The sequence below is a fragment of the Chiloscyllium plagiosum genome, unplaced genomic scaffold (assembly GCF_037043375.1).
Source record: "Chiloscyllium plagiosum isolate Xiang-an unplaced genomic scaffold, Cpla_swu_hap1 HiC_scaffold_3, whole genome shotgun sequence".
Lineage (NCBI taxonomy): Eukaryota > Metazoa > Chordata > Chondrichthyes > Orectolobiformes > Hemiscylliidae > Chiloscyllium > Chiloscyllium plagiosum.
This window is the reverse complement of record NW_028270141.1, coordinates 90,800,828-91,089,185: the sequence shown is the minus strand read 5'-3', so window position 1 is coordinate 91,089,185 and position 288,358 is coordinate 90,800,828. Positions and strand designations below refer to the sequence as shown.

At 41.6% G+C, this 288,358-nt stretch overlaps 2 protein-coding genes and 1 pseudogene across 3 annotated transcripts; all 3 read right to left on the bottom strand.

The window, feature by feature from the left end:
- Positions 1–35,689: 35,689 nt before the first annotated feature.
- Positions 35,690–45,032, bottom strand: LOC122546648 (4-galactosyl-N-acetylglucosaminide 3-alpha-L-fucosyltransferase 9-like). 2 transcript variants are annotated; one of them, XM_043685318.2, is made up of 3 exons: positions 44,924–45,032; positions 44,744–44,819; positions 35,690–38,233 (listed from the first exon to the last, which is right to left on the bottom strand). In XM_043685318.2, the coding sequence occupies exons 2-3, from the start codon at positions 44,793–44,795 to the stop codon at positions 37,173–37,175; spliced, it is 1,113 nt and encodes a 370-aa protein (XP_043541253.2). In that variant the 5' UTR covers positions 44,796–44,819; positions 44,924–45,032; the 3' UTR covers positions 35,690–37,172. The 2 variants fall into 2 exon arrangements, with proteins under 2 accessions (XP_043541253.2, XP_087837614.1); XM_087981488.1 differs by having other exon boundaries at positions 44,744–44,986.
- A 17,138-nt stretch (positions 45,033–62,170) lies between these two features.
- LOC122546605 (4-galactosyl-N-acetylglucosaminide 3-alpha-L-fucosyltransferase 9-like) lies at positions 62,171–195,587 on the bottom strand. The gene is made up of 4 exons (XM_043685287.2): positions 195,525–195,587; positions 74,633–76,097; positions 71,411–71,632; positions 62,171–70,967 (listed from the first exon to the last, which is right to left on the bottom strand). The coding sequence occupies exon 2, from the start codon at positions 76,087–76,089 to the stop codon at positions 75,013–75,015; it is 1,077 nt and encodes a 358-aa protein (XP_043541222.1). The 5' UTR covers positions 76,090–76,097; positions 195,525–195,587; the 3' UTR covers positions 62,171–70,967; positions 71,411–71,632; positions 74,633–75,012.
- Positions 109,054–110,471, bottom strand: LOC122546617 (4-galactosyl-N-acetylglucosaminide 3-alpha-L-fucosyltransferase 9-like; annotated as a pseudogene).
- Positions 195,588–288,358: the final 92,771 nt, after the last annotated feature.

Here is a 288,358-nt window from a genome sequence, read left to right as displayed (position 1 = left end):
CCCTTTACGTCTCTTTTTTATCTTTCCCCTCTCACCCTAAACCTATGCCTTCTAGTTATGGACTCCCCCATCTTTAAGCAGCCCCATTCTCTCTGTTATTACTCTTTTTCCCTTAAGCCAGATGACATGTTCAAAAGTTCTTTCATTCCAAAAGAACAGTGAAGATCCGGGACAAGCTTATGTTGCAAACATTGAATTTTCAAATAAGGATTTTCAAATAACTGCACTCTCAGTTTGCCTATTTCTGCAAGGGGCAGAGATCACTTCAAATCGCATTGATCAGGGTCAGTGTTGTCTCCTGGACTAGCTTCAACAACATTAGGGAGAATCAAAGAGAAATTTCCTAAATTTGGTTTGCAAAGTTGCTTTATTTATTTATTTTTTGCTGCTTTAGATCACACTGTTCCACATGGCAGTACATTCATACAAAATTGTGACAGAAGCTTATTTGCATTGATGGAGAGTTCAAAAATCAGAGCTCATAGATTCAAGCTAAGTGGCAGAAGGATTAGAGGGGGCATGAGAAAACTCCTTTTTATGCAGAAGTTGGAGTGTGCCTGGAATTCTCTGTCTCTTTTAAAAGTATCTGGATCTGCACCTTAAGTATCTGGAAGCTGCAGAGCTAGGGGCCATGTGCAGGAAGATGGGATCAGAAAGAGTATCATATGAGTTTCTCCAGCATTCTCTGTGCTTGTGACAGGGTTGTTCTCATCTTGACAGGACAACTGGCCCAGTTATAGTAAGTTGGCTGATATGGGGTGAATAGCAGCAAATGTTAGGAAAGTAGTGATTGGTGAAGATTAGCGATGGTGTTGGCAATTTCCCCTTCTATGCTAATTCTTACGGAATAGTATTTAAGTCTGTTTCCAAGTCTGCTAGGGTTCCTTATATAAATGTTTCTCTAATGTCTAAGTAGAAGAACACATTCCATATCCACAAGGAAACTTGTGACATCGCATCCGAAAAAATATTATATAAAGAGTATAGCTGTAAGTGTCTGAGAGAGAGACAGATGGGTGGAACAAACCACACCTTAAAGTGTTTCAAAGAAACAAGTTTCAAACTGCACTCTCAGTTTGCCAGCAAGTTTAAAGAGGTAATCCACTGAATTAATCAAAAGCAATTGACTTAAATAGTGCATACTTGTGATAAAGCCGAAACTGTAGATTTTACTAGAAATTGTTACTACATGAAGGACTGAAACTAAAGAGGTAACAGTTTAAAACAGTGTGTAAAGTTAAAATTGCTAAAAGAAAAGACATGCTGTTGAGGCTGTTATCTTGCACTCATGAAGACAGAATTGTAAGAATCCTAAATCTCATAGAGAACATTAATCATCTTTGTAATTGACTGAGAATATTTGGCCTGTAGGTTTAGAGTTCAGAAAAAATACCTTGCCCCTAGATATCTGAGTTGAAACTTTATTGCTGGAACAGCACAGCAGGTCAGGCAGCATCCAGGGAACAGGAGATTCGACGTTTCGGGCACAGGCCCTTCTTCAGGTCGAATCTCCTGTTCCCTGGATGCTGCCTGACCTGCTGTGCTGTTCCAGCAATAAAGTTTCAACTTTGATCTCCAGCATCTGCAGACCTCACTTTCTCCCCTAGATATCTGAAGCAACCTGGAGGTAGTACACAGCATCAAAATAGTCCATCTGAAAGCCATGTCAGGTCCAAAGATCTTACAACTTACTTTTTCAAGAGACACATTGTAAGATTAACTTTACACAATTATTATTTTTCATTCTATAGATTTATTACATGACAATAGAATGTATTTTCCATTGGATGTTAAATGAAGAAAATCCTTTTTTATAAAACCTAATACTTCAATAGGTCAGATTTCAGTCAAAATAAAATGATTTCTTCAATATATAGAGAAAAATAGACAAATATAGCCAAAGAATATTGAAATATAAAAATATAAAAACAATAGAAGATGGTGTTTGTAAAGTCATCATGGAAAGAGATTAAACATCACTGTAAAATCTAATATTACAGCTTACTGCTGCAAGAACATTATTGTGTCCTATAAAACAGTGGGATGAGTAAGTACAATATATGGATTTAACTTGTGATCTTATTACCAAGTTGTTCAGTGGGTGATTGATTCCTTAAGATAATTTAAATTGTTTGCTTATGTTATTAAAGTTGAATGAGTTAATGCAGTTTTGCTCTGCTGCAAGGTCTATTGTGCAATTATTCCATACTTAAAAATGACAAACATTTGATTTTGTGCAGCCAATTAATTTAACAACTTAGTGTATTTGTTTAGAAATACAGTATTTTAAATTTCACAAATTAAAAACGGGTCTATCCAAAAATAGTAGTAAAGAAGATAACACACATTTCATGCTGATGCGATGACAAGTTTTTGCTTGTTGCTTGTAGCAATCTATTCATGACAGTATTGTAATGCTTGTAGCTATCTTGGTAAATAAACTACAGAGGACAACTTGCAAGGTGATGTGGAATAAGCTGTCTTTTTGATTGAGGAGGGGTTCAAACTTTAGGCAAAGTGATTCTCGCCTGTTTGTCCAATAGTTCCAGTGCAATTTAACATGTTAACTTGTAGACCCTACAAAAACATTGAATCAATTCATTTTAATGAAGCTATTGGTCTAAATAAGAGCATAAGAACTAGAAGCAGGAGTAAAAACAATGACTGCAGATGCTGGAAACCAGATTCTGGATTAGTGGTGCTGGAAGAGCACAGCAGTTCAGGCAGCATCCGAGGACAGGCCAGCCGAGGACTGCCTGTCCTCGGATGCTGCCTGAACTGCTGTGCTCTTCCAGCACCACTAATCCTAGAAGCAGGAGTAGGCCATCTGGTCCTTCGACCCTACTCCACCATTCAATAAGATCATGGCTGAACTTTTTGTGGCCTCAGCTCCACTTACCTGCCCTCTCACCATAACCCTCACCGTAACCCTTAATTCCTTCATTGTTCAAAAAAAGCTATCTTAGCTTTAAGAACATTTACTGAAGTAGCATCAACTACCTCACTGGGCAGGGAATTCCCTCGATTCACAACCCTCTGGGTGAAGTTGTTCCTTCTCAAATCAGTCCTAAATCTGCTCTTTCTAATCTTGAGGCTAAGCCCTCCTGTCCTGGTTTCACCTGCCAGTAGAAACATTCCCCCTCAGTCTAACTTATCTATTCCCTTCATAGTTTTATTCTTCTATAAGATCCCCCTTCATTCTTCTAAATTCCAATGAATATACTGCAATCCCAGTCTACTCAGTCTCTCCTCATAAGCCAAACTCTTCAACTCCGGAACTAACCTAATGAACCTCCTCTGCATTCCCTCGTGTCAGTACGTGCCCTCTCAAGTGAGGAGACTACATAGTACTCCAGGTGTACTATGTACAGCTGCAACATAACCTTCCTGGTTTTAAACTCAATCCCTTGAGCAATGAAGAACAAAATTCCATTTGCCTTCCTAATTACCTATGGAACCTGCAGACCAACCCTCTGTGATTCATGAACGAGGACACCCCGGACCTCTGCATAGAAGCATGCTGCAACTTTTCACCATTCAATAGTCCCTTTTACTGTTACTCCTACCAAAATGGATGATTTCATATTTATTAACATTGTATTCCATCTGCCAGACCTTTGCCCATTCACTTAAAGAATCTATGTTCTTCTGCAAAGTTTCACAGTCCTGTGCACACAGTCCTCTGCCACTCATCCTAGTGTCATCTGCATATTTTGACACACCACATATGGTCTCCAACTTCAAATCATCTATATAAATTGTGAATAATTGCGGTCCCAACACTGATCCCTGAGGCAATTTCAATCTAGACGCCTTGCTATTTCTTCCTTGATAATAGGCACAAGCATCTTCACCACTACAGAAGTTAGGCAAACCAGTCTATAATTCCCCGTTTTTTGCCTGCCCTCTTCTTAAACAGTGGCATAACATTTGCTATTTTCCAATCTGCTGGAACTGCCCCAGAATCCAGTGAATTTTGAAAAATTCCCACAAGTGCACTTGCTATTTGTCCACCATCTCTTTTAGTGCCCTGGGATGCAATCCATCAGGGCCAGGAGACTTGTCTATCCTTAGCTCCATTAGCTTGCCCAACACTCCATAATAATGATTGTTTCCAGGTCCTCACTTACCTTTGTCTCTTTATCAATTACTGGCACGTTATTAGTGTCCTCCACTTTGAAGACTGACACAAAATACCTGTTTGATGCCTCAATCATTTCACCACATCCTATGACTAAATGCCCCTTCTCATCCTCTAAAGGACCAACGTTTACTTTAGACACTCTATTGTTTTATAAATTTATAGAAACTTTTTCCATTTGTCTTTATATTCTGTGCTAGCTTTTGTTCTCATATTCTATCTTTGTTTTATAGCTCTTTTTGTTGACCTTTAAAGCTCTCCCAATCTTCTAGTTTTCCACCAATCTTAGCCATTTTGTGTGCCTTCTCTTTCAATTTGATAACCTCTCTTATTTCCTTAGACACCCATTGCAGATTACCCCTTTTCTTATAGTCGTTCCTTTTCACTGGAATTTACTGTTGTTGAGCCCTTTGAAAAATTACATTGAAAGTCCTCTACTGCTCATCAACTGTCCCACCATACAGTCTTTGTTTCCAGTCTACTTTAGCCAAGTCCTTCCTCATCCTATTTTAGTCTCCCTTGTTTAAGCTCAAAGCCCTGGTATTGAATTTTATCTTCCCATTCTCCATCTGTATTCTAAATTCAACCTTACCATGATCGCTTCTTCTTTAACTATGAGGACATTAACTATTCTTGTCTCATTACACAGGACGAGATAGCTAGTTCCTTCGGTAAAAGCAAATTACTGCGGATGCTGGAATCTGAAACCAAAAGAGAAAATGCTGGAAAATCTCTGCAGGTCTGGCAGCATCTGTAAGGAGAGAAAAGAGCTGACATTTCGAGTCTAACTGACTCTTTGTAAGGGTCAGTTAGACTCGAAAAGTCAGCTCTTTTCTCTCCTTACAGATGCTGCCAGACCTGCAGAGATTTTCCAGCATTTTCTCTTTTGGTAGCTAGTTCCTTTGTCTGTACCATTACATACTGTTCAAGAAAACTACCGTGGACACACTCAACAAACTCTTCTTCAAGGTTACCCTGACCAAGCTGGTTTGACCAATTGACATGCAGATTAAAATTTCCCATGATAATTGCCATACCATTTTTACAGACATTAGTTATTTCTTTGTTTATTGTCTGACCCAATGTGATGTTATTATTTAGTAGCCTATAGACTTTGCTTATCAGTAACCTTTTCTTCTTAGAATTTCTAATTTCCCCCCAAATGCATTCAATCTTATTCTTCATAGAACCTATATCACCTCTCAGCATCACCCTAATGTCATCTTTGAATATCAGAGCTACGGCCCCTCCCTTACCTTCCAGTCTGTCCTTTCGAATATTCTGATATTTAAGTCCCAGTCGTGACCATCCTGTAACCATGTCTCCATAATGGCTACCAGATCATATTCATTTGCAATGATTTGTGCCATTAATTCATCGACCTTGTTACCTGAATGCTCATAGCATTCATAAAATGTCCTTACATTAGTTTTCATACCCTAATGATTTCCAACATCTCTAATAATATTTGCTGAGTTATCCTTCCTTTTTATTCCTTTCATAGTCTGCCTTGTACTTAAACCCTTCTGCACACATGCTAACCTGCTGCTTACCCTTTTATTTACCATCATACTTCCTGTCATTTTTCCCTTCCCTTCCTTTCCCCCCAACTCACTAGTTTAAAATTCTCCCTATTTATCCTTTTCACTAGAACACTGGTTCCAGATCTGTTCACGTGGAGACCATCCCATTGATACAGATCCCTCCTGTTCCAGAACTGATGCCAATGCCCCATGAAATGGAATCTCTCTTTCCCACACCACTGCCTTAGCCATGTGTTTACTCCCCTAACTTTATTATCTCTAAACCAATTTGCATGTGGCTCAGGTAGTAATCCGGAGATTATAACCCTTGAGGACATGTTCCTTAATTTCATTCCTAGTGCTCAATAATCCCCAAATAGCTCCTCCTTCCTGACCTTGCCTATGTTGCTTGTCCCAATGTAGGTGACAACAACAGGATCCTCCCCCTCCTGCTCCAATATCCTTTCAAGCCGGTACAAGATGTTCTGCACCCTGGCACCAGACAGGCAACACACCATGCGGGACTCATGATCCAGCTTGCAAATGATACTATCTATCCCCCTAATTATTGAATCCCCTATAACTACCACTTGGCTTTTTGCTCCCCCCTCTTGAACAGCTTCCTGTACCATGGTGCCGTGGTCAGCTGGCTCATCCACCCTGTAGCCCTTTTCCTCATCTACACAGGGAGCAAGTACCTCATAACTGTTGGACAAGGTCAAGAGCAGAGACTCCTCTTTTCCTGAACTCAGGTTCCCCCCTACCTGCCTCATTTGCAATCACACCCTGTTTTCCCCGATCACTAAGTGAATTTGAATTACTTAATCTACCAGGTGTGACTGCCTCCTGAAACATAGCGTCCAGGTAATTCTCCCCTTCCCGGATGTGCCACAGTGTTAGAAGCTCAGATTCCAGCTCATCAAGTCTGAACCGGAGTTCCTCCAGCAACCAACACTTGCTGCAGATATGGTCACATTAGTTCACAATGGGATAGTAAGAAAATGGTGTGTTCTGTAAACACTAATTGAAGGTGGCATTTTTCAATATAATTTCTGCATTACCTACACTTAAAGTGGGTGGCACGGTGGCACAGTGGTTAGCACTGCTGCCTCACAGCGCCAGAGACCCGGGTTCAACTCCCGCCTCAGGCAACTGACTGTGTGGAGTTTGCACATTCTCCCCGTGTCTGAGTGGGTTTCCTCTGGGTGCTCCGGTTTCCTCCCACAATCCAAAAATGTGCAGGTTAGGTGAATTGGCCATGCTAAATTGCCCGTAGTGTTAGGTGAAGGGGTAAATGTAGGGGTATGGGTCTGGGTGGTATACGCTTCAGCGGGTCGGTGTGGACTTGTTGGGCCAAAGGGCCTGTTTCCACACTGTAAGTAATCTAATCTAATGTAAGTAATCTAATCGTAAAGTCTTTAAGAAAATTCTCAAATTCTATCCTTTGCTCTCCACAGTGGTTGTTGGACCACCATATGATGGAGAGAATAGAGGGACCAATTGCTGAAGGGCCCAGAACAAGGACAGTTCCACAGTTTACCCTTAAATCCTCCCCCAGGCTGTGGGTGATTGCTGGGAGGTCCTCATCCTTACTGATCAGAAGAGGATTTTGTAAGCCAGACCACAGCAACCTGAATAGGAGTCTCAGTGTGAGATGCCATTGGGATGTCCACTTGAAATGGGTGTAAATTTTGCAGAAGACTAGACTGAGTGTGTAAGCATTTTGAAGATGGACATTTATGCAGGGATATGATGTCTACCAAGTGTCCCTCGTATCTTGGGAAATGCAAGAGGTGACATGAGGTGGACATGCTCCTCTACATGACATTGGAGAATTCTAGGGGGGGGCGGGGGAATGGACGTGGTTCATGAACAGTGACACTTTTCATTCAGCAAATAACATTGAGAATTGGTGTTTGTTAAGAAACAGCATATTGGATACACATGGGAGATATGACTTTTCCACAGAAGATTCATCATGATATCCCTTTTTTTTGTCAGAGAGTTTGTTCGAGAGGAGGTGGCTGACCTAATCTACAACTTGCATGCCTATAGAGGAAGTGCTGAAATTGGCAGTAAGCCAGTGGAGTCCATCCAATGAACAAGTTGGAGATGGAAGTCAGCCCTGGGTGGTGAGATTTTAATAGCACATTGCTTTCTCCCACCAAGGTAGAGCTAAGTAGGCTAAGGGGAGAATGGGGAAGGTAACATTGAGGACTGTTCATACATTTGGACTTTGGAGAATTTGGGATGGGAATTTGTGTATCAATATCTAACACAGTGAGGTTTAAATACTAGTTGACACCTGCTGGTGCCAGTGTGTGTGTCTTTAGGGACGGAGTGTCTCTGTAAAACCATCTTAAAAATAATTGTCTCTCATTCTCTTTGTTTGTTTCCCTCATTTATGAAACTTGGCAGCTACAGCCACAGGCAACAATGGACCCATGCTAACCTTTGAAGCAAATCAGACCTTTGAGGTTTTGACTCATCTTTCTCTTCGTCTAGCATGAACACAAATCCATGCCCCTTGGCATCTGTACACAAATCAGCTACGTGGAATCTACATGCTGTATAAGCACATGATAGTTGCAAGGCCAGATACTGAGACTAAGATAATGCAAGCCTCTGGAAACTGCAAGCATGCTGCAGATGGCCTCAGTGCTGAGCCCCAGCCTGAGGAGCTGCCCATCAGGTGGAAGATGTTGGATGTACAGTATGATAGAGATATGGCAGAGATTCCAGAGAACTTGTGCTCAATGGTCCAGACAGTAGAGAAGGCCATCCAGACTGTAGCCCTGTGATCACGCACTCTCCAGAATGCATAGCTTCCTTATTGAGCAATTGAAAACTAAACCAAAATGCTCACTGATTGTCTAAAATTTAAAACTGTCGTCAGCAAAATTGATGGTGACAAGAAGTATATATCTCCTGCTCCAATCTAACTGCTTTCTTGCCCCTAGCAGGTGTTCAATTTCAGCCTGTTCAATCTGTGTTGACCATTTGCTACACAGACTAGAGTTCCAAGTGTCTGCAATAAATGATAATAAAAAGTTTATTTTCAGCAGATGATTGAGTCTGAATACTAGTTAGATCACAGAAAAAATATTGTGATTAGAAATTGTGGAGCTAGGATAAAGTCAGTTCATTGACTTTGTGTACACTATGTTTGAGGATCAATTGAGATGATAAATTCTAAATAAGGCTTTGCTATTCCATTCAAAATTGGTAGATATTTACAGTACATATAAATTTTATTATTTTAAATTTAAATGTAAATAAAATAGTAATTATCCAGTTAAACTAGCAGTTTGAAAGAATATCAAAGGAGAGAGTGGCAGACTGGTTCAATAATAGTCCACACGGAGACAGACTAGTAAAAAGTTTAATAAGAGCATTAGAAAGAGAGCAGAGCTTCAAAGACAAGTGACCATGTTCCAAGGAAATTAAAGCATGATGTTTGGCAATATTTGACTTGTTTCTCATCTTATTAGTACCTTTTTAGTAATGATAAGGCTTATTGGGGGTAGCAAGATAGCTCAGTGGTTAGCACTGCTGCTTCACAGCGCCATGGACCTGGGTTCGATTCCAACCTCCGGCGACCGTCTGTGTGGAGCTTGTACATTCTCCCCATGTCTGTGTGGGTTTCCTCCGGATGCTCCAGTTTCCTCCCACAATCCAAAGATGTGCAGGTCAGGTGAACTGGCTATGCTAAATTGCTCATACTGTTAGGTGCACTAGTCAGGAGTAAATATAGGGTAGGGGAATTGGTCTAGGTGGATTACTCTTCGGAGGGTGTGGCCTTGTTGGGCCGAAGGGCCTGTGTCCACACTGTAGGGATTCTAATTAGTAGTATCAGCAGTAGAATTTATTATCAGTAGCAAGACATCTTAATGGTAGGATTTATTAATGAAAGCTAATTAATTTAGCCATCACAGAGAGGGCAGGAAAAATGATGCAGTATGCAGTATGGCTGCAGAACGTAGTAGCTGGTGCATGTGAGTGCAATCCCAGGAAACCACGTTTGCAGTAAGCCTTTATTATTTGAGGAGCTTCAGCTCATGGTCAATGAGCTGGAGTTTGAACTACTGAAATTGTGATGCACCAGGAAAGGGGCAGTTACCTGGGCACATTGTTCCAGAAAAGAATCACATCCTATAGAATAGGATGATCTGATTTAGTTGGTGATCAGGGACAGGCAGGCATGACTGGGAGCGAGGCACGTAAGAGTATCGAGAAGGTAGAATTGGAGATGTCTCATTGTCTGTAATTGTCCAACAGGGTTGAAGTTCTTGCAGCTTATATCAATGACTGTAGGAGCTATATACTTTCACTTATGAATAGGAAGGGTTTAGGGGGATATGGGCCAAGTGCTGGTAAATGGGACTAGATTAGTGGGTTAGGCTATCTGGTCAGCATGGGCGAGTTGGACCGAAGGGTGTGCTTCCATGCTGAAAATGACTCTATGACTCCATGAGGTAAAAACAATGACTGCAGATGCTGGAACCCAGATTCTGGAATAGAGCAGTGCTGGAAAAGCACAGCAGTTCAGGCAGCATCCAAGGAGCAGTAAAATCGATGTTTCGGGCAAAAGCCCTCCATCAGGAATACAGGCAGAGTGCCTGAAGGGTGGAGAGATAAATGAGAAGAGAGTGGGGAGAAAGTAGCATAGAATACAATAGGTGAGTGGGGATGGGGATGAAGGTGATAGGTCAGGGAGGAGGGTTGGGGGAAGGTAGCAAAGAGTACAATGGGTGGACAGGGGTGGGATGAAGGTGATAGGTCAGAGAGGAGGGTGGAGCGGATAGGTGGAAACGATGATAGGCCGGTAGGACAGGTCATGGAGACGGTGCTGAGCTGGAAGTTTGGAACTGGGGTGAGGTGGGGGAGGGGAAATGAGGAAACTGGTGAAGTCCACATTGATGCCCTGGGATTGAAGTGTTCCGAGGCGGAAGATGAGGCGTTCGTACTCTAGGCATTAGGTGGTGAGGGAGCGACGGTCAAGGAAGCCCAGGACCTCCATGTCCTCGGCTGAGTGGGAGGGGGAGTTGAAATGTTGGGCCACAGGGCGGTGTGGTTGATTGGTGCGGGTGTCCCAGAGATGCTCCCTAAAGTGGATGTGCTGGTAAAACTTTGATGGATGTGGAAGGCTCCTTTAGGTCCTTGGATGGAGGTGAGGGAGGAGGTGTGGGTGTAGGTTTTGCAATTCCTGTGGTGGCAGGGGAAGGTGTCAGGATGGGAGGGTGGGTTGTAGGGGGGCGTGGACCTGACCAGGTAGTCATGGAGGGAAGGGTCTTTGCGGAAGGCGGAAAGGGGTGGGGAGGGAAATATATCCCTGGTGGTGGGGTCCGTTTGGAGGTGGCGGAAATGTCGGCGGATGATTTGGTTTATGCAAAGGTTGGTAGGGTGGAAGGTGAGCACCGGGGCGGTTCTGTTCTTGTTACAGTTGGAGGGGTGGGGTCTGAGGGCAGAGGTGCGGGATGTGGACGAGATGCGTTGGAGGGCATCTTTAACCACGTGGGAAGGGAAATTGCGGTCTCTAAAGATTCAAGGTCACCAAGGAGATGAACTGAATATTGAATGATATTTCAAAATCTGTGAAAGGTGGGAAAAGGCAGTGAACTAACTCTAATTAAAGATGACATTAGTACCATAATGAGACTTGAACTTTCCTTTTTCAAGGTAAGGTGGAATCAGTTTGGGCAGAGATAAGCAATATGAAAGGTAAGAGGTCACTTGAGAGCGTGGTATATAGACCCCAAAAAAGTATATATTCTGTCTGACAGAGTATACAGGAAGCTGGAAATGTGTTGCTGGAAAAGCGCAGCAGGTCAGGCAGCATCCAGGGAACAGGAGAATCGACGTTTCGGGCATAAGCCCTTCTTCCTGAAGAAGGGCTTATGCCCGAAACGTCGATTCTCCTGTTCCCTGGATGCTGCCTGACCTGCTGCGCTTTTTCAGCAACACATTTCCAGCTCTGATCTCCAGCATCTGCAGACCTCACTTTCTCCTCAAAGAGTATACAGGAAGAAAGTAAATGTGGTGTAGGAGAAAGGTATCACAGTAGGCATAGGTAAATGTAATCTGTGTGTAGATTGGGCAAATCAGTTTGCAAATATAACCTAGAAAATTAGCTCAGAGTGTATTTGGAACAATTTCTCAGTATATTCTAGCACAAATCATGGAGCATGGAGCAGGCTATTCCAGATCTGGTGTTTTGTGAAGACCACAGGCACAACCAGTGATAAAGTTGCTTCCATTAAGATATAACAAAACAGGAAACAGGAGTTTCAAGATTGTTCTTAACAGGAGAATAGTTAGGACTGAAGAATAATCTTTTGCTTTGTATGTAAAACTTAAGACCTAGAATGGGACTTGGATTAAATCTCTAGTTGTCTGACTCTTCTGGTGTGCTACTATTTTTTAATGGAAATTTCATTCTTACTTACTGTGATGCATCATTTACAAAGAGTGACCTATCAATCATCAGTGCCATCAAAAGACCAGGACCTGAGTAGCTCTGGTGGAATTCAAACTGAGCATAAGTAATGAAGTTATTGCGATGTAGGAGATTTTTGATAACCTCTTCCACTACTTTGCTAGTGATTGACAGTAGACAGTAACAAGGCAGTAATTGGTAAGATTTGTCCTGCTTTGTTGTGGATTGGATGTCGGACTTTGCGAATGATGAATCACACACATAGGAATTACATTCTATGACAAACTAAGACTTTGGAGCAAATAACTCAGCTCTTGGCTTGACAAAGCCTGATCAATATTTACAAGGAACATTGGAAGGAATAATTTCCACTTGTAGCTCCAAAATCACTCAGAAAGCTTGTCAACTTCCAGAACAAAGTAGCTCGCTTGACTGAAACCCCATCTACCATGGACAATAAACACCTAGTGACTACAGCGTACATTAAAATTTCCAGTGGTTACTCTCCTGTATTTTTTTCTGTGTTCTTATGTTTGTTCATGGTCATTCTAAAATAATTTCATGGACATAACCTATAGAAAGAAGCTACTCTTGCTTATCTCTGGACTTCTTTTGTCCACAACCAGATCCACAAATGAATAAAAATAAAGGCTTCATGTCTTTCATTCGAGGAGATAACAGAACATTAAAGAAAGAGATCCTGCCCACAAAAGGAAGAACCCTGTAATGAATCCATGAGCAAGCAGAGAATTGGAGGCATTAAGCATTTACTGTAGATTTGAAGAACAAAGCCACATCTTCATTAGTGCTCAACTGACCTTTGGCTGGATCGAAACCAGAAACCTATTGTTGGAAGTAGCAAAGCAACCTATGCTAGTGGAAACCTGCAACTTCCATTTTTCTCAACTGCACCCAAAAAAAAATCATAATTTTGAACTCCAGCTTCAAAACACTGAAAAGTAATTGTGTCCTTTTCAACTTTGCTTTAAAAAAAACCCAGCCTGCCTTAGCAACCATATTTTGTTGTGTGTGTGGCTTATGTCCCCTTGTGACTAGATGTAGGTGCAATTATAACATTTACTCTTTTTCTTTAAATTTACAAGAAAATTTGTCTTGAGTCTATTCCAAAGAGTCACAATTGGGGGAGAATGACCATTGTATGATAAGGTTTAGGATAACAGGAGAAAATGACATTCATCCATAAAATCATAAGACATTGGAGTAGAAATAGGCCATTCAGCCCTTCAAACCAGATCCATCCAACCAGGTCATGGCTGCTCTGATAATCTGCAACTCCATTTTTTTTTCCCCTTTTTTCCCTTTTCCCCATAGACCTTGATTCTCTTACTGTTACCTTCATACATGGTAGCAACACCTTCAAATTGTGAACCCATTCCTTCCCTTTATTTTGGCTTTGCTTGTTACATTCTTTGTCACCATTTCCTCCCTCCTCTCCCCCCATCCCAGTAGGACTGTCTGTTCCTTTCAGTCTGGTAGTTAGACACAGCATTGTTTTGCCATTCCAATCACTTAAATCTGAAATATCAACATCCTTTCTCCACCAACACTCCAACCTCCAACCTCCAACCTCCCCCACCCTACCCCACCTCAACTATAGCATAAATGCTGGCCCCTCCAGACTTCACTTCAGTTCTGATGAAGGATCATCAAGACTCGAAAGGTTAGCTTGACTTCTCTCCATGGATGCTGCCTGACTCGTGATCTCCAGCATTTTTTGTTTTCAGTTTATGTAGGCTTCCCTGTTTTCTTTCCTGCCAAAACAGACAATTTCACATTTACTCCTTTGCAAATTCTTTGTCAATCATTTGACCGACCTGTATCTTTTTGCAGCAACCTTATGCCCCTTTTTCACAAATTACTTACCTATCTTTTTGTCATCAGTCAATTTGGCAATGATACCTTCCATCCCTTCATCCAAGTTCGATACACAAACTGAAAAGTTACAGTCTCAGCCACCAACCCCTGTGGCATACGACTTGTTACATCTTGCCAACTTGCATCTCACTGATAATGTGGAAAATTGCCCAGATATATCCTGTACAAAAAAGGAGGGACAAATCTGACCTAACAAATTACTGTCTGATCAGTCTAATCTCAGTCCTCAGTGAGTTGATAGAAAGTGTAATCAACAGCGCTTTCAAAACAGCCTTTGCTTCATATTAACTTGCTCATTGTCATTTGTTTTGGGTTCCATCAGGGCCACTGAGCTCCTGACCTCAGTACACCCTTGGTTGAACCGTGGATAAAAGAGCTGAATTCCAAAAGTGAGGTTTGAGTGATTGCCCTTGACATCAAGACTGCATGTGTTCAAGTGAGGAGCCAGAACAAAACTAGAGTCAATGGGAATGAGGGGAGAAATTCTCACTTTTTGGAGTAATACACATCAAGATGTTTGGGCTGTTGAAAGAATACAACAAAGGAGAACGAAGGAACTGAGCGAAAGGTAGAATGGAATATGAATGCATTCTACCGTGCTCAGTTTTGGAGTCCTTATCTCACGTAAGATATTATTACCTGAGATAAGGAGTGCAATGAAGTTTAACCAGACTTGTTCTTGGGATAGTGGGACTGTCCTATGAAGAGGCTTCAGACAAGTAGACCTACATTCTTCAGAATTTTGAAGAAAGGGAGGTAATCTCATTGAAGCTTACAAAATACTTTTAAAAAATGGACAAAATTCTGTTTTTCAGCAGCAGCAGCAACTCGAAGGTTAGGAGCTTGGACCAGGGGCCTGCCGGGAGCGGTGAGTCACTGATTTGAGCTTTTATATTTGAAATCAGAGAGCAGAGGTTTCTGGGAAAGGAGGGACATCTTCTTTTTCCATCCAGCTACATAAATCAGTGTTTTCTCATTCCGAGTCCCTATCCTTGTAGGGCCTCCCACCCAACCACCTCCTCTAACCTGAAAGAACAGCGACACATCAGCTAAGCATCTCTTCTTTTTTACTTTGTGATAAAGGGGACTAGCAGGGATGCCAGTGCAAGGAGAGCAATGTTCCTCCTGCATGATGTTTGAGGTGAGGGACGCCATTAGTGTCCCATGCAAGTACATCTGCAGGAAGTGCAGTCAACTCTTGCTCCTTCAAGACCGTGTTGGGGAACTGGAGCAGGAGTTGGATGAACTTCTGATCATTTGGGAGGCAGAGGCTGTGATAGGTAAGAGTTACAGGGAAGTAGTTACTCCTAGACATGAAGAAAGCTGGGTGACTGTTCGAAGGGAGGGATCACCTGTGGTCATTCCCCTGAAAAACATGTATACCGTTTTGGATACTGTTGAGGGGGATCACTTACCAGGGGTGTACACTGGGGCCCAGGTCTCGGCACAGAGCCTGTCCCTGTTGCACAGAACGGAAGGAGGGAAAGGAGGAGAGTGTTAGTCTTTGGGGACTCAATAGTTAGAGGGTCAGATAGAAGGTTTATAAGGAACGAACGAGACTTACGGTTGGTGCATTGCCTCCCAGGTGCCAGTCTGTGATGTCTCGGATTGTGTCTTTGGGGTCCTGAAGTGAGAGGGTGACCAGCCTCAAGTCATAGTCCATGTAGGTACCAACGATATAGGTAGAAAGAAGGATAGGGATGTAAGGCAGGATTTCAGGGAGCTAGGGTGGAAGCTGAGAGCTAGAACAAACAGAGTTGTTATCTCTGGTTTGTTACCCGTGCCACGTGATAGCAAGGCAAGGAATAGGGAGAGATATCAGTGGAACATGTGGTGCAGGGATGGTGCAGGAGGGAGGGTTTCAGGTACTTGGATAATTGGGGCTTATTCTGAGGAAGGAGGGACCTGTACAAACAGGACAGTCTTCACTTGAACCAGAGGGGTACTAATATCCTGGGTGGAAAATTTGCTGGTGCTATTCGTGTGGGTTTAAACTTGCTCAGCAGGGGGATGGGAACCGGAGGATTGCACAGGAGGATGAGAGTAGGGAGGACAGGGACAGGATTTCAGGGTCACAGGAATGTCCTGGCAGACAGCAAACTGGTTTGAAGTGTGTCTACTTCAACGCCAGAGTATCTGAAATAAGGTAGGTCAGCTTGCAGCATGGATAGGTACTTAGAAATGGTTGTGGCCATTTCAGAGACATGGATAGAGCAGGGTGAGGAATGGATGTTGCAGGGTTTAGATCTTTCATTAAGAACAGGGGAGGCCGTAAAAGAGGGGGAGGTATGGCCTTGTTAGTCAAGGATAGTACAACAGTGGCTGAAAGAACTTTTGATGAGGACTCGTCTACTGAGGTAATGTGGGCTAAGGTTAGAAACAGGAGAGGAGAGGTCACACTGCTTGGAGTTTTTTATAGGACTCCACATAGTTCCAGGGAGCTGGAAGAGAGGATTGGCAAAATTATTCTGTGTAGAAGTGAAAGGAACAGGGCGGTCATTATGGGGGACTTTAACTTCCCCAACATTGACTGGAAATGCTATAACTCTAGTATGTTGGATGGATCAGTTTTTTTCCAATGTGTACAGGAGGGTTTCCTGACACAGCATGTCAAATGGCTGGCAAGAGGAGAGACCACACTGGGTCTGGTGCTTGGTAATGAACCAGGCCAGGTGTTTGATTTAGTTGTAGGTGAGCACTTTGGAGAGAGTGACCATAATTCAGTTATGTTTAGTTTAGCAATGGAAAGGGATAAGTAGGTACATGCCACAGGTCAAGAGTTATTGATGGGGCAAGGGCAATTATAATGTGATTAGGCAAGAATTAGGATGCATAGAACGGGGTAGCAAAATGCAGGGGATGCAGACAATGGAAATGTAGAGCTGGTTTAAGGAACAGACATTGCGTGTCCTTGATAGGTATGTCCCCGTCAGGCAGGGAGGAAATGATAAGGTAAGGGAACCGTGGTTTACTACAGAAATTGCATCTCTTGTTAAGCAGAAGAAGGAGGCTTGTGTTGATGAGGCTAGATGGTTCAGATGAGGCGATGGAGAGATACAGATCAACTAGGAAGGATTTAAAGAGAGAGTTAAGAAGAGCAAAGAGACGACACGAGCGGTCTTTAGCAAATAGAATAAAGGAGAACCCTAAAGCTTTCTATAGGTATGTGAGGAATAAAAGGACTAGGGTAGGAATAGGGCCAGTCAAAGACAGAAGTGGGAAGTGGAGATTGAGAGGTGCTAAATGAACATTTCTCATCGGTCTTTACTTAGGAAAAAGGAGAATATTGTAGAGGAGAAGAGTGAGATATGAGATATTAGACTGGAAAGGATGGAGGTTAGTTATGAACAGGTGTTATCAATTCTAGAAAGAGTGAAAGTAGACAAGTCCCCTGGGCTGGATGGGATTTATCCGAGGATTTTGTGGGAATCTAGGGAGGAGATAGCAGAGCCTTTGGCTTTGCTATTTGAGTCGTCATTGTCTACAGGTTTAGTACCAGAGGACTAGAGGATTGGAAATGTTGTGCCCTTGTTCAAGAAGGGCAGTAGAGATGACCCAGGTAATTATAGACCAGTGAGCCTTACTTCTGTTGTAGGAAAGATTTTGGAAAGTATTATAAGAGATAAGATTTATAATCATCTAGCAAGCAACAATTTGATTTCAGATAGTCAACATAGTTTCGTCAAGGGCAGGTCGTGTCTCACAAACCTCATTTGAGTTTTTTGAGAAGGTGACCAAGCATGTAGATGAGGGTAGGGCAGTTGACATGGGATACATGGACTTCAGTAAAGCCTTTGATTAGGTTCCACATGGTAGGCTGTTGGAGAAAATGCAGAGGCATCGGATTGAGGGTGATTTAGCAGTTTGGATTAAAAACTGGCTTTCTGAAAGAAGGCAGCAAGTGGTGGTTGATGAAAAATATTCAGCCTGGAGTCCGGTTACTAGTGGTGTGCCACAGAATCTGTTTTGGTACCACTGCTGTTTGTCATTTTTATAAATGACTTAGGCACAGGCATAGGTGGATGGATTAGTAAATTTGCAGATGACACTAAAGTCGGTGGAGTAGTGGACAGTTTGGAAGAATGTTACATGTTGTAGGGGAACTTGGATAAACTGCAGAATTGCGCTGAGTGGTGGCAAATGGAGTTCAATGCAGCTATATGTGAGGTGATGCACTTTGGGAAGAATAACAGGAAGGCAGATTACTGAGTCAATGGAAAGATTCTTGGTAGTGTGGATTTGCAGAGGGATCCATTGTACATAGATCCCTGAAAGTTGCCACCCAGGTTGATAGTGCTGTTAAGGTGGCATACGGTGTGTTAGGTTTCATTCGTAGAGGGATTGAGTTCTGGAGCTGCTATATCATGTTGCAACTATGCAAAACACTGGTGCGGCAGACTTGGAATATTGTGCATAGTTCTGGTCGCCATATTTAGGGAAGGATGTGGATGCATTGGAAAAGATGCAGAGGAGATTTACCAGGATGTTGCCTGGTCTGGTGGGAAGGTCTTATGAGGAAAGACTGAGAGACTTGGGTCTGTTGTCATTGGAAGGAAGAAGACTAAGAGGGGATAGAGACATACAAGATGATTAGAGGATTAGATAGGGTAGACAGTGAAAGTCTCTTTCCTAGGATGATCGACGTCAGCTTGTATGAAGGGGCATAACTACAAACTGAGGGGTAGTAGTTTTAAGACAGAGGTCAGAGACAGGTTCTTTACTCAGAGAGTTGTAAGGATGTGAAATGCCCTACCTGCCAATGTAGTCAACTCAGCCACATTAGGGAGATTTAACCAATCCTTGAATAAGCACATGGATGATGATGGTTAGTATAGGGGATAGGCTGAGAATAGTTCACAGGTTGGCGCAACATCGAGGGCTGAAGGGCCTGTTTTGTGCTGTATTGTTCTATGATCTGTAGATACAGATAACACATTTACCCTACTGAAAAGCCTAAAACCAGGAGTCAATTTAAAATAAGGAAGGTGTCATTTAGATCTGAGATGAGGAGAAATTCTTTTACTCAGAGGTCATGAAACTTTGGAATTTTCTACCAAAGAGCTGTGGAGGCTCAGTCTTTGAGTATGGTTAAGATAGAGATTGGTAGATTTCTTATTTCCAGTGGTGTACATGGCTATGATGTTGGAGCAAATTAAAGGCACTGAAGTATTTGATCATGTTTTGAATTGTGGAGTAGACTCAATGTACTGAATGGCTTACTTCTGTTCCTATGTTCCTGCATAGAGTAATGTCCCAGATCTAGCCATCTTCCCTCTGTCATATGGTCAGAAGTGGAGATGTTCGTTGAGCACAATTTCTGACTTCTCAGATACTAAAGTAGTTCATGCCCAAATGCAACAAAACCTGGACAATATCCAAGCCTAGGCTAAAATTTGATAAGTAACATTTGTGCCGCAGAAGTACGAAGCAATGACCATCACCAAAAGAGAATCTAACCATTGGCTCTTGACATTCAAAGGAATCACTATTGCTAAATTTCCCACGAATGAATTTCCAATTCGTCCATGGTGACCAGATTTCCAACAGTCCTTTTGAGCTGCTCGGCCATGCATAGACCTTGGAGGTCCACCAAAACAGACCTCAAGGAACAGTTATTGCCCACTGTCAACATCTGGGGGTTACCGTTGACAAAAATGGAATTGGACGGGCTATATAATTACTGTGGCTAGAAGGGCAGATCAGAGGATAGGAGTCCTGCACTGAGTAACTCCCGAAAACCTGTCCACCATCCGGAATGCAGATGGGTGGGAACATCCTGACATGCAAGTTTCTTTGAGGAGAAAGTAAGGACTGCAGATGCTGGAAATCAGAGCTGAAAATGTGTTGCTGGAAAAGCGCAGCAGGTCAGGCAGTATGCAAGGAACAGGAGTGAAGAGGAGGTGACCTGGGGTGTGCAGTGAGAGAGGGACTCACTGAAATCCTTGTAGAGGGAGGAAGAGAGCTTCTTCAAGGAAGGCATCCTTGTTCCTGAAGAAGGGCTTATGCCCGAAATGTCGATTCTCCTGTTCCTTGGATGCTGCCTGACCTGCTGCGCTTTTTCAGCAACACATTTTCAGCTGCAGGTTTCTTTCCAAGGCGCACACAATCCTAACTTAGAAATGTACCACCATTCGTTCCTTGTCAAAGGTCAAGAATTCTAGACTACCCTCCTAACAGTATTGTGGCTGTACCAAAACCATAAGGATTGCAATGAGTTGAAAAGGCAGCTCACCATTGACTTCACCTGGCAATTGGGGTAGGTAATAAATGCTGGCATAGCCAATGGATCCCATGTTCCCTGAATGAATAATAAGGAAAGAGAATTCCTAGCCTCTGATCTGTTTCTTGTCATCAAATTATTTACATGGATCATCCAGTTCAGCTCTAGTGAAAGGTAAGGGCTGCAGTATTGTGGAGCATTTGGAAGCCAGAGAAGACCACCACTAGCCGCAAAGGAGAAGGAGCCACCATCTTGAACACAGGAATCTGTAGGCAGAGACAAAGACAGCTGTGTGTGGCTGACTGCCAGTGGTGTCTGAAACTCCATGCAGAGATGATCTCAGATATGCCCTTGTCAGCTGCAGATCTCTACATAATCTCACAGGAGGCTGAACGATAGTCCAGCATAAAGTTGATTGACGTGCTGTTGCCAATGCTGGATGACACATGGGATGCTGACAGAACAGGTAAGGCAGACTTGGGAAGGGGATCCTTAGTTTGGTGCCAAGAATGGTCAGATCATGTCCTGCAATATCGTCAGAATGAGGGAGATGACCCTGAAAAGAAAGGTGTGGCCAGCCCCTTTCCCTCAAGGGTGCCTGGTTCCCTATGGCATCTGGGGATCCTGTGGTACCGAGGCAAGGTTTGACACGAACTCTTTCCATTAGAACAAAATTCAGTCTTATTGCTGTGAGTATCTAAGACCCAACTCCATTTCTGCCTCCATCAGCTCTAACAAGTTAGGAAACCTGTCACTATTCCAATGGGAATTGCAACTCTCAGATTGTGGATGGGGAAGAGTCTCCTCAATCTCCAAAAATTCCCACTTTTCCACATGAGAAAAATAAAGAATTACCTTATTCTGCTCTCAACAGCATTTGATCACATTTGTTTGCAATGAGGTGTGCTCATACCATCTGTGTTCAAAAGCATTCTATTGTCATTATATGACATCATTGATCAGCCAGTTGCAATGCAAATGCACATCAATTGCAAATGCTTACTTTTCTTTAAATTGCTTAATAGTGTTCAACTGAACTGGTGAATGATCAACTGAAAAAAACAAGTAAATTGAAACAAAAGCTTGATCAGCCTGGAAGCCATCAAGAGTAGGAGAAACTCAGAGCAGAAATTTTCCAAATCCCAGCTATCAGTTGTAATTGTTAACACAGCTAAATCACTACACAGTGATTATTATTAGATGTTTTGGTTATCATAATTACTATGTTTATTAAAAATTACTATAATCATCTCCTGCTCCTCTTTCCCTATTCTCTCCCCTTTGCCATCTAATGCCACTTCATTGTGGCCCCTTCTTCCCCTTCCACTCTCTGGCACACAATTCCCTTCTATCATCCCTTGCCCTTTGTTTTTCTGCCTTCCCCATTCTCCCTTTTCCTGCATTGGTCTCTTCAATCCATATTAGCCTCTCACTCTCCTCACCCCTCTGTGTCTCAGCACTCCTCTCCGCTACCTCTTCTTCCTCTCTGTCTTTCTCCCTCTCATTCTCTCCCTCTTCCCCTCCCCCGCTCTGCCTCCCACATCTCCACCTCTGTTAATATTTGGAATGTTCTGACTTCAAAGAACAGCATAAAACATTTATTGTCACAGCATCTGAAACAAACACATGAAAAACTCACATAATAGAAAATATGACCTCAAGATGTGACATTAATTGACAGTAGAAGAAGAAACAGGTCACATTTTAGAAAAAAATCCTTAAAGAAAGTGTTAGGGACCTGAAGACATTGTGGTTGAGCCTCTGTAATGAAGAGTGATCATTTTTAGGCCAATTAGGTGCTTGAGTTGACTGTTTTTCTGAGGTAGAGTTCTTATGCTGGTCTCTTACCTTTGGAGGTGCTGGTTCTGAACAACTTTGCTTAAGCTACTGTTGAAGATTAGTAAGCTACTGGTTCTCTCTCCAGCCAGTTTCAGTTGTTTAGTGGTAGCATCAACACATACCATTACCTACTGAATGTGTTGAAACTGCTGTAAATCAATAGACACAGGTGAGATGTTTGATGCTTCCAAAAATGTTTCCAGATAGGCACTTGATAATGTATATTTACTTTCTAAAATATAGAGATTATGCTATTAGAGGTAATAGATTAGCATGGACAAAGGATCAGATAGCCTATAGAAGACAGAGTTGGGTTAAAAGGGGGCATTTTAAGCATTGCAACCTATAACTAGTGGAGTGCCCCAAGGATCAGTTCAGGACCACAATGTATTAGTGACTTATGTGGTAGAAGTGAATGTACTATTGCTACATTTGCAGGTGACAAAAATACATGACAAAACAAGTAATGAGAATGATTCAAGTTTACAAAGATTAAGTGAATGGGCAAAACTTGACAAATGGTGGACATTGAGAAGAGAGTTGGAGAGTCTAGGACAGAGGACACAGCCTCAGTGAGGGGATGACCCTTTAGAACTGAGATGAGGAAGAATTTCTTCAACCAGAGGGTGGCAAATCTGTGGAACTTATGCTTCAGCAGCTTCCACTGAATGTATTTGAGACAGATGGGTTCTTCATTAGTAAGAGAATGAGGACGACCACCATATCAGTGGGTCTGGTTACCGAACTTTCAGTTACATGCAGTTTACCGTAGCCTGAACAAATTACAAGGAACATTCCAGAGCCAGGGACCGGGTGCTGCAGCAAGGTAAATGTCACATTTAAATGAATGGGTTTGCCATTATCCGTGGTTTCGGGCATCCGCGGTCGGTCATAGAGATGGACAGCACAAAAATCTTTTGGTCCAACTCGTCCATGCTGACCAGATATCCTAATCTAATCTAGTCCCATTTGCCAGCATTTGGCCTATATCCCTCTAAACCCTTCCTATTCATATACCCATCTGGATGCCTTTTCAATATTGCAAATGTATCAGCCTTCACCATTTTCTCTGGTAGCTCATTCCATACACACACCACCCACTGTGCAAAAATATTGCCCCTCAAGTCCCTTTTATATCTTTCCCCTTCACACTAAACCTATATCCTCTAATTCTGGACTTCACTACCCCAGGGAAAAGACTTTGTCTATTTATCCTATCCATGCCCCTTATGATTTTATAAAACTCTATGGGCTGTGGGGATAATTACTGTAATGTGGGAAAATGAGAGATTATGCATTGGTAGGAAACCAGAATAGCTGAATGTTATTTAAATGTAGAAAGACTGCAAAAGCTGCAGCATCAAGGGATTTGCACTCCTTGTGTAGGAATCAGAGAAGGTTGATTCTGGACATGTTGGGAATTTTCTTTTGAGGATAGATTCATTAGATTGGATTTGTATTCTTTTGGATTTCAAAGATTTCACCGTGGGCGGCACGGTGGCACAGTGGTTAGCACTGCTGCCTCACAGTGCCAGAGACCCAGGTTCAATTCCCGCCTCGGGGACTGACTGTGTGGAGTTTGCACATTCTCCCTGTGCCTGTGTGGGTTTCCTCTGGGTGCTCTGGTTTCCTCCCACAATCCAAAAATGTGCAGGTTAGGTGAATTAGCCATGCTAAATTGCCCGTAGTGTTAGGTGAAGTGGTAAATGTAGGAGAATGGGTCTGGGTGGGTTGTACTTCAGTGGGTCGGTGTGGACTTGTTGGGCCGAAGGGCCTGTTTCCATACTGTAAGTAATTAAAAAAAAGAAAAGAAACCGGATTGAAACATCCTTGGTTTTGAGAGTTTAGGACCAGAGAGCATAATCTCGGAGTAAGCAGTTACTTGCTTAAGACAGATGAGCGTTGTTCCGCTCTCGCCTCCTTCAGAGGGAGGAATTCTTTACCACAGAGGGCTGTCAATATTAAATATATTCAAGGCTGAGATAGATAGATTTGTAATCTTTAAGGGAACCTAAGGTTATGGGTAAAGGCAGGAAAATGGAGTTGAGGATTATCAGATCAGCTGATCTTAGAATAGTGGAGCAGACTTGATGGACCAAACGCTTCCTCTGTATTATGGTTATGTTATACATTCAACATTCTAGCTAAGATCATTTCAGGGAAAGGTTTTCAAAAAGAAAGTCAATCTTCATGCTCTGACTGAACTAGCAACCCGTTGTCATGTTAATGCTGTTTCATTGAAATGGTAATGAATAGTCAATTCAACCTTTGAAAGGCCAATTGCATTCTATGTAAATACCCATGATTTGGAGATGCCGGTGTTGGACTGGGTGTACAAAGTTAAAAAAAAATCACACAACACCAGGTTATAGTCCAACAGGTTTAATTGGAAGCACACTAGGTTTCGGTGCTCCGAAAACCAGTGTGCTTCCAATTAAACCTGTTGGACTATAACCTGGTGTTGTGTGATTTTTAACTATGTAAATACCCTGTGCTATATTGTCACGTCTGTCTCAGTCTATTCAGCAACCATAAATGGTGTCATCTCATTTACAGGAATTCATTTTGTGAAGGTACAATGTCAATAGTCTATGTCACTCTTTTTACAAAAAGGAATTGGTGCCCATTTCAGAATTACTTTTATGGACACAACATAAACATCACAGCTTATAAAAGGGGATAAATGAAATCCCTTGACATTTCTTGTTTATCGCAGTAATCCAGTAGTATCATTGATATTCATTCACTCCCACACACTGTCCAAAGTCATGGTCATTAATAAGGCCATAAGATATAGGAACAGAATTAAGCCATTCAGTCCATCAAGTTTGCTCTGCTATTTGATCATTGAGGTTGAGAAACATGTCAGCATTCTCCTGCCTTCTCCCCATAATCCTTAATTCTCTTATCTGTCTTAAATACATTCAGTGGAAGCTGCTGAAGTACGGGTTCCACAGATTCACCACCATCTGGTTGAAGAAATTCCTCCTCATCTCAGTTCTAAAGGGTCATCCCTTCCTGAGGGCACAGCCTCAGTGTCCTAGTCTTTCCAACTCTCAATGTCCACTATCCAGGCCTCTCAATAGCCTGGATGTTTCAATTAGATCACACCCTATCCTTCTAACACCATCATGTACACAATCTTCAAATGCTGTGCACATATCAAGCCCTTAATCCCCAGAATCCTTCCAGTGCCAGCACATCCTTCCTTAGATATGGCGTGCAAAACTGCTCACAATATTGCAAATGCAGTCTGACCACAGCCATATGCAGCCTCATGAGTACATCTCTACTCGTGTATTCTCACCCTCTTGAAAGGAATGCTAACATTTCATAAAGTTGTAACAAATGAGGGGGGGTGGGGCAGAGAAGGTAGCTGGGAATGCAACGTATTCTTAGCTACCTTACCCCCAGCCCCACTCCCTTCCCTCCCATTTACCTCTCAGCCCCCCAGCCTCATTACTGATGAAGGGTTTATGCCCAAGACATCAATTCTCCTGCTCCGTCGATGCTGCCTGACTTGCTGTGCTTTTCCAGCACCACACACAATCATTTAGAAAATAGTCTATGCCTCTTTTATTCCTACCAAAGTGCATAACCTCACACTTTCCCACACTGTATTCCATCTGCCCCTTCTTTGTTCATTCTCCTAGCCTGTCCAAGTCATTCTGCAACCTCCCTGCCTCAACACTTACCTGTCCCTCCATCTTTGTGTAATCTGCAGATTTCACAGTAATGCCCTCAGTTTCTCCACCTAAAATCATTAATATAAAATGTAAACTGTTGTGATATCAATATAGTCCCCTGCAGAACACTGCCAGTCACTGGCTGCCACAGTGGGGTCCACCAGCACCCACACTATGCAGATACAACACATTCCCTGGCCCTGACCTCAACTTTTACTTACTGATTTCTTAACTTTTAAAAATTTCCTGTGGCCTTAATTTATAACTTGTAAACTTTATACAATTGACTTTCAATCTGAAAGTAACATATAATATATAGGCAAATTAGCAACTATTACCAACTAACAAACTTTGTTTCTTTGTGACATCACTGTTTTTTTTTTGTGCTGAGCCTAGAATCCTGGGTTTTAATTTATCTTGTTATGATCCAGAAAAGCAAGTTAAAAAAAAAACCTCTTCCTCTCTGTACCAAATTCCCTCACTACCTCCAAAATTTCCCAATCTATATATTACACTCAGGCTGTCTCACTCTCAGTGAACTATCACTTACCCCACCCTACTAAGCTTGCTCGTCACGTTGTCAACAAGGCCTCTCTTAAATAGATACAATTAGATTTTTTAGATTACTTACAGTGTGGAAACAGGCCCTTTGGCCCAACAAGTCCACACCGACTCGCCGAAGCGCAACCCACCCAGACCCATTCCCCTACATTTACCCCTTCACTCCTAATACTATGGGCAATTTAGCATGGCCAATTCACCTAACCTGCACATTTTTGGACAGTGGGAGGAAACCGGAGCACCCGGAGGAAACCCATGCAGACACAGGGACAATGTGCAAACTCCACACAGTCAGGCGCCTGAGGCAGGAATTGAACCTGGGTCTCTGGCGCTGTGAGGCCAGAGTTGAGGTAAACTGTGATGACTCACACTCATTAAGTCTCAATTGTTATCAATACCTGTTGAGGCCCATTCAAGTTTCAGGTGCTTGACTGGTAACTGTCCTTCAGTCAGCTGAGTTGGCTACTGATAGATCTCACATCTTGTATGAAAGTCCAAGTCACAAGGTAGATTCAAAATATGACCTTTTTGTTTGGTAGTACTAATACAGCATATAGCACAAAAAAGGCACAAGGTCACAAAGGCCATGAAGACAAAAGAGCATAAGTAGAATAGAACCCGTACACTTCAAAATGTCTTTTTTTTCAGAGTTTTAAGTTGGAACGCACAATCCCCTTTTTTAATTATTATTGGTCAGCAGAGCTGAGCTGTCGCTCTGTGATTGGGTCTCGTGACAAGCAACTTTACTGGGAGGTACAGGCTCATGGCTCAAGGCTCAATAGTTATAGAGTCATAGAGATGTACAGCATGGAAACAGACCCTTCGGTCCAACCCGTCCATGCTGACCAGATATCCCAACCCAATCTAGTCCCACCTGCCAGCGCCCGGCCCATAACCCTCCAAACCCTTTCTATTCATATACTCATCCAAATGCCTCTTAAATGTTGCAATTGTACCAGCCTCCACCACATCCTCTGGCAGCTCATTCCATACACATACCACCCTCTGCGTGAAAATGTTGCCCCTTAGGTCTCTTTTATATCTTTCCTCTCTCACCCTAAACCTATGCCCTCTAGTTCTGGACTCCCTGACCCCAGGGTAAAGACTTTGTCTATTTATCCTATCCATGCCCCTCATAATTTTGTAAACCTCTGTAAGGTCACCCTTCAACCTCTGACGCTCCAGGGAAAACAGCCCCAGCCTGTTCAGCCTCTCCCTGTAGCTCAGATTCTCCAACCCTGGCAACATCCTTGTAAGTCTTTTCTGAACCCTTTCAAGTTTCACAACATCTTTCTGATAGAAGGAGACCAGAATTGCACACAATATTTCAACAATGGCCTAACCAATGTCCTGTACAGCTGCAACATGATCTCCCAACTCCTGTACTCAATACTCTGACCAATAAAGGAAAGCATACCAAACACCACCTTCACTATCCTATCTATCTGCGACTCCACTTTCAAGGAGCTATGAACCTGCAATCCAAGGTCTCTTTGTTCAGCAACACTCCCTAGGACCTTACCATTAAGTGTATAAGTCCTGCTAAGATTTGCTTAGCATTTATCTGAATTAAACTCCATCTGCTACTTCTCAGCCCATTGGCCCATCTGGTCCAGATCCTGTTGTAATCTGAGGTAACCCACTTCGCTATCCACTACACCTCCACCTTTAGTGTCATCTGCAAACTTATTAACTGTACCCCTTAAGCTCGCATCCGAATCATTTATGTAAATGACAAAAAGTAGAGGGCCCACCCCCCCCCCCCATCTTACTAGTTTAAATCCTCCCAAGCAGTTCTAGCAAATTTCCCTTTCAATATATTAGTCCCCTTCCAATTTAGGTGCAATCTGTCCTTCTTGTACAGGTCACTTCTATCCCAAAAGAGATTCCAATGATCCAAATATGTGAATCCTTCTCTCATACACCAGCTCCTCAGCCATGCATTCATCTGCTCTATCCTCCTATTCCTGCCCTCACTAGCTCATAGCACTGGAAATAATCCAGTTATTACTACCCTTGAGGACCTCCTTTTTAAATTTCTACCTAACTCTCTGTCACCTCCCTTCAGAGTCTCAACCTTTTCCCTTCCAATGTCATTGGTTCCAATGTGGACAATGACCTCCTGCTGGCCCCTCTCCCCTGTGAGAACATTCTGCACCCTCTCTGAGACATCCTTGATCCTGGTACCAGGGAAACAACACACCATTCTGCTTTTTCTCTGCTGGCCACAGAAACATCTGTCTGTACCTCTAACTGCAGAATCCCCTAACACAATTGATCTCTTGGAAGCCGACATACCCCTCGTTGCATGAGAGCCAGTCTCAATACCAGAAACTTGGCTGTTTGTGCTACGTTCCCCTGAGAATCCATCACCCCCTACATTTTTCAAAACAGAATACCTGTTTAAAATGGGTATATCCACAAAAGACTCCTGCTCTAGCTGCCTACCTCTCTTACCCTTCCTGGAGTTAACCCAACTATGTGACTGTATCTGAGACTTTCCCCCCTTCCTATAACTGCCATCCATCACATGCTGTTGCAAATTCCTCATCACTTCTATCTGTCTCTCCAACCGATCCACTCGATCTGATAAGATTCGCATCCAACAGCGTTTATGGCAGATATAATCCACAGTAACCCTTAAAGTCTCTTTAAACTCCCACATCTGACAAGAAGTACATATCACTGCAAAGGCCATTTTTGCTCCTTCACAATCTACAGATCCAGAAAATAACACCGTCTTAGTCCTCTCCAAACACTGCCTGCCCCAGGTTAAATTAATAGCTATGGCTTATATTTTAAGTTTAATCAAGAGACTTAAATCCAAAAACATATAATCAAGAAAGAATCCACTATACTCACTAATACAGGCTTTCTCTTGGACAGACTTAAAACAAGAATTAACTTATCTGATTCTGTGCTGTGAACTTCGCCCAACAGTTCCTCCAAGATTAGTTGTGAATTTCACTGTTTGTTAACTTTACCAAATGCACTCCGATGTCCGGCGATACACTAGTTCAAACAGCAAAGGCAGTAACTGTTTGTTTTTTCTTTCTTTCTCTCTCTCTCTCTCTCTCTCTCTCTCACTCTCCTGCACTGTCCTCACCATGTGCCTCCTTTGTCTGCCCTTCTCCCTTTTAAACTGCTGTTGTTTTGATTTTCTGTTCCAAAGTTCCAAACTAATGCAACAGCATATAAAACAGTAATTGCTGCTCCTGGAATTCGAGGAAATCACCTCCAACACCTAAACTACCTCAAAAAATAGGAGCAGCTCTTACAGCCAGAAATTTTTCCTGTCCTCCATCTTCGATTACCCAGAATCCATTACAATGATGTTTTTGAAACTTATCACAATGATTTGTATCTGAGTAATATTTCCCAAAACTACCAATTAATTAGAAATTTCTCATTACGGGGAAGACAAAAAAAAATTAGCTTTTGATCAGTTCCAACACAGTTATGTGGTTTAGCACATTCCAATTAGGATTCCAATATTTTAAGCAAGTGATATTATACTACTGAAACGAACTAGACTACTGAACTTAAAAATTTTTAAAATGGAGAAACAAAAGATTTGCTAATTCTATTGCACACTGTCTGCAAATCCCCAAAATATAGTATACTGAGTTTATACAGAAAATATTTCAAAACTTCAACTGCTGTCTTCACAACCCATTATTTAAATATTTTAATTTCAGGCAAGTTGACAATCCTGATTTCAAGGGTGCAATTAGATGTTAAACCACCTATTAGTCCACATATTAAGACCAATCCCTCTCTATTTCCTCCTGCACCTTGTTTCTTACATAAAACATAGAACATTACAGCGCAGTATAGGCCCTTCGGCCCTCGATGTTCCACCAACCTGTGGAACCAATCTGAAGCCCATCTAAACTACACTATTCTGTTCTCATCCATATGCATAACTAATGGCCATTTAAATGCCCTTAAAGTTGGCAAGTCTACTACTGTTGCAGGCAGTACGTTCCATTTTCCTACTACTCTCTGTGTAAAGAAACTACCCCTGACAACTGTCCTATATCTATCACCCCTCAATTTAAAACTATGTCCCCTCATGCTAGCTATTGTCATCTGAGGAAAAAGGCTCTCAGAGTCCAACCTAGCTAACTCTCTGATTATCTTATACATCTCAATTAAGTCACCTATCAACCTTCTTCTATCTAATTAAAACAGCCTCAAGTCCCTCAGCCTTTCCTCGTAAGACCATCCCTCAATACCAGGCAACATCCTAGTAAATCTCCTCTGAACCTTTCCCAAAATCTCCACCTCCTTTCTATATTGCAGTGACCTGAACTGTACGCAATACTCCAAATGTGGCTGTACAGAGTTTTGTGCAGCATGATCTCATGGTTCCGAACCTCAAGCTCTCCATCAATAAAAGCTAACACACCTTATGACTTCTTAACAACCCTATCAACCTGGGTGGCAACTTTCAAGGATTTATGTACCTGGACATCGAGATCTCTCTGCTCATCTACACTATCAAGAATATTACCATTAGCCCAGTACTCTGCATTCCTGTTACTCATGTTGCAGTTGTATAAGACTCTGGTGCGGCCGCATCTGGAGTATTGTGTGCAGTTTTGGTCGCCATACTATAGGAAGGATGTGGAGGCACTGGAACGGGTGCAGAGGAGGTTTACCAGGATGTTGCCTGGTATGGTAGAAAGATCGTATGAGGAAAGGCTGAGGCACTTGGGGTTGTTTTCATTGGAGAAAAGAAGGTTTAGGGGTGACTTGATAGAGGTGTACAAGATGATTAGGGGTTTAGATAGGGTCGACAGTGAGAATCTTTTTCCACGTATGGAGTCAGCTATTACAAGGGGGCATAGCTTTAAATTAAGGGGGGGTAGGTATAGGACAGATGTTAGGGGTAGGTTCTTTACTCAGCGAGTCGTGAGTTCATGGAATGCTCTGCCAGTAGCAGTGGTGGACTCTCCCTCATTATGGGCATTTAAGCAGGCATTGGATAGGCATATGGAGGATAGTGGGCTAGTGTAGGTTAGGTGGGCTTGGATTGGCGCAACATCGAGGGCCGAAGGGCCTGTACTGCGCTGTATTCTTCTATGTTCTATGTTCCTTCCAAAGTGAATCACCACACACTTTTCCACATTAAACCCCATTTTCCACCTCTCAGTTCAGCTCTGCAGCTAATTTATGTCTCTCTGTAATCTACAACATTCTTCACTACTATCCACAACTCTACCGACCTTAGTGTCATCTGCAAATTTACTAACCCATCCTTCTATGCCCTTATCCAGGTCATTTATATAAATGACAAAAAAAACTTTCCAGAGAATCCTGGGATAAATCCTATCCGGCCCAGTGGACTTATCTATTTTCACACTTTCCAGAATTGCTAACACCTCCTCCTTATCAATCTCAATCCCATCTAGTCTAGTAGCCTGTATTTCCATATTCTCCTCGACAACATTGTCTTTTTCCAGTGTGAATACTGACAAAAAGTATTCATTTAGCGCTCTCCCTACCTCCTCAGACTCCATGCACAACTTCCCTCTACTATTCTTGATTGGCCCTAATCTTTCTTTTATTCCTGACATACCTATAGAAAGCCTGAGGGTTTTCCTTGATCCTATCTGCCAATGACTTCTCATGTTCCCTCCTGGCTCTTCTTAACTCTCTCTTTAGGTATTTCCTGGCAAACATATAGCTCTCAAGTGTCCTAACTGAGCCTTCATATCTCATTCTAACATAAGCTTTCTTCTTCCGCTTGATGAGAGATTCAACTTCCTTAGTAAACCATGGTTCTCTAGCTCGACGACTTCTTCCCTGCCTGACTGGTTCATAATTATCACGAACCCGCAGTAGCTGGTCCTTGAATAAGCTCCACATTTCAATTGTGCCCATCCCCTGCATTTTCCTTCCCCATCCTATGCATTCTAAATCTTGCCTAATCGCTTTGTAATTGCCTTTCCCCCAGCTATAACTCTTGCCCTGCAGTATGTACCTATCCTTTTCCATCACTCAAGTAAACACAACCAAATTATGTTCACTATCACCAAAGTGCTCACCTACTTCCAAATCTAACACCTGGCTGGGTTCACTACCCAGTACCAAATCTAATGTGGCCTCGCCCCTTGTTGGCCTGTCTATATACTGTGTCAGGAAACCCTCCTGCCCACACTTAACAAAAACTGACCAATCTAAAGTACTTGAACTATAGTATTCACAGTCAATATTTGGAAAATCAAAGACCCCATAACGACTACCCTGTCACACTCACTCCTATTGAGGATCATCTTTGCTATCCTAGCCTCTATATCTCTGGAACTATTTGGAGGCCTGTAGAAAATTTCCAACAGGGTAACCTCTCCTTTCCTGTTTCTAATCTCAGCCCATACTACCTCAGTAGACGAGTCTTTAAACGTCCTTTCTGCAACCATAATACTGTCCTTGTCTAACAGTGCCACACCACCCCCCTCTTTTAATATTCTCTCTGTTCTTACTGGAACATCTAAGTCCCAGAACCTGTAATAACCTTTCCTGTCCCTGCTCTACCCATGCCTCTGAAATGGTCACAACATCAAAATCCCAGGTATCAACCCATGCTGCAAGTTCACCCACCTTATTCCGGATGGTCCTGGCACTGAAGTAGACACATTTCAAACCAACTTCTTACCTGCTGGTGCCTTCTTGCGATCTTGAAATCTTAGTTCTGACTTCACTACTCTCATCCTCCCGTATACTCAAACTACAATTTCCGTTCCCATTCCCCTGCTGAATTAGTTTAAACTCACTTGAAGAGCATTAGCAAATTCTGCCCCCCACCCGCTTTGGTTCAGGTATAGGCCATCTTGTTTGTAGTGGTCCAGCTATTCCAGAATGAGCCCCAATTATCCAGGAATCCAAAACCCTTCCTCCTGCACCATTCCTATAACCAAAGTTTGTGCGAAGATTTGTAGCTCGGGTGCTCGTTGTTGTGGTTCTGTTCGCCGAGCTGGAAGTTTTTGTTGCAAACGTTTCGTCCCCTGGCTACACTAATGTAGTATACAAAATACCATGCAAGGACTGCACAAAACACTATATAGGACAAACAGGAAGACAGCTAACAATCCGCATACATGAACATCAACTAGCCACGAAACGACACGACCAGCTATCCTTAGTAGCCACACACACAGACAACAAGCAACATGAATTCGACTGGGACAACACTACTATCATAGGGCAAGCCAGACAGAGAACAGCCAGGGAATTCCTAGAGGCATGGCATTCATCCACAAACTCCATCAACAAACACATCGACCTGGACCCAATATACCAACCACTACAGCGGACAGCTGAAACTGACAACCGGAAGCGGCAGGGACAGACCACTATAAACACCGGAGGAAACATTAAAGAAGAGCTTCGCAGGAGGCTCCCAAGCACTGATGATGTCGCCTAGCCAGGGGATGAAACGTTTGCAACAAAAACTTCCAGCTCGGCGAACAGAACCACAGCATTCCTATAGCCACTTGTTGCGGTTTAGATTCTTATGTTCAGTTGTCTTGCTTCTTGGAACTACAAAATTTGCTTCTTTGAAACTTCAGAGAGCAAATCTACATTGACTTCATTTACTTTCCTTTTGTGATTTTAATAAGAGTCTTTTAATTATCCTCTTGCCACATTCCTTTTTTCTTGAGATTTAGATTAGATTACTTTCAGTGTGGAAACAGGCCCTTCGGCCCAACAAGTCCACACCGACCCGCCGAAGCACAACCCACCCAGACCCATTCCCCTACATTTACCCCTTCAACTCACACTACGGGCAATTTAGCATGGCCAATTCACCTAATCTGCACATTTTATTTTGGACTGTGGGAGGAAACTGGAGCATCCGGAGGAAACCCATGCAGACACGGGGAGAATGTGCAAACTCCACAGTCAGTCGCTGGAGGTGGAAAATGAACCAGGGTGTCTGGTGCTGTGAGGCAGCAATGCTAACCACTGTGCCACTGTGCCACCCATTTAGAAATGTTTATTTTCTTCCTGCCCTGTGTCATGTCCTCTAGGAACTTGCTACCTGCAGGCATTTATTCAGATTTCACTGCACTCACCTGTGGCACTTCAGCAATATGTGGCATGCTTCTCATTTCCTTCTTGCAGACCTGGAAGCTTTGTTTGTCCCTATTTAAATCTTTTAAAAAAGACACTGGACATTATATGTCCCAGCCTTTTGGGGTTGTATCAGGTGATGTGGGAGGGCATGTAAAATAGTTGGGTGTCCAGTTTTCCAACCTGAGCTCAGTCCAATATTGCAAAAGGTGGGTGGATGCTAAAATAGGCAACCTGTATGGAATCAAATTAATTGTATATTGGAAGCTCAATTGACCCTTACAACACGCTGCCCACGTCAAAATACAAGCAGCATGGGCAATTGGACAAGGTTGTCAGTTTGTCTTTAAATGCCTTCATGAACACAGGTGGGAAGAATAGCATCTCCTGATTGTGCATCAGAGGGCTCCTGCCACCATATGTTTCCTTCTGTGTTGCCTCCTTGACAGAACCTGGCCTGCTTCATCCCTAGGCTCTGGTATCCCTCTCTACCTCAAAAGTTCAGGATTTAATTTCTCAGGACAGCTGAAATCCTCTTTGCACCTCTTCCTGCAGATCTGGCAGAGCCCACAGCTGAGCTCGGAGCCCCACCAACCGACCAGATTCAACAGCAGCTCCCAAGGATGAGAATTATTCCAAATGAGGGCAATGCCCCATTGTTAACTAACTAAGCCCACCCACAGCTAATACCCCTGATTTGATGTGTCACCCAATCAGATATTGGCAGTGTGCATGTACTTGAAGCTATACTGTGACAAGGAATATCAAGTAGAGAATATGGAGCTTGTAAATATTCTTCTTGCTGGGCTGCATTCTAAGCACTTTGCAGTGTTCAGCAAAGTGGTCTTCTGCATCCTGCGTAACCCCTCCATATCGAGTGCAAAACGCCTGTCAACTCAGGTGTATGGTGAGCAACTCAGGAGGAAACCCCACTGCCAGTGCCTGCTGTCCTGGCTTGTTGAACCATCCTCCTCCCCTACCCTACACTTGTGTAACCATTTATCTCCAACAATAAGATCTCTGTTGGGAGCTGGCTGTTGTCCCTGTAGTGGCTACTGCACCCATTGGTGCTGCTGGTATCAGAGAGGTGGCAGTCTTTGGTGGGGGTGAAAGTCCCGCCCTGAGCCAGTCAAGGTCATGCTGAGCTTTAAATGGCTGAACGCAACCTGCTGGGGATTGGCTTGTTCCCAAACGGTACTGCCTTGGGAAGGGGAGAGGATCCCCACACAATGTAATATTCTGCACTTTGTTTCTTTCTCCACGGATTCTGGCGGACCAGCTGAGGATTTCTAGAATTTTGTTTTTGTTTTAATGTAAAAGCAGGTAAAAGGGACAATACAAATGTCACATCGGTAAGATGAAAACTTTTGCTGATCACCTGCAGCAATGAAATTCTGAAGAAAATGAAAAGGATTCAGAAAACCGATTAACAAAAATATGAAGTGCATTCATGTTAATGAACTTATTACATCAAATCCTTGCTTAATGAAGCATAGAGTACAGTATGAAAGGAGTGGAGTAAGCAATTGTTTTTGATTGAGATGAAGTTCAAATGGTAATCAAACATGATGCCATTCGAATTCTAACAAAGAGGCATTGCACTTGCAACATTAACTGTTTCTCTTTCCAATGATGCTGCCAGACCAGATGTCCCAGCCTCGTGTCTATCTACTTTGGATTGCAGCATCTGCAGTTTTTTTTTTGTCACAGACCACATGTCCCAAGTTGCTCCAGCACTTTCTGATTCCATTTGAGATAACCCTGTTTGTTTGGCAGATACAGTGCAACATAATACCAGTGTTAGACTGGTAGCTGCAGATATCTCTTTGGACCAATCCATTTTGAACCGACCACACATTTGGAATGTTACAGAGTGTTTGACTGATAGAATTTGGAATTCACTTTCAAATTGCACAAGTAATTGAACAGCAGAGGCAGAGGAAAAAAGGAAAATAGATGATGCCGTGGTACAGCTAGGTCCCACAGGCTCACCTTTTATTTGTTGCCATGTTGTCAAAGGAGCAACAAATGCTTGAAGTGGAAGGGAGTCAGGATGAATACTGTCAGTCACAGAATTACAGTACTATCAGAAGCTTTAGAGATGAGCCTTCAAGTCAGCTCATCCACTTTGTATGTAATCACAGCAATAAGGTGGCAAATTCAGGATCAAGGTTACAAGTACTTAAAAAACCATTGCCACTTAATTCAAAAAGAGTCTTTATAAATTTACAGTGGATACAAAACAATTAAAGCTTTTTAAAAATTGTGTCATATAATTTTAAAAAGTGTTCTCCAGCAAAAATCTGATTGTTTAACCTTTTAAAAACACCTTTTTCCTTAATTTCAAGTAAAGAATATTTGTTTTTTCTAATGCTGTACCACAAGTGACAATAACAAGGGAAAGGTGCTGTGAAGTTAGTTTTCAAATGAAAACATTCAAATTGTAAAGCAATTTTGTTTTTCAGTGGAAGTCAATTTAAGATGAGGACTTGCTACTTAGAAATCCACTACTGAAGGGTCAAAGCTAGGATGAATTCTTACATAACCAATTGGGATGTAAAGTAATGAATTTGCTTCAGTTAACATGTGCAAACTGGTGGTATTGGATGGGCTGAAATGGAATGGAATATCAGAAGGTGTTCCAATTGGGCAGGCAGTCTACTACCTCACACTTTACTGAACTCAAAACAAATTTCTATCTTATACATTTTTAAATCAAGAAATAAATAATTTTTTGGAAAATGGCCATTGGATTCCATAGTTACTATGTCTTGGAGATACGTTTTCAACTTTAATCCCAAAACCATTTCTCTAAATTAGAGTAGTATCTATATTCTTGATGCTGTTTTATATTCTCACACACTTTACACGCATGCTCATCCCAGAAATGAGTCATCCGCACTGTGTAATACTTTCTCCATTTGAAATAGTTCATGTACAAGTCCTCATTATCATTCAACATGTTCAGGTAAGCTGCAAGTTCCTGAGCTGATTTGAAATCATCCACATGAATGAAGGAATCAGCTGGAATGTAATTTTCATAGTTTTTTCTCGATGGCCCCAAGACCACGGGTACAGTGCCAGCAAGCAAGGCGTTGTAGAGCTTTTCAGTTATGTAATCCTCATGTATTGAGTTTTCAAAGGAAAGGTAGAACTTACATTTAGATATTGTAGGGATCAACTTTTCATTGCTCAGGCGAAACCAGAGGAATTGACCATAAATTGAGATTTTAATATATTTGTAAAGTTCATTATAATACTTCACTCTGGCATGACCCGAGTTCCAGTTGCTTACAATCCAACACACAAGATTGCTTTTATTGGGTAACTTAAAATCTAATGGAACTTTGTTTTCTATTAGAGACCCATAAGGCACTTGAATATCTGAATCTTGCCGGTATGTCAAAGTTAGGTTGAAGAGTTGGTCAAGTCCACTATTTCGTTGAGTGTTGGTAGGTGACTCCAGATTCATCCAAACCCATTTCTGAAAATCTGGCCGAGGTTGTGTTGGCAAGTTGGACAAATCCTTCCTTATGTCTCCATGATGGAGAAGGACAGCATCGGATTTACTGTACATCTCTCGATCCGCTGTCAAATAACAGTCATGGATGTTAAACTCAGATTCACAGGAATTGAGCTCAAATGTCTGACCAAAAGGCCAAAACCAAATGAGCACTATTGTGTCATTCTCTGTAGGCATAAACGGGTTTGTCACAGATATGGGACCAAAAATCCAAGTGTTTGATGGGTTGACATACAGCAACCATGATGTTAAAGAGCATCCCAAAATAATGATGGAAATTAAGAGCGTGTGTAAAATCCTTTTATTGGATAGTGATGTCAAAATGTGTCCTGTAAGAAAGGAAAAGTGATTGTTCAGATTCTCAAACCACAGCTCCTTCACCATTGCAACAGCATCAAAGACCACTGAGATCTCAAAACAAACCTCTATAAAATACATTCCTATGACATAGCCATCATTAGAAAGGCTGGCACATTTCGCTTAGCCTAAATACTGTTATGAAGTTGAAGACATGTATGGTACTTTTAAGAGAGAGTGAAAGTTGTTGGCAGTGAGAGTTTGCAGGCCCCTGTCATGTGACTGACTAGCAGTCTCAGAGTATACTGGACAATTGAAAATATGTAACATTTGGCTGCTATGTTCACAATAGTTTGAATTTAACCAAACAGTTTAAATTATGTCCCCAGGATACTAAAACTCAATCGAATTTGAATTTTACTGTTTTGACAACATTGAACCAATGAGACGATCTGATGTTTGGGGTATAAATAAGCTGGAATTTTGAGAGCTAGCCAAAGAGACAGTGACAACCTGCCATCTAGAGAAAGATTGCCATTCAAAACACTCTCTATCAACGGTACATTTTTCGTATGAAATATCTTTGCAGCAAAAGACCAAAGATGACCCAGGGAGATCTGTAGCTGAAAGAAGACTGACATTGACAGTCACTGGGTAGCTTTGAAAATAAAGTTGATCTAATTTTAATGGGGCATTTTATTGGCTCAGTATGTTTTTATAGAGTTGGAGATAGATAATAGACCTTTAAGAGAAAGGAGGCTTAGAGTTGTAAACATTTATTGTTTAATGTTTATTTTTAGACTTATAGATTAAAGTTGATATTTTTCTTTAATTAGTGGAATTTGGGAGTTCTCTGTCACCCATACTTTAACAGATTACAAGGCAAGGTTGCCTTTTCTGGGTGTTTGGTTTAATCAGCAAAAAGGTTCACCCCCATGTCGTAACAATACTTTGAGAAGGTCGTGATACAACCAAGTGGCTCGATAAATAGGTTGAGTGAGCACTTAAATGTTTAACTCATTTGTGTGGGGTTGGAGTCAAATGTACAGTCTATACAAGTTATGGACAGCAGATTTTCTTTCCTTGTCTTTTACATGTAATACTCGCAATACTTGCCCCATGGTAGGCTACTGCAAAAAATACAGAGGTATGGCATTGAGGGTGAGTTGGAGGTTGGATTAGGAATTGGCTGGCTGGAAGAAGACAGAGGGTAGTAGTTGATGGTAAAAGTTCATCTTGGAGTGCAGTTACTAGCGGTGTTCCACAAGGATCTGTTTTGGGACCATTGCTGTTTGTCATTTTTATAAATGACCTGGAGGAGGGGCTAGAAGGTTGGGTGAGCAAGTTTGCGGATGATATGAAAGTCGGTGGAGTTGTTGACAGTGAGGAAGGATGTGTCAGGTTACAGCGGGATATAGATAAGCTGCAGAGCTGGGCAGAAAGGTGGCAAATGGAGTTCAATGTAGGTAAGTGTGAGGTGATTCACTTTGGTAAGAGTAACAAAAAGATGTGGTACTGGGCTAATGGTCGGATACTTGGTAGTGTGGATGAGCAGAGGGATCTTGGTGTCCATGTACACAGATCTCTGAAAGTTGCCACCCGGGTAAATAGTGCGGTGAAGAAGGCATATGGTGTACTGGCTTTTATTGGTAGAGGAATTGAGTTCCGGAGTCCTGAGGTCATGTTGCAGTTGTATAAGACTCTGGTGCGGCCGCATTTGGAGTATTGTGTGCAGTTTTGGTCGCCATACTTTAGGAAGGATGTGGAGGCACTGGAATGGGTGCAGAGGAGGTTTACCAGGATGTTGCCTGGTATGGTAGGTAGATCGTATGAGGAAAGGCTGAGGCACTTGGGGCTGTTTTCATTGGAGAAAAGAAGGTTTGGGGTGACTTGATAGAGGTGTACAAGATGATTAGGGGTTTAGATAGGGTTGACCATGAGAACCTTTTTCCACGTATGGAGTCAGCTATTACGAGGGGGCATAGCTTTAAATTAAGGGGTGGTAGGTATAGGACAGATGTTAGGGGTAGATTCTTTACTCAGCGAGTCGTGAGTTCATGGAATGCCCTGCCAGTAGCAGTGGTGGACTCTCCCTCATTATGGGCATTTAAACGGGCATTGGATAGGCATATGGAGGATAGTGGGCTAGAGTAGGTTAGGTGGGCTTGGATTGGCGCAACATCGAGGGCCAAAGGGCCTGTACTGTGCTGTATTTTTCTATGTTCTATGTTCTATAAATACGTACCAAGGAATGACAATCTCCAACAACTCAGAATCCGCCAATTGCCACATGATATTAAATTATATTACTGTCACTGAAGTCATTTAATGCCACTACTATCACTGAATGCCCCCACTATCAACATCTTGGCAGGATACCCTTGACCTTAAACCAAACTGAAGCAGTTGCATAAATTCTGTGACTATAAGAATAAGTATGAAGCTGGGAATTCTGTGGCTTGTACTTCACCTTCTGACTTCTCAAAGACACGAGTTGGGATTGTGATGGAATACTATCCACTTGCATTGTTGCTTCAGTTCCAACAATATTTATGAAGCTGAATACGTTTAAGAGCAAAGCAGGCTGATTGGCAGTAGAAAGTGAGAACTGCAGATGCTGGAGGTCAGAGTCGAGAATATGGTACTGGAAAAGCACAGCAGGTCAGGAGAATCGATGTTTTGGGCATAAGCCCATTCCTGATGATGGAAGGGCTCTTGCAGATGCATTGATTCTTCTGCTCCTTGGGTGCTGCCTGATCTGCTGTGCTTTTCCAGCACCACACTCTTGTGTTTGATTGGCCCCCATTTAACATCATTCCATCCACCAGTGATGTATATTAGCAGCAGTGCATCCTGTCCACAAGTTGCTCAAGAATATGCAATTAACCAAGGGTTATTAACACCTTTCAAACCAGCCACCTCTGCCACCTAGAAGAATGAGGGCAACATGGGAACACCAAGATTAACACTTGCATGTTCCCTTCCAAATCACATGCTATGTTGACTCAGAACTGTATCAGCCTCCCATTACTGATATCGTGTCAAAATTGTAGAACTCCCTCATAACCATAGGGACTGCAGTAATTCAAGACGATAGCTCACCACTACCTTATCAAGAGCCCTTTGAGATGGACAATAAACACTGGTCCAGTCACTGACACTGACATCCTATGAATGAATTTTTAAATGTCGTTCTTATTTTTGCCACATACATTCCCCACTTGTCCATAAAGCTGTATCCATTTTAAAGCATTTGACTTTATTTAATATTTCACCAGACTATCAAATGCAGATAAATATTCAGACCTTGCATAATTCATCAATGTCAGGACAAAGGCTAAGAATGGGATCAACGTAGCATTTACACCAAAAAAAAGACATAGAATGGCTTTTCCAAGTCTAGATTATTGAGAAATATTCTGTGGTAACTAATCACTGCAGTACTGCAGAAAAGCCATTTTATACAGAAAAGCCAGGACAACCTTGCAAGATGATTCTAGGACACAGCTCTTGAATGAACCAACTCTGAACAGCATGTGAAAGTTGAGTATTCTGTCTGTCATCCTCTGTGCCCAGAAAACATGGGAAATTAGATTTGTTATCCGTCCTCATGAAGAGGAAAGGTGCTGGAACAAGTGTATCAAGACATCCTGGTGTGGTACGAATGAATGAGATAGCCAGGAACTATTTTTGGTGGCTGAATGTGGACTTCCAGATTGAGGAGAAAACAAGATCATGTGAATCGTTAGTATTAGTAAGGAAAGCATCACCTTTGTCACCATGGCAGCAGATTAACATCAATTTCGTGGGACTGGTAGAGGGACAGATACATAGGATCCGGTGCATTGGAATCCTCTCCAATTATTTCTCTATGCTATAAGGCTCACTAGCCTATAATTTCCTGGATTATCACCGGAGGGATTTTTGAAACAATATGTAGATTGTCCAACAATGGAAGGGTCCATATTAAACTTTGTGTTGGGAATGAACCTAGCCAGGTGATCGAAGTTTCAATCAGAGAATATTTTGTGAAGAGTGATCATATTTCCATAAGTTTTAAGATAGTTATGGATATGAATAAGATGATCCTCAGTTGAAACTGCCTAAATTGTGGGAAAATCACTTACAAATGTGTGAGACAAGAACTGAAGAAATTAGATTGGGGCAGCATTTAAGAGTAAATCCACGTCTGACATGTGAAAGTCTTTTAAAGGTCAGGTGGTCAGTTACTAGTTCATAACTAGTATGTTCCTGTGAGGATGAAAGATAGGGATAGTGAGATTTATGACCCTGGATAACAAGAGATATTGAATGTTTAATTAAAAAGAAAAATTAAGTATATGTAAGGTTTAGGAAATTGAAATCAAACAAGACCGTTGAGGAATATAGAAGAAGCAGGAAATAACTTAAACAAGGAATTAGCAGGGTTAAAAGGGACCACAAAATAGATGAAATTGTAGGTAGGCAGATTAGTAAGTTTGTGGCTGACATGAAAATGGATAGAGTTATTGGACAGTGAGGAAGTTTGTCATAGGATGCAGCAGTATGTGGATAATTGGAAAGTTGGGTGGAGAAATGGTGTATGGAATGTAAACCAGACAAGTGTGATATGATGCATTTTGGGAGTTCAATTGCAAGAGTAAAAAATACAGTCAAAGGCAGGATCCTGAGAAGCAATAAAATAGAGAGGGATCTTGGAGTTTAAGTCCATAGCTCCCTGAAAGTAGCAACTCAAGTCAATAAGATTAAGAAAGTATAAGGCATGCTTACCGTCATCAGTTGGGCCACTGAGTACAAAAGTTGGCAAGTCATGCTACAACTGTGTAAGGCTTTAGTAAAACAGTATTTGGAAATTGTACTCAGTTCTGGCTATTGTAGGAAGCATGTAGAGGCTTTGGAAAGGGTGCAAAATTGATTTATCAGAAAGTATCAGCTATAAGGGCAGACTGGACAAACTTAGATTGTTTACTGTAGCACATCGGATGCTGAGGGGAAACATGATCAAAATAAATGGAATTATGAGAAGTACGGATTAGGTGGATAGTCAGAATCTTCTTCCTGGTGTGGAAATATCAACTCTGAGGGAGCATAGGTTTACGGCGAAAGGTGTAGATATTTTTACCCAAGAGAGGTTTTTTATACCGATAATACTGCCGGGGGAATATTATGATAGCAATGTTTAATATACATTTAGACAGATACAAGAACAGCAGGGAATAGAGGGTAATAGACCATGTGCAGGCAGATAGGATTAGTTTACAATGGCATCATGGTCTGACTGGTAGGGGTATTTACAGTTAACTAACAAGGGTTTGTTTATATTCAAACCAGAATTAACTAAACCATTCCTAATGGTAAACACTATGTTCTGAACTTTGGAGGTATCGGCGGTTTGAATATAATTATTACATTGCTTTTTGTGGACAATGGAAGGGACATAGTTTGGATGTAATTGACCAATTGTCAGAAATTATGGTCCATATGCCAGGTATCACACCGACACTGAAATACAATTTACAAATAAATTGATGGTCCATTGAGATTTAGGATTCCTTAAATTCTGTCCTCGCGAATGCAAGACAAATATCTTCAACAGTGTTTCTCTTTTTTCACCAATTTTAGGTTTATGCAACAAAGCAACTGTTAGCTCTTTAGTTTCAGTCCTTCGGGAATGACAATTTCTAGTAACATTTACAGTCATGGGCTATCACAAACATGCACTATTTAAGTCAACTATTTTTGATTAATTCAGTGAACTACCTCATTAAACTTGCTGACAAACAGTGAGTACTGTTTGAAACTTAATGAATTGAAACACTTTAAGTTGTGGTTAGTTCCACCCTGTCTGTCTCTCACAGATGCCTACAGCTACATTCTTTTTACCTTTTTTTTGGACGAGATGGTACAAATTATGGATATGGAATGTGATCTTTTGTTTATGTGAGTACGTATAAACATAAATGTAGACCTTAGGGGAACATGTAAATGTGGAACCCTAGTAGACTTGAAAATAGACTTACATACTATTTCATTAGAATTAGCATAGCAGGGGAAATTACCACCAATATCATCTCTAATCGCTCTCCAATCCTGGCAATTACAGCTTTCCTAAAGTTTGCTGCTATTCGCCCAAGATCAGCCAACTTACTAAAACTACGCGAATTGTCCTCTCAGGATGAGAACACAGAGAATGCTGGAGAAACTCAGCAGCATCTGTGGGAGAGAAACAGTTAATGTCTCAAGTTTAGCATGACTTTTCTTAAGAAGAATTCTTCTTGAAGACAGCTGATCACCTCTTTAGAAAGCTGCCTTTTGTGGGTCAGTAAGTCCTGACTGCCTCCCACTAACCTTTGACTATTCACTATCATTTTCAAAGGGAAATCGAGCCATAAATTCAAAAAATGTTGTTCAGTAAATTTTAAAGCCGAGTTATGAACCATGTATGTATTCAGGCTGTTATAAACATAAAAGTAAATGCTCAATGATAAACTGATAATTTAGTTGCTTACACTCTAGCTGATTTTTCACAGTAGTCACCTTACCTGTAATTTTTGTGCATTTTCCTCCTGGAGCCATTCTATTTTTCCTTGACATACCTCAATAGCTTTGGATGCTTTTCTGTATGCAAAACATATTAACATGAATTATCTTTTATCTTTTGAGAAAAGTATCAAATTTTGGTTTGATCTTGTCCATGGTCACTTCAGTCTTTCCATAAATACCTCTTTTGTTCAATCCTTCATGTTGTATGTTGTTTCCACAGCCTACAGTATGTCAGTATTAAACCAATTGTCTTTTGTCAGTTCAGAGCACCATCTCTTTAGAGTTGAATCACAAGTTTTGTTTGATGCTGTTTGTATTCATAGCAGCTTGGGTTGTACGTAGCTCCACCTTCTCTCCAGATTCCTGAGGCGTATATTTTAAAGCTTTGATCACAGGATGCATCATACATCATTGGCTAGATCTAGGATTATTACTTGTTGAGACAAAGGTGAGAGAAATACTCGCAGATTGCAATCACTATGAAGGTACTGTCAGGTGGAACTGTGTGACCTAATAGCAGCAAAAAAATAAATAACTAAAGCAATTTTACAAACCAAATTTAGCAAATTTCTGTTTGATCCCCTCATGCTGTTAATGCTAGTTCAAGAGACAACACTGACCCTGTTCAGTGTGATTTGAAGTGACCTCTGTCTCTTGCAGAAATAGATCCAATTTCTTAATTGAAGGAATTGACTGTTTGTGACACAATCTTATCCCAGATCTTCACGTTTCTTTTGGAATAGAAGAACCTTTGCACATATAATGTGGTTTTGAATTCACATAACTTGTAAGATTGACTCATTACCAATGGTTTGCACAACCACAGTGTGGTCCCTTCAGAAACTTTGTAAACAGACAGTAAGGATAAACATGGTATTTTCAAGTGGGCAGGCTGTGAATCATGGAATGATGTCCTCTACTGTTTATGATCTGTACTAATAACTTAGACAGAGACAGACTTGTGTTCTCAGCAGTAATTCCTGAGCCAGAAGGCCTGGGTGCTAGAGGTGTGTAATTCTATCTCTGAGATGTTTGATTGGGGGAATAAAGCAAATAGATGGAGATCAATGTACCAGGCTTTCTGACGAGTGACAATCACAACCCTATTGCTGTATGCATCTTTTTACATGAAGACAGGGATTAGCATTTCTGACAGGAGATTTTCTGATTGGGGTTATGTTTGTTAATGATACCAGTCTTGGTAGGAATGTATGCTCTGAAGAGGATGCAAAGAGATATAGACAGATGAAATGAATCAGCAACAAAGTGGCAGGTGATGTAGTTTGTCATGAGGTTTTTCACTTTGTTAGTAGAAATAAAAAGGAACAGTTTTTTAAAAAAGGTATGAAACCTGTAAATGCACTCTTCAGACAGACTTGGGTGTATTCATAAAAGGGGATAAAAGGTGAGCATGCAGGTTCAGCAAGTAGTTAGGATGACAAATGACACATTGACATTTATTCCAGGGACTTTGGAGTACAGGAAGAAATAAAGTTCAATAGAATAATGTGTGATGGAGCAAAATAAACCCCCTCAAAATACATTAAGAAAATAGCCTGGACTCTAACTTGTTCTGATTTTAAAGGCAAGTGTATTCTGAATGCAATTTGATTGGTCAAACTGTTGGAATTGTCGCAAAACATACTTTATTCACACACTGTGGCTAAAATACAACAAAAGAAAGAAGAAATTGGAATAGGTTGACTATATTGGAAAACTTCACAGAACAATAGATTATTTAACTAGTAACCAAATATAGTATCATCCCATAAATACAGACTTGGCAAAGGAAAACCCTGTAAAACAGATTGTCCTACCTGCAATTCTAGCAGCAGAAAGACAACCCCAGCTTTTAGATATAACAAGGAGAGGAAACCCCAGCTTCCACATCCAGCTTCAAGACCCCCACAACTGTTACTGAAAAACTAAAATGAAATGTCATGGCTCTGTGAGAGTTTGACCCCACCCATTCAGGCTGATTCTATTACAGAGTCAGAGAGATGTACAATATGGTCCAACTTGTCCATGACAAACAGATATCCTGAATTGATCTAGTTCCACTTGCCAGCATTTGGCTCATATCCCTCTAAACCCTTCCTACTCATGTAACCATTCAGATGCCTTTTAGATGCTGTAATTGTACCAGCCTCCACCACTTCCTCTGGCAGCTCATGCCAGACATTCAGCACCCTCTACACGAAAATGTTGCTCCTTCAGTCCCTTTTAAATCTTTCTCCTCTCACCTTCAGCCTATACCCTCTAGTTTTGAACTCCCCTACCCTGGGAAACAGACCTTGATTACTTACCCAATCCATTGCCCCTCATGATCTTATAAGCCTTTATGAGATCACCTCTCAATCTCGCACACTCCAGGGAAAATAGCCTTAGCCTTCCAGCCTCTCCCTATAGCTCAAACCTTCCAACCCTGGCAACATCCTTGTAAATCTTTTCTGCACCCTTTCAAATTCAACAATACTTTTCCTATGGCAGGGAGACCAGAATTGACTTTTAAAACATACCAATTATTTTTTTTAAAACCCAAAGTCTTCACCAATTGGTAACTCTTTTGCTTTGAGTAGACTGCTCATCACCTCTCTCAACTTTTCTTCACAAAAAAACCAGGACAAAATATGCCTCTTAAAGTCATAATATTGTTACACCTCCCCCGATTTAAAGAAATGACCCACCAATATGCAAAGATGGCTTCATTTTTAATAACCTTTAGTCTTAGGCTATTTGTACACTACATTATATTGACTCTAAGCATGCAAATATGCAGTAATACACTCTATTTCAGTCCTTTTATTTCTGCCTTCATTTTCCTTCATCAAAGTTATGACAATGCATCAGCAATTACATTGTCTTATCCTGCCATGTGTATACTTTTCAAAGCCTGCAATAATATGCTCCATCTAAACAGTCTGAAATATTTATCCTTAAATCTTTCCAAATACTTTAATGGGTTATCATCACTATATACCATTGTCTCAGACACATTACTGACAATATAAATGTTGAAATGTTGCAATGCCAACATCAAGCTCAAGGTCTCCTTCTCAATCATGGAATAGTTCTGTGGATGGTTATTCAATTTTCTGGAAAATTACCCAATAGGTATTTCTATCTTCTTGTCTTGTGTACAGCATCTACACCCACATCACTTGGATCAATAGCCACCTTGAATGGCTTTGTGTAATTAAGTGTGGCTAACACTGGGGCAGTGGTTAACACAGCTTTCAGGCTGGCAAATGCCTTCTGACATTCCTCCATCCACTGAAATTTTCAGCACTTCTTCAACAAATCAGTCAGTGGAGCAACTACTCTGCTAAAATTTGGGATGAACTTCCGATTAAAAATCACTCAATCCCAAGAATCGTAGTACTTCCTCCTTCGTCGATGGATGGGAAACTCCCCAATAACTTTTGTTTTCATATCCTTTGGGGCCATCTGTCCATGTTCAATAACATGGCCCAGGATCATGACTTGGTTGCTGCGAACTCACTCTTAGTCAGGTTTATCACCAAGTCTATCTCTTGAAGTCGATCGAATAATTCTGATAGATGCTCTAAATGTTCCCCCCATGTGCGACTAAAAATAACCAGATCATTGACGTACACTACACAATTGGGTAAATCCAAAATTACTTTATTGGTTAGTCTTTGAAGCGTGGTTGGTTTTTCATACCAAATGGCATGACTTCAAACTGGTACATTCTATTCAATGGCATAAAAGCTGAAATTTCTTTTTCTCTTTCAGATTAAGGTGCCTCCCAGAGTCCTCTGAAGATATCTAACTTAGAAATATAAGTTGCTTGTTCCACCTTCTCAATACAGTCTTCCAAATGTGGAACAGGATATCAACCAGATTTTGTAGCTAAATTGACTTTACAATAGTCCATACATAATCGTTGGATACCATCTAGTTTTGACACCATTACAATGAGTGACCCCATTCACTATAAATCACTTTGATTATATTGTCTTTTCAATTATATTGTCTTTGAGCATGCATTCAATCTCTTTTTAAACCTGTGCCAACTTTAGCGAGTTACACCTAAAAGGATGTTGCTTAATTACAGCAGCATTTCCTTTATCTGCATCATGCGTAATTAGATTAGTACATCCCAGCTTATCTCCCTATGTAATTGTAATAGCTTTTCAGGTCATTTTGAATTTCCTCAGGATGATAACTCAATAATTTATCCAATTTTGACAAGTTCCTCATTGTCCAATTTAATTTGAGGAATGCCCAACTCAGAATAATCCTAACTTGGTTCTTCACTCTGTGTTGGAACCAATTCTCCTTTTGTTTTCCTTCTCTATCAAACTATCTTTTCAGCATGTGACACACTCTGTGAGATTTATTTCTATCTGGCATCCTTATTAAGTAACTCACCTCACTCAATTTCCTTTTGATTTGATAAGGCTCATTAAACATTACCTTTAAAGAGTCACCTATCACTGGAGGTAACACTAACACTTTGTCTCCACTAGCAAAATTGCAAAGTTTTGATTTCTTGTCTGCTCCCTGTTTCATCACATGCTGTGCTACTTTCAAATTCTGCCCAGCCAACTCACCCACTCTATTTAATCTTTCCTTAAACTTTGACACATAGTCCAAATGCATCACTAATTTCTCCATAATTAATTTCAGTAGTCATCTCAGTACATGCCCAAAACTAATTCAATTGGACTGAATTTAGTTGATTCATTAGGTGCATACTTAATTGCAAAAATTGCAAACAAAATTTCTTTTTCCCAATCCTCTGGATATTCTTGATTATAAGCCCTTAACATGATCTTTAAAGTTTTATGCCAATGTTCGATGCTTCCTGTGATTCAGGATGATACGCAGTGGATTTGAATTGTTTTATTCCTAAATTATCCATAACTTGCTTCAATAGCTTTGATGTAAAATTTGATCCTTGATCTGATTGTATCACTGTGGGTAGTTCGTTGCTAGTAAAAAAGATTGATTAACTCTTCTGCAATCTTTTTAGCTGTGATACTGCATATTGGAATGGCCTCTAGAAATCTAGTGAACACATCCATTATGATCAATAAATTCAGATTCCCACTTTTGTATAAGGTAGGGGTCCTACACAATCAATTAAGATCTTGTAAAATGTTCTTCAAATGTGGGATTGGGTATTAAGGATGCTGGTTTTATCATTGCCTGAGGTTTTCCAATTGCCTGATATGTATGACATGTTCAGCAAAATTCAGCCACATCCTTATGCAATCAGGCCAATAAAAATGTTTTTGTACTTTAGCTTGAGATTTTCTTACTCCCAAATGACCTCTTACTGGTAATTCATGTGCTACATGCAACATCTCCTTTTCTGTAACCTTAAGGTAATACAACTTGATGAACTTCTGCCCATTTCTCGTCCATCTGAACATGTGATAGTCTCCATTTCCTCATCACGATACCATCTTTAAGATAGTAACATTCTGGGATACACACACATTCTTCTTCTGTGTATGCTTTTTCATACAAGTGCTTTCCTTTGTCAACTTTCTGTTGTAATTCAGTTAATTTGTCTGAACTAAAAATATTGATGTTGTCCTCCACCTCGTCTTGTTTTTGTCGCAATCATTTTATCAAACATGGTATCTGATTGTTCAACTTTCAGCTTCCTTATCTTTATTCCGTGATTTCTCCTCCTACTTCAATCCATGACTTTCTGATGTTGTTATCACACAGTCAGGAAAAATCCCAGAATATACATCCTGTATAATCTTTTGCCTGATTTTCCACTGGCTTTTCAACCACAGTAGGCATCATTCTCACCAGCAATCCAGCTATATCATTACCAATAATAAACTGCATGTTTGGAACTGAGAATTTCTCTATTACTCCTACCACTAATTCACCACTGTTCACTGGACTCTCTGGCCTCACTTTATCTAATAGAACACTGCCCTTCTCACAATAAATTCCACATGTCACCACCTTTTCTCGCAATACGACTTCTGAATTGCATATCTCCTCAACCCTCACCATCAAAGATTGACTTGCTCCTATAATCTTAAAATATTAATTTCTTTATGTGCTTTTCATGGCATACATGAGTAAACCTTACCCAAGCAAATAAATTATTTAAAGAGATCGGAGATTTTCTCCTCAACCAATCTCTGACTAGATTGTACGTTCTTCTTCATCTTTCCAGCTTCATTGTGCTTTCCTTTACCACGTCAACCAAATTCACTGGCTAAGCTTGTTTTCCCAAATCCGTCTTCCCAGTGCTTTTTCTAACCCACCTTCACTGTGACTTCATGTGACCTACTTTATTACAGTGAAAACACCTGAGCTTTTTTACTTCTCTTTCCCCTTCATGGGTTTCCTTTTTCACGTTGTGATAAACTATCTTTGCTATCTTTAATGAGATCTCCTTTTCCCTTACTACATGAGCATTTCTCTTTTCCCCAGTTTCTATCCTTCACAGACTGAAATTGATGTCAGAAACCAAACTTTGATTTATGAACCAAACTCACCTGCCATATCCGCTGCTAATCTTCACATCTTAACTCTCTGCTCTTCCACATGAGTTGTCACTACTTCAGCAAGTGAATTTTTGAAATCCTCCAAATTAATTGTCTAAAAGTGTCATATGTTTGATCTATTTTGAATGTCCTTAACCATCTATCAAAATTACATTGTTTGATCCTTTCAAACTCAATGTATGTTTGACCAGATTCCCTTTTAAGATTCCTAAAATGTTGTCTGTAGGCTTCTGGCACTAGCTCATAAGCACTTAAAATGGCTTTGTTCAGCTCCTCATATTCCGCTGATATCTTCTCTGATAGTGATGCGAATATCTCACTAGCTCTACCTCGCAACTTTGTTTGAACCTACAGTATCCACGTGGTCACTGGGCATTTCAGTTGTTTGGCCGCTTTCTCAAATGAAATGAAAAAAGCTTCTACATCCTTCTCGTTGAACTTAGGCAATGCTACATATTTAAACAGATTCCCACTAGGCCTTTGGCTACAATGGGATTGCTCTCTATCACTGTCCTCATCACTACCACTTTTCGCCTCTACCTCTGCCATTTAAATCAACTTTGCTCTGGGATACTAGCATACTCCACACTATCCTCATTATCCTCCATATCCTTCCCCTGGGTGAGTATTTCTCCAAAGTACTCATTTAGGATCTCATCCACATTCTCTTCCTCTAAGTGCAAGTTCCCTCCTTTATTCTTGAGTGGTCCTATCTTCTCCCATAACATGTATGGGTGGCACGGTGGCACAGTGGTTAGCACTGCTGCCTCACAGCGCTAGAGACCCAGGTTCAATTCCTGCCTCAGGCGACTGACTGTGTGGAGTTTGCACGTTCTCCCCGTGTCTGCGTGGGTTTCCTCCGGGTGCTCCGGTTTCCTCCCACAGTCCAAAGATGTGCAGGTCAGGTGAATTGGCCATGCTAAATTGCCCGTAGTGTTAGGTAAGGGGTAAATGTAGGGGTATGGGTGGGTTGCGCTTCGGCGGGTCGGTGTGGACTTGTTGAGCCGAAGGGCCTGTTTCCACACTGTAAGTAATCTAATCTAATCTAAAAAAAAACATTCCCTAATCAATGTTGGCTGCCCCAGGCAGCCATTCCCAGGAGTGAAACATTGCGGAGTGTGCAGGATCACAGATCCAAGTTTCTTCCTGCAGCGCGATGGTGACGATCCACACTACGACTTTGATTCAGGCTGCAATGATCTGATGGGAGAGCTTCCTGCTTCAATCCTGAAGGAAAAGGAGTTCCCTTCTCATCTGGATCAAAATATTTCACAAAGCGTCGCTGAAACTTGGGGCTACTTCCTCAGGGGCGTGGAGCGGCCATTACAGATTCCAGTGATGCTGCAGGCTTGCAGTAAGTGGTGGGAGCGGGGAGAAAGGGGGTTACCTGGGTGGCCTTTAAATATGGCACACTGACCTTTGACAGGCATGAGAACTTCCTGCATTTAAATGAGCTGAAAACTGTGTGAGCATGTGAGAGATTTATCATGCTCACTGCAGGATCCATACTCCATAATGGAAGATTTTGCCTGTTACCTCTGTAACATCAGTCCATAAGAAGGACATGGTCATGATCCAAGGTGACTGACAAGAGAACCAAAGGTGACAGGAGGAAATAGTTTCTTTTGTGACAAGTTGTGTAGATTAGGAATGTGTTGCTAAGTTGGATGATGGAAACAGAACAGTGACTTTCAAGCAGGTATGAGACAAACAATTGATGGCACATGGGGAAATAGTGGAGAGCGTGGACTCACTGAATGGCTCATCTAGCGACAACATTGAAATTGGAGTGTTGGAGAATCATTCAATGATTTAAAGCTCGCTTTAGTAGTTGTCATAATTATTTACAAAAATAACGAAGGGGGGGGGGGTCAACTAGAGGCATGGGACAGAAAGGTCAGTCCAACACTCATACTCAGAATGATAATTTGGATCTAAAAGTTAAATTATGAGGTGAAATTACACAAAATAGGATTATTCTTTCTGGAATTTAGAATATTAACAAGCAGTTTGGTTGAAGTTTTTAAGAAATTAAGGTATGAGACAGGGTAAACAAAGAGAAAATATTTCTACTGGTTGAGGTGACGAAGGCGAGGTGGAACCATTTAAAATTTGATCTTTATGAGTTAAGTTAGGAAATGTTATTCTGCAAACTGAAAATACTCAGCAAGTTCACTTATACTATTTTTTTAATCCAAGGTATTAATGTAAGCAGGGCAAATAGGCCCTAGATTAGTGATGATTTTCATTGAATGGCAGAAAAAAAGTTCCTATTCCTGTTTCTAAAGTCCTCTGAACCAACACAATCAATATTGTAAACTCAATTACAATATATTTGAAAAGGAACTGAGAAACAAAATGAAATAAAGGACAAGAATTCTTCTAAATTTGAACTATCGGTAATTTAAAGTTGCTGATGCTTACCATAAGATTTCCAAAATAAGCAAATAATAGTGCTTTTCCAGGACTTTAAGAGCTGTTTTGCCAAAGGCAGCAATAGTTTCAGAAATACAAAGGGAACTGAACTGAATAGTAACAGCATTTTCTATCATTTCAGATCTCAAGCAGCTTAAGTGTTTTGCTTTTGTGAACTTACGACACTTCTTCAGATACAAAGATATGATTTCAAAAACTAAAGGGGACACGATGGATGTGCCCTAACAATACCCAGATCTAGATGAAAAATCAGGCCCTAAATACAGAACAGCTCAAACCTTACCATCTTCAGGGGAAACCCAAACCATTGAATCAGGAAAGGAGACCTATGTCATATTTTTGATTCATGATTTATATCATGAGACCTTGTGACTTGATTTTTGTGGAACATATGAGGTTGTACCTTTTCCTTTGCAGCCTAATGCAGAGCTTACAAATGTAACTTGCTACATTTCAAATGCAGACAAAAACATGTTTACTTTTGCACCCAAGCGTGAGAGATGTTATGAAAAATCGGTCTGAGGAACAAAAGCCTGTTAATAAATTTGAAAGCACAGTAGTTTTAAAAGGATACATTGTAACGGAAAAGGATCAATCACCATAACAACGAGAGCATGTCCAGGCCGGGTACATTTTGTTCATTTTGAACACCTGCAGACCTTGCATGTATTGGACGCTGAGAAGTGAAGTGTCTATTAATTTGATTGATCACCACCCAGAAATGTGCCTTAGGTCAGGTAAGATCGTTAAAAGTCAGGTAGCATAGGGACAAGAATGACACAGCTCCAGTGTACCTGCTCCAAACTCGCCTTCCATGCACTGACGCCGCCACCTCACCTGGTATTGTTTTAGGCTGATTAACAATGAGGCCCAATGAGGCCCAGGAGTCTCATTTTGCCTTCAGCTGGCCCTCTTTAGGCTATTTTCCTGGAGGTAGAATGCAGGGGGCAGGGGGGAGGTAGGCAGCAGAGCAGAGGCACTGCTCCACAAGAGGAAGGGAGCCGCTCAAAGAATATTTTCAGAGCCTGGCTGGAATTTTCTGTCTGACCTCAAGAAACCCTGGGCTCCAGGTGACCAATCGGGAGGTGAGGCAGCTCTCCATCTACTTGGCTTCAGCCTCCCCCCTCCCCCACCATAGCAACCATGGCTGCAGGGGGCACCCTTTTATTTGGTTCTGAGGAAGGGTCATCGGACCTGAAAAGTTAACTCTGATTTCTCTCCACATATGCTGTCAGACCTGCTGAGCTTTTCCAGCAGTCTCTGTATTTGTCCCTGATTTACAGCATTCATAGTTCTTTCAGTTTTTTATCAGAATGTAACTTTAGCTATGGGGTTATTGTAAGGGGCAAGATGTTCATTGGAATGGGATTTTATTTGGAATGGGATCGCTGCCCAGGAATCAGCATGACTGACAGAATTAGCTCTCTGTCGGGTGGGGAACATTGAGAGAGCACAGTGCGGAACAGACTGTGCTGATGAGAGATTGCAATGGGCTGGTGGTGATAGAGGATTCTGGATCAGTGGTGCTGGAAGAGCACAGCAATTCAGGCAGCATCCGAGGACAGGCAAAATCGACGTTTCGGGCAAAAGCTCCTGATGAAGGGCTTTTGCCCGAAACGTCAATTTTGCCTGTCCTCGGATGCTGCCTGAATTGCTGTGCTCTTCCAGCACCACTGATCCAGAATCTGGTTTCCAGCATCTGCAGTCATTGTGTTTACCTCTGATGGTGATAGAGGGCAAGGTGGGAGGATTTGACAACAGACTGTCTTATAGGACCAAGTGAGATTGTGCACGCTTTGGAGACAGAATGTGGGATCATTGGGCCTCGGTGATTGAGAAGTTGGAGATCTCTATTGATTGGGACTGTTTAATGATTGAGGAGGGCCTGATGGAGCACCTGGCTTTGTGAAAGGCAGGTCATGCCTCACAAGCCTTATTCAGTTCTTTGAGGATGTGACGAGTCAAGTTGATGAAGGTCGATTGGTGGATGTGGTGTATATGGATTTCAGTTATGCATTTGATAAGGTCCCCCACGGTAGCCAAGTAGATGGAGAGCTGCCTCACCTCCCGATTGGTCACCTGGAGCCCAGGGTTTCTTGAGGTCAGACAGAAAATTCCAGAAAGTTAGGAGCTATGGGATACAGGGAAATTTGACTGTCTGGATGTAGAATTGGCTGGCTGATAGAAGACAGCCAGTGGTAGTGGATTGAAAGTATTCTGCCTGTAGGTCAGTGACCGGTGATCTGTTCTTGGGCCTCTGTGTTTTGTGGTTTTTATAAATGACTTGGATGAAGACATGGAAGGGTGGGTTAGTAAGTTTGCTGATGACACAAATGTCGGTGTTGTTGTAGATAGTTTCGAGGGCTGTTGCAGGCTACAACATGACATTGACAGGATGCAGAGGTGGGCTGAGAAGTGACAGATGGAGTTCAACCTGGATGAATGTGAAGTGATTCATTTTGGGAGATTGAATTTGAATGCTGAGTACAGGGTTAAAGACAGGATTCTTGGCAATGCAGCAGAACGGTGGGATTGTGGGATCCACGTACACAGATCCCTCAAAGTTGCCACCCAAGTTGATAAGGTTGTGAAGAAGGTGTATGGTGTTTAAGCTCAAGGGGATTGAGCTTAAGAGCCGCGCACTTTGCTGCAGTTCTATAAAGCCCTGGTTCGACCACACTTGGAATTTTATATCCAATTCTGGTCACTTCAATGTAGGATGTAGATGTTTTAGAGAGGGTGCAGAGAAGATTTACCAGGATGCTGCCTATATTGGAGGCCGTGTATTATGAAGAGAGGTTGAGTGAGCTAGTGCTTTTCACACTGGAGCAAAGAAGGAACAGAGGTGACTTAATACAAGGTAATGAGAGGTATGGATAGAGTAGACAGCCAGAGACTACTCCCCAGGGCAGAAATGGCTGTCATGAGGGGTCATAATTTTATGGTGTTTGGAGGAAGTTTAGATTAGATTACATTACAGTGTGGAAACAGGCCCTTCGGCCCAACATGTCCACACCGAACTGCCGAAGCGCAACCCACCCATACCCCTACATTTACCCCTTACCTAACACTACGGGCAATTTAGCATGCCCAATTCACCTGACCTGCACATCTTTGGACTGTGGGAGGAAACTGGAGCACGCGGAGGAAACCCACGCAGACACGGGGAGAATGTGCAAACTCCACACAGTCAGTCGCCTGAGGCGGGAATTGAACCCGGGTCTCAGGCGCTGTGAGGCAGCAGTGCTAACCACTGTGCCACCGTGCCGCCCACGCGGAGGAGTTATAGGGGAGATGTCAGGACTAGTTTGGGCGGCACGGTGGCACAGTGGTTAGCACTGCTGCCTCACAGCGCCAGAGACCCGGGTTCAATTCCCGACTCAGGCGACTGACTGTGTGGAGTTTGCACGTTCTCCCCGTGTCTGCGTGGGTTTCCTCCGGGTGCTCCGGTTTCCTCCCACAGTCCAAAGATGTGCAGGGTCAGGTGAATTGGCCACGCTAAATTGCCCATAGTGTTAGGTTAAAGGGGTAAATGTAGGGGTAGGGGTATGGGTGGGTTGCGCTTCGGCGGGTCAGTGTGGACTTGTTGGGCCGAAGGGCCTGTTTCCACCCTGTAAGTAATCTAATCTAATCTAGTTTCTTTACGCAGAGAGAGGTGGGTGCATGGATTGCACTGTCAGTGGTGGTAGTAGAGCCAGAGATATTTGGGACATTTAAGCGACTGCTGGATAAGCCCATGGACAGCAGTAAATTGAGGGGTGCATAGGTTAGGTTGATCTTAGATTAAGATAAATGCTCGGCACAACAAGGATCTGTCCTGTGCTGTACTGTTCTATGTTCTATGTTTAGAGGGGGATTTGAGGATTGTTTCACCTAGAGGGTCGTGGAGAGTTGGAACATGTGAAAATAAAATATTTGAACACATTTCAAATCATTGATTGCTCCGGTGCATGAAAATGCTACTTTGGTTTTCCTGATTTATGAACTTTGAACATTCGTACAAAGGATCAGGAGTAGGCCATTCAGCCCCTCATCCTGTTCCAGCATTCATTGGTTGATCAGTGGCCTATCTGCAGAGCCCTGTCTTTGTTCCCATCCCCTTAGTACCTTTGCTTCACAAAAATCTGTCTCTCTCAGTTTGAAAACTAGCAACTGATCCAGCATCCACTGCCGTTTGTGGAAGAGAATCCCAAACCTCTCCTGCCCTTTATGTGTAGAAGTGTTTCCTAACAACTCTCCTGAACGATCTGGCACTAATACTCATTCAGTGCCCTCCCCAGTTATGGAATCCCTGACCAGTGGAAATAGTTTCTCTTTGTGCACCCTGTCTTTTCCCATTAACATCTTTGATCCGATCACTCCTTAACGTTATTAATTCTGGGAAAGCAGGCCGTATTTTTCTAATCTCTCTTCGTAACTTAACCCTTGAAGTCCATGGGTATCATCGCCCACATTGAAGTCCCTCCAAGACCAATCTATCCTAAGGTGTGGTGCTCAGATCTGCTCCAAGTGGGGTCTAATGATTTTGTATAATGGCAGCAGAACTTCTGCATCCTTGCACTCCAGTCCTGTACATATAAAGACCAGCATTCCATTAGCCATCTTCAGTCAGTGAATGGTAGAAATAAAATGAAACACAGAAATTGTTGGAGAAACTCAGCAGGAACAGATACTATTTGCCACCTGGGGACTGATGGTTTGCTATTGCAGACAACTTTCTGTCTTTTCTTTTGACCCTTTAGTTTTGAGCTGTGCTGGAGCTGGGTACTGTGCAGTCAAGAGCTCAGAGACGCACAATGGTAGACATTCATTTGTTTACAAACCTTGAGGCAGCGTGGTGGCTCAGTGGTGGCGGTGGCTGGTGGTTCATGGTTAGCACTGCTGCTTTACAGCACCATGGACTGGGTTCGATTCCAGCCTCGGGTGACTGTCTGTGCAGACTTTGTACATTCTGCCTCTGTCTGTGTGGGTTTCCTCCGGGTGCTTCAGTTTCCTCCCAAGATGTGCAATTTGGGTGAATTGGCCATGCTAAATTGCCCATGGTGTTCAGGAATGTGTGGATGCATTAGTCAGGGGTAAATGTAGAGTAATAGGGTAGGGGAATGGGTCTGGGTAGGCTTCTCTTTGATGGGAGGTGAGGACTTGGGTCAAAAGACCTGCTTCCACACTGTAGGGATTCTACGATTATCAGGGGAGGATTTCAGGGAGTTCAGTTGTGGAAAGGACGTGGTGATATTTCTTGGGATGGGTGCTCCCTTCAAACAAGGGGATTGCAATATGGAGAGGGAAGTGCCTCAGCCTTGAGTCAGGTGAGCAGGCCCTATTACCTCAGGCCTACAAGCATTGCTGGAAAAGCTGTTCCTTTCCCATTCCCATTCAAACTAGGAGTGAGTAGGTTCAAAATTTGAGGGTAAAAATATTTTAAAACCCATTTGCCCATTTTTGGAGGTTGACCTCGCTGCTTGTGCTGAATTGTATTGGATTCCACCTCTTCACATTCCCCCAGTACCACTCCACCCCCATGAAGAAATATGAGTTGTCCCATAACAATTTAATTCTCATCTGGCTGATAAAAGGCTAATCAGACCCCTCAGAAACAGAAGTTTGTGCCTCACAGAGCTGCTGGGCAATTAGAGACCAGCATCAGTCCAACACTTTGGGACAGACATGTGCAACAGAATATGAGTAATGTCTTGTGATATAACTGGCTGCCAATCTGGTCATTCCCTAGTCAGGAGGATAAGGAAAGTGAAAATCTAGAGTTTCAAAGGCCAATGTCACTCCCAAAATTAGAAAAATTAATTCACAGAATTTGGATGTTGCTCTCTCAGCCAGTCTTTACTACCCATCTCTAATTTTCCTTGAAAAGGTGACAGTGCGCTGATTTCAGAGCTGATGTTAGGGAGGGAGTTCCAGGATATTGACCCATGGATATTGGAGGAACACTGAGATAGAGCCAAGTTAGGTTGGTAATTCAGAGAGCCACCTAAGTCTTCAAACTCACCAGCAGAAGGGAGTAAAATGCAGCCCTTGATTTCCAAATGGTCACAGATTTTAGGAAGTCAGATGTTGTTATACTGTTATTAATGATGTTCTAACACATGGTAAACCCAAGCTGATTATCTGATCAGGTGAGAACGGACAGAATGGTCTTCCTGTCTTTCCACTCACTGTTCAGCTGGAGAAAGGATTATGAATTTTATGAAAATGTAGTATTGCCAGTCCTGTTTGTATTTAGCTGTGTGTGGTTTGTAAGAACTAAGTCAGGCAGATTATCTTAAGTTAAACATAATAAGGGTTAGTTTTATTGTGCCAAAACCCACACTGGAAAAAAATATTAAAACAACTAATATGTGCAAATATGTCTAATCTAGTCCAATTTTCCATCACTTGGCCCATATCCCTCTAAACCCCTCTTATTCATGTACCCATATAGATGCTTTTTAAATATTGTAATTGTACCAGCCTCCATCACTTCCTCTGGCAGCTCATTCCATACACACACCATCCTCTGTGTGAAAACGTTGCATCTTAGGTCCCTATTAAATTTTTCCCTCTCACCCTAAGCCTATGCCCTCTAGTGCTGAACTCCCCCACCCCAGGGAAAAAAAAAAACTTGTCTATTTACCCTATCCATGCTCCTCATGATTTTGTAAATCTCTATAAGGTCATCCCTCAGACTCGGACGCTTAGGGGAAAACAGCCTTAGCCTTTCAACCTCACCCTATAGCTTAAATCATCCAATCCTGGCAATGTCCTTGTAAATGTATTTTGAACCCTTCAAGTTTCACGACATCCTTCCAATAGGAGGGAGACCAGAATTGCACACAATATTCAAAAAGTGGCCTAATGTCATGTACAGCCTCAACATGACCTCCCAACTCCTATACTCAATGATCTGACCAATAAAGGAAAGCATACCAAATTCCTTCTTCACTATCCTATCTATCTGTGACTACACTTTCAAGGAGCTATGAACCTGCATTCTAAGGTCTCTTTGTTCAGCAACATTCCCTAGGACCTTACCTTTAAGTGTATAAATCCTGCTCCAACTTGTTTTCCCAAAATGCAGCACCTCACATTTATCTAAATTAAACTCCATCTGCCATTCCTCAGCCCATTGGCCTATCTGATCAAGATCCTGTTGTAATCTGAGGTAATCTTCTTTGCTGTCCACTACCCCTCCAATTTTGGTGTCATCTGCAAACTTACTAACCATACCTCTTATGTTCACATCCAAATCATTTATATGTTTCCATGCTATACATATCTATGACTCGATGACTCTAAGTCCTACTTTCCACTAAGGAACACAAACACATAATCAAACCTTAAGCTGGGGAAAAATACAATTGTGCAGAGCATTGGAAGGTAAACTTGGTCAAGTTAAAATGCAGATTAAGAAACAAAAAGACAATAAAGATTCACTGGTTTTATTAAAGGCACTCTTTTCTCAGCTGAAGTAGTTGGTTTAAAGTTGTTATTGATCTGTCCCTTTATTCCTGAGTAAAAAAAACCTGTTGTTGAACTTACTATCTTTCATTCGGTCTGTAGAGACAATCACCTTGGGTTTATACTTATTTTGGAAATCTCTTAACAGCAAGATAACACTTTCAGACTTCCTAAAAAACCAGGAATAAGTTTCTTTTTGAGAAAAACAGTTCAAAACTTATTTGGAATAAAATTAGGAGACAGAGTGAATGAGAATGCAGCTGCTGAATTCAGATCCAGTATTTAAAAGGTTCCATAGTTAAACTTTATCATGTGATCAGCTGATGAGATTTCAAATTAATTCCATATAACACATATTCATGATGTGATGTTTAAAACTTTAAGTTAATTTCCTTGTGTCTTTATTACAAATGGTCTGTAAAGTATTTGTCAACCTGTACTTTCTGTCAGAGAAGAGTCCGTGATATTATAAATAAAGGCAAGGGTATGGAGATTAAAAAGGTAAATCCTTAAAGTAAATTGTAAAAACATTTTGGACTTTTTTGCTCCTACTCCTTTATAGCTTTACAAGAAGCTCAACTGTCTGCCATTCAGACTGCAGAGATTGGTGATGATGCATCTCAAGATTCTTCAGAGGAGAATTAGTATGACATCAAGCCATGTATGGTGATTTTAGGTGAGACAACCAAAGGTTTAGTCAAAGAGACAGCTTTTAATGAGCATTTTAAAGAAGGAAGGTGAGGTACTTGGGTGAAGAGATGTTGAGAAGGAATTGCAGAGCTTAGTATCCAGACAACTGAATGCACAGTCACGTGGAACACTTCTGTTTGGGAGTATACAAGAGGGCCAGAATTAAAGGAGTGTAGGTATCTCTGAGGATGTGGTGCAAAAACAAACCTCAGAGATTGTGGATAAATAGAGATTTCTGTGCCCTTGTCGCTACATAACTTTTTGCATGGTTCAATACATATATCCCCTTATTTTGACAGAATTTTAAATTGTGTAAGAACAAACTGCAAGGAGATCTGAAAGGAATGTATTTTATTTATTGTAGTATTTCTTTGCTATCATGTACAAAGTGAAGTGCAGCGTTCACCTTTTCAATGACCGATTGAAATAACTGCACTGCAAAACACAACAAAATGATGAAACCTTGAATAAACTTGTGAACTCATAAAGTGTTTCAGGAGAAGCTGACATGTTGACTACAGATATCACAGTATAACTTTATAACAATACAGGAAGTATGAAGAGTCACACACTTTAGTAATTTCTAGTTCCTTGCTGCTGCTAATGGCCTTAAGTTATTTCCATTCCAGAAATTGAGTTTTGTTCTAGTAGCAATGACAACTGTTCAGTTTTTTTTTGTTTTTTTTTTGCATGAGCATAAAGGCTAGGCTGTCAAATACTTCTATAGTGGTGCCATCAATCTAGAGTCATGAAGAGAAAATGTTCATTGGCCACTTTTGCATTTATCTACATTCCTGTTTTTTATCTTTGAGTAGATCAGCTTGGACTTTTGTAGACTTGTACTTTTTCTAAAAATGGATTGCATTAATTTAAATGTTTTATTCTGAGGATCTATACAAAGAATGTGCTTCAAGTGACGTAGAAGAATCACAGCTTACAAGTCTTGGACCAAATTGACACAAGTTTAACAATAAAGTTACATGCTATAACATCTCTGAATCAAAAAGCAGTTGATAATTTCAACATGGAAATAATGCATATATTTATCTATAAAATAGCTTCATTCAGTTTGGTGAGGGCAAGTGACTGCATCTTGAATTTAATCTGAATTATGCAAACTTTAGTATGAATGTACAAAATGCTTATTACCAGTCCTGTTTTCACATAAAAAGGTCAGGAACTGAATACTAACATGGCTGTTCACACAATATCTTGTCATATATTAAATATATTTCCATGTACACCAAAAAACATCAATTCTATTATGGCACTAAGATAAGGAACTAAGTGGTGTTTAACATTTGGCATGTAATTAACACAAATACAGTCAAATGTACATCTTTGAAATTCAGATATATGCTATTCCTAAAATGAGCAAATGATCAAGAGTTATTCCTTGATCAGCCAGTTCTTCTGTCAATTTTTGCAAGATCCCATTGTAATCTGAGGTAATCTTCTTTGCTGTCCACTACCCCTCCAATTTTGGTGTCATCTGCAAACTTACTAACCATACCTCTTATGTTCACATCCAAGTTGTTACAAGCAACACTTCATACAAACAAAACTTAATTCCATGTAAAATTTCCAATGGAACTGTCTCTGAATTGCAAAATATCTCTCATGTTCGGCAAGCTGGCTTTATAACATGGCCTCATTAACTACAAATATTCACAACTAAAAGTAGAGGTGTTGAAACATTTTCACTGATTGGTGTATTATTCTACACCAAAAAGAGCCTTTTTTTTATAAAACGAGGTGTTAACTCCTGATATTATTGACACTTAAAATGTTTAAAATGAATTATTACAATCCAGTGTTGTTTAAAATCAGATTCTTCTGATGCCCAATAAAATAAATTACATTTAAGGACAATTGTCTGAAACTCTGAACTCCTGCAATATGAAACCTAAGTTGTAAAGGTTATAATTGTCTTATGTTCAATCAAGTTAGCAGAAAATGTTAAAGATTTATATTTATTTAATATCTTTTATACAGAAAAGGAAGCAACACCCATCCTAGGCTGAGCTTAAAATAAAGATGTATAAAAGGCTAGTCAGAATTTGAAGAGAATAGAAGGAGATGGCAGGTGAAGGAGAGAGCAGAAAGTGGGTGAGGCCTTTCTATGCAGGATTTCAAGATGAGGATTAGAATTTTAAATTCAGTGCTGTGGGTAATAGGGAGCAGGAATGATGGGTTTGGCACAAGATTTAATATGGACTATATGTTGACCACCTCTGATGGTCAAATTGTCAAGCCAATTTTCTGAATTCTGAAACTACTACCTGTTTGGCACCAATAGGCTGCTGAAATAATTAACAGGATGCTCAATTCCAACTCTGCCCAGGCGTAATGCAGTTGGCATGGGAGGGGAGGTGGTAAACCCATTTTTCTCTAACTAGTTTTGAAAAGTGTGCAAAGGACCTGAGTGTACAATCCTTGGCAGGCTGGTGAGTTGGGGGACTCTGTGCATCTAGAGCACCTTGCTGAAAATAGTACCCCACCTTGGTTCCTACTCGCCTTGCTTCCAAAATGTATCCACTCCCTCTGCTTGCTCTGTACCTTAATGTGGCCCATCACTCCCCCACCACCTCCACCCATCTCCCCACACAAATACTGCAGACTTTTCCCATTCTCGAAATCCAAAGGTCTACCTTTGCTAGACTGATCGTTGTCCCAGCAATGCCCTCCACTTGGCAACTCCAGAGGGTATCTCCTCCAGTGCTTTGGAAGTGCCACTCTCCTCCACATATGCCCACTGCACTGTGCCATAGCTGTGGATTAGATTTCTTCTGGGTTCTTTAGCTACTTGGTGACTCTCCTTCCAGGAAAATGAGCAGTTTCCCCGACTTCTGCTCAATAACTTTGGTACCACTGATCATTGGACTAAAAGGAAATTAGCTTTGAAGGATCAAGAATTTAAGAATCATGTATAAATTATAGATGGGGAAATGGATGTCATCCACTCTGTTAGAATGTTGTGCCATTTGCTGAAGGTAAAATAAATCCATAAGCCTTCTGAAAAGCATCATTTTCCCAGAAAATTTGAATAAGATCGTTTTCAGATTTATATTTGAAACACTGTTGCATTCTTTCCCACAATAGGCAAATATAGTGAGGCAATATTCATAAGATAAATAATTGTTAAATATTTACAAAAAAAGGGACATGGGAGCATGTAAATATTAAAACACAGTAGAATGACAGGAATAAATTGATTATAAATTGAACCAAGTGAAAATAAAACACATCAAGCTCTATGTATGATTAGATTCCCTACAGTGTGGAAACAGGCCCTTCAGCCCAACAAGTCCACACCGACCCTCTGAAGAGCAATCCACCCAGACCCATTTCCCTCTGACTAATGCACCTAACACTATAGGCAATTTAGTATGGCCAATTCACCTGACCTGCACATCTTTGGACTGTGGGAGGAAACCGGAGCACCCAGAGGAAACCCACACAGACACGGGGAGAATGTGCAAACTCCACACAGACAGTCACCTGAGGCTCGAATTTAACCTGGGACCCTGGTGCTGTGAGGCAGCAGTGCTGACCACTGAGCCACGGTGCTGCATCATTGCCAGAAGTATATTTCATTTCAATTTCAAGGTAATTTGTTTCAAAAAGTAAAATGTTTTTGCTTTAATCAAATAATCATCATGCTACTTTCCAATTAAAACTTTAACAAATACTTTTGAAAGAAGCATTAAAGTACCACAATTTTTCATATATTGTAATTAGCTCCTAATTTTTGATTAAAATTTTCTTCTCATTGTTCAAAGTTGGTTGTTTCAATGTTTTCAACACTAAATGTCATGTTTTATGTTATTTACATTTTAATCAAACTAATGGGGAACTGTAATGCATTAAAAAACTTTGAATTATCTGGATTGCTTTGCTAACAAATACTGTAACCTCACAAAATACATTCTTTATAATTAACAATCACAAATTTTACAATTGCTGTTCTTAAGTTTTCATTAGCAGGTTGTAAATTGTAATAATAGTAAACGTTTTGCTTTTACTTATTCTTTCATGGGATGTGGGCATTGCTGGCAAAAGCAGCAATTGAAGCCCATCCTTAACTGCTTTCAAACTGAGTGTCTTGTTTGACCATTTTAGAGACAGTTAAGGGTTAACCACATTGGTATGGGTTTACAGTCACATGTAGGTCAAAAAGGGTAAGGATAGCAGATTTCTTTCCCAAAAGGAGATGAGCGACCTGAATGGGTTTTTACGACAATCAGTAATATGGCTCCTTGACTCAGATTTAAATTGCAGATTTGTTCATTAATCCAAATTCTGCAAACTGCAGTGCTAGAATTCAAACCCATCTTGCCAAAACATTAGCCTGAGGTTCTGAATTTCTAGTCCTGGCACAGTTCATCTACTTTGTGATGCAAGAAGACACGATGATCCTTTGGCTCAAATTTCAGGAAATATGTTTTGCTTCTACAGGTTTGAAGCAGCCTTAAAAGGGACAAATACTGCAACCTAAAACTATGACAACTGCAAGAATCAGCCATCTTACTTTTTCACAAGGGTTAATTCCACACCATTAATACGATACCTTACATAGTGTAATATGTAACAATGGGGTTAGATGTTCTACTGTGTGTAAGACTGAAGAATATTTTTTTAATTAAAGCTTTGATATAAAAGGAGTTTAATAAAGAAATTTCTTCAATAATAGGCACAGCGAAAAATAAACGAATTTAACCAAGATACAACTGGAATACATAAATATAGAAACAACACAAGATTGCCTGAAGAGATTAAATATTACTTTAAGATCCAATATTTTAGCTTACAGCAAAAATAATGTTTTCTATATGCTTTAAAACAGTAGGTTGAGTAAGTAGCATTTATGGTCTGTCATCTAGTCACCAATGTTTAAAATAGCTGAGCATTTTTTTTACAGTTAATCTATGTATGTTTATATCTGTGTCTATAATTTCTTTATAAATTTTAAATATTAGTTTATGCCACAAATTTTGAGAAAGACAGGCAGTTTTGCTTTACTAGTTCACTTAAGCACCGTAGATTTCATTATCACATTTTAAAAAGTTACAAAGAATTAATTCTGAGCAGAATTTTACTTCAGTTACTTCAATATATTTGTTTGGAATTTTTTGAATTTAGACTTCAATTTGTCACAAATGCAAAAATTGATCTATCCAAAAATAGTACAAAAACAATACAAATGTGATGCTGATGTGATGAAAACGTTTGCTGGTTGCCAGTACTATCAGAATTCCCTAAACATGTGATTCATAATAGTCTGAAGCTGGGAAAGAGGTATTAAGTAGAAAAGGTAGACAAAGTAAATTTAACCCATTCATTAGAATCAATTTAATACTTGTAGTTATCTACCTAAATAAAGGAGAGGACAGGCTTGCAAGCTGATGTGGTAAAAGCTGCATTTCTAATTGAGAAGAAGTTCAAACCTTAGTGAAAGTGAGGTTGGCTTGGTTGTCCAGCAATTTAAAATCAATGTGGTCATTGTTGAAGACCTTTTGGGTTGAATTTTAGACCAGAACGGCTTCAGTCCCAGACATGCAAAAACCCCAGTGTGACAAAGTCAGGTTGTAAATCTAATGTCATTATGCGGCTCCCCCATAATGAGATAAGTGGTCAGATTCTTTATGTTGTGAGATAGCTACAAGCACTGAATTTATTCTAATGAGTGGATTAAATTCATTTTGTCTACTTTTTTTTAACTTACCTGTTCTTTCTCATTTTGCAAACTCATGAAATCAGCAGCCCTCTACTATTTTTGCATGCCACATTAACAAACTTTAACATTATTTGAAAATCAATTATCTGGAATAGTATATTGCCCACAACATAATGTGGTGGGTGTTCTGGAAAGATGTCAGTGGGAGTTCATTATTTTTCACAAATGTGTGTATAATGGTTGTAAGTAGAACTCTAACTGACTTTAGCAATAGAGTCTGCTGCTGCAGTGGTGGCTAACATAGAAAATGCTGCTTTTCTATGGCAAGAATAAGGCATTTCCCCAGGAAAGGGGCTAAAAGGGAAGTACACTATTTGTACTGTGATCTGGTGTCTGATATGGGAATTATCCATTCAGTTGGAGGTACTTACTTCCACAAAGAAGAGATGAGGAGAAGAAAGAGGAGGCCTATTGGCCATGGATGTGTTCATCATGAGGTACAGGAAGGTTGGGAAACTTGCTGTGGGGTGAGGGACTGCAAAGCAGAGACAGCTGCAGCAGTCAGGCTAAGGAAGGCTCCATGTTGTAGAGGAATCTGCATTGCGATAGCAAATATAATACAGTTGAGGGCATACAAAAACCTGTACTTTACACACAGTACTTGGAACCCCAGACACACATGTAAGGAAGGAAGTGAAAATGCAGTTGTATCAATAAACAACTGTGTAGTTGGCCACATGTTTCTTGGGATTTTAAAAGTAACCGAATTTCTACAATTTTGATTCATTTTTATTCATTGCAGGCACAATGTGGAGACATTGACATCACCCTAGCCTGCAGCCCATTACTGTGTTAAAGTATTCAACAATGCCATGTTTAGACCGACCTGTGATTATATCGCTTTTACATGAGATGATGCAAGTTAAGTCAACAGAACCTGAGGCTTTGTAGCAAGGCTCATGGGTACAAGGGGTAATTAACTGCTTTAATTGTAGTTTTATATTAATATTAAATCAATTGTAGCTTTAAAAGCACCATTGGACAGCCAGGGACACTGATAAGCAAAAGCTTCACAAGTGTTTCAGATTGGCACAACCACAAACAAAAACTAATGCAGACATGTGCACATTACCCATGTAAACATCCTCAGACACTCCAAGTTTGCCAGGATTTATGCCAGCCCAGAAATTTTGAATGACTGGCTGATTAAGATAAGATATAGAAAGTTTACAGGGAATGTGAGGAAAATCTTTTTCACCCAAAGAGTGGTGGGAATCTGGAACTCACAGCCAGTAAGGGTGGCAAAGGCAGAAACCCTCATGATGTTTGAGAAGTATTTAGGTGTGCTACTTGCAATGGTGAAGCTTACAAGGCTATGGATCAAGTGCTGGAGAATCTGATTAGAATAGTGAAGTGATTATTTTTGACCAGTATGTATGTAATAGGCCGAAAGACCATTTGCTGTGCTATATATCTCTACAACAGTAACACTGCATAGTGATACAGAGTCCCCTTTAATAAAAATGGTGGATGACTTCAGAAAGGAATTCGTGGACGGAACCTGAGTGTAGGCACATATTCAACCATACATCAGCCAGGCTCAGAACTCTAATGATGAGTCCAGTGAGGGGAAGGTTGAGTCACACGAGACAGCTATGAATAATCCATATTAAATTCATTTTATCAATTATAGGTAATGGACAAATGCAGCTGGAGAGACATAGAATCCATACAGTGCTGAAAGAGGCCATTCAGCCCATTAAGTCTGCACAGTCCCTCCAAAGAGCATCTCAACCAGACGCACCCGTACCCAATCTCCATAACCCTGCATTTCCCATGGATAATCCAACTAGCCTGCACATCCTGGACACTACAGGGTAATTTAGCATGGCCAATCCATTTGACATGCAGATCTTTGGAATGTGGGAGGAAACCGGAACACATGGAGGAAACTCACGCAGACCCAGGGACAATATACAAACTCCACACAGACAGTTGCCTGAGGCCAAATTGAACCCAGGTTCCTGGCGCTATGAGGCAGCAGTGCTAACCACTGTTCTGTCCCTTGTCATATGGAAAGGAAACTAATTTACATTCACACCAAATCAAAACAATGTACACATTTCACAAAGAAGGCGGCACCCATCTGTGAAGACAGCCAGGTTTTCTGTTCTGGGTGCTACAGTATGGTGCCCTCCCTGACTGCCAACTGTGCTGGAGCCCCTTTGCATGGGCTGTCTTTGGTGGCAGTCCACTTTTTGCCTGTGGGGACGCTGGTGTGTTGTGACTTTTCTCCACGATGGCAGGAGGCTCATCTGTCTGCATAGTACTTGACGGCATCTGTGTCTAGAGTAGAGATGCTCTGCGAAGTCATCAGAAATGGCTATTCATCTGCTGCCATAATGTTCTTTTGGCTTACTTTGCTTTTCTAAGAAGTGCTAGAGCGCAGATATGATGCCAGCTCCTCTCTGTTTCTCACTCAGGCTCTGAGGCCCACAGTTTAGAGACAAGGTAATGGAGTGCATGTCAGGACATGTACCTTGTTTCCCATCAGTGTGCTACTGCGTATGGTCCTCTATGGAAGATGCAAATCTCTCACAGCAGGGAGACTTGAATTCCATCGAGTGGGTGATTATAGCATCTTAGATGGACAACTCCAGTGTTTGTGTCAGTACATGCAGGTCCTCTTATATCTCTACCACATCTTCACAAACCTTGCACTGAATGTCCAGAGTCTGCCACCTACAGATGACTTCAGAAGCTCATCAACAACTTGGGTTTTATCATTAAGGATGACTTCAGGATCCCCCTGACTGCTGGAGACTTCTCCTATCTCAGTCTCCAGCAGTTACTCCTGCAGTTGTGATGTGTTCTTATCAGTGTGAGTGCCCATTATAGCTGCAGCACACACACCAAATGCAATGCATGTGTTGTGCTTGTGTTAGGTCTACAGCAAGGAAATTGATGCTGTACCTTTAACGTCAGTCCTTTGAGGCTTTTCTCTGTAGCTGCCAATCTTGTGATAGAAACAAAAAAAGAGCACTAGGATTTAACATCTTCATCCTCTGAGGTGAGCTTGCAGAGATGCACTTCCTGATTGGAAAAACTGGAACCATCAGGAGATGGTTGAATCCCTGTCACTTAAAAATAAAAACATACCTTCCACTGTGAATTCTGCAAGTTTCTAAATTCATAAACCATGGATGCTACCTTCCAACCAGTTTCCCCATTTTCCAAAGCCCAAGCTCCCCAGCCTGTTGAACAATGTTTGCAGAATTGGTAGGTATGTGCCCTTGAATTTCAAGATCCCTGGGTCATCCTTTAGCCTTTGTTTCAACTTTTGAACCCTTTGTTGGTAGCCAATGCCAGAACCTCCTCCTTGTTGGCAGTCAGCATAACCACGTTTTGGTACAGCACCTCCAGTCCTGTTCCTCATGCTCTGGTGTTGTGCATCTTCTTCTCCTACAAATAATGAGAGAAATCATAATAATATTGCTATGCTACAATCAGGCGTATTTGACCATTGCGTTTTTTGTTGTTGCTGGCACATAGTTCTCAGTTGTCTTTGCAAATTAACAGGTGTGGCAGCCCCTCTGCAATCCATAACTCCCAATGCCATGCAAAATGGCATTTCTGCATTATACTGCCTTGGATATACACAAGAGAATACCAGAATTGACACATCAAACAGGCTCACTGAACGTCCACCACAGTGCCAGAATCCTAGACCACCATCCCTAACGGCATTATGGGTATACCTCAACCCTGAATGAACTTCAACAGTTTAAGAAGGCAGCTCACCCCCAACTTTCTCAAGGGCGACTAGGAATGGCAACAAATGCTGGCCGAGCTGGAGATGCCCACATCCCACAAAAAAAAAATCTCCGCATCAATTATACACTTACCCTTGCAGATCTCAAAATGCCATTGTGCCTGGTGTGTCTCTGTGACCAAGGTTGCAAAATGACCCCAAAGACCCCTGACAAGACTATTTTGTTTGGCTGGGAGGTCACCTTTATCCATCAATGGGCAACTGGCCCGCACGAGGATTCAGAGGGAGACATCAAATCTTGGGACTGTTCTCGTTCTGGGGACATCCCAATTCTCATCTCCATTCTCTCATTTATCTGTGGAGTGGCAAAGACAAAGAAAGGGCTGAGTTTGAATATTTTCTAAAACATTTGCTATTCGTTAGCTGTTTTCAAATGCCCTTTCCTCTCAGCAAAATTGCTGAATGCTTCCAAACTAGCAGAACGATCACCCACATTTAAAACTAAGCTCTTACCTATGACAATAATGCTTCAGAACTTAGATTCTGCCATACATAAGACTTGTGCCTTCAAATAATACTCTTTGGCGCAACTGCCCAGCCTCATATCTTTACATGAGTAGCTGGGAGCCCCTTCCAGTTTGTGGCCTGCACCTCCCACACCCTCCCCAACCTATCCCTTAACATACCACTTTCCAGTTGCCAATTGGATACATTGTCCATTATTTCTAAATGAAGTTGGTAGTTGTTCTGCCAGGTAGCCCTTAGATTAGATTCCCTACAGTGTGGAAACAGACTCTTCGGCCCAACAAGTCCACAACTACCCTCCAAAGAGTAACACACCCAGACCCATTTCCCTCTGACTAATGCACTTAACACTATGGGCAATGTAGCATAGCCAATTCACCTAACCTGCACATCTTTGGATTGTGGGAGGAAACAGAAGCACCGAGAGGAAACCCACGCAGACACAGGGAGAATGTGCAAACTCCACACAGACAGTCACCCGAGGCTGGAATCGAACCTGGGATCTGGTGCTGTGAGACAGCAGGGCTAACCACTGAGCCACTGTGCCACCCTTAATTGGCCATTTTGTGCATTAACCAACGACTTTCAAAGATGGATTTGGGAATCGATCTACCCCCGGTGTGACTCCCACCTTGTGTCAAGGAACATAAAATTCAACCCTTTGGGTCAGTTGATTATTGAACCCGGTAAGGAATTAAAGTGCAAGGACACTGTGTGAACCACTAGCCCTCATTTGAAGGAAGCATTTTACATGCATCTGCAACTGCTCCCCTTACAGCCCAAGTTTAAGCCCAAGCCAGTAAACGATAGCATCTCCAGGTTGAGAAGTAGAATAAAGGCATTTTTTTTGTTGAAGAAAACTCATACGCCTTCATAGATTCTTTTAATTGACAAGATAAATGAAGAAGAAAGATATTAGACGAAGAGGAATAGCCTAAACCGTGATGGAAGGGCCAGCTTTTAAGGTATGTTTTGATGAAATTCCAGAAGGAACATCAGTAAAACAGGTGAATGAGATACGGTAGTTCAATTCCACTATGACTAGAATGTTAATTTTAAAATATTGCTGCTTTTTCAATGATGCCAGGACAGATATGAAAAATGATCCAATGGATAGTCTTTTGCATTTTAGGTTTGACCTGGACGTCAAATCAAATAGAAATCTTAACGTCTCACTCAGTCACCTTGACTGACCAATTATTGACCAGAAGGCAAGCTCACCATCCAAATGAGGATGGTGGGTGCACTCTAGAAGCTGGAGTATCAGAAGGAGTCTCTCTAACAAGGAGAGTATTGCTGCCTCACTGATGCAGAAAATGGTGTGTCTCCTTTATGAGGCCTCTACTCAGTAACTTCCAAAACAGGAAATTTACAAATGGCCACAGCTGTTGAAATCACATTTGTGAAGAGGAGTCCCTGAAATATTTCTGTCTGCATTTTTGCTCCCATACCAGTGCAAACATTTCTCTTAATAAAGACGACACATAGTTCAGGAAAAGGAGGGGAGCCCAGAATGGATCCTGTCTACCTCCTTGAGGTGACACTACAATAATGGATAAAGAAATCATACGTGTCATTTTCATCACTGATCCCAAATAACGGGCAGTTTAGAATAGGACAATCATTTGTTTTCTTCAAATAGTTGCTTTTTTCTACCTTATATAAATGCAAGCCCAACCCAGATATTATGCGTTATAAAAGAAAGCTAACGTTGCATTCTGAATCTAACAACAAAATAATAAATTGTAGGCTAATAAATAATTAACATCAGTGATAGCGATTTATTCAGCATGTGTTCAGAACCACTGATTGAGATTGCAATAAGACGTCCGAGTCTTGACTGTGGAGACAGAAACACACAGCACAGAGGGCCACTTATTGCCACATTAAGCTTAATTTTAATTATCAGACAGGAAAATGACAATGTGGCTGATTGATACATCGCGAGAGGCAGCAGACAATTTGGATGGTCAATCTTATCAGCATGCAGTTTTGCCCGGAGACGATAGGTAATTGCTGCCCTCCCACTGAATCTGGGTGTTGGTAGGGTCTCACTGAGGATGCTGTGCTATGGTACACAGCACGTGGGGGGGGGGTGGGGGGAGGGGTGGGAATTGTGTGGGCAGATTTGCTCCAAATGTTCTTTATGGGGTCAGAAGTGAGTTCCTGCTTTGTTAGCCCATACAGTAAATGAGAAAAGGCTTGTTGCTGACTCTCTGCTGACCCTGCACGTGATTGCCAACAGATTTTGACAGATACTGCAGTGGCCTCAAGTTAAAATGACAGTTTGCATGACATCATCAAAGCCTGATACTTGGAAATTTCAAACTCCAGTCAGCCATATTGGGGTTGTTAATAAATTATAAGGTTCTAGCCCCTTCTAATGATACCTCAGCAGTGGATTTCTGCTGATTGTCTGCTGCCTCTCTAATGATACTCGGAAATTTCAAACTCCAGTCAGCCATATTGGGGTTGTTAATAAATTATAAGGTTCTAGCCCCTTCTAATGATACCCCTTGTGCTGGCAAATGTTACGTTTGAGACTACTGCATCTGCTGGTTATTTTGTTAGGAAGATAGGATTTGAAGTGCGTGGAATAAGTGGTTAAACAAAAGTTTCCATTTCAACCATTGGTTGAATTTTACTGCCAGTCAAATTGGATTGCTATTACTGTGTATAGAGCTGGTCCCCCACGTTAGCTCATCAAATTTTTATAAAATATTAATTACAACAGCAAGGTAAGATTAATTCAGTACTAAACAAAGTAATGCTGCCTTACTTAAAACAGATTAATATTTACAAAACTATAAATGATTTAAAGTTCTTTAACCTGTAATGAAAGTTGAATGATATTTTTCCAGTTAGAGTATCAGATGCGTCGTTCAGGATAGTTTGTCCATAATTTTCAATAAAGATTGTTTTATTTCTAACATTTTATTACAAGTGCCATGGCAAGGCAATGTCAAGTTTCTTTAAACCAAAACAATTTGAATAGCAATTTCAATTTCCAATGGAAGCGAATTTCAGATGAGAATATGATGTTCAGAAATCCACTGCTGAGGTGTCAAAGGCATGAAGACTAGATAAGATGGTAGAGATGTATTTTTTTGGTCAAACAAAAGTATTAATCAAAAAACATTTTTTGGAGAAACATGTCTATGAACTTCCATATTGCTGATGATAACAGTAATCAGAGGCATGTTTTCAAATTCAGTCCCAAAACCAGTTTTCCAAACTAGAACATGATCGATATTCTTGATGTCGTTTTATATTCTCACACACGTTACACGCATGTTCATCCCAGAAACGAGTCATCCGCACTGTGTAATACTTTCTCCATTTGAAATAGTTCATGTACAAGTCCTCATTATCATTCAACATGTTCAGGTAAGCTGCAAGTTCCTGAGCTGATTTGAAATCATCCACATGAATGAAGGAATCGGCTGGAATGTAATTTTCATAGTTTTTTCTCGATGGCCCCAAGACCACAGGAACAGTGCCAGCAAGCAAGGCGTTGTAGAGCTTTTCAGTTATGTAATCCTCATGTATTGAGTTTTCAAAGGAAAGATAGAACTTACATTTAGATATTGTAGGGATCAACTTTTCATTGCTCAGGCGATCCCCAAAGGCTTGCCCATATGTGTTGATTTCAATATATTTGTAGAGTTCATTATAATACTTCACTCTGGCATGGTTAGAGTTCCAGTTGCTTACAACCCAACATACAAGATTGCTTTTACTGGGCAATTCAAAATCTATTGGGACTTTGCTCATTGTTAGACACCCATAAGGCACCTGGATATCTGAATCCCGCCGATATGTCAAAGTCAGGTTGAAGAGTTGGTCGAGTCCTATCCTTTTTGGAGCATGCGTGGGTGACTCCAGATTCATCCAAACCCATTTCTGAAACCTTGGCCGAGGTTGTGTGGGCAAATTGGACAAGTCCCCAGTTATGTCTCTGTGATGGAAAAGGACAGCGTGCGACTTGTTAAAGAGGCTCCTATTCACAGTCAAGTGACAGTCATGGATGTTAAACTCCGATTTACAAGAATCGAGCTCAAATGTCTGACCGAAAGGCCAAAGCCAAATCAGCACAATAGTTTTATTCTCCTCAGCACCTGTCCCAAAAATACTCTTCACGCCTGGTGCTGATGTGGCAAATTCCAGTGGAGCATAAATCCAGGTATTGGATGGTTTTACATACAGCAATGCAGCTAAAAAACAGCCCAAAATAATGATGGACAATAACAGGAAACGGAAAATCCCTTTGTTGGATACTGATGTCATAATGTCTCCTGTAAAGTAAAAAAAAGACTATTAGGATTCTGGGAGTGTAGCACTTCCTTCATTTAAACTGCATTAGGATTTAAGCACAGACTCCCAAATGTGAAGAGGCATATTCATACCAAAGTTACAAGAGATAAGATAAAGGAAGTGGCAGAGGAACAATGTTAAAGTAAGCATTAAACAACGAAAATTAAATGTACTAGCAGCATGAAGAAAACAGTGCAAGAGCATAACTGTGTATGGACAACAAAGAATATAATAAATATTGTTAAAATTAGAATATATTCAAGAATGGAAGGAAGGAAGGATTTGTATTTACAATGCACATTACCAGATTTACAGGTCTGAATTTAATACAGGGGACTTGCTAGCTGGCCGGGCAGTGGCAGGCTTTCCCAGGATCAAGGACCCTAGCAGCATTGATCTGCTCCCCCAACCTATCCCAAGACGTTTGACGAACCAGATGCCAGAAGCTATGCTTGCTTGGTACTGAAACTGAAGTCAATGACTGTTGCCAATAATTCACCCACCCAAAACCCAGGGTTACCAAGGGACCCAGTCCACTGGTGACTGATGGCCAGCGGGGAATTGCAGGTTAGAGGACATGGGGGGGAATGAGATCAGCAGAAAAGGCAGGGAACTAGCAGTTAGAGAGGGTCCCCCTATGTTGTGGTGCCAGCTCCTTCAATCAGACCCTAGGTGCCTGACAATGAGCGATTCCCCCCTACTGCCCATGAGGCTTGTCAATAAACTTACTTCCTTCTCTTTTTCTCTCTGCCTTCACTCCACCTCAAAATTAAGACTTTCAGACCAAAGTATGATACAGCTTAATGGACAGGTTGTCACCATTTGGATTGACTGGTTACAGGCTTCTGGATCAATGGTGCTGGAAGAGCACAGCAGTTCAGGCAGCTGAAGCTCCTCGGATGCTGCCTGAAATGCTGTGCTCTTCCAGCACCATTGATCCAGAATCTGGTTTCCAGCATCTGCAGTCATTGTTTTTACCTGGTTACAGGCTTCTCACATTCATTAATGTCAACATTGTCACATTTCAAGGGGACTTTCAGAGTATCTTAGAACTATTTGTTTTTCATCTTCCCCTGGAGTTTGAAAGTTGAGAAAACTGGACCTGATGGAGGAGATACTTCTAGTCATCCAGATACCGTGTATGGTCCATCACAGTTTGTTTGCAGGAGTTTTATCTGCATACTGTAGAGTTGGCTTCAAGAAGGACACCAGCATTCATTCAGTGATCCTTCATTGGATCTGGAGATTATGGCAAAAGGACTGCTGGTGGAGTTTCTCCAGTGTCCCTCCTGGCCAGGGCATTATTCACTCCTTTGTCTGTTCAACTGTTCTTCTCTCTCTTTAGGCTCTATTCCCACCTATCGTTACTCCTTAGTCCCTCTCTGCACTCCATCTTCTGCATATAAACCAACATTTTCCTAGCTACCATCAGTTATGAGGAAGGGCCATTTAACCGGAAATGTTAACTCTGTTTTCTCTCCAAAGATGCTGCCAGACCTGCTGAGCTTTTCCAGCAATTTCGAATTTTGGTTTCTCATGCTCTTCTGTGTTCTTGATAAACCAGGAATCACTGCAGAACAGGAATGAGGTGTTGCCAATTGCTCTGTACACTTGGACTTTTGTTGACTTGCTGTGGTATTCATTATCAAATACTCCCTGGTTTAGTTTCATAAGATAATGGTTCTGAAATGTTCAATGTTAGAAACAACATTAAGCTATACCCTATCTGAAAATGCCAAAAGAACTTAGGTGAGAAAAGGCAGAACATTTCATCAAGTAATAACCTACATGGCATGTCTTTCAATAATGTTAGCAACAAAATCTAACTTACTACTGCAAGTTGCAGCTGCTTGTTATCATCTTGTAAACTACATTTAAACTCTTTAAACAAAGAGCCTCTTCTCATGAAGACTCATTGGTAATTTCCTTTGCTACTAGAAACAGCAGTCACTTCAAACATAAGCTGGCAGTAAGTTAGTGAGTTTTGAGAAGATTTGTAGCTCAGGTTGAGGTTCTGGATGTAGGTTGCTCACTGAGCTGGAAGGTTCATTTTCAGACATTTTGTCACCATACTAGGTAACATCTTCAGTGAGCCCCCGGATGAAGCACTGCTGATGATTCCTGCTTTCTATTTATATGTTTAAATATATAAAAACATACAAATAGAAAGCAGGAATCATCAGCAATGCTTCATTTGGAGGCTCACTGAAGATGTTACCTAGTATGGTGATGAAACATCTGAAAATGAACCTTTCAGCTCAGCGAACAAACCTACATCCTGGCAGTAAGTGCCATCACTGCACATACAGCATGGGAATAGTGGTGGGCATTGTTGCTGAATACCACTCAGTCTCAGTGGTAAGATTTCCATTGGACCCAACGGCAGAGAATTCCACATTTATCCAATTACACTGCACCTACCATGTTGGCTCACTCAACTTGTCCAAATCATCCGGCAACATCTTTGCATCCTCCTCACAGTTCACCTTCCCACTCAGCTTTGTGTGATCTGCAAATCTTGAGATATTACATTTAGTTCCCTCACCTGAATCATATATATTGTGAATAACTGAAGTGCAAGCACTGATCCCCGTAGTACTCCAACAATCATTGCCAGATCCTCAGTAAAAGACCTGTTTATTTCTACTCTTTATTTCCTGTTTATCAGCCAATTCTCTATCCCTGTCAATAATATACTACTCTCAATCTCATGAGCTTTAATTTTACACATTAATCTCCTACGTGAGATTTAACAAGCTTTTTGACACCTTATCAAGACATAAAAGACATAACAATTCAGCATTCCGCGAATTTCTGGAGAAGTTTAAGAATGGTCTTCACAAATTAGTTGAAAACGTGATTTGGAGATGCCGGTGTTGGGCGGGGGTGTGCAACGTTAAAAATCACACAACACCAGGTTATAGTCCAACAGTTTTACTTGGAAGCACTAGTTTTTGGAGCACTGCTCCTTCATCATGTGGTTGTGGAATATACAGTTGTAAGACACAGAATTTATGGCTTAAAAATGTGTTGCTGGAAAAGCGCCACAGGTCAGGCAGCATCAAAGGAACAGGAGAATTGACTTTTCGGACATAAGCCCTTCTTCAGGAATGAGGAGGGTGTGCCAAGCAGGCTAAGATAAAAGGTAGGAAGGAGAGACTTGGGGGAAGGGCGTTGGGAATACGATAGGTGGAAGGAGGTTAAGGTGAGGGTGATAGGCCAGAGAGGGGGTGGGGGCAGAGAGGTCGGGAAGAAGATTGCAGGTCAAGAAGGCGGTGCTGAGTCTGAGGGTTAGGACTGAGAAAAGGTGGGGGGAGGGGAAATGAGTAAGCTGGAGAAATCTGCATTCATCCCTTGTGGTTGGAGGGTTCCTAGGCGGAAGATGAGGCACTCTTCCTCCAGGCGTCGTGTTGCCATGTTCTGACGATGGAGGAGGCCAAGAACCTGCATGTCCTTGGCGGAGTGGGAGGGGGAGTTAAAGTGTTCAGCCACAGGATGGTTGGGTTAGTTGGTGCGTGTGTCCCAGAGGTGTTCTCTGAAACGTTCTGCAAGTAGGCGGCCTGTCTCCCCAATGTATAGGAGGCCACATGGGGTGCAGCGGATGCAGTAAATGATGTGTGTGGAGGTGCAGGTGAATTTCTGATGGATATAGAAGGATCCCTTGGGGCCTTGGAGGAAAGTGGGGGGGGGGAAGTGTGGGCGCAAATTTTGCATTTCTTGCGGTTGCAGGGGAAGGTGCCGGGAGTGGAGGTTGGGTTGGTGGGGGGTGTGGACCTGACGAGGGAGTCGCGGAGGGAGTGGTCTTTCCGGAATGCTAATGGGGTGGGGAGTGAAATATATCCTTGGTGATGGGGTCTGTTTGGAGGTGGCGGAAATGACGAAGAATGATACGATGTATCTGGAGGTTGGTGGGGTGGTAGGTGAGGACCAGTGGGGTTCTGTCCTGGTGGTGATTGGAGGGGCGGGGTTCAAGGGCGGAGGAGCGGGAAGTGGAGGAGATGTGGTGGAGAGCATCGTCGATCACGTCTGAGGGGAAATTGCGGTCTTTGAAGAAGGAGGCCATCTGGGTTGTTCGGTATTGGAATTGGTCCTCCTGGGAACAGATGCGGCGAATTTATGGCAAAAGTTTACAGTGTGATGTAACTGAAATTATACATTGAAAGATACCTTGATTGTTTGTTAAGTCTCTCAAGTGTTAGAATGGCCATGTTAGCTTCACTTCTTTCATATGTAAATCTCAAAACATTTTTTCAAAGTTACATTCTCAGGTTAACTTCAACAATTGGTGTCAGCCCAGATAATGTATTGAAGGTGTTAGCCCCCGTGTGCTGTTGCCTATGCAATAATGTTTAAACTGATTCTACTCTAAAATAATGAATGAATAGAATTTTACATGGATTCATGCAGTTTTTGAGCAAAGTACAATGTAACTCGGCAAGTACAAATTAACCCTACAAACGTAAATGTGTATGTGTGCACGTGGGTTTGTGTGTGTGTGGGGTGGGGGGTTGTGAGTGTCTGTGAGAAAGAGTGTCGATGTGTCTGTGTGAGTGTAAAGGGGTCTAAGTCTGTGAGAGGGTGCATGTGTGAGTGTGGGAGAGTATGTGTCTGTAGACGTGTGTGTGAGAGTCTTTGCGTGTATCTGTGCATAGGAATGTCTGTGTGTGTTGGTGTGTGTGTATAGGAGTGCCTCTGTGTGTATATAGTGCAATGGTGGTCATCTGTAATGTGATATGAACTCAAGCTCCCAGTTGAGGCCCTCCCTATGGGTACCGAACTTGGCTATCAGCCTCTGCTCGACCACTTTTCGCTGCTACCTGTCCCGAAGTCTGCCTTAGAGGGTGGTCACCTGAAGGTCCAAGGTCAAATGTCCTGGACCGCTGAAGTGTTCCCCAACTGAGAGGGAACCCTCCTGTCTGTTGATTGTTGTGCAGTGCCAATTCATTCATTGCCGTAGCCTCTGCTCGGTTTCCCCAATGTATCATGCCTCAGGGCATCCTTGCCTGTAGCGTATGAGATAGACAATGTTGGCTGAGTCACATGAGTACCTGCCACGTATATGGTAGGAGGTGTCCCCATGTGTAATGGTGGAATCCATGTCCACACTCTGACACGTCTTGCAGCACCTACCGTGACAGGGTTATACGGAGATGTCCAGAAAGCCGGGCAGTTTGCTACGAACAATGATCTGTTTGAGGTTTGGTGGTTGTTTAAAGGTGAGCAGTGGAGGTGTGGGGAAGGTCTTGGTGAGGTGCTCATCCTCATTGATAATGTGTTGCAGGTCACAAAGAACATGGCGTAGTTTTTCAGCTCCTGGGAAGTACTGGACAATGAAGGGTACCCTGTCAGTTGTAGCCGTTATGAGTCCTAGGGGTCGCAGTATGTTGATGAAGTTGCGCGGGTATCCGTTTTTGGCGAATACCTTGTATAGGTGTTCCTCTTCTTCTTTTTGCAGTTCTGGTGTACTGCAGTGTGTTGTGGCCCTTAGATGCCTAAGAGAAAGACCACGGAACGAGGACATACCACAACCAAAAGGACTAGCCACACTACCATACATCAGGAGCATCTCAGAACTGACAGCCAGACTACTGCGACCCCTAGGACTCATAACGGCACACAAACCAACAGCCACGCTCAGACAACTCACCAGAACGAAGGACCCGATACCCAACATGAGCAAAACTAATGTAGTGTACAAAATACTATGCAAGGACTGCACAAAACACTATATAGGACAAACAGGAAGACAGCTAACAATCCGCATACATGAACATCAACCAGCCACGAAACGACATGACCAGCTATCCTTAGTAGCCACACACGCAGACAACAAGCAACATGAATTCGACTGGGACAACACTACCATTATAGGGCAAGCCAGACAGAGAACAGCCAGGGAATTCCTAGAGGCATGGAATTCATCCACAAACTCCATCAACAAACACATCGACCTGGACCCAATATACCAACCACTACAGCGGACAGCTGAAACTGACAACCGGAAGCGGCAGGGACAGACCACTATAAACACCGGAAGAAACATCAAAGAAGCGCTTCGCAGGAGGCTCCCAAGCACTGATGATGTCGCCTAGCCAGGGGACGAAACGTTTGCAACAAAAACTTCCAGCTCGGCGAACAGAACCACAACAACGAGCACCCGAGCTACAAATCTTCGCACAAACTTTGATCACTGTGTAGTTTTATCAGTGACTCCTCGCCATCGGTCCAGAGGAAGAAAATGTCGTCAATGTACCTGTTGTATAACGTTGGCTGGAGATCCTGCGTAGAGAAGAAGTCTTGTTCAAATCTGTGCATGAAGATGTTGGCATACTGGGGTGCAAATGTAGTCCCCATGGCTGTTCCATGTGTCTGGATGAAGAACTGGTTGTCAAAGGTGATGATGTTGTGATCGAGGATAAAGCAGATGAAGATGAGTTGGAGGACGGTGCTCGGAGATTGGCTATTGTTAGTGTTGGGTACTGAGGCTGTTGCTGCAATGCGTCATTGTGGGGGTTGCTGGTGTAGAGTGCTGTAATGTCCATCATGACAAGGAATGTTCGCAGTTCGACTGCTTTGTGGGTGCTGAGTTTCTGTAAGAAATCTGTAGTGTCATGACAGAAGCTGGAGGTCCCCTGTACAATGGGTTTCAAGATGCCTTCGACATAGCCAGAGAGGTTCTCAAACAGGGTCCCATTGCCTGATACGATGGAACTTCCTGGTGTGTTGACTTTGTGTATCTTTGGAAGGCAGTACAAGTCACCTACACGAGAAGTACGTGGGATGTGGGCATGTAGTGAACTCTGAAGGACAGGATCCAAAGTCCTGATCAATGTGTTTAATTCACGAGTGTGTTCTTTGGTCAGATCAGCTGGTAGTTGCCTGTGGTGTTCCTGGTTGTTCAGCTGTCAGTCCACTTTCTTGCAGTAATTTGTTCTATTCTGAATGACGATGGCTTCTCCTTTATCTGCTGGTTTGATGACAATGTTGTGATTGGTTTTAAGAGCATGGATGGCGTTGCGTTGTGAACGGGTGGTGTTTTGCTCTACCTAGGAGCCATCGTCATTCAGAATAGAACAGGTTACTGCAAGGAAGTGTACTAACAACTGAACAACAAGGAACACTACAGGAACTACCGGCCGATCCGACCAAAGAACACAACCGTGAACTAAATACATTGATCAGGACTTTGGATCCAATCCTTCAGGGTTCCCGACATGCCCTCATCCCGTGTACTTCTCGTGTAGGTGACTTCTCCTGCCTTCTGAATATACACAAAGCCAACACACCAGGACGTCCCATCGTATCAGGCAATGGGACCCTGTGTGAGAACCTCTCTGGCTATGTTGAAGGCATCTTGAAACCCATTATAGAGAGGATCCCCAGCTTCTGTCGCGACACTACAGATTTCTTACAGAAATTCAGCACCCACAGACCAAACAAACCGGGAACATTCCACGTCACAATGGACGTTACAGCACTCTACACCAGCATCCCCCACAATAACGACATCGCAGCAACAACCTCAATACTCAATACCAACAACTACCAATCTCCGAGCACCATCCTACAACTCATCCACTTAATCCTCGATCACAACGTCTTCACCTTTGACAACCAGTTCTTCATCCAGATACATGGAACAGCCATGGGGACCAAATTTGCACCCCAAAATGCCAACATCTTCATGCACAGATTTGAACAAGACTTCTCCTCTACGCAGGATCTCCAACCAACATTATACACCAGGTACATTGACGACATTTTCTTCCTCTGGACCCGATGGCTAGGAGTCACTGATAAAACTACACAGTGATATCAACAAGTTTCATCCTACCATCAACTCACCATGGACTACTCTTGACTATCTGCCTCATTCTTGGACACATACATGTCCATTAAGTATGGGCGCGGCAGCATCTCACTTTACTACAAAGCCCATGGATATCCTCACAGTGCTACACTTCTCCAGCTCCCACCCAAAACATATTAAAACAGCCATCCTGTTAGAAAAAGTCCTACTCATACACCGGATCTGTTCAAATGAGGAGGAACGTGATGGGCACCTGGAAGTACTCAGGGATGCCCTCATAACAGCGAGGTATGATGCTCAACCCATCGACCGCCAGTTCCGACGTGCCTCAGCAAGGAACCGTAATTACCTCCTCAGGAGACAGACACGTGCTGCAACCGACAGGGTATCCTTCATTGTCCAGTACTTCCCAGGAGCTGAAAAACTACGTCATGTTCTTTGCAGCCTGCAACACATTATCAATGAGGAAGAGCACCTCATCAAGACCTTCCCCACACCTCCACTGCTCACCTTTAAACAACCACCAAACCTCAAGCAGATCATTGTTCGTAGCAAACTGCCCGGCTTTCAGGACAACTCCATACAACCCTGTCACGGTGGACATTGCAAGACATGTCAGAGTGTGGACATGGATTCCACCACTACGCGTGGGGACACCTCCCACCACGTACGTGGCAGGTACTCATGCAACTTAGCCAATGTTGTCATACGCTACAGGCAAGGATGCCCTGAGGCATGGTACATTGGTGAAACTGAGCAGAGACTACAGCAACGGATGAATGGGCTCCGCACAACAATCAACAGACAGGAGTGTTCCCTCCCAGTTGGGGAACACTTCAGCGGTCCAGGACATTTGACCTCGGACCTTTGGGTGACCATCCTCCAAGGCGGACTTCGGGACAGGCAGCAGCAAAAAGTGGCCGAGCAGAGGCTGATAGCTAATTTTGGTATCCATAGGGATGGCCTCAACCTGGACCTTGGGTTCATGTCACACTACAGGTGACCATCATTGCACAATACACGCACACAATCCCATATGCGCTCGCGCGCGCACACACACACGTTTGTGAATTTGTACTTGCAGAGTTACATTATACTTTGCTCAAAAACTGAATGAATCCATGTGAGATTCTGTTAATTCATTTTTTAGATTAGAATCAGTCCAAACATTGTGGCACAGACAGCAGCACACATGGGGCTAACACCTTCAACACATTATCTGGGCTGACACCAATTGTTGAAGTTAACCTGAGAATATAACTTTTAAAAAAAGTTTTGTGATTTATATATGAAAGAAATGAAACTAACATGGTCATTCTAACAGACGAGAGACTTAACAAACAATCAAGGCATTTTTCAATGTACATCACACTGTAAACTTTTGCAATAAATTCTGTCTTAAATTATGTACTCCACAACCACCTGATGAAGGAGCAGCACTCTGAAAACTAGTGCTTCCAATTAAACCTGTTGGACTATAACCTGGTGTTGTGTAGTTGAAAACAGTGACTATGAGGCTTTGAAATCAGAATTCATCAGAGCGAGAATTGTTGTTGGAAGTACTCATGGGTCTTTGTCAGATCTATTACAGTCTAAAGAAGATTTGACTTTGGAGAAAGCTATTCAGATTGTGCTGGAAGCAGAAAGCAGGAAGGATGCCCAAGACATTATGAGGAGAAGGATAACCTTATAACAGGAGAGCAACAGAATTGATTCAGCTTATAATGTACAAGAGCCTGAAAGATGTATGTGATAAGTCAGCACAAAAAGGAGACCAAAAGTAGAAACTTAATAGGCTTCAGCGACGTGGACTGTGGTGAGAATTGTGGCAGAATATTGCAACTAGTCCAGCAAGATATTATCTCACTCAATTCAGGGACAACTTGCTGCATCTTTTATGCATTTGTCAAGTGGTGAGGCTTGTTTCTCACTCAGCATCAGTGAGATAGATTCATAGAGATGTACAGCACGGAAACAGATCCTTCAGTCCAACCTGTCCATGCCGACCAGATACCCCAACCCAATCTAGTCCCACCTGCCAGCACCTGGCCCATATCCCTCCAAACCCTTCCTATTCATATACCCATCCAAATGCCTCTTAAATGTTGCAATTGTACCAGCCTCCACCACATCCTCTGGCAGCTCATTATATACACGTACCACCCTCTGCGTGAAAAAGTTGCACCTTAGGTCTCTTTTATATCTTTCCCCTCTCACCCTAAACCTATGCCCTCTAGTTCTGGACTCCCCGACCCCAGGGAAAAGATTTTGCCTATTTATCCTATCCATGCCCCTCATAATTTTGTAAACCTCTATAAGGTCACCCCTCAGCCTCTGACACTCCAGGGAAAACAGCCCCAGCCTGTTCAGCCTCTCCCTATAGCTCAAATCCTACAACTCTGGCAACATCCTTGTTAATTTTTTCTGAACCCTTTCAAGTTTCACAACATCTTTCCGATAGGAAGGAGACCAGAATTGCACGCAATATTCCAACAGTGGCCTAACCAATGTCCTGTACAGTCGCAACATGACCTCCCAACTCCTGTACTCAATACTCTGACCAATAAACGAAAGCATACCAAACGCCTTCTTCACTATCCTATCTACTTGCAACTCCACTTTCAAGGAGCTATGAACCTGCACTCCAGGTTCAGCAACACTCCCTAGGACCTTACCATTAAGTGTATAAGTCCTGCTAAGATTTGCTTTCCCAAAATGCAGCACATCGCATTTAGCTGAATTAAACTCCATCTGTTACTTCTCAGTCCATTGGCCTATTGTCCAGATCCTGTTGTAATCTGAGGTAACCCTCTTCGCTGTCCACTACACCTCCAATTTTGGTGTAATCTGCAAACTTACTAACTGTACCTCTTATGCTCGCATCCAAATCATTTATGTAAATGACAAAAAGTAGAGGACCCAGCACTGATCCTTGTGGCACTCCAGTGGTCACAGGCTTCCAGACTGAAAAACAACACTCCACCACCACCCTCTGTCTTCTACCTTTGAGAAATGGCTAGTTCTCCGTATATTCCATGAGATCTAACCTTGCTAACCAGTCTCCCATGGCGAACCTTATCGAACGCTTTACTGAAGTCCATATAGATCACATCTACTGCTCTGCCCTAATCAATCCTCTTTGTTACTTCTTCAAAAAACTCAATCAAGTTTGTGAGACATGATTTCCCATGCACAAAGCCATGTTGACTATTCCTAATCAGTCCTTGCCTTTCCAAATACATGTACATCCTGGCCCTCAGGATTCCCTCCACCAACTTGCCCACCACCGAGGTCAGGCTCACTGGAATATAGTTCCCTGGCTTGTCTTTACCACCCTTCTTAAATAGTGGTAGCACGTATGCCAACCTCCAGTCTTCCAGCACCTCACTTGTGACTATCGATGATACAAATATCTCAGCAAGAGGCCCAGCAATCACTTCTCTAGCTTCCCACAGAGTTCTTGGATACACCTGATCATGTCCTGGGGATTTATTCACTTTTACCCTTCAAGACATCCAGCACTTCCTCCTCTGTAATCTGGACATTTTGCAAGATGTCACCATCTATTTCCCTACAGTCTATATCTTCAATATCCTTTTCCACAGTAAATACTGATGCAAAATATTCATTTAGTATCTCCCCATTTTCTGTGGCCCCACACAAAGGCCACCTTGCTGATCTTTGAGGGGCCCTATTCTCTCCCTAGTTACCCTTTTGTCCTTAATATATTTGTAAAAACCCACTGGATTCTCCTTCATCCTGTTTGCCAAAGCTAATGCTAATTAAGGGGGAATATTACTTGTTAAATGCGAGTTAATGCTACAACGCACCTCATTAATATTCTCCTCTCTTACCATAAAGATGTCATGAATTCCTTGTGTGGAAGGCAGACAGGTACCTGGCAACTTCAGCTCACCACTGGCTTTGAGAAGCCTTCACGTTTCTCACAGGCAACATTTCAGAGCCCAAGCCACAGGCATCAGCTGCATTCACACCTCATACACAAACATTAGAATTGTACATTTATCAACCCCTCACAAACATCATGGCATCTTTCTGACTCGGTTCCAGACCATGTAGGAGGCAAAGATTTGCAATGCAGAATGCTCTGGCTACTAGAGTTGAAAGCAAATGAAATCATCACGTTTATTGCAAAAGGATTATAGGAGGAAATAAGTGTTGTTACAGTTATATAAGTCACTGCTGAGACCACACCTGGAGTGTTGTGTCCAGGTTTGGTCTCCATAGTTGGGGAAGGATGTGATTGCACTGGAGGTAGTTTAGAGGAGACTCAGCAGATTGATTCCAGGGACAAAAGGGCTGTTGTACGAGAAATGGTTGATAGCTTTTACTCACTGGAGTTAAGAATGAGGGGGGTGTTCTGACTGAGGTAAAGAAAATGCTAAAGACAGATGGTGAACAGATGTTCCCCATTGTGGGATAGTCTCCAGCAAGAGGTCATAGATGTAGAGTGAGAGGAGGTAGGTTCAAAGTTGACATGAGGAGAAAGTCAAAGGGTTATGAAATTGTAGAACTCCCTGCTGCAGAAAGAAGTGGAGGCAGAATTCAAGAAATAAATAAATATGTTTCTGATGAAAAGTGGGATCAAAGGCAATGGGAGCAGGCAGGAGTGTGGAGTTGAGACTAGGTTAAGAACAGCTGTGATCATGTTAAATGGCCTAGTGAGCTGAACTGCCTACTCCTGCTCCTAATTCCTACGTTCCTACATTCCTAAGACTGTAGTAGGGACAGCTTGCATGCTGGGACAGGCATTCAGCTCATAAACTGACCAGGCCACATCTCAGAACCTCTCACTTGCTCTCAAAGAACTTATCTGCATCCTCACAGCATCGATGCTATGTCATGTTTTCCATGCTGTGTGATACTAGTTAGCGTGTTGGCACTTCAACCAGAATCAAAAGCTTTCAGTTTGGTCATACCAATATGATCTTCTACGGAGATAGACAGATAGACAGACTCGTGGTTCTTGTCAATAAAAATGTACAAGTAAGAGGTTGGTGAGGATAAGAGGATTGAGTGTCTTGCTGTATGGCACACCGAGTTGTCAATCTAATACCGAGAGCTGTCTGCACAGCAGTCACACTGCATGTTTATTCAACCAAATAGCCATATTGGAACGTGGGTGCAGGCCAGTCTTCAGTTCAGTCAAAGAGGGGACTGCTTTCTATTAAAGCTCCTGGTATTGTCAGTTGTGAACACAATTCACCCACATGCCAGAGGCTTGGCCGTGGACATTCATCTGCTTAGACTGCTAAAGGTCAGGAGGTCTCTCCAACTGCCATCTGCAGAATGGGTAGTGGTCTGTCCAAGAAGGGCAGCACTAGCAATCAGGGAATGGAACAAAAACTGATCTGAACTAGCCATTTAAATACACTGGCTACAGGACAGTGGTAAAGACAAGAAGCTTCACAAATCTTTAAACAAGTAACATGAATGAGCACTTGAAATGTCATAACACTCAAGGTGTTGGGCTAAATGCTAGAAAGTGGGATTGGTGCAGTTGGTCAGCATGGAATCAATGGGTCAAAGGGTCTCTTCTGTGCAGTTTGAGACTCTGAGAATAAGAATCGGTCCGAGGCGAGGAATCCTGCAGTGAGTAGCTCATCTCCTGACTCCCCAAAGCCTGTCCACCACCCAGAAGGCACAGGTCAGGAACATGATGGATGAGTGCAGCTCCAATGATGCTTGAGAAGCTTATCAAAGCAGCACATTTGATTGGCATTACATCCACAAACATAAATTTCTTCCACACTGAGACCTAGAAACAGCAGTGTATATGTCTACAAGATGCAATGCAGAAATTCACTGAAGGTCATTAGAGTAAAAGCTTTCAAACCATGACCACTTCCATCTAGAAGGACCAGGGCAATAGATATTTGGGAACATCACATGCAAGTTCCCCTTCAAACCACTCACCATCCTCAATTGGAAATATATCACTGTTCATTCAGTATCATTGGGTTAAAATCCTGGAATACCAACACCCTCCCCCACACGCCACCCCCCCTCCCCAAATTCCTCAAGGGCATTGTGGGTCAACCTACAGCACATGGACTGCAGATCTTCAAGAAGGCAGATCACCACCACTATCTCAAGGGAGACTAGGGATGGGCAAAAAATGCTGGTCACCCAACGATGCCCATTTCCCATGAGTGAATAAAAAATATCACTCCTAAGGCTTCCTTGGGGGGAGCACAGATGACAAAAGTGGTCATCATTAAAGTGTAATGTCAGGGCTCGGGGTAGGGAGGACAGTTGTCAATGTGCTTGGTTTCCATATGGGTGGATGGGTGGAAATGGGCTGTTAGGGCACTGGGAGGTAAAATGGGACATGGAGGTTCTGGTGGAGTATCTGGCATGCCTAATTCTGATGGTGGTCATCACGATTTGCATTCCCCGCCATCATGTACCATTCTCTTGATGCTAAACATGACTGGAAAATGGTTGGTACAATGCTTGTGGTGCGTGCAGTCAGTATCAGTTTGATGGGGAAAAATGTAGGATCCTTGTCTACTGAGCATTAGGGAACAGAAGGGGCAAATACCTGAAACAGGCTGTTATATCTACCCCCAATTGACAGTGACAAAAAGGCTGCAGCATTTCTTAGAGCTCAAATTATGGCCTTCACCGGCAGACAACAAAATGTGCCTGAGTCTTAGTAAGATGGAGCTAGAATGTAGATTGTAAGACTCTGTTAAAGCAGCTCAGATAAAAATTGTGTGATTTGAAATTTCCAATTTTTTAAATGAAATAGAAAGGGAAAGCTTGAGGCACTTTTGATGAGGACTTTAAAACAATCATATCTACAGATTAGAGTATTTGTATTATCATATTAGTTTTAATGCATTAAACACTGGAAAATTTAATTAGGTTTCTGTAGGCAGTCAACCTCGAACCCAAAAACCGGTAAAAACCCTTGGAGGAACCTTTTCTCTGTCAGCAGGAAGACTAGAACAACAAAAATGTCTCAACAAGATAACCTTGAAGAGTACCAAGACACCATGCCATTGGTGCTTGCATCTTGACCATTCCCTTCTCAATGACCATTCCCTTCTCAATGATGCTAAAGTTGGTGACAGTAACTTAAAAAGAGGCAAATGCTAACCAAGTGCATGCTGCGGGTAATGGAATTCATCATCTGTCATGTCGGTTTAACAATGGTCTGTACTGAATGCAGTGAAAAGTTGAAAGATTGATGTGCACCTGGGATGGGAAGAAGGTCATGCTGCAACATTCATTTCTTTCTGATGCAATGCATTGGTCACTTAGCCATCACAGCACCTTCACCAAGTTGATGCCCATGCTGAGACCGAAACTGAAAGAATGATGAAGGGTGCAGTATGTCAACTGTATGGAGGAGTGTGTGCAGCCCTCATCTGCAGGGTATAGTACCACTTAGGTCTATTGAGACCCAAGAAAATATTTTGCTCCTTTTGTTCGTAATGTAGGTCATTTCCACTGAGAGTCCTGTACTTTGCCATTGGTGGGATGTTGGTTACTGTGGCTGAGTTCCTAAGAAGGTGGATGCAAGGGAACAGGAGCCAACAGCAAGCCCTATAGCAGCAGCAGGCTGCCATGAACGATGGAATGTCTCTTACTCAGAGACAAGTCACAAATGCAGGGCCGCTTGGGATGCATGCAGTTTGTAGAATGGCCATAGATGTTTGACCCACTTGGAGTGAGTGAGGTGCAGTTACAGTACAAGCTAAGTAAGCCCAAGGCAAATGCAATGGAATAATGCTAGAGCAGGACCTGAGGACTGTAGGAATGTGTGGTCATTCTCTCCCTGTGAAGGGGACAGCTGCTTTGATAATCTATGCATGGGACACATTTGTGGGATTTCCCAGTCATGCATCCACAAATGCAGAAGGACAGTGACCAATGCCATCTGAGTAAGATCACACTGGATCACTCAGTGCTGCAACCCAGGCAGTCGGCTTCTGAAACAAAACTACCTTCCTGCAGGCACAGATGCCACACATGGTACTGAGAGCATCATATCACGATACTGGAATTCATCAACTGGAAGGACTGCCCTTCAGCCAATGCCCAGGTGAGCTGTGAACACTGTTATCACTTCCAGGAGGTGCTTGCCCATTACCCTGTCAGCTGCCACAACTGCTACATTACGGAGCATTCTTATGTTCTTGGCACATTTGAGGGTCAAATTGCCTTTCAAGGCTGGCTCCGAGGGGACAGAGGCTACCTGCTGGGATCATGGCTCATAACACCTCTGTGCAACTCCCTCACTGATGCAGAGTGTAGATACAGTGATGCTGGTGGCTTGTTAAGGACTGTGGTGGAGCAGATGACAGAGCTGCTAGAGATGCAGTTGCACTGCTTGGACGAATCTTGGGAAACCACCAATATAGTCTGGTGAGAGTGTGCTGCATCATTCTGGTGTGTTGAGGAACTGAGGGAATTGGAGGGAATTATAGGGGAGGGAGTGCTGGATGTCTTGAAATGCATAAAAGTGGATAAATCCCCAGGACCTGTTCAGGTGTACGCTTGAACTCTGTGGGAAGCTAGGTAAGTGATTGGTGGGCCCCTTGCTGAGACATTTGCATCATCAATAGTAACAGGTGAGGTGCTGGAAGACTGGAGGTTGGCTAATGTGGTGCCACTATTTAAGAAAGGTGGTAAGGACAAGCCAGGGAACTATGGACTGGTGAGCCTGACGTCGATGGTGGACAAGTTGTTGGAGGTAATCCCGAGGGGCAAGATGTACATGTATTTGGCAAGGCAAGGACTGATTAGGAATAGTCAACATGGCTTTGAGTGTGGGAAATCATGTCTCACAAACTTGATTGAGTTTTTGAAGAAGTAACAAAGAGGATTAATGAGGGCAGAATGGTAGACCTGATCAATATGGACTTCAACAAGGCGTTCAACAAAGTTCCCCATGGGAGATTGGTTAGCAAGGTTATATCTCACGGAATACAGGGAGAACTAGCCATTTGGATATAGAACTGGCTCAAAAGGAGAAGACAGAGAGTGGTGGTGGAGGGTTATTTTGCAGACTGGAGGTATAGTTAGTAAGTTTGCAGATGACACCAAAATTGGAGGTGTAGTGGACAGCGAAGAAGGTTACCTCAGATTACATTGGGATGTTGATCAGATGGGTCAATGGGCTGAGGAGTGGCAGATGGAGTTTTATTTAGATAAATGCGAGGTGCCGCATTTTGGGAAAGCAAATTTTAGCAGGACTTATACATTTAATGGTAAGGTCCGAGGGAATGTTGCTGAACAAAGAGACCTTGGAGTGCAGGTTCATAGCTCCTTGAAAGTAGACTCACAGCTAAATAGGATAGTAAAGAAGGCATTTGGTATGCTTTCCCTTATTGGTCAGAGTATTGGGTACAGGTGTTGGGAGATCATGTTGCGGCTGTACAGGACATTGGTTAGGTCACGTTTGGAATATTACATGCAAATCTGATCGCCTTCCTATCGGAAGGATGCTGTGAAACTTGAAAGATTTACAAGGTTGTAGGATTGTAGGTTGTAGGATTTGAGCTATAGGGAGAGGCTGAATAGGCTGGGCTGTTTTCCCTGAAGCGTCATAGGTTGAGGGGTGACTTTATAGAGGTTTATAAAATCATGAGGGGCATGGACAGGATAAATAGGCAAAGACTTTTTCCTGGGGTCGAGGAGTCCGGAACTAATGGGATAGTTTCAGGGTGAGAGGGGAAAGATATAAAAGAGACGTAAGAGGCAACATTTTCATGCAGAGGGTGGTATGTGTATGGAATGAGCTGCCAGAGGATGTGGTGGTGGCTAGTACAATTACAATATTTAAAATGCATCTGGATAGGTATATAAATAAGAAGGGTTTGGAGGGATATGGGCCAGGTGCTGGCAAGTGGGATATCTGGTTGGCATGGACGAATTGGACCGAAAGGTCTGTTTCCGTGCTGTACGTCCCTATGACTCTATGACTCAGTCTTCTGAGGAATTGGGCAAGGACATTGAGGAGGAGAAAGCTCTCCATGGATGACAGAACTCAGATGCTACAAGCCAGACAGGACCTGATTGACAGCTGATTGCAGTAGCTGAGAGCTGGATGCAGCAGACCATCATGCAATATTCTAGTCATTGGCCATAACGCCAACATTTGGTTTTCATTGTAGGGGCAACAAACAGCTTCTGGTCATTCTGTTGTGTTGACTCTTCAGACTCTGATTTATTTGCAGTATTTTACATTTACTTACATGCTTCTTCTTGCTGAAACACAATGCTGGTTATCCTTTCACTACTAATTACACCAATTGGAGATGGGCAATAAATGCTCATCAGCCAGTTGCACCCTTGTCCCATGGTAGAGTGAATAAAAGCCCTTAGATTCAGCATTGAAAGGAGAATTACTGGCAGTACTGTAACCATGATCATTGGGATGGTACATACAGCAACTACTTGTAACCAAATTACTTGCTTTGCTCTGGGCAATTGCCCATCCAAATCCTTTCCATATTCAGAAACCCTGAAATCACTCACTTCCACCTCTAATCACCAAGCAACTAATATAATCAGACATCTCCAAGTACCCCAATTCCCATATGTCTCTAAACCACCTGCGATTTTTCTAACCCTAACCCTAACCTTGTAGCCACTCTGTTGTCACAAGCTTACACAACCACCTGATCTGTTGCAACCTATTGCAATCCCTGAGCAGCATAATCTGCTCCAGAGTTGCCACAATTACTTCAGAGAATAAGCAATAAATGCTGGCTAAGCCAGAGAAGTCCACAACTCATGGGCAAGTAAACAAAGATCCCCACATGATCAGAATATGTAAGTAAGTAAATGGTGGACAGACTTTGGGAGTCTTGAACTGAATTACTCGCTATAGGATTCCTAGCCTCTGACCTGCTCTTATATGGCTGGTCCAGTTCAGTAGCTGATCAATGATAACCTCCAGTATGTTGACGCCAATAAATGTTAAAAATGTTATGGTGATATTTTCTCTGTTGAAGATGATTGCCTTTTATTTGTGTGTCATGAATGTTACTAACCACTTTACAGCCCAAGTCTGGATAATATCAAGGTTTTGCTGCATTTGAACATGGACTGCTCCAGTACCTGAGGAGTCACGATTGGTGCTGAATACTATGCAATCATCAGTGACCATCTCCACCTCTGACCCTTGTGGAGAGAAGGTCATTGATGAAGCTGTTAAAGATGGCTAGGCATAGGACATGACCTGAAGGGATTCCTGCAGAGATGTCCTGCAGGAGCTGACGTGATTGACTTCCAACAACCATGATCATTCCTTTTGTGCCACCAATACCTCCAATCAGAGGAAAATTTTCCTACAGTCAAGCATTGCTTGATATGCTTGTTGTATTAATTTGTCTCTTCTGCATTTAACTGTACTTTTATTCACTTTCCTTTTGATCAGATCAGATTGGATTTTCAAAACGGATTTCATTCATTGAAAGCATTTTATCTGTAGGGATGGATCAAAGAATTTGTTGCCAGTGACACAAAAGAATCGCAAGAGAAAGTCTGACCCAATGAACTAAGAAAGTTTTATGCATTAACACAAAATCTCTGGATTAAAACAAAACATTGAATTGGACAAATCCAAGATGGCAAGGGTGAACATGTATATATCAAATAGTTTGGTTCAGTTGGTAGGAGAAAGTGAACACATCTCAACTTTTACTCTGAATTACACAAAGCTGAATAACAAAGATACAAATTATTTATTGCAAGTCCTGTTTGTGCACGAACAGGTCAGGGACTGAACACTAACATAGTGAGTACATGAGCCATCCAATATCAGAAAATAATTATTTACTTTATTACATGGAATATATTAGATAGAGATCTACTTCACAGAAAAAGCCACTTCAGTTCATCATGTCTGTGCCCGTTAATATATTGATGGAAATGTGTTGCTGGAAAAGCGCAGCAGGTCAGGCAGCATCCAGGGAACAGGAAAATCGACGTTTTGGGCATTAGCCCTTCTTCAGGAAGGGCATCCCCTGGATGCTGCCTGACCTGCTGCGCTTTTCCAGCAACACATTTCCATCTCTGATCTCCAGCATCTGCAGACCTCACTTTCTCCTCAAAGATTTCAACCTACTGCGAATCCTCTTACAAGGATGCCTTCCTTGAAGAAGCTCTCTTTCTCCCTCTACAAAGGTTTCAGTGAGTCCCTCTCTCACTGCACCCCCCAGGTCATCCCCTGGATGCTGCCTGACCTGCTGCGCTTTTCCAGCAACACATTTCCATCTCTGATCTCCAGCATCTGCGGACCTCACTTTCTCCTCCCGTTAATATATTCCAATGTATATCGAGAAAATGCCAACATTTCATTTTGGCACTAAAAAAGCTGTGAAGTGGTGCTTAACATTTGACATATAATAAACATAAATACAGTCAGATTGTTTTTCTGTAACTCACTTATTCTGACATACTCAGATGCCTGAAATGATCAAATTATCTGTTCCTAAATTCGCTCCTCATCCAACCAGTGCGATTGTCAATTTCTGCTGTATACAGTAATTCCAAACATAAACTAACCACTCCCTCAGTGTTTAATATATGATTCTATTCTATTAAAATTTAATTGAAAATGCTTTCTGATGGCATTGTTCAGATTCCAAAAATGGCAGGCTTACCAATTTGTAATCACCTTCTTCTACTTTCTACATAACTACTGTATGACCAAACAGAATAAGTTCTTCAATTCTTTAGAGTGATTTTTTTTGCCTTTCTCGGCTATCCTGAATTTAATAAGTATTTCAGTAATATGTTTGCAGTGGCAAATGTAGCTCTCAGCATTTGTTTGAAATGCATCGCTTAAATATGGTTTGCATGTCAAAATATAATGGATTTTCTTAATAACTTTGTGCTCCCACAATAGAGATTTCTGTCAATGCCACATATCATGAATGTGAGTGTGGATGACACACCCCGGCTGGATCATGGTTTTATATGACATTCTTTCAGTCCTATATGCATTATAAATTATTCAATATCAGACTTCCAATAAGGCTTTAACTATAAAAATTGCTTCAAAGGAATATCTTTTAATCAGAAAAAAAAATTGGCTGCCCTCTGCTGATGCCAGAAGAAAGGTCCCTTGCAGAGTACAATCATCAGCCAGAGGTGAATTCCGGTTCACCAAATTGTTTTTGTACATTAGAGTTCAAACTCAGCAAATAGGAACTATTTTTTCTGGGATGAGTAGAGTGGAAAATAATTCCAAATTCAAGATGACACAATGGGGTATATTTATCCGGTGATCATCAAATCAATCTGATCTCAACCAAGTTATTTTCTTCCATGTACAAAATGTGACATTTGACCAAGTATGATTTCAAAGAGTCGATGGTAATTAGGAGAAATGCCCCTCATTGGTGGAGTCGTAGCTATCACAAAGTCAACCATCTCAGCTCAGGATAGTGTCCTAGGTCCCGCCATCTTCTATTACCTCATCAAAGATCTTCCCTCCATCACAGAGTCACATTTGGGGTGTTTGTTGATGATTGCACAATGTTCAGCACCACTTAATGCCTTCCCAGGCACTGAAGCAGTCCATGTCCAAATGCAGCAAGACTTGGAAAACATTCAGACGTGAATCAGGCTCTCCAATGTGATCAAAATCTCGGTGCAAGGTTCCCGCAACTGGCACAAACACATGCATTAAGAGTGACGCGCTGCACAATAATGGACATGGGCCCAAGTTAAACTACATCTGTGAGCTGTGGGTACCAATGGGCAATTGTTTTAGACTGCAGAAAATTGACCCTTTTGCTGCACAAAGTTGATCGACATGTAGCTCAGACCCTTTCTTTCAAATTGGAAAAGCATTGCCTCACCCTGTCTCTGTTACCTCCTTCACCTGTCCATCTCCTTTTATATTCTTTGAAATCTGACTCAGACATTTTATGCAATTCTATTTACACTTCAGCTAAGAAAGCAACTTGATTGGTTTTCTGGATAAAATGTTTACTTTCTGGTGGCAAAGTGAAGATAAAAAATAAACCTTTATAGATGAAGGTTCAAAGAATAGGGTTTAATGACTTGCTCTGCTCACAGAAAGATTTTCTTCTTATTTTGCAATTTCAATAAAATGACCTTTAATGTAAAATCATGATCAAGCATCAGTAGAATCTGATTTAAAATAACTTCAGACTTCTTCATAATCCAGGGCATTTTATACACAATTTTGAAATGACAACAATACCAATAGAGGGCACTTCCTCATATTTCTCCTTTCAGTAAAGAATAAACCATTGAAATTCAAACTAAATATGTGAAATATGATTAGAACTTTTGTTTGATTTTGGTTAGCAAACATTATGTTTTGTTAGGTAACTAGTTGCTACCTACTAGGGATACAGGAGGAAAATAGGTATTTTGGCATGATGATGCAAATTCAAACTTCTGCAGTGACTTTTTAGAATCATAGAGTCAGAGAGCCATACAGCATAGAACAGGTCCTTCAGCCCTCTGTTTCTACACTGACCAACAAATACCAAATTACACTAATCCCATTTACCTGCACTTGGTCCATAGTCTACTATATCCTCGCAATTTAAGTACCAATCCAGATGCTTCTTAAATGTTGCAAGGGTTCTTGTCTCCACCATCCTCTCAGGCATCATGTTCCATTACATCTACCACACTGAGGTGATTTTTTTTTCTCAAATCTTCTCTCGACTGTTTGCTCCTCACCTTAAATGTATGTATCAATCAGATCTCCCACAGCCTCCAATGCTCTAAGGAAAACAAATCAGTCCTATCCAGTCTCTCCTCATAACTGAGACCTTTCATTCCAGGCAACATCCTGGTGAATTTCATGTGTGCCCTCTCCAGTGCAATCACATCCTTCCAATTGAGTGGTGAATGGAACTCCACAAGGCATTCCATCAGTGGTCAAACCAATGTTTTATATTCTGGTATCTTGGTTCTCACTGGATTGTTCAATTCTGCAGCATATCGCACATTTAGATCAACCACAATTATGGCTTACACTAGCACTCTAAACAACTCCGACTCTGCAAGAATAAACAGTAAAAATGCCATTGAAACAACTAAAAAAAGTTCCTTATTGCATTCTTCAATTAATGATATCTGTTTGTAAAATGGAAAACAGAACGTTGTGCAGGTCAGAATAATTCGGATATTGCTGGGTAAATGTATTCCACTGTGGCTGGGTTGGATTTGTCCAGCATTTTATGTGCAGGGCATTCCTGATCACCTTCCCACAGTGTTAACTGGATGCCAGTGTTCTAAATGCACTGGAACAGCTTGGATAAGATATGGTTAGTTCAGGAGGACAGCTCCTTCAGTACTATTGCCAGAATGTTGTTAAGAGCTATAATCCGTTTAATCTCTGATGCCTTTAGCTGTTTCTGGGTTTCATGTGAACTCAACTGCATTGTTTGAATGCTGGCATCTGTGATCCTGGGGACCACAGAAAGATGCCAAGATGGATCATACACTCAGCACTTTTAGCAGAAGATGCTGGCAAATAATTCAGGTGTGTCTTTTGCTTTCATGTGCTGGGCTGCTGCATCACTGAGAATGGAAATGCTTGTAGAATCTCCTCCTCTAGTGGGGTGTGTAATTATATGTCATTACTCTCATGACTGGACGTGACTGGACTACAGATTAGCACTGATCATTTGGTTGTGGGATTACTTAACCCTGTATATTGTAGATTGCTTATGCTGTTTGACATGCAATTAGTTCAGTGTTGTACTTTCCCAACTTTGGCACCTTATTTTCAGGTACATCCTTGGTACCAATCCAAATTATCTCTTGCTATCAGTACAGAAACAGGGGTGGTCCCTGGCTTGATGGGAATGGTAGCATGCAGGATATACTGGACCATGAGGTAACAGATTGTGGTTGAATGTAATTCTGTTGCTCATGATGAATATGGCCCACTGCATTTCATTAATGCTGAGTCTTAAGTTGCTGTTCAGATCAATTTAAGATCTAGATTAGTGTGGTGCTGGAAAAGCACAGCAGGTGCACAGCATCCGAGGAGCAGGAAAATCGACATTTCGGGCAAAAGCCTTTCATCAGGATTTTCCTGCTCCTCAGATGCTGCTTGACCTGCTGTGCTTTTCCAGCACCACTCTAACCTAGACTCTGATTTCTAGCATCTGCAATCCTTGTTTTTACCTGTTTAAGGTCTAACCCATTAAACATGATGGCAGTGATTCAAATCATATGAGGGTATCCTCAAAATGAAGGCAACACTTTGTCTCCACAATAAATGTACAGTAGCTCGACCTATAACATGGACAGATACATCTGTTGCAAGTAGATTGGTAAGAATGAGGTTCAGTCTATGTTCAGTAGTGGTGCTACCAGGTAACTCTTGGTGTTTAAAATTCCTCACCCAGAAAACAGTCAATGCGTCTTCCAAGTGAAGTTCAACGTGGAAGAGAGATAATCTATCAGCTGAGAGAGGTGTTTTTGGTTGCAATCAGCAGGAGGTTTCTTTGCCCATTTTGACCTGATGCCATGAGACTTCATAGGTTCTGGAATCAGTGTTGAGGACTCCCAGGGTAACGTCTTTCCAACTATACCCCACTGTACCAGCATCCTGCTGTGACTGTCCTGATGGCAGGAGAGGAAACTCCCAGGATAGTGGCGTTTGGGACATTGTAAAATGTCATTGTTAGAATAACAGGGCCAGACTGTTTGTATGATTACTCTGTAGGACAGCTCTCTCAGCTTTTGTACGATTCCCTAGCTGTTAGTGCAAAAGACTTTATCTGGTTGTGAAGACTTGTGAAAACTTGTTGTTTCTTGTGCCTTACTTGATGCCAGGTGGTCTGTTTGGTTTCATTCACATCTTTTGGCTTTTTAGTGGTTTGATACATCTGAGTAGTTTGTTGATCATTTCAAATAGAAGTTTGGTCTGGAGTCACACATAGGCTAGATCAAGTGAACGTCAGCAAATACTGCTTCTCTAAAGGACAGGAGTTATTAGATTGGATTAGATTCCATACAGTGTGGAAACTGACCCTTCGGCCCAACAAATCCAAAACGACCCTCCAAAGAGTATCCCGCCCAGACCCATTTACCCCTGACTAATGCACCTAACACTATGGGCACTTTAGCATGGCTAATTCACCTGACCTGCACATCTTTGGACTGTGGGAGGAAACTGGGGAACCAGGAGAAAACCCAAGCAGACATGGGGAGAATGCATAAATTCTACACAGACAGTTGCCTGTGGCTGGAATCAAACCTGGGTCCCTGGTGCTGTGAAGCAGCAGGGCTAACCACTGAGCCAGCCTGCCGCCCATGAGACTCACTTTTAATTCAAAATGTATTAACTGAATTCAAATTTCATGGTCTGCCATAGTGAGGTTAAAGCTGTGCCCCTGGAGCATTAGCCTGCTCTCTGTATTACGAGTGCAGTGATAATAACATTACATTACCTCCTCTATACCACTCTTGAATACATTGCAATACTGTGCAATCAGAAAGTGCACAGTTTATAATTGTTTTAATTCATATTTCTTCAGAAGATTGTGAATTATAACAAGGGAAAAATAAGAAATCTGCTTTATGATTAACAGAGAATATTTGACCTGTAGGGTCAGAGTTCAGAAAGCATATCTTGCCTTTAGATGTCTCAAACAGCCTCAAGGCAGCAAACAACATCATAACAGTGCATCTGAAAGCCATGAGAGGTTCAAAGATATCCATTGCTCCTGATGCTTTAGGGAACATCTCCGGGACACCCGCACCAATCAACCCCACCACCCTGTGGCCCAACATTTCAACTCCCCCTCCCACTATGCCAAGCACATACATGTCCTGGGCCTCCTCCACCGCCGCTTCCTCACCACCCGATGCCTGGAGGAAGAATGCCTCACCTTCCGTCTCAGAATACTTCAACCCCAGGGCATCAATGTGGACTTCACCAGTTTCCTCATTTTCCCTCCCCCCACCTTACCCCAGTTCCAACCTTCCACCTCAGCACCATCCCCATTACCTGTCCTACCTGCCTATCTTCCTTTACACCTATCCACTCCTCCTCTCTGACCTATCCCCACCCCCATTTACCTGTTGTACTCTTTGCTACCTTCCCACCCTCCTCTCTGACCTATCACCTGCATCCCCACCCCCATTCACCTATTGTACTCTATGCTACTTTCTCCCTACCCCCACCCCCCCTCTCATTTATATCTCCACTCTGCAGGTTCCCTGCCTCTATTCCTGGTGAAGGGCTTTTGCCTGAAACGCCGATTTTCCTGCTCCTGATGCTGCCTGACCTGCTGTGCTCTTCCAGCACCACTCAGGTTTCCAGCATCTGCAGTCCTCGTTCTTACCTACCTCAAAGATCACACAACCTATTTTTTCAAAAACTCACATTTTAAGGTTAATTCCACACACTTTTTTTATTCAATAGATTAAAACATGACAATGGAATAGATTTTACATTGGACATAAAACTGAAGAAAACTCTTTTTTAAAACGTGATGTTTCAATATTAATCAGAGTTCAGTCAAAATAAATCACATTTATTTAGTGTGCAGAGAAAAATAGACACAATTTAATCAAAGACCATTTGAATACAAAGAGAGAAAAACAATTGAAGATTGCATTTATAAAGTCATTAGGTCAAGAGATTAATCATTCCTGTGAAATCCAGTATCACAGCTTAGTGCTGCAAGAACATTCTTGTTTCCTATAAAACAGTAGGATGAGTAGGTACAATATATGAATTTAACTTGTGATCTTAACACCAAGTTGTATTGTGGTTGATTGATTCCTTTAGAGCATTTAAATTATTTCCTCATGTTACTAAACATGAGAAAGGGAGGTAGTTTTGTTACGCCAAGACATTTAAAGTTCATTTAAAGGAAGTTCTATTGTGTAATTATCACATACTTAAAAATTATAAATATTTGATTTTGAGCAGCCAATTAATTAAACTATTTCAGTGCATTTGTTTAGAAACTCAGTATTTCAAATTTCAAAAATTAAAAATAGGTCTCTCCAAAAACAGCACACAAATAAGTAAAGATAACACTATAAATCATGCTGATGAAATGAAAAGCTTTTACTAATTGCTCATGGCAAACCACTCATGACATTAATGCTTACAGCTATCTTGCTGAAAGAAAGGCACAGCCTGCTAAGTGATATAAAAGAAGCTGTCTTTCTGATTGAGAAGGGATTCAAACTTTAGGCAAAGCCAGGTTAGCCTGTTTGACCAGCAGTTCCAATGCAATTTAATACATTAACATGGTAGACCTCTAAAACATTTTGGAACAATTCATTTCAACCTAGCTATGGGTTTAAACAGTAAGAACACGGTGTGTTCTGGAAGCACTAATTGAAGGGGGCATTTTTCAATATACTTTCTGCAATACCTGCACTTACAAGTCCTAAAGAAAACTCTCAAATTTCACTCTTTACTCTCCACAATGGTTGTGGGGCTACCACTTGATACAGTGAATAGAGGGACCAGCTGCTAAAGGGCCTGGGTCAATTATTATTCCCAAGGCTTAATGATGATTCCCTACAAGTCCAACTCCAGGCTGAGGTTGATCGCTGGGACGTACTCATACTTGCTGATCAGAAGAAAAGATTGCCCATCCAGACCACAGAAACTGAATGGAAGTCTCAGTGTGAGAAGACACAGGCTTGTCCACTGGAAATAGATGTAGTGTTACAAAAGGCTCAAAGACCTCTCATCACCTGCTTGGCTGAGTGTGTCACCATTTTGCAGATGGGTGTATATGAAAAAGTGCAGGGATGTGATGTGTATCAAGTGTGGAAATGCATGAGGTGACATTATGTTAGACATGCTCTTCGTCATGACATTGGAGAATTCTGGGGTGGTTTATGAACAGTGACACTTTTCATTGAGCAAATAACATTGGGAAAGAACATGTTGCACATCCATGAGAGATAAGACTTTTACACATTGACTCATCATGATATCCCTTTGTTTTTAGACAGAGAAAAGGCACAAAGTACCTGAGAGTTTGTTCAAGTAGGTTGTGTGGCTGAACTAATCTGATGATTTTCATGTCTGCAGATGAAGAAGTGCTGGAGTCAGCCCTGTGGTGGTGAGATTTCAATGCCACATTGCTTTGTCCCACAAAGGTAGGGTAAAATAGGCAACAGGGAAGGTAACAAGGAGGTAGTGTTTATGCATTTGGACATAGGAAGGGAATGTGTGCATCAATATCTAAGGAAATGAGGCTTAAATGTTGGATAATATCTCCTGCTGTTGCATGTGTTAATGTTTTTAGGGACAGTGTCTCTGTGAAGTCATCTCAAATGGTAATAATGGCTCTCATTCTCTTTGCTTCCCTCACATTTATAACCTGGGCAGCTACAGCCACAGGCCCCAATGGACCCATGTTAACCTTTGAAGGGCAGGAGATTTTGAGGCCACAGCACAAGCAAAGATCCATGCCCCTGGTTGTTTGTACACAGATTGGCTATGAGGAATCTACATGCCAGTATGAGCACATGACAATGGCAAGGCTAGATACACAGAATGAGATAATGCAGGCCTCTGGAAATGGCATGAATGCTTCACATGACCAGAATGCTGACTCCCAACTTGAAGAGGAGCTGTCCATCTGGTGGAAGATATTGGATGTACAGTATGATAAAGAAATGGCAGAGATTCCAGAGAGTTTGCACTCAATGGCCCAGACAGTGGAGATGGCCATCCAGACCATAGCCCTTTGATCACTCACTCTCTATAATGCATAACTTCATTGAGCAATTGAGAACTAAACCTGGCAGCTCACTAATTGTCTAAAGGTTAAAACTGTCATCAACCAAATTGTTGGGGAAAAGGAGTATGTATCTCTTGCTTCAATCTAACTGCTTCCTTGCTCCTGGCAAGTGTTCAAAATGACTCTTTTCTACCTGTGTTGACCATTTGCTACACATTCTGGAGTTCTGCAATAAATGACAAAAAAAAAATTCAGCAGATGATTGAGTCTTATAAGCAGTTGGATAACAGAAAATATTGTGACTAGAAGCTGTGGAGCTTGGACAAAGTCAGCTCATTAACTTTCTGTCCACTATGTTTAAGGATCAAATATGATGATCAATTCTAAATACAGCCTTGCTATCCCACTCAAAGTAGGTAGATATTTAGTGTTTATAAATTTCATTATTTTAAACTGAAACCTAAATGAAATAGTGTTTCTCCAGTTAAAATACAGTTTAAAAAGAGTGTGAAAGGAGAAAGTGGCTTACCAGTTCAATAACAATCCAGAGCGAGAAAGAGAGAGAGAGACAAGTACAAAAGTTTGAAAAGAGCTTGAGAGAGTAAGAGAGCAGTTCACCAGTCTATAGCTTCAAAGGGACGTCACCATGTTCCAAAGAAATTAAAGCATGATGTTACAGGGAAACAAGGGATTGCTTGGTAACTTTTGCCTTGTTTCACCTCTTATTAGCAATTTACTAGTAATTATAAGATTGACTAGTAGTAGCAGCAGTACAATTTATTATCAGTGGTAAAACATCATAGAAGCAGGGTTTATCAATCAGTTACTGGGACGCATTGTTCCAGAAAGGAATCACACCCAAAAGGATAGGATGTTCTGATTTAGTTGGTGATCAGGGACAGGCAGGCATGAGTGGGAGTGAGGCATGTAAGCACATCGAGGTAGAATTGGAGGAGTCTCAGTGTCTGTAAATGTCCAACAGGATTTACGTTCTTGCAGTTTGTATTGATGACAGTATATGAGCAAGATACTGTCACTGAGCATACTGATCATGGTACCTTAGTGCAGGAAGCCACACAGGTAGAGGCATTAGTAGGTAGTAATGGCCAGTATAATCACGGTGCAATCAAAGTTCTTTGTAGGACAGAGTGTATAAACTTAAGATTGCAAAATCTGATAAAGCCAGAAATTGCAAAAATGGTAAAAAATATAAATTAAAGTCTCTAAATTCAAATAGCTATAGCAATTGTAAAAAAAAGGACAAAGAGGAAATAAATATATAAAACCTGATAGTCATTGGAATGACATGATGCAAGATGACCAAGGAGATGACCTGAATATTTAGATATCTGAAAGGTGAGAAAAGACAATGAACTAGCTCTGTTAATTAAAGATGGCATTAGTACAGTAGTGAGATTTGAACTTAGCTTTAAAAAGCAAATGTGGAATCAACTTGAGCAGAGATAAGAAATATGAAAGGTAAGAGGTCTCTGTTGGAGTCATAGATAGACTCCATAACAGTATATATTCTGTCTGACAGAGTATACTGGAAGAAATAAATGGGGTGTGTGTGAAAAGTACTTCAATAGCCATAGGCAAATATAATATAGATTGGGCAAATCGGATTTGCAAATATAGCAAGAAAATGTGCTCATAGAGTATATTTAAGACAATACCTTAGTGCAGTACATTCTAGCATAAGTCATGGAGCATGAAACAGGCTATTCCAGATCTCGTTCATTGAGATAGGATTGATCAAGAACCTCATAGTTAAGAAACCTCCAGCAGACAGTGATCATAACTTGATAGAATTTCATGTTCAGGTTGAATCTTAGTTTCAGATGAGAAACCTAGGACTAAGGTTACTGCTTTAAACCTAATAAAGGTATTTAGAAAAAAATTTAAGGTAGTGTTAGCTAAAGGGAATTGGAAAACTAGACTAATAAGTGGGACAGCACAGACACAGAGGCAGAATTTCCAAGTGATTTTTAATAGCTCAGACATAATTTACCTGAATGAGATGGACGACAATTTTTTTGAGAAGAATGCTTACTTCATGTCGGCTTTGCACTTTAGTGCTGCCTCACAGTACCAGGGACCCAGGTTCGATTCCAGCCTCAGGCAACTGTCCGTGTGGAGTTTGCACATTCTCCTTGTGTATGCGTGGGATTTCTCCTGGTGCTCCGGTTTCCTCCCATAGTCTAAAGGTGTGCAGGTTAGGTGAACTTGCCATGCTAAATTGCCCACAGTGTTCAGGGACATGCAGGTTAGGGGCATTGGTCGGGGGAAATGTAGAGTAATAGGGTAGGGAAATGGGTCTGGGTGGGATACTTTTTGGAGGGTTGGTGTGGACTTGTTGAGCCAAATGGTCTGTTTCCACACTGTGGGGATTCTATAAATAAAAAAATCGATAATAATGCATAAATGAGTAAGTTAAGGGTATCTGAAACTTAAAGAAACACTGTACAGTGCAAATTTGCAAAGATTAATGGCATTTCAGAAAATTTTACACAGTTTTAAAAAAACCAAAAAGACAAATTAGAATATGAGAGAAGTATAAAATCAGACGTTAAGAGCTTCTACTCATGTATAAATAGGGAAATAAATAACCAATGCAATTGTTAGCATCAGTGAGTCTGGTGATTAATAATGGAAAACAAAGAAATGAAGGAAGGGTTAGAAAGATTCTTGTGTATGTCGTTACTGTAAAAGACTTAGAAAACTTAGGTACTTGAAAGTCAAGAGGCAAAAGGGAAAGAAGAAATCAAAATATTCACCATCATAAAGGAAAGGATTTTGGGAGAATATTCAACCAAAACGTTGACAAGACCCTAAGTGCTGATGGTCTGCATCCTAGGGTCTTAAATGAAGTGTCCACAGAGATAAGAGATTGCTTATACTCTTCCAAAACCTCTCAGCTTCTTGGAGCGTTCTAGTTAATTAGAAAATATCAAACTTATCACCTTTATATAAGAAAGGAAGGAGGCAGACAACAAGATACATAGGCCATTTGACCGAACATCTGTTATAGGAAATTTGTAGGACTCCATTATTAAGAGGAACAGCAGGATGTATAAAATTATAATGGAATCAGACAGAATTAGTATGGTTTTGTGAAAGGAAAGTCATATTTTTCAATTGATCAGTTTGTAAAGAAGCAACAAACAAGGTAGATAAGATGAAGATGCAGATGTTGTTTACATAAATTTCCAAAGGTATTTCTTAAAGCGAAACATCAAAGGTTAATGGATAAAATAGTGCTCCTGATGTAGCAGGTAACACATTGGCATGATTAAGGACTTGCTAGCCCACAGAAGTCTTTGTTGGGTTGGCAAAGTCTAATCAGCAGAGTACCACAGGCTTCAGCAATGGGGCCTCAGTTATTTACAATCAACATCAATAACTTGGAAAAAGGAACCAAATATTGATGACACCAAGATAGGCAGAAAAGTAAGTTATCAAGAGTCTATAAATTGATCTAAGAAGGCTAGGCAAATAGCTTAAAAATTGCTAGATGATGTATCATGTGCATTTTAATTAGGAAAAATAGAAAATCATTCAAATAAAGAAAGATTGCAGCACTCAGTTGAACAGATGGATCTGGGTCTCCTGATACACCATTGTTAAAGTACAGCTCTGGCAAGTGATGAGGAAGGTCAATGGAATGTTGGTGTTTATTATAAAGAGAGTATAAAGTGCTGAAGTGGTTGTTGATACAAACCTATAGTTTCTGAGTACTCATCTTTGATTTGTTTTCATTCCAGGTACACATCAACACAATTAACAAAAGCTGATTTAAAAATAAATTGAAATACTTATCTTGGTAATTTTTACATACGCCAATCTATATTTTCATTCAAAACTTTTCACTTTTGTTTGTCTACTGGCTATTATTCACTTCAATAAAATTGTTTTGACATTTATTGCTTGTCCTTGATTGGCAGCTGATGCAACCAAAATGTTGGGAAACATTGCTCTGTCTGTACAGGGACTTGACCAGGCCAAATCAGGAGTACAACAACCAAGTTCGGTCTCCTTACTCAAAAAAAGGATTGAATTGCATCAAACGGATTGTTAGAATTCTCTTCTTGAGCTGGAGTGAAGGGGTTTGGGGGGGGGGGTGGGGAGTGGGGGGTGTTGAGCCATTGCTTTTATTAAAAATTGAGTTCTTTGAAATTTTAACAGTTAAGGGGGTCAATGGTGGTGGGAGACAGGCAAGAAAGTGGATTTGAGACCACACTTAGATCTGCCATGATCTTATCAAATTGCAGAACAGTCCTGCAGGTTGAAAGACCTAGTCCTGCTCCTGAGTCATAGTTCTCATTTCTTAAGTTCCAGATTGGTATATAATCTGTTTCACAGCACTTTCTTCTTAAATTTGTGTAAATGTTATTTTTCCTAATGTTGTCTCCACAATGGCAATGACAGATCAAATTCTTTGTGAAGTTTCTTTAACATAATAAGCTTGTAAACTAATTTTATTTTCCAGTAGATGTCCCTCTCAGATTAGAAGTTCATGTCAGGGACTTATATGTTTTATATAACTTAATACAATGGAGGCCAGAGGATATTTTATTTTTGGGGTCAATAAAATAATTGGTTGAAAATATTTTCTCTTTGGGGAAAGAAGTTAATTCAATCCAATTGATATGACTGATGATCCGTGGTATTTACTGGAATTTAATTCCAAAATCCTTTCTCCAAATTGGAAAACGATCAATTGCTGATGATCCATGACAGTAATCAGAGGCACGTTTTCAAATTCAGTCCCAAAACCAGTTTTCCAAACTAGAACATGGTCGATATTCTTGATGTCATTTTATATCCTCACACACGTTACACGCATGTTCATCCCAGAAACGAGTCATCCGCACTGTGTAATACTTTCTCCATTTGAAATAGTTCATGTACAAGTCCTCATTATCATTCAACATGTTCAGGTAAGCTGCAAGTTCCTGAGCTGATTTGAAATCATCCACATGAATGAAGGAATCGGCTGGAATGTAATTTTCATAGTTTTTTCTCGATGGCCCCAAGACCACGGGTACAGTGCCAGCAAGGAAGGTGTTGTAGAGCTTTTTAGTTATGTAATCCTCGTGATTTGAGTTTTCAAAGGAAAGGTAGAACTTACAACTGGATATTGTAGGGATCAAATCTTTAGAGTTCAGATGTTTTCTAAAGGCTTGATTATAAGTATTGATTTTAATATATTTGGATAGTTCTTGGCAATACTTCACTCTGGCATGGTTAGAGTTCCAGTTGCTTACAACCCAACATACAAGATTGCTTTTACTGGGCAATTCAAAGTCTATTGAGACTTTGCTCATTGTCAGAGATCCATAAGGCACCTGGATATCTGAATCCCGCCGATATGTCAAAGTCAGGTTGAAGAGTTGGTCGAGTCCTGTCCTTTTTGAAGCATGCATAGGTGACTCCAGATTCATCCAAACCCATTTCTGAAAAGTTGGCCGAGGTCGTGTGGGCAAATTGAATAAGTCCCCAGTTATGTCTCTGTGATGGAAAAGAACAGCGTGCGACTTGTCGAAGAGGCTCCTATTCACAGTCAAGTGACAGTCATGGATGTTAAACTCCGATTTACAAAAATCGAGCTCAAATGTCTGACCGAAAGGCCAAAGCCAAATCAGCACAATAGTTTTATTCTCCTCAGCACCTGTCCCAAAAATACTCTTCATGCCTGGTGCTGATGTGGCAAATTCCAGTGGAGCATAAATCCAGGTATTGGATGGTTTTACATACAGCAATGCAGCTAAAAAACAGCTCAAAGTGATGAGAGTCATGAACAGGAAACAGAAAATCCCTTTGTTGGATGCTGATGTCATAATGTCTCCTGAAAAGTAAAAAAATGAAGACTATTAGGATCTTGAGAACATTGTGTCTCTTGCCTTCTGCATCAAGGTTCAGAAAATTTGAATAACAGCATCCCTACAGAGGAAATGTAAGAGAAGGGAATAAGAATAGAAGATGAGTAACTTGAAGATGAGAGATGAATTCAAGGAAAACGCAAGCAAGCAGAATGAAGAAAATGGGCATTTGAAAATCCCACATAAAGTTAAGTAGAAGGAGTAAGGAAATTTATAATACTGCTTAAACTAAATTCTGCTAAGAAATGGACTGGACACTGTGTCTGTCGGAATGTGAAGCATTTTGTTCACTGTGTCGTGTTTTCTCAACTTCCAGGTGGCCAGTCTTCCAGGGAAGAGAAAGAAAATATTGCAAAGACACTAGAAAGTTCTCCTTGAAGTTAGGCATGGATAGAGGACTGGTTAACCAATAGAAAGCAGAGAGTTGGGATAAATGGGTGTTTCTCTGGTTGGAGATCAGAAATGAGCAGGGTCCTGCAGGGGTCAGTGTTGGGCCCACAACTGTTCATGATTTATATATAAATGATTTGGAATAGGAGACCCAAGTGTAATGTTTGCTGATGGCACTAAATTGACTGGAAAGGCAAACTGTGCAGATGATGTGGAGGGTGTGCAGAGAGATTTAGATAGGTTAAGTGAGTGGGCAAGAGTCTGGCAGATGGAGTACAATGTTAGTAAATGTGAGGTTATCCACTTTGGAAGTAAAAAATAGTAGGTCAGAGTATTATTTACATGGTGAAAGATTGCAGGGGGACTTAGAAGTGCTCATAAATGAATTGCTAAAAGTTGATTTGCAGGTGCAACAGGTATCAGGAAGGCAAATGGAATATTGACTTTCATTGCGACAGGGATTGAATTTAAGAGCTTGGGAGGTTCTGCTGTACTTGGGCAAGGTGTTGGTGAGGCCACACCTGGAGTAATGTGTGCAGTTCTGTACTTGAGGAAGGATATATTGGCTTTGGAGGTAGTGCAGAGGAGGTTCACCAGGTTGATTCCGGAGAAGAGGGGGTGACCCTTTGAGGAGAGATTGAGCCACCTGAGAATGTACTCACTAGAATTTAGAAAAATGAGAGGGCATCTTATAGAAACATATAAAATTTAGAAGGGATTGATATGATGGAGGCAGGCAAGTTTTTTTCTGCTGTTGGGTGAGTCTAGGACTAGGGGACATGCCTCAAGATTGGGGGGAGTAGACTTAGGACAGAGTTGAGGAGGAGCTGCATTTCCTAGTGAGTAGTGAATCTATGGAATTCTCTGCCCAAGGAAGCAGTAGAGGCAGCTTCATTAAATATAGTCAAGACACAGTTGGATGGATTTTTGCATGGTGGGGGAATTAAAGGTTATGGGGATAATGCGGGTAGAGGAGCTGAGACAATGGATAGATCAGACATGATCTTAATGAGATGGCGGAGCAGGCTCGATGGGGCAAATGCCCCAATCTTGCTTCTATTACTATTAAACTATGACTGCTTGGAACTTTGCGCCACATGCTCATAACAGGCACGTTGTTCATCAGGTTGCATTGTGCTTTGAATCCTAATGCATTAATGATGAGACAGAGATGGTGGCAGAGGAAAGAAAAGGCAGCAGATCCTGCACTCTGGGTCCCACTACCTCATAGGTGTCCCTGCCTCATGCGAACAATGATCTGAGGGTTCGGAGTCAGCCTATTCAATTACATGAAAACCCACGGATGAAAATCACAACCCGAGCAGAGGCCATCTTCAAATTGTGGAACAATCAATGATGATTAAAGAATGAATGGAATTAAATCTTGCACAGATTTAGAGGGCAGACAGGTTTTGCCAACTGGCTGGACAGGAATGATGGAAGGAGCTCTGAGATAGCAGGATGACCCAATTCCTTCCAAAGACCTTCTGGTCAATCAGAAACCAGCAGATGTGTTTTCTTGATGGTGCCTCTATTGAGGCAGTGGCTGCTTCAAGAAGTTTACCCACTTGAAACCAAGGAACCAGGAGGAGGTGACTAATGCAGAGAAGGAAGTTCACAAGCTGGAACAGATTAGCAACAAGGTCAGGGAGGCAGCTGTCAGTGGGAATCCCCTGCCAACTTCTTCATGTCAGGTGTTTTGAAAAGGTACTGACTGCCTGAAAATGTGGGGCTCCACTACTGCTCAAACACTCCCAGAAACCTTCAGGCTTCCCAGATGTTAAGTACCCAACGGTTGAGTATCAGGCACAGAGCAATGAAATCCACTTCGGACATAGACTTAGGAAGATAGCAAAATTCCTGTCTGTCACCATCTGCTCAGATAAATGTCATAAATGCCAGTCACAGAGTCATTACAACTGAGAAGGAAACCAATAAGCACATCTAGTTTATGCAGACATCAGGAAAGTCAATCAGCCCATTTTCTAGTTCTATTCCCTACAGCCTAGAATCAGAATCCCTACAACACAGAAGCAAGTCTTTTGACCCATCGAGCACAAACCAACCCTCCGAAAAGTATCCCATGCAGACTCACCCCCTACCCTATCCCTCTAACCCTACATTTCCCATGGCTAATACACCTAATCTGCACATTTCTGGACACTATGGGCACTTTAGCATGGCCAATCCACCTAACCCTGTACATCTTTGGACTGTGGCAGGGAATTGGAGCACCTGGAGGAACCCCATGCAGACATGGGGAGAATGTGCTAACTCTATAGTCAATCACCCGAGGGTGGAATCAAACCCAGGTCTCTAGCACTGTGGGGCAACAGTGCCAACCACTGAGTGACTGCACCACCCATTTGTGACTTATAAAATTTACTTCCCTTATACCCATTCAATTCTTTAGAAATCATCCAATGTCTCTGCTTTTAACATCTTTTACTGGCAGTGGTTACCAAGTCATTATCACTTGTTGTGTAAAATACTTCTTCTCCACAATGTCCTATGTACTTCTCTGAAGCTATGAAGACTTGTCCTTGTACCATCATCATTTTGTAAACTTTTATCAAGTCACCCCTCATTCTTTGATGTTTAAATGAAAACAAACTAAATTTGTCCAATCTCTCCTTACAGCTCATACACTCCAAACTAGGCAACATTCTGGTAAACTGTTTCTGTACCTCTCCAAATCCTCCACATCCTTCTGGTCGAGTGGTGACAAGAACTGTAAACTGTAAACTGTAAACTGATGTCCTATACAGCTATAACATGACTTGCCAATTTTTATATTCTATGCCCCAACCAACGAAGGCAAGCATGCCATATACCTTGGCATGAGGGAGGAACTGGGAGAGTAGCCTAGCAGGAAAGACAATGGGACAGCAATGGCAGGAGTTTCTGGGAGTACTTCAGGAGACAGAGCAGAGTTTCATTCGGAGGAAAAAGAAGTATGGTACAGGGAGGATGAGGCAACCCTGGCTGACTAGGAAAGTCGGGAATAGCATTAAAGCAAAAGAGAAAGCATATAATGTGGCAAAGGGCAGCGGGAAACCAGAAGATTGGACAGCTTACAAAGATCAACAGAGGGCAACAAAAAAAAAAGAAATAAGGAGGGAGAAGATTAAATATGAGGGTAAGCTAGCCATTAATATAAAAGAAGATTTTAGGAGATTTTTTAGATATATAAAGGACAAAAGAGAGGCAAAGGTGGACATTGGGCCTCTGGAAAATGCCGCTGGAGAGATAGTAGTAGGGAACAAGGAAATGGCTGAGGAACTGAATAATTGCTTCGGTGTCAGTCTTCACGGTGGAAGATATAAGCAAAATCCCAAACATTTAAGAGAGTGAGGGGACAGAGCTGAGTATGGTGGCCATCACCAAGGCGAAGGTGCTAGAAAAACTGAATGGCTTGAAGGTGGATAAGTCACCTGGAATACAGCCCAGAGTTCTAAAGGAGATAGCTGAAGAGATAGTGGAGGCATTAGCGGTGATCTTTCAGGAATCGTTAGAATCAGGGAGGGTCCCAGAGGACTGGAAAATCGCTAACATGCTTGTTTTAAAATGGAGTAAGGCAAAAGACAGAAAATTGCAGACTGATTAGCCTCACCTCAGTTGTGGATATGATCCTGGAATCGATTGTGAAGGATGAGATTTCTGAATACTTGGACGTGCATGGTAAAATAGGGCAAAGTCAGCATGGTTTCATCAAGGAGAGTCATGCTTGACAAATTTGCTTGAACGTTTTGAGGAATTAACAAGCAGGTTATACCAAGGTGAGCCAATGAATGTTATCTACCTGGACTTCAAGAAGGCGTTTGACAAGGTGCTGTACAGGAGGCTCCTGAGTAAGATAAGGGCCCATGGTGTCTGAGGCAAGGTGGTAGCATGGATAGAAGCTTGGCTGTCTGGTGGAAAGCTGAGAATGGGGGTAAAAGGGTCCTTCTCAGGATGGCAGATGTGACAAGTGGTGTTCCGCAAGGCTCAGTATTGGGACCACAACTTTTCACTTTATACATTAACAATCCAGATGAAGGAACTGAGAGCATTCTGGCTAAGTTTGCAGATGATACAAAGATAGGTAGACGGACCGGTAGCACTGAGGAGGCGGGGAGGCTGCACAAGAATTTGAACAGGTTAGGAGAGTGGGAAAAGAAGCATCAAATGGAGTACAACGTGAGAAAATGTGAGGTCATGCATTTTGGTAGGAAGAATAGAGGCATGGCCTATTTTCTAAATGGGGAGAAAATTCAGAAGTCTGAAGTGCAAAGAGACTTGGGAGTTCTAGTCCAGGATTCTCTCAAGGTAAACTTGCAGGTTGAGTCAGTAGTTAGGAAGGCAAATGCAATGATGGCATTTATTTTGAGAGGACTTGAATATGAAAGCAGGGGTGTGCTTCTGAGGCTCTATAAGGTTCTGATCAGACCACATTTTGATATTGTATGCAGTTTTGCATCCCATATTCTACGAAGGATGTACCTGCCCTGGAGTGTGTTCAGAGGAGGTTCACAAGAATGATCCCAGAAATGAAAAGCTTAACATATAAGGAACATTTGAGGACTCAGGGTTTATACCTTGATAGAGTTTAGAAGAGTGAACAGGAATATAATTAAAACATACAGAAGACTGAATGGCCTGGCCAGAGTGGATGTTGGGAAGATGTTTCCATTGGTAGGAGAGACTAGGACCAAAGAGCACAGCCTGAGAGTAAAGGGAAGACCTTATAGAATGGAGATAAGGAGAAGCTTCTTTAGCCAGAGAGTAGTGAATCTATGGAATTCATTGTCACAGAACACTGTGGAGGCCAGGCCACTGAGTATATTTAAAACTGAGGCAGATAGCTTGTTGAGTATCAAAGGGATCAAGGGTTATGGGGAGAAAGCAGGAGAATGGGGTTGAGAAACTTTTCAGCATGATTGAATGGTATTTTCTACTCGATAGACTGAATGGCCACATTTCTGCTCCTATGTCTAATGATCTTATCGTCTTTTTGACCACCTTATTCACTTGCTGCCACTTTTATACATTGATGCTACTAAGGTATCCATCATTTACTGCATATGTCCCTCCTGCATTAGATGTTGCAAAATGCATTTGTCTGGATTAAACTCCATCTGCCAAATTTCTGCGCCAATCTCTAGCCTATCTATATCCAAATGCTGGCAAATGGGACTAGATTAATTTAAGATCCTATACATCACTATGATTCTGCTGTATCCTGTGGCAATCCTCCTCACTATCCCCCAATCTTTGTGTCATCTACAAACCTACTAATCAGGAAATCAGGCTATATTCTCCTCTGAATCATTTATATATAGTACAGACAATTGGGGTTGCAGCATTGATCCCTGCAGAACACCACTGCTCACAGATCTCCAATGTGAAATATACCCTTCCACTGCTCCTGTTTGTCTTCCACAACCACACCAATTCTGTATCCGTTTAACAACTCACCATAGATCCCATGTGATTTCATCCTTTGTATCACTTTTCCATGAGGAAACACCAAGGAACCGATGACACAACCCAACCCACAAGTAACCAAACTGACGTCTCTCACTCCTACTCCCTCTTTTCCTAGTAGACTACAACATCAAAAACCAAGTGCTTTTTCTCTCTCTAGGTACTCTTCCAGTCATTGCATTAATATGTGTCTTCCTTTTCCTTTGCCAGATTCTGAAACTTTGGAAACTGTTAATACTCTAATCAGTGACAATTGGTAACTGCACAGCTTCTGGACAAAGCTGTTATTCTGACCAACATGTAGCTGTCACTAATTGTACTTGATTAGTCGTGCAAGATGATCTCTTTGCAATTTGGCAATTGGTCCCAATGCAATGATGGTCCTAATTTCATTCACTTTAATTAGGCTATTTTACTCACCTAGTAAACTTAAACTTGCTTCCACAAAATGAACTCGGAAATGATAAACCAGTCAAGTTTCCAGTACTATATAAAAACTGAAAGAACTGCGCATGCTAACAAAAACAAAAGTTGGTGGCAAAGCTCAGCAGGTCTGGCTGCATCTGTGAAGAGAAATCAAAATTAATGTTTTCGATCCAGTGACCCTTCCTTAGAACTGTCCTCAGGAAGGGTCACAAGACCCAAAATGTCAACTTTGATTTCTCTTCACAGATGCTGCCAGACCTGCTGAGCTTTTCCAGGAACTTCTGTTTAAGTTTCCACTTGGCAAAAAAGAACAAACAACTAATGCTGGAAATCTGAAACAAAAACAGAAATAGCTGGGAAAACTCTGGAGAGAAAGTGGAGCTACATTTCTGGTCCGGTGACCCTTCGGAGAATAACTCACTTGGCCTTCATCTGATAAAACCCGCTGCAGGGAAGGGAAGGGAAGGCTGAAGTGGTGTAAATGGATTTTCAAAAAGCATTTGAAGCAGTGACACACAACAGATATCTAAGTCATGTTATAGATTGTGGAGCAAAAGAGACAGTAACAACATGGATACAAAATTAGCTCAGGGATAGGAAACAGAATAAAGTGATTAATAGCTCTTTTTTGGACTGGAAGGAGGTTTGTAGTGGGGGTGCCTGGCATTAATACTGGAAGCCTTACTTTCCCTGAAGTATATAAATGATCTGAATCTTGGTGTGTTTCAGAGTCTGTAGATACTACAAAACTTGGGAGAACTGTAAACTAAAGAAGGTGGTGTAGAACTTCAAACTGGCATTGACAAGTTGGTGGAGTGGCAGAATAAGCTGCAGATGAAATCCAATGCAGAGAAAAGTGAAATAATCCATTTTGGTGCAATAGTTCTAGGCACCATTGGACAGAGCGCAGGAGTGGTTGAAACAGTTTCCCTTGAGGAGGAGATCGGTTAGAAGTTTTCAAAATTATGAGGGATCTTGATAGAGAGGATGGGGAGAAGCACATCCCACTTTTAAACAGATCACGAATCAGAACAAAATAAATAAATTTGAATTGAGAATAAACTTTCTCACTTAATAAGTAGTTCAGGTATGGAATGCACTGTCTGGAAATATGGTGGAGCACATTTCCACACACACACAGACAGACAAAGACCCACATGCACACACACTTTCTGACACTCACAACCCCCACCCCAGACAGACAGACACACACACACAGACAGACAAAGACCCACATGCACACATATATTTTGTGTGGTGAATTTGTACTTGCAGAGTTACATTTCACTTTGCTCAAAAACTATATACATTCATGTAGAACTCTGAGCTCAAAAACTCAAATGAATTTATGTAAAACTCTGTTATCTCACTTTTTAGATTAGAATCAATCTAAACATCCGGTCATAGACAGAGACACACAGGGGGCTAACACCTTCAACATATTGTCTAGCTATCACCATTGTTAACAGCTAACCCGAGAATGCAACTTTAAAAAAAAGGGTTTTGTGATTTACACATGAAAGAAGTGAAATTATCACTGTATTCTAACAGATGAAAGGCTTAACAGACAATCAATTTTTCAATGTATAATTTAAGTTACATCACACTGCAAATTTTTGCTATAAATTCTGTGTTACGATCGAGCCCTCCACAATCACCTGATGAAGGAGCGTCGCTCCGAAAGCTAGTGTGCTTCCAATTAAACCTGTTGGACTATAACCTGGTGTTGTGTGATTTTTAACTTCGTACACCCCAGTCCAACACTGGCATCTCCAAATCATAGATTATGTAGGCTCTCTACAAAAGAACGAGGGTAGATTATCAATATCTGCTAATCATTGTGGATTTGACTTCAGGTCTCTCAGACGTCATACCCCTGATGAAAATCTTAACTGACACTGTAGTTGAGGAACTAACCCCAACCTCTTATTCAATTTGATTACCTAAGGATTCATGTCTCACATTTTATGCCCTGTGTGCTCCAACACATTATGCATAGGCTCAGATTCAGCAAGTTAAAATCCTTTAGCTATCAGTTTCATTGCACAGGTATCTTGAATAGTATTGTAAAATGTGAAAAACTATGACTGGAGTCTATTGCTGAGAGATCCCCATGATTGGGACAAGGGCCGAGGCTTCTAACCATCCATAAGCAAACAGCCATTAAATGAATCAACAGATCTCAGTCCATTCAGTCCAATAGTCTGAGCCAATAATTTCTAAGCATTTGCTCTTGGCATGAATTTTATTACTTTTAATGGATGGAATGGGATTGTGTAAATTAACAATCTCACCAGGAAATGCAATGGCATGTTCTTTGATGAAATCCAGTCATATTATCTATTGCCTATTACTTGAACAATTCAAGGTACAATTACCACCATTGTCCGAAGCCCTGTGATATCCACTTGCACAGCCAGGGTATCTGACACTGAGCACTCAGCACCCAGATATTGTGCTGAACATGATACCAAATTAAATTAATCCCTTCTGTCTGCCCTTGGTCCACATAATTCCATCCCTTGCAAATTCATGTGCTTATCTAAAAACTTCTTAAACGTCCCTATTGCATCTGCCTCCACCACCGCCCCAGTAGTATGTTCTAAACTCCTACTACTCTCTGTGTAAAAAACTTGCCCCTAACTCTCCTTTGAACTAACCCTCTCGCCCTAAATGCATGCCCTATAGGATTAGACATTTCAACTTTGGGAAAAAAGATTCTGACTGTCAACCCTATCTATGCATCTCGTAATTTTATCGATTTCTATCAAGTCTCCCTTCAGCCTTTGCCGCTCCAGAGAAAACAACAGAGTTTTTCTAGCCTCTCCATATAACTCATACCCTCTAATCCGGGCAGCATCTTACTAAGCCTCTTCTGCACCCTCTCCAAAGCCTCCAAATCCTTCCTGTAATGTGTTGACCAGAACTGAATGCAATAGTCTAAGTGTGGCCTAACCAAGGTCTTAAAAAGCTGGAACATGACATCTTGACTCCTGTCGTCAATTCCCTGATGAATAAAGGCAAGCATACCATACACCTTCTTTACCATCTTATTTGTGTGGCCACTTTCAGGGAGCTATGGACTTGAAACCCAAGATTCCCCTGTACATCAAAACTGTTCAGGGTCTTGTCATTAACTGTATACCTTTCCTTAATATTTGGTGTCCCAAAGTGCAGCACCTCACACTTACCCAGATTAAACTTCATCTGCCATTTCTCCGCCCACATTGCAACATTCTCCATGGTCCACAACTCCATCTATCTTGGTATCATTTGTAAACTTACCAACCCACCCATCTACATTTTCATCATTTATTAAACAGCAGAGATCCCAGTATGGATTCCTGCAATCACTGCTAGTCATGGATCTCCAGCCTGAAAAAACACCCTTCCATCACTACCCTCTGTCTTCTATGAGCAAGTCACCATGGATCCCATGCATCTTAATCAGCCTACCATGAGGGAACTTGCTGAAAGCCTTACTGAAATCTATGTAAACACATCCATTGCTCTACTCTCATCAATCACCTTTGTCACCTCCTCAAAAGGTTCAATCAAATTTGTAAGACATGATCTCTCCTGCACAAAGCCATGCTGACTGTCCCCAGTTGGGCGATGCGTTTTCAAATGTACATAAATCCTAACCCTAAGAATTCTCTCCAATAGCTTCCCAATCACCAATGTGAGACTCATTGGTGTGATGACCGCATATGAGACTCACAAGTTAGATGTGTGATAGAATACTCTCCATTTGCCTGTTTATGTGCAGCTGTTACAGCATTCAAGAAGCTTGACACCCTCCAGAAAAAAAATCCCACTTGATTAACACCCCTCCCTTCAACATTCAGTCCCAGCATCACCAAGGCACGTTGGCAGCAGTATGTATCAGTTACAAGATGCACTAAAATAATTCACCAATGTTCCTCTGATAGCACCTGGCAAACTGGCAACGTATACCACCTAGAAAAGACAAGGATAGTAGATGGATGGTAACATCATTATCTACAAGTTCCCCTCCAAGCCACATACCAGCCTGACTTGAAATTATAATGCCAGCCCTTCAGTGTTGCTGATCAATGGTCAATGACACAGTTTTACCTCCATGACAATTCACCATTAGCATGCTGTAACCTGAGTTGTATCTGTGTCTACTCCTAAACTGGATTGTGGAAAAGGAGGGGCACAGAGCTTGTGATAAATGTATAAAGTTTCAAATTTACCATAAATATCTATGCTTGCAGAGGAACATAAAGCAGTAATTTTAATGAAAGGACACCTTCTGTGGTGGGAAATTAGTAATATTTCCTAGAAAGCTAGAAGATATGAACATATGATACATACATGACACCAAAGAATTCGAAATGCTAATTATGTGGTAAGTAAACATGAACATGGATTCTGAAGAACTTAACCAGATCAGAACAAACGTGGGTGAACCTAATGACTGCCTTTGCTCTTTCAGAAAGTCAGAAGCTGAAGGCGTAGCAAACGTCTCTTTTTGAATTGAAGGACATGATGTCTCTAACTATTTTAGATTATTTTGTATTTTGTATAAACATTGCTCCATAAACTAGAATTGCATCAAATATCAAGAGGCCTGTGCAACCAGATGCCTCAGCAGCTCAAACATAAGTAACCAAGTGGCTTCCTAAAGAGACAGATAAAATTCACATTCCTTACTCAACAGAAAGGGATACACTGAAACAATCTCCACTGTGCAGAAAAGTGGCATGGAAAAGTGAAACAAAGCAGACAAAAGAGCCATTGATCTTGACCGTAAACTATTCCCTGATCCTGAGGAACATGGAAAGATTACTCAGCCATTCAAGTGGGCTGCTTTAAAAAAGATTTATGGGTATAATTTTGATCAAAGGCAGAAATTAGATGCTAAAAGCAATTTTTAAAAATGTCTAGATGATAGCCAGTATTTAAACTAAAACTAAGTCTAATTGATAGTTAGTTATGATGTAAAATTTCCTACAAATATTGGAACTGACAACTGAAAATGTAACCATTCAAATGCCAATCAGACATAAATTCCCTATGTCAGTATGTGTACCCTAAAGTCACCCACTTTGACTGAAAATGTACAGAATAGGAGCGAAGACAATATAAAGACATTCAAGATCATGATTGCAACCAAAAGCAGGCAGGACTGGAAAGATAAATGGCCAACAGGTGGGGCCGCCAGCTCCTGATTCCATTTCTGCCCATGGTCGTCTTCACAAGGGCAGAATAGGGATTTTATCCTGGAACTCTTCTGTTCCTGTGAAAGAGGCTCATTGATAGCTTACCCCTGTGAGTCTTTTGAATTTTCCTGGAGACAACTGGGCTTTAGCATGCGTTGAGTTTTACACCAGATTTACAGCGTTTGTGAATCTGGATTAGTAAATATAAGAGGCCAGTGAAGTTGTTTAGTCTTCTTCACAGTTCATCATTAAATGTTGTAGCTGTGTCGGGAAGGTAAGTGATGACTGCTGTGATTGTAGCTGCAGCTACTCATTAAGCAATACATTTGTCAGGTCATTACATTTGCTCACAGGCAAGTAAATGATCAACACCAAAAATGTAGAAATGTCTTGAAATGAGTCAAGTAAGTTCCACCTAAACACTTTTTTTCTCATTCATGCGACGGGACAGCACTGGCTGGGTCAGCATTTATTGTTCTTTCCTAGTTATCATTGAGAGAGCTGCCTTCTCAACCACTGCAAACACTTGGTGCAGGTGGAACCATGATGATGTCAGGGAGGGGATTCCAGGATTTCAACCCAGTGACACAGAAGGAACAATGATTTATTTCTGATTCCGGATGGTGAGTGGCTTGGAAGGGTATGTGTGGGTAGATGGTGGTGCTTCATATATCTGCTACTTTGTCCTTCATGGTGTTAGTGGTTGTGGGCTTGGAAGATGCTATCAAAGGATCATTGGTGAATTTCTGCTGTGCATCTTGCATATGGTACACGCTGCTGTTCCTTGGCATCAGTGGTGGAGGGAATGGTTGCTTGTGCGTGTAATATTAATCAAGCAGGCTGCTTTGTCCTGAATGGTGTCGAGCTTCTTGAGTGTTGTTGGAACTGCATCGATCTAGGCAAGCAGGGAGTATTCCATCACACTTCTGACTTGCATCATGGTAGATGGTGGACAGGCTTTCTGGAGTCAGGAAGTAAGCAATGCATTGCAAAATTCCTAGACTCTAACCTGTTCTTGTTGCCACAGTATTTATACGGTTAGCCCAGCTCAGTACCTGGTCAATGATAATCCCCAAGATATTGATAGTGGGTGACTCAGCAATGGTATGCCATTGAATGTTAAGGGATGGTTAGATTCTTTGTTGTTGAAGAAAGGTCATGGCCCAGAACTTTTATGGAGCAAAATATTATCTGCCATCGTCCTGCCCCAACCTTGATAGTGTCAAATTTTCCTGTACAAATGCACAGACTGTTTCAGTATCTGAGGAATCATGAATGGTGCCATTCATTGTACAGGTATCCGCGAACATCCCCACTTCTGACCTTTTGATGGAGGGAAGGCCATTGATGAAGCAGCTGAAGATAGTTGGGCCTAGGACACTACCTGGAGAAACACCTGCCAAGATGTCCTGGAAATGAAATGACTGACCTCCAACAACCACAATCGTCATTCATTTTGCTAGGCATGTCTCCAAACAGCAGAGAGTTTTTGTTCCCCATTCTCATTGATTCCAGATTTGCTAGAAAGCCACACTTGGTGAAACTTGACCTTGATGTTAAGGTCAGTTACTGTCATCTCACCTCTGGAGTTCAGCTCTTTTGTCCATGTTTGAACCAAAGCGGTGATGAGGTCAGGAGCTGAGAGGTCTTGGCAAAATCCAAACTGAGAGTCCGTTAGATAATAGTGTTTTAGCTTAATTGGAACACCAGGCTAGGGAATCTGCAGATTCTGAAGCACGTGTCAGTACTATTGCTAGAATGCTGTCAGGGCCCATAGTCTTTACAGTATCCAGTATCTCAAGTTATTACTTGGTACAATGTGGAAGAAAACTGAATGTTTTTGCAAATACCACAAAGGAGTATTTTGCACTAATGTGTTGGGCTTCTCTAACATTGAGGACTGAGATACTTATCGAGCTTCCTTCTCAATGAGCTTTTTAGTTGTCCATCACCATTCAAAACTGGATGCTGTCAGACTTCAGAGCTTAGATTTGAAATGTTTGTTATAGGATTGTGTAGTTCTAGCACTTGCTTGTGCTCTTTGACATACAAATAGTCATGTGTTGTAGCTTCACCAGGTTGACCCCTCATTTTTAGGTATACCTGGTTTTGCTCCTGGAACACTCTCCCACATTCTTCATTGAACAAAGATTGATCCACTGGTTTGATCATAATTGTAGAGTGGGGGACAAGTCCGGACATGAGGTTAGGGGGTGTTTATGAGCACAATGTAGTGTACATTACAAACTATTGAAAGAGTGACCCAGTACGATAACCCAATGTAAATGTTTAATCATATCTCATTTATGCTTTGTACTCAGGCAAAACCACTTTCAAGACAGTTCTGAAGTCAGTTTGCCTGATTAAGGAGTTTCTGTATTCCAGGAGGCAATGCAACTGCTGAGTCACTTTGCAAGACTTGACGTTTAGAAAAATGCTTTGAAGTTACACTCTCTTCTCAACCCGAATTCATTCTCCCGCATCCTTTCTATTCCCTAAGGCCATTTCTCAATTTCTTCCTTTCTTTGAACCCATCACAGATTTCAAAAACTTCTTGAATTCTGATTGTTGCAAGCATACCAGTCTTAGTCATCTGTGATGGCAAATGGGTAGATCACAGAATATGATAGTGGAGTGAGTCAGGGTCTGTTACTACAGTGGGAAACCCAAAGTGCCTGGGAGTTGCAAGAAGTAATGGCCTGGAAGAATTGTGCCACATTCTAGTGAACTCCCAGGAGCCATATTCTGGAAATCTTCATGCCATCTAAAACTACTCAGTTCACCCATGCTAATCAATAACACATGAACCCATTTTTCAAACACCTATTAAGTTAGAAATACATTAGTTATATAGTCCGTGTCACATGAGAGATAAACATTGTTATTTCACTCAGCGAGGATAAGATGCTCTCTGAAGGGAGACTGCAGTGGGAAATGGCATTACAATTTACTGACCTGCTGGCAGTATGTTTTTCCATCTCTGAAGCCCTTAGGTTTTCCTCAAATCTTGCTTTCAAGAAATTTTACCTTTTCCACCGGCAAGGAAAAAAATTATTTGAAATATTGAGGACCTATGTTCAATGCAAAATTTTGAATTTTCCCAGTGAAAATAATTAGCACAGGTGGTAAATTAATCCTTTGATGCTTTTGTGACTGTCCCAAGGTACACTGGGCTGTATGGGCTTGGTTAATAACAGTGGAGGACACAGTCAGCACAGGACCTAGTTTGATTTTCCTTGTAGTGTGCCTCAGAGCTAGATGATACTGGGCGAGAAGTGCTGATCCAGAACCAAACGAGCAACAATGATATATAATGCAGCTATGCTCTGATTTTAAACCTGTTCATGGAAGCCATTCTGAATAGTCATTTCAGTTGCTTTAACTGAGGATTTTGATAGAAAGTGCTGAACTTTCTTCAAGAACGTGTAGGGCCAAACTTCTGGCTACTGCCCCAATTCTCAGCTTACCACCATGTCATTGAGATCTTCCTGGAGGCATTTTGGTGTACTACTTTGGGCAAAGGATGTCTGATTGTCCAATGCCTACAAATATGATTGCTTATTTCTTTGGACTTGAGTTTGGGTTTGCAATCTGTGTGTAGGTCATAACTTGAACTAAGACCTTCAGTCACATTAGAGGTATACTTTACCAAGCCAAACCAGTTGGCATAAACTGACCTAACCAAACAAAGAAATTGAAGCAATCCTGATACGTGAGCAACTTCTCCCAGGATTTATCATCCCAAACCTAGTTTAATACCAATACTTCGAAATGCTTCCTTGGTTTGGACTTAGTAAAGAAGATTTTTCATAGAAAGAAAAGAAACAGTAATTTTGCAGCCCAGAACTTCAATCTTGCCAAATACCATTGCTGAAGGTATTTTGCACCAATCAGGACAAATTCCAACAAATGCCAAATTAACTTGATCACAATAATTTATATTCGAGGAGAAACAGTGCTGATTTGTTGGCATACTGGCACACTGATTGGCCAACACATTGGCATGGAGAAAGAGAAGGAACTATAGACTTCTTAAGCTTTAAGTAAAGGTACAAGGCTTATGCAGGTCCTTTTTGTTTGCAGGAAACAGGTTATAGAGTCATGGAATTTGACATCATGAAGAGAGGCCTTTTGGCCCATCATGTCCACACTGGTCATATTTCCATAATTTGATACATAGCCTTTTAGATATTTTCAATTTCCTGTTCAGACATGTTATAAGACATCTGAGGCAGGTTGGACTTGAAACAATACCTTCTAGCCTAGAGGTAATGACATTCCCATTGCTCCAGTATAAGAAATAAGGATGGGTATGGATACCAATCATTTTGGCCAATATGGACTTTGAAATCACAACTTTGGCATTATTTGCACCACTCCAACCATCTTAGCTAACTGGTCACCCAAACAGCAATGCTTACAACTGACAGCAGCTACTGTGGGGCACGAACCAGATCCCTGAGATTAAGAAGACGTGTATATTATGATGCTTCAAATGATTATCTAAATACTTATTTGGTGTTGTGATGCTTCCTGCCACTGGTACAGGTAATGAGTTTCAGATATCTGCTACCCACTGGGTGAAAAACTCTTTATTGTGATCATAAATTATTGTGAACAAACTTCTTCCTTTCTTTTATCTTAAATATACCTTAAATGGCAGCACGGTGACTCAGTAGTTAGTACTGTTGCCTCATAGTAACAAGGACCCAGGCTCAACCCAAGGCTGACTGTCTGTATGGAGACACTCTCTCCGTGTTTATGTGAGTTTCCTCCTACAGTCCAAATATGTGCAGGTTAGGTGGATCAGCCATGCTAAATTGCCCTTGGTATCCAGGGATGTGCAGGCTAGGAGAGTTAACTATGGTAAATGTAGAATTCTGAGGAAGAATCACCGGATCCAAAACATTAACCTTGATTTCTCTTCACAGATGCCTCCAGACCTGATGGGAGCTTTTCCAGCAATTTCTGTTTCTGTTTATGGTTGTAACCATAGTATTTCAGAGATAGCGTGAGGGGGTGGGTCTGGGTGGGATGCTCTTTGGAGGGTTAGATGTGAAGTCGATAAGCTGAATTGCCTGTTTCCATACTGTAGGGATTCTACAATATCCTGATTGATATTGATGCCCCATTAAGTGGAAAACATTACTTCTAATTATCCTATCTATGTGCCCCATAATTTTGTTCACTTTGTTCAGTTTGTCCCTCTGCCTCCTGCTCTTAGGAAACCAACCCTAGCCTATCTAATCTCTTTTCATAACTGAAACACTCCAGCTCAGCTAACAATTTGGGGAATGCCCTCTGAACCCTTGTCAATGAGAGGATGCTGCTCTGGCATGATTAAATATGTCGCATTCTGAGGATTGTTCATTTAGCTACGAGCACACTGTGAGTTCCCTAACATGTTAGTGTGTGGACTAGTATGCAGTGAAGATCACAGCTATTTAAACATCCCTGCACTGTAGGTAGCAAAAAAGGAAAATGTTCTCTCTCAGTCTGAGTGCTCCTAGTCATCCACTACCAAAAAGAATTAGACCAAAGAAGTTTAAATCAACCTGCAGAGCCAAGTGTCTCAAAACCTGGTCTGCAGCCAAAGTCAATGTTACAGGTATCATCAACTACAATAGCCCCTTCATTCAAACATGCACACTTCACAAACAATTCAAAGACTGGCTCATATTCCTTATAGAACTTTTATCTTTCAGGGCTTACCTCTTATTTCTGATCTGTGTGTATGTATCTTCTATTATTATTTCTTCTTGCTTTCAACGTTATTATTTCTTGCCTTTGATACTGTTATTTCTTCTTGCTTTCAATAATTAATAAACTTACTCCTTTCATCAATCCATGAAAGTCTAGTTAAATTAACTCTTTTTAAAACAGAAGTTCATTTGGGTCTTGGAAATAAGTATTTACAAAGGACATGATCCTTTTAAAATTAAACACTGCAACCAACTGATGAATCAGCTGAATAACTCAGGACAGCCTCTTCCCCAATTTCACCTGGGAGCTCAACAATTTGAGGAATTCTGTCCAACTGCAGAAAATTGGGGAAACTTCCCAAGGGACTGTTCATAAAACGGGTCACCCACAATTCCATTGGGAAGGTAGTTTCAGAACCCAATGACAGTAAAGGAGTGGCGATATATTACCAAGTCAAGCATGTATGTACTGCCTTGCCATTTGAGGTGGTGAAGTCAGGGGTTTGTAAGATGATCGTGGAGAAGCCTTCATTAGATACTGCAGTGCGGTAGATGGAACATATTGCTGTCACTGTGCTTTGGTGGTGGTGGAAATGCACAGCCTGCAATTAAGCAGCTGCTTTGTCCTGGATGAGATCAAGCTTCTGGAATTTTGATGGAGCTGCATTTATCCAGGGAAATGGGGAATGGTCCATCACACTCCTGACTTGCACCTTGTGGATGACAAGTAGGCTTTGGGAGTTAGAAGGTGAACTCCTTGCCACATAATTCCTAGTCAGTGACCTGCTATTTTATCCACTATATTTATATAACTAGTCCTGTTCAGCTTCTGCTCAATGGCAATCTTCATAAAGTTGATAATGGCAGATTTAGTGATGGAACTGCATCTGAATGCCAAGGATCAATTGTCTCTTGTTGGAGATACTCATTGCCTGGAACTTGTGTCCTGTAAGCATTACTTATCCCTTATCAGTCTAAGTCTGGATGTTGTTAGGTTTTCTTGCATATGGACATGGACTGCTTCAGCATCTGAGGAGTTGTGAATGGTGCTGAACATGGTTCACTGATGCTTGTACATCACCACTTCCAACTTTACAATGGAGGGAAGGTCACTGATGAAGTAGCTGAAGATGATTAGACCTAGGACACTACCTTGAGGAACTCCTGCGAGATGTCCTGGAGCTGTGAGGATTAACTCCAACAACCACAACCATTGCCCTTTGAGCGAAATATAACTCCAAATAGAGAGCATTGCCCAGTTCCCATTTACTCGAATATTGCTCAGGCTCCTTGATGCTATACTTCGTCAATTATGGCCGAGATGTCAAAAGCAGCCAGTCTCAGCTCACCTTTGGAATTCAGATCTTCTGTCCATCTATGAGCTAAGGCTATAATAAGGTCTGAAGCAGGACACAAACTATCTGTTAACAGATTATTACTAAGATAGGGCTGCTAGATAGCAATGTTAACAAACCCTTTTATGATTTTTTTCGATGACTTCGCTAGACTTATAGGCATGCATTGTCCTGGTTCTTGTGTAGAGAGAATACACCAGCATTGTTGCTTGATTAGAATGACTTGGGGCTAGAGGTGTAGTTAATGTTTGGAGCACATGCACACCAAGGTCCTCTGATCCTTGGTGCATCCCAGGTCCTACCCTCTGTTAGTTGTTTTATGGTCCACTATTGTTCATAACTGAATATAGCAGCATTGAAGAGCTGTTCTGTTGGTTGTGAGACCACTTAGCCCTGTATATTGCTTGCTGCTTTCACTGTTTGGCACACAATTAATACTTTATTATCATGTCACAGATTGAAACCTCATTTATAGCTGTGCCTGATTTTGCTTCTGGCATGGCCTCTTGTACTCTTTATTGAATCAGGGTTAAGGTCACGACTGGATTATACTGGTAGAGTGTGTGATATGTTGGGCCAAGATAATCATAAAGTCATAGAGTCATATAGATGTACAGCACGGAAACAGACCCTTTGTTCCAACCTGTCCATGCTAACCAGATACCACAACCCAATCTAGTCCCACTTGCCAGCACCCGACCCATAACCCTCCAAACCCTTCCAATTCATATACCCATCCAAATGCCTTTTAAATGTTGCAATTGTACCAGTCTCCACCACTTCCTCTGGCAGCTGATTCCATACAAGTACCACCCTCTGCGTGATAAAATTGCCCCTCAGGTCTCTCCCCTCTCACCTTAAACCTATGTGCCCTCTAGTTCTGGACTCCCCCACCCCAGGGAAAAGATTTTGTCTATTTATCCTATCTATGATCTCATGATTTTATAAATCTCTATAAGGTCACCCCTCAGCCTCCAACCCTCCAGGGAAAACAGCCCCAGCCTGTTCAGCCTCTCCCTATAGCTCAAATCCTATTACCCTGGCAACATCCTTGTAAATTTTTTCTCAACCCTTTCAAGTTTCACAACATCTTTCCGATAGGAAGGAGACCAGAATTGAAGGCAATATTCCATCAGTGGCCTAACCAATGTCCTGTACAGTCGCAACATGATCTCCCAACTCCTGTACTCAATACTCTGACCAATAAAGGAAAGCATACCAAATGCCTTCTTCACTATCCTATCTACCTGCAACTCCACTTTCAAGGAGCTGTGAACCTGCACTCCAAGGTCTCTTTGTTCAGCAACACTCCCTAGGACCTTACCATTAAGTGTATAAGTGCTGCGAAGATTTGCTTTCCCAAAATGCAGCACCTCGCATTTATCTGAATTGAATTCCAACTGCCAGTTCTCAGCCCATTGGCCCATCTGATCAAGATCCTGTTGTAATCTGAGGTAACCCTCTTCGCTGTCCACTACACCTCCAAATTTGGTGTCATCTGCAAACTTACTAACTGTACCTCTTATGCTTACATCCAAATCATTTATGTAAATGACAAAAAGTTGAGGACCCAGCACCGATCCTTGTGGCACTCCACTTGTCACAGGCCTCCAGTCTGAAAAACAACCCTCCACCACCACCCTCTGTCTTCTACCTTTGAGCCAGTTCTGTATCCAAATGGCTAGTTCTCCCTGGACTCCATGAGATCTAACCTTGCTAACCAGTCTCCCATGGGGAACATTATCGAATGCCTTACTGAAGTCCATATAGATCGCATCTAAAGTTCTGCCCTCATCAATCCTCTTTGTTGTTTCTTCACAAAACTCAATCATGTTCGTGAGACATGATTTGATTGATTACAATTCTAATGGACCACAGCATCTCATAGATGCCTGGTTATGAAGGGTCAGGGGTTTGGTATTTAGCAGGAGTTTACTTGTCTCTGTTTAATCAAATGCTATGAGATGTCATGGGGTGTGGATGCAATGTTGAAGATTCCTTGGCCAACTCCTTCCTGACTGTATAAAATTCTGCTGCAATCTCTAGTGGGTCTTTCCTGCCCAATGGGGCAAGATATACTCAGAGATGATGATGGTAATGCCAGGGATGAGGTTTGTGAGGTATAATTCTATGAGTATGCTTATGCCAGGTTGTTCCATGAATTGTCTCTGGGACAGTTGTCCTGATTTTGGCACGAGACTCCAGATGTTGATAAGGAGGACTTTGTAGGGTGTTTTTGCCATTGTTATTTCCCATGTCTAGGTCAATGGCAAGTAGTCAGAGAGTCATAGAATTCTTATAGTGCAGAAGGAGGTCATTCAGCCCTTCACATTTGCACTAGCTCTCTCTCAGCATTTTAACTTAATGTCAATTTTTCACATTTTCTTTGTGACCTTGCATATTGTTTTGATTTAAACTGTGATCTGGTGCCTCTAACATGTTTCCAGGCAGTGCAACCCATACCCTCATCACTCACTGTGCGAAAAAGGTTTTTCTCACTTGCCTATGGTTCTTTTTCAAAACAATTTCAATCTATGATTTCTGATTCTCAATCATATCTATACTAAACAAGTCCATCATGGTCTGTTTGATTTCGTTCTTTTCTTTACATTTGCTAGCAGTTTGATACACCTGAATATTTGCCAGGTCATTTGAGAGGCCCTATCATTGTGGATCTACAGTCATATGTCAACTTGAGCAGGTAAGAATGGCAGATTTCCTTCTCCAAAGGTATTAGTGAACCAGATGGGTTTTTATGGCAATCAAAAGTAGTTATATGATTGCCAATATGTTCATTTTTAACTCCATATTTAATTGAATTTGAAATTTATCCAGAACATTAGCCTGGGGTTCTTGATTACTAGTCCAGTAATATTACCATTATGCTATGATCACTGAAATTCACAAATAACACTGCTCAACTTTGTGGTAGGCAGAAAATATTTTTGGATGGTTGGTCGTAAGCGGATGATAACATTAATACAGGCCTTTGGTCATTACTTGCACCTTCACAAAAGCTATATATAAAAAAACTAAAATGTTGATAGTAAAGTCTTGTTTTTCATTGCTCATTCAAAATTATCATCATATTTACATATATTATCTTTGTTTAATAGATCAACATCCATAGCTGAATTAGGCAGCAAAAAACATCTCGCTATTTATAAGACTTTTCTTATAAAGCTAATATTGAGCACAACAACTAGTTTCTATCTTTCCAATGATTCTTTTCCTGTTCAAAAACCAGCATCCCACTGCAGAAGGACACAGTTTTTTTTCATTGAACCCACCAATAAATTAGCAAAATACCCAATTAACAAATTACAAATGTGGCCCATCAGGATAATGTGAGAATAACACAAAATCAAAACCAAAAATTGGAGGGAAACTAAATCAAAATGGTGTTAGCAAGGGAATCTCTGAAAGCATTAAGGCTACAAGAACTGTTCATAAGTTGTTACTGCACCCCTCTGGACCAGGTGGTACTTGAATCTGGGTCTCTTGGTTTTGAGGGCAGCAACACTCTCACTGCCCCCAAGAGCCCATTTAGAGATTGTTGTCTTCTCCTGGATGGTGTCAAGGTTCTTGATTGTTGTTGGGGATAAACTTATTCAGGAAAGTGGTGAGCATCCCATATCACTCCTGACTCTCTCTGTTATTTGAGTACTGTAAGGTGATGGTGCTGTAATAGATCGGATATTTTCTGCTCCACATCTTGAGACACTTCAATGTGCTTTCATTGTTTTGATTAAGTAGCTTTTACAGACTGTTGGGGCAGCCAAAGCCAGAGGTGGTGGAAGATGGTTGCCTGTGGATTTGTAGTTGGCATAGATATGGCAGAAAAGACTTTTAGTGACAGTAACAAAATTAGTTTGCTGGATTTAGAATTAGAGTGAGATCATAAGTTAGGTAGCTTTGAGAAGAAGATAAACGGATCGAAGAAAGAATCTTAAAAGTTAAAATACAACAAGTTCTGTACAAACTGACAGTGGCAGATACCTGTAAGATGCAGTCTGATAAGAGAGGCTTGGGAAATAAAACAGCCCAAAGTTTGTAATTTAGCAAGAAATAAAAGTACAATCCCCCAATAACAGAGACAAGTTTCGATAAACACCCTTGCAGGAACTTTTTCTCTGTTGGCAGGATGACTAGAACAATAAATAGGTACAAATAAGATGACCTCTTAAGCGTACCAAGAGACAAAGGCAGAAACAATTGTGAAATATGGTCACGGTGACCTTGGGAGAATAAGCAGTCGCTGCTTTGAGCCTAACGAACTCCTAAGGAAGTCAAATAAGCTTCTTTTAATGACTTGGTGGAACTATAAAACTGCTTTAATTTCATTCCTATTGATGGGATTTGAATCGATGCCATATGAAAAATATTTAAAGTAGACACAATAAAGTTCATCCTGTTATTAAATTTATGTTTTAAACCATCTTATGGCATGCAAAATAGAAGAAGAACAAAGAGACCTTGGACAGCAGGTTCATAGCTCCTTGAAAGTGGAGTCGCAGGTAGATAGGGTAGTGAAGAAGGCGTTTGGTATGCTTTCTTTTATTGGTCAGAATACAGAGTACAGGAGATGGGAGGTCATGTTGCGGCTGTACAGGACATTGGGCCACTGTTGGAATACTGCGTGCAATTCTGGTCTCCTTCCTATTGGAAAGTTGTTGTGAAACTTGAAAGGGTTCAGAAAAGATTCATAAGGATGTTGCCAGGGTTGGAGGATTTGAGCTATAGGGAGAGGCTGAACAGGCTAGGGCTATTTTCCCTGGAGTGTCGGAGGCTGAGGGGTGACCTTATGGAGGTTTACAAAATTATGAGGGGGCTGGATAGGATAAATAGACAAAAACTTTTCCCTGGGGTGGGGGAGTCCAGAACTAGAGGGCATAGGTTTAAGGTGAGAGGGGAAAGATATAAAAAAGACCTAAAGGGCAACTTTTTCACGCAGAGGGTGGTACTTGTGTGGAATGAGCTGCCAGAGGAAGTGGCAGAGGCTGGTACAATTGCAACATTTAAGAGGCATTTGATTGGGTATATGAATAGGAAGGGTTTGCAGGGCTATGGGCTGGGTGCTGGCAGGTGGGACTAGATTGGGTTGGGATATCTGATCGGCATGGACAGGTTGGACCGAACAGTTTGTTTCCGTGCTGTAATCTCTATGACTCTATAAGTTGCAAAAGGCTGTTGCTAGATTGAGGGGCAATCTTTGTTTGACATTTCAAGGTAAGGCAGACAGAAGCTGCTCATAACTCCTTGGCTCAAGAATTCCAACATTAGGTGTAAACATATAACATAGCAAGGGGGCAGAAACAATTGTGAAATATGGTCCATATGACCTAAGGAGAATAAACGGTTGTCACTTCAAACCTAATGAACTTCCGAAAGAATTCAAATAAATTTCTTTTAATGACTTGATGGAGCTCTAAAAGTGCTTGAAGTTTGCTTCTATCGAAGGGATTTGAATAGGTGCTATATGAAAAGTACTTCAGGTAAAGACAATAAAGTCCATCCTGTTTTCAAATTTATTTTTAAACTATCTGATAGCATGCAAAATAGAAGACATTTGTCATAAAGTTGGTGTGCAAAAATAGTAAAATTGTAAAATGAATTGAAAAACATTGTGTGGTCCCTTTAAGAGATTGTGTTTTTTTTCTGAGCTTGGAAGTTTGCAAGCATTGTGCAGAGAGCCCCAAGATTGAAACAAGTGTATCAAAAGACTTCTCAGTTAGCAGGCTGTATCAGCATTTTCACACAGACACAGTTTAAATTCAGCCAATTAATTTAAAAAGGCAGCTGGAGACTAAGGACTAATTATATTAAAATCTGTTGGTTTTGTTGACTTTGAACCAAGCTGATTGTAAAGAAATTAATGCGTAATCATGGGTAGAAAAGATGTGGGCATTTGAAAATTAGGGATAGAGTTAACTGCCATCTGAACAGCAAGCAGACCCGCCTTCGGAGAAATACAAATCTGTTTCTTACATGAAATCTCCACATCGTCTAAGAAAAAACACCATCCATCTATTCATAAATGATGCCACAGTACGTTCAACTAATATTCCATACACCAGAATTCAGCAGACAGAGAAGGCGTTTCAGACAGTGGAAGACAGCAGGGGAGACAGGAGAAAGGCTGGAGAGGACAGAAGAACATTCCAGAAGACAAATCCAGTGTGAACTTTGAGAGGTTATGTTTAAATCTATTGTTTTTTACATAAGTGAGACTTGTATTTATTCGAACAGCATTCTATTAGAATCTTATTTTATTCAGGAATAGGTAGTTAGAGAGGAATTGCTCGGTTTGTTAATGGTTCTGTTAATTTGTTCATTGTTAGAGTTAGATTAATAAATTGTTACTAGTTACTTACAAAGTGAGTATCAGGGATTCCAATTCATTTAACCACTCCTTTATAATAAATTGACATTAAGAGGTAGGCTATAGCACGTTTTATACTTCTTTTCTCAGATGATGAGGCGAGACCATCTTTTCTAGGATTTTTGGTTTTAATTATTAGAGGGGTGTTGACCTCCACTTGGTAATATGTTATAAAAGGCTGCTGCTAGATAGAGGGGCAACCTTTATTTGACATTCCAACACCAGGCAGACAGAAACTGCTCACAACTCGTTGGCTAAGAAATCCTAACATTTGATGTAACTGTATAACTTTAAATATAACTAAATATTAGAACTGATATTTTGAATTTTATAGCAATTAGTAGGAATTAACATCTTATTGCATCTCCTGTGATTAAGATAGAGGGAAATATAAGATGAGTAACAGAATTTGATAAGGATAGTAGTGAATATAATGAACAGTCCTTAGAGATAAGCAAGTCTAGCAATTGTTTGAGATGGAGTATAAGTGTTAACATTGGAATATAAATTAATGGGGTACATTGTAAGATCCCAAGGCCTGATGATAACGATGTCTGGGAAACATCATAAAATCATGGGGAACCTGAGGTGGACTGTGAAGTTGTCAATCATTGATCATGTATTCGTAGGTCCAAGGGGATGCGCAAGCACTGATGTCAATGTTGCATGTAACCATTGTAATATGATATGTATAAATATCCTGTACTTTAATGGGAAAGGTACAGTGTCACTGACCTCCAATCTGAGCTATCATTAAGAGAGCAACTGGGCCCCAAGTGAAAGCCAGATTCAGAGTAGTCTCTGGCCTCTCTTACGCATGTGGCAAAACAGCTCGAAACAAAGGTCGCTTGTACTGCTGAACACAGAACTGAAACTTCTGTTTGACATCTCTCCACACCACAGACTATGAAGAGAATTGCATTTAAACTTATATTTAAACTTTAATATCTGTTTCTTTCAAATGGTAATTGACTTGTGGCTCTCTTCCAGTCTTTTGTGTAGTGGTATTTCAATAATTCTGCATTCCCATTTTCTCTGATTTTATCATTCCCTGAGTTTTTTTTTATGCATTTGGCCCACACTACTCTAGTGTGGTTAAATTTAAAGATCAAATGGCACTAACTTGTGTGAACGGTTAATGGAGTAATTGAATTACCATGTACCAATAAATTATGATATGCAGATCAACAAAGGTGATTGAAATATTGATTGAATACATCATTGGCATATTTGAAACCCAAACTGGAGTAGCTCTGGTTATCATTCAGGTATGAATGCCTCACATCTCTTATGCTTTGTTACAGATTGCATATTACTTTTATTTTTATACTTCACCTCCAGCAGTATGCATAAGTCATCTAAGCATCCTAACCTTGTTGGCTTCTCATTGTTCTGGACATTTTTGACTGTCTATGCATCCAATCACCAACGAGAAGGGAACCACAGCCCATTGCTCACACCTTGCAAGAGCAATTAAAAATTAATCACACTGACTCAATCTCCTTTGTCTGCTTTCTGTCACTGCATCAACTGTGGAAAAGGATATGGAAGATATAGACTGTAGGGAAATAGATGGTGACATCTTGCAAAATGTCCAGATTACAGAGGAGGAAGTGCTGGATGCCTTGAAACGGTTAAAGGTGGATAAATCCCCAGGACCTGATCAGGTGTACCCGAGAACTCTGTGAGAAGCTAGAGAAGTGATTGCTGGGCCTCTTGCTGAGATATTTGTATCATCGATAGTCACAGGTGAGGTGCCAGAAGACTGGAGGTTGACAAATGTGATGCCACTGTTTGAGAAGGGCGGTAAAGACAAGCCAGGGAACTATAGACTGGTGAGCCTGACCTCGGTGGTGGGCAAGTTGTTGGAGGAACAGGATGTACATGTATTTGGAAAGGCAAGGACTGATTAGCGATAGTCAACATGGTTTTGTGAGTGGGAAATCATGTCTCACAAACTTGATTGAGTTTTTTGAAGAAGCAACAAAGAAGATTGATGAAGGCAGAGCAGTAGATGTGATCTATATGGACTTCAGTAAGGCGTTTGACAAGGTTCCCCATGGGAGACTGATTAGCAAGGTTAGATCTCATGGAATACAGGGAGAACTAGCCATTTGGATACAGAACTGGCTCAAAGGTAGAAGACAGAGGGTGGTGGTGGAGGGTTGTTTTTCAGACTGGAGGCCTGTAACCAGTGGAGTGCTACCCTCTACTTTTTGTCATTTACATAAATGATTTGGATGTGAGCATAAGAGGTACAGTTAGTAAGTTTGCAGATGACACCAAAATTGGAGGTGTAGTAGACAGTGAAGAGGATTACCTCAGATTACAACAGGATCTGGACCAGATGGGCCAATGGGCTGAGAAGTGGCAGATGGAATTTAATTCAGATAAATGTGAGGTACTGCATTTTGGGAAAGCAAATCTTAGCAGGCCTTATACAGTTAATGGTAAGGTCCTAGGGAGTGTTGCTGAGCAAAGAGACCTTGGAGTGCAGGTTCATAGCTTCTTGAAGGTGGAGTCGCAGGTAAATAAGATAGTGAAGAAGGCGTTTGGTATGCTTTCGTTTATTGGTCAGAGTATTGAGTACAGATGTTGGGAGGTCACGTTGCTGCTGTACAGGACATTGGTTAGATCACTGTTGGAATATTGCATGCAATTCTGGTCTCCTTCCTATCGGAAAGATGTTATGAAATGGTTCAGAAAAGATTTACAAGGATGTTGCCAGGGTTAGAGGATCTGAGCTACAGTGAGAGGCTGAACAGTCTGGGGCTGTTTTCCGTGGAGCGTCCTAAACCTTACAGAGGTTTACAAAATTATGAGGGGCATAGATAGGATAAATAGACAAAATCTTTTCCCTGGGGTCGGGGAGTCCAGAACTAGAGGGCATAGGTTTAGGGTGAGAGGGGAAAGATATAAAAGAGACCTAAAGGGCAATGTTTTCATGCAGAGGGTAGTATGTGTATGGAATGAGCTGCCAGAGGATGTGGTGGAGGCTGGTACAATTACAACATTTAAGAAGCATTTGGATGGGTATATGAATAGGAAGGGTTTGGAGGGATATGGGCCGGCTGCTGGCAGGTGGGACTAGATTGGGTTGATATATCTGGTCAGCATGGACGGGTTGGACCGAAGGGTCTGTTTCCATGCTGTACATCTCTATGACTCTATGACTCCAAGCACTTATTTAATTATCCTAATAAATATCCCATGACTTCAAGCACTTTCTGTGATACAGCCTTCTATTTTTCACCCACACATCATGTATGCACATTTTTCACAATCTCTCTCCCTCTTGGTGATAATTTCAAACTGATGACTTACAACTGTTAAACAAGAGCAAAGAATCATGATTAAAACCATTATGATTTTAAAAATTGCCATTAATTCCTCTCCTTGATCTAGTGAGTTCCAAGGAAAATAGCACTGAAGCTAGGTTTCCTCTTCAATGTGAGGAACAGGAAGTAGGGCTAATCCCACTCAGGATCTCGTCTCTGTTACCAGGCTGCTAGAAAATAGAATTTTCCAGTGACTATTCTAGCCAGAAAGCATGCCGGCCACCTTGAGGTAGGGTGGATCCAGTGCAGGTGTGTGAGAAGGCTTATCTGTTTGCCTGAAAACTTTCAGCCTCATTCTTCCAATAGAATCAATAGCAAAAGTTGAGTTGTATGGAGAAGTCATCACAATATATAGAAACCGCCCTCATCTCCCTCACTCCCTCATCCTCATGACCCTCAACCTTAATCCCACCTTAGCCATTATTCCTTTTATCTACAGAACTCACAACCCCTACTATAATGGGTGGAAGCAATTGAATTACTCATGTATCTAACCAAGTATGCAAACTAATGCTTCAAGTAAGCAGCTATAAACTGAGTAAAGCATTTGTTGGTGAACGTGGACAGTTGGATTGCAGTCCTGAGCCCATACGTCACCCTAAGTAAACAAGCTAATTCAAGAATTGCCAATTTAATAGTTGTCTAGATTGGATACATATAAACAACAAGGAAATCTTAAACCTAAAACACACAGATATTGTTCTCATTCTGGGTCTACTTTCACAACTTAAAATCTACTCTACATTCTATCAATTAGGTGTATTTCCTAAAAAAAAACTTATCTAAAATTATTGGCACATTTAAAGTGCTGGTTCTTTGCAGGTTGCCATTTGGTATAAGTATAATCTGGCACATTGTTTAGTAAATGGTTACACCTTCCAATCACAGCATGTCATATCTCATTTCATGAAACACAAGTACAACCTATGGTATAGTACTCTATCATAGAAACAGAGAAATAGGAGCAGGTGTAGACCATTCCTCCCTCCAAGCCTGTTCCACCATTCATTATGATCATGGCCGATCATCCAACTCAATGGCTTGTTCTTGTTTTTTCACCATGTCCTTTGGCCCCTTTAGTCCCAAGTGCTACATCCAACTCTTTCTTGAAATCATACAATGTTTTGGGCCCAACGGCCTTCTGCGATAGTGAATTCCACAGGCTCACCACTCTCTGGGTGAAGACATTTCTCCTCATCTAAATGGTTTATCTGTATCCTTAGACTCTGATGCCTGGTTCTGGACACCCGTGCTATCAGGAATATCCTTCATGCATCTACCATGTCTAGTCCAGTTAGAATTTTATAGGTTTCTAAGAGATGCTCCGTCATTCTGAGCCAGTGAACATAATCCTAAATTACCTAACGTCTCTTTGTATGTCAGTTCCGCCATTCCAGGATCATTCTGGTATATCTTCGCTGCACTCCCTCAATGGCAAGAACATTCTTCTTCAGACAAGGGGACCAAAACTGCACATAATATTCCAAGTGTAATCTCACTAATGCCCTGTACAATTGCAGCAAGACAGCCCTTCTCCAGTACTCAAATCCTTTCACTATGAAGGCCAAAATACATTTGCCTTCTTTATTGCTTGCTGAACCTGCACACTTACTTTCAGTGACTGGTGTGTATGGATACATAGGTCTCGCTGCACATTCCCTGTCTCAATTTATAGCAATTCAGACAACAATCTGCATTCCCATTTTCACTACCAAAGTGGATAACCTCACAGCTGTCCACACTTTAGTACATCTACTATGCATATGCTCACTGATTCAGCTTGTCCAACACTATAATATGAGTCGAGAGTGTGGTGCTGGAAAAGCACAGCAAGTCAGGCAGCATCTGAGGAGCAGGAGAATTGACGTTTCAGGTATAAGCTCTTCATCAGCCCTTCCTGGTAAGAGGGCTAATGCTTGAAACATTGATTCTCCTACTCCTCAGATGCTGCCTGACCTGCTTTGTTTTTCCAGCACCACACTCTCGATTCTGATCTCCAGCATCTGCAGTCCTCACTTTCTCCCAACATTGTAACATCTTGGCATCCTCCTCACAGCTCACCCTCCCACCCAGCTTTAGGTAAACTGCAAATTTGGAGATATGACATTTAGTTCCTTCAACCAAATCATGAATATTAATACTGTGAATATCTGGGGTCCTATCACTGATCCCTGCTGTACTCCACTAGTCACTGCTGGCCACTTGGAAAAAGTCCTGCTGATTCCTTCACTTTGTTTCCTGTCTGCCAATCAGTTTTCTATCCATCTCAAGACATTACTCCCCAGTCCCATGTGTTTTTATTTTACACACTCATTTCTTCTATGGAACTTGGTCGAAAGTCTGAACATCAAGAAACCGCATTCATGGGCTTCCCTTCATCAACTCCATTAGTTACATCCTCAAAGAATTCTGGTAGTTTCATTGAGCATGATTTCCCTCTTATAAAGCCATAGTGACTCTATCGGTTCCCACCACTGTTTTCCAAATGCTTTTACAATTGACTCTAATATTTTTCCTACTATCCTCATCAGGCTGACTGGTCTATAAATCCTGGTTTTCTCTCTGCCTCTCTCATTAAATGGAGCGATAACATTAGTAATCCTTCAATCTGTAAGAACTGTTCTGAGTCTATAGAAATTTGGAAGTTGACCACCAATGCACCCGTTATTTCTAGGATCACTTCCTTTAGTACTTTGGGATGTAGATAATAAGTACCTGGGAATTTATCAGCCTTCAATCACATCATTTTCCCCAACTCTATTTCCTAGATTTTACTGAATTCCTTCAGCACTTCTCACTCACTTAACTCTGTGTTTCCCAACATTTGTGGTCTGTTACTTATATCCTGCTTTGTGAGGATAGAAGCAAGTTATATATTTCTTTGGTCAGTCATTTCTTGGATCCCCATTATAAATCCTCCTGTTGCTGACTGTTAGAGACCTACATTTGTCTTCACTAACCTTTTGCTCTTTACATAGCTATAGAAACTTTGACAGTCAGCTAGTTTTATGCTCCTTGCCAAAATACTCTCCTATTTTATTTTCCCATCTTAATCAATCCCTTTTCCCAAATGAATTCCAAAAGAGACAAAAGAACCATTTTTCTTAACTTTTACGCTCCTCTTTCATCTCATCCATGATTCAGGGCTCCACACAGCTGGTGTCAATCCCACCAGCTGCGAAAGTCCAGCTGCCTGCAAGGAAATGTAAAAAAAACTTACTTGGGCAGTACCACAGTGCTATTCATATAAAGATATCAGTCTGGTTTCCATGGAGACAGAATTCCTGGCTGCTCTGTTCAGTGGCCATTTTTGTTTTGATGCCTCCCTTTTGTCCTCTCTAAGAAATGCAACATTTGACCCCTAATTTCTGAAGTTTCTCCTGATAACCATCATTTCCTATTCTTGGGATCATTCTGTAGGCTCTTTATGGGCTTTAGCATTCTTTGTATAAAGAGCCCACAAAACTGTCCACCGTATTCTCTGATTGTAAGCCAATAAATATTCTATATGAACGCCTCACTATTTGTATTAGCTCCATTGTCATTATTATTGCCTGATCCACCTGCATTCAAGCTTTCAGGAATTTTCTAAAATTGAATGACTCATTCTCTGTTTATCCATGCCCTTCAACACCTTCCGAGAAAATACTAGACATGAAATTTGATTTTGGTCTCACTGGACCTTGATTAGTTATAGAGTCATAGGGTCAGAGAGATGTACAGCACAGAAACAGACCCTTTGGTCCAACTCGTCCATGCTGACCAGATATCATAATCTAATCTAGTCCCACCCGCCAGCACCTTGTCCCTTTTCCCTCCAAACCCTCCATTTTCATTTACCCACCAAATGCCTTTTAAATCTTGCAATTGTCCTAGTCTCACCACTTCCTCTGGAAGCTTATTCCATACACATACCACCCTCTGCATGAAAATATTGCCCCTAAGATCTCTTTTATATCTTTCCCCTCTCACCTTAAACCTATGCCCTCTAGTTCTGGACTCAACCACCTCAGGGAAGAGACTTTGTCTATTTATCCTATCCATGCCCTTCATGATTTCATAAACCTCTATAAGGTCACCCCTCAGCCTCCGATGCTCCAGGGAAAACAGCCCTAGCCTATTCAACCTCGCTCTGTAGCTCAGATCCTTCAACCCTGGCAACATCCCTGTAAATCTTTTCTGAACTATTTCAAATTTCACAACATCCTTCCGATAGGAAGGAAATTAGAATTACATGCAATATTCCAAAAGTGGCCTAACCAATATCCTGTACAGCCGCAAAATGACCTCCCAACTCCTGTACTCAATACTCTGACCAATAAAGGAAAGCATACCAAATGTCTTCTTCACTATCCTATCCATCTGCACCTCCATTTTCAAGGAGCTATGAACCTGCACTCCAAGGTCTCTTTGTTCAGCAACACTCCCTAGGACCTTATCATTAAGTGTATAAGTCCTGCTAAGATTTGCTTTCCCAAAATGCAGCACCTCGCATTTATCTGAATTAAACTCCATCTGCCACCCCTCAGCCCATTGGCCCATCTCATCAAGATCCTGTTGTAATCTGAGATAACCTTCTTCGCTGTCCACTACACCTCCAATTTTAGTGTCATCTGCAAACTTACTAACTATATCTCTTATGCTCACATCCAAATCATTTATATAATTGATGAAAAATAGAGGACCCAGCACCGATCCTTGTGGCACTCCACTTGTCACAGGCCTCCAGTCTGAAAAACAACCCTCCACCACCACCCTCTGTCTTCTACCTTTGAGCCAGTTCTGTATCCAAATGGCTAGTTCTCCCTGGACTCCATGAGATCTAACCTTGCTAACCAGTCTCCCATGGGGAACATTGTCGAACGTCTTACTGGTGTCAATATAGATCACATCTATCACCCTGCCTTCATCAATCCTCTTTGTTGCTTCTTCAAAAAACTCAATCAAGTTTGTGAGACATGATGTCCCATGCACAAAGCCATGTTGACTATCGCTAATCAGTCCTTGCCGTTCCAAATACATGTACATCCTGCCCCTCAGGATTCCCTCCAACAACTTGCCTCCCACTGAAGTCAGACTCACTGGTCTATAGTTCCCTGGCTTGTCCTTACCACCCTTGTTAAACAGTGGCACCACGTTAGCCAACCTCCAGTCTTCTATTTACCCTATCCATGCATCTCATAATTTTATAAACTTCTATAAGGTCACCCCTCAGCCTCTGACGCTCCAGGGAAAACAGCCCCAGCCTACTCAACTTCACCCTATAGCTCAAATCGTCCAACCCTGACAACATCCTATTCTGAACCCTTTCAAGTTTCACAACATCCTTCCGATAGGAAGGCGACCAGAACTGCACGCAATATTCCAAAAGTGGCCTAACCAATGAATATCTTCATTGCTTTCTTAGTTTGGATTTAAGATCTCAGTTTCAGAATGAACAATACCACATTCAAACTGAATTCGATATTCTATCACATTATGATCCCTATTTTACAAAGTCTCCTTTATAACAGGATTATTAGTTAGCCTTTTCTCGTTACACAATATCAAAATCAAAATAATCCATTCCTTACTAGTCTCAACAAACTGTTCCACAAACCCATCTCAAACACACTCGAACAGTTCATTCTCTGTAGCAGCAGTGGTGATTTGGATAACCCAATTTGTAAATTAAATCACATTATTATGCACAGTACATATATTGTTTATTTTGTCATTCACTCTGTGCGCCGAATCTTTTTGGCAGGCTATAAAACAACTCCCACCAATACTTGTTACCCCTTGTTGAATCATCATTCCACCCAAATTGATCCTATTTCTTGTTTCCTTCTATTTAATATCCTTTCTTTCAAGGTTACAATTTTTGGAATAACAAAAAGCAAATTCCTTTCATAAGCACAAAATTATTGATTTGTTGTGAAAATTATTTGGCAAAGGTGAAAATTGGACTAACACGGTTTGAAATATGCAATTATAAGCATTTACCCTTCTAAATAATACATGACATGTACACGCACCAATTAAGACAAAGAGAATTCTCTGCAGAGAATAAATTTGCAAAATAATAACACTTTGATCAAATGTTGGTTAGTTCTAGAACAGAAAAAAAGGACAAGGTATGAAGTATTGAAGACAATTTACAGTTGGCATCCTAATGCACATAGACAAGTGTCAATCAGCACAGGCAGTTCTCACGAAAAGTTTTGCAGATGTAATTTGTTTAGGAAACATTAAAACAACCTCGTTCATTGACTTTTCAGGAGAACAGTTTCACAAGTCCATATTAAACAATCAGGAAACATAATGGCACAGAATATTGGCTAATACTTACTTCACATGCAGAAATAATAAAAAGAAAAATACTGGAATTGAAGTCCATTCACTTGAGTTTGAATAATAAGACATTGTGTCACTAGATGGCGCACCCACACTGGTTAAAGTTATTAATTGGTTTCTACTAAACACCATTGCAAGATATTTTGGCAAAAATAACTGCTTCACTTCCTGAATCGGGTTTCATTCAAATGTCATATTAAGTGGCTTTTTATACACATGGGATGATGACATGTTTAAATATTCATTTCTGCTCAAAAGTAATTTCTATTTCCATCATTGGTCCCAACCTACAGAATTAACATTTGGAACAAAGTTAAAAACAATTAATTAATGCATTATTAATGTATCCTCAGATTCACAGAATTGTTTTGTACAGAAGGAGGTCATTTAGCCAGCATTAAATCTCTGAATGCACAATTCATGTGTTGGACCCTCATCTGTTCCCTGCAGTTCTGCCCATGCATCTTTTTTCTTGTTATAATCTTATTTCCCTTTGAAAGCATCCATTAAACCTATCTCCATCAAACTCTCAGGCAGTGCACTTCAGATTTTAATCACTTGTTTCATGCAAAATGTTTTACATCATTGTTCCATTACCTCTTCCTCAATCACCTTAACTCCATAACCTCTTCTTTTCAGACCTCCCATGAATGGAAACAGTTCCCTGCTATCCACTCTGTCCAGAATCTCATACTTAAGAACATTGGAAAAGGAGTAGACTATTCAACCATTCTAGCCTGCGCCTGATTTTGAATAACTGCCAAATCTCCTCTACCGTACTGTTGAGGAAAGACTCCCAACTTCTTCAATCTATCTACAAAACTGAGGTTCCTTATCCCTGATCCAATACGCATAGATTATTCCTTCATTCTCTCTTATGTCTTTCCTGAAGTGCGTTGCTCACACAATATGTAAATTGAGGCTGAGCTAATCCTTTATTCAAGATCCGCAAAACCCCCTGGCTCTGGTATTCCATGCATTCATTAACAAAACCAAGAATACTTCAGATTTTCCAAAATTGTGGAACCCAGAACTGGATGCATTGTTTCAGCTGAGGCTCAACCATTGTCATGTACAAGTTCAACATAACCTCAAATAAAAGTAAAATACTGCAGATGCTGTTTCCAACTGTAACAAGGGGTAGATTGGACTTGAAACGTTAATTCTGCTTGTAAGTTTGCTCGCTGAGCTGGTAGGTTTGTTTCCAGACGGTTCATCCCCATGCTAGGTAATATCATCAGGGAGCCTCTATTGAAGCGATGGTGGTCTGTCCTGCTTTCTATTCGTGTGTCTTGGTCGGTTAAGGTAGGTGATATCTTTTCCAGTTCTTTTCCTCAGATTTTGGTAAATGGGGTCCAAGTCGTTGTGTTTATTGATGGAGTTCCAGTTTGAACGCCAGGCCTCTCGGACTCTCCGTGCATACCTGTGTATAGCCTGTCCTAGGATGGATGTGTAGTCCCAGTTGAAGTGGTGTCCTCCTCTGTCTGTGTGTAAGGATACTAGTGATAGTGGGTCATGCCTTTTGGTGGCTAGTTGGTGTTTGTGTATCCTGGTGGCTAGTTTTCTGCCTGTCTGTCAAATGTAGTGTTTGTTACAGTCCTTGAATGGTATTTTGTAAATTACATTTGTTTTGCTGATTGTTAGTACAGGATCCTTTAGGTTCATCAGGAGCTGTTTCAATGTATTGGTAGGTTTCTGGGCTACAATGATGTCTTGGGGTTGGAGTAGTCCAGTAGTCATCTCCGAGCTGTCTTTAATGTATGGTGGTGTGGCTAGAGTTTCTGAGTGCGTTGTGTCTCCCTGTTTGGGTTTGTTGTTTAAGAATCAGCATGGTAGCTCAGTGGTTAGCACTGTAGCCTCACAGCACCAGGATCCCAGGTTCAATTCCAGCCTTGGGTGACTCTCCACATGGAGTCTGCACATCTTCTGTGTGGGTTTTCTCCGGTTTCTTCCCACAGTCCAAGGATGTGCAGGTCAGGTGAATTGGCCAGGCTAAGTTGCCCAGAGTGTTAGGTGCATTAGTCAGAGGGATGGGTTGCTCTTCGGAGGGACAGTGTGGACTAGTTGGGCTGAAGGGCCTGATTCCACACTGTAGGGAATCTAATCGGCAGACTGTGTTTGTTGGATATCTGTTCTGTTTGTATTTAGCATAATCTTTTTTATTTCCATACTATGCCAATAAAACCAAAAGTACTAAATGTTTTCAGCACTTTTTTATAAGATTTGTTTCTGCATTTATGATCGTGGAATGAAATGGGAAAAGAACAGTCTTAATTCTTTCTCAAAGAGAAAAAGGACAACACATTAAATAAAACCATAATATTCCAAATGGTTTGCAGATGACATCTTGGTACCCAGATTCTGGGAATAGCAGGCTTGGACTTTCAACACACTAGCGTAGTAAGCTGTAACAATATATATTGCACAATAAGTGCTCCTAAACTGTCCTGTCACCTCAAATTAATTATATGCACTATACACCTAGATTTTTCTGCTCTTGTATACCCATAAGAATTGTACCTTTTTTTTACATTGTTTTGTTCCTACCAAAGTGAATTACCTCTAACTTCATTGAATTTTGTCCACCCATTCTATGTCCTTTTAAAGTTCTATTAATCTCCTCAAAGTTCATAATGATTCCAAATTTTATATCATTTCCAAATTTTAAATTGAACCCTTTACTCCAAAGTCCATGTCATTAACACAGCTTAGGAAAAGCAAAGATCCAGACACTAACCTCTGGGTAACTCCACTATAAAGCTTCCTCTTGCACTAAAGATATCCTTTAACCACTGCTCTCTGTTTCTTGACACCTTGCTAATTTTGTGTTTATGTTGTTACTGTGCCTTTTATTCCATGAGCTATTACTTTCTTCACAAGTCTGTTGGGCAGCACTTTGTCATTTTTATTTTGAGCCAATAAATATTAGAATTAGACAATGTGCAGGTCAGGTGAATTGGCCATGCTAAATTGCCCACAATGTTAGGTGCGTTAGTCAGGGGTAAATATAGGGTAGGGGAACGGGTTTGGGTGGGTTTCTCTTCGGAGGGGTTGTATGGACTTGTTGGGCCGAAGGGTCTGTTTCCACACTGTAGAGAATCTAATCAGAATCTAATTATTCCATAATATCTGTGAATAATTTCTTGCCAGGATGCACACTGCCTCCATTAAATCCATTCAGGTTCTGTTCCCTTGTTTGATGTAGAACTTAATGTCCACCTTCAAGGTGAGTTGGAGAGGAAGGCCATTTAATCAAGGTGGAGGCTAGGACCAGAAGTCCCACTAACCTCCCACTTTCTGGAGCAGGAGATCTCATAGATGGCCTTCCTGCCCTGATGCTAATCAAGGCCCTTAAATTGGCAATTACTGGGCACAAAAAAATGTTTACCCCTAACTAACTCATCAAATCTTCCATCAGCCACAGGCGAATAAGATGAGAAAATAAGCTGAAATTAAATTATGAAAAATATAGAAAAACCTGAACAGGTGAATTGAGAAGAAATTCAAACTGGTGCTGTTCACAGTAAGCATTATCTGCTTTGTTTATCTTAAACTACAGAATGGGCTGAATGCTTAATAAATAATGAATTTGATCTCAAGATTGAAGAACATTCTTGACTTAAATAAAATGTATTTCACAGAACTCCATTGTGTAATTCACAAACTTTTCAGGGCAACTCGATCAATAGCTTTGGCCACATTCTAAGAACGAATAATTTTTAAAAAGTCAAAGAGGGTAATGCTATACTTTTGTCAACATGAAGTTATTGTTTTAATGCAATGCCATGCCGTTGAGATTTGTACCATCACTTGCGCGTCTGACCTGGAAATGAAAAAAACAGGCCAGTGTGTTCATGGTTAAAGACAATATAGCAGTCTCTCGGTTCACAATGGGTTGATTCTCATAGAGAGGAATTGCTGCACTCAGACCAAAAGAACTAGTTTGTTCATCACAAGAACCACACAATCTACTTTCAGTTTTAGATTCTATCTTCCAAAATCCCAGTAAGGTGGTGGAAATACTGTGCTCAATATCGTTGTGCTATAAACTGTTAACTTATTGCTCTGTTGAAAAAAAGCTCTGAAAAATAGCTAATCAACATTTTTAATTAGATGCAAGGCTAACATGTTTCACGTTGCCATGGGAAAGAGTACAGAGGGTTTTTGAGAACAAGTTAAAGGCTTTCCAACATATCCATGAATATCATAGGCAGACAGTAGTCTTGTGTGGTCAGCAGAGAACTTTGTGAACTACCACAACAGATCTGGGAGGAAGATGGTCTGGAGTCGAAAATATTTTTCCAGATCCATCTGGAGAGTGTCCTGGCATGGTCAAACAGAACAAATCATTGAATAGATATTACTGCTGGTGTGGAACTTTTTAAAAACCAAGAAAAGTGCTCAGTGGTTGTCTGATTGAATCTGAAGTCATTTGAGTGAGTGGGTAAATTAAGTCTAACATGTACAAGTGTCATGATTTGGAGATGCTGGTGTTGGACTGGGGTGTACAGAGTTAAAAATCACACAACACCAGGTTATAGTCCAACAGGTTTAATTGGAAGCACACTAGCTTTCGGAGCGACGCTCCTTCATCAGGCGATAGTGGAGGGCTCAATCCTAACTCAGAATTTATAGCAAAAATTTACAATGTGACGTAACTGAAATTATACATTAAAAAATTAATTGTCTGTTTGAATGCCATGATTGTTTCACTTCTTTCATGTGTAAATCACAAAACCTTTTTTTAAAAAGTTGCATTCTCGGGTTAGCTGTTAACAATGGTGATAGCTAGACAATATGTTGTGGGTGTTGGCCCCCTGTGTTCTCTGTCTATGTGTGCATGTGGGTCTTTGTCTGTGTGTGTGTGTGTGTCTGTCTGTCTGGGTTGGGGATCGTGATTGTGAGAAAGTGTATGTGTGTATGTGCAGTGAGTGTAGAGTGTCAAGTCTGTGAGGGGGTGCATTTGTGAGTGTGGGAGTGTGTGTGTCTGTAAGGGTGTTTGTGGGTGTCTGTGTGTGCGTCTGTGTATATGTGTGTCCATGTGTATGTGTGTATAGGAGTGCCTGTGTGTGTGTGTGTGAGTGTGTGTGTGTGTAGGAGTACCTGTGTGTGTGTATAGTGCAATGGTGATAGCTGAGCAGAGATGATAGCTAAGTTCGGTACCCAGAGGGTGGGCCTCAACCGGGACCTTGGGTTCATGTCACATTACAGGTGACTACACACACACTCTCACACACACACAGACACTCCTATACACATACACACATGGACACACATATACACAGACGCGCACACACCCACACACACCCTTACAGACACACACTCCCAAACTCACACAATGCACCCCCTCACAGACTTGACACTCTACACTCACTACACACACACACACATACACTTTCTCACACTCATGACCCCCAACACAGACAGACACACACACACAAAGACCCACATGCACACATATATTTTGTGGGGTGAATTTGTACTTGCAGGGTTACATTGTACTTTGCTCAAAAACTGCATGCATTCATGTAGAACTCTGAGCTCAAAAACTGCATGAATTAATGTAAAACTCTGTTATCTTACTTTTTAGATTAGAATCAATCTAACCATCATGGCATAGACAGAGAACACAGGGGGCCAACACCTTCTACATATTGTCTAGCTATCACCATTGTTAACAGCTAATCTGAGAATGCAACTTTTTTTAAAAAAGGTTTTGTGATTTACACATGAAAGAAGAGAAACAATCATGGTATTCAAACAGATGAAAGACTTAACAGACAATCAATTTTTCCATGTATAATTTCAGTTACATCACACTAAATTTTTGCTATAAATTCTGTGTATTAGGATTGAGCCCTCCACTATCACCTGATGAAGGAGCAATGCTCCGAAAGCTAGTGTGCTTCCAATTAAACCTGGTGGACTATAACCTGGTGTTGTGTGATTTTTAACTATGTACAAGTGTGGAGTTCTCTTTTTTAGAGAACAGTAGAGTATTATTGAAATGGTGATAGATTGGGAAATGTTGGTGTACAAAGAGACATGGTTGTCCTTGTATTCCTGTCACTGAAGGCATGCAGGCAGATGTAGCAAGCAGTAAAGAAAACAGCATGTTAGCCTTCATTTCAAGAACGTTTGAATGCAAGAGCAAGGAAGACTTACTGCAACTATACAGGCCTTGGCGAGCATACACCTGTGCAGTCATTGTACCTAAGAAAGAATGCACTTACCATCTATGTTCCTTCCGGTTTCTCCAGCTGCTTTAAGGACCTACATATGCTGTATGCTGCAGCAGGAATCAATGCATTGGCATAGCATCAGCACCTTGATTAGCACACACGCACCCTCAGAACGCCTGCACAGCCATGCTGCTCCAAGGGAATGCTGCCTGCCATACAGGGAGTGCTGTGAAGTGACACCAGATTGATTCCTGGCATTAGACAGATGCAGCAAGACATCACGAAGGCTACTCTGAAACAAAAACTGAAATTGCTGGAGAAACTCAGCAGGTCTGGCAGCATCTGTGGAGAGAAAATTGAGTTAACATTTTGAGTCTAGATACCCTTCTTCAGAACTGAGAGTCAGTCGGAAAAAGTGGTGTATATGCTGGAGACAGAGTGGGGGGGGAAGTGTGGGGTGTAGGGGTGGGGGGGAGCAGGGAAGCATGAGCAGATAAGTGGAGAGAAAGAAAATGACAGTTGGGCAGATGAAGGGATGAACGATAGTACGCCGGGGGAGAAATAAAGTTGCTAATGGGGACCACAAGTAGGTAAAAATGTGTTGGCTGTCTTTAAAGCACCTCATAGTCATGATAGGGTGTGGGTTGTGGGACTGGGTGAAGTACATAGAAGAAAGTGATGGTGTCCTAAAATTATTGAATGCAACATTGAGACGTGAAAGCTGCAGGGTCCCCAAGCAGAGAATGAGTTGTCGTTCTTCCAGCTTACATAATACAAAGAATATTACAGCACAGTATAGGCCTTTAGTCCTTGATGTTGCGCTGACCTGTGAACTAATCTGAAGCCCATCTAACCTACACTATTCCACTTACATCCATATGTCAATCCAAACCCCATTTAAATGTCCTTAACATCGGTGAGTCTACTACAGTTGCAGGCAGGCCGTTCCATGCCTTTACTATTCTCTGAGTAAAGAAACTACCTCTGACATCTGTCCTATATCTATCAACCCTTAATTTAAAGCTATGTCCCCTCATGCTAACCATCACCATCTGAGAAAAAAGGCTCTCACTGTCCACCCTTCCTAACCCTCTGATTATCATATATGCCTCAATTAAGTCACCTTTCAGCTTTCTTCTCTCTAATGAAAACACCCTCAAGTCTCTCAGCCTCTCCTCGTAAGACCTTTCCTCTAAACCAGCAACATCCTAGTAAATCTCCTCTGAAACCTCTCCAAAGCTTCCACATCCTTCCTATAATGTGGTGACCAGAACTGTACACAATACTCCAAGTGTGGCCGCACTGGAGTTTGGTAACATGGCTCTGAAACTCAATCCCTCTACTAATAAAAGCTAACACACCATATGCCTTCTAAACAACCCTATCAATGTGGGTGGCAACTTTCAGGGACCTGGGTACATGTACCCTAAGATCTCTCTGTTCACCTACATTAACAAGAATCTTACCATTAATGCAATACTCTGCATTCCTGTTACTCCTTCCTTACACCGAGCCTTACCAGAGCATTGCAGAAAGCCTGACACAGAGACGTTGGCCAGGGAACGGGGTGGTATGTTGAAGTGATAGTCAACTGGAAATCTGTATTCTCTCTCTCTGGGCTATGTCTAGCTATCCATTCACCCTTTCCCATCCCTCCTACTCCCTCTCTTTACAGCTTAAACACCTTTTCCTGGCTACTATCAGTTCCAAAGGAGGATCATTGGACCCGAAATGTTAACTCTGCTTTCTCTCCACAGATTCTGCCAGACATGCTGAGTTTCCCCAGTAAATTCTGTTTTAGTTTCTGATATCTGGGATGGGAGGGGTGGAATTCAGAAGGTATTGGGTTAACTGGGCCGGTACTCACTGTAGCTTAGATAAATGAGATAGAATCTTGTTGAAACATATACAACTGTGACAAGGCTGGTTAGACTGGGTGCAGAGATGAAGTTAGAAATAAAGTTGCTAATGGGGACCATAAGTAGGTAAAAATGTGTTGGCTGTCTTTAAAGCATTTCATAGTCATGATAGGGTGTGGGTTGTGGGACTGGGTGAAGTACATAGAAGAAAGTGATGGAGTCCTAAAATTATTGAATGCCTCTGGCTGGCAGTGGTAGAGTGAGGTTAGAGAACAAGGAGCCACAGTCTAAGGATATAGGATAGGCCAATTGGACTGTGATGAGGAGCTTTCTTCACTCAGAGGGTTGTAAACTTGTAGAATTCTCCAACACAGAAGTTTGTGGAGACCAAGTCACTGAACATATGTAAGAAAGAAATGGCTAGTTTTCTAGAAACGAAAGGTATCAAGGGATTTGGGGAGAAAGCAGGAGTTTGGTATCGAGTTACACAGGTTGAATAGGGGAGTGGACTCAGTGGGCTAATCAACCACCTCCTGCTTCTTGATCTATATTTCAGTGAAGCATTTTTGTGGACAATGGAGGTATTGATGAAATGGTGTCCTGAGCAAAACTAGCTTCAGACAACCGACCCTGACTTGGTCCAAACTTCAGGGAGAAACAAGGGACAGAATCTTATAGGGGCCTGAATGACATGAGCTTTAGCGAGAAATCTGAGAAAACTGTGTTGAGGTATAAGATGAGGCCTTTCTTAATGTCAGGGGTAACTTGTACTTTCAAACAATCCTCTGGATATCACAATGAGAACAGTGCTCGGGAGCAGCAGCAGGTATTGTGTTGTTAGCCACATAGCTGCAAATCTTGTCTCATTAAGATGCAGTTTCTGATCCTGCGAGGTACAATATGGAAACTAGATGTCAACAGTTCCCAATATGAAAGTCTGAGTGGGTACCTTGCAACATCAACTCATTGCTTGCTCCACTGTTCAGCCATCTTGGACGCACAGCATTAATGACTCAGGCACGGTCCATGAGCAGCAGCCGCAAGCACCCCTGTCGATAGACATTTGGTGTCTGACATCTCCAGCCTCCCCGCATCATGGTGGTACACCTCTGATACATGTAAAACACATTTTGCACGGCCATGCTGGACCTTGGGATGCATCAATAAAGATCATTGCAATGCTACTGCAAAGACACTGCATGCAAGCACAGGCTCCCAGCTCACAGGTTGGAGGAGGCTGCATCTCGGGGACATTGGCTTGCTCTCTAAGCATTCAGTCACTTTGAACTGATCTTGTTGGTCACAGCATCCCTGCCATTTTGATTTGATTAGATTAGATTACTTACAGTGTGGAAACAGGCCCTTCGGCCCAACAAGTCCACACCGACCCGCCGAAGCGTAACCAACCCAGACCCATTCTCCTACATTTATCCCTTCACCTAACACTACGGGCAATTTAGCGTGGCCAATTCACCTAACCTGCACATTTTTGGATTGTGGGAGGAAACCGGACCACCCGGAGGAAACCCACGCAGACACGGGGAGAATGTGCAAACTCCACACAGAGAGTCGCCTGAGGCGGGAATTGAACCCGGGTCTCTGGCGCTGTGAAGCAGCATTGCTAACCACTGTGCTACCGTGCCGCCCACGTTTAGATTACTTTACAGTGTGGAAACAGGCCCTTCGGCCCAACAAGTCCACACCGCCCCGCCGAAGCGCAAACCACCCATACCCCTACATTTACCCCTTACCTAACACTATGGGCAATTTAGCATGGCCAATTCACCTGACCTGCACATCTTTGGCCTGTGGGAGGAAACCGGAGCAAACCCACGCAGACACGGGGAGAATGTGCAAACTCCACACAGTCAGTCGCCTGAGGCAGGAATTGAACCCAGATCTCTGGCGCTGCGAGGCAGCAGTGCTAACCACTGTGCCACCGTGCCGCCCATGTCACATTTTGTGGCATGTCCCTTCAGCCAGAGCTAGCAGGCTCACAGCACTTCTGCACTGCCTTGTCACTTAATGTAGACGCAAAGCCAGAAAGCTTGTCGTTGCTGTCAGCAGTCACCAGGCAAGTCAAGAGATACACCCTTTGGTCAGGGGAGTTCCAACACAATAAGTCAAGAACAGTCTCCAACACCAAGACCAGGGGCTTGGATATGATCGGTCAGCTGTTTGGATGCTCAGGATCAGGATCCTCCCCTCAAAGGGGACGAGCAGTCAAATATCAGGCAAGCCAACACTCAGTGTGGCTATCTCTCCATCCCCACTGTGGGCTGTTTAATCCTGTGACAGGAGAAACTGTGGTATTGAGGCAGAGAAAAGTGGACAGCACAGCTGTTAGCGTGCTGAAGTTGGGGGCATTGTCCGGTGAAGGGTTCTGAAAGGGTAAGTCAGCTGCACAGAGCCCACGTAGAGTTGGTAATGTGGTGGAACTGAAGCTGTTGCATGTGATAATGAGTGGGATAGAGCTTGAAACTTGGAGAGAGAGAGAGAGCGAGGGTGAGGAATCAGAGAGTGAAGATGGTGGCACTTATGCTGGTGCAGCACAGAAGAATGGGACCTTCTCCCCACACTACTGGGTGTTGCTCCAAGTGCCAGCGACTGCACTGATTTGGGTGGCAAAATTGGTAGAAGCTGGCAGTGCATGGTATTCTGGCCTTCACTGGGGGTGCGAGGACATCCCTCTCTGCACCATCAGATTCACCAAGACCTCAAGGTGCCTGTCTGCAAAGTGAAGCACCAATTTCCTTTAACATCCCATTAATAGGACTGAGGTGGCAGCACAGAGTGTTGCAATCAGAAGGACGTTGCCTGAGAGTCCTCCAACCTGTGAAGTCTTATGTCATCAGGTCAAAAATGGGTAAGGAAACCTTCCGATGATTTTTGTCTGCCCAGCTGATGAAAACTGTGCAGGAAAGCCCCAGACTGACAATACTTCCCCAGGTGCACAATGGCCAAATGATACCACGTTATTCCAGGATATCCTGGCAGGGGCAGGTTCTTCTGGCCATCTGGAGTTGTAAATTTGGCTAACAACAAAGAAGATGTGCACTATAGTCATGTGGTGAGTGGTTAGAGAGGCAAGTTTGGGAAGATAGCATGCTTAAGACTTGACAAAACTGACACTTGGCTAAAATATGACGAGATTCAGCTCATCAGGTATGGAAACGAACAGCATAGAGAGCCCCCTGTTGTTTCTCTCTCTCGTTTTCTCCATCCATTATTATGAGCTCGAACACTGTCTTCTGCTTTCACCAGCCATGTGCAGCACAGACAGACATTTTAAAGAACTCAATATAGCAACATCAGTCTTCAAACACAAAAATATAGATAAATCATCCATGTGCATCTTTAAACTGCTTCATTGCTGAAACCCAACACTTACCATTTGTCATTATCACCTTTTTGAATTCAAACATTGAGAATATCCTTAGTGCGAAGGTGGGACTTCACCTCACAAGGGCAGTGTGGATGTTAGTTGTAATAATACTGTCATAAGGGTGGGGCTAAGGGTCAAGTGCTAAGGGTGGGGTCAAGTGCATATTTCCCTCTTGCTGGTTCCCTGACCACTTGCTGTTAAGTCTTGCATGTATGTCCTTTAGGACTCAACCAGTTCTTTTAGGAATAGTAAGGCTACCCAGCCAGACTTGATGATGGATCTTGACATTCTCCACCCAGAGTACATTCTGCACACTTGTCACCCTCAATGCTTCCTCCAAGAGATGGTCAATATGGAGACGAACTGATTCATCAGGTGGGCAGGGATGGCAGTACACAGAAATCTTCTGAAGGTTTCCTTACCCATTTTCGACCTGATGGCATAAGACTTCATGACTTGGAAGTCAATATTGAGGACTCCCATGCAACTTTCTTTTGATTGCTTAACTCTGTGCTGCCAACTCTGTCCTATTTGTGGGAAAGACATACCCAGAGCTGGTAGAGGTGGCTGGGAGTTTGTCAGTAAGGTAGAATTGCATGAATTTGATTACATCAGACTGTTGCTTGACGTGGCTGTAGGACAGCTCTCCAAACTTTTGCAGAAGGCCCCAAATGTTAGTAAGTAGGACTTTGCAAGTTGACCGGGTGAGTATGCTGTTGTAGTTTTCGATACCTTGGTCAATGTTGGTTTGCCCATTTGTTTTAATTCCTTTTAGAATTTTTGCTGGTGTTTCAAAATAACTGAATGGCTAACTAGGTCATTTCTGAAGACATTAAAGAATCAACCATGTTGCTGCAGGTCTAGTGTCACATGAATGCCAGACTGGGTAAGGATGGCAGATATTCCTTCCTTAAAAAGGATATCAGTGAGTCAGATGTGCTTATATAACAATTGATAGTGGTTTCATGGTCACCATTATAGAGACAGCCATTTAATTATAAATGAATGATTTTATTGTCACATGTATTTAGGAAAATACAGTGAAAAGTGATTTGTCGTCACAATCCAGTGCAAAGAATAAATTACTTAAATAGAGCTTCATCTTATATTCAATTGACAGAAAAATAAGAACTAATGTTCAACTTTACAGATCTCACCTGTACAGGCTGTTGTCTAGATTTAGTAACTGAAATCAAATTTCCATTATCTACTCTGCTGGGATTTGAATGTTTGCACCCAGAGCATTTATATAATGCAATAGATTTTCTAATCTAGTGATATGTGCACTCCAACACTGCCTTCACACTGTAGAACAGGGAATGCCTCATTCTCAATGGTAACTGAATTCTAATTTCCTTTCTCTCCAATCACCGCTTTTTGACCTGATGTTTGGAGGTCAAAATAAATAACAATGCTTTTCATGACAAGCCCCAAAGATTTTAAAAATGCATTCAAGAGAAATTAAATTGGCTCTTGTTCTGCTTGACGTTAAAAGTTAAATAGTCAATTTAGTGTTGTCAGTTGTATTTTGGCCGAACCCTCAGTATCAAGTCACTTCAACACTAAACAACAATGAAACAGCAGACAGAAAATGGCAGCAAAACAAGAAATGAAGAAGTTCTGGTGTGTCCGACTGGAGTTGTCATTGAAACAGAGACCATATAACACTTAAAATCTGATTAGATAGGCATTTAACAAAATGGAGGATAAGACAATGAGGGAAAATAGTCACTTTAGAACTGTTATTTTCATGAAGAACAAACATCAATATGATTCATATAAATGAATGTCCTTGTTTTATTTTGTAACCCTGCTTAATTGTGGAATACATATTGATCTTTATTTATTTGTTCCCTTTCTGAGTTTTCTTTTCCAAATGGTATCTTCTCCATATCCAAATCTACTAGTGCTCTAATTCCATTGTGTTCCATATTGTTTGTTTAAGAATGTAACAGAAATGTTACAACAAGTTAAACAATATTTGTTGAAGTACACAGATTGCTTTATTTTGAATATATAAAAACAAAATGCAAAAAGCTCACTTGAAAGTCGAGAATGCGTGGTATGGTCTTCGGATACTGATGAAAGTGTGCATAAAATGGTTGTATTATATGAAAGACTGCATGGTGAAAATGGACTAAAAAACTGGTCTCAGTCATATATACCTCTCTAATGAAATAGTTAGGTGACCTAGAAGAACGCAAAAACTTAGTTGGAAAGATTAATGCACTGATGCAAAATCCATTGAGATACTGCCTTTAAAACAATCAAAGAGCTATTACTGAGGAGGCAGGAATTAAAGTAAAATTTATTTTGGGCTTGGATAATTGATGACTAAGGGTGGAAAATACATAAGAAAAATCTACAGGATGCATACCAGTGAGGGGAAATCTGGAGAACCTTTTCAGTTCATGTACAAACTGCTGCTGTAATTGAATGTGATATAACCAGCTAAACAGGAGCCAATGTCCTCAAAGGTCTCACAGTATGGTTTCAATTCAGAACTAGGGAGAATTCCAACAATTCAAAATAAGAGAAAAGGAAAGCAAAAGGCAGAGAGGCCAAAGGAGGAGCTAACTGCCCCATTTGGAAGCCTAGCTTTTGTTTCCAACCCACTGAGATAACCACAATAGGAAGTTCCAGGTATTACATGACAGATGTATTTCCATGTAAAAATTAGGCACTTTAGGTCATCTCCCAATTTGGCCATCTTTGTTTCCAAACCTCAAATCAATTCTAGATTGGACAAAGCCATCAGAGAAACATCTGGTTAAAGATGTCCAGCCAAGCAAAGAGACAGAAGAAGGAAGTCAAATGTTAGGACAGCATGCCTCGTATGACCCCCGGTATGTAATGTCAGTCAAACTCCATAGTTGAAGATTTTGGTCTTATGTTTCGAGGCCACTCAACATTTGATATTGATAGTACAGGAAGCTTTATGATGTTATTTGGAAAATATAATCGAAGCATGGAAACAGAGTTTGTACTGTAGAAATAAACAGATTGGTTAAAAATTAGCTATGGTAACCTGAGGGGCAACCTTTTTACACAGAAGGTGGTATGCATATGGAATGAACTGCCAGCGGAAGTGGTTGAGGCAGCTACATTAAAAAACATTTAAAAGGCATTTGGACAAATACATGGGGAGGAAAAGTGTAGAAGGATATGGGCCAAGTGCAGGGAAATGGGGTGAGCGGGGATGGACATTTTGGTTGCATGGACCAATTTGGGCAAAGGGCCTGTCTCTGTGCTGTAGGATTCTATGACTCTATAAGTCACTAAGGATATTTTCTTATCATGGGGATGCTTTTGGATATTTGAGCCCTTAGAAGTCACATTTTCCTGTTATCTACTGCATAATGGGATCAGTTAACTGCAAAGTGATGCCAACAGTGTTGGTTCAATCCCTGCCCGGCTGAGGTTACCATGAAGAATTTTCCTTCTCAGTCTCTTCTGGTGACCCTCAGGAGACAGAAGCCCTGCGGTCTGTTAGGATTACAGTTAGTTTGCTTTTTACTGTCAGCATGAGATTTAATTTAACAGCAATTACAGCAGTATTTTCCAAAATTCAAGCATATAAAATCAAACAGAAGACTTGTAAGAATCACAGAGGTCATAATGCCTGTTGAACGGCATCAACAAGTTATTTGGCAGCAAACCCACCTCGCTTACGCTGCGTTGAAATTAAGAACAATTGTTCTTGGAAAAAGTATTAAAGTAACCCTCAGGTGAAGGTAGGCAAAGACACAGCAGTCATCTGACATCATCAGTAACTGTCCCAGAGCTATTGGTCAAGAAGGGTTAAACATGTGATTGGAGGTCGGGAGACAAGAGACTGGTATCTCATCACCAACTCCCCCCTTCATTTACAAGTGGCTAGTACTTGACACTGATCCAACTTTCTCAGAACCAGCTCTCAGAGCGAGCAGGATGTCTGACTCTCCCGTTTACATTTTTTCTTTTTTTTTTACTGATCTAGCTCCCTCAGAGCCAGCTCACAGAATGTCAGGATGTTGGACACTCCTGCTTTTTTTTTCTGTTATAATTTTATTGGTGTCTATGAAATCACCCCTCGTTCTTGTAAACTCCGGTGAGTATGATCTCAACTGATCCAGTCTCTCTTCATATGTCAGTCCGGCTATCCCAGCAATCAGTCTAGTAAATCACTGCCTCCATAACTGGAACATCCTTCCCCAGGTGAGGAGACTAAAATGACAAGGTGTGATCTCATCAGTGCCCTGTTCTAATGCTGCAAGACATCTCTGTTCCTGTACTCCAATCTTCTTGTTATGAAGGCCAACATTCAACTTGCCTTCTTCACTATCAGCTGCACCTTTCTGCTTACTTTTGGCAACTGGAGTGTAAAGATGCCCCGGTCCTGTTGCATTTTCACCTTCCACAATCTATTGCCAGTCAGGTAATTAATGGCCTACCTATTTTTGTTACTTAAGTTGATAGCTGAAAATGTATTGCTGGAAAAGCACAGCAGGTCAGGCAGCAACCAAGGAGCAGGAGAATCGACGTTTCAGGCATGAGCCCTTCTTCAGGAATGAGGAAAATGTGCCAAGCAGGCTAAGATAAAAGGTAGGGAGGAGGGACTTGCGGGAAGGGTGTTGAAAATGCGATAGGTGGAAGGAGGTTAAGGTGAGGGTGATAAGGTGAGGGTGATAGGCTGGAGTGAGAGTGGGGGCATAGAGGTCAGGAAGAAGATTGCAGGTTAGGAAGGTGGTGCTGAGTTCGAGGGTTGGGACTGAGACAAGGTGGGGGGAGGGGAAATGAGGAAACTGGAGAAATTGGAATTCATCCCTTATGGTTGGAGGGTTCCTAGGCGGAAGATGAGGCGCTCTTCCTCCAGCCGTCGTGTTGTTGTGATTTGGCGATGGAGGAGTCCAAAGACCTGCATGTCTTTGGTGGAGTGGGAGGGGGAGTTGAAGTGTTGAGCGGTCCTTTGCAAGTCTGTGAGAATGTTATCCTGAGCTGGGGTAGGGCCAGTTGCAGGGAATGTAGGTAGCGGCGCATGGTTGCAAGCGTGGAGCGGAGGATCCTTCCATATCCACCCCAAATTCACTTGCATCTCCACACACATCATTTACTGCATCCGCTGCACCCGATGTGGCCTCCTCTATATTGGGGAGACAGGCCGCATACTTGCGGAACGTTTCAGAAAACACCTCTGGGACACCCGGACCAATCAACCCAACCATCCTGTGGCTCAACACTTCAACTCCCCCTTCCACTCCACCAAGGACATGCAAGTCCTTGGACTCTTCCATCGCCAGACCATGGCAACACGACGGCTGGAGGAAGAGCGCCTCATCTTCCGCCTAGGAACCCTCCAACCACAAGGGATGAACTCAGATTTCTCCAGTTTCCTCATTTCCCCTCCCCCCACCTTGACTCAGTCCCAACCCTCGAACTCAGCACCACCTTCCTAACCTGCAATCTTCTTCCTGACCTCTCCGCCCCCACCCCCACCCCCACTCCGGCCTATCACCCTCACCTTATCACCCTCACCTTAACCTCCTTCCACCTATCGCATTTCCAACACCCCTCCCCTAAGTCTCTCCTCCCTACCTTTTATCTTAGCATGCTTGGCACACTTTTCTCATTCCTGAAGAAGGGCTCATGCCCGAAACATCGATTCTCCTGCTCCTTGGATGCTGCCTGACCTGCTGCGCTTTTCCAGCAACACATTTTCAGCTCTGATCTCCAGCATCTGCAGTCCTCACTTTTTACTTAAGTTGATACTTTCACACTTAATCAGATTATAATTCATCTGCCATGCATTTGCCCATTTACTCAACCTGCCCAAATCACACTGAAACATTTACAAAGCCAGTGTCTTTATCACCTCATTCGTCAGCCATCAGGTTTTTGTACCCATGCCTTTGCTACCCAGGCTTTGAAACTGTGCTCCATAGTGAGTCTACTTTATTATAACCAAAGTTTTTTGATTAACTTTTCAGCCTCGATTGAAAGTACCTCACTCTTTGCTTCAGAACATATTGTCTGATTACATTTTGATGAAGCCCCTGAGTACATTTTCTTACACGAAAAGCAATACATAAACCTAAGTTAGTGTCTATCAAGTGCTATGTAATCCTATGTTTCATGGCAACGTTTGATTGTTCAACCCGTATCCTGTAATTTCCAGTTTCACCTTTGCTAATTGAATCAATAAGCTAAAGAATTAGCAGGGTGCTGGGTACCTTAGCCACTTTCGTGTTGTGGGGTTTGAATCAGGGGTGGGCAGGAAAGTGTTGGGCCATCTCTCTGTCATATTTTATAGTTCTTCCAAGCTACCAAATACTTAGTCAACAGGGCAGGGCATAAAATCCAGCCAATCCATACCCGCACTCAATATTCCCTCATCTTGCTCCTTCTTTCAAAGTGCATCACATCCCATTTATTAGAGTTAAAATTCCATCTGCCACTGGTCAGTTAATCTGACCACTGCGTTTATATGCTCCTGTAATCTAACACCTTCTTCCCCATTGTCAACCACCCGGCCAATCTTTATGTCACCTGCAAACGTACTTATCACCTCCCCCATCTCAATATCACAAACAATAAGGGACCCAGCACTGATGCCTGTGGTGCTCCACTGCACAAAGGGCTCCAGTTACACAAACCGCCTTCGATCATTACTGTCTGTCTCCCTACAAATATCGTTTCAGTAATTGGTACAAGCCAGAAGTTGGAAGGGAGAGAGTAATTTAGTGTACAGAGGAACCTCGATTACCTGAACTTGATGGGCGGACACTATTTTGCTTGGATAATCGATTATTCGGTTAATTGATCAAATAATGCCTTTCCTCTGGGGCTTGGAGTTTTTAAAGTCTGCTCCCCGTTCAGGAGACTGCAGCAGTACACAGCGCGCGAACCCCACCCCCCAACTCCATTCAGCACTGCCCCCGTTCCCAACACTGCCCCCCCCAACCCCAACATCGACCCCGGCCCCCCTGCTCCCGTGCAACACCGCCCCAACCCCCCCCCCCACAACCACAACCCTGTCCAACACTGCCCACGCCCCAAACACTGACACCGCTCCCCCGCTCCCATGCAACACTGCCCCCAATACCCCCGTAACCACAACCCCGTCCAACATCATCTCCGCCCCCAATAAACCTCCGCCCTCAACTCTGTGCAACACTGCCCCCGCCCCCAACCCCCGCCCAACACTGCCCAGCCCCCAACATCCCCCCTGCTCCTGACCCCGTGCAACACCCCCCGCTCCCAACCCATCCAACATTGCCCCCCGCCTGCCCCCCCAACAACATAGACATTTGCCTCTCTTTGGGGCAGCTGGACTGGACTCCAACAAGTATACTACTGCAGCTGCCTTTGTGGGGTAAGTCTCCAAATAGCACGTGCGCACACACACACATAGCCACAGCCACACACACAACCTTTTATTGCAACATTTTGACAGATTCTCCCTTTGCCCAGTACAGGACAATGTTGGAGAGAATATCTGGGGAAGGGGGGTGGGGTTAGGGTACAACCCTGTGTAGTATTCCAGGGAATGTGTGGGGAGAGAGAGAGGGCAGGAGGTCAGTCATTTCGAGGCGGTGCCTGTTTAATCATTGTAAACAAAAGATGCGATCACTGTTGGAAACGCGTCTTTGATGTAATGTTTCCATCGGGACCTCGAGATCTCCTTCAGATAATCCGATTTTTGCAAAATTGGTATTTGGATAATTGGGTTTCCTCTATAATTGCAATACTGAGCAAACTGACAGAGTTGCGGGCTGACAAGTCTCAAGGTCCTAACGGACTTCATTTAAGGTCTTAAAAGAGGAGGCAGATGAGTTGGTGTCACGAACGACAAGTTCTCATCTTGCGCTCCACCTTCTCTGCAGATCCTATGTTCACATGCAATTATTTATATAAATGACAAAAAGTAGTGGACCCTGCACCTTGTGACACTCTACTGATCACAGGCCTCCAGCCTGAAAAGCAACCCTCTACCACCACCCTCTGTCTTCTACCTTCAAGCCAGTTCTGCATCTAAATAGCTAAATCTCCCTGTATTCCATGAGATCTAGCTTTGCTAACCAGTCTCCCATGGGGAACCTTGTTGAAGCCTTACTGAAATCCATATAGATCGCACCTACCCTCATCAATCCTTTTTGTTACTTCTTCAAAAACTCAATCAATTTTGTGAGACATGATTTCCCATGGACAAAGCCATGTTGACTATCCCTAATCAGTGAGGAGAAAGTGAGGTCTGCAGATGCTGGAGATCAGAGCTGGAAATGTGTTGCTGGAAAAGCGCAGCAGGTCAGGCAGCATCCAGGGAACAGGAGAATCGACGTTTCGGGCATAAGCCCTTCTTCAGTCCTTGCCTTTCCAAATACATGTACATCCTGTCCCTCAGGATTTCCTCCAACAACTTGCCGACCACCGAAGTCAGGCTCACTGGCCTATAGTTCCCTTGCTTGTCCTTACCACTTTTCTTAAATTGTGGTACCATGTTCGCCAACCTCCAGTCTTCCAGCACCTCACCTGTGACTATCGATGATATAAATAGCTCAGCAACGGCCCCAACAATCACTTCCCTCACTTCCCACAGGGTTCTAGGGTATACCCGATCAGGTCCTGTGGATTTATTCACCTTTATGCATTTCAAGACATCCAACACATCCTCCTCAGTAATATGGGCATTTTTCAAGATGTCACCATCTATTTCCCTACATTCTATATCTTCCATGTCCTTTTCCACAGTAAATACTGATGCAAAATACTCGTTAGTAACTCCCCCATCTCTTGAGGCTCCACACAAAGGTATTTTTTAACAACAAAATTATTAATTTGCCTTTTCTCATTACACACTGAACTTGAAACAGCCTGTTTGTACTTGTTGCAGGATATCATCCTTTATAGCATTAAATTTGCCCAGCCTACTTGTAACCCAAGAATCCTGCATTAATCCTTTTACATGCACCTCTAATTTCCTGATGTTTGGCATACTATAAACAACTACTAGAATGTTTGCAGTCCCTTGCTGTCTTTTAGCTCCATCCAAAGTAATTTTACAACCACTTCGACCAAACTAAGATCATGTCTCGTGATGGATGTGTTGCTAATCAAGCACGTGCTTTGTTCAAAATAGTTTTTGGAGCGGCACTCATCCAGGAAAGTTTGCCATTGCACACCTGACTTGTGCCTTAAGGATTGGGGACAGGCTTTGGGGAGTCAGGAGGTAAGTCACTGGCTGTAGTATTCCTAGCTTCTGACTTGCTCTTGCCTTCATTGTATTATTATGGCCAGTCCAGTTCAGTTGTTGATCAATGGCAATCCCAAGGATGTTGATAGTAGAGAATTCAGCAATAGTAACACTATTAAAAGGGGTGATGGTTAATTTGTTTCTAATTGGAGATAGTCCTTACCTGTCATTTACGTGGCGCAAATGTTATTTGCCACACTTCAATGCAAGCCTGGATATTGCCCAAGTCTAGCTACATTCAGACGTGTTTTTGTTTCAGTTTCTGAGGAGTCACAAATGGTGCTGAACATTGCACAACTATCAGGGAACATTCCCATTTCTGACCTTATGATGGATGGAAGGTCATTGATGAAGCAGCTGAAGATGGTTGGGCCCAGGACACTACTCTGAGGAACTCCTGCAGACATGTCCTGGAACTGAGAGGACTGATCTCCAGCATCCACAACCATCTTTCCCAGTGCCTGGTATAATTTCAACCAGCGGAGAGTTTTCCCTGTGATTTCCATTGATAGCAGTTTTGCTAGAGCTCCTTGATGCCGCACTCAGTCAAATTACACCTTCCGATCTCAGCTCACCTCTAGAATCCAGCTCTTCTGTCCATGTTTGAACCAAGACTATTATGAGCTGAGCAGCCCTGGTGGAACCCCACCTAGGCATTGCTGAGCTGATTATTGCTGAGCAAGTGTTGCTTGATAGTGCTGTTGATGAGGCCTACTACCACTTTACTAATGATCCAGAGTTGACTAATGGGGTGGTAATTGGCTGGGTTGGATTTGGCCTGGTTTTAATGTAAAAACATATCTGAGCAATATTCCACATTGTCAGGTAGATATCAGCATTGTAACTGTACTCGAAGAGCTTGGCTAGGGGAATGGAAAGGTCTGGAGTACAAGCCTTTATTATTACTGCTGTAATGTTGTCAGGACCCATAACTTCTGCAGTATCCAATGCCTCCAAGTATGTCTCAATATCATGTGAAGTGAATTGAATTTGCTGAAGAAAGGTATCTGTGATTTTGGTGACTACTGGAGGAGGCCAAGATGGATCATCCACTTGGTACTGTTGGCAGAAGATATTTGAGAATGCTTTAGCCTTATTAGATTAGATTACATTACAGTGTGGAAACAGACCCTTCGGCCCAACAAGTCCACACCGACCCGCCGAAGCGCAACCCACCCATACCCCTACATTTACCCCTTACCTAACACTATGGGCAATTTAGCATGGCCAATTCATCTGACCTGCACATCTTTGGACTGTGGGAGGAAACCGGAGCACCCGGAGGAAACCCACGCAGACACGGGGAGAACGTGCAAACTCCACACAGTCAGTCGCCTGAGGCGGGAATTGAACCCGGGTCTCCAGCGCTGTGAGGCGTCAGTGCTAACCACTGTGCCACTGTGCCAATGTGCTGGGCTTTTGCACTAATGTGCTGGGCTCCCCCATCCTTGAGGATGGGGATATTTGTGATGCCTCCTCCAGTGAGTTTTTTTTTAAATTGTCTTCCATCATTCATGGCCAAATGTGAGAGGACTGCAGAGTTTCGATCAGATCCCCTAATTGTGCAATCACTTAGCTCTGTCACTTGCTGCTTATGCTGTTTGACATTCAGGTATCCTTGTTTTCTCGCTTCACCAGGTTGACACTTCATTTGTAGTCTTGATGCTGCTCCTGGCATGCCTTCCTAAACTCTTCATTGAACTACTGTTCCCTGTCTTGATGGTAAGGGTAGAGTGGGGTTAATGCCAGGCTACATTGTTTTGAAGTATGATTCCCCTGGTGCTGATGGTCCACAGTATCTCATTGATGCCAAGTCTTGAATGCTGAACAAGAACTGGACTCAAAATGTTAATCTGTTTCTCTCTCTACAGATGATGCCAGATTTGCTAAGTTTCTCCAGAAATTTCTGTTTTCGTTTCAGATATTCAGCGTTCACAGTACTTTGTTTTACTTAGATGTGTTACTGGATCTCTGTGAAGACTCCCATTTAACAATGCAATATTCAACGCAACACAGTGTAAGGTATTGTCAACATGAAGTAAAAAGGATTAGTGATTGCATAACCAAATAAAGATGATTTATAACAATTTTCTGATGATTTATTAAGAGGGAGCAGTTTAGATATGGTACATTAGTTAATTAGGCAATGAAAGGAAATATACAACCCATGACAGATGAGAATGCTTTACTGATCCCAGAGCTGTTCTGTAGAATAGCAAGTAGAAAAGCACAGTTCCTTGTCCCAGCAGCCTTATCTATAATGGACAATGATCTTACAATTAGAATAAGCATAATGCTATTATTTGAGAAACTTGACTCATTGGACCCTGCTGTTGAAGACTGAGCCTGGTATGTGGAAAGAATGTGTTTTTTTTTTCTTGACAAATGACATTGGGGCAGATGAAAAGCAACAAGAAATTCTCCTGACAGCTTGTGGACCCACAACTTTATCGGTTATTTGGAGACTAATTTCCTCTGAGGCATCAGAAACTACAACCTTTCAATTTAGTTAGGGGATATTACAACCCTAAGCCTCCTCTAATTGTGGGACGCTATCCATTTTCTTTGGCAATTCGAGAACCAGAGGAATCCATATCAGGATTTTTGACTTGGTTAACATGACTGACAGAGGCATGTGACTTTAGTTTAACCCTTAATGAGAAGCTGAGAGAAAATTTGGTATGTGGGATTAAAAACATAACTATGCAAAAGCACCTACTAGCTGATGCCCAACTGGACTAAAACAGGCACTACAACGGCTTTGTCATTGGAAAATGCAGCAAAGTGGAGCATATGAGTTGCAGGGTATTCCAATGGAAGTGGACACCTTTGCTCGTCCAACTGAGCTTGGGGAACACTACTTTAGTGAAGGCAATTACATATCCTCACTCTGGACACATCCTGAACAGTGGGACTCCAGGCCAACAGCAAATCCCAAAACAAAGCCAAGCCTCGGCCAAACGGTTAAAATTTTCTTCAAGATCTGGGCCGGTAAGACATTGTCATTGCTGTTGAGACAGCAAAACAGTCCCGCTAGACATAGGCCAGTATCCAGGAGAATGCCCAGCCTGAAGAGACCACCTACATCTGGTTTGGAACAGTTAAATTGCTCAGCAACATCCACATCAGAACCAACCAGAATAAACCCCTGGTTAAATGGTCACATGGCTCTAATGGAGGTTGATACCAGCATGGCTGTTTTAGTGATTGCAGAACCAGTCTTTAACAATATTCACTTTGGACTCCAACCTGCATGCCAGTGCAAGACCTCAGCTAGACTGAGAACGTGCATCTGAGAATGTTTACAGGTTAAGGGTACAACTTTGGTTCTGGTCTCTTATGAGAAAGAGCTGGTTCAGTTACCACTGATTGTAGTGAAAGGCTTGGTCCCAAGCTTGATGTGGCAAAGTGGTTGAGAAAGATTGACCTAGATTGGGTCAACAGGTTTCAATTAGAAAATGCCTGACTGAAGTCTTAATTAAATATCGGAAGTTTTCCAGGAAGGTCTGGGGACTATCAAAGGAGCTAAGGCCACCTTGCATGTTGACCAGGAAGCAATTCCAGGACTCTGCAAGGCTTGCCCAGTGCCATTTACTCTGTGGGCAAAAATATATGCAGAAGTCAGAAGGCCAGACAACGAAACACCTCATCAAACCAGTTCCAGTTTTTGTAATGGGCAGCACCGGTCGGACCGATTGTGAAGCCCAATGGGTTGATTCACCTTGTGGGAATTTTAAACAAATGGAAAATCATTTCTCACAGCTGGATCCCTTGCAAAGCTCGCAGTGGGTGGGTTGGGGGGGTGGGGGAACATCCTTCACGAAGCTGGACGTGAGCCATGTGTATTTGTATTTGCAGTTAGATGGGGATTCCCAGAAGAATGCTACGATGAATACCCAAAAGGGTTTGTGTCAATATATAAGACTGTCATTTCAGATATTGTCAGCCTATGCCATTTTTCAGCGGATGATGGGAAATATTTTACAAGTCTACCCCAGGTTGCCATTTACCTAGAATGTGTGCTAATAACAGGGTAGGCCAATAAGGAGCACTTACAGAACTTGGACATATTGTATACCTGTTTCTCCCAGATAGGCAATATGCCTCAGAAGAGAAAAATGCATGTTCTTAGCGTCCGAAGTGACCTACTTGGGTTACAGAGTTGATAAGACCGGTTACGCCTGTTGGAAGGTAAATGAGAGTGATCAAAGGTGCCCTGGTTCCCCTGTCTGTACTGCAGCTTATGTCTTTCCTTTGAAAGTTCATATATAATTGGCCTCCATCCTTGCACCTTTGCATCAACTTTAAACAAAAGGGCCAGGCTTGGAAATGGTCGTGTAGCCAAGCCATCGCTTTCAGAGAAGTGAAGGAACAGCTGTCATCCTCTAAGGTGCTGGAACACAATGATCTTAGACAATGCTTGCCTCCCTTTATGGCATCGGGGTGATACTAGCATGAGGGTATTGCTGACTAGATGAGTATTTATTGTCCCTTCCTGTTTACCCTTGAGAAAGTGTTGAAGTGCTATCGTCCATTCGGTGTAGTTACACCTACAGTGCCAACAAGAAGGGAGTTTCAGAATCTCGATATGTTGTACGGTTATCTTTTATTAGAATCAGTTCCTGCTAACATTTCATCTGTTTTGTTTAGAATATCACATATATTCCTTTACAGAGCTTTAGGTTCTGTCCTTTTCTCTCTCCTTTTTGTAGATTCGTACTTTTGGTCTCTTCCAGTCCAGTTCTGTTTGACAATTTCCATATTAATGACTTTCGATTTTGGCTTGTTTCATTTACCACTTTTTTTTAGATTCTGATCCTTTGTCCCCAATATTTAGTTTAAAACCTTTTCTACTGACCTAGTCGTGTAGCTCTGAAAAATAGCATTCTGAGGATCATCTGAGTGTCAATCACAGACATCACCTTTTAAGTATATTTATTTATACCTATCACCTGTTTCCAATTTCCATTACGTCTCAGGCATGCCTCTTACACCCTATTATCTGGTTACAGCAGTGCCCAGCGATGGCAGCCCACTTCTCCCACATCAGTCTTTAAGCTATATATTCATTTTTCTAATCAGATTTGTCCAACATTTGAATGTAGCTCACATAATAATACTGACATTATTACCTTTGAGGTTCCATTTTTTAAACTGATGCCTAGCTCCTCATACTGACTGAAGAAGGGTACATGATACAAGGTTGAATTAATATTGAATGCAGAACGTTCTGGAGCACAGTTTCTAGACTAGCTGTTTGTTGTGATATATCATTATAGGGGAATAGTTTGTGTTGCTGAGGTAGATTTACTGCATGTCGATAAGAGGGAATGATCAATAGTTGCATAAAGTTCAGAGACCATGGGAATTAATCTGTAAAGTCATACAAGTATGAGTCGTAAGGGAAGGCTTGAGTGCTAGGGGTAGGTGGTAGGGACAGATAAGGCCGAAAATAAAATGAAAGTAGAAGTCTTGTTGAAAGAAGACTCAGCACCTCTCAAGAAAATATGCTGCATCTTGTTTTTGCAGTGATACAGTCATCCAGCACAGAAACAGACACTTTTATACAATTCAGCCACACTGACCAAGATTTTCAAACTAAACTGTTTGCTTGCATTTGACCCATATCCCTCTAAACCTTTCCTATTTGTGTGGTTTAAATGTCACAACCTCTGGCAGTTCAGCTTTCCCTATTATTTGCTGTATCTGTATACTAAGCTTTGGTAATTATTCTACTTGGACACCCGGATCCCTCTGCATCTCACAGCTGTATAATCCCTTGTTATTTAGATAATATGCTTTTATTCTTTCTTCCATAGTGCACAATTTCACATTTTCCCACAATAAGATTGACACCTTCAATATTACATCAAACAAAATAATTAAAATACCTAAAGCACATAACTGCCTGTATAGCATGCATAACTGTAGTTAAGAAAAGTACAAATTTAGATGCATGTTCTTCCAGCATTCAATAAGCTATGATAAGTAAATGCTATGATACAGGTCATTCTGCTATAACGGACATTTCATTCACACAAATTTGCTATAAGACAATTGACAAATTAGGAGTGCTGTTTCTAATGTGTGAACATTTAAAATGTATGTTAGCTGTAACACAATTACATTGCCAACACTTTAAGTGCTGTTTTTCTATAACATGGAGTTGCACAAGAACGCAGCCATCGTGTTATAGAAGAACTACCTGCACGTAGGAATCATTCTAAGTACAGTCATAGAGTCATACAGCACAGACACAGACCCTTCAGTCCAGCCAGTCCATGCTGAACATAATCTCAAACTAGACCACCTCCACCTGCCTGCTCCTGGTCCACATTCCTCCAAACCCTTCCTATTCATGTAATTATCCAAATGTTGTAATTGAACCCACATCCACCACTCCCTTGGGAAGTTCATTCAATATGCAAACCACCCTCTGCGTAATAAAATTTGTCCTTTATGTCTTTTTAAAACCTTTCTCCTCATGTACTGAGATACAGTGAAAAGTGTTATTTTGTGTGCTATGCAGGCAATTTGTACCATACAAAATGCATCAGGAAGCAGAACAGAGTGCAGAATACAGTGTTACAGCTGCAGAGAAGGTGCAGAGAGAGAGAACAACATTAACATTTGAGAGGTCCATTCAAAAGTCTGATAATGTTGTAGGTACATTGCATTATAAGAAGGTAGTATTTTGAGGTATGGTGCGGAATCACGTAATTGGACAACAATAACAACCTGGAAGTATTTGTAAATATTATTGGAACCCATGTGATTGATTTGTCGAAATGCACATTGCCTTTGGTTAGGGGCAGTACCCTTTGCAGATGCTTGAATTAACAGTGAACAATGAAACTCAAGTCCCATCTGAACACTGTAGGTACAGGAGAGATAAAGCCTTTTTTCTTTCACTACTACTTACATACTGACCATTTAGTAGCAACTACCAATGTCTGTTGGACATTTAAACTACGGAATACAGCAGTGACTGCTGTAAAAGGGGAAATGATTTTAAAGATGATTGTCTATGTTGCTGGAATCCAAGGAGTCCTGAACAGGTTTGTTATGGGCAGCCACTGTCCAGAACTCTATCGTAGAGGTAAGTGCGTATGTTTTAAATCCAAACAGGGTTGAAAATAGGGTTCCGATTGGGATCAGAATTTCGCATGACTCCATATGGATTATAATGTTGATTTGGCCCTTGAATTTAAATTCTTGAGCAATGTCCTGATGAATGCAAGTTTAAAAAGATACTCCAGGCTAATATTGTTATAAAAACTGTCAGCTCGCACTTACATTGCTTTCAGTGTAATAAGGTTGTGGTAATAGTAAATGACAACTCTGTGTATCTAGACATGGCAGTAGAAGGAAGGTGAAAGCTTTAGTCGCGGGTGAAACCTTATAACTCTCAGTCAGTTTGTCAGCAGGAAAGCAATCAGCTGTTAATTACTTGGAATCAGATAAACTCTGAGAACAATGTGGCCTGGAGGATAGCAGCCGCAGCGATCGCTCACTTGACAACCACAGCAACTTGGGAAGCATCCGCCGTGCACTTTAATAAAAGTAAATGCCTGCATCTCATTCAATACATGCAACTACTGAAAGGAGTGCATAGAGAATTAATTAAGAAACCAAATTTAGTGGACCATGATCAGCAGTCAATGCAGTACCCACATTATGGTACCAGGAAAGGAGAGGCTGACACAGGAAACGTTACCATGACCTGATGTCATGTTCAGTTTACCTAATAGCAGGTGAAACTTTGACAGAGTAACATTCAATCCAATGCAAAGGGGTTGGCTTCTGTACCTGGAAGCCTCTCCCTACTCATTATCCCTGGGATAGTTGCAACTCCCCTGAACAAGCCAACTCAACTCACGTGAATGACACAGTTGGCAATTTGTAAATAAAGAAAGTGTATGACGTATGATCAGGCATGAAACAACTATAGCATCAATGTTCAATATTCATAGGTGAGGCAAATTCAACATGGTCCGACACCAGTGTGGAAATCCTGGTAGAAAGACTAATATGCTCCCATTTTTATGGAAGGCAAGATAAGAAGAGCAATATTGTTAGGAATTATAATTAGGTATTGTTGCTTGATTTGCTTATAGCAATAAACAGTGAGTATGATAAGTTCGTAGAGCAGGAGGCAGCATATTGGCATGAATGCATGACTGATTGGCTTACAGAAAGCAGAGGTGGGTGCAAATGGATCTTTGTTTTCCAATTGGCAACATGTAATGAGTGTTGTACCACAGGGATTGGTGCCAGGACCTCAACTCTTTACAAATTATGCTCATGATTTATATGAAAAGATGGTGGGTATGGTTGCCACATTTGCTGATGACACAAATATGTGTAGGAAGGTAAATTGTGATTAGGACACAAGGAGGATGATGATAGCTTGAGGGAGTGGGGAAAGGTGTGGCAAGTAAAGCACAATGTGGGAAAACAATGTAATTGTCCAATTTGGCTGGAAGAATAAAAAAAAGCAGCACATTATCTGAATGGTGAGAAACTGCAGAGCTCTATGATGCAGAGGGATCTGGTTGTCTTTATGCATGAACACATAAGATTAGTAAGCAGACCCAGCAAGTATTTAGGGAAAGCAAAAGTGAGGATTGTAGATGCTGGGGATCAGAGTCTAGATTAGAGTGGTGCTGGAAATGCACAGCATCCAAGGAGAGGAAAATCAATGTTTTGGGCAAAAGACCTTCATCGGGAATGAGGCAGGGAACCTCTGGTATGGAGAGATAAATGGGAGGGAGGTAGGACTGGGGAGAAAGTAGCTAAGAGTGCAATAGGTGGATGGAGGTGGGGATGAAAGTGATAGGTCGGAGAGGAGGGTGGAGTGGATAGGTGAGAAGGAAGATTGGCAGGTAGGACAGGTGATGAGGATGGTGCTGAGCTGGAAGGTTGGAACTGGAGTAAGGTGGGGGGAGGGGAAATGAGGAAACTGATGAAGTCCACATTGATGCCCTGGAGTTGAAGTGTTCTGAGGCAGAAGATGAGGCCTTCTTCCTCCAGGTTTTGGGTGTTGAGGGAGTGGCGGTGGAGGAGGCCCAGGACCTGTATATCCTCGGCAGAGTGGGAGGGGGAGTTGAAATATTGGGACACGGGGCGGTGGGGTTGATTGGTGCAGGTGTCTGGGAGATGTTCCCTGAAGCACTCTGCGAGAAGGCATCCAGTCTCCCCAATGTAGAGGAGACCGCATCGGGAGCAACGGATACAATAAATGGCATTGGTGGATGTGCAGGTGAAACTTTGATGGATGTGGAAGGCTCCTTTGAGGCCTTGGATGGAGGTGAGGGGGGAGAGGTGTGGGCGCAGGTTTTGCAATTCCAGTGATGGCAGAGGAAGGTACCAGGAGGGGAGGGTGGGTTGTTGGGGCGCGCGGACCTGACCAGGTAGTCACAGAGGGAACGGTCTTTGCGGAAAGCGGAAAGGGATGGGGAAGGAAATATATCCCTGGTAGTGGGGTCTGTTTGGAGGTGGCAGAAATGACGGTGGATGATGCGGTTTATGCGGAGGTTGGTAGAGTGGAAGGTGAGCAAGGGGTTGATAGGTCGTCAGGGATAAATGACATTACGGATTTGGTGTTACAATCAGATCAGCCATCAACTTAGTGAATTGCAGTGCAGACTTGAGGAGCTGAATGGCTGACTGTTGATTGTTATGTTCAGATGAGAAGTCATGGAATTTCATAAAGAATGGATGACTTGTTTTCTGACATTGCAGAATTTCAATCTTTTACAAGACTTTTCTTGTGTTTATTTCCCATCTTCATAACCATCTATTTTGCTTTGCAAGTTTGGAATCCAGTTCAGACTTTGCTCTCATCCTTTAAGACCATTAGTTGGTTATTTCAGAAACTGCCTGAACCACAGCCATTGTTCAAATAGGCCATGAGTGAAGTTAGTTGCTCTGGGCACTGACACAACAACACCAGTAAGTAGCGGAGCAGTACATTGCCAGATTGACAAGCCTTTTTTTTAATGCTTGCCTTGTCTTAGGAGATGTAAGCTTGTTGGTGTTTCTTGGGAATTTCTGTCCCAGAGTTGGGGAGGCAGCAGAGATTTTTCTCAGCGAAAGAACATAGTAAACAATACAAATGACATCTAGAATGATGCTGCATGTTCATTGTCGAGATTTGCTTGGTCCAATCTTTCAGATGAGGCTTGTTGAAAATTTGTTGATGTGGAAAAGTCCAGAAGCTTTACTACAGGTACAGGAGTGCTGTTTTATGCACACATATTAAAGAAAATCGATGGCTTTACTCTCACGGCAGCTTCAAGTTAATATTATTCTTTCTCCTCATTTCATTTCCAGAAAGGGATTTTCTTTTGCAATAAGTTAATTAAAATCTATAATCAACAGAATGTATCCTACCCCTTAATGGATTGTAAGATGGCTAGTTTTATTTCATTGCACTCAATCTCATTTAAGGCTCACAATTTATAAAGAAAAATATTTATCAAAATATCTTGCTTATTGTTTTGCACTGTTATTATAAAGTCTAACAATCTCCCTCCTGGTCAATGCCAAACTTTGAAGACAAAATTGGATTTTAATGCATGATCAAGATTGTGCAATTCCAAAATTATTTTTATTCTGAAAATGATGTATGGGAAATTTATTTAATAAATTAACAAAACATTATGTTGATAGATTATAAGTTTATTTTTACATTCAGAACAGAGAACATAGAACAGGAGGGGGCCCTTCGGCCTTTGATGTTGTGCCAAACATGATGTTAAATTAAACTAATCCCTTCTGCCTGCCGGGTCCATATCTCTCCACTCCATGCATATTCGTGGGCTTATATATATTTGATTGTTTTGTAACATCAGTCTTTGGTAACTGCATGACCTTATCTAAACAAAGAAGGAAGCTTTAATCCATGTTCCAGGATTTTGATCCAATGATACAAAAGGAACAGTGATATATTTCAATCAGGATGATGATTGACTTTTGGGGGATGGTGGAGGTGATGCTCTATCCATACGTCTGCTGCATCTTTGAGATGATAGTGGTCATGAGATCGGCTGGTGTCATCCCTGGTTGATTTCTGCAGTGCCTCTTGTACATGTAATGTAATGTGCATCATTGATTGCAAGAATGAATGCTTGTGGAGCTAGTGCTAAACAAGTAATCTGTTCTGTCCTGGATGTTGTTAAACTTCTTGAGTGCTGTTGGAGCTGTGTTCACCCAGGCAAGTGAGGAGTATTCCATCAAACTCCTCACTTATAGCTTGTTGATACTGGACTCGTTTTCAGAAGTCAAGAGGTGAGATACTTGCCATAGGATTCTTAGCCTCTGCCCTGCTCTTGTACCCACGATAGGTATATGGCTTCTCTATTCCAGCCATCTCAGGAGGCTAAAAATGGGGGAATTCACTGCTGGTAATATCACTGATGTCAAGGGATGATAGTTATATTCCGTTCTCTAGAAGTGGTGATTTTGACTGTCACTTATGTGACCTGACACTTGTCATTCAAGCCAGGAATTGTTCAGATGTTATTGTAATTGTACTTGGAATTTGAGGAATCACAATGGCAATGAACATTATGCAGTCAACAGCGAACATCCTCATTTCTGAATTTATGATGGAGGCAAGATCTTTGATGACATCGTTGAAGATGGGTGAGCCTCGGATAGAAGCCTGAGAATTCCTGGAATTGAGATGACTCATCTTCAACAATTATAACCATCTTCCTTCTTTTTAGGTATTACTGTAACCAGCAGAGTTTACCCACTGATCCCCAGTGACTCTAATTTTGCCAGGGTTCCTTGATGCCACACTTGGTCAAATACGTGTTTAATGTCAAGGGCAGTCACTTGCACAATCCTTCTGAAGATCAGCTCTTTTGTCTCTTATGTTTGAAGAACGATTATAATGAGAATAGGAGCTGAGTAGACTCAGTGGCTCTCAATCTCAGTCGCTGTGAGGTATTACTAAGCGCTTGTTGCTTGATAGCATAGCTGATGACTACTTTCATCACTTTCTAAAGATTGAGAATGGACTGATTGCATGGTAATTGGCTGGTTTGATTTGTTCTGGCTTTAGTATACAAAATGCACTTGGGCAATTTTCCATATTACTAGGTCGATGCCAAAGTTGTAGCTTGGCTAGTGGTGCAGCAAATTCTGAAGCACGGGTGTACTGTACTATTACCAGAATATTGTTAAGATCCAATGTCTTCATTGCAGTATCCAATGCCTTCAGCCATTTATTTACATTGAGTGAGTCTGTACCACTGGGGAAATTTGAAATGGATCATACACTTGACACTTTCTGGCTGAAGAATTTTGCAATGACTTCAGACTTACTCTTTGCTTTGAGGATAGGGATATTTGTGGAACATTTTCTTCCATTAAAGTAGTCATCACAGATAGACAGGGCCATTAAGAAGGTTCTGAAGTACGGTCACCGGACCCGAATTGTTAACTTTGATTTCTCTTCACAAATGTTGCCAGATCTGCTGAGCTTTTTCCAGCAATCTCTTTTTTTTCCTGAGTCACAGCATCCATAGCTCTCTTGGTTTTAATTTGGTTAAGAAAGTGTTTAGCATGGTTGCCTTCATTGCTTAGACCAATGAGTATAGGAGTTGGAATGTCATATTGAGGCTGTACAGGATATTGGCAAGGCCACTTTTGGAGTACTGTGTACAATCCTGGTTGTTCTGCTATAAGAAGGACATTATTAAATTGGAGAGGGTTCAGAAAAGATTTACCAGGATGTTGCCAGGACTTAAGGGTTCGAGTTATCGGGATAGGCTGGATAGGATGGGACTTTTGTCACTGGAGCATAGAAGATTGAGGGGTGACCTCATCAAGGTTTATAAAATCATGAGGGGCGTAGATTAGGTGAATAGCAAAGGTTTTTTTTCCCTAGGGTGGGGAAGTTCAAAACTAGGTAGCATATTTAATTAAGAAAGTAATGAACTAACTTGCATAAGTAGCATTTTGAATTTTTATTGGTGATGAGAGAGAGACAAATGTGAAGTCTAACCCTTTTCTACTCTCTTCAATCTCCATATCCCTCCCACCAACTGTGGCCACTAGCAACAGATAAATGGACTGTTTATTTAAAAAATCCTTGATGTGAAACCAAAAGATTTACCTGGGTCACAATTAGTGCTTCCTCTCCCAGACAGGTCCGCCCTTGTAGCCCAATCCTACATTCATCCACCTTCTGACGTCAAAATAGAATGAGCAACATTTGAGGAAGATCTCACCACAGAACCATTGCCAGCACCAGCAGGTCACACCCAATAACACAAATGGAGCCCTCCACCCAATTTCTATTCATTTTTCAGCCTAGCTCGAGTGACCTTTGATTTGCAATGCATGAATATTTGACTCAAGACTCGGCCCGGACCACAATTCCCCGATCTCTGAACATTCACAATTGTGTCCCATTTAATTTGACGAGCTCTGGGAAATCAAGAAGAGGAATATGTAAATGAGAATGCAGCAGTGTTACTGAGTTATTTGGCTAATGTTTCCAGTGTTCACCCAGACTTGGTGCTGCTTTAGGTTCTTGTGCAGATGCAGTGGATATCAAAGTCAGGGACCATGTTGTTCAAAGAAGTAGGATTTAGCAGATCCTATCAAAATATTAACAAGTTTTTCAAAATTATTTCAACATTTTCATTGTTTTAATATTTTTGGGAGGCAATGGCATAGAGTTATTGCCACAAAATACTCCAGATGGAAATCGAAAATAAAAAAAAACAGCGATACTCAGCAGATCAGGCAGCAGCTGTGGAGAAAAACAGACTCGATGTTTTTGGTCTCAATGTATTTTAAGAGGGCACCAGAGAGTGGCAACACTGCACAACACTTTGCACTGTATTTTGTAACAAAAATAACTAAATATCACTCATATAAAAAAGGTTTTTTGAAAACCATTAAGGTAGACAAGTACCTCGGACCCAATGGGCAGAGAAATGGCAGATGGAATTTAATCTGGACAAATGCAAGGTGATGCAATTTAGGAGACCTAATACAAGAGGGAAGTATGCAGTAAATAGCAAAATTCTTAGTTTTATCAACATACGCCGACAAGCATCTTGACATACAGGTCCACACTTTCCTGAAAGTGGTGACACGTGTGGATAATGTGGTCAAGAAGGCTCTTGCCATACTTGCCTTCATTATTTGGAGGCATAGATTATAAAAATTGGCAAGTCACGTTTGTAGCTGTATACAACTTCAGAGCGATTACATTTGGAGCACTGCAAATGTTGTGGTCGCCACACTACCAGAAGGATGTGGAAGTTTTGGAGATGGTACTGAATAAGGTTACCAGGATGTTGCCTGATTTGGAGGAAAATTGGATAAACATCATTTGTTTTCATTTGAACGTCAGAAGATGAAGGGTAGACCTGTTAGAAATTTACAACACTATGAAAGGCATGGATCGAATGGATCCCTAGAGTCTTTTAACCAGGGTAGAAAGGTCAATTACTAGGTGACATAGGTTTCAGATAAAAAGGATGTAGGTTAAAGGAGATGTGAGAGGCAGTTTTTTTTACACAGCAGGTGGTAAGTGTATGGAATGTGCTGCCAGAGGAGATGGTGCAGGTGGATACAATTGCAACGTTTAAGATGCACCTTGACAGATTTATGAATGGGCAAGGAATTGAGGGATATGGACCATGTAGAGACAGAAGATTTTTAGTTTAGAAAGGCATCATGTGTCGGTAGAAGTAAGTCAAAGGCCTGTTCCTGTGCTATACTGTTCTTTGTTCTTTGGCCTCTTATCTACTGTAGATATGCTTACCAGAGAGGAAGTGCAATGGAGTTTCATCAGATTAATACATCTGATAGCAGGATTGTCTTATGAGGAGAGATTGAGGATTCTTACAGGCAGAATATAGATGAGATATTTAATTGGCTGGTCACTCTAGAACCAGGAGACACAACCTCAAAATAAGGGGCAGACCAGGTAAGACTGAGATGAGGAAGAATTCACCACTCACAGGGTGGTGGATCTTTGGCATTCTCTACCCCAGAAGGCTGTGAAAGTTCAGTCATTGAGCAGTTCAAGATGGAAATTGATAGATTTCTGGAGACGAGTGACATTAAGGCAAATGGAGATAATATAGAAAAGTAATACTAACTTATTTGATCAACCATGATCTAATTTAATAGCCAAGAAAGCTTGATGAGCTGAATACCTATTCCTGTTCCTATGTTCTTCAACAAATGTTAGTCAGCTAATTTACAATATTTAAACTACAATAAACTCTTCAAACTGCAGTAGGTCCAATGCCTTTGCAGATTTTATTGGTAAAGTTCATTTTTGTTTTACATCTAGGTAAAAGGTTGCAGGCATACCATCTTTAACTTTTGACTGTCAGGCCTAATTATTTCAGACAATAAGTAAAATTTATACAACTGTTAAAGTTCACTTATACTGGAATGGAAAAAAAACTAACTTTTTTTATGGCTAAAATGAGCGAGATCCGTGGAGAGATAAGAAGAATGGTAGCAGCACAGAGAGTCTGAATGCTGTAGGGCCAGCGGGAAGTACCCAAACAAAATGAGATTATCAGTGAGCATAATAGGAAACCCAGCAGCAGTAAGGGTCAGAATAGAATGGGAGCAGAAAAAGCAGAAAGTGCACAGGTTCAGAACTCACCAATAATGTACAAAAAGAAATTAATGCAGTGTCAGAATAAAGTAGATGAGTAATTGGTTGGTGAGTATGCTTCCACTTCTTTCTCAAAAAACCAAGTTGCAAAATTACAAATTTTAATCAAATGATTCTAATAACAAGTGTAAGAATATAGGTATCCCCCACTTTTCAAACATTTGTTTTGTGCAATTTTGCTTTTATGAAAGGCCTACATTAGTACCTGTTTTTGCGAATCCAAAGAGGATTTTCGCTTTTACAAAAAATGGCAATACTTTGTCCCATATAAATCATGTACCTTCGCTTTACCCCATTTTTGGCTTACGAAAAGTTTCCTGGGAATGCTCTACTTTCTGATAGTGGGGGATATCTGTAAACGTACAAGGACAGAGCAGATATAGAGGTACTAGCTTTCTGGGGCTGAAGATTTATCTTGCAAAGGGGAGATAAAAACATTGTATTAAAAGTTTTAGTTTACCTGGTTAAAGTACTGAACACAATTACAAATAATTATTGAGTAAAATTTCTAAGCTTGAAATCAATAAATCAAGTTAAACTCAATAAAAATGGAAAGGCAGGTGACGTGTTGCAGCTATAGTTTAGGAGACCTGGTAGACACCATCACAATCCACAGACAGTGTCTGTAACTCAGATGAGTTAAAATCTAAGCTTTGGACACTGCAGTGAAACAGGGAGGGAAAAGACTACCTAGACAATTTGTTTCTCCTGACAACACTTCAGTTAAGTACTTCTGATTTTGTCTATGGTAAGGGACAGATGAGTGTGACTGTGAGTGAGACAGTTATAGGACCCAATGGCAGAAAGGAGAAGCTTTGAAAGGTACACAGGAGTGCCAATGACATTGCGAGGTCTAAAAATGAAATCATGAGCAGCTATGAGCTGAATTTAAAAAGCAGAAGCACAGATCTTTAGATTACTTTAGGCACATTCGTACATTGTAGACAAGATCAGAATGTTGAATGTGTGGCTCAAAGATTGGTGAAGAAGGAATGGGTTTTGATTCCTGAGACACTGGCACCAGTACCAAGGAAGAGAGAACTGAGCCATTGGTAGAGCCAGAACTGCCTTTACCCCCTTTCACTTTATCTGGGCTAGTAACCTAGAGACTCATATATCTCTGGTTTAGAGAAGACTTTGATAAAATGTCAGGGTTGGATTGAGGGTTCATATCAATGCATTTTGGAATATTAAAGAAAAAGGAAAAAGTAATAGTGAAGGATAACGGCACTGGGAATGGGAATTAGAGAATGATTCAAAAGGACAAAGTGTTCAAATATAAACATGCAGCACCAAATCTGGTCAGAATAGGAGAAAATGGCTTTAAACTAACAGAGAGGAAGGAAAGAGAAAGGTTCAGGTGAAAGGAAATTCACAAATTCAAAGATAAAGTTTGAAATAGTGGGAAAATATATTTGTTGAGACATTTACAATCCTGTGTGCAATTTTGTTCTCCCATTTGTTGATCTCTCACAAGCAATTAAGAAAGCAAACAGCTCAGGTGGATTGGTGTACAAGAATAAAAAAATGTTTTGCAATATTTGTATGAGGCTTTGATGAGATCACACCTAGAATACTGCATGCATGTAGTAGCCTCCATTTTTAATAAAGGCATTGTTTGCACTGAAAGCATTATGATGAAATTTCAGTAGACTGCTCCCTGGGATGAGAAGATTGTCCTACGATGAGAAGATACCTAAGTTAGGTCTATTTTCTCAGGAATTTTGAAGAATGAGATGAGATCTCATTGAAACATTCACCTTTCATCTAGAAGGAGGAGCACAGTTTCAGAATAAGTGGTCAATTATTTTAAACTGAGATGAGAATTTCTTTTGCTCAAAAAGCTGTGAATCTCTGAAATTTTTTACCCGAGAAGGTAAACCATCATTTCATATATTTGAAGCTGAGGTTGATTTGATCTCTCAGGACACAAAGGAATTTAGCAAGTGGGTAAGCAATGAGAGTTGAAGCCCAAGATCAGTCATGATTGTGTTGAATTACAGAGCAGACTCGGTAAGCTCTATTGAATTGCAGAGCTGGATGTATAGGCTACTCTTGCTCCCACTTCTTATTCTGGAATGTTCCTGAAAAGAGACATATTGCCAAATCTTTTGTCTTGCGCTCATCAGGACAAGGTAATCAGTCAAGCACATAATGTGAATGCAATTTCCTTTAATGATGGAAATCTGCTGTCCTTTACCTTGCTTGGCCTACATATGACTCCAGATCCACAGGAATGTGGTTGACTCTGAACCGACCTCAGAAATAGCTTAGCAAGCCATTCACCCATTGGCCAAGTCATTGATGCCCACACCCCATGAATACATTTTTAAAAACTTACTGGAAACAACTTACATCTGTACATTAAGACATGTACTTTGCAAACAAAACTTGTCAAATTTTAAGATATTTCAAATGGCCCAGTTGCTTGAAGCTCTGCTTTCTCCATAATGATACAGTGTGGGCCATTTGTCTGTCAGAACATTGAACCAATCAGTATGTTTTCTCCTGTAATAAAGTTGCCTGTTTGTTGTACTTACACGTTGGTTTTAACAGACCTCGAATTTAAGTGCTCCTGGCGCTCTGTATATATAGTGCTGCTATGACCCAGCAGCTGAAAATGTGTTGCTGGAAAAGCGCAGCAGGTCAGGCAGCATCCAGGGAACAGGAAAATCGACGTTTCGGGCATAAGCCCTTCTTCAGGAGTCAGTTTGACTGGGATGTACACACACAGACATCAGTTGCGCTGCATGAAAAGTGCCATGGGGCTGTCGGGTGGTGTTGGGAGTGGATCAGTGATTGACTGACAAGGAAGGGGAGGGGAATATATATCTGGTGGTGGCTTTTTTTTGTTAGATCATGTTTTGTTGTTATAAATAAACCATGACACAACGTTAATAAATCCCTGATGAGTGATTGATTATGAAACACTTATCATTAACATATACATATCGTTTGAAATTTGGCACTCTTGTGTTTGGCCTGATGCATGTTCTTTTCAGTAGTATGTAGGTTCTGTACAACCAAGCAGCTGTTACAGAAGAACAGTGGGTAGCTAGTGAATAAATATTACAATTTGACATCATTATAAATGTATCAGTGCTAAGAACTTTGACATGGTGCCAATGAGCGGATGGAACAGCAGGGCCAAAATGTTTCTGAATTCGGGATTACAGCATATTACTGCTCATGTGCAGATGCCAGAATTGATGTCTAATTTGTGCCATAGTTATGAACAGCACTGACAGTATTGCCATTAATATTCCTACAAACTCTATTCATCAATCGTAAGGTTAGTTCAAAAAGCTGCCTGTATCCACTCCACCATTGGTTGCCGTGCCATTGATTGCCAACTCCAGATGTCTGCAATTCTTACTTTATCTGGCGCTTTCTCTCTTCCTGGCACTTCACTCTTTGACTAAATTTTTAATGATTTGCCTCCTATCTTCTTATGTGGTTCATGTCATATTTTGTGTCATGTTGGCCATGTGAAGTGGTTTCAGGCATTTTGTTACGTTAAAGTTATTGTGTAAAAAAAAAGTCTTTCTGGCTTTTGAGCGCAAAGTGATTTTGTCACAGGAAGATACTCCAAGCTCATATTAAAGCACGTGTGTTGAGGTTATGTTAGATTCTGGAGTTAGATTGCTGTACAAGCACAAAACTTAACTTTCCCCATGTCTAAGTTCATGCAAGTGAATTCTATATATAAATTGCTATAAAATATCAACTACCTTTTTTTGTAGAGTGTGTTATGACCATCTAAATTCATTCTATTTCAGGGTCTGGTACAAAGACATATTTTAACTAGCCCATTCTGCCATCCCCTACACCCACACTACTCCCTCCTTAGTGTAGCTTTGAAGAGCTAAGCTTCCTCTCTCATTTAATTAACAAAGTGTAAGTTCACTGTGATCTGAAGCGATTTGAATACCAAATAACTTGGGACATGTGTTTGTCAGAACATTAGTGATAATGAAGTAAGTCAGTTAAACTAAACAACAATGTCTTTCAAAATAAAAATCACAATGATTTTCAACCAAATAACAATGATGCTAGTTAGAAGGTTTGCCAGTTTCAACTATGCAAATTAACAAAATACAAAACCTGAAATACAGATATTGGATTATGTTTTTTGTATTGGTAATTGTTCTATTACTTTGTATTTTTTCTGTTTCTGGGTCATTCACTGGCTACTTTGAAGTGCTCCCTACCCCCTGCATTTGCAGCTTTTATTATCTTGGATAAAAGCCAGCTTTCAAGTGGTGGGACTCTTACCTTCTATACAGCTTTGCTTCAGAATTCATGAAAAAAGCATTTTTGTCATGGCATTCACTGAATTAGAACAGCATTAACTCTCAATGTGATTGCCTTCCTATCCAACAGCTTTTTCAAAAAGCTGATGTCTGTGTTGCTTTTGGAAATTTCTGATATCTTGTTCAAATAAGCTTGTTTTTAATGAATATATTACCTTGTTTAAAATCGTATGATAAAAATTTATTTTGAATGCTAATGAATTACTGTGATCTATTTTCCAATATTGCAAACTCATAAGTCATATAGAAACATCCAAATCCAAATAAATTGTGTAAATTTGCAAGTAGCAATTTCCCAATGAACTACATTTGTTAACATGAAATATCAAAATAATTTCCAATTATCATAAATGGCCATGGAATTTTCCAATTCTACAAAGATTGCAAAATTATTTGGTTACTAATAATAAAACAAACTAAATAAAATAATACTATTTTTAAAAATCTAATTCTTATAAGAAATGAATATCTAACCTTATACTTTACAGACATTATTTGTAGGATAGTCAAGTGGATAAATTAGAAAAGGGGTTCTGCAAGTGTGTGTTAAGTTATAAACAACTTGCTGTCTTCGAAAGTGGAACAATCACCAAAGATTTTCTTATCCCTTTCTACCAAATAAGAACTATATCATGGAAAGACATTGAGTTAGAAAATATATTATCGACATAAACAAATAAAGTTAGATGCATCCAGCTATTCATATTTTGAACAAGGACAATATCCTCGTACATGAGACTAAAGGTACATGAGACTGAAGGAGAAGCTAATTATGTAGCAGCTAGAATATAAGATACCTGCAATTTGCTTTTTTTGTGCTAGACAATAAAAAAAATCATCCAGAGAGAGAGAGAAAGAGAGACAGACAGAGAAAGAGAAAGAGCTAAGCTTTCTTTTTGGTTTGGTTAACAAAACATAAGCTCACTGTGATCTGAAACTAGCTGAATACAAAACAACTTGGGACCTGTGTTTGTCAGAACATTAAGTCATTATGAAGTAAATCAATTCAACTGAACAACAACGTCTTTCTAAATAAAAATCACAACATTTTTCAACCAAATAATAATAGTGCAAGAGCGCTCACGAGAGAGAGAGAGAGCACAATAGAGAGAGGAAGTTGTGGAATCTATTGTCCAATTTTAACAGCGGAGGTTAAACTATAAATTATCAACCAAGCACGTGAGTATTGTTTGTCTTGGAAATTACTAAACTTGATTTCTATTTGTCCAATTAAGTCAATTCACTACAAAGTTTTGCTGCCAAGTTTGTTCCTACCTTAAGGGTACAAAGATTGAAACATTTTACAGAACATCGAACTGTTAGCAGAAACCCACCAGGATCGCACCAATCATGGTCACTTTGAACTCTTTCCCTCTCCCTTATCATTACATTTTAGTAATCTTCTTTAAGCAACAATGCATGGGGATATTGGTGATTGGAATGAGGGAGAAACCAAATTATATAGTAGCCAATATCCAGAATACTTGTGATTTGTTTATTGTGGTGAAGAATAAGAATTCTTGTGGTTCTCTGAAAAGAATCCAAAATATAATTTTCTAGAATGTTCAATACATAGAAACATAGAAAATATTAACAGAATTGGACCATGACGCTCATCAAGCCCACTCTGCCATTCACATGATAATTGGTTGATCTTTTGTCTTAACGTCACACACCCACTCTCTCCATAACCCTTACACCTTTAGTTTCCTGAAATCTATTTATTTCTTAAACATACTCAATGACTTGGACTCCCCAACATTCTGTGATAGGAAATTCCACAGTCCCACCATCCTCTGAGTAAAGAAACTTTTACTCAGTCCAAAATGGCCTACTCATACTGAGACCATGACCCTATGTTCTGGAAGCCTTGCAGGAGAAACAGTATCAATGCAACCAGTCTATAGAACTCTCTCATATTTTAAAACACCAGTGAGTACAAGCTGAGTCAGCCCAATCTCTCCTCATCTAATAAACTCCCATCACAGGAATCAATCTGGTGAGCATTCATTGCAATCCCTCTAAGGTAAGTATATTCTTTCTTAGATAAGGAGATCCTAACTGCTCATAATACTCCATCTGTGGACTTGTCAAGGTACTGCTGCAGCAAGATGTCTTTGCTCCTGTAGTCAAACTCAATTGCAATGAAGGGCAATGTTCTCAACCTTCAGTGATTGGTGAACAAGGTTACAAGGTCCCTTTGTACAAGAACATTTCCCAACCTAGCACCAATTAAACAATACTCCACCATTCTGTTTTCCTATCCATGTTATCCTACATCTGTCATGCATTTAACACCTCATTCAAATAATCTGAGTTACCTTGAAGTCTTTTTATTTCTTCTTACCACTCATAATTCCACCTTGTTTTATGTTGCCAACAAACTTGGAAACAAAATTTTTAATGTCCTCATCCAAAATGCTGATATATATTGTGAATATACTATTATACTAGCTATGTCTTCAAAAGGCTGCAATAGGTTGGTCAAACAGTACTTACCTTTCATAAATTCATGTTGCCTTTGGGTACACCTATCTGTATTGTCTAAGTGTCCAATTATGTGCTTCTTTATGCATTATCAAAACTATCCATTACATGTTAACTAATACATATAATGCCCCACTATACTTGAAGAAAATCAATTCCCTTTCTATTTACAGTGGTGTAATTTCCAAATCGTTCACTTTATTGGATTAAGAGACTTCTCTCTATTTCCCATGCTACAAGTAGTGGTATGGATAAGGGAACAGGTATGGATGTGATGGAAGCCAAGGTGGGGATGATGCAGGAATGGGGTGGTTGCCAATTAGGCTCACCAACTGTCCCTGTAAAGTGTTCTTCTTTAATCTCAGATTAAATCAAAACAAATTGGTTCCAGCATATAAATATGAACAATGTTGTGGAAAAGGAAAGTCTGCTGGATGTAAGACAAGATGATAATCTGTTCAGCCACAAGTACCCTGAATTGGACATCTCTGTAGGAATTCCTCAGGGTAATGTCTCAGACCCAAGCACCTCCAGCAGCTTTATCAATGGCCTTCTCTCATCATAAGGTTAGAGGTCAGGGTGTTTACTGATGGTTGCACAGGTTCGTGCAATTTGCAAATCATCAGAAACTGAAGCAGTCTCTGTCCTTATACAGAAAGAACAGGACAACAGTCGGTCAACATTGACATGTGATAAACAGAACTTATGTCATACAATTGACAATGACCATCTTCAACAAGAAATAATCTATGTTCCCTTGACATTCCAGAGCATAATCATCAATGAATCCCCATTATCAATAACCAAAGGATTACCATTGACCAGAAATTGAACTGGACCAGGCATGTAAATACTGTGGATAGAAAAGTACTTGGAATTCTGTAGTGAGTAACTCACTTTCCATATCCTCAAAACCTGTCTACCCATCTACAAGCAAGTAGCCTTCATACCACACAAGTGTCAAGCAATGGCCACTTTAAGCAATAAGAATTCTAATGATTACCCCTTGACAATCCATGACATTACCATCACTGAATCCTCCATTATTAATATCGTGAGGGCTAGCATTCGCCAAAAATTGAACAGGAGTAGCCATGTGAGTACTGCAGCTGCAAGAGCAGGTCAGGGGCTAGGAATCCTGCAACGGGTAACTCTACAAAGTCTGTCCACATTTAATGCCAGTTCACACCAACCAGGACAGAGCAGCCCTTTTGATTGGAACCTCACCCACCATTTTCAACATTCACCCTCTCCATGTACATGGTGTTTTAACATACAAAGAAAATGAAACAGTACAGCACACTACAGGCCCTTCAGCCCTTGATGTTTTGCCAACTTTTTATCCTACTCTAACGCCAAACTAACCTACATTCCCTACATTTTATTATCATCCAGGTGCTTATCCAAGTATCATTTACATGTCCCTAACGTATCTGACTCCACTACCACCGCTGGCAGTGCATTCCATATGCCCACCACTTTCTGTGTAAAGAATCTACCTCTGACATCTCCCCTAAACCTTCCTCCAATCACAGCAAAATTATGCATGATAGCCACTTCCACCCTGGAAAAAAAGTCTCTGACTATTCTCTCTATCTGTGCCTCCCATCATCTTGTACACCTCTATGAAGTCACCTTTCATCCTTTTCCGCTCCAATGAGAAAAGCCCTAGCTCCCTCAACCTTTCTTCATAAGACTGGCCCTCCAGTCCAGGAAGCATCCTGGCAAAACCCCTCTGCACCATCTCTAGAGCTTCCACATCCTTCCGATAATGATGCAACCAGAACTGAACACAATATTCCAAGTGTGGTCTAACCAGGGCTTTATATACCTGCAGCATAACCTCACAACTTTGAAACTCAATCCCCCTGCTAATGAAAGCCAACAGACCATATGCCTTCTTTTCAACGCTATCAACTTGAGTGGCAATTTTAAGGAATCTATGGACGTGGACTCCAAGATCCCTCTGTTTATCCACACTGCTAAGCATCCTGCCTTTAACCCTGTGATCTGCATTCAAATTTGACCTTCCTAATGAATCACTTCACACTTTTCCAGGTTGAACTCCATCTGCTACTTCTCAGTCCAACTCTGCATTCTGTTAATGTCCCACTGCAACCTACAACAGCTCTCCACACTATCCACAATCCACCAACCTTTGTGTCATCAGCAAAGTTACTGACCCACCCTTCCACTTCCTTATCCAAGTCACTTATAAAAATCACAAATGGCCGAGGTCCCAGAATAGATCCCTGCGGAACACCACTGGTCACCGAGCTCCAGGCTGAATACTTTTCATCAACTACCACCCTCTGTCTTCTATGGACCAGCCAATTCTGTATCCAGACAACCAAATTTCCCTGTATCCAATGGCTCTTTACTTTCTGAATGGGTCTACCATGGGGAACCTAATTAGACACCTTGATAGAATCCATGTGCACCACCTCCACCGCTCTACCTTCATCAACGTGTTTTGTCACATCCTCAAAGAATTCAAGGCGGCTTATGAGGCATGACCTGCCCCTCACAAAGCCAGGATGACTATCTCTAATCAAGCTATGCTTTTACAAATAATCATAAATCTTGTCTCTCAGAATCCTGTCCAATTATTTGCCCACCACTGACATAAGACTGACTGGTCTGTAATTCCCAGGGTTATCCCTAATTCTCTTTCTTGAATAAGGGAATAACATATGCCACCCTCCAATCATCTGGTACTACTCCAGTGGACAGCGATGACTCAAAGATTATCACCAAAGGTGTAGCAATCTGTTCCCTCGCTTCCTGTAGCAACCTTGGTTTTATTCCCTCTGGTCCAGGAGAATTATCTATCCTCATGTTTTTCAAAACTTCCAGCACATCCTCCTTCTTAACATCAACTTGTTTGAGCGTATCAGCCTGTTTCATGCTTTCCTCACAAATGACAAGGTCCCTCTCATGAGTGAACACTGAAGCAAAGTATTCATTAATGACCTTCCTTCCTTGTCGGACTCCAGACATAAGTTCCCTCCATTATCCCTGATCAGCCCTACCCACATCCTTTTGTTCCTCATATAAGTGTAGAACACCTTTGGGTTTTTCTTAATCCTACATGTAAAGACCTTTTCATATTCCCCTTCTCGCTCTTCTAAGTCCATTCTTCAGTTCCTTCCTGGCTACCTTGCAACCTTCGAGAGCCCTGTCTAATCCTTGCTTCCTCAACCTTAAGTAAGCTTTCTTCTTCCTCTTGACTAGATGTTCAACATCCCTTGTCATCCAAGGTTCCTTCACTCTACCATCCCTCCTTGCCTCAGTGGGACAAACCTACCCAGCACTATCAGCAAGTGCTCCCTAAACAGCCTCCACATTTCTGTCGTGCATTCCCTGAGAATATCTGTTCCCAATTTATGCTCCAGTTCCTGCCTAATAGCGTTGTAATTTCCCTTCCCCCAATTAAATATTTTGCTGATTCTGCCTCCTCCTATCCCTCTCAATGACGATAGTAAATGCCAGGGAGTTGTGATCACTATCACTAAAATGCTCTCTAACCGAGAGATCTGACACCTGATTCATTGCCAATCCAAAATGGCCTCCCCTCTAGTTGGCCTATCTACATATTGTAACAACTTGTAATAACTCGTCAAGGGTCATTGAACAGCACCATCAAACCTATGACATTTACCATCTAAAAGGACAAGAGTACCGGATGTGTGAAAACACCATCTTCTGCATGTTCACCTGCAAGCCACACATTATCATGACGTGGAATTATATTGCTGTTCTTCCATTGTCACTAAAACAATATCTTGGAACTCCTGTGCAAACAATATTATGGGTGCATCAAGACTAAATGGAATGCAATGGTTCAAGAAAACAGCACACCATTTTCTTCTCAAGAGCAATTAGGGATGGGCAATAAATGGTGGCATAGCCAGTGGACCCATATCCCATGAATAAGTAAATTTTAAAAAGTAGGTGACATAACCAAGTTTGACTCGAAACATGTCATGGCTGAAATATGGGTACTGAAGGGCAATTGTTATAGCCCTAGACCTCATTTGGCTGAAAAAGAGACCTCAGAAATAGTTTTCTCTCAAGAACAGGATGTGTTTTGTATAATGTAGATTGTATGTCCTGAATAGATTGAATGTCATGGGTACAACAAGCTAAGGGAAGTATTTAAGCATATGTTAGGTGAAAATGTCCAGATTTTTATTTACAATATTTAAAATTAAAGTTACATACATTCATTATCAAATAGGTATCAATTTTTCGTAGGATGAAATGATTACTGTCGAGGTAAGGGTGGATAAGGCAAGCATTGTATTAAACTGCACCAAACATTTTTGTATTACCATTACTATTATAATTATAATGCCACTTTAACAAGCATTTTTAACATTAAGTAGCATAAATTTAAAAATTTAAATTAAGTGATTAACCCTAGAAATCTGAAGCTGCAAATGATCTTAAATTTCCATTTTAAACTATCTCTGATCTTTTGAAGGCAGAGCATTAGATGTGATCTAGATGGACTTCAGTAAGGCATTCAACAAGGTTCCGCATGGGAAACTGGTTAGCAAGGTTAGATCTCATAAAATACAGGGAGAACTAGCCATTTGGATACAGAATTGGCTCAAAGGTAGAAGACAGAGGGTTGTGGCGGAGGGTTGTTTTACAGACTGGAGGCCTGTGACCAGTGGAGTGCACAAGGATCGGTGCTCAGTCCACCACTTTAATCATTTATACAAATGATTTGGATATGAACATAGGAGGTATAGTTAGTAAGTTTGCAGATCACACCAAAATTGGAGGTGTAGTGGACAGCGAAGAAAGTTACCTCAGTTTACAAGGAATCTTGATCAGATGGCCCAATGGGCTGAGAAGCGGCAGATAGTGTTTAATTCAGATAAATGTGAGGCGCTGCATTTTGGGAAAGCAAATCTTAGCAGGACTTATACACTTAATGGTAAGGTCCTAGGGAGTGTTGCTGAACAAAGAGACCTTTGAGTGCAGGTTCATAGCTCCTTGAAAGTAAAGTCGCAGGTAGATAGGATAGATATGCTTTCCTTTATTGGTCAGAGTATTGAGTACAGGAGTTGGGAGGTCATGTTGCGGCTGTACAGGACATTGGTTAGGCCACTTTTGGAATATTGCATGCAATTCTGGTCTCCTTCCTAATGGAAGGATGTTGTGAAACTTGAAAGGGTTCAGAAAAGATTTACAAGGATGTTGCCAGGGTTGGAGGATTTGAGCTATAGGGAGAGGTTGAATAGACTGGGGCTGTTTTCCCCTGGAGTCAAGAAGGGAAGGGCTTATGCCTGAAACGTTGATTCTCCTGCTCCTTGGATGCCAGCACTACACTCTTGACACTGATCTCCAGCATCTGCAGACCTCACTTTCTCCTAGCTGTTTTCTTTTTAGTGTTGGAGGCTGAGGGATGACCTTGTAGAGGTTTATAAAATAATGAGGGGCATGGATAGGGTAAATAGACAAAGCCTTTTTCCTGGGGTCGGGGAGTTCAGATCTAGAGGGTGTAGGTTTAGGGTGAGAGGGGAAAGATATAAAAGAGACCTGAGGGGCAACTTTTTCACACAGAGGGTGGTACGTATATGGAATGAGCTGCCAGAGGAAGTGGGGGAGATTGGTACAATTGCAACATTTAAAAGGCATCTGGATGGGGCTATGAATAGGAAGGATTTGGAGGGATATGGGCCGGGTGCTGGCAGGTGGGACTAGATTGGAGTGGGTTATCTGGTCCGCATGGACGAGTTGGACCGAAGGGTTTGTTTCTGTGCTGTATACGTCTACAACTCTATCTCACTAGAATCTATAGACATGGCTACTTCAGAGAAAATCTCTTTAACATAACGACTGGAATGGGAGCAGATATGTGAATGTACAGTTTACTATCCCAAAGGTGGGTAGGTTGTAACTTGACCTGTAGACCTTTAAGAAAACAATCGTTCCCCTGTGTCTACTCAAACTATAACGAATACTGTATAACATTGTGTTTATGCACAATCTCAATTTGTATTGTTTAACTTTTTCTTAACGGGGAAAGTTCTCCCCATCCATTTGATTCTATTTGTCTTGCGTTAAATAGTCACGTTTACATTGTAACATGTTATGGTATCAATCTCGGTCACTTTCGCTGATCAAGAAACATAAAACTAAAGACAGACAGTTCCTAGAGGCTAACTCAAAGATAATTGACAAATAGCCCATTTCTGTTCGCATTGTTTCTTCGCCGACCACCCTCAGCAGCAATTCGGAATGGTGCCTTGAGCAGTTTTGGCGGAGTGTAAGGTTTTGCCCGGTAGCTTGGGTGTCATGAATCTCTTTCCGAACATAGGCACACACAGACAGCCGCTTTTCATTCTGCATTGAGCTCACTGGTAGTGATGCGAGGTGAAGTGGGGAGGTGGGTCTCAGTGGGGACTTTGGCGAAATATTTTGTTTTCAATTTTCGTCTTGCGCCTTATTGTCGGTGTTGACACCTCAGAATCACCGGGCGAATCGTGTTCTGCAGTGTTCCCGTCCACCGGCTCTCCAAACAAACCAAAATACACGCGCCGAATGGTGACAATTCCGCTATTAAACCCCAAATAATGGCATGTCATGGCGCATGTATTTATTCAGAATATTTATTCTGCGATTAAAGACACGCGTTAGGATGAAGATATTAACAACAGGCGTTGCAGGAGTCGACATGGGTCACCTACCGTTTGGAAAGATGAATTATTGATTGAACCGCATGTTAATGTTCAGCGGCTGTAGTTCACAACACAAGCATTTGTGAACAGAATACACCATTTTATTGCACAAACACTGAGCATCTTCAACAACTTTCTTTACGTCCATAGCTCCGCCTAACTAGAGTTTTAAAAATATCACTAAAAATTGCCAAAGTATATTTTAAATTAAAACAACCTCTTCTCTTCCCTAGTGAAGTTATGGTTAAGAGATTTCTAAATGCTGACTTATTCATTCTTCTTGCACGTTGATTTCGACAAAACGGAACGACTTTGATCAAAACATCTACGGATATGCAAAAAATTGGTCAAAGAAGGTCATTTAGATTTCCCTAGCCAATACAACATTTAATGCAGGATTTCCTCTGCTGCAAACCGTTTACAAGGTCTATGCGCTTATGGATAATAAGTGGAGACTTCACAACCCTTCCACGAAATGATTATTATCACTCAATATGCTGCTAACCTAGAAAGCTCAAACAGGGCAAATCCTGCAATCCGACAAACACTTGCAGGTGCAATCGGTGAAATCACCATGTTTTGACGAGAAATCACATTCCCAGGTACTCACAGTCTCACCATAGGATTCACATCAACTGTGCGGATCTTTCCGAGGGGCCCGGCTGAAAGAAGAGAACAAAGGTGTCCTCTCATCTGTCACCCTGGATGTGCTCTGAAGACTGCGGTGCTGCGGATATATGTATATATGTACAAGGACTGTCTTTTTATTCCCCCTCCCACTGCAATGTTTGTGGCCGACAGGAAGTGGCGTCTGCTCGCCAGTTTTGATGAAGTGGGCACAGGCTCCGCTGTTACACATTCACTCTGCATTTCATCCCCTGGAACATTTCAGCATCTCCCCGCTTACACTACAACCTTTTGGCGTTTCTCGTAGCGGCGCTAAAATGCAACGCCTCTCACAGCGTGTGGTCATTTAATTCGACCGATATTAAACCATTCTGGTAAACACAGGCGTTTACTCCAGCTATATCCTTTAATTTGGCTGTCTGGTGTTTGGTCAAGGCTGTTATAAATCGACAGGATTTGCAGCCGCTGATGGTGTAGGAACAGCTCTGCTGGACGAATGTTCCCTAAGGTTCCTGTAAGTGGATGACATAGGTATAATCCATTTATAAATACAGTCATCGAACAGCAGTGGATATGTAGTTTATATGTGACCTGTTCTATCTTACGCGCGGTTTAGCTACTTTCCACTCGGGACTACAATTCTCCAGATTTTAATCGTTAATACTTTAGTATGTTATTGAATCCTAATTCTTTAGCTGTGTATCCCTTCCAGCCATCATTCTAACCAACCACTAATATATATTTTTTAAGCCAAAATAGTTATTATGCAATAACATAATTGGACTGAGAATCCCATTTGAATTGTTTCTTAGACAGTAACAATATATTCTAACCCGTTTGCTTAACCTTAATCTGTCCAACTCAACAGTGAATTTTCCAAACACAGGAGGGGAAGCATGAAGTGAGAAAAGATTAGTTTGCTGTTCTTTCATAAACCTGTAATTATAGAGAATCGTAAAGTTTACCTCATCCCTCTAATCCCCCACGCCAGTTCTGTATAACTTCTTCATTGAAAATTTCAGGAAATAAACTTATCTCCACAATTCCCATCTTTGTCACTAAACATTTAACCCCTATGGTTAAGACTTTTCAATCTTACCCCTACCTCTCTTGTAACATTGAAATTATTACATTTATGGAAATATTTAATCACCGTTGTCTGTACTCTCATGCTTGCATCAAATATTTTAAAACTTCAATCTTTTTTACAGAGTAATTGATTATGGTAATTGTGTTTTTGTGGTTCCCTACAGCCACAGATCTTCCAAACTCACATTCATTGCCACTGGTAAGGACAAGGGCAGCAGCCATTTCACATTCATTTTAAATTCCCTTGTATCACAATTTTCTGGAGGATCTCTGACGATGGCAATACTTTCACTCAGCGTCATTACACAACAGCACCACCGGCAAGTTCCCCTCCAAGTCGTACAGCATCCTGACTTGAGTCGGGAGTGTGGTGCTGGAAAAGCACAGCAGGTCAGGCAGCATCCGAGAAAATCCCAGATGGTTTCCTTTTTCAATGACCGCCATTTCCTTTTCCATCTGGTCAACTATGCTCTCCAGTGCATCTCCTCCACTTTCCACTCCACTGCCCTTGAATCCCACCCTCCCAACGCAACAATGACAGAATCCTCCGGTCCTCACCTTCTACTCCACCAACCTCTGCATACATTATATCATCCTCCGCCACTTACACCCACCAACAAACAGACCCCACCTCTAGGGATATATTTCTCTCCCCACCCCTATCAGTGTTCCGGAGAGACCATTCCCTCTGTGACTCCCTTGTCAGATCCCCCCTTCCTCTCCAACAGCCCTCACCCCCTCCCAGCACCTTCTCCTGCAAAACCTGCACCCACACCACCTCCCTTACCTCCATCCAAGGCCCCAAAGGAGCCTTCCACATCCGACAGAAATTTACCTGTACTTCCACTAATGTCATCTACTGTGTCCGTTGCACCTGATGTGGTCTCCAAGGACCCCAACTTGCGGATCGTTTCAGAGAACATCTCTGGGACACCCACATCAACCAATCCCACTGCCCCATGGCTGACCACTTCAACTCCCCCTCCTGCTTCACAAAGGACATGCAGTCCTGGGCCTCATCCATCTCCAAATCCTCCCCACCCGACACCTGGAGGAAGAATGCCTCATCTTCTGCCTTGGGACCCTGCAACCACACGGGATTAATGTGGATTTCACCAGTTTCCTCATTTCCCCTCCCCCAACCTAATCCCAGTCCCAAGCTTCCAACTCGGCACTGCCCTCTTGACCTGTCCATCATCTATCCCATCTATCTGCTCCACCCTCCGCCCGACCTTCTCCCCCACCTTCATCTACCTATTGCATTTTCAGCTACTTTCCCCCTAACTCCACCCTCATCCATTTATCTCTCAGCACCTCCAGCCCTCAAGCCTCATTCTTGATGAAGGGCTTATGACCGAGATATCGATTCTTCTGCTCCTTCGATGCTGCCTGACCTGCTGTACTTTTCCAGCACCACACTCTCGACTCTGATCACCAGCATCTGCATTCCTCACTTTCTCCTAGCATCCTGACTTGGAAATGTATCAGCATTCCTTCAGTCTCACTGGGTCAATATCCTCACAGTCTGTCCTACAATGCCATAGTTCTGCCGACATCAAATGGACTGCAGCAGTTCAAGAAGGCAGCTGACCACCAACTTCTTAAGGTCAACTTGGAATTTGCAATAAATTGTGCCCCGACCAGCAATGCTCACATTCCACAATGAATAAGAGTAAACCAGCTGCAGGAAAATATTCCCGGCTTTACCAAAGGTCTGTTAAAATTTTCAATGTTTCCCCTTTAATCAAATATAATTTAAGTGGCTTTAATCCATATCAGAGAATCTTTGCATGTGGATATTCTAGGGATCAGTCACTTTATTGTTTAACACTCTGCATTTCTGTATATGCATACTCAGAGCTGCCATGTGAATGAACATAGATACGGAAATGAAACAACCTATTGGGGTCAGCAGCAACTAAGCCATCAATTGAGCAAGGCGAATTGTACTGTTGAATACTAGGTTTTACTCTCCAATATATAAGACCAGCTGAAGACTTTAAGACATTGATGCCTACTCGCAGCATATACAGTTAGTTAGTAGTGTAAGCTGCTGGAACATTGTGCAGATGTGAGATTGATGGAGCACATTGCCATACAGCAAAATGTACACATTTTGACTGAAGACTGCTGCCCAGAAAGGCAAGCTGCCTGGTTGTTTGACTGCACTAATTGGAACACAAGGCAAGGCAGGGATGGTACAAGTACACAGGTAGGCTTTAGATGAGCGAATGTTAAAGATTAGATTAGATTCCCTACAGTGTGGAAACAGGCCCTTTGGCCCAACAAGTTCATACTGACCCTCCAAAAGGTAGCCCACCCAGTCCCATTTTCCTCTAACACTATGGGCAATTTAGCACGGCCAATTCACCTGACCTGCACATCTTTGGACTGTGGGAGGAAACGGGAGCACCCGAAGGAAACCCACGCAGACACAGGGAGAATGTGCAAACTCCACAGAGATAGTCACCCAATGCTGGAATTGAACCTGGGACCTTGATGCTGTGAGGCAGCAGTGCTGACCACTGAGCCACCAAAGCGAGCAAGTGAGCAGCCCTGAGGAGCAGCTTGGTCCAAATCTTCAGCTGGGTGCAAAGTATCCTTGCTGCAGCCTTTCAATTCTATTTGCCAGAGCGCCATGTCATGCTATCCTACACTTCCAGAGACTCCGGCCAGTGTGTTGGACAGATGCCATGATAGTCATGAGGGTTTTGCAAATGCTGGATGCTGAAGTCTATGGAGGAAGAGGGCATGATGCCATTGCTTGTGGATTGTGTCCTTTGGAAATATGTAACATGGAGATCCTGAGGGAAAAATAGTGAGCAGAATTTGCCAGGTACCCTGCTTGATTTCCATGTCGAATTTTCTCAACACCCAGCTTGTTGGTAAGATAGAAAGCTGAATATTAATGAGGCGAGTTGTGCTTTTCAGGTGTTGAACAAGCACTAAGCTCCTTTTAATTGGCAACTGACCACTGCCAAGGGAGAAACTCACCACAACACCTACCAAAAGCAAAAGGTGGAGTGATACATTCTCGATGTTGCATTAGGTCTCGCTCGACTTTTCATCCAATTACATTACAAATTTCGACTTAGTCTATGTCACTTAAATTCTAAGATTCCACCAATAAGGTATATTTTCCTTAATCTTTCTTCAAAGGTAAATTGTATCATAAATCAAGCTAGTTAATCTTCATTGCATTCTCTGTATAAAAAGAAGTAGATGCAGGGAAATGTCAGCATCTGCTAGTTCTCCAGCAAGCCACGCATCATCCTGACTTGAATTTATATAACCATTTCTTCATTGTCGGACAAAATCCTGGCATTCCTTCTCTACCGATATCTACTTACAGTACATAGACTCCAGCAGTTCAAGAATGCAACTCACCACCACCTTCTCTTGAGAAACTAGGAATAGGCAATAAATACTGGCTCAGCCAGCAATGTCCATGGCTCATGAATGAATGAGCAAAGAATGTTCTATCTTGGAGAAGGAGTTCACATAAATAAGTGACACCCAACTCTGCCTCACTGCCACTCTGCCAATGCCTCCAATATCTATGTTTTATTATGCTGCTTGGCCAAAACAGCCAGTACTGGATGAGCATAAATTTCCTCAATTAAGTCTTAGGGAGATTTGGCCTTGCGTGAACTTTGTTTCCTAGCGTCTGTCTCTTGATCATGGCCAATGTCTAAACTAAAAGGTTTCCAACCTGGACATTGACTTTTCCAAAACATCTGCTGATGTCCACCTTTGTGACATTAATCCTCTTCATCCTGTCCCAGCTCCTCTACAGATCTCTACCTTTCTTATCTCTAGATGTAGGTATTCCAATGCCTTCCTTGTCAACCTCCCACCTTGAACACTCCACAAACGGTAAGTTACACAAATCGCTGCTGCTCATATTTTAAATTATACCAAGTCCCAGTGACACATCATCTATGTGCTTGCTAATCTTTGTTGACTACTAGTCTAAATATCTCAATATTCAAATTCTCATCCATTTTTTTCAAATCCATGTCTGGCTTTGACCCCTTGTTTTGGTATAATCACCACCAACTCTACAACTCTCTGAGATCTCAGCTCTCCTCAAATGTCAGAGTCTTGCATATCTTTGATTCGCTTCATTCTTTCATTAACTGTACCCATAGCTGTCATAGTCCTAGGCTTTGGAATTTCTCCCTAAGTCTGCCTGCTTCACTATTTGTACTTACTTCTTTCAGGCATGTCTTAACACCTACCTCCACCTCCTTATCCGGCTTGATTTCAAATTTAGTTTGACATTGCACCTTGGAATGTTTTTGCTTTGGCAAAAGTGTTATATAAGTTGCTGTCCTTGTCTTTCAACATCCTTACAGATAGATTTTCACTTATTCATTTATCTCATTGCTGTTAATGGGACACAAGCTGCCTGATGTGTTTCCCTGCAATATAATGATGGTTACATCTCAGGAGTACTTTATTGGCTATAAAGTGCTTTGGGGTATCCTGAGATATGAAAGCTGTCATAAAAACATAACTTCTTTCTTTTTATCTTACACCAGCATTTTTACACATTCATTAACAGTTGAAGAATAACAGGACATATTTTAGGATCTAAACTAGTTAAAAGACAGCTCGAAAAGGTTTCAAAAAGGGAACTTGGAAGGAATAGAAGGCTCAGACATGAAGAACATAAAGGCACAAGAAATAGAAGCAGTCAAAGGTACTATGGCCTGTTGAGTCTCTTGTGCCATTCTATATCATTGTGGCTGATCTTTGGTTTCAACTCCACATTCCCACCCTCTCCCTATATCCCTTGATTATCTGACATCGACCCTTTAGCCAGTGACTATACTCCACATTCTTGACTCCCCTATCATTTTGTTTAATGTATACATGTGCCTAATATCATCAAAGACAGATCGACCCAGATATGTCCAACCTGGAGCTGTTTCCAATTGTCCTCAGATCCAGCCAAGAAGCTGTCAGACAGTTGTGTGCTGGAAGTTACAGCTCAGAACAGCATTGTAAATAGGTATTGATCAGAAATTTGATGGAACTATATTCAATGCTGAATTGTTTCGTTTAAATTGTGACTTTCTGTTGGTAAATTACAGCAAGTCTTTGAGTCCAAAAAGACCATTAAGATGAAAGTTCAAAATCACACAACACCAGGTTATAGTCCAACAGCGCTGCTCCTTCATCAGGTGGTTGTGGAGTACACGATTGTAAGACACAGAATTCATAGCAAAGGTTTACAGTGTGTAAACAACAGCACTCCGAAAGCTAGTGCCTCCAATTAAACCTGTTGGACTATAAACTGGTGTTGTGTGATTGTTAGCATTAAGAGGAAAAATGGCATGGATTTTGTCAGTTTCCCTTTTTTTAATTTATGGTGTTGTTGATAATAGATACTGTAGTCCTCCCCAACATCACCACAACCAACTCACTGAGATTTGTGAATAGGAAAAAAAATTGTGAATGTTGGAACATGTGTATCTTTATGCCATGTTTTGAACTATATGATTGAGCAGAAACTTGGCATGGAGGGATATCAGAATGAGAGAATGTATCAGAATGAGAATTTTTTAAAAAGATGCTGAATAGGAAACAGGAGATCCAGTGCTGAGAGCTGGCAGTGTGAAATTAAAGGATTTTATATCTTCCTTGCTTAAACAGAGCTGTGGCAATGTTCTTCTACATTTCTTCTCTTTCATGTTCTTTAAGGATTTGCATTCTTCTTTGTAAAATTACTGTTTTAACCATTTTACAATGAAACCACAAAGTGCAAATTGTCATGATTTTCACATCAGGCACAATCTTGTTAAATGGCACAGCAGGCTTCAGGAGCCAACTGGCCTACTCCTGCTCTTAATCATTTTGATCTTCCATTCTCGTTTGCTCCTGGAGTCTGAAAAACCAAGACATAAAAGAGCTGGACAGAAGCAATCTAAATCAAAAGAAGTGCTGGGAAATCTCTTGAAATTAAACACTGAGATGTCTTCAAGGCATGACAGCCTGACTGCTTAGATCTTAAAAATAGTGACTGTACAGATAGTAGATCTACTTATTATCTTTCAAAATTCCTTAGATTCTAGAAATATCCAAGCAATTGTAAAATCTCAGATATAATACCTCTACTCAAGAAAGAAATGAGGCAAAAAGCAGTAAATAAGCAAGCCTAACATCTGTCAGAGAAAAGTGTTGGAGTGCATCATTAAGAAGGTAATACTTGAATATTTAGAGAAAGGGTAATGGAATCAGGCAAAGTCAATATGGTTTTGTGAAAGGAAAATCATATTTGACGAATGCATTAGAGTTTTTAAAGAAAGTGACAAGAAAGGTCAATGAAAGGGAAACTATGGATGTGGTGTACTCAGATTTCCAAAAAAAAGAAAAGGTGCTACACCAAAAGTTACTACACACAGTAACACTTCATGGTTTAACATTGATGGAAGTTGGTTAGATTACACAAGCAGAGAGTGGGGTAAATGTGTCATTTTTGGGTTAGCAAGCTGTTCCTAGTGTTTTGATGAAGGGGTCATTGTTAAGGTATCAATTATTCACAAGATCGATCAGTGTCTTGGATCAAGGCATTAAATGCACTGCAGCTGAATTTGCTGATGATGCCCAGGTATGTAGGAAAATAAGTTATCAAGAGGACCTTAAAAGTTTGTGAAGGGAATTGGATGAGTTATGTACATGGGTAAAATTTGGCATATTGAATATAATGAGGGAAAATGTAACCTTGTCCACTCTATTGGGGAGAATAAAAGAAAAAAAAAGTACATTATTTAAATTATAAGACACTTCAGAATTTAGGGTATTATCTGGCTGTCCTGATACAAAGATCATAAGAACTTGGTAAACAGGAGAATCAGCTGGCTAGGAAGCAAATGGAATTTTGCTCTTTATTGAAAGAGGAATGGCCATGATAGTGGTAAACTGTGGACCATCAATTTTTGATTTTATAACGGATCCTTCATGGACTAAAATTTGGTAAAAGCACTTAGATTTAAGTGTTCCTTGGGGTGGTGTTTGTGTCCTCAATAGTGAAAACAGATGTAAAAATTTTTTTGGTACTTTCTCCTTCTATAGAGTCTCATCATTTTTTCCATAGTCTCACCACACTGATTTTTACTTAAATGCCAGTTGAAGCGTACCTCTTTTTTATATTTCTAGGTGAAAACACTAATTTTCCCCTTCTTATTGGACTTCTTCATTATTCTTTGCTGATTTCTAAACAATGTTTAATCTTCCGACCTACTGCTAATCTTCAAAGTGCTGTATGTTTCTTCTTTCGATTTGTTTTGTATCAGTATTTACTTTGGAAAAGGATTGGAAGATATAGACTGTAGGGAAATAGATGGTGACATCTTGCAAAATGTCCAGATTACAAAAGAGGAAGTGCTGGATGTATTAAAATGGGTAAAGGTGGATAAATCCCCAGGTCCTGATCAGGTGTACCCGAGAACTCTGTGGGAAGCTAGAGAAGTGATTGCTGGCTCTCTTGCTGAAATATTAGTATCATTGATAGTCACATGTGAGGTGCCAGAAGACTGGAGGTTACCCAAAGTGGTGCTACTGTTTAAGAAGGTTGGTAAGGACTAGCCAGGGAACTATAGACCAGTGAGCCTGAACTCGGTGGTGGGCAAGTTTGTGGAGGAAATCTTGAGGGAGAGGATGTACATGTATTTGGAAAGGCAAGGACTGATTAGGAATAGTCAAAATGGCTTTGTGCGTGGGAAATCATGTCTCACAAACTTGATTGAGTTTTTTGAAGAAGTAACAAAGAGGATTCATGAGGGCAGAGTGGTAGATGTGATCGATATGGACTTCAGTAAGGCATTCGACAAGGTTCCCCATGGTAGACTGATTAGCAAGGTTAGATCTCATGGAATACAGAGAGAACTAGCCATTTGGATACAGAACTGGCTCAAAGGTAGATGACAGAGGGTGGTGGTGGTGGAGGGCTGTTTTTCTGACTGGAGGCCTGTGACCAGTGGAGTGCCACAAGGATCGGTGCTGGATCCTCTACTTTTTGTCATTTACATAAAAGATTTGGACATAAGAGCAAGCATAAGAGGTACAGGTAGTAAGTTTACAGATGACACCAAAATTGGAGGTGTAGCAGACAGCGAAGAGGGTTACCTCAGATTACAACAGAACCTCGACCAGATGGGCCAATGGGCTGAGAAGTGGCAGGTGGAGTTTAATTCAGATAAATGTGAGGTGCTGCATTTTGGGAAAGCAAATTGTAGCAGGACTTGTACACTTAATGGTAAGATCCTAGGGAGTGTTGCTGAACAAAGAGACCTTGGAGTGCAGGTTCATAGCTCCTTGAAAGTGGAGTTGCAGGTAGATAGGATAGTGAAGAAGGCGTTTGGTATGCTTTCCTTTATTGGTCAGAGTATTGAGGGCAGGAGTTGGGAAGTCATGTTGCAGCTGTACAGGACATTGGTAAGGCCACTGTTTGAATATTGCTTGCAATTCTGGTCTCCTTCCTATCGGAAAGATATTGCGAAACTTGAAAGGGTTCAGAAAAGATTTACAAGGATGTTGTCATGGTTGGAGCATTTGAGCTACAGGGAGAGGCTGAACAGGCTGGGGCTGTTTTCCCTGGAGCATTGGAGGCTGAGGGGTGACCATATAGAGATTTACAAAATTATGAGGGGCATTGATAGGGTAAATAGGCAAAGTCTTTTCCCTGGGTTCGGGAAAGAACTAGAGGGCATAGGTTTAAGGTGAGAGGGGAAAGATATAAAAGAGACCTAAGGGGCAACTTTTTCACACAGAGGGTGATACGGTATGGAATGAGCTGCCAGAGGAAGTGGTGCTGGCTGGTACAATTGCAACATTTAAGAGACATTTGGATGGGTATATGAATAGGAAGGGTTTGGAGGGATATGGACCGGGTGCGGGCAGGTGGCACTAGATTGGGTTGGGATACCTGGTCAGCATGGACTGAAGGGTCTGTTTCCATGCTGTACATCTCTATGACTCTATGATTCTATCCTTAACTTCTTTAGTTAGTCATGGATAGTGCACCCTTTGCTCAAAATCTTTGTTCTCAATGGAATGTATTTTTGCCGAGAATTATTAATAGCTCTTTAAATGTCCACTACTGTTTCCCTGCTGCCCTACCTTTTAACAGTTTCTTGCTCATTTTTGCCAAATTTGTCTTCATACCCTTGTTATGCTTTTCTTTAAATTTAAGATATTTAAAGTTTGGATTTCAAACAAGTACCAAATGAATGTTATGTTACTTTTGTGAAAGTTTTAAAAATCAAGATAAGAGAGTCCTTTTTTGAACAGTGACCTCATTCAGTAATAGTCAGACAACAGGTAATTGGAAAACTCCTGGCGTGAAAATGCGACATGGTAAATAATGGAGTTTATGACAGCGGATGGAAGTATTGAAGGCATTAGTTTGCTTTTGGTTTAAAACAATTAGGATTGTTTTTAGCTTTGAAAAACACATATTCACAACTTTTAGCGTAGTTTTGGCGGAGACCTGACTGATGTCAGAAACAAATGTAATTTATCTCTTAAGAAGAACATTAGGACAGTGCAGAAAAGCTCAGTTCATATTCCAATAAGAACAAAGATTTTGTGCAAAAATCCATGACTAACTAAGGAATTTAAGAATAGAACCAAATTGAAAGATTAGCAGCAATTGAAAAACTTAAACATGGTTTAGAAATCAGCAATAGTTCTTTACAAATTGTGTACAGGTCGACAGGGTGGTAAAGAAGGTGTTTGGTGCACTTGCCTGCATTGCTGAGACCACTGAGTGTAGGATTTGGGATGTCATATTGCGGTTGTGTAGGATGTTGTTGAGGCCATATTTGGAGTACTGTGTGCAGTTCTGGTTGGCTGCTATAGGAAGAATACTATAACATTGGAGAGGGTGTAGGGAATATTTACAAGGAGATTACCAGGACTGGAGGGTTTGAGTTTTAAGGAGAGGCTGGATAGGCTGGGACTTTTCTCACTGGAGCATAGGAGGTTGAGGTTAACAGACGTTTATAAAATCATGAGAGGCATAGATGAACAGCAAAGGTCTTTTCCCAAGAGTAGGGCAAAATTGGAGGGCATATTTTTAAGGTGAGAGGAGAAAGATTTAAAAGGGACCTGAGGCACATACAGAGGGTGGTTCATATGTGGAATGAACTGTCAGAGGAAGTGGTAGATGCAGGTACAGTTCAACATTTGAAATACATTTGTACAGATGCATGAATCAAAAAGATTTAGAGGGATGTGGGCTAAACACAGGCGAATGGGACAAGTTTAGTTTGGGAAATTTGGTCAGCTCTAGATATATTTGAATAGAAATCTGAAGATTAGTATGAAGACTGAGGAAGTGTAAGATTTCAGTTTTATGAGCATTCATGTAAGAAGACTACATGGTTCATAGGACAGAACTCAGGAGGATAGTTAATTCAAACTTAAAGATTTATATAGAAGGACAAGTTCTCTAGATTTGAATTGCTATAAAGTCATGATTTTGAGGAACAGATAAGACTTGTTATTTAAGATTCATATTTTAAATTCCATAGTTACATAGCTTGCTTTTGTTTTGCATTATGCAATAACCTTCGGTATTATTGTTATAGAAAATCTGTAGCCTTCTGTGTCAGTGTTTCAGTGAATGGTTACATTGTGACATAAATAAGCCAGATTTCATTCTCGGATTTGAATTGTCCGCTAGTAACATCAGATGAGATCATAATAATGTGAAATTCTATCAAGTTTTGATTACTGTTGTCTTGAGATTCCTGTACCATGAGGTCATTAATTAATGATTTCTGTGTCTAAAATCGCTTGCTCTCAGTTTGACACTAGACTGTTTGCTCTAAAAAGTTATACAAAATACACTTTGTGATCTCGTCTGCCAGCAACCTGATTCTTAACAGTGTATTCTTGGGATGGAGGTATAGCTCGCTAGGCCAGTCTGTATTAAGGCCCATCCTTAACTGCCCAGATCCAATTGCAGTGGATCTGAAGTCACATGTAGGTCTGGCTAAGTTGGAGTGGCAAATTTCCTTTCCTGACGACATTAGTGAACCAGATGGGTTTTCAATAATAATTGGCAGAGGTTGCCATTAAAATGGTTTCCATTAAAGCCAGTTTTTAATCTTCTCTATTCCAGACTTCAGATTTCCCCATCTGCCATGATATAGTTCAAACCTATGTCCCCAGCACATTAACTTGGGATTCTGGATTACCAACCTAATGACATTACCACTATACCACCACCTCCCCACATTTATACAATATATATGAATGTTAAAATCACCCATAATTATTGCAGTCCAAGGCAGAGAGTCTTGGCAGAGAAGTCAAGGCGAATTGGAGTTCCTTACAAGTAAGACAAAGTTGTAATGAGATTTAATGATTCATATTACCATTAACATCTGAATGGGATATGTTTTGACCACATTAGATATTGAAAGTGTAATTTATGGAGTGATTGACCACAGTGTGTCTGTTAATTTATACTTACCTCCATTAATATTGAATGTTGGAGCCTTAGTTACAAATGAAGCATATCTGGTTTGCATCATCATCTTATCTGTCCAGTATACCTATTTAGTCATTCTTGCTTATGCACTTTTTGTTCAAGTTTGTGCAGTAGATTCTTTTTCTTTGCAGTTCAATTGAATTCTGGAGTCCTGCCACTTGCTTTCTAACCCTCAGTTCATCCATGCATCCTATTCTTTCAAAGGTTATGGTCTGTCAAGCCAGATTATAAGAATGATCCATTTGTCCAATATCATCATAACTGGGATCGTAACAATCTGAACACCACTCAATGCACTTCTCAAACTTACCTTTTCCAGTGAGAACATCTCCAAATCTCCATTTCCCATGACAATTCCTGCAAATCTCATTTCATTATCCATTCAATTATTATTGTTATTCACCATGAGACATTGGAAGACTTCTTAATGCATACCAGTAATTGGTTTACTTGTTGCATAACTTCATATTGAAAGTATTTGCTGTTGCAAATATTTTTGTTCCCTCACTAACTGAAGGCATCGTGTCATATATCTAGATGTCTACCCTTTGCAGTATTGATTGAAAGAGTTGAAGGACTTCAAATCACCATTGATTTGATTTATTATTGTCACATGTACCTAAGAACAGTGAAAAGTTTTGTTCTGCATGAAGTACAGGCTGACATGCAAAGATAACATGCAAAGATCATAGGGTGATTGAACAGAGCAAGGAATACAAAGTTATGGCTACAAAGAAGGTGTTCAAAAAGCAAGATTAGTATTAGATTTGAAATTTGAGAGGTCCATTCAGAAATCTAATAACAGCAGGAAAGAAGCTGTTTTTGAACCTGTTGGTACACGTGTTTAAGATTTGTATCTTCTGCCTGATGGAAGAGGTTGGGATGGGAGGGGCTTTGATGATGTTGGCTGCCTTTCCGAGGCATGGAGATGTGAAGATGGAGTCAATGGATGGAAGATTGGCTTGTGTGATGGTCTGGGTGTGTTCATAACTCTCTGCAGTTTCTTATGGTTCTGGACAGACCAGTTATTCTACCAAGCTATGATGCATCCAAATAGCATGCTTTCAATGGTGCAGCTATAAAAGTTGGTGAGGATCCTTATGGACATGCTAAATTTCCTTAGCCCTCAGAGGAAGAAGAGGCATTGTTCTACCTTCTTGATCATTACATCAATGTGAGTGGTCCAGAATAAATTATTAGTGATTGTCACTCCGAGGAACTTGACACTCTTGACCATCTCTACCTCAGCACCATTGATGTAGATAGGGGCAAGCCCTTCTGCTTGCTTCTTAAAGTCAATGATCTGCTCTTTAACTTTGATGACTTTGAAGGAGAAGTTGTTATCTTTGCATCACGTCACAGTGCACTCCTTTTGTTTTCCCGTATTCAGTCTCCTCATTGTTTGATACCAAGCCTATGATGGTTAAAGTACAAAAAAAAGTTAGCATAATTTTAACTCTGTTGAAATACTGAAAAAGATAATGTATTATTTAACCCCAAATCATCAACACTTCCAATATCACCAGCATTCCACAAACATACCCTTTGGCAAAAATGCAATTCAGCAAAACAGTTATGGTTCTCATATGCTGTCTCTTTCCAGTCCAGAAGAAAGAGATAATCTGCCCCTTTGGATTTTTAAGAGGAGGCCTCACTGCCTATGACTTCTCTTGAGCAGACAGGAACTCCAGGTTTTAGCTTAGCAGCCAGCAGAAAACCTTCTCACTAACTGAAAGCAAAACTCAAAACCTTCCTGGGTCTGTATAAGCCCTGACTGCCCACTCAGGGTTCGTAGAAAAAAAACACACCCAAGGAGAAGTCAAAAGCTGTTTACTAACGGCCCGTCTGAAGGAGATATTCTGGAACCACTGTAGCAATACCTCTCTGCAAGAGAAGTGGGACAGCGTACATCTCCCTTAAAGGCATAGCACCATCACAATTCTCTTTCCTGTTATTGTTCTATTAAAAACTCCAATGCTTCCTATGGATATCCATTAATCGCAATGTGCTAAAATATCTGCTGATACACTTGGCATAACTAAAGTGAAGGTCTGGTAAAATGAAAGATTCTCAGTAGGCAGTGAGGTAGTTGAATTTCCAGGAGGTTGAGTTGCAGGTGAATTTGAAATTGGAAAAGGTTGATGAGAACCCTTCAACCGTTCTCAAGGTATTTCTGTATATTATCTTGGCTGCCTATGTGATTTGCAATTAGTTTAATGACTTTCAGAGAAATGTTCTGTCTGCTATTTTCTTTTAAAACATTTAACCAAAAATCATTTAATTGCCCTGTAACTTCCAGAAGGTTAAAATTCTTTTTTTTTCCCAAAGGCATATATTCTTTTGATTCTAATCATCCCATGTTGTCATTTGGCAACTTTAGAGTTTGGGACAACAAGTGTCTTTGTTATTGATTGACCCATTTAAGTTTAAATTTGTCATTTTGTGTTTCTTTCAGGAAAGGCATCCATACAACGTCAACTGTGTGTGTCCATTTTCTTCTGTCTGAACGCAGGGGTGTAACTTTAATCTGCAAAAGAATTCAGATGACTCAAATGCAACCTTTTGTTTGATTACCCTTTTGTTCTCATGGAACAAGAGCATTCAACAGTTTACATTAGTTCATATATTCCAGTTCTGAATTCTCTGTTCCCACTGAGAAGCATGTCTCATGAAGAAGGTGCACATGTTTTCCAGGCACTGATCATAACAAAAGTGAGGACTCATAAAATGATAGCAATAACTGCAGGCCTAGCTAATTATGTCCAGATAGGATGAATGAGTTAAACCAAATTGGTTTCTTAGTAAATTTAGTAACAGACATAAATCCCCAGTCAGGACTAGGAAAAATAGGCAACTGACTAAGGTGACTGAAATAAATCCTCAAAGGCCAGTATCCTGTCACCAAGTCACCCTTTATTTACACGAGCACAGTACATGACACTGATCCAGCTCACTCACAGCCAGCTCCTAGAGTAAGCAGAACCCCTGATGCTCCTGTTTATATCTGTCAGTCAGGGCTCCTTGATTGGAGCAAGTTAACAGCCCCAATCTGGGAACTCATAATCAATTAAATCTACGTGGCTGACCTCATTATAATCACTACATACCTCCCATTCTAAGTCCTGGGACAAAGGTCTAATCTTTTACCTGTATCTTCTGAGGGAGTTTATGCACCAGGTCCTGTTCCTACAACTCTCCCTCCGATATTGGTGGTGTGTACTGGACAATAGCCCACATTTCTCGCTCGGAGCTTCTTGGCCAAAACTCATCTTCATCAGGTGGTAACAGCACTGAGGCTGCGACATCTGCTGTGTCCATTTCGTCCTCAGAGGTTTCTTCAATATGAGGCAGAGGGGGAGAACCCATGGATTCTGACTGCCTTACTGAATGTTCTGAGGGAGTCAAAAAGTATGATGCTGGAAAAGCACAGCCAGTCAAGTAGCATCCGAGGAGTAGGAGAGTTTACATTTCGAGCAAGGCTCTTCATCAGAAATATGGGGTTGGGCTCCAGGGGGCTGAGAGATAAATGGGAAGGGGGGGGGGGTGGGACTGTAGGAAAGATAGCTATGAAGGCGATAGGTGGATGAAGATGGGGGGTGATGGTGATAGGTTGGAGTGGAGGATGGAGCAGATAAGTGGGAAGGAAGATGAACTGGTTGGACAGTTCATGAGGGTTGTACAGAGTTGGAGAGTTGGATCTGGGATAAGGTTGGGGGAGGGGAGATGAGAAAACTTGTGAAATCGACAATGATTCCGTGTGTTGGAGGGTCCCAAGGTGAAGATGAGGTGTTCTTCCTCCAGTCATTGGGTGGCTAGAATTTGGTGATGGAGGATGGCTCAGGACTTGTATGTCCTTGGTGGAGTGGGAAGGGAGTTGGAGTGATTGGCCATGGGACGGTGGGGTTTTTTAATTCATGGGTTCGAGAGATTTTCTCTGAAACATTCCATAAGTTGGCATCCTGTCTCCCCAATGTAGAGGAGGCCACATCAAGAGCAATTGACACTGTAGATGAGAGGCCGGGTATATTTTGCTCCTGCCCTATTTGTGAGATTGTAGTTATCATGTGGTCCACATACTTATTCATGACTGCCTATCCTACTGAACTTTGTATGTCAAGGGACCTGGTATTGTGTTGACCTTGCCCTTTACCCACGCAGGGTGGTTCTCATGGTTTCGACACCAAACCTTGTCCCTAAAGCAAACTGTCTGTCTCACTTAGAGGAGCCTTGTGTCTGGCATTGGTGTTCCAAGGGCCATTTCACCTCCCCCATCTGTGGGTTCGGAAGGATCAGATTTAACCTGGTGTGGAGTCTTCCCTCTGTTATCAACTCTCCTGGAGTTGTCTCTGTATTTGTGTGAGGAATGGTCCTATAATCAAACAGGAACCCAGACTCTTTGGTATCGAGTGATGCTTTAGGCTGTTTCTTTAACCTTACCTTCAAAGTTTGAATTGCTCTTTCTGCTAGACCATTGACGATGGATGGAACAGAGCTGTCATTATATACCATTCTATGCTGAATGCCATTCGATTTAGGAAATACTCAAACTCCCTGCTGGTAAATGATGGACCCTTGTTGTGACCAACACCTTCAGGATTCCATGCAGTGCAAAATATGTGTGCAGCTTTTCTATTGTCGCCACTGTGTTTCATGAATGAAATTTATGCATGCCCTAACATTTTGAATGGGTGACCACAATTACTAAATCAGGTTATTTGAAGTTTTCAGAGTGCTGCTCCTTCAACAGGTGACCTGACATCACTTCACCTGACAAAGGAGTAGTGCTTTCGAAAGCTTGTGATTTCAAATAATACTGTTGGACCATAACCTGTTGTCGTGTGATGTCTGAGCTTGTCCACCTGAGTCCAACACTCACACTTTCACATCACAATGGCTGAAGACCTACAGCCCATGAAAGGACCACCATTGTCAATGTGTAACCGAGTCCAGCACTTACCCATCCATTCCCACAAATGCATCTATGTCTGCACCCAAACCTGGCCACCAGGCATAACTTCTCACCAACATCTTCTTTTTGGAAATCCCTGGATGACCCTGGTAGAATTCAGCCAGTATCTGGCAACGACCTTTACTCGGGATAATCACTCTTGTTCCCCATAATAATATGCCAGCCTTTAAGGTGCTCTGGACTCATTGGGTTCAGAAAGGTTTCAATTCTGATTGTGATGGCACTTTTGTTACCCTGTGTCCTCCAGCTGTTTTAGTTTTGCCAGGTCAGGATCATTTTGTGTGCACAGTCTGATATTGTCAGCAGAGTGTCCAGAAAGTTTGAAACCAGAACAAACTTTTCCCCGTGATGGCACCACTTGTGGTGTATCTGCCAGTGGGAGGCAGCTCAAAGCATTCACATTTGCCACTTAACCTCCTGGACAGTATTCCAACTTGTAATTGTATTCACTCAGAATAAGAACCCACCATTGAATTTACCTGAAGCTGTGGCTGGCAAGGCCTTGTCTTTTTAAGGAGCCCTAGCAAGGATTTGTAGTCTGATATTATGACAAATTTATGTCCATAACTATATTGGGGTAACTATCTCACACCAAAGATGACAGGCAAACCTTCCTTCTCTTTTTGGGTGTATCTTTGTTTGACATCAGCCAAAGTCTGTAAAGCATATGTTATCAGGCATTCTTCTCCACTGGACCACTGGTGAGCCAACACTACCCTAATACCATACGAGGAAGCATCGCATGTCAGCACCACATCTCGTTTGGGATTGTGGTAAGTCAACATCTTAGGCGACAATAGCTGCTTCTTCACTTCCCTAAAAGAACATTATGCCTACAAGACCATTTCCAAGGCTGACGCTTTATCAATAGCAAGTGTAAGGGTTGCTATGGAGGCCAGGTCACATATGAACTTTCCATAATAATTCACCAATCCAAGGAAAGATCTATTCTTCAGTACAGAAGTGGGAGCCAGGGCAGCTTTGATCATCCTTACTTTACCTTCCAATGGGTGCAATCTGGTCTTGTTGACTCTATAGCCCACCTAGGTTACTTGAGGGGCCTGAAATACATACTTTTCCCTCCGAAGGCATACCCCTGCCCTTGAGAAACATGTATGCACTATGTCCGAGTTCTCAAAATGCACTTTATTGGTCTTACTGTTTATTAGCACCCCAAAAGTCAGCATTATTTGTTGGTGCAAACCCTTATGGCATTTAATTGTAGAATAATTTTAGGAATCCTCATGTAATCATCAGATTGTTGAATTTTAATTTGAAATCCCTAAATTCACAGAGGTTCTACCAGAATGGAAAATAATGAATGTAACTCCTTTATGAAAAAGCGAGGGAGACAGTAAGCAGGAAAATACAGGCCACTTAGTTTAACATCTGTAATAGGGAAGATGTTAGAAACTATTGTTAAAGACACTATAGTGGGATATTTTGAAAAGTGCAATGTAATTAGGTAGAATCAACATGGTAGTGGAATTCTTTGAGGAAATAACAAATACTATGGATAAGAGAAACCTGGTATAGTTCAAGTTAGAGAGTCATAAATTCCTAGTTACTCATGGCACCTAGGGATGTAGAGACCAATGAAATATGGTGCTAACATAAATCACAGGCCATGATGTAAAATGGTAGAGCAGGATCAGAGCTGCACGTCCTGCTCTCACGCTCCTATGACAATTCTTTGACAGTTTTGGAAGTTCCAATGGGTTTATGCACTTATTAGGAACATTATTTTCTACTTTTTGCAATCACAGAGGGTACCTGACTTTCATTTTCATTGTAAGAGGCTTCATAAAATCTTGGCCCTGCACAGACTCTGTCACTTCAGCATGAATTAACGTAATAGATAATGTTTCTGAGATTAATTTGTTCACAGAATCACAGAGGGAGGTCAGTTGACCCACTATGCTTGCACTGGTACTGCAAACATACATCATCCCCTAGTTCCAGTTCCTGCCTTTTTCTCATACCCTCACACATTATTTCTATCCACATAAACATTTGATGCCCTCTGGAATGCTTCAATTGAATCTGCCTCCACCACATTTCCAGGAAATGCATTCCATTCGCTAACAACTTACTAGGTGAAAAATGTTTTGCAAACATCACCCTTGCTTCTTTTGCAAATCTCTTTAAATCCCTGCCCTCTTATTCTTTTGTCTTTTATAAATGGAAAGAATTTTGCTCTATCTACTCTAGCAAGCCCCCTCATTATTTTGAAAACTTATACCTGTTACACTTCTCTGCAAAGAGAATAGTCCAAATATTTTTAATCTATCTCATAATTGGAAGTTCCTAATCCCTGGAACCATTCTTGTTAATCTCTTCTGCACTGTCTTCAATGTCTTCATGTCCTCCCAGTAACATGGTGCCCAGAACTATCCACAATACTCCAGCTGAGGTCTAACATGTGTCTTATACAAGTTCAGCATCACCTGAACTGGTCCTCACTCTCAACAATTTCTTCTTCAAATCCTTCCACTTTATTCAGACCAAAGTGGTAGCCATGGACACCCACATGGGCCCCAGCTATGCCTACCTCTTTGTCTGGTACGTGGAACAGTCCATCTTCCACAGCTCTACTGGCACTATTCCCCACCTTTTCCTCCGCTATATTGATAACTATATTCACACCACCTCGTGCTCCCATGAGGAGGTTGAACTGTCCATCAACTTTATGGACACCTTCCACCCTGACCTCAAGTTCACCTGGACCATTCGGACACTTCCCTCCCCTTCCTGGACTTCTCCATCTCCATTTCCAGTGACCAGCTCAACAGGAACATCTACTTCAAACCCACCGGCTCCCACAGCTACCTAGATTATACCTCCTCCCAACACCATCTCCTGTAAAAATGCTATCCCTTACTCCCAATTCCTCCGTCTCTGTTTCATCATCTCCCAGGAGGACAAATTCCACTCCAGAACATCCCAGATGGCCTTCTTCTTCAAGGACTGCAATCTCCCCTCCCATATGTTCAACAATGCCCTTTAGCACATCTCCTCCACTTCCCACATCTCTGCCCTTGAACCCCACCACTCCAATCACACAAGGACAGAAACCCCTGCTGCTCACCTTCCACTCCCTCCAACTTCTAGATATAGCACATCATCTTCCACCATTTCCACCACCTACAAACAGACTCGACCACCAGAGATTTATTTACCTCCCTATCCCTATCTGCGATCCACAGAGATCATTCCCTCTGTGATTTCTTTGTTAGGTCCATGCCCCCCACCAACCCACTCTCCACTGCTGGCACCTTCCCTTGCCACCGCAAGAGGTATAAAACCTGCACCCACAACTCCTCCCTTACCTCTATCCAAGGCCCCAAAGGATCCTTCCACATCTGACAGAGATTTTCCTGCACCTCCACATACATCATCTACTGAGTCCGTTGCTCTCGATGTGGTCTCCTCTACATTGGGGAGATAGGACGCCAACTTGTGGAACGTTTCAGAGAACATCTCTGGAGCACGCGCACTAAACAAGCCCACCACTCTGTGGCTGAACACTTCTACTCCCTCCCCCACTCCACCAAGGACATGCAAGTCCTGTTTCTCCTCCACCACCAAATTCTAGCTACCTGACGCCTAGTGGAAGAACACCTCATCTTCCTCCTTTGGACCCTCCAACTATACGGAATCAATGTCGATTTTGCCAGTTTCCTCATCTCCCCTCCCCCCACCTTATCCTAGGTCCATCCCTCCAACTTGGTACCGCCCTCTTGCACTGTCCTACCTGTCCATCTTCCTTCCCACCTATCCGCTCCACCTTCCACTCAGACGTATTATCATCAAACCCCACCTTCATCTACCTATCACATTCCCAGCTACCTTACCCACAGCCCCACCCCCTCCTATTTATTTCTAAACCCCTTGGGCATCCCCACATTCCTGATGAAGAGCTTATGCTTGAAACGCCGACTCTCCTGTTCTTCAAATGCTGCTTGACCGGCAGTGCTTTTCCAGCACCACACTTTTTGACTCCCGTCTTGTATTCTATGCCCCTGTCAGTAAAGTCCAGCATACTGTATGCTTTATTTACTGTTTGCTCTATTTGCCACTTTCAGCCTTCTCTGCACATATACATATACGGAGATCCCTCTGATCCTGCACACTCTTTGGAATTGTGCCCCTAAATTTTTTATTGTCTTTTGATCCTTATCCAACCAAAATGTATCATCTCACATTTCTCTGAAAGAACCTCATCAACTGATCATCCAACTCAACACCCTGTTCCATCTTTCTCACTGTACCCTTCGATCTCTTTAGCCGGAATAACTATGTCTAACTCCTTCTTGAAAACACTCAGTGATTTGGCTTCAACAACTTTCAAATGGCAAAGAATTCCACAGGCTCACAACTCTCTGGCTGAAATAATTTTTCCACATCTCAGTCCTACCCCATATCCTTAAACTGTGATCCCTGGTTTTGGACTCCCAGATCATTGGAAACATCCGTCCCTATTTAATCCTGTTAGAATTTTATAGGTTTCTCTGAGATCACCCCTCATTCTTCAAAACCTCAGTGGATACGGGTGGCACGGTAAATGGGTGGCATAGTGGTTAGCACTGCTGCCTCACAGCGCCAGAGACCTGGGTTCAATTCCTGCCTCAGGAGACTGTCTGTGTGGTGTTTGCACATTCACCCCGTGTCTGCGTGGGTTTCCTCTGGGTGCTCTGGTTTTCTCCCTCAGTCCAAAAATGTGCAGGTCAGGTGAATTGGCCATGCTAAATTGCCCATAGTGTTGGGTGAAGGGGTAAATGTATGGGAATGGGTCTGGGTGGGTTGCACTTCACGGGTCGGTGTGGACTTTTTGGGCCGAAGGGCCTGTTTCCACACTGTAAGTAATCTAACTAATCCAATTTTTCTTTATATGTCAGGCCTGTCATCCCAGGAATATGTTTGATAAGCTATTGCTGCACTCCCTTCATAACAAGAGCACCCTTCCTCAGGTAAAGAGACCAAGCTGCATGTAATATTCAGATAAGGCTTGGTACAATTTCAGCAAAACATCTGTGCTTTTCTACTCAAATCTGCTCGCTACAAAAGCCAATATACTGTATGCCTCCTTCACCACCTGCTGTATCTGCATGCTTACTTTCAGTGACTGGTGTACAAGGACACCCACATCTCATAACACTTCCCACTTTCCCAATCTATCGCTATTAAGATAATAATTTGCCTTCCTGATTTTGTTACCCAAGTAGGTAATGTCATATTTATCCATATTATGCTTTATCTGCCATCCACTTGCCCATTCAGTCAGCTTGTTCAATTCACACGGAAGTATCTCTGCATCCTCCTCATAATTCTCCCTTCCACCCAGCTTTGTGTCATCAGGTGACTTGGAGAAATTATATTTAGTTCCTTCATCTAAATGATTAATATCTAGTGCCCTTAGCTCTCTCTTTTTATCGGTATTCCATATTCAAAGATTAGTTGATACTAATTTCCATTTTGTCTGCTTTCTAACACCATTTGCAACTTTTTGACTTCCTTGTACTAGCTTTTCTCTCTTCCAGTTTGAGCTACTTGTCAGGTTTTTATTCCACTGACAACCTATTTAAATTTCTTCAAAAGCATTCGCAAATCTCTCCATGAGGATGTTAGTTCCGGTCCTGTTACAATGTAACCTATTGAACTTTTACAGCTCTCTCCAGCTCTAGAAGCATTGCAATGCCTCAGAAATCTGATGCATTCCCTCCTACAACAATTCTCCAGCATGCGTTCAAATGCTCGTTTCTCCTATTCTTAAACTCACTCACACGGTGGAGTAATTCTGAAAGTTCTTCTTAAGGACCTGACTTCTAATTTCCTTCCTACCTCTTTAAAATCTGCATTTAGGATCCTATTCCTCATCCTGCCTCTGTTGCTGGTACCAATGTGGAGTATGGCCACTGACTGGTCACTCTCCTCAGAAGGAAGTCCTGCAGTCATTCCCTGCCATCCTGGACCCTGGCATCAGTGCATGGCTCTGGAGTCATATTCATAGAAATATCTGTTAGGTCCTGTTACTGTGGATGTCCCGTCACTGTTGCTCTTCCCTCAGCCACAACCTTGAGTCACCTGTGGTGCCGCAAACCTGGATCTGACTGCAATCTACTGGGGAACTATCACCCTCATTAGTCTCCAAAATGGAAAGCAGGTTAGCAAGCAAGATAGGCTGAGGGACCTCCCGCGCTGTCATCTGGTTCTGTTAGACTGCCTGGTGGTCACTCATTCTCTCTCTGCCTATCAGCTTCTACGTTGTAACATTCAATAATTTTTCCCAATAAACAGCAAAGAGCAACTGAATCAAGTGACTCCAGCTTCCCTGCACTCACACCCCCATCGAACATAATTTGCCTTCTGTAAATTTATATTTTATAAAAGCTTAAATTGATAACATAGAATCATAGTCATAGAGTCATAGAGATGTACAGCATGGAAACAGACCCTTCGGTCCAACCCGTCTATGCCGACCAAATATCCCAACCCAATCTAGTCCCAACTGCCAGCAGCTGGCCCATATCCCTCCAAACTCTTCCTATTCATATACCCATCCAGGTGCCTTTTAAATGTTGCAATTGTACCAGCCTCCACCACTTCCTCTGGCAGCTCATTCCAGACACGCACCACCCTCTGTTAGAAAAGGTTGCCCCTTAGGTCTCTTTTATATCTTTCCCCTCTCACCCTAAACCTATGCCCTTGAGTTCTGGACTCCCCCACTCCAGGGAAAAGACCTTGTCTATTTTTCCTATCAATGCCCCTCATGATTTTATAAACCTCTATAAGGTCACCCCTCAGCCTCCGACGCTCCTGGGAAAACAGCCCCAGCCTGTTCAGCCTCTCCCTATAACTCAAATCCTCCAACCCTGGCAACATTCTTGTAAATTCTTTCTGAACCCTTTCAAGTTTCACAACATCCTTCTGATAGAAAGAAGACCAGAATTGCATGTAATATTCCAAAAGTAGCCTAACCAATGTTCTGTATAGCTGCAACATGACCTCCCAACTCCTGTACTCAGTACTCTGTCCAATAAAAGAAAGCATACCAAATGCCTACTTCAGTAACCTATCTACCTGGACTCCACTTTCAAGGAGCTATGAACCTGCACTCCAAGGTCTCTTTGTTCAGCAACACTCCTACGGGCCTTACCATTAAGTGTTTCAGTTCTGCTAAGATTTGCTTTCCCAAAATGCAGCACCTTGCATTTATCTGAATTAAACTGCATCTGCCACTCCTCAGCCCATTGGCCCATCTGATCAAGATTCTCTTGTAATCTGAGGTAACCTTCCTCACTGTCCACTACACCTCAAATTTTGTTGTCATCTGCAAACTTGCTAACTATACTTCTTAAGCTCACATCCAAATCATTTATATAAATGATGAAAAGTAGTAGACCCAGCACCGTTCGTTATGACACTTCACTGGTCACAGGCCTCCAGTCTGAAAAATAACTGTCCACCACCACTCTCGGTCTTCTACCTTTGAGCCAGTTCTATATCCAAATGGCTAGTTCTCCCAGTATTCCATGTGATCTAACCTTGCTCACCAGTCTACCATGAGGAACTTTCTCAAATACCGTACTGAAGTCCATATAGATTATGTCCACCGCCTTGCCCTCATCAATCCTCTTCATCACTTCTTCAAAAAACTCCATTAAATTTGTGAGAATTGAAAGAGTGTTAGTTAATTTGGTATCTTTGGAAGTGTACAGGTCTCCAGGTCTGGATGGAGAGATCCTGAGGATGTTGAAGGAGGTTAGGGAGGAAATAGCAGATCCTCTGAAGATTACTTTGAACCTTCATGAGACTCAGGTAAGGTGCCAGAAGACTAGAGGAATGCAAATTTGGCTCCATTGTTTGAAAAGGGTACAATGGAAATGCTCAACAATTGTAGGCCAGTGGTGGTGGGCAATTGCTTGAACCAATCCTGAGACATCAGATAAGCTGTCACTTTGTCAGGGATAGTCAGTATGGATTGGTTAAGGCAAGCTCATGCCTTATACATTTGTTAGAATTCTTTGAAGAACTGACAAGGATGATCAATGAGGGTAATGCAGTGGATGTTGTCTGCATGGATTTTAAACATTTGACAATGTCCCACATGGCAGACTGGTCAAAAAAGTAAAAGCCCATGGGATTCAGGATAATGTGTTGAATTAGATCTGAAGTTGGTGTAGTGACAGGAAACTGTTGTGGGGTAAATCACCAGCCTCAGAATCAAAGTCGGGGTTCAATGACAGAGTTTATTGTACAAGGAAATACCCGAGCTCCGGGGAGAGAGAGAGAAAGACACTAACAGCCCAGTGGTCAGCTGCAACCCGGAGCACATGTCAAGATACTTTTATACGTTTTGTGATATAATAGGTCAGTGATGACATTATTGTCTCTGTAACATAGTTTGTTTATGTTAACATTGCAGAATCGTTGATAGTTTCTGTGTAATCATTGTCAATTCCAGCGCAGCGTTTGTTAATTTCAGCACAGTTGTTGTCAGTTTCAGCACAGACATTGTCAGTTTCAATGTCTGCATGGAAGTCCATTGATGTAGTAATGGGCACTAATCACTTTTCCTGAAAATACAGTTACTGCAGCCTGGCTATTATCACTCGCATTTGAGCCCGTATCAGACTGTTAGCATTTCTATTAAAGGTGTTGGCTGGTGGGAAGAATATGTTAGTCATGTATAATGTCTCCCTCACCCACCTTAAACTAATCAACTAAGTTGTGAGTGCATTGTGCTGGCATTCTGATGGTCCTAGGCAGTGTCTGTATTTGCTCTGCTGCCTCTTTCCATATTATGTCTGGCGGCCATCTTGTGTGTCGGTGTGACCAACTTATGTCTCAGCGGCCATCTTGTGTGACTGTGTGCCAAGTGTCACCCTGCCACATGTCATCTCCCACTTCACTCCTCCCTTTGTGGTCAAGGAGATGACTTCGGAGATCTCTCGCAGATCTCCCGCAGACCACCAATTTACATGTAGATGTAGGTCATCTCCAGGAGTTCCTCCTCCCAAGGGGTGTCATGGAGTGCGAATTTCATTGCAGACTTTTTCATTGCAGAGCTTTAAACACCTGAGGCCCACATAGAATACCAGCATGAGTGCAATGAGGAGAACTATCCCATGTGCCAAATAGGGTCCCCAAGATTTACCTAGCAACCAATTTAGCCCGCTGTCTGTAATTGTGGCTCCCTGTCAAAAATTATCTAGTTGGTCTCGGATATTCTTGATGACCTCTGCAATGTTATAAGAGTTATCAATAACACAAGTGATACAACTGTCACCAGTAATTGTACAAACTCTCCCTTGCTGTGCTAATTGATAATCCACCGTGTCACGTGTCTGCTGTATGTAGAGTCTGAGCTCAGCCAACTCTGTAATAGTTGCTTCCAGAGCTTTGAGGTATTATTGCCCCCCCCCTCCCCTGAAGGTAGAAATCCCAAGAATCTATATCCCAATGATGACCCCAAAGTGGTGAGGACCTGCCAGTCAGCACAGAACTCCTGGCTGATGGAGCGGGTCACTATCCTTCTCCAGACATGTTTGCCACTGGGGCATGGTACAGTAAGAGGTGCAATTGTCCCTACTGCAAACAGGTTTGGGTGGTCTAGGGTATTTGTTGCATTAGTCCCCTTAAATAGAAAACAATTCCCTTCGTCGCTTGGTAACATACATTGTCCTGTCCTTCTGTCTGTCTACCCACATCTCCCTGATCCCCCAGGTGACCCATCCCCCCCTACTGTTCTGGTAAGTATCGAACGGGTGTGTCCATGTGGCAGAGCTGACATGGGTGCCACTGCACTGACCACATATGAATTGTCTGCCCGCAGTCACATTTAAGCATGCCGGCTCGCTGCAGGTGCAGGTAAACTGTCCCCTGGTGACTGTACAGTGTTGATAAGTGCACTGTGTCTGGACGCATGAGTCATTTTTGGGAACCAGGGCATAAATGCATTCCCATCCCTGCCCTGTGAAACAGAGTGGGTAATTACTGAGGCTGGGGGACCTGGCCCCATGAGCCAGTGGTCCTGCCCAGTTACATACATCTACCCTGGAGTCCCCATTTGTATTTCTCTATCTGCCTCTTACACAGCACCCCCGAGGTGTCTACTGTATACAGGTCACGAGGGGTCCATACCGGGGTAGCCACAAATAGGGACTCCACTGATCGTGCCAGTGGGTAGCAAACAGTTTGGTTCCCATGTAAACTTAGGTGGGATTTATAGAAGAGGTTATCTTCAAATCCTGACATGCTCCTTACACTTGCGACACTTAAACACAATAAAACACATACAGGCATATACATTTTGCAGTTAAATAAAGTTATCAGTCAAAGTCTTTGTGTGTGTCAGGAGGTGCAGTCATGCTTCTGTGTGGTTTGTTTGGTTGTGTTTTTGGTACTGCCCCCAGGATGACCAACCTGTCTGCACCTGGGGAATGGTCAATGACATTAGTTTGGTCACAGGAGTCTTTAAACGGTTTGAGTTGGTCCAGTGGTTCCATGTGCCTTTTCCTTTAATGCCCAGGCAGGCACAGTATCCCCACTTATTACCACATCGTATGGCCCATTCCATTTTGGGGCAAAGCCTGGTTTGTCGGGTAATGCTCACACCAGGATGCGATTTCCTGCTGCTGGGACCTCAGTGAAGATTTCGAGTTAAGATCAGAATAGTGCTGGATAAGCATAGCGGGTCAGGCAAGGGGGAGCAGGAAAATCGACATTCCAGGCTAAAGCTCTTCATCAGGATGTCAAGTTGCCCTGCCTTGTCCTTTTTGTCCTGTTTGTCAATTACAGATTTCCGCATCCCTTTCAACCGAACGCTTAATTCTATCACATATCGCCAAATTTTGTCTTTTAGTGGACCCACAGTGGTGCCATCTGTGATTACTGTCTCTTGGCAATTGCATTGCGCGCCCGGTCATTAATTGATACTGTGTTAGCCTGGTTGCCTGATTCGTGGTAGTTCTTAATCTCATTAGTCTGGCTGGCAGCACTTCGGCCCATGTTCTGCCTGAGGTTTGCATAGCCTTAGCTAAACTATTTTTGACCATTCCATTCATTCTCTCGACCATCCCTGAGCTATGAGGGTGATAGGGAATGTGAATTTTTTTGTCCAATGCCGAGTAATTGGCAGACAGTCTTCATGACATTGTCTATAAAATGCGCCCCTTGGTCGGAGTCGATCTGGAGGGATACCCTCACCTCGAGATTACTGCTTCCGCTAATATTCTGGCTACAGTAGGTGCAGTGCAGCTTTTGGTTGGGAATCCCTCTACCCACCGGGTGAATTGGTCTACAATGACCAAGCAGTACGTTTTTCTCATGGGAAGGTGGTAGCAGCCCTGTGAAATCTATCTAAAGGCGTTCCCAGAGTCCCCTTTGTCTGGGCTGGTGTCCCATCCTAACTTTTATGGGTCTCCCTGGGTTATGTTGTGCACAAACCATGCATCTGCAGCAGTACTTGGCCACATCTCTTCCTATTCCCTTCCACCACCGTGCTCTCCCTAGGCTTGCTATCATGGCCTCTCTACCTGTATGGGAGAGCCTGTGGTACAGTTCAAGCAATGTGTTCTCTATACACGCTGGTGCTACCACCTTCTAGATTAGACTGGTGCTGGAAAAGTGCAGCAGTTCAGGCAGCATCCGAGGAGCAGGAAAATCGACGTTTCAGGCAAAAGCGCTCTATTCCTGATGAAGGGCTTTTGCCCGAAACATCGATTTTCCTGCTCCTCGGATGCTGCCTGAACTGCTGTGCTTTTCCAGCACCACTCTATTCCAGAATCTGGTTTCCAGCATCTGCAGTCCTTGTTTTTACCTGATGCTACCACCTTGTCTGCTTGCCTCCAGTCACCATCCTCCCTTTTGAATGCCCCCTGCAGTTCCCATTTTCTTCCTGTGGGGTGTACTCCTGTAGTTGCTGAATTTGGATAGCGTCTTTTGCTAACTCAGTAGTGGCTATTGCAGCCTCGTCTATGGCTTCTTGTTCTAGGGCTTTCTGAGCTGCTTGGTCTGCTGCCTGGTTTCCAACCTGGACCCTTCTTTCCTGGCTCCTTTTGATTTTTCCTACTGCAGCCTCTTTTGGCTGTTCACTAGCAGCAATAGTACCTGAATTCTTAATTGGTGTCTGATAAGAGTTCCCTCTTCTACCCCATGCCACCATGTAATCTTGGATTACACCAAAGGCATTTTGAGTGGCCATACATATATTTCATGGTTTTTCCTTTTGCTGGTTCCAGTGCTTTGGTGAGTGCTACCAGTTCTGCTACCTGTGAGGACTGACTTCCATCAATCCTCCCGGTCATAAACTGTTTTTAACTTATCATTTACCAAAGCCCATCCTGTTCAGGCGACCCTGCTACGTATTTTTGTGACCTATCAACTAAGAGAGTCTCCTCTGCTGTGTCTAGGGGCGTATCTTTCACTCTCTCCCTATCTTCATCCCCATCTACATCCCCACAGTTGTACAGTTCCCCTGTGTCTAGAATTCCCTCAGCTGGATTTTCTTCCATATCCCTGACTATTACCACGGACTGACTTGGGGGTAAAAGAACTGCCTCCCACTTTGCCCTTCCCATATTGGAGACGGCCCTCAGTTTCCTTGTGTTTAGCATCTCTACTAGGGTGTGTTTAGTGTGGAGGATGACATTCCCTGCCATTACTATGGGCTCGCTAACCCTAACGGCCCAAGCAGCACAATCTAAGGCTGCTATGCACCCGGGCAACCCGGTGACTATTGGTCCTTCTGTAGTTGAGTAGTACCCTACGGGCCTTCTCCTGCTACCGTGGTCTTGGGTGGCCACTGCGGAGTAAAACCCTCCCTCATTATTACATTGGATGTGAAAATCCTTGCTGGAATCTGGTGGCCCTAGCCTGGGGGCCGACATGTGCTCTCTACTGGTGGGACAGATAGTATCCTTTGCAAGCCGGATCGGGAGTCTCGCATGGTGTGTTGCCTGCCCGGTGCCAGGGTGCGAGACATCTCCGACCGGCTTGAAAGGATATTGGAGCAGGAGGGGGAGGATCCAGTTGTTGTGGTCCACGTTGCTACCAACAACATAGGCAAGACTATGGTGGAGGAGCTGTTTGGGCATTACGAAGCACTAGGCAGGAAATTGAAGCACAGGTCCTCAAGGGTCATAATCTCCGGATTACTGCCCGAGCCACGTGCCAATTGGCATAGGGACAAGAAAATTCGGGAAGTAAACACGTGGCTAAGGGATTGGTGTGGGAAAGAGGGATTCCACTTCATGGGGCATTGGCATCAGTTTTGGAACGGGGGGATCTGTACCGTTGGGACGGTCTCCACCTGAACCGATCAGGTACCAATGTTCTAGCGAAGAGGATAAATAGGGTGGTCAGTAGGACTTTAAACTTCTGAGTTGGGGGAAAGGGAAAGTGAAAGCGACAGGGAGTATGGAGGTAAATGGCAAGATAAGCAGCAGGATAGCATGTTTCCAGGTGGATTTAAAATTGAGGCAGACTGAGAATGCAGTAAAAAGCAAGGATAACTTAGGACATATGACTTCCAACATATCTAATGATAAGGAAGTTAGCATTAAGGCACTTTACCTGAATGCTCGTAGCATTCATAACAAAGCCAATGAACTAATGGCACAGATAATAGTGAATGATTATGATGTAGTAGGCATCACAGAGACTTGGTTACAGGGGGGTCAGGACTGGCAGTTAAACCTCCATGGTTTTTCAACTTATCGAAAAGACAGAGAGGTGGGCAGAGGGGGTGGGGTTGCCTTGTTAGTTAAGAACAAAATTAAATCTATGGCACTGAATGACATAGCATCGGATGATGTGGAGTCTGTGTGGGTGGAATTGAGGAACCACAAAGGCAAAAAAAACATAATTGGAGTTGTGTATAGACCTCCTAACAGTGGTCAGGACCAGGGATGCAACATGTACCGGGAAATAGAGAAGGCATGTCAGAAAGGCAAGGTTACATTGATCATGGGAGACTTCAATATGCAGATGGACTGGGTAAATAATGTTGCTAGTGGATCTAAAGAAAGGGAATTCATGGAATGCTTACAGGATGGCTTTTTGGAACAGCTTGTCATGGAGCCCACAAGAGAGCAGGCTATTCTGGACCTAGTGCTTTGCAATGAACCAGACTCTATAAAAGATCTTAAAGTAAGGGAACCCTTAGGAAGTAGCGACCATAATATGGTAGAGTTCAGTCTGGAGTTTGAAAGGGAGAAGGCAAAATCGGATGTAATGGTGTTACAGTTGAATAAAGGTAATTATGAGGGCATGAGAGAGGAACTGACTAAAATAGACTGGAAGCAGAGGCTAACCGGGAAGACAGTAGAGCAAAAATGGCAGGAGTTTGTAGGTATAATTGAGGACACTGTACAGAGGTTCATTCCCAAGAAAAGAAAGATTAACCGGGGAGGGATTAGACAACCTTGGCTGACAAAGGAAGTCAGGAAATGTATTAAAGAAAAAGAGAGATCCTATAAAGTGGCTAAGAACAGTGGGAAATCAGAAGATTGGGAAGGATACAAAAGCAAACAGAGGATAACAAAGAGTGTAATAAGAAAGGAGAGGATCAAATATGAAGGTAGGCTAGCCAGTAATATTAGAAATAATAGTAAAAGTTTCTTTCAGTACATAAGAAACAAACGACAGGCAAAAGTAGACATTGGGCCACTTCAAACTGATGCAGGAAGCCTAGTGATGGGAGATAAGGAAATAGCAGGAGAACTTAACAAGTATTTTGCGTCAGTTTTCACAATGGAAGACATGAGTAATATCCCAAAAATTAAAGGGTGTCATGGGGCTGAGTTGAGTATGGTTGCCATTACGAAAGAGATAGTGCTAGAAAAGTTAAAAAGTCTTAAAATTGATAAATCTCCTGGCCCCGATGGGATACACCCTAGAGTTCTGAGAGAGGTGGCTGAGGAAATAGCAGAGGCATTGGTTGAGATCTTTCAAGAGTCACTGGAGTCAGGAAAGGTCCCGGATGATTGGAAGATGGCTGTTGTAACCCCCTTGTTCAAGAAAGGATCAAGGCAAAAGATGGAAAATTATAGGCCAATCAGCTTAACCTCGGTTGTTGGTAAAATTCTAGAATCCATCATTAAGGATGAGGTTTCTAAATTCTTGGAAGAGCAGAGTCTGATTAGAACAAGTCAACATGGATTTAGTAAAGGGAGGTCATGCCTGACAAACCTGTTGGAATTTTTTGAAGAGGTAACAAGTAGGTTAGACCAGGGAAACCCAGTGGATGTGGTCTATCTAGACTTTCAAAAGGCCTTTGATAAGGTGCCACACGGGAGGCTGCTGAGCAAGGTGAGGGCCCATGGTGTTCGAGGTGAGCTGCTGGGATGGATTGAGGATTGGCTGTCTAACAGAAGGCAGAGAGTTGGGATAAAAGGTTCTTTTTCAGAATGGTAGCCGGTGACGAGCGGTGTCCCGCAGGGTTCGGTGCTGGGGCCACAGCTGTTCGCATTATATATTAATGATTTGGATGAGGGAACCGGGGGCATTCTAGCGAAGTTTGCCGATGATACGAAGTTAGGTGGACAGGCAGGTAGTACTGAGAAAGTGGGGAGGCTACAGAAGGATCTAGACAGGTTGGGAGAGTGGTCCAGGAAATGGCTGATGGAATTTAACGTGAGCAAGTGCGAGGTCTTGCACTTTGGCAAAAAGAATAAAAGCATAGACTACTTTCTAAATGGTGAGAAAATTAATAAAGCCAAAGCACAAAGGGATCTGGGAGTGCTAGTCGAGGATTCTCTAAAGGTAAACATGCAGGTTGAGTCCGTGATTAAGAAAGCGAATGCAATGTTGTCTCTTATCTCAAGAGGGTTGGAATATAAAAGCAGAGATGTACTACTAAGACTTTATAAAGCTCTGGTTAGGCCCCATTTGGAGTACTGTGTCCAGTTTTGGTCCCCACACCTCAGGAAGGACATACTGGCATGGAACGTGTCCAGCGGAGATTCACATGGATGATCCCTGGAATGATAGGTCTAACATATGAGGAACGGCTGAGGATACTGGGATTGTATTCGTTGGAGTTTAGAAGATTAAGGGGAGACTTAATAGAGACGTACAAAATAATACATGGCTTGGAAAAGGTGGATGCTAGGAAATTGTTTCCGTTAGACGAGGAGACTAGGACCCGTGGACACAGCCTTAGAATTAGAGGGGGTCATTTCAGAACAGAAATGCGGAGACATTTCTTCAGCCAGAGAGTGGTGGGCCTGTGGAATTCATTGCCACGGAGTGCAGTGGAAGCCGGGACGCTAAATGTCTTCAAGGCCGAGATTGATAGATTCTTGTTGTCTAGAGGAATTAAGGGCTACGGGAAGAACGCTGGTAAGTGGAGCTGAAATGCGCATCAGCCATGATTGAATGGCGGAGTGGACTCGATGGGCCGAATGGCCTTACTTCCACTCCTATCTTATGGTCTTATGGTCTTATGGACTTCTCTACCCTCCCGGCCACCATTACCAGTCAGTACCTACCGGTCGGCTGGGAATGCTGGCTCAACAGGGTGTGCTCTCTACCAGGACTCCTGTACCCTCCCGGCCACCACTATTGACCCAACACCTCCCGATAGGCCCAGAAACCTACCTTTAGCCCGGTGTGCTCTCTATCAGTGGGACTCTTCACCCTCCCGGCCACTGCCACTATTCAAGCACTGTTGTTCTACGATGGACTGACAGGGTATCACGGTTACTCACAGTGTCCATGCTCCCCACCTTGGGAACATGCGCTCCACTGAGGTTTGGCTCTTGGTCAGAGTGATTAACTCCTCTTCCTCACCACGTTGGAAATTACAAGTACAAACAGCACCCAATTTTTAACTTAAACTCTAACTGCGTTGTTTGACCCTACACAGTCCAATCTTACCTGACTTTGCTACTTGGGCTTCACAACTCCTAGTGCCTTTGGTACCTCAATTCCCAGTTCATATCCCAACCTTCGTGTCGGGGGGTGGGGGTGCTCTTAACAACTGGTTTAGGGCAGGGTTTTTGAGATAGGCACTACCTTGTCCTCTGGCTATTTCAGCACAAGCAGCAGGTTCTTACAGTAGTTAATACAGTTAAATACTTATTCCCCACAGACATGCACTTAAAAAAAAACATTTTCTTTTAACTCAGTCCTGTAGCAAGTTAGACATTATAGTCGGTATACCTTTTAAACTGTATCTTTGGCCCGGTCTGACTTTTCCCATTTGCAGGTACAGATTGTTGTGGGGAATATCACCAGCCTCGGAGTCAGAATTGAGGTTCAACGACAGAGTTTATTGTACAAGGAAATACCGGAGCTCTGGGGAGAGAAAGATACCAATAGCTGCGATTCTTCTCACAACCCAGAGTCAAGATACTTTTATACATTTTGTAATATAATAGGTCAGCGATGAGGTTAGTGTCTTTGTAACATGGTTTGTTTATTGTAAACATTGCAGAATCATTAATAGTTTCGGTGCAGTCATTGTCAGTTCCAGCGCAGCTTTTGTTAATTTCAGCACAGTTGTTGTCAGTTTCAGCGCAGACATTGTCAGTTTCAATGTCTGCACGGAAGTCCACTGGTGTAGTAATAGGCGCTAATCGCTCTTCCTGAGAAGGACAGTTACTGCAGTCCTGGCTATTATCACTCTGTATTGAACCCATATCAAACTGTTAGCATTTCTATCAAAGGTGTTGGCTGGACCCAGACACTTCGGTGGGCAGATTATGCTAGTCATGTGTATTGTCTCCCTCACCCACCTTAAACTAATTAACTAGGTTGTGAGTGCATTGTGCTGGCATTCTGACGGCCCCAGGGCAGTGTGTGTGTTTGCTCTGCTGCCTCTCTCCATATTGTGGTCCTGCAGCCACCTTGTGTGTCCGTGTGCCTAGTGTCATCCTGCCCTGTGCCGTCTCCCACTTCAAAACAAAGGGCAATGCTCATTGGCTGCCCTAGCGAATGAAACATATGAATTATTTACTCAATATATATTTGGTACAAGTAAAGTATATACTGGAAAAGTAATTTTAATAAGAAATACTAAATAAATAAAATTCTGCTCATCCTGTTCTCCTTTGTTCTTTCTCTATCCTCATGTAAAGGGCCTGGATCAATGTATCATGGAGAAATCATACTATCAAGATTCCTGAGTGGGATTTTTTTGCAAAATGAAACAACTAGTTATTAAACAGCAAGAACGTTCAGTGACACCAGGAAGACTGCCAAAGTGAAGGTTTTGTTCACCACCAGATGACGATGTGACACCTTGATAAGCCCCACTAAATACGGGATCATGGAACAGGAAACATTTTATGCTTTATTACAACTGATGACTACAGCAGCAATCTGGAATTATGATCCTGGAGTACAGATTTCACTTACAAACTCCCTTACAGAGAGTCACAATACCATCTTTTAAGTTTGATCTTTCTGGTAGCTCAGAAAAACAAATCAATAAATTGTTAATTAATATACCAGTTGTTACTTAATATACCAGTTAGTATTAAAGCAGAATGTGTTGTAGTTTGTCCTTTTCTGAACAATAAAAGACAAGCAATAATATAGAACTGTAACATTAACTACATCGTGCATTAACAAAATGCATTTTAAGAAATAAAAATATCCCAGAACAATTTACAGAGACATAATAAAACAAAGAAAAATGATGTTGAGCTAAGTATGAAGAAGAATGGTTGAAGATTTTCTCTCAACATAATTCAAACCTTCCATCCATATATATGTTTTCCAGTAAAATTTTCATCATTCTGTGATAGTCATTGATCAGCATTTATAATATTTCATTATCAACAAAAGTAAGAAAAATATGCTGAAGTCTGTGGGTGTATTTTCAAGGAGAAAAGGCATCTGTCAAATATAATTGTTGCCTTCAAAGCAGTACCACCACTTACCAAGATAGAAGTGTAGTTTAGGCTGTTTAACTATTTGGTAATCTAACTTCTATTACAGTTTGATTGAAACAATCTCATTGAGTTTATTAACATGTCTTTCAGGGAGTAGTTGTTGTGATTAAATTTCCCAGAGTTTTTCTCTTACAGCATTAGTCCAAGTTGTTGGTGTTTTTTTGCCTCTGTATGGTTTTTCTGGAGGAGTGGATGGTGATGGTGTATGTAACTTCTCCATGTTAAGATGGGATCGTTTTAGCGATTGGTTTGCTCTTACTCTTTTGTTGGGCACTTCTAAATATGCATCACAGAATGTTGGTACTACCATCAGGGGCATTGTTTGAGCAAATGTTTAGAATTTATTTTTTATCACATTTAGCACGCTTCAATGAAATTGCAAGATTTGTTGCTTCACCCTAAATTTAATGTGAGTCTTATTACTGTAAGGTCCAATCTAAGGTCAATTAATGATGTTATACAATTCTACTGAAGTTCCTACATAAATACAAAATTAATTTGATTTAATAGCTTCTCTCAAATTGATAGAAAACTGATGAAAATTTATAATTGACATGATCTGAATAAACAGCCTAAACTACACTTCTATCTTGGTAAGTGGTGGTACTGCTTTGAAGGCAACAATTATATTTGACAGATGCCTTTTCTCCTTGAAAATACATCCACAGCAAGACAACAGATTTACACAAGATTACCTACTGTGGTGTATTCTGACCAAAAATATGCTTGTGTTGAGAACAGATGGTTTGTCATGTCAAGGCCATCCCTCGGAGGCTCCTAACAACTGTTAAAATGATAACAACAATCCCATACATACGAGCAAAATAAATCATCATTAATATTATTTGTTATTTTTGGAAAAATTGCTGATATAATTTTTTTTCATCTATTGTTTGGAAGACTCTCTATGATAGTTGCCAATGGATTACTACACTAGACCAGTTGGCAATGTTTTACATGACAGTAAAATGTCAGTGATTTCTCACCCCCATGGGACAGTGCCCAAAATCTGCCCTGAACCAGTGAGTGCCATGCTGAGATTAGCAACATTCAACATATACATCAGATACCTCCCCAAAGACATGAGCACTGGAGCCTGGTCATCAAATCTACCAATTACAGAAGACACAGTAGCAGAAAGCCTTTTACAGTAAGAGTATGCTGGAATGGGGCAATTAGGATTCCAATCTCTAGCTATCACCCCTCTCAACTCGCAACACTGTTTTCAATCATGCTTAATTTCTGACGTTTAGAATGTACCCTCAGTGCCCAGGACCTTGCCCCCACCACATCAGCTAATTAGCTGCATCATTTCAATCCAGGAAGAGTAATACACTGAAGTGTGACATTAATAAAGTTTGGTTCCACAATGAAATTGTAACCTTAACTTTGCAAGATCAGTAAAATGTGCAGTGCTTTGAACCATTTAAACAATGACAGTTATTTCCCTACTTAAAGTTAAAGGACGACAAAAACATGTAAAACAGGAGGAGGAGGAGGTCATTTGGTCCCTCAAGCCTGCCCTGCCTTTCAGCAAGGTCATGGCTGGTTTGCCCCAAGTCTCAATCCCTTTCTCATGCCAGCTCAGCATAATTGCCAACTCTCTGACATTTCAAAACTCTACCTTCCTCCTTTTCAAATACTTTGGGTAATCTTGTTTCCACTACCTTCAAAGAGAGAGAATTACAAACATTCAGTACTCTCTGAAAGAAGAAATGACTTCACATCTCAGTGTGCCTCTTTATTCTGTAACTATATTCCCTAGCTTGAGATTCCCCAACTGGTGGGAACATCTTCTCAACATCTATTGTCCAAGCTCCCTCAAAACTTCCAATAAGACCCCCTCTCATTCTTCTAAATTCTAATGAATAAAGACCTAACCTATCAGCCTCTCTTGCTAAGTCCCACCCACTTCATCAAAGGAATTAGCTTAATTAATTGCTTTTGAATATCCTCCAATGCCAGTACATCCTTTCTTAAATCAGAGGTAAATGATAGTGGTTGTTGGCATCCCTGCAGGAGTTACTCAGATTAGATATTTGTGAATCATCCTGTTTAGAGATGTTTTACAGTCCTCTAGAGCGATCTAGTGGGACCTGAACTCAGGCCTCCCATCTCAGAACACTACCACTGCACAAGAGCCCAGTTCCTTGGAGTAGTGTCCGAAGCCCAAACATCTTCAGGTATTTCATCAATGACCACTCCTTCTTCATAAGATCAGGAGTGGTGATGTTCACTGATGGCTGCGCAGTGTTTAGAATCACAGACCATAGAATTACAGAGGCAGAGATAGATAGGTCGTGGTTAGGCAGGGAATCAAGGGCTATCAGGGGTAGATGGCAATGTGGAATTTGAAACACAAACAGATTAGCCATGATCTTATTGACTGGAGGGGCAATCTTTGGGGGGTATTTCTGCTCATAATTCGTATGTTTCCAAGATCACTGATAAGGCAAAATCAGGTGGAATTTTGAGTTGTGATTGGTTAAGTGAGTGGGGCAACTCATGGCAGAAGCAACATAATGTGAGAAATATGAAGTTATCCACCTTGGTAGGAAAAATAGAAATGCTGAATATTTCTTAAAGGTGAGAGATTGGGAAGTGTGATTAATGTTTCAAGACATCTGATGTCCTTGTTCATAAGTCATTGACAGCTAATGTGCAAATGCTGCTAGCAGTTAGAAAAATAAATAGTATGTTGGCTTTTAATGCAAGATGATTTGAGTACAGAGTAAAGAAATTTTGTTCTGAAGAAGGGTCATTACTGGACTTGAACCATTAACTCTGTTTCTTCCTCCACAAATGTTGCCAGACTTGTTAAGTTTCTCCAGTATTCTCTGTGTTTGTTTCAGATTTCCAGCATCCATGTGTTATATAAACCCCTTGATGAAAGTGCAGCAGGAAGTTTGTATACAGTTCTGGTCTTAGCTAAAATGGGATATTTAGAGAGAGAATGCAATGAAGGTTTACCAGACTGATCCCAGGGATGATGGGATTGTAATAATAGGAGAGACTGAGGAAAGACTAGAGTTAAGAAGATTAAAAGGTGGTATTGTTGAAATACGCCATAATTTTATGTGTGTTTTCCCTGGCTGGTCTGTCTAGAATTAGGAGATACAGTCTCAGAAATAAGAAGCCAGTTAGGACTGAAATGAGGAGGAATTTCTTCTTGCTGAGCAAGATGAATCTTTGGAAATCTCTAACCCTGAAGATTGTGAAAGCTCAATCATTCTATACAAGATAGAGACTGAGAGATTTCTGTTGAGATTGTGCGGAAAATAACATGGATTCTGAAGATCAGTCAGGATCTGGTTGATGATGTAATAGGTTCAAGGATCCAAATAGCTTATTCCCGCTTCTTTATTCCTTTCCGAGCTTGCCCATACTTTGCAAATGAGATTGGCTCAGCAAAATCAAGTCAGGCCTATAAATGATTAGTCAGACAGGTGCTTTAGGTGGGAACTGACCAGGAGGATGCAGATAAGACCCCAGAGTTTACATCTCTGTGGCCCTGCAGCATGAAAATCAGAAGGCTTGCTGTCTACCTTGACATTTGCCTGATTGGCTCCCATTATGAGTTGAAATAAATGCTCAAATGTTGTAGAAAGTCAATATATAAAACTGAAGAGAAAAGCAGTCAATGCAAAACATAAAAGACATAGAATTGACTCCACAGAAGGATTGGATGTCTAAACATTTGAGCATATCTTTTGAATACTGATTGCTGTCCAATTTATTTATTCCCTGTTCCTAAAGGTGTAGGTCATTCTGGGGAATTATTCTTGGAGGTGGTGAGGTTCCATGAATCTGCTGTCCTGTCCTTCAGGTTGCACAAATTGCAGGTTTGAACTGAACTGCTGAGGGAGGTCTGGTAACTCATGGCAGTGCATCCTGCAGATGTTGCACACTACTGCCACTGTCTGGAGGGAAGTGGGAGTGAACAGTAGAACTGGGAGCAAACGTAGGCAATTAAGCCCCTTGAGCCTGCTCCACTATTCAATATGATCACGACTGATGTCATCTTGACGTCAACTCCACTTTCCTGCCCACTCCCCATAACCCTTAAACCCATCTGTCTACCTCATAATTAAGGAAAAGTGAGGACTGCAGATGCTGGAGATCAGAGCTGAAAAATGTGTTGCTGGAAAAGCACAGCAGGTCAGGCAGCATCCAAGAAGCAGGAGAATCGACGTTTCGGGCAATTCCTGAAGAAGGGCTTATGCCCGAAACGTTGATTCTCCTGCTCCTTGGATGCTGCCTGACCTGCTGCGCTTTTCCAGCAACACATTTTTCAGCTACCTCATCCTTAAATATACTCAGTGTCCCAGATTCCATCACAGCCTGGCAGAGGGAATTCTACAGATTCATGACCCTTTGAGAGAATTAACTTCTCCTCATTTGTATTTTAAATGTGCTTCACCTTATCCTGAAGCTATTACCCATCATTCTAGATTGCTCCGCATAAGAAGATCTCTGCTCTAGGATTCTATGATTCTATGCTTCTTCATTAATCCCCTTTGCATCTTATATCTCAATTAGATCTCTTCTCATTCTTCTCAAGTCTTGATAGTATAGGCCTAAACTGCTCAATCTCTCTTCATAAGACAAACCTCTCAACTCTAGAATCAATCTAGTGAACCTTCTCTGAACACCTCTAATGCAACTACATGCCTCCTCAAGTAAGGGGGCCAAAACTGTACGCAATATTCCAGGTATTGTCTTACTAATACCTTTTACAATTGCAGCAACACATTCTCACTTTTATACAGTATTCTTTTAGCAATAAATGCCAATATTCTATTTTGCCTTCCTTACTATCTGGTGTACCTACTGATCAGTTTTCTGTGATTCATGCATGAGTATAGCCAGATCCCTCTGCATGAAAACACTTTAATGTTTCTCTCCATTTAGATAATATATGGTCTTTCTATTCTTCCAACTAAAATGGATAATATCATGCTTATTCATGTTAAACTCCATCTGCCAAGCTTTGATCCATTCACCTAACCTCTACATATCCATTTGTAACATTCTTATTTGATTATTACTTCCCCACCTCTCTCAGTGTAATCTGTAAATTTGGCAGTAGTCCATTCTATCCCTGCGTCTAAGTCATTAACATAGATTGTAAATAATTAAGACACATGGACTGAATCCTATGGCATCCTCAATAATTACATCAAGCAAACCAAACATGGTCTTTTTTTTATTTGCTACCAGCCAGAATGCTAGTTTGAACTCACCCACTGTTCAACGAGACAGAACTTGCAAAGATTCAAGGACACTGGAATATTTTGCTGATATGGCTGACAGATTTCCGAAGAATGAGGGAATTAATTTCAAGAGACATTGGATTTTATAATTCACAGAAATGGAGTGTAGCAAATCCAGTGGAAACTTAGAACAACTTTAGATTAGGTCCTATTAAGACTACAATTTTGCAGAGAACATTATATAAATATGGCTTGGTGTTATCGTTCATGTCATGAAACTAATAAGGAATATCTGTTCTGTGGATCATAGTATTGATTACCTAATAAAGTAATGTTTAGTCAATGTTGATTTCAATCCTGGAAAAGTACAAGTCTTAAAACGTGTTGAGCAATTCCTTCAGTCAGGAATGAACTGATGAAGGGCTTATGCCTGAAATGTCAATTCTCTTGCTACTCGGATGCTACCTGCCCAGCTGTGCTTTTCCAGTACCACACTCTTCGACTCTGATATTATTCAGTATCTTTCATCTATGTATTTCAGTTTGATTCCTAGAGGTCTTCTCAGTTATGTAGTTTGATAAAAAGAAAAGAAAAACATTTTTTTTCTTATCTTCTTTCTTTTTGCTCCTTTTTTATGCCCACCTCTAATCCCCTGTTTGTTTTTTTTCTCCTCCCACTGTACCACCTAACAGCGATAGTGCATATATTTTAGGAAAACATTCTATTTGGTATGCTACATTTAGCTTATTTTAATATAATCTTCCATCTGGTGACTCCATTCAGCATACCCAGAAAATAAAAGACATTGAAGAAATGTAAACAGATGATCTGATTCTCCAAGATGAACGTTGGTAAAGGCTTTTGTGTGCTTTGTGTAAGGTTGTTTAGTTGTAATAACATGTAAATCCCTTTCAGTGTATGTGAAACCATTAGGAGTGGATTATAAAACAAATCCATGCCAGCAGTTTATACAAATCCTTCGTTAACCATTAGTCACACTGAAAAAATACATAATGGAAATCAAAAACATTGTCTACATGATGTTGAATAAGTTGTAGCAATCACATTGAAAATTACCTTTAAAAGTAGTGGGCCAAAAGTCATCAACTGCTGCAACTTGTTAATGTGATAACCTCACCACTAGAACAGCTGAAAACTAAGTTATGAGTCAAATACATCAACTCTGAGCTGCACTGAAATAAGTGTAATAGTCTGTTGAGGAAGGAATGTTGATGCACCTCAAATATGACCATTGTAGTAAAGAAAGCTCCTTACATCAGAAGCTTCCACACTCTAGATCTTCAGTAGCACCTTGCCCAGAATTATCAATGGCATTGTCCATCTGGAGATCCAGGACAGATGTAAAGCATAAAGCTCTGAAATAGGTTTAGTTAAAAATAAAATGGAAGCCCCCACAACCCCAATTACTTCTACTAAGCCTTGAAGCACTTTTAGAATATCATGTGTCTTATATTCAGCATTAGTGACAGGAACTTGAAGAGAACTCCCTTTGATTTGGATCAACAGCAGGAAATCCTAGTCTGCTCACCTTGAAACTCACACTGAAATGTGACCATCGTGGATTTTAGGAACTGATATTTTTACGATTTCCGGGTCAGTTGGAAAAGTGGAATTTGTGATACCATTTTGCTCCTTAATATAAGCAAACATCTCAGAATTCATGTTATTGAGTAAGAAAATCTAGATCAGTAGTATATTACAGCATCACCTCTGAATGCTTTGAAAACAGAATATTTTGGATAATTACTTATTTGCCCAAAAGGCACCAGTACAGATTCCTGAGGGACACCACTCATTATATCTTGCAACCTGTAAATTATTCATGTGTACCCATTCTCCATTTTCTAATAGTTTACCAATCTTATCTACATGCTGGTATATCACCCACTACACCATGTGTTTTTATTTTCCCTGTGATCTTTGATTTAGTAAGGTTCCCCATCAGAGACTGTAACCAAGGTTAAAGGTCAAAGATTTGATGGCAAATTATTGCCTAGTTCATTGTTAATTTACTTATTCATGATTTAGAAAGGTGAAAACTGGTGTTTGTGCTAAATTATAAATTTACAATGAAACCTCATAAATCTCTGAATGTCTTTTGCTGCTTACTTCTACATTTGGATGTCTATCTGTTAAACAAATATAATCAATTAAAGCAAATGGATTATTACTCTTTATAACTAAAAACCTAGAATGTGAGTTGGGGGAATTTTATTGCAATTAAACACAAACCTGGTTAGGCCACATTTGCAATACTGTCTACAGTTCTGAACAGAACACCTTGAAAATGATATAAGGTCTTTCGAAGGAGTACAGCATCAATTCATTAGAATGATGTCAAGACTTCAAAGACTAAAATGGGATTGGAGATTAAATAAAATTGGTTTTACTGTGTAGAATGTAAAAGGAAGAAAGATGATTTGACTGAAGTTCGAGGACTCTGCTGACAGAAAAGCTCAGACAAAGAGTCATCACCTTAAAGACAAAGTCAGGCCAGAAAGGAGACCCTTAGTTAGGAACCACAGAGGTATGAAACCCTTTGCCACAAAAAACTCAGTAGATAACTTAATTCCTGAGATTGATGGATTTTGCCAACAAGGAGTAGGAAAGAGTGAAGAGCTATAAGTTTCTGTATTTTTAACAAATGCTGCAAAGTTTCACTGATGAGGATAGATTTCAGAAAAAGCTGAAATACTCAGTGGGTCTAGCAACTGTTGGAGGGTGAAACAGCTATTTCTGTTTCTGGAGTTTGGGTGCATTAAATTAGACTTAAGATGTATAACAGAGAGCTGTAGACAAACATTCAAACCCTGGATTCAGGTGATTAACAAAACACATGGGCTTCATCTTGTGGTTTACAGAACCAAAACATGTCACACTTCCTTCCAACATTCAGCTTACATGTTGTATGCTCGTTAGCCACTTGTTGATAGTGTAGCTTCCTGCGCATGGAAGGACTTGCTCTGCAAAATCTCCTTCTCCACCAAAAGATGTTTCACAGTTACCTCTTGTGCTGTAAATATTTCTGTTTCTTGTCCTATGCTGTCAGACCAACTGCTGGAAGGTTATGGTTGGAGTAGAATGCTGCCAAAAAGCCTCCGTTCTGGATATTTTCCGAATCAACCCATTTCGCCATGTTATGACACAGTTCTGGAGCAGATCAGACTTGAACCCAGATTTTCTGGCTCAGAGGTAGGGACATTACCACTGTGCCAAAAGTACCCTGTGAATGCTCCTTTCTATGTTGAGTTTAAGGATCTTTCTAATTAATAGTGGCAGCAGATACACCACTATAAATGAGAAGAGACATGTGTCTTACACAAGATGTAGCTTATTGCTTGCAGTAACAGATACAAGTCACACTATCTAGTTAAACTTAAGATAGACGATACATCTGACTTCATTGGGACCTCTTTCCAGATTATTTCTCTCCACACAAAGACATCCTGTCCACCCTGTGTGGCATCATCAGACTGGGGGAGCAAAATGCAGCTATAACATTAATAAGTTTAGAACCATTATCTTACGTAGCATTGTGCAATTCTTAGAGCCTTCTTCTGTGCCCTGACCACTTGTTTCTTTCTTTGGCATCATGCCTGTACATTTTGTCACAATCCTATCTTTCCTTGGCTCAAACTCAATGATCTCACGTGTCCTGAACAGATTGGCCAGACTTGTCTTCCTGTTGGACCCTGCTGTGTCCTTCTGCTCTCTATTAATCCTTTCCTCAACCTGTTCTTAGATAAAAACACTAGAAGTAATTGAAATTTGTGCATCAATGATTCATATAAAATGAGCATTTAAAATATATTTTACAGGCTGATAAAATTTGGCCTTAAATGCCAACCAAAGAATTGATGTTTTTCTAAAATAAATTGGAGACCCAACAACATGGAAATACACTCCAAAATGGTAGAAGTGAAGATTACCGAACAATCCTGTTTCCTGAGATATTGCTGAGACTCAAGTTGCCTGTGGAAGCACAACTAAAACCAATAGCTCATACTGAGTAAACCATTGAAGTCTGAGAGTCAATTTCTATCACTTCTCAGATCTTTTTACTGCAACCAAGTACTGCCTGTTAAAAAAAATGCATTAAAAACATTCCTTGATATATTTAAGAGGAGGAACTTGGGACAGATTAAATAACCATACATCAGGATATTCCCAATGTTCTCTGTCGCCAGTTAGCCCAGAACTGGCGACTGAGAACAGGGGTCACAGTCTAAGGATGTTAGGTAGGCCATTTAGGACTGAGATGAGGAGAAATCTCTTTGCCCAGACAGCAGTAGGCCTGTGAAATTTGCTGGCGCAGAAAGCAGTTGTGGCCAAAATATTGAATGCTTTCAAAAGGAGTTCGACATAGTTCTTGGGGATAAAAGAATCAGAGGATGGAGAGAAAGTGGGAACTAGGTACTGAGTTGGATGATTAGCCACGATCAAACTGAAGTGCAGAGCAGACTCAATGGACTGAAGGCCCAATTGCAGCTTCTATTTCTTATGCTTCTATGCTTCGAATATATCTTTATCACAAAAAGAAAATTTACTTGTTAAGTAACCAGCGTTTAAATAATTTAAAATGTGTTAAAAGGAAAACTATTGCAAATCATGAGTAGTTATATTGCTGCACATCAGAATTGATTTATTGTCACGTGTGCCTAAGTACAGTGAAAATCTTTGTTTGCAAGCAGTAGAGGGGAGATCAAATTAAGCAAGGACATAACAGTCATAGGGTGCTTTGACACCGTGAGGCATAGAGGTTACACTGCATAGGAGGATGTGGTCAGTATAATTTAGTCATGTCCTGTGCCTAGTATAGTAGCTACATTTTAAGAGCTTTCTCAAGGCTTGAATTTGCGCTATTTAGGAAATTCAATGGGCAGAGTCGTACTGAGGGCAAAACAATGTGGGCTATGATGAAAAATGTGGCAGCATCATGTAGGAAGTCCAATAAAGGCCTGTCTGATGTCAGGAGTAACTGGCTGCATCTTTTAATTGAGTTCTGGATGCCGAGGTGAGATTCTCACTAGGAATAGCAATCTGCCTAATAAGGGGATAATTGACCTAATAAATTCCACATATCACCTCATTAATATGCAGCTTCCTATCCTACCACCCATCATGAATAAACTTGATGCCAATAAATCTTGACATGAAAACCAGAGTGGGTTCCTGCCGTCATTAGCTCATCACTAGCAGTGAAAAGCCTCCATGCTTGTGAACATGAACCAGCATTCAGCATGTGATCCATGGGCACCAGCCACATGCATTGAATAATTGTCAACTTCTCAGTATCTCCACAACTTCTCTCCAATCCACTTGTAAGAGATTTAGGAAGTACAGACTCATATTGCAGGGCATACCAGCAACTAGCATTGCAATGCTGCACACAGGATCTGGTACCAACTCATGGATTGGAGCAGGCTCCTTCCCAGGGCTGCGGGCTCACTCTCTTAGTGCTCACTCACTTCCTGCCTGCCTGCATGTTCACAATGTGCATGACTTGTCTAGCCTTGCCCTGCCACACCTATTAAGTGTTTGCACTTCAGCTGAGTCAAAAGGCTATCAGTACTGACATACTGACACACACTTTAGCACAGATATACAGAGAGACTATTTCTCATGCTTGCAACAGGGATCTGTCCAGGGCAGAGGGATAGAAAGAAGGCATTCACAAGGCTCTTTTACAGAATATACCAACACATCCATCTAATATCTACAGCATGTATATGTTGCCTGTGCAGCAAACACACTACGCATTTATTCAATCCAAATAGTTTGTAGTGATTGTAATAACATCAGTCAGCTGGACCTCATAGAATATAAATTCCCAGATTGGGCCTATTAATCTGGTCCAGTCAGAGAGCCCTGGCTAACAGATAAAAAGAGAAATGTCAGCGATTCTGACATTCTGACAGCTGTCTCTGAAGAGGCAGCACAAAAGTCAAGGACTATTCATGTATAAATAAAGGGTGACTTAGTGATGGTATATTGGCCTCTGTGGAGTTATTTCACTGGCAATGAGAGTAAAGCATATTCTTGATGAAACCCATTTGCAATAGTCATCTTTGAACTGGGGTAAGCATTTCTTACATCGTGCCTATGTTTGGGAAGCTTGACTCATTCAACCCTGCTATCAAGGACTCAGCCCAGTATGTGGAAAGAATGTATTATATTTACCTGGCAAACAACACTGTGGCAGACGTAAATTGACAAGTAAATCTCCTGACAGCCTTTGGAGCTCCAGCTCTTTCTGTTATTAGGTGCGTAACTTTCTCTGAGGCACCAGATACTAAAAGCTTTCAAGAATTGGTGAATATGGTTAAGGAACATTACGACCCAAAGCCTCCTCTAATTCTGAGACACTGTCGTTTTTACTTTGCAGGGGAATCCATATTGGGATTTTTGACTAGATTACGACAACTGGCAGAAGTATGAGACTTTGGTTTAACCTTTAATGAGATGCCGAGAGACTGTTTGGTATGTGGGATTAATGATGTAACTGTGCAAAAGCACCAACTAGCGGTTGCCCAACAGGACTTCAAACAGACACTACAACTGTCTTTATTATTGGAAAATGCTGCAAGTGGAGCATATGAGTTACAAGGTATTCCACTGGATGTGGACACCCTTGTTAGTTTAACTCAGCTTGGGAAACAATACTTAAGTGAAGGCAATTACATAGCCTTATTCAGGAAATATCCTGAATGAAGGGACTCCAGGTCAGCTCACAGCAAAACCTCAAAACCCCAAAGCAAAACCAAACCTCAGCCAAATGGTTAACATTTTCTTCAGGATCCGGAGCAGCAAGTTGCTGCCAGTATGTGGTGTCGAGAGCTAAGAGTCCTACTAGACATAAGTGGAGTAAAATTACTCATAGGCCGGTATCCAGGAGAGTGCACACCCTGGAAAGTCCATCTACAATCTTGTTTGACATGGTCAAATTGTTTAGCAACACCCAAATCCGAACCAATCAAATTAAACGTCTAGTTAAATGGCCACCCGGTTCTAATGGAGGTTGATACCAGCGCAGCCGTATCAGTGATTGTTGAACCAGTCTTTAACAAAATTTGCTCAGAACTCCAACCCTTAAGTTTACACAATACTTCAGCTGGGCTGAGAACCAATACTGGGGAACTGTCTGTAGTAAAAGGCTTCGGCCCAAGCTTGATGGAGCCAAACTGGTTGTAGGAGATTCACCTTAATTGGCTCAAATCTTTTCATTTGGAAAATAATTAGCTGCCTGAATGAAGTCCTGATCAAATACTCAGAGGTTTTCCTGGAAGGTCTAGGGACCATTGAAGGAGCCAAGGCCACCTTGCATGTTGACCAGTAAGCAATACCACAATTCTGCAAGGCCTACCCAGTGCCTTTTGCCTTACAGGCAAATGTAGAGGCAGAAAACAGAAGGCTAGAAAGTGAAGGAATCATCAAACCAGTCTAATTTGCGGAATGGGCAGCACCAGTGATACCGATTTTGAAGCATGATGGATTGGTTCAACCTTGTGGGGATTTTTTACGAACAATAAACTGCTTTTCACAGCTGGATGAATACCCAATCCCTTGCATTGAGGTTTTTATATGCAAAGCTGGCAGTAGGAGGCTGTCCTTCAGGAAGCTGGACATGAGCCATCTGTATTTGAAATTGAGATTAGATGAGGATTCCCAGAAGTACGCCACAATTAATGCCCATAGGGGTTTGTACTAAAATACAAGACTATCATTTGGGCTATCATTAACCTGCGTGATTTTTCAATAAACAAGTTTTACCTCAGGTTGCAATTTAACTAGATGATGTTCTAATAACAGGGAAAACTAATAAGAAACACTTAGAGAATTTGGGCATGGTCCTAAGGTGATTTTCCAAGGTGGGCAAATGCCTAAGAGAAAAGTGAGTGTTTCAGGCCCCAAAAATGACCCACTTGGGCCACTGGGTTGACAAGACCAGGTTACACCTGTTGGAAGATTAAGTGAGGGTGATCAAAGGTACCCATGCTCCCACGCCTGTATTGAAACTCAGGTTATTTCTTGGGCTGATAAATTATTGCCGAAAGTTCAGACATAACTTGGCCTCCAACCTGGCACCTTTGCATCAAATCTTAAAAAAGAGTCAGCCTTGGAAATGGTCCCATAATCAAGTCCTAGCTTTCAGTGAAGTAAAGAAACAGCTATTATCCTCTAAGGTGTTGGCACACTATAATCCCAAGATCTGGTATTGACATGTGATGCCTCCCTGTTAGGCTTTGGGTTTGAATTAGCTCATAGGGTGACCCAATAGTGTATGCATCTAGGTCTTTGGCGAATGCAGAGTGTAAATGCACCAGATAGAGAAAGAAAGATTGGAAGGACTGGCAGTCTTTTTTGGAGACAGGAAGTTTCACCAATCCCTTTATGGATGAAAATGTGTGATAATTATGGACCACAAACCCTTACTAGGCCCTGTTTAAAGAGGACAAGGCAGTGCCACCCATAGCTTCGGGCTGCTCTCAGCCATTGGCTCTGTCAGATATTGTATTATGATTCTCTTTACTCAATCACTCACAAGCGCTCTATGTTTACTGTACTGCATTTCCATTCATTTATTCGGTCATAAAACTGTGTTTTTGTAGCACCGTTTACTCTTACGAAATAAACTAAATTAAACACCCCTTCCCAGGCTCCCAGTCCATTACAGCTCCTTTACACCTTTCAATTCTTATTGGACCTTGCTGCAAGCAGTGTTTAGACCTATTTCTGTATCAAAGGCTATCCCTGAATAAGTGTTAATATTGTAACCTACTCAGAACAATGCCAACTATCCATCATGTCTCCATAACTCACTCGAAACTATGGTAAAGTTTGAATATTAATTAGCCCTTAGTAACCGCCTCTCAGAACCTGAATAGGCTACAGGACATCAAACAGTATCCTCCACCAGCATGTCCCTACATTCTGCTTTTATCTCTTCGAGATTTCCTTATATGCTACCTATTTCTATAACACTGTACTGCCTATTTCTATTTTTTATTTAGGACTACTATCTTGTACTAACATATGGAATTATACTTTTTAAATACATATTAAATAGGGTTCTTACACCCTTTAAGAACTTACTCTTCATACAGCACTTCCATTTATGAATAAATGTGTAGGAACTGTCAAAATTGACAATAGGAAATGAAATCTTATCACCCAGCTGCAGGAGATCAATTTAATATCTTCTATAATTTTATTTAGTATATGTATAATTTCTCACTTACTTAGGTCATATCAGGAGGAGTCCCTGTGAGGACTTACCCCTCCCCACCTTCATCTACCTATCACATTCCCAGATACCTTCCCCCAGCCCCACCCCCCTTCCATTTATCTCCCTTGGGCCCTCTCACATTCTGATGAAGAGCTTATGTTCGAAACGTCGATTCTCCTGCTCCTTGGTTGCTGCCTGACCAGCTGTGCTGTTCCAGTGCCACACCTTTTGACTTTAGATCATATCAGCCTAGCATTTTTATGATCATTACTAAGATTAAAGACAAAAGGACTAATCACCTCTTAATTATGCAAGGTCATACCAGACAGACATTTGAATCCCATCAGGAGTAATAGCCACCATTTAGACAACACTTAAAACATCTCCTGTTTCCCCAGGACAGATGTCATGCAAACTTGTGTACAATAGATACAACTATGTGATACTATAGTGCTAACATTTTAATGTATGTAAAAACTGTATAAAAGGGGCGATTGTAAAACTGTACTTAGGATTCCATCGCCACCTTGAACTGTGACACTGCAGATGCTCAATAAAGAGGCTATTTTAACCACTCACTGATCTCACCCACAGTTCTAGTACTAAGTCTATATAATTACAAGTTAGAACATCATTCAGGAGACTGATTAGTGAATGCAGATGCATTGGATAGCCTCCCATTAGCAGATAACAGCACCAGTGCTACCCCCAATGGAAGAGTCTGTAATGTTATTACATTTTCTGGACACGCTTACAGTCACAGCTGACAATATCAGACTTTGGATGCAGAAAGATCTGGTCCTTTCAAAACTGTAACAACTAATAGTATTGGGAGAAACCAAAGGGTCATCGCAACTAGAATTGAAATCTTTTGGACCTGGAGAGACCAGATCACTGTAGAGGACAGCATATTGTTATGGGGAGCAAGCGTGATTGTCCCGAGCAAAGATTGCCACCAAACACTGGCTGAACCCCACCTGGGTCATCCAGGGGTCTCCTAAATGAAGATGTTAGTGAGAAGTTATGTCTGGTGACCAGGCTTGAATGCAAACATAACTGCCAACAAGGACAAAAATGACCACCAGCAGCTCAGGTCAGTGGGAATGGTCAGAAAGGCTGGCTTGAAGAAGCAGCCTACTGCCTCAATAAATACCAAGCTGTGATGGTTTATATTTGACTATAGGACCATCTCACATTGTAACTACAGGAATGGCACCGACAGAGTTGCTAATGGGTGGAAGATTCCACACCAATTCAGAACAGAGTGACAGTGAAACAGCATCAGGAAGTCCAATGCTCGACACAAGACTCTGCCAAGCGAGAGAGACAGTTTGATACTGGGGATGATGTTTGGTGTAAGAATCTCAGAAAGGACCCTACATGGGTAAGAGGCCAGTTACATATAAAGTTCGGGTAGGTGCGACTGTCCTGAACAAGCACATGGACCATATGAAAGTTGCAAATTTGCAAACAGTGTGGGAGCAAAACATGCCCACCCCTCGGATCAGACAGAAAGGCTGCCAGAATTCATGGGTTCACCCTCTCCTTCAAGCATTGACGAGTCCTCTGAATTAAAGATGGACATGGCGGATGTAGTCCCCTCAATGCTTTTGCCTCCGGAAGAAGAAAGTGAACATTCTACCAAAGCACTCCTGGGGCAAGAGCTGAGCTCCCGTGCAGTACATGCCGCCCGGATCAGATGCCAGGTCAGAAGAACATGACACGGTGCTAAAACACCCCAGAAAGGACCAGCCTATTTCCTCAGACTCGGAGGGAGGGCGGTGTAATGAGGTCAGCTGTTGGACCTCATAGAAAATGAATTCCCTGACTGGTGCTGTTAATCTGGTCCAATCAGGGGGCTCTAGCTGACAGATAAAATGAGGAGTCTCAGAGATTTTGACATTTTCAGAGCTGATTCTGAAGAGGCAACACTAAAGTCCAGAACTGTTCCTGTGTTAATAAAGGGTAACAGGATACCAGTTTCTGTGGAGATATTTCAGTCAGAAACTGGGTGGAGCGAGTCCTCAGTCCAGTCAAGAGGGCGCAGTTAATCAGGGGCTCCCAGCAATGTCACTCATCGGCACACTCCACACACATACACACAGTCCAGGACTTGATCATTGTCAGTCAATTACTTGGGCTAAGATAGAGATTGCTGGAAAAGCTCAGGAGGTCTGGCAGCATCCGTGGAAAGAAATCAGAGTTAACATTTTGGGTCGAGTGACTCATCCTCAGAAATCCCCCAGAAAGGATCACAATGCTTTCTCTCCACAGATGTTGGCAGACCTGCTTAGCTTTTCCACCAATTTCTTTTTTGTCACTGATTTACAGCAACTGCAGTTCTTTCAGTTTTTATCTACTTAGGCTGGTCGCAACAGGACTTATGTCTGACTAAAGTCTGGGGAGTAAGCTATGTCAGTCCTGTAAGGCTATCAGAAATATTGAGGAAATCATGTATCATTAGTCAGGCAGCTGGTCAGGGGTCCAGTCAGTCATGTCTAGGGGCTGCTCATTGAAATCAGTCAGAAATCTGGGGTGAATTCAGTCTTGGGGGTCTGAGTATTAATTGTTGAGGACGGTGTAAGGGGCTGTAGGGGCAATGGATGGGGGCTTATTTCCAAAGGTTGGTGAGGCAGTCAAAGCTGTGGGCAGAAGCAGAGGCATGTGTTGTGGCATATAGAACAGCATCAGAGGGCATAGTAAGCTATGATGAGGGTGGTGACCACAAACATGACTTCCACAAGAGTTGGCATCATTAGGTTGTAATACCGAGGCTCAGGAGGTAAATGTCAATGTGTTGGCTCTCCATGTGGTGAGAGATGAGTGGAAATGGGCTTTTAAAAGTAATGTAGATTAGATTAGATTACTTACAGTGTGGAAACAGGCCCTTCGGCCCAACAAGTCCACACCGACCCGCCGAAGCGCAACCTACCCATAACCCTACATTTACCCCTTACCTAACATTACGGGCAATTTAGCATGGCCAATTCACCTGACCTGCACATCTTTTGGACTGTGGGAGGAAACCGGAGCACCCGGAGGAAACCCACGCAGACACAGGGAGAACGTGCAAACTCCACACAGTCAGTCGCCTGAGGCGGGAATTGAACCCGGGTCTCTGGCGCTGTGAGGCAGCAGTGCTAACCACTGTAAGGTAAAAAGGGACAAGAAGGTTCTGCTGGAATATGTGGTGACCGGACAGAGCCCATGGCTGACAGTGGTTACCATGAGCTGTGTTGCATAGTGGAGTGGGAGGAGAGGGGAATGCAGTCTTTATTTGTCTTGTTTGTATTCCCTTTTGCTGGAATTACCCCAAGGCCTGCCTGTGTGCGAAGTTCCCCTACTGGACAATGACAAGGTTCAGGTTCTGCCGTTGGCACTGAGGAGAGGATAATGGTGACTTAGAGAGTGTGTTCAGTCGTGACGTATCTAAAGACAAATAAATTGTCTGAACTGGTGGTGAAACAGTGATTAGGATGAGTGAATGAGGATGTATCAACCATGTTGGTTATGTGTCATTAGCAGCGTGACCTTCTGGTTGCTATACCATTATGTTGTCAATGAGGGGCAATGCTGGATTGCCAACGCTTGTCTTTAACCTTTTAAAGATGGCACAAGTGCCAAAGATACTGGACTTTTGGCAAATATCCAGTGAGTGGTGAGTTGTTCCAGGGACAACATGTGGTAAGATGGGCGTGGAATCAGGCACGAGGAGCACCGAATGGGCAGGGCAGGTATTCAGTGAGATACAGTGAGAGATCCCACAATGCCTCACGGCAAGAAGCCCTACATGAAATTTGATAAACTGACAGCCAAATAAATGTAATATTCTGAGTAAAGTTTTGTGGACAGGACCAGCTTCTCACAAAAGATCCCAAACCTGATTTGCTTTGAAGGTAGTTCGTATTTGAAATTCCTCAATATGCTATGTAATTTTGGTCAATTTGGGGCAGAAAACTCCAGTGCCAGCTAGCAGCATTATAGGTTGGCCAACCTGCATTATAAGGTCCCCAGAAATGCTATAACATTGGACATGTATTAATCAGGACTGAGATGAGGTGAAATTTAAGCCTATAGAACTCTTTGCCACAGAAAGTGGATGATGACAAAACAATTATTGTTTTCGAGAAGGAGCTGTTTGAGCCAAAAAAATTCAAAGGATTTAGGAAGAAAGCAGGAACAGGCTGTTGAGTTGGGTGATTAGCCATCATTGTACTGAATGGTGAAGCAGGCCTGAGGGCTGAATGGTCAATTCCTGCTCTGATTTTTGATGTCTCTTTACTCAGACTTCAGATTAAGGGAAGAGAATTGATATGCAAAAATCGAAAGAACTGCAGATGCTGCAAATCAGAAACAAAAATAGAAATTGCTGGAAAAACTCAGCAGGTCTGGCAGCATCTGTGGAGAGAAAGCAGAGGTAACGTTTTGGATTGAATGACCCTTCCTCAGAACTGATATCTTTTTTGCAGAGATTTGCTTAAAGTAAGCACTTGCTGGCAAGTGGTGGTTATTGTTGGGAGATAATGAAAAAGGATAATGTCTCGAATATTCTGAAATTTTTCATTTGTTTCTAATTTTATGTTTCTATGTATTCAGTACAAAACCACAGAAGATTACTTGTGGATATACTACCGAACACTATTTCAGCAGTTCCTTTACATCTAGCATACTTCCCTATAAAATCCAAAATAGCATTCCAAAATAGTTTGCCTTGGTATAACTAAATACCTGCAGGCCAGCTCTGACTTACTATATTGTCTGATTTGTTCAGACACATGTTATTGAGTACATTTCAATTTGCAAAAATCAGAAGGTTGTTAAATAGAAAGGAGACTGAATGATGTTAATGTAAAGGAAACTAGTAATGCTTTTTAATTAGATTATTTAAACTGTTTAAAAATGAACACAATCTGCTTTATTCACTCTACCCTAATTTTATTGTTCACATTGCAAATTATTCATTCTAGCCTACAGCAAAACAACACAATTTTTATAAAATGTGGCATGTCACTGGTATCTGTGCTGTGACACCATCCCAAAACCTCCATCACTTCCACTCAGAATGAGATGGATCTTCTTTCTTTTTCGACAAACCCTTTTAACTACATGTTAATGACTCAACTAATTTACACACTAAGCAGTTAAACTCCATAAATGAAGACTATGCACCCGTCTGATCAGTTATCTGAATTATCTGAGTCAATATTATAGTCATGTTTAGTAAACCTTGATTCAGAAGGTAAATGGTCAGACAGTATCCTTATTCATTAGTGTTAATGGAAATGCATGAGCACAGGATTGCACTCAGTTCAGTTGCCCCAGCATTTGAATGGTCTTCCATTGTTCAGCATGAAGACTTACAAGTAGTTGCAAGTTGGAGGATAGCTGCGTTACAGGATAGTGATCAGATATCATGGAAGCTTAGCTAATGGAATAACAACTTAAGGTTTTATAAAACCTTGAGTTATCTCGAGATGTGACTTAAAAGAAGTTCTGGGATTTACATATTAATGAACCAAAACTTGCAACCCATTCTAAAAGATGAAAGATATAACAACAATCCAGGTTTGTTCAATATGTCATTTCAGTTGTATGACACTACAATCTTTTGCTATAAATTTTGTGTCTTATGATCCTCTTCCAAAGCTACCTGATGAAGGAGCAGTGCTCCGAAAGCTAGTGCTTCCAAATAAACCTGTTGGACTATAACCTGGTGTTGTGTGATTTTTAACCTCTACAAATAGTCATCAACTGCAGAAGGTGGAGAAGATGTTTGATGAATGAAAAATGACATATATGCACAGAAAGAAAGCTTATAAGACTTTGTTTTATCTATAAAAATAAATTTATACTTTGTCAGCTGAATAACTTAGAAAATGACTTAGGATTGTACATTCCTGGGTAGGGAACCTAATAGTTGAATTCCAATTTCTGCACCTGCAGTTGAATGGTGTTACTTGTGCAGAACAATTCTAGAATGTAAATAGGCTGATTGAGTGAGAGTTGATCTTGGAGACCATTTACAGTGGCTGAATGTTTAAAGGAGGGAGCTGTCTGACTGGTGCCAGTAGCAAAAACTAGTGGCAGCTGTCGTATATGGGTCTGGAAGGATTTAGAGGGGCAATAAGCACCACTCACCATGAAAATGTCATGAGGACATGGTTGTGTAGCAAAGTAGGATCTTGTGAGAGACATACCTAAGAGGAGAAAGTGAGGACTGCAGATGCTGGAGATCAGAGCTGAAAATGTGTTGCTGGAAAAGCGCAGCAGGTCAGGCAGCATCCACGGAGCAGGAGAATAGACATTTTGGGCATGAGCCCTTTTTCAGGAATGAGGAAAGTGTGTCCAACAGGCTAAGATAAAAGGTAGGGAGGAGGGACTTGGGGGAGGGGCGTTGGAAATGCGATAGGTAGAAGGAGGTTAAGGTGAGGGTGATAGGCCGGAGTGGGGGTGTGGGCGGAGATGTCAGGAAGAAGATTGCAGGTTAGGAAGGTGGTGCTGAGTTCGAGGGTTGGGACTGAGACAAGGTGGGGGGAGGGAAATGAGGAAACTGGAGAAATCTGAGCTCATCCCTTGTGGTTGGAGGGTTCCTAGGCACCTCATTTTCTGCCTAGGAACCCTCCAACCACAAGGGATGAACTCAGATTTCTCCAGTTTCCTCATTTCCCCTCCCCCCACCTTGTCTCAGTCCCAACCCTCGAACTCAGCACCACCTTCCTAACCTGCAATCTTCTTCCTGACATCTCCACCCCCACCCCCACTCCGGCCTATCACCCTCACCTTAACCTCCTTCCACCTATCGCATTTCCAACGCCCCTCCCCCAAGTCCCTCCTCCCTACCTTTTATCTTAGCCTGCTGGACACACTTTCCTCATTCCTGAAGAAGGGCTCAAGCCCGAAACGTGGATTCTCCTGCTCCTTGGATGCTGCCTGACCTACTGCGCTTTTCCAGCGACACATTTTCAGCAGAGACATACCTAAGGCTAGGTCCTCCTGACAGTTTTTGCTGTGATGTAGAGCCTATTCTTATCCCTTGTAAATCACTGTGGAAATCACTAAAAAGAATCAACATGTTTGGACATGTTATGACATAGCTTTGGGGTAGGTGGAACTTCAGCTGGACCATGCTGCCCACACGTACAGACACTACCGCTCTGCTGTAAAATCTTACATAAATTACATCTTGTTTGCTCGAGAAGTATCATGAGATCAAAAGGTTGCTACACCAAACCACGCAAGCTACATTTTCCTGCTGTTGCATGAACCCTGAGATCTCTCCACAGTAGTGGCTTTCAGAACTGCGAGTCAATGCGTTTACTCAGGGATTGACATGTGTGAACCCTTTGAGCAATGTGCATGCATGCAGCTTAGACAGAATATTCCTTTTGAGCCCCTAGAGATCCCACATATTTCATAGATATGGACGACAGCAGTCATAACATGGGTGATCATTGGGGATCTGCAGATTTAATTTAGTGAGTTCACTGCAATATGCTGGCAACTCAAGAGACTCCAAGGGAAAAGATCTGCTGTTTGCCAAGGACACCAAACTCTAAAAAACCTGTACACACAACACTAAATCATTTTTTGAGGAATGACACAGGAAACATTTCAGATCTGACAAAAGATCTGCAAACCAGAAGCTCTGTGGCAGGGCAATAGGCTCCATTGCAAAGCCATGATCGTTTAGAGTGCTACTGAATCTGGGTTCAGCCCACTCTCCTTCTCTTTCCCACAACACTAATTGGATCCTCTGTCCTCAATTTCCAACCCATCAACATCCACATCCAAAGGATCAGTAGCCGCCATTTCTGCCAGAGCCAATGGGATGCCACCAACAGACACATATTCTTCCCTCCTCCCTTGTCAACATTTTGCAGGGACACTCTGGTCCACTCCTCCTTCACTCCCAACATCTCTCCACACCCAAAGTTCCTACACATGCCATTACAGAAGGTACTTGTTTACTTCCTCCCTCCTCACTATCCAAAGTTCCAGACTGACCTTCCACATGAAGCAACACTTTACCTGCACGTCGCTCGATCTAGTCAACTATATTCATTGTTCACAATGTGGCCTCCTCCACACTGGGAGATGAAACACAAACCGGTGATCGCTTTGTGGAACACCTAAGTTCTGCCTGTAAAAATGATCCCGAGTTTCCAGTTTTCTGTCACTCCAACACACTGCTGTGTTCCCTGGCCAACACCTCTGTCGCAGGCCTGCAGCTGTGCTCCAGGGAGGCTCAGTGCAAACTGAAAGAACAACATCTTATTTTTTTGCTGTGGAATTCTGCAACCTTCAGGACTCAGTATCGGTTCAATATTTTTAGAGCCTGAACATCACCTTCCGTGTCCTTTTCTCATCCCCAGACCCCATGCCCTATCATGACATGGGCTGCTTCAGCACAGTCAACTTATTTTCATCTACCTATGGTCGCAATGATCAACATTTCCCTTTCCCTGGCTTAACACTAACCACACCATTGTCTGCCCAACTTTCTTTCTCTCTCTCTGTTCTCCATCATCACCTTCCTGCTCATTCCTTCCTGGCCTCCCACCTTATCCCCTGTCATCAAATACGTATCACATGTTCCTAGCTACTTACAGTTCTGAAGAAATCACTGATTTTGAAACTTTCTCTCTACAGAATTTGCTAGACTTTCAGAGAATCTTTGGCAATTTATATTATTGTTTCAAATCTTCAACATCCCTAGTTCTTTATTTGATTTATATGGTGATACCCTACTGTCTGTATCATAAACAACCCTTCTTTGTAAGCTATGCTTTGGTGTGTAGATAATAAAATCCATCAAGAAAACCCTGTAATCAATTGACTCCTTCACTTTGATGTCATTTTAGTTGAAGTGTGATAAGTATGTGGTTCTAGATTAGAGTGGTGCTGGAAAAGCACAGCAGGTGAGGCAGTATCCGAGGAGTAGGAAGATCAATGTTTCAGGCAAAAGCCCTTTATCAGGACTGAAGGCAGGGAACCTCCAGGGTGGAGAGATAAATGTGGGGGGGGGGGGGGGGGGAGAGCTGGAGAGAAGGTAGCAAAGAGTACAAAGGTGGATGGCGGTGGGGATGAAGGTGATAGGTCAGAGAGGAGGGTAGGGGAAAGTAGCAAAGAGTACAATGGGTGGATGGGGGTGGGGATGAAGGTGATGGGTCAGAGAGGAGGGTGGAGCGGATAGGTGGGAAGGAAGATTGGCAGGTAGGACAGATCATGAGGATGGTGCTGAACTGGAAGATTGGAACTGGGGTAAGGTGGGAGGAGGGGAAATGAGGAAACTGATGAAGTCCACATTGATGCTCTGGGGTTGAAGTGTTCCAAGGCGGAAGATGAGGCGTTCTTCCTCCAGGCGTCGGGTGGTGAGGGAGCAGCGGTGGAGGAGGCTCAGGACCTGCATGTCCTTGGCAGAGTAGGAGGGGAAGTTGAAATGTTGGGCCATGGGGCGGTGGGGTTGATTGGTGTCCAGGAGATGTTCCCTAAAGTGCTCTGCGAGAAGGCATCCATTCTTCCCAATGTCGAGGAGACGGCATTGGGAGCAACGGATACGATAAATGACATTGGTGGATGTGCAGGTGAAACTTTGATGGATGTGGAAGGCTCCTTCGGGGCCTTTGAATGGAGGTGAGGGGGGATGTGTGGGTGCAGGTTTTGCAATTCCTGCGGTGGCAGGGAAAGGTGCCAGGAGGGGAGGGTGGGTTGTTGGGGGTGTGTGGACCTGACCAGGTAGTCACGGAGGGAATGGTCTTTGCGGAAAGCAGATAGGGGTGGGAGGGAAATATATCCCTGGTGGTGGGGTCTGTTTGGAGGTGGATGATATGGTTTATGTGAAGGTTGGTAGGGTGGAAGGTGAGGACCAGGGGGGTTCTGTCCTTGTTACGGTTGGAGAGGTGGAATTTGAGGGCGGAGGTGCGGGATGTGGATGAGATTCGTTGGAGGACATCTTCAACCACATGGGAAGGGAAATTGCAGTCTCTAAAGAAGGAGGCCATCTGGTGTGTTCTGTGGTGGAACTGGTCCTCCTGGGAGCAGATACAGTGGAGGTGGAGGAATTGCGAATATGGAATAACATTTTTGCAGGAGGTAGGGTGGGAAGAGGAGTATGTGCTAAAAAGGAGAATAAAAATATTTGCAATCAACCAAGAGATGGTTAAAGGGTGAAAATGGATTGACCTTTACACTTTGTCATAACATTTTACGTAGACAGCAGGAAGTCCTTTGACCAAAAACCGCAAGGGAAATTTTGAGACAAGATCAAAGAATATGGAATCAGAGAAAGGATAAAGGAAACAGAATTCAAAATTGATTGGAAGAAGAAAACAAAGATTATGGATAATTTATCAGAATGGCTTGAAATGTGTGGCAATATCCCACATGGTTATAATCCTGGATCCTGTTCACTGTGTACATCAATGACTTATATGAGTCAACATTAGTGATGTCAAAATTTGCAGATAATGTTAAAATTGGATGTTTGTTTAATTCTTCAAAATAGCAAAGGAATTTTGATAAAACTGGGGAATTACAGGTCCTATGCTGTGAGACAACAGATAATAAAGCTGTGAATAAAACTAGTATAATACTTAGTTACATTGAAACCAAAGTAAACCAGTCAAAAAACAAAAACAAAAGTCTAAAATAATGTTGTTTAAAATTCTAACAAGGCCTCAGAATAGAATGTGTAACGTTGAGTTCCATAATAAAGGAAGGCTATTAGTGGTTTGAGGTATTTACAGTGATGCTGAGAAGACTGTTTTTCCCTTAGAATATTTCAGATAATAGATAATATGTGATGTTAAATAATATGTAAAATGAATTACAATCAGGTGAGGAAGGGTTAACTAGCTCGGCTATTTTCTCTGCTGGTTTGATGCATTGGTTTTCATTCACTTGAAATGGATATATTTGTCTGATTCAATGAGTACTTATTTACATATACACAGAGATCAGGAAAGAATCAATAATTACAACCCAGAAGGAGGCCAGTTGGCCCATTGAGTTTGAAAATGAGCATCATGTCTTAGCGCCATTATGTAGCCCTTTCCCTTTAACCTTGGATATTGTTTCTATTCAAATAACCATCTAATTCCCTCTTGAATGCCTCAATGGAACCTGCCTCCATCACAATAGCAAGCAATGCATTCCATACCCTAAATACTGGCTGTGTGAAAAAAATATTTTCAACCTTGCATTTCCTTTTTTAAAAAAAATTGTACCCTCTTGGGTTCTTGTTCCTCTTACAAGTGGGAAAAATTCTCCCTGTCTACTCTATCTGGCCCAATATAATTTTCAGAACATTAATTAGATCTATTGTTATCTTTTTATAGAATTGTTCCCCTATTTCATATCCTCTTTCAAAGTTCTTCCTACCAAAATGCATAACTTCACAATTCTCTGTACTGAGCTACATTTCCTCCTCTCTGATCCTTACAATTACCTGTGCCCTTGCAAATTCCACTCTCACTTTCTTCTGCACTTTTTGATGTATCTCGAGGCCTAATGCCTTGTTAACTTTAAATACTAACAATACTTCTTCCTTATCAAATTTAAACGATTCTCATGACCAAGTTTCCTTCTTTGTTTCTGTCTCCTTCTTTGGTCAATATATACAATTATATTATTTAACACTTCAGCCATACCCCTCCTTCCATGTATAAATTCCCTCTATGATCTGTAGTTGACCCTCCTCGCTCTTACTGTTTATATACTAAGCAAGGACTTTGAAACTCCTCTTTATTTTGGCTGCTAGTCTTTTCTCACAACTTCTCTTTGCTTTGCTCTTACGCTTTTTCACCTCCTCTTTGAACCTTCTGTATTCTTTTTGTCTCTCAATTGCATTTTTTTTTACCTTATACCCGTCGTAAACACAGCTTTTCTTCTACACAATAATTTCTATCTCGTTTGTCATCCAATTAGCTTTGAAGTTACTTGTCCTACTTTTCCCTTTTGAGGGAAAATAACTTGACAATATCCAAACCATCTCTTCTTTGAAGATAGTCCAATTTTTAGTGTTCTCTCCCTTCCATTTCACCTTACCCAGCTCAGCTCCATTCTTGCCCCACTAAAGTTGGGTCTTTGCCACTTGATTTTTCTTATTCGGGATTAACCATTGTAATTCTCCACCATCGTTCTAAACCATACAGTACAACTATCACTGTCTCTTATATGCTTCCCCACTGACATTTGATCAACTTTGCCCACTGCATTTCCAAATCCAGGTCCAACAGTGCAACATTTCTTCTTAGAATGGACATACACTGCTTTAGCAAATTCTCTTGAATCCAATCTAAGAATGCTGGCCTCTTGCTGCCCTTTAAACTACCAACATCCCAGTCTATATTTGGGCAATTAAAGTCCCCATTATGACTCGATTATGTTGGCATCTCTCTGTAATCTCTCGGTAAATTTGTTTTTCTACATCCTTCCCAGTTGTTGGTGGGTCTCTAGTTCACACTGAGCGATATGTTTTGTTCCTTAGCTCTAGCCAAATTGTTACTGTCTTTGAACCCTCTGAGACACCATCTTTCTCCAGCAGTGCAGTGTACTCCTCAACCAATATCTCCAGCCCTTTATATCTTTTCAAAACACCATGTATCCTGGAATATTTAACACCCAAAGCTGCCATTTCTTGAGCCAGGTCTCTGTCATCAGAACATCATATTTCCACATGGCAACCTGACTTGTAATTTCCCAGAAACAAAAACAGAAATTGCAGGAAAAACTTAGCAGATCTGGCTGCAATTGTGGAGAGAAATCAAAGTTGACATTTTGGGTCGAGTGACCCTTCCGCTGAACTCAGTTGCTGCCAGACCTGCTGAGCTTTCCAGCAATGTCTGATTTTGTTTCTCAGTTGTTTCAGTTATAACTTCCCAGTACTATTTATGATAGTCTGTGCATTCACAAACATACCCAGTACCCTGATATAGACCTCATTAGTTTCTCACTCACTCCAACTTCACCTATGGACTTTCTATTTTCTACATTAGTGTCATCAATTGCTCCAAGTATTTTATGCACCCTGATATTGCTCTCTCTAATATCCTCCCTATATCCCCATAGCCCTGCGAAGTTCATTCAACGCATGAGCAAAACACCCACAAGGAGGTCAGTCCCACCTCTGTTCAGATGCAATCAGTTCAGCCTGTGCATATGCCATGTGCACCACAGCCAGTCACAGTATCCCAGGAATGTAAAGCTCTCTCTCCTATACCATCTTTCCAGGAATGCATTCAACTGCTTTATTGCTGTATTCACTCGCTCGTGGCACTGGAAATACTCTGGTGGTTATTCCATTTGAGGTACTACTTGCTGATTTTCTACATAGCTCCCTAAATTCAGAATGCAGGACCACTGCACCCTTCCCACATTCCCCCAATTTCACCTTCCTGCTGCGCAAGCCTCTGATGTCCATGCATGGTAGCAGTTTCTGAAACTGGAAGTCAATGTATTGGCTCACCAATTGGCATGTGTGAACATTCAAGTGGCTGCATAGTCACACAATTACGCAACTTAGAGGAAATGGGCCCCTTCCTAGCCAAGTCATTGATACCCACCAGGACCATGACTTCTGGCTGTACATGACTTTTTCTTGAGTCTAACAAAGAAATAGATTGGTTTTTAATTATAGTTAAGTAGACACAAGTAAAATAATAAACTATGCACTCATTTTTGCAATACACACACAAACAAATGTAGCTTACAGAATAGGGAAGGTTGGACTAGTCAAATCCCCTCCAGATAAAAAGGTGATATCATTCTGCACACAACCACCCCACTTATGATGATTTGTGTTCAAAAGCATTCATTCAGCCATCACTTCACATCTTGTAATGACTCATCAAAATCACTGGCCCTGAAATGAAATCACACAGTACTCCAACCCCATCAATTGCAAACATCAAATTTTCTTTAAACCACTCACAGAGTTCAACTGAAATCTTTGGAAGTCAATTGACAAGGTCTTAAGCTGAAGCAGAAGCTTCCAAATCATACATATGAAATAATGTCTCTGAATACATTAATTAGGAAAACATCTCACTCTTAACATGGGGCTCCTGTGGTGCAGAGGTACTACTCCTACTGTGGGCCTGGAGGCTTAGGTTCAAGTCCTATCTGCTCCAGAGTTGTGTGGTAATATCTTCAAAAAGTTATTTCGAAAATATTTATGAGCAATCAAGAGAAGGAGAGACTCAGATATTGGAAGTTATCTAAGATCCAGCTGCATGCTGTGATTGTTTCATATAGACAAATCCCTACAGTGATCATTGTAGTGTTATTAGCATTCATTATGTTGTTTGATTTAATTACTATAATTTGTTATAATGTTACACAGTATTTTTATTGCTACATATGATTATAGCCCTTGTCTCTGTGTACACTGTCTTTTTATGCACTCCCCATCCCCGATAGCCCTTTCCATTCTCCTCCCCCAACTACTACTTGCTCCTTACCTCCACACTCCACTGTCATCTCTTTCCTGCCACCCCTCCCCTTTTTGCTCTCTCTCTCTCTCTTTCTCACACCCTCTCCATCTCCCATTCCACTTATCCCTTGCTCTCCTGCTTCCTGCCCCCTCCCACTACAACCCACTCTCCTCCCTCCCCAGTTGTACTCCATGCCACACTCCTTCTCCCCAACCACTCTCATCCACCCTCATATCCTCCCTCATTCTCTCCCCATGCCCCTGCTCTTCTCCTTTCCCCACCCTGTTTTTGTGACACTTGCTGCAACCATTGTTTCCTGAGGAGGGAGAGGTCCAGCTCAAACCCTGCAGTGGGAAGAGAGGGGGTCAGATTGGGATTGTAGCGCTGGGCCAAGAAGTGGGCGATGTGGATGGGCATTTGGATGTTGGATGCTGTGGTACTGTAGCCACGGGCCCAGAAACTGAGAGATTTTGGAGGAGGAGCATTCCCAAGCTTGGGAGGAAGTTTATAGACCCAAAACTGGGATGAATGGGGTTAACATTGAGGCCAAAGCATGTGGTGAGGCAGGGTATTGAGGCAGTCCCCTGGGGGTGGGAGTATTATACCTCTACTTCTGGAGATACTGTGGGAGGCATTCAGGAGAGAGGCTATATTTGTGAGCTCAGGGAGGGAGAGTCGCACAGGGATTACCCTGGCACAGAGAGCACAGTGCTCATTCTGGATAATGCACAAGGGTCATCCTGACAGAGTGAGCTTCGGAGAATGATCAGAGGAAGCCTATCTTGCCAGATGCAAGTGAAGGTGGTGAAGGAAGTGGCTGGGGAAATTGTGAAAATAGGCAATGAGATTTGTTTTATTTTTGCTTATATAACGTCTCGAAAGCTACACTTGAGGCCTTTGTTCCTGCAGTCATAAATTGGACAAGCTGTGGTCGAATGTTTGACTGCTTCATCATGCTCCTCTGCAATCAGGATATTTTTCAAACTGTCCATTGCTTTCTGCTGCAATTTCAAACACCTTTGGGCATGATCAAATGCTTGTTTTCATCCTGTTAGGGTTAAGTTGACATTCAGTATGAATTCATAATCTGTAGTTTGATGTTGTGGCTGGCTTTAGGCTGGAACCAGCATTGAGGCTGTATAAACCTACATATGGATGATCCTTATTTTGCTGCAGGCTGTAGGGGTGAAATGACAGTACAGAGGCCAGTACCCTGTCATCAAGTCACCCTTTATTTACAAATGAACAGCTCTTGACTACAGTACTGCCTCATACAGAGTCAGGCACCAAAGTGTCTCTATCCCTGACACACTATGTTTTATGTCAGCCAGGGGTACCTGACTGAACCAGGCTAACAGGCCCAATCAGGGAACCCAGATTGTATGAGGTCCACCTGGCTGACCTCATTACAATCATGAAATGGGGACTTGTTCTACTTTTTTTCTTTGTTTTTTTTGTGTGCAGTGAAAGACACACAGTGAAAGACACCAAGTGTCTTCCACCACCAGGAAGAAAGGAAACACCAGAGTGGCCAGTGACAAGCAATGCCCTTGTCATCAAAGGGCAATGCTGCATGATCAAACAAATGAAGGGGAGGGCAGGGATTAAATCAAAATAGAGTTGGAGGGGGAAATAAAACACTCCACTCCCTGCGACGCCCACCTCTCCCTGAACAACTCAAGGGTGTTGGTAGACACCACGTGCTCCCTCTCCAGAGACATCCAGGCTTAAGTGCAACCACGGAAGGGGGCAGGCAATTGGCCATAACGACCCCCTCCACGGCCCGCTGCCTGGACCTGTTAATGGTCAGTTTGGCCAGCCCTGGGGGGAGGGGGTCAGCTCTATGGTGATTGGGACCAGTCTGTGTCAGCGTCTTCCTGCTGACACTCTCTGTGTTTTGGAGGAGGAAAGTTTTCTTTTTCTTTCTTCCTCTTTTTCCAGAGAGGATAGTTGTTCTTTTTCTGTTTCTTTATTTTTTTCTGTGTGTATTTGTTTTTCCTTTAGTAAAAGAGAGAGAAAAAAAGAAAAAATATAAACAGTAGAAAACAAAAAATAACAGGACATACCAATCCCCTTGAGCTGTTCAGGGAGAGGTGGACACTGCAGGAAATGGAGTGTCTTATTTCCCCCTCCCACTCCATTTTGATTTAACCCCTGCCCTCCCCTTCACTTTTTGATCACACAGCATTGCCCTTTGATGAGAAAGGCATAGTTGTCACTGGCCACTCGGGTGTTTCCTTTCTTCCTGGTGGTGGAAATCAATTAAAGATTTGTACACTTGTTGTCTTTCACTATGTCTCACACCTGTGCACACACACTACATGGGTGCGGGGGGAAAATATAAGCGCTACAGCTGTTAGGTGGTAGTGTGAAAAGCAAGGAAAAAAGGAAAAAGAAGTATATAAAAAAAAGAAAAAACTGGAGAAAACAAAAAAAAAAGGACATACCAACACCCTCGAGCTGTTTAGGGAGAGGTGGCTACTGGAGGGGGTGGAGTGTTTTATTTCCCCCTCCAACTCTGTTTTGATTTAATCCCTGCTCCCCCCTTCACTTTTTTTTTGATCATGCAGCATTGCCCTTTGATGAGAAGAGCACTGTTTGTCACTGGCCACTCAGGTGTTTCCTACCTTCCTGGTGGTGGAATATATATTAAGATTTGTGCCCTTGTTGTTCTTCACTGTGCCCTACACCTGCACACACACAACATGGGTGCTTGAGTAAAATAAACACTACTGTTGTTAGGCGGTAGTTTTGGGGAAAATAGAAAAAAAGGAAAAAGAGAAAAAGAAAAAAAAACATATAAATAGGAGAAAACAAAAAAAAAACAGGAGATACCAATACCCTTGATGTTTTCAGGGAGAGTTGGGCACTATGGTTCGTGGACTGTTTTATTTCTCCCTCTGGTTCTATTTTGATTTAATCCCTACCCTCTCTTTCCCTTTTTTTGAACATTGCCCCTTGATGAGAAAGACATTGCTTGTCACTGGCCACTCTGGTGTTTCCTTTCTTCCTGGTGGTGGAAAATGAATAAAGATTTGTACGCTTGTCGTCTTTCACTGGGTCTCACACCTGCACACACAAAACATTGGTGCTGGGGAAAATATAAGTGCTACAGCTGTTAGGTGATAGTGCAGGGAATAAATTTTAAAAAGGTATATACAGGAGATACAAATACTCTTGAGATTTCCAGGGAGAGTTGGGCACCACAGGGTGTGAAGTGTTTTATTCTCCCATCGACTCTATTTTGATTTAGTCCCTGCTCCCCCCTTTTTGACCATGCAGCATTGCTGTTTGTTGAGAAGGGCATTGCTTGTCACTGGCCACTCTCATGTTTCCTTTCTTCCCGGTAGTGGACCATGAATAAAGTTTATGCACTCTTTGTTCAAAAAAAAAGAAAAATAAATAAAATATATAAATAGAAGATACCAATACCCTTGAGGTTTTCAGGGAGAGTTGGGCACCGTGGGTTGTGGACTATTTTATTTCCCTCTCCAACTCTATTCTATTTTGATTTAGTCCCTACCCTTCCCTTCACTTTTTTTGATCACACAGTATTTGATGAGAAGGGCACTGCTTGTCACTGGCCAGTCGGGTGTATTTTACTCCTGGTAGTGGAATATAAATAAAGGTTTCTGCACTCGTTGTTCTTCACTGTGTCCTACACCTGCACACACACAACATGGATGCTGGGGAGAAATAAAAAAGCGAACAAAAATACATTTATAAACAGGAGATTAGAAACCCCTCAGTTGAGTACTGAGTCAGAGCTGACTGGCCATAGCCAGTCGTATGGTGGGGCCTTTTTTCTTTTAACGGAGCTGTACTGTTTTCCTTCTTGAGGAACTGACTTTAAGCTGGCTGGCTACTGCCAGTGGCACTGTAGAGTTTTATTCCTTTTCCTTGGGGAACTGGCTTTTCAGCTGGCTGGTTGCAACCAGTGATATTGTTATTTTGGTGGAGATGTGGGAGTGGAAGAGGCAATTTAACGGTAGAATTTCATCTCTGTTCCACAGTCAGCGGTTTGGACTGAACCTCTTACCTGCCTTTTCTCGATTCCTGTACACGGACTGACTCTCCGTGCTGGTCCCGACCTCATTGAGATAGGTTGGTTCATTGTATGGGGGCTAGGGCTCCAGGAGCAGATTGCGGCGGTGTGAGTGGACCGGACCTCATGGGGGAGTCGAGCCTTCATGTGCAGTGTGTGCACCCTGCCAATAGGAGGAGCATCTGCCATCGGGAGCGAACCCTGCTGTCTGAGGCAGGTTCTGGTTTGGGAAGTGGATCCTGGGTTGGATGGTGAACTCTAGGAGTGGCCCCTGTGTCGGGGGCAACCCACGGTTTGTGAGTTGAGCTCTGTCCCCTCACGGTTTGCACTGTAGCCTTATCTGTATATTGTGTTTGCACTGTACCTTATTGTGTAGGTTGTGATTGAATTGTGTTTCCATATGTGCATTGTATTTTTGCATATCTTTGGGAAGAGTTGATTTCACAAGGGGTGCTGGTGTGTGGGTTTCTGATAATGCACTGCTTTTTGGCTGTTCGCTGTGTGTTTTTATTTGGAGGATTGCAATGGGGTTTATTTTGTTGGTTCTGTGTGTTGCTTTTCTGTTGGTTATAGGGGGATGTTTGTTTTTGAAACCCCGTTTTGTAGATTTTATTTTGGACAGTTGACTAATAGTGTACCATGTGTATTGTCAATTTGTATAATGTTGAATTTTTTAAAAATGTATATAGACAGGAGATTAGAATCTCCTCAGTTGAGGACTGACTCTGAGCTGGCTGGCCACAAGTCAATAAAGGGTAACTTGGTAACGGGATACTGGCCTCTGTGCAGTTATTTCACTGTATAACTTAGAGGGCTACATGTCTGTGATTGCTCATCCCACTGAGAAAGTTAAAAAAAAATCAGGAGATTAGAATCTCCTCAGTTGAGAGCTGACTCTGATCTGGCTGGACACAGCCAGTGACGGCACACCAGCCTCTGCAAAGTTATTTTAGGTTCTTTCTTTAGAATCTCTTGCCTACTGCATATGAAGAAGTTAAACGATGACTCACAGAGCCCAGAGGTTTACACATTTGGTGGAGAGAGATAGAGAGAATCGATTGGATTCTTTCAGTTTTTTAGTTGCTTGTTCATCTCTGCAAAGAAATCAAGCCCTTGAACCGACAAAGGGTGATTGTGTATTGGGACTACTCATCTATATTTATGGACTATGTGCAAACTGGAAGATATTGAGCTGTTAGCCACACTCAGGATCAATCAATGTTTCACCAAGGAATGAGATCAAAAAGTTAATGTAGTCTGTGAAGTACCTGCTGATGACAAGAAGTCAATTGATTTTGGAAAAGCAGCCAAGTTAAGCTTGATAATGTGGTAAGACATGTAGATTATTGTCCTTAATTGCTGGGAAACATGGTTTTGGAACAGACTATGAACAGTTTGCTAGTGGTTGCCCAGCAGTACTTGCTGGTCTTAGTTTCTGTTTTAAAAAGCTTTAACCCAGAGAGAAGCAAGAAAACCAACAAAGCTACAATTAAAAAAAAAGCTGGAGAAACTCAGCGATTCTGACCACATCTGTTGAGAGAGAAACAAAGTTTTTCAGGCATTTTCTGTTGTAATTTCAGATCTCCAGCATCTATTGTATTTTGTTTTTATCACCAAACTGGTAAGTGGCTCTATCTCTCATTTCAGTATTTTGAAACTCATTTTCTGTGCCTGTCAATAATTTGACTTGCAGCTATACGGGACATTGGTTCGGCCACTCTTGGAATACTGTGTACAATTCTGGTCTCCCTGCTGTAGGAAAGATGTTGTGAAACTTGAAAGGGTTCAGAAAATATTTACAAGGATGTTGCCAGGGTTGGACGGTTTGAGCTAAAGGGAGAGGCTGAATAAGCTGTGGCTATTTTCTCCAGAGTGTTGGAGGCTGAAGGGTGACCTTAAAGAACTTCATAAAATCATGAGGGGCATTGTGGTGTAAAATTCCAAGCAGTGGAATGTGGTGAAACGGTTAAAAATTATGTCCCAATACATGTGTGAATCTAACCGGAATGGAGGTGTTGCTTAGTCCCGTGTGAATCTTCTTATCTGTATGTAACCAGAATGGAATGGGTTTTTTAGCCTTGCTCTGCTGTTCACATGAATGTTTATATCTGGAAGGGAGTATATCAGCTGGAAAAGTCTCCAGTTCGGTGAGTCTGCTCCGGGGTTACGTTTAACCGCCGAGCGTGGGTTGTTGGCAACCGCTCTACGAGAACTGACGGCTCCCAGTTTTTGTAACATGTAGAGTGAGTATAAGCCAGACCCGTTGTGCGACACTGCGGGGAATAAAATGCCCATATTCTAGCAGTCTCGCCTCTTGGTCGTTTGTTCTGTGTCAGACTACTCTCCTACGAACCTGAATTTTTTTAAAACATTTGGCGTAGTCGAGCAGGGTCAATCGCAATTGAGGAGAGATTTTGATACAGAACAATGTTTTGGAAAACGACTAAGAAACCAGAAGAACAAACTGTGGAGGTCCCGACCGTCCCGGGATGGCATGGATGTGGGCATGTACGTGGCAGTTTGTTTGAGAAAGGATCCCAGTCCTGCCGAAGAACCCCTTGCCTGGGGTACAGCGGAGGATGTGGGCATGTCCAAAAGGCTGAAGCGGAGTTAACAGAATTGAATGGGATTGAACTGAACTGAACTGAGTGGAACTGAAGTGAATCAAATTGAACGGAACAAAATGGAACTGAGCTAAATTGAATTGAAATGGACGGAACTGAATTGAATTACACTGAATTGACTGAACTGAAATTAACTGAAACGAATTGAACTGAATTAAGCATAATGTAACACATGTATTGGGCCAAGCAGTGGAATGTGGTGTAAAATTCCAAGCAGTGGAATGTGGTGAAACGGTTAAAAATTATGTCCCAATACATGTGTGAATCTAACCGGAATGGAGGTGTTGCTTAGTCCCGTGTGAATCTTCTTATCTGTATGTAACCAGAATGGAATGTGTTTTTTAGCCTTGCTCTGCTGTTCACATGAATGTTTATATCTGGAAGGGAGTATATCAGCTGGAAAAGTCTCCAGTTCGGTGAGTCTGCTCCGGGGTTACGTTTCCCCGCCGAGCGTGGGTTGTTGGCAACCGCTCTACGAGAACTGACGGCTCCCAGTTTTTGTAACATGTAGAGTGAGTATAAGCCAGACCCGTTGTGCGACACTGCGGGGAATAAAATGCCCATATTCTAGCAGTCTCGCCTCTTGGTCGTTTGTTCTGTGTCAGACTACTCTCCTACGAACCTGAATTTTTTTAAAACAGGCATGGATAGGATAAAATAGACCAAGTTTTTCCCTGGGGTGGGGGAGTCCAGAACTAGAAGGCATAGTTTTACGGTGAGAAGGAAAAGATTTAAAAGGGACCTAATGGGCAACTTTTTCACAGAGAGGGTGGTGCGTGTATGGAATGAACTGCTAGAAGAAGTGGCAGAGGCTGGTACAATTACAATATTTAAAAGGCATCTGGATGGGTATATGAATAGGGAGGATTTAGAAGGATATGGGCCAAATGTTGGCAAATGGGACTAGATTAATTTAGCATATCTAGTTGGCATTGATGAGCTGGACGGAAGGGTCTGATTCTGTGTTGTATATCTTTATGACTCTATGATTCTAATTTAGTTCCAGCTAGAAGAAATAAGAAGCCTGGTGGATTGTGAGAATTCAACAAATTCTAGCTTTTGCTTTTGAGACTCAAGAATCAACTTGCTGTTTAACTTATAGTGCATTGAGTTCTTTATCTCTTCGATAGCAATATCACATTTGGTGACAAGGTAGGATCGTTTGGATATTCCCAGCTGAACAAATTTACAAACCAGGACAACAGCTGAGGTTTATTTCTTCACTGAGAACTGAGAAGAATTTTAAAACTCTGGGTCTTAAAAGGCTGCTTGTAAGTTGCTTGCATCTACAGATGAGACTGGGAGAGTATGGTCAAGATTGAGATTCTTTTTGTGCTAATGGACCAGTTGGAAATGTTTTGGACCTGGAAAATTCTGCTGGATCTTCCTGATAATCCAGTCATTAATCAGGCACTAGGGGAAAGTAGGAAGACTAACTCTTTCTGACTGAAGTATCCCAGATGTATTTGAAACATTCAAGGATTTGCTCACGCTTTATAATCCAAAAGACACATCACTGTCAGACACTGTGCCAATTTGAGCAGCACTATGCTCCCAGATCTCTGGAAATTGCAAAAAGCTATCAGTTTGGAACAAGGAATCAGTTGCCCACTGAAGCCATTGGCAGTTTTATTCTGGCTTTGAAAATGCCTTCCATTCAATGTCATTTTAGTGTGATTCAGACAGCACTGAGGAACAGATTTGTTTGCAGTTTAAAAAGGAGAAACCTCTCAGATAAATTCACAAACAGCACTGTCCATGGAAATGGTGAAACTTGGTCTGAGAGAAGTCAAAGTTAATAGCCTCAAGTCACCTGTAAATAAACCACAGATGAGTACGGGAGCGTGGTGCTGGAAAAGCACAGCAGGGCTGGCAGCTTTGGAGGAGCAGGAGAGTCGATGTTTTGGGCATACATCCTTCGTCAGGAATGAGGCTTGTGGGCCGGTGGAGCTGAGAGACAAATTATAGGGGGTAATGCTGGGGGAAGGTAGCTGAGAATGTGATAGGTAGATGAAAGTGGGGGAGAAGGTGATAGGTCGGAGAGGAGGGTAGAGTGGACAGATGGGAAAGATGATGGACAGGTCAAGACGGTGGTGCTGAGTTGGAGGCTTGGAGCTAGGATAAGATGGGGGGAGGTGAAATGAGGAAACTGGTGAAATCCACATTAATTCCGTGTGGTTGAAGGATCCCAAGGCAGAAGTTGAGGCGTTCTTCCTCCAGGCATCGGGTGGTTCGGGTGTGGTGATGGACAAGGCCCAAGGGCTGCAGGTCCTTGAAGAAGTGGGAGGAGGAGTTGAAGTGTTCAGCCACAGGGCGGTGGGGTTGGTTGGTATGGGTGTCCCAGAGAGGTTCTCTGAAACGATCCGCATGTTGGCATCCTGTCTCACCAATGTAGAGGAGACCACATTGGGTGCAACGGATATAGTAGATGATATTGGTGGAAGTACAGGTAAATTTTTGTCGGATGTAGAGGAATCCTTTGGGGCCTTGGATGGAGGTTGGGTGAGGTGTAGGCACAGTTTTGTACTTCTTGTGGTGGCAGGGGAAGGTGTCAGGAGTGGGGTGTGAGTTGGTCAGGGGTGTGGATCTGACAATAGGGTGGCAGAGGGAATGGTCTCCTTGCAACACTGATAGGTATGGGGAGGGAAATATATCCCTTATGGTGTGGCCAATTTGTAGGTGACAGAAGTGGCGGAGGATGATGCGATGTATACGGAGGTTGACGGGGTGGAAGTTGAGGACCAGGGAGGTTCTGGTTGCACACCTCCACCCTTGAAATCTCCTACATTTCCCACACCTCCACCCCTTGAAATCTCCTCCATTTCCAATACCTCCACCCTTGAAATCTACTTCATTTCCCACTACCTCCGCACTTGAAACGTCTTCCACGTGGTTGATGATGCCCTCCAGCGCAGCTCCTCCATTTCCCACACCTCCTCCCTTGGACCCCACCCTTCCCAATACAACAAGGAACCATTCCCTCCGCAACTCCCTTTTCAGATCCATCCACCCCCCATCAGCCCACACCCCATTCCCGGCAACTTTCCCTGCCATCACAAGAAGTGCAAAACCTGTGCCCATACCTCCCCCCTCGCCTCCGTCCAAGGCCCCAAAGGATCCTTCCACATCCAACAGAAATTTACCTGTACTTCCACCACTGCCATCTACTGTATCCAATGCACCCGATGTGGTCTCCTCCACAACAGGTAGACAGGATGCCCACTTGCAGATTGTTTCAGAGAACATCTCTGGGACACCTGTACCAACCAATTCCACCACCCCATAGCTGAACACTTCAACTCCACCTCCCACTCCACCAAACACAGGAAGTTCATGGGCTTCCTCCATCACCACACCCTAACCACCCGACGCCTGAGGAAGAAGGCCTCATCCTCTGCTTTGGGACCCTGCAACCACATGGGATTAATGTGGATTTCACCAGTTTCCTCATTTCCCCTCCCCTCCCCGTATCCCAGTCCCAAACCTCCAAAGCGGTACCGCCCTCTTGACCTGTCCATCATCTTTCCCATCTATCTACTCCACCCTCCTCTCCGACCTATTACTTTCTCCTTCACCTTCATTTACCTATCGCATTTCCACTTACCTTCCCCGCCAGCCCCACCTCCTCCCACTTATATCTCAGCACCCCAGCCCACAAGCCTCATTCCTAACGAAGGGTTTATCCCTGATACATCAATTCTCCTGCTCCTCGGATGCTGCCTAACCTGTTGTGCTTTTCCAGCACCACACTCTCAACTTGGAACTCCAACATCTACAGTCCTCACTTTCTCTATAGATAGGTCAGTCAAGGGTCTTAATGAGGGCAGTTACAAAATCCTATTACCAGTGCACAGACTAATATTGGTCACAGGATTGTCCATTTTTGAATGAAGAGCACTACAGCTGCAGTAAGAAATGCCATCTTGCCAAAGCTTAGTAAAATAAGAAAACTGGATAAGATGCTGTTAAAGGAAACACCATTCATTGCAGATGGAGTGCCCTTCAGCAGCAAGTCAATGAGGGGTCAGTTAAGAACTATCAATTGAAAAGCATAAGGATGCCCAATGGAAACTCTCAAGATATTATTACTCAAGTAACATTGGATGAAGACCCAATGGCTATGTAGGTCAACATGTGACATTTGTGAGCAAGATTCTTGATTCTCTCAGTTCCAGGGAATGGAATTATACTCAGGTAGAATATCAAGGCTTGTCTTTGATTTTTGAAGTAAGGATAATTCTGAAATATCTATGCAGTCATTTGTATCAACTGTGAAACAATTATAAACTATTAATAGCTATTTTCAATCCAAAGTCCATAGTATCCATTTTAAACAGCATCAGAAGGAAAAATCACATATAAAATTAAGAAGTATTAAAAGACAGAAAATTCCCATAATGGGAAGGGACAATTGGCAAAAAACACTTATCATTGTAGCAAAAGGAACTAAAAGTGTAATTCCTGAAATAATGCTCAGTTGCTATGCGATCTTTTTATTGTGAGATGCTGCTATGGCTTTAAAAGGTGTGTTTTGTCATGGTTTATTTTAAGAGAGACATTGAAGAGAGATGCTGAGCAGTCTGTGATAAAGTAAACAGCTTGGGAGGCCTGGGGCTCTTTTTAAAAAGTTGAAACAATAGAAGCAGCCTGGATGGGTGTGGCCAGCTCTCATAGACAAGGATTTCTGGATTTTAGTTTTTTAGCTTTTACATTCAGTAGTTGGTGTTGTGGGATTGAAGAAGCGAAAGCTTTTTTTCTCTTTCTCAGCTGCAGCTAGAAGCTAGGGTTTCTTACCTGTGAGAACATGCTTTACCAGCATTTTTGCCATTTATCTTATTTTACCAAGCTTTGGTATCATGACATTTCTTCTTGCAACTGTAGTGCTCTTCATTCAAAAATGGACAATTCTGTGATACTCAACCGTGTAATATTTTTCTGAATATTTCTTATGCTTTTATGGGATATTTATGTGTGTTTATGGGATGTTTCCATATTGGAACAGTTAATTAGTAATAGTTACCATATGTATTATTCAGTCATGTTTTCCAATAGAGTTGTTATTCTAAGTTCTTCTTTCTTTTATTATAATTTAACTGTAGTGTTTAAATGAATAATGTTTTGCTCTAATACTGAGTAGTTTGACCAATTGAATTGCATCTGGAACACAGCACATTACATTTGCCTTTAAAACGAGACTAAGTTAGGATCTCAGCTATCTTTGAAAAATATTTTGAGGGGTTCTGGTCCGGTCCATAACAATCAATAACAAACTGGTCATTATTCTGACATTTAAAGGGCAGAGAATTGAAGAGCCTTGACAGCTTGACAGTTCCACAGACCTTATCCATTTTTTATATATACTCTTTGCTCTTGACAATCCCTAAGAGAACATGACGTCTCTGAAAGAGATTAATAATTCACCCAAAAAGTCTACCTGAACTCCATAAAAAGGAGATCTATTTTTCTAGGAAGTTTAAACTTTTGTAACGCTGATTTTATGTTTCAGAAACCTGAATTATGAAAACTTCTTATGCCTGAAAGTAGCTGCACTTTAAAAAAACACTATTTCCTCCGTGAACAACAGATGTGCAGAACACATTCCACTGCTGATTCCTGCAACCAAACTGGCAAAAAAATGAGTAATTTCCAGATTAAGGGATAGGACATCGGAATTCCGGACTCCAGCATCATTTTGCCTGAGGCACAGAGCTCTTTGAGTTCTGTGAAAATTCAAGCTTTTGTCTCTATTGTCTAAGAGACAGCAGCTATTTATAGTGAATCTATTATTGCTATATATCCCTCCTCCAGGTCCATATTTCAATTCTTCATTAGTGGTGTTTTGCCTTGAATCTTTATACTTTTAGCCTCTCCTGCCTTCCATTCCAAAACTAAACATCATGTTTGTTTTTTCTTTACTCTCCATTCTCTTTCTTAATCTTGATGAGCTTAAAATTTATAAGTTCTCAAACATTTCCAATTCAGGCAAAAGGCCATTGACCTAAAATGATAATTCTGTTATAATACTAAACAAAAACACAAAGAACTGTGGATGCTAGAAATTCAGAAACGAAAACAGAAATTGCTGGAAAGACACAGTAGGTCTGGCAGTTATCTGTGGAGAGAAATCAGAGTTAACATTTCAGATCCAGTGACCCTTTTTCAGAACACTGTTTCTATTTCTGATAACTCTGTTTCCTATTTCCACCGATATTGCTCCATTGCAGACTGCTGAGTATTTCCAACATTTTCTCTTCGTATTTCTAAGTGCAAGTCATTCGTTGGTTAATCATATGACAACATTCTTGGGAGAACCAGTAAAGCTACTTCCAGTCTTCAGCATTAGTTTCTTCAGGGCAGCCATCGGCTTATTGGTGTTTGATTCACATTCATCTTTAAATCCGCTCCTGATTACTACTCCTAATTCTCATATTGAGCATTTGCTACACTGTAATGCTCATCACTCTTAAAGCATGTTCTTGAATAGTACAATTAATGACTAAATTCTAATCCACAATTCATATCAAGAATATTTGACAGACTAAATGAAGCTATTGAAGCAAATATCCACTTCAATGAGGATAAAAGATTTTGCACTCATTTGAATGTGAACTTTAATGTAAATCGACAGCATTTATGACTGTCTGAAAAGCCTTGAATTAGATCTTTCACAGTTTTGTAATCTGCCTTCAGATAGGCTTACAAGTCCAATAACAACAATTAGGAAAATACGAAGTTTAATTATAGAAGTGTCTTTTATCTTGAAACGCATTAATAAATGTTAATATTGGAAATAAGAATGTAATAGTGAACTGCAAGTAGTGTCAACTTTTCACAATTGTAATAGACTCAAGTGATTGCCTTGTAAAATATCACAGAAACCAACGCAAACATCAATAGTCTGAAACTGAATGGCTGCCCCAGTTATGCAATTATCTAGAATGTAATGAAAATAATTAATCATAAAACAAAAGAAAGGAATTACTGTCAAAGTGCTTTTGTGACAAGTCCTCATTTAAAATATATGTGAATTGTTATGATAGACTGTAAGAAAGTGAAAAGGATAGGGTGGGAAAAGAAAACACAGAAAGTCTGTTATGGTGCTGAAGATAGGAGACAACAAATGACAGGAGAGTTGATGGTTGAGAACCAAAGGAATTCTTTAATGGGACAAATAAAGAAACAAAAGATATGTCTAGAGGAGGTGTTAATGGCAGAATTATTACATTTACCATCCAAAAGCAAAAACAAAACTAAGATCAAAACGTTCAAAGAAGAGAAAACCAAATTGGGACAGAAGTCACAGAAATAAATTGTTAAATTTCCTGTGTTTGGAAATTTATAAAGCACTTAATCGAAAGGTGAGATGCTGTTCTTTGAGCTTGAATGGATATTTCACAGGAACACTGTAGCTGGATAAGGACTGAAAGCAGTGAAGGCAAGGAGCAGAAGAGAGAGGAGGACAGCCACAGAGTAATCTAAGATTTCAGGAGGATAGGATAGAACAAAATAGAAATGTGGTAGTGATAGAAGACTTGATAATTTGGTAACAGCTCCTTTTGTAGCCACAAACAAGCGACTCAAAATGTGTGCTTCTTATCTGATACCAATGCAAGAGAAATAAAAACAGAAAATGTTGGAAAAACTCAACAGATCTGGTAGCAATTCTGGAGAGAGAAACAGAAGTAACATGTTGAGCTTGTTATGTCTCTTCTTCAGTTATTAACTCAAGGTAACAGACATTGGAGATGGCGAGAGAGGAATTTAGAATAGGAGGGACCTTTAGAATCATAGAGTCACACAATATGGAAACAGGCCCTTTGGTCCAAACAGTAAATGCTTAACTAAATCAGTCCCACTGCCTGCTCCTGGCCCATATCCCTCCAGATTTTTTCCTATTCATGTATCCATCCAAGCATCATTTAGTGGGCAGTACAGTGGTTAGCACTGCTACCTCACAGCGCCAGAGACCCGGGTTCAATTCTCACCTCAGGCGACAGACTGTGTGGAGTTTGTACATTCTCACCGTGTCTGTGTGGGTTTCTTCCGGGTGCTCCGGTTTCCTCCCACAGTCCAAAAATGTGCAGGTTAGGTGAATTGACCATGCTAAATTGCCTGTAGTGTGAGGTGAAGGGGTAAATGTAGGGGAATGGATCTGGGTGGGTTGCAGGTCGGTGTGGACTTGTTGGGCTGAAGGGCCTGTTTCCACACTGTAAGTAATCTAATCTAAAGTTGTAATTATACCCACATCCACCACTTCCTCAAGAAGTTCATCCCAAACTCTAATTACCCTCGTGTAAAAGATTTGCCTCTTATGTCTTTTTCAAATCTCTCTCCACTCACCATATAATTGTACCCCCTCGTCTTGAAATTCCCCAGCTTAGGGAAAAGACAATTACCATTAAGTCTATCTATACCGCTCACTATTTTATAAAACTCTATCAGGTCACCTCTCAACTTCCTATGCTCCAGTGAAAAAAGTCCGAGCCTATCCAGCCTTTCTTCAGAACTCAAACCTCCCAGCAACATCTTGGTAAATCTCTTCTGAACCCTGTCCAGCTTTATAATATCCTTCTGACAATCAGGCGACCAAAACTTTCTTAGCTTAATTTGTCCCATGGCCTATATACATCTTCTCCCTGCACCAGTGGTGGTGACAGATGTCTTAACAGATACAATTGTCATTGTTCATGTTGGAACAAGTGGATCAGGTAGAAACAGTGAAGAGGTGTTGCTGAAGGCGTACTAAGTGTGGGGATTGGTTAAATTGCCTTGAGAACAATGCACACCAAATCACCAAATTGTTACCGTGCAGAAGGAGGCCATTCAGCCCAAGGTGCCTGTACCAATTCTCTTACCTCGTGATAATCTCCTGAGTTTAGATTAGAGTGGTGCTGGAAAAAGCACAGCAGTTCAGGCAGCATCCGAGGAGCAGGTAAATCTGATGTAGGGCTTTTGCCTGAAACGTCGATATTCCTGCTCCCCGGATGCTGCCTGACCTGCTGTGCTTTTCCAGCACCACTCTAATCTAAACTCTGGTTTCCAGTATCTGCAGCCCTCACTTCTGCCTAGAGATAATTCCTGCCTTCTCCCCATTTCCCTGCACACCATTTATATCGAAATTAGACATGCACCTTTAGCTACCTCAATTGTTTTTTTTGTTCACGTTCTCCTTGCTTCGTTTGCACACTACTTTAAATCTATGCAATCTTGTTATTTTCTCTTATATGAAATAGGAACACGTTCTCCCTATCTACTCATGAATTTGAAAACCTCCATCAAATTTCCCCTCAAAGTTTTTCTCTCCAAGGAGAACAGTCCAAATTCTTCAATCTATCCTCATAGCTGAAGTTTCTCATCTCTGGAACCATTCTTGTAAACTCCTTTCACACTCTCGCCAGTGTATTCTCATCCTTCCTCTAACATGGTGCCCACAGCTGTAAAGAATACCCCAGCTTAGGTCCAATAAGTGTTTTGTACAAGTTCAACATCACCTCCTTTGTTCTTGTACTCTTTGCCCCTATGAATAAGTCCATGACACTACATGCCTTGTTAACTGCTCCCTCTACTTGTCCTGCCACCTTCAATGATCTGTGCGCATACACCCTGAGATCCCTTTGCTCATGAAAACCCTTTAGTATTGTACCCCTTATTTCATATTGTCTTTAATATTCTTCTGGTCGACGTGCATCATCTCACAGTTCTCTGCATATCCACCCACTCCACCAATTTGTTCATGTTCTTTTGGAGTTCCACGCTCTCCTCCCCCTGGTTTGCACTAAACCTTGAAATTGTCCCCTACACACCAAGATCTAGGTTTATAATATGTGTTCGGTAAATCAAACATCCCAATACTGATCCCTGGAGAACTCAACTACAAATCTTCCTCCAATCTGAAAAAATAGCCTTTGATTATTACTTTCAATTTCCATCACTCAGCCAATGTTGTCACCATTCTGCTTCCGTCCCGTTTATACCATGATGCATAATTTTCTTCAGTAGAGTGTGATACTATATCAAATGCCTTCTAGAAATACATACATATCACATTAATAGTGTTATCCTTATCCATTACCTCTTCGAAAAATCCCAGCAAGTCAGTCAACCAGTATTTTCCCCTTAGAAATCCATGCTGGCTCTTCGCATTATGCCAGCAATCTTGCTTACCTCCATCAAATCTCACCTCAATTTCCTTTGCTCTAAGAAGGACAAAACCAGCTTTGTCACCCTAAACTTATAACTGAAACCCCATTCTCAAACTATCCTAGTAACTCTCCTGAATAAAAATTTCCTGAATCCAGAGTTCCAAAGAAGAATGATACTAGACTTGAAAGATTAAAACTGTTTCTCTCTTTCTAGATGCTACCTCTGAAGTTCCTCTAACACTTGCTGCTTTCATTTAAAAGTCAAATGTCTCAAATGCTCACTGACATTTCTTTGGCTACCAATTTGCTCAACCATACCATTACATCTACCCTAGTTGTGCTTGATCCCAATAACATCATTCTTCCCTCTCAACTTGGTCATTCGCCTTTGTATGATCCTATCCCTATCTCTTAATTCTAAGAAACACAGAATTAAAGGATATGGTGAACAACTAGTTGGGCTATTCGCTGTTAGACTTTGCTGATTGCATAAACATTATTGGGTCCAACTTTTATCTGCTAAATTGCTCACTGTTCCAGGATCATCCCGAAATGCAAAGTTATCTCCTGCTCAATGCCATTATAATATGATCTGAGCGTACCCTGTATAATATTCCTTATAACATATACCACAAAGATGAGGATCTGTTGAATTCTGTTTTGAAGTTTATCGGCAACACTGTTTATACAGCTGTAAACCTCAGACTTGCATATAGTATGGGTTCTGTGCTTATTAGCTACATACAGTAAAGATGTAGTAACTGCTAAGAAGACTATTGTTACTGTTACTTCTACTGTATCTGAAAGTAAGGGTAAAGCAGGAACCTTTATATTGGAATATCACGTCATGATGTAATCTATCTTAAAGATATTGCCTGTCTGATTTTAGATCCATACAATAATTTAATATCCTCCCAACATCCCTCCCCTGACACTTTTCTCTTTAAAGGATAGAAATCTTTTCCCAATAGATGTCTGCAAGGGTGCATATTGATAGAGTATTTTTATACATTAAGACAACAAGTTGGTAGACATACAACATAACTAGGTATAGTTGTGATACAGTTTATATGATGTGTCAATGCAGCTTCACTTTGACGTGCTATCCGTTGAATCAGAGAAGTGTGCATTATTTTTCATAAAAAACGTAAAGTTGCCATTCTCACAGAGGGCAATAGGGCTGCTCTTTTATTATAGAGATGCAACTGGTGGTGATTTAACCTGAGGGTCACCATGTGAGGGGTGAGGTTGAAGAAGGTGAGGTCTTTGTGATGCCTCAGCCAGTATTGGAATTGAACCCATACTGTTGGTGTTACCCTCCATTACAAAGCTGTCCAGTCAACTTAGCTAAATGACTCCCATATGCTGTAGGTACATGGTTGTCTAGTATTAATACAATACTTTCAATATTGCATTTGGCCTGTGTGTGATGATCATATGTAGTTTGAATATATCAGCAATTTCTCTACAGGACCTGGTGATTACTCAGGACAAAGTAATATCAATTAGGCTGGAAACAATGTCATGGCATCCTTCCAGAAACCCATGTGTTCATAATGACAATCTTCAACTCTTATATTTTATGCTTGTTCAATTGGCATAACAATCTGCATGCTCATTAATTATCCTCATGCAACATTTTCTTTCTTTTTTCCAAAAAAGTTCTTGTCTTGAGAATCAGCATGTAGACTTAACATAACTAGCCTAAAATGTCAGCCTGTCGCTTTACACTTGACTAGCATGGATCTTATGCCACTAAGAGCGTATCTGCAAGAGCAGCAGACTGAGAAAACTTGCCAATTGCTAAACACCCCATTTCTTGCACATATCTTGGAAGGTGCAATAGAAAGCTGCAGACCAGTGACAGACACTGTTTATTGAGGAACACTGAACATATCAAATATGGCAATGTCAACAAGTGTTGCACTAGTGGTATCTTTGATTTGTCACACTAAAGGAAGTGCACTGAAGTAGTCAGTGACCAGGATGCAATCATGTCCTTGGATATGAAAATGATCAGTCATAATCTTGCACTGTGACTCAGGAGGAATCGTGTATGGAATAAAAGGTTCTCTCATTTGTTGACATTGACGGAATGGAGGTATTTCACACATCTTGTTTAATTGATCAGTATGTTTACAGGGCCCAACACGGGCACTCAAGTCTTGCCAACCTCATTTATTTCTTGTTAACTATGTTATTTATATAAATATGGTCTAGCATGTTTTGTCATAGAGTCCGTGAAATTATCACTTGCTTGCTTTTTAAAAATTACATTTCTGGAGAGTTCTAGTTCATCTTTGAAAGGCCGGAAGGAATGTATTTGCTTTGGGACCTGTTGAATGCATTCAAGCCACTCATTGATGAGAACCTACTCTTGCCGTTGCAACTGATCATAGAACATAGAACATAGAACATAGAAGAATACAGCGCAGTACAGGCCCTTTGGCCCTCGATGTTGCGCCGATCCAAGCCCACCTAACCTATACTAACCCACTATCCTCCATATACCTATCCAATGCCCGCTTAAATGCCCATAAAGAGGGAGAGTCCACCACTGCTACTGGCAGGGCATTCCATGAACTTACGACTCGCTGAGTGAAGAACCTACCCCTAACTTCAGTCCTATATCTACCCCCCCTTAATTTAAAGCTATGCCCCCTTGTAATACCCGACTCCATACGCAGGAAAAGGTTCACACAGTCAACCCTATCTAACCCCCTAATCATCTTGTACACCTCAATCAAGTCACCTCTAAACCTTCTTTTCTCTAGTGAAAACAGCCCCAAGTGTCTCAGTCTTTCCTCATACGATCTTCCTTCCATACCAGGCAACATCCTGGTAAACCTCCTCTGCACCCGTTCCAGTGCCTCCACATCCTTCCTATAGTATGGCGACCAAAACTGCACACAATATTCCAGATGCGGCCGCACCAGAGTCTTATACAACTGCATCGTGACCTCAGGACTCCGGAACTCAATTCCTCTACCAATAAAAGCCAGTACGCCATATGCCTTCCTCACTGCACTATTTACCTGGGTGGCAACTTTCAGAGATCTGTGTACATGGACACCAAGATCCCTCTGCTCATCCACACTACCAAGTATCTGACCATTAGCCCAGTACCCCATCTTTTTGTTATTCTTCCCAAAGTGAATCACCTCACACTTAGCTACATTGAATTCCATTTGCCACCTTTCTGCCCAGCTCTGCAGCTTCTCTATATCCTGCTGTAACCTGCCACATCCTTCCTCACTGTCAACAACTCCTCCGACTTTCGTATCATCCGCAAACTTGCTCACCCAACCTTCTAACCCCTCTTCCAGGTCATTTATAAAAATGACAAACAGCAATGGTCCCAAAACAGATCCTTGCGGAACACCGCTAGTGACGGCACTCCATGAAGAAACTTTGCCATCAACTACTACCCTCTGTCTTCTTCCATCCAGCCAATTCCTAATCCAAACCTCCAACTCACCCTCAATGCCATATCTCCGTATTTTCTGCAGTAGCCTACCATGGGGAACCTTATCAAACGCCTTACTAAAATCCATATATACCACATCTACCGCTTTCCCCTCATCAACCTCCTTCGTCACCTTTTCAAAGAATTCAATAAGGTTTGTGAGGCACGACCTGCCCTTCACAAAACCATGCTGACTATCCTTGATCACATTATTCCTATCCAGATGTGCATAAATCCTATCCCTTACAATTCTCTCTAAGACTTTGCCCACAACAGAAGTGAGACTCACCGGCCTATAGTTACTAGGGTTATCCCTACTCCCCTTTTTGAACAAGGGAACCACATTTGCTATCCTCCAGTCTTCTGGGACTACTCCTGTAGACAAAGAGGACATAAAAATCAAGGCCAATGGCTCTGCAATCTCCTCCCTTGCTTCCCAGAGAATCCTAGGATAAATGCCATCAGGCCCAGGGGACTTATCTATTTTCACCTTTTCCAGGATTTCCAACACCTCTTCTCTACATACCTCAAAGCCATCCATTCTACTTATTTGTGTCTCAGTATTCACATCGACGACAATGCCCTGTTCCTGAGTAAATACTGAAGAAAAGTATTCATTCAGTGTCTCCCCAATCTCTTCCGCCTCCACACGCAACTTCCCACTACTATCCTTGACTGGACCTATTCCTACCCTAGTCATTCTTTTATTCCTAACATACCTATAGAAAGCCTTAGGGTTTTCCCTAATCCTACCGACTAGGGACCTTTCATGTCCCCTCCTTGCTGCTCTTAGCTCTCTCTTCAGGTCCTTCCTGGCTACCCTATAACTCTCAATCGCCCCAATTGAACCTTCACGTCTCATCTTGAGATAGGCCGCCCTCTTCCATTTAACAAGGGATTCCAATTCCTTATTAAACCACGGCTCCCTCGCACGACCCTTTCCTCCCTGCCTGACAGGTACAAAGATCATTGTCTTGTGGTCAAGCCATGGGCCCAAAATTTGGATATCATCAATTGACCCACTGGACCTGACAGAAAATTGGAAACTGGACCTGAGAAACTGGACCTGACAGAAAATTGGTCAAATTAAATTGAAATAGCAGCTATAGGCTACAGAGAACAGTGGAAACCAAAATCAAAGAGCTCACAAAGGTTATGGGGAGCCAGTTGTAACCAGCCAGAAGATGGTGTATTGGAGAAGTATTGATCAGACTTTCTGGCACCTTGACTTCCAGTCAGTGTTTGAGGACATGCACTTTACACCTCCCTGGCATGGTAACAGAGAAGGGCATTGGCACAACTTAATTGGATGCTTTGAACCCTGCTCATTGGCTAAAAGCAACAGAACATTCGTGAAGGTCCAGGCATGAAAACACTGACCAGGAAGGCACCCATTCAGAAAAGACTCTCAGCCAAACCTATGGCAGAAGACCAAGCAGCAATCCAAGAAGACCCAGGAGAACATCTGACCTTGAGGCCCACCTCCATGGAAAAGAGCCAGCCCAATGTCGGAGAGGAAGCAGATTCCATTAGTTTGCCTCAAGCACGTGGATCATTTGATTTGATTTGACTTATTTATTGACATGTGCACACATGAAAAGCTTTATCTGCGAGCAATACAGGCAAGTCATCGTAACCAAGGACAAACATATCATAGAGTGAAAGAAAATCTTAGAGGCATGCAGGTTAGATTGCATAACATGTGTGCAAGACAAGATCATCATTAGCAAGATCAGCATTACTTGAAGTCAGACAGTCCATTCAGTTTAATAACAACCGGGAAGGAGCTGTTCTTGAACTGCTGGTGCATGTGTTCAAGCTTCTGTATCTCCTGCCTGATGGAAGAGGTTGTAGGGGCACATTATCAGGGTGTAATGGGTTTTTGATGATATTGGCAGCCTTTCTGCAGCAACAAGCCATATAAATGAAGTCCATGGTTGGGAGGTTGGCTTCCCTGATGATCTGGGCTGTGCACACAAACTTCTGTAGTGTCTTACGGTCCTGGGCACAGTGGTTGCTATACCAGGCTGTTATAGGTAAGTCTATCTGTCTAACAAAGGATATTAAATAGAGAGTAAGTATTGTGGGAATTTTCAAAATGCTCACATGGTGTTTCTAATAAGGAATATTTTAGTCATAAAATCAATTTGAACTGCAAACCAGACTCTGTGACTCTATGACCACCTCACTGACAAGAGTGCTTGGGCAAAGTGTTTGAATACACAAAATGGTTGAAGTGTCCAAAGTACGGACAACAGTCTGATGTAACTTACTAAATTGACTCTCCTTGACTGTGGCCAAAATGGATGTAATCACTGCTGAGACTCTCTTTCACTTCAGATTCAGGAATATCCACTCGTAGGTCTAAAGGAACACCATTAGTGGGAATTAGAAGTTAGCTAAGAACATTAGGAATAGTCATTTGGGGACTTGGTTTGTATTGTGCTTCTACATTGTCCTCTGGATTTTCACACGTGGCAGATGAGCAGGTCGGACTCAGTAAAAATGATAGAATTGCTTCCCTAAAGGACATCAGAGAACCAAGACAGTTTTGACAACAATCAACAGTGGTTACACAGTCATCTTCGAATAACTTTTTATTCGAGATAAGTTTTCTGAATTGAAATTTCATTATCTGCCATGATGGCTGACAACATTAGCGTGGGGTTCTGAATGCTTGCTTCATGACTTTACCAATATACTCATACCTCCTGAACTACATAGTTAATAATTCATTAGAAAAGTTGAGTACCAGAGGACTGAGAGAGAGCAAATATTATATCTATACTTAAGAAAATATGATAGAACATATCAGAAAACTATAGAACAGCAATCTTAATAGTAAGGGGAAACATAATAGAATTCATGCTAGAAGAAAATGAACAAACTTGGAGAAACCAAAAACATAAAAATGAATAGTTGACTTGGATTGCAAAAGAAAATATTTCACTTGACCAATCTTATCAAATTATTTGAACAGGTAATAGAAAAAGAAAACAAGGGGAATGTAGTTGATGTATTATATGTAGTTTTCCAAAAAAGGTCTTTGATAAGGCACTATGTAAATTTAAAAAAAAAGTCACAGCATGCAGATTCACAGGATAATTAGCAAATTAGCTAACTAGCTGGTAAAAAGACAGCGTTGTTGTAAGTGATAGATGTTCAGAGTGAAAGAGGCTGCAGCATGGAATTCCATGAGAACCATTGTAAGGACCACTGTTTTTATTCACAAGTTATTTTAATGAATTCGATTTTGGAATCAAGCATCCAATTTATGAATTTGGGGTTCACACTAAATTAGGAGGACACTGAGTATTGAGGAAAACCGTAAGTTGTAATTAGGCATTAAGATTTTTGAAAAATGGCTATGTAATTAAAATTGAATTTCAACATGAATAAATGTGAGGTATTATGTTTTAACTAAATAAATAAGGATGTCATATGTCATGTGGTAAATAGTAATCTGAATAAGACAGAAGAACAAAGGAATTTGAGTGTACAAATAAATAAATCAGCATAAGTTGCAAACCAGCTCAATAGGTCATTAAAAAACCCACAAACAATATTTTATTTACAAAAGGATAGAATCAAAAAATAGAAAATTAACACAAAACTGTAATGAACTTTGTATGTTCTGCAACTGGATTTTAATTTAGTCTTGGGAAAACCTGACCTGCACACTTTCACACTTTCTGCAATGCTTGACCAGCTCATGTATGAATTTGACTGGTATTTTTGTCCTTTCACACAGGCCCCATGTTCTCAATTCATTTTGTAAGCCAAAATGGAGTGTGCAGTGTTTGGATGGTTAGAGTCCACCTTGACCTTTCAACAAAGCAGACTACTCCTCAACATCTTTCTAATGTCCCTAAACTCACCTGTCAATCTCTGAAACTCTGACCCCTTATAACTCCTGTGTGCATTTAGATCACTCATGCCACTCCTTACCGCCTTACTGCTTAATTCCCACTCTCCCAGCCTGTGCCACTTATGGCACTTTTGACAATTGGAAAATACTTAATGCATGACAACAATTATACACTGATCACCAATGTAAGGCTCAATCTATATTTGCAGGGAAGGTTCCAATGATGAATCACTGTTTTAAAAACACATCTATATTACAATACAGCATCTGATTGTCACACATGAAGATGTCAAAGCATTTTACACTCACTTTTTAGCATGGTCCCAAATCTGTGAGGAAACAATGGGGCACATAAGAAGGCTGAGGAACAACCTCATATAGGTCTTTCAAATTCTGAAAGATTTTGATTCAGTGGCACACGGAGAGTTTGTTTCAAGGGGGAAGTACAAATGGAAAAGTACAAATGGAAAAGTCATAGTCACCAAGCTATCAAATAGAGAATTCAGAAGACATTCTTTTGCTTGAAGAATGAAGAGGATGTGGAACTTATTATCACAGGGAATAGTTGAGGACAATAATGTGGATGCATTTTGGACGATGGTTTGTGAAGCAAAGTTGAGCAGCAAAGTATGCTGATCGAGTTAAGGTGCAAAAGAATGAGAGATGACTTGAGTGGATTTCACTCTAAATTCTAGGATGGTTTGTTTTGACCAGTTGGCCTGTTTTTAGGGTTTATATATAATTCTCTGCAAGGGATTTAAACTTGAGCAAAAACAGAATTGTTTTTAGCACAATGTGACCTTAATAGACACATGACAAATTTGTTAAGACATTTTGCATTAGCCTTTGGGTATTATGAATGACCTCAATTTCTAAAGCTTTGAAGAACAAAGATTTTGCAGACAATAATTTAAGTATGTTGAATATTTATGTACCATTCTATCTAAATTAAAAAAATCCACAAAAACTAAAATGTACTTTGCACAAAAGGAATAATTTTAACCCTGCTCATCCACAGAAAGCATTTGGCTAGTTAAAACAGAATTTGACCATTGATGTCCATTAGCATTCTTACAAGTTTTAAATCTCACCTGCTCTGTTGAACTGCTGTGAGGGGGATAGCTATCAGAAATTGGTTAACTCTGTTTTACAAGACACTGAGTCCCTAAAAGAACTAACTGGCACCACAAGATAAACTCTCCCCTTCAGACGATAAAGGATTTTTTTCCTCAGAGGACCAAAGCAACATTGTGTGTGCCCTACAAGTTCTGTATATGTTCACTTGAGTCTGTATAGTGCTTCAGTGATTGTTCTTATTGTGATTAACATGTAACTAAAGTATTAATGAGTACTTAATCTTAAATTGATGCTGATAGTATTGCGAGAGATAATCCTTTAACTTCAATATAATGTAACCAGCTACTCTGTAGTATGCAATAAATCTATTTATGCATCCAGAATAAACCTTGTCTGCCAAAGACTTCACATGGGTATTTTTCCCAGCATGGTGTCAGTGGCTCAGACTGATACCTATAAACAGGATTGGTGATAATGAATCTAATCAAGGCATCCCATCCTTGATTTCAGCAGAAACAAACATTTTTAAGAAGCTCAGAGTACTCAGATTTAAATATACAAGGGAAATCCTTCTTTGAATATGCACTTTGGACTTCAAGACATTGAGACTGAACTGCTTTGAAAACTAGAGTCCCATGCTGACCTAGCTGCAAACTTTCCTGTTGGGCTCAGGAGGAGCAGGTGTACTCCAAACATTCCTAAGTGCTTACATAATGACTTCTTCATTCTTCAACTGCTCCTGACAGATCACTGGCCTGCTGCCACTTTCCATTACTGACGGTTCTGCAGACAAGGCTTAAGGTTTTTGTTCTCAGATGTGTGGTTGCTAAGTAATTTCTAAAACATGGTCCTATATATTTTTATATATGAAAATGTCAATATAATGTTATAGTTAACTGTGTAAAATCATCATAAATTGGATAACTAGGATTATGTCTTTTGGTGAATTGATCGTAAATAATTTTGATTTTTAAATGACTGCATTTCATGTTTCCTTTCTGTTTGTTTTCAATTCATTGTCTTTCATTTTATAGTTCAGTGCTGTGATCAAATCTTCTATTTGTATCCTTTTTTTGTGCTGAACAAGAACCAGAAATCCAAAAGAGATAGGATTTATGGAACAAATAGCACAAAAAAATTCACACTAATGTTCTTCAGTGAAGGAAATCTGTGAACCTTACTCGGTCTTCATGTGAATTCAGATGAATGTGGTTGAGTCTCAACAGTCCTCTGAAATGTCTGAGCATGCCACTCAGTGTCAGTTCAAGGCCAATCAGAGATAGACAACCAATGGTGGCCTTGATAGTGAAGCCCCCATTCCCTGAAAGAATAAAAAAGAAAATGCAAGGAGAAGCCAGGAAACTATAGACTGGTGAGTCTTACATCAGTGGAAGGTAAGTTGTTGGAAGGGATTGGACAGGATTTAAATGCATTTGGAAAGGCAAGGACTGATTAGATATATTCACCATGGCTTTGTGCGTGGAAAATCGTGTCTCACTAACTTGATTGAGATTTTTGAAGATGTGACCAAGAAGATTGATGAAGACAGAGCAATAGATGTTGTCTATATGGACTTCAGCAAAGTGTTCCTCATAGTAGACTGGTTACTAAGGTTAGATTGCATGGATCCGGGGGAGCAACCAGTTGGATACAAAATTGGCTTGAAGGTAGGAGACGGAAGGTGGTGGTAGAAAGTTACAGTTTGGTCTAGAGGGCTGCGACCAGCAGTATGCCATAAGGACTAGTGCTGGGTTCACTGCTTTTCATCATTGATTTTAAAAATTTGGATGTGAATATAGGAGGTATGGTCAGTAAACTTGCAGATGACTCCAAAGTAGATGGTGTAATAGACAGTGAAGGAGGTTATCTCAGAGTACAATGGGACCTTGGTGGGATGGGCCAATGGGCCAAAGAGTGGCAGATGGAGTTTAATTCAGATAAATGTGAGCTGTTGGATTTTGGTAAGGCTAACCAGACAGGATTTATACAGTTAATGGAAAGCCCTGGGGAGTGTTGCCAAATACAGAGACTTAGGTGGGTGGGTGCACAGTTCCTTGAAAGCAGAGTCACAGGTAGACAAGGTAGTAAGGAAGGCATGTGGCACACTTGCCTTCATTGGTGAATGTTGAGATGTCATTGGTGAATGTTGAGAATGTTCGGATGTCATGTTGAGTCTGTACAGGATATTGATAATACCACATTTGGAATACATGTACGATTCTCGTTGCCCTTCTATA

Bases quoted from the DNA above. Each gene is read 5' to 3' on its own strand.
- LOC122546648 (XM_043685318.2), bottom strand. From the start codon at position 44,795: ATGTCAAGGAAAAATAGAATGGCTCCAGGAGGAAAATGCACAAAAATT. The intron at 38,234-44,743 runs GTAAGGTGACTA...CCTTTCTTACAG, and splicing joins AAAATGCACAAAAATTACAG to GACACATTTTGACATCACTA.
- LOC122546605 (XM_043685287.2), bottom strand. From the start codon at position 76,089: ATGACATCAGTATCCAACAAAGGGATTTTCCGTTTCCTGTTATTGTCC.